Below are 240,934 nucleotides of genomic sequence, written 5' to 3' on the forward strand. Positions count from 1 at the left end.
TTCTTTAATTTTCTCCCCTATTAGCTGGTAGTAGAGTAAGGGAAAATAGGAATCTGATAGACTGTAGCCAATAGCCTTTGTGGCAGAGTGATTATGGCCCAGTCCAACAGTTAGCCATAGTTTAGGTCCAGTTTAGGTTATTCATTCTCCAGGTTCTGCTCCTCAGAGACTTTTGGTACCACCAGGTTCTCAAGGTTGTTTTATGCCCTAGGGCCCTATGCTTGCATCCTGAAAACAATGTGCACTACTTTTAATAAAGGGGAAGTTGCCACTTGGTGGCTCAGTTTCATTCTCACTAAGAAATTTTCTCCTACCCTTTGTCTTCTTTCAGGACACTGTCAGATGTCATCCCCTTAGCGCTTTGTTTTTCTCTATTTTAGAATTTCCACGTGGCTGATTCGGATAAATGTACCTGAAAGCCCAGGTGTTAAAAAAAGCTTGCTCACTCTGGAAGGTGGTGGAGCCTTTAAGACACATTCTCTGTCTCTGTCTCTGTCTCTCTGACTCTGTCCCTTTTGTCATGAGGTAAATGAGCTTCCTCCTCCACATATACTCACTGTGTCACTTTAGATCTAAAAACAATGGGCCAGTTGATCATGAACTCTGAAACCTTCAAAAGTATGATGTGAAATTAACCGGTCCTCCTTGTATGTTGACTTTTCTCAGGCATTTATTTTGTTTCAGTAACAGAAAATTTATACACATCATAGTCTCTTTGCTCCCTTAAGTGTGAATAGGAAAAACTTGAGAAGTGGCTAGTTGACTGAAACAAATCTTTACTTTTAATTCTAATGAGTTTCACATTAAAATAGCCACATATGGTTAGTGAATCAATACTCTACCGACTTGTCCCTTTCCCCTAGATTCCACTAGGTTCCTATGTGAATAGCCTGCACATGTAACTCTATAGATTTTTAAGGTCCGTGAGTATAGGACAGTGTCTGTACAGTTTTCTATGACATTTCTCAGGGCCAGCACTGCACCTGGTTGACTGGAGGCATGCAATATCAAGGAAGTTGCATGAGTAATATGCAGATTATGTATCTCTTAGTGGTTGATCTTTCCTGTGGTAGGAAGGCTGAATGTGAGGAAAGTCTGTTTGAGAAGGATTTGGATATCTGTGCTGATGAATTCAAGAGATTTAAATTTTTATTATTGGGTATGTGAACGATCTTAAATGTGAGCTAGGAATCACTGCTTGGCTTAACATAGCTGAATTTCTATTAAAAGTTGCTTATTCTTCCTTAAGTCTGAGTTATACCATAGAGATTTTTTAAAAACTGTATTTTCATAAATTGTCTGAAGATGTATAAATGAGAAAAAAGAAAGAGATCCCTCCAGGGAACAAAATACTACTTTAGAATGAAGTAGGGATTTCTTTATTTCTCCTTTGTGGCTTGAGTGCTCACAGTGGTTGTAATTCTTGAGTTAGAAAACCGGTATATATGCCAAGTTAGTGATGTGAGCTAACACTTGTAGTTTGTGCCATACCATAAACCAACACTAGTCAAAGCCATCTGACCATGCCCATGACCTAATGTGACCTTTTCCACAATTTTATGAAGTAACTATTATTAAAGCTATCCTACAGATGGCTATAATATAAAGGAAACCTTCCATGGCTACTTAGCTAAGTGAAGAGATAAAGATTTGAACTTTGACATTCTGGTACCAAAGTCCTTTTTCACTCCAATTGCTTCTTATACAATTATTAATAATCATCCCTCCTGTCTATTATACCTGGCTTTCCTGTCGTGACTGGGAAATTGTGAGTCTGTTATGTGGTGAGAAGTTTCTGAAGGTGATGTTTGAGATGCAGGGTTGGAAGGAAGGGGATTGAAATAAACATTGAATGGGATGAAATAGTTTTGCACCAGCAGAAAAACAACTTGTCTAGAATTAGAATCCCCTGTTTGCTGACTTAGGAAGTTTAAGGAGATACTGCTCACTGTCAAGATTACATATGTGAAAGTATTCCATAAACTATAAAGTGTTTCAGGGGCTGGAGGGAGGAGGGGGGAGAGGGGTACTTCCTAGTTAACATTAACTGAGGATCTTGGTTTCAGAGAATTCACAGTTATAGAACATGGTTGTTTTGCCTGCATTTGAAAAACCTGCCTCATCTCATGATTTATTACATGCAGTTTTGACTAAATACAATAAAAAAAAGTTAATTTTTTAGAAGTCAAGAGAAGATTTAATGAAAGTTTAACTTCATGTCTGTGTGTTATGCAGCTGAGTTGCTGCAGAGAAGCCCTCACTCAATCCTGCTATTTGCGTTTAAAGCTTTGTGTGATCTACTATGTCCTTTTGTGAAAAATCTGTCTCCACCCTTTGCCCCAAATCAAAGGATGCTCAAAACGGCGCTCAAAAAGTTCTGGAAGTCCTCCCAAGCCATTTGTTGAGGTGGTAAAAGTAGATCCTGTGGGCCTCCTGTCCTGAAAACTCAAAGCTTTCTCACATAGCACCTCAAAACAGAGCTCACCCAACCAATCCAGTTGGTGGAGGCTGAGATTCCAAATCTCTAGCTCCACTCCACTTTTTTTCCTGCTTTGAGAAAATGATTGAGATACTTTAACAAGTCCTTTAAGAGACAGAGAAAATGAGAAGAGGCACGATTTCAAAAATTTCCTCCTTGATTTAGATTAAATAAATTATCGTTGAGTTTTGTGTATCACAAAAATAACCACTTTTCCCATAGTTAGGTTAATTAACACAGCAGGGCAAATCACTTAAAAGGATTTTTCAGACCCTGAATGGTGGTATTCTGAGTGTTGTTTCTTATTTGACTACATTTTCTAATTTTTGAGTAATGATTTAAATTGCTTTTGTAACAACAACAAAGGCAAGAACAAATGAGCTTAATAAAACATACAGTGAAACAGTATAATTTTCTACTCTTCTTTTACCTTCTTTTTCTGGAATAAGCAACCTAAAACAATAATTAAATGAAAAGCAATTAGAGATAAAAAGCAAGAAGCTAGGTATCAGTGGCTCATGCCTATAATTCTAGCTACTTAGGAGGCTGAGATCTGAGAATCGAAGTTCAAACCGAGCCCGGGCACAAAAGTCCATGAGACTTTTTTTTTTTGCCAGTCCTGGGCTTGAGCTCAGGGCCTGAGCACTGTCCTTGGACTTTCTCAAGGCTAGAGCTCTACCACTTGAGCCTCAGTACCACTTCCGGCTTTTTTCTATGTATGTGGTACTGAGGAACTGAACCCAGGTCTTCGTGCATGCTAGGCAAGCACTCTACCACTAGGCCAAACTCCCAGCCCGTCCATGAGACTTTTATCTCCAATTAACCACCAGAAAATGGGAAGTGGCACTGTGTCTCAAGGGGTAGAGAAGTAGCCTTGAGCAAAATGATATTGATAAATACATGTATAAGATGAAACTGTATAATAAGAGAAGAAACTGCTATATACCTACCTCCAGCTTTAAGAAATAGAATAGTGGGCTGTGTGGTAGAGCACATGCACAAATCCTGAACTCAAACATCAGAATTTCTACCACACAACACACACACACGCACACACACACACCTGCCAGTACTTGTGAAGCCACCATGTCCTCTGCCAGGTATTATCTTCTTCCTACTTTCCTGAGGTACCTATTGAATTTTGTACATTCTTATCATTTGCTACCAGTTTGTGAATCACTAAATTGTTGTTTATTTTTACCCATTTTATACTTCTAAAATAGAATCAAATTATCTGTATTCTTCTGTAGCTACTTGAGACCCACTTACGCTGTCTATATCATACAGTTGTATAATGTACTTCTACACAAATAAACTATAATTAATTTGCCCATTTTAGTATCTCTCATTCCCTAGGTTTTAATAAATAGTACTATTAAAACTTTCCTTGGATTAGGAGTGCTATTTTATAAGATATATGTATCTTTCAACATTAATAGGTAACACCACAAAATATTCCAAACAAGTTATGTCTCTTTGTAGTACTAGCCATGAATAAGATATAGTTAATCTGAGAAAAAAAAAAAACACATTCAAGCCAGTTATTCACCTAGGACTTATTGAGTTCTGGCCACATTACTTTACTGGCTTTAAGAAAATTAAATGGTTTTTTTTTTTTAATATTATATAGCTAGGTGGGGAATTAAAGTAGTGTGTTTGACCATTTAGAATTATATATAACGTTCATTTTTCTTTTGTAAATGTACGAAAGCGTGTGTGTATGTGTGTGTGGGGGGCAAAACCTAGGGTTCATATCTGGGTCTTCCTGTTGAGCAGCAATATAACCACTGTTCCCATCCCTGAGCTGCCACTTGGGCCTAGAGATACACTGAAGACATGAGCATTCACCTTCTCCCTTTCCACTGGTGGATGCAAGGAGGTCTGTATTTCTCTCTTCTCCTCACCTTCCTCTCCTGTTTCCTCTTCCACCATAATAAGAACTGCAGCCTACTGCAGTTTAACACTGGCAGTCTGGCTGAGAATGCAAGACAGTCTTTGTTCTGTTCGGTGTAATTTTTAGTGTGTTTGGGGACATTTGGGTATTTATGGCTTCTATTGGTGTTTGCGGAACTAACTGCTGCTGCTGCTGCTGCTGTTGACACAGCCAGGAAGTTTGGGGCATCTTGTGCATGTTCTATAGCAACAAGTATTGTCAGCAGATGCAGCCATCTTTCTGCATCATTTTGATGGCCTCTTAATTTTTACATGCTCTGACAATATGCTCTCATTTTACTTTTTTTTTTAAATGTTCAGAAGCAGGAAATAAAACCACTTTTCCCCCTGAGAACCTCTATTTGACTATCAGAATCTGGATCGAAGGTTTTAGTTCTTTCCTTCCTTGATTTGAACCTAGAAATTGTGCTAACTTTACAATCCTCTTGGGTTTGGTTTTGGAAAAAGGTCTCAACATGTAACACAGACTGGCTTAGAAGTCCTGATCCTCTGGATTTAGCCTCCCGAATACTAGGATTGAGGTTGTGCCTACATTCCCAGTTCACTCTCCTCATTTCTAGCTGTATTATTTAAGTTAATTTGTTGTTTAAAGAACTTTAATTATTTTTTCCTTTCTTAGAATCACACAACTAAGTTCTAGACTCTTAACACTGAGATTAAGAAGTCTCATTTAATAGTCACTCCTTTTTCCAGTGTCCCGGCTGCATCTTTATCGCATTGTTACCATTGCAAGAAGAGATTAAATGGGAAAGAAGGTCAATGGGAAGTTATTTGGGAACAGGGATCAGAGGAGGAAATGTCGTGCTTAAACTCAAGGGAGCCATTGGAATTTGAGTCTTTGAACTTGATGTACTTCATGTTAATGCGATTAGTATTTTCCCTATAGAAAATTTAAGCATCAAATTAAAAAAGAACTTTACCCTAAAGGCAGATTAAAAATACTGCCCCACCCAATTTCCTTCAATTGAACCACACATCTGATAGTGACATGTGCAGAAAGATCTGGGTCTCTTGACTTAACTCTATGAACATCAGCTAAAGGTAAAGGAAAGACAACAGGCAATCTTCAAACACAACCTGTAGAGGGAATAGTACAGCTTCACTGTGAACATTTAAACTATAATTTTAGATTCTGTCTGAAGTGGCCATAGAAATATTTAATGAAACTTTTCCATTTAGTGATAAAAAATAAAGAACAAATAAAACTGCAGGGTAAGTAATTGAATTGTCACAATAACATAGTTATAAAATGTGAAGCAAATTATATACGTTTAACAATAACATAGTTATAAAATGTGAAGCAAATTATATACTTTTAAGAGCACACAGGAAGGGTTCAGTATTACATTTGTAACATATATTATTTTAACCTTTGGTATATTTCTGAACGTTATATCTGTATATTCTCTGGTTTATATCTTTTTTTATGTAGAGCTTGAACTCAGCCTGGACACTTCAACTCAAGGCTACTGCCCTTCTGGTATATATCTTTACATTGTATTCTTTGTGTGTGTGGGTCATGGGGTTTGAACTCAGGGCCAAAGTACTGTTCCTTTTTTGCCCGATACCAGCACTCTACCAGATGAGCCACAGCTCTATGTCTATATTTTTCCTGTGGGAGGGGAGGTTGTTTATTGGAGATAAGAATCTCATGGACTTTCCCTCTCTGGTCTGGCTTCAAACTATAATCCTCAGATCTGAGCCTCCTGAGTAGCTAGGATTACAGCTATTAGCCACAGGTACCTGGCTTCGTTCTTGCACATCACATAAAAGTAACAGTGCTTGTGAACCTAAATGAAGAGCTGAGTCTTAGGCTGTATTCTGCTTTGGTCAGTGAAGAATAGGAAAGAAGTGATAGAGTGAAACAGAAAGTTTCTAACAATGCAAAAAAAACCCCACAAAAAACCTAGGAGTCAAAGGACCACTTTTGAGTCCCTATAGAAATCTACTCAACTGTACTCTTTTTCACTGTTAAATTAAAAAAAAATTGATTTTCCAGAAAGAAGGAAAAACTTGAAGTGCCTTTTTGTAAGACACAAATGGCATGATAGATTATTATCATTAGAAGTTCTTTAACAAATGATGAATTCAAACATCTGGATATGATTTAAAAAGAACACTTGTTTCTGTCTTCAGCTATTTTTTGCAGTTCTGTAAAAGGATGACCCCTTCATGCAGGCTTCTCATTGATATTTAAAGGTTAACTGAGTCCCAGGTATGATGTTCATCCTTCATTTTACTATAACCTAAGCTACCTGCATCATCTCTCACCAGCCACTTGACACAGCCTGGCCCTAATGTCATCAGCATGAGTGACAGATGCAGGGATCAAGGGAAAAGTTAGAATTAGACGATAAATTTTGGGGCCCAGGTCTTTGGAAACGTTGTGGTTCTATTAACAGTAAAAGGGAAGTCAGGATGAGAAGTTATTTATATCTGAAGAGCCACTGATTTAGGATCCGCTGTGTCTGAGTTTTTCATTATACATCTGGGTAGAAAATGGCTAGACATTCTGAATGAACATGCTGAGTTTTAGGGCTGTGGGTGATGGGCTAGTCCTGGAGATTTGGGCTTAGTATTATTATACATGTATAGTACATGAGTATCACCTACTTAACAAATGTGCATTAATGTCTTTCTCTATTTGAATCCTTCTGGTGCTGTTTTTACAATTTTGTCATGGTGTATGCCACTGTGGATGGAAAAGGCAGAGGAGACACAAAAATGTCAAAAAAAACCCAAAACCATGATGGTATTGACATGAATGAGATTGGATAGTGTTTTCTGAGAGTTTCCTATTTTTTTGATTACTTTGCTTAGTGTTTTAAATGCAAAGAGAAATTGAATTTTTATGATATCCCATGGATTACATACAGCTGGGGCCTACTAGGTACTATCATGGATCAGATAATTCAGGAGATTAAGGTTACACAGGTGCGGTAAAAGGTGTTTATACTTGTGTGATATGATCTTCTGAATTTCTGAGTGGTGTGCTGTTTTGATGAGACGTCACAGGGATCCTGAGAGTAGGAACACTGAACTCACATAGACACAGCGTGGGAAAGTCGGAGAGTAATTTCAGAGAAAGTAAAGAGAGAATTGAAATGAGTAGTATCTGGATGAAGCAGGAAGGAGGAAGGTTAAATGAATGGTAAGGCATTATCAGGGAAGCCGGAGCTAAGTGTGTGTGAGAGAGGAACATGGAAGAGCCTGGCAGATCACCAGCAGATGAGACAAAACTTAATCATGCACACTGCTCATTTATAAGACACCCACACTCATGAGATGGAGAGAAGAGGAAACAGGCAATGTGGCAAAGATACATGATCTAGAAGCTGGCAAAGCTTTAGGGTTGGGCCGGGGGTATGGTCTAGTGGTGGAGTGCTTGTCTCTCATGCACAAAGCCCTGGATTCATTCCTTGGTAACACATAGACAAGAAAAAGCCAGAAGTGGTGCTGTGGCTCAAGTAGTAGAGTACTTGCCTTGAGAAAGCTCAAGGACAGTGTCCAAGCCCTGAGTTCAAGCCCCAGGACTGGCAAAAGAAAAACAAAAGCATTTAGGGTCTACTCTTGAGCTCTTATTTTTGCCTTACCCCTATTGCCTTTTTTGGTCAGGATAACCTACAGAAGGGTTACAGTTACATTAGTCAGGTAGTGGGTGCATTACTTCTTGAGCACTGGTTCCCTTTCTCAAGTTTTTGTCCCTCCTAATCATCTTTTCCCTCCTTCACTTCCCTATTTCAAATAAACAAATAAAGGTATATACAATGTACCAGGTAACAAAGTCAGATACAGTAACCACATGAGATCAAACCATAAGGGTTAATTGTTAAGGTTTAAGGGTTAAGGGTTAAGAGTTATGGGTTAAGGGGAAAAAAGAAAAAAAAAGAAATGACTGCAAATAGTACATTGAGAGCAACAATCACAAAGATAAATCTCTTATTTCTATATCCTAGAGTTCATTTTGTATAGTCTCATCCTGTATGACCATATTCAAGTATATTCTGTGCCCAGGTTCTCAGAGAACACCACTGTCAAGGTCATGAGTGAGGGGTAATAGCTGGAGGAAGGGCATAATTATCTGTGGCAAATCTCCGAGCTCTGAAATAGAATTGATGAGACCCAGATGCTATCTTTTTCTCCTCCAGTTTTTATTGAGATATAATGGACAAATAGAATGAAATTGTATGTAGGAAATAATGTGATGGCTTCACGAATGCTTGCCATGTGAAACGACTATATAGGCAAGTTATTTTACATGTGCAGATCCTATTGCTGTGAGTGTATAGTGAGAACACACACCATTCTTTTGCAATGAATGCAAAGTCCACATCACTGAGTCCCATTCTTGCCTTGCCTTCCAGGACCTCCCCAAATTCTTGCTTCTTTTCTCTAGTGCTCTGACCTTTCTTTGTAAGTCTTCCTTGTTCACTCTTCTCCTGCTCAGCTTTGTGATGCCTGAACTCGGTGTGGTTCCAAGACCTGTGGCCTTCTTACTCAATAAGCCCTTTTCTGATATTCTCAGCCCAGTCGCAGTATCTGTTGTCATAAGTGTTCTGATGACATTGTATTATCCAGAGTTCTGACCTATCATCTACACGCCAGGCTCATGGATTCAATTAAACACCTTTATTTACATACCTCATGAGTACTTCTAACTCAATACTTCCAGCATGCAACTCATATTTTTCTCACCTATTCTGATCTTCTCTTCCTTCAGTGTCCCTATCTCTTTCATGTCACCATCAGTCACTTGCTTTCCTGACTCAGAAATCAGAAAGTAGTTATCTAATCCTTACTACTCTGTGTTATGGTTTTTCCTTTAGTGCCAGTACTGGAGCTTGAACTCAGGGCTTGGGAACTATCCCTTACCTTTTTTGCTCAAAGCTGAGGCTCTACAACATGAGCCATACTGTCACTGCAGCTTATTGGTGGTCAATTGGAGATTAAAGTCTCTGATATTTTCCTGCCCAAAGTGGGCCTTGAAAAGGGTTCCTCAGGACTCAGTTTCTTGAGTAACTGGAATTATACATGGGTGCCACCAGTACCCAACTCTCCATAACTCCAGAGTGAGTTATTAATGGTTAGGTGTCATGCTTGTGGCTTTCTTCCAGTTTTGAGAAAAAGAGAATGAGCAGTATAACAAAAAATAAATATTATCTTAAGCAAATAATACCAGACAGAGCATCCAAATACAGGGGGGAAAATACTATCAACACAAAACTTTCATATTTCAAAAAATTATCTCAAAGCAGGCCACATACCTAGATATACAATATCAAAATTCTCAGGAGGCAACATAAGAGAAGATCCATATAATCTTGGATGAAATAATAGCTTTAATGGCAACTACAAAGGCACAACCCGTGAAAGAAGCAATTAAAATGCATTGCTCTGTCCAAGACACTTTCAAGAGAATGAATAGAAGAATGGCTACAGATTGCTAGAAAATATTTGCAAAAGACACATCTGTGAATGCAGTCATATTTAAAATATACAAAGACCTCTTAATATTCAACATTGGTCATGGAGGCCTCGTTGATGAGATCTTATCTGAGTTACCATCTGCAGAATGGGGGAGGAGCCTTGGAGCAGGAGCTGGAGGTCTGCAGGTCTTGTCTAATTCCCTGGGTGTGAGTAGATGCTCCCCTAGCATCTGGAGCATGTGTTAGTTTGAGCTGTTATTGCAATTATTTAGTTGCATGTCTATTTCTATGACTTGGCACAGTCACTCAACATCTGGAACCATGTCTTTATTTACTTGTCTATTCCCACAATCTAATGCATCATATTAAGTGTTCAGAAAGCCATTGTTGATCCAGTGAATGAAAGATGAGATATTCAAGTTGATGGCAGCACAGAATAGAGCTCTGAAGCTCCAGATTTGGGATCAGGAGTCTGTGTTTGGTCGGATGCATATGTTTGAATGGCCCTCTCACGTCAGGGCGATGATTAATACCAGAAAAAGTCACTCCATCCATGCCTTAGTACACAGTGTATCTTGGTTTTGTTTTGTTTTAACAATGTCTTGGCCACTCCTTTTTTTTCTTTCTTTTTTTTTTTTTGCCAGTCTTGGGCCTTGAGCTCAGAGCCTGAGCACTGTCCTTGGGCTTTCTCAAGACCAGAGCTCTACCACTTGAGCCACAGCACCACTTCCAGCTTTTTTCTATGTATATGCTACTGAACAATCGAACCCTAGTCTGTGTGTATGCTAGGCAAGCACTCTACCATGAGGCCAAACTCACGGCTCTGGCCACTTCTTTCTTTGAATCAGTACAGCTGTATGCTATGGATCAACTGTAAGTTTCCACAAGAACTTTTTCCATAGCAAAAAAAGGGACACAAAGCCATTTCCTCAAGTTGGGCACCTAAAAATATTATCCAAACTTATTGCAAATCTTTAAGATATGCCAGAGTCTGCACAGCTTTCCAAGTCGCGAGGGTTAAATGGCTGTATTCCCGTTAGTTTTCCCTTCCAGCTCTCTAAAGGGAAGGTGCAGATCCCAGAAGTCAGGATCAACGCAGCAGAGAGGACCACGGCTAGAGAAGAGTCACTTAATGACTTCTCTGCAGGAAAGGATGTCCCAGCTGTTCACCCCTGAGGACTTGAAGCTGAGCAAGTGATGTCGGGTCTGAAAGAAAACAGTCACTTTTCTTTTACGGTCACTTTATCCCTGTCCACTGATACCTCAGAGCTGGTACCATTTCTCTAAAGCTTCAGAGTTTTTTGAAGCTTCCCTACCAGCTTGTTCATAAAGTTGACCTTTATGCTACCTTTATCCCTCCTTATGCTCCCTCTCAGAGCAGTAATCCATGTATTCACCTACACATAGCACCCAAATGCTACGAAAGATTCCAAATCTCTTAACCTGGAACTAGTAGCTCTTGCCTGTCATCCTAGCTACTCAGGTGGCTGAGTTTATGAGGACTGTGGTTGGAAGCCAGCCTGGGCAGAAATGTCCATGAGACTCTTATCTCCAATTAACCACTGAAAAGCTGGAAGTGGTGCTGTGGTTTGAAGTGGTAGAGTGCTAGCTTTGAGCAAGAGAGATCAGAGACAGCATCTAGGCCATGAGTTCAAGCTCCATGACAAACAAAAACAAACACATCTCTCCTCACAATGTTTTATGAACTAACCCTCTCTCATATGCCCTAGTCTAACCAAAATGGGATGCTCTGGTGAGATTCAAGAGTGTACCATTTCTTTTATACCCTGACTCAGCCATGAAAGCATCTCCATTCTAACCTCATTCTTCTCACTTGTACTCATCCCTATCTGTTGATTTTAAACATAGTCTAAAAAGATATTAATCCACCTTATTTTCTCAGTCTCAAATACTGCTCACTGTTATTTTTTTGTCCTGGGTAAAACTGTTATTTGTTAAATAATTATTCTATAGCTATATCTATCACTTCTCTTAAACTTCACTTGTAATTTTTTATTGTTCTTATAAAGGTGATGTCTAGAGGGGTTACTCAAGTAAAGAAAACATTTTTTGACACTTTCTATTTTTCCCCCTCCTATTCCCATCCACAAATTGTATAGTTTCTTTTCAACACAGTGTCTAGTGAAAAGCATTACTGCATTTGTTCACCCTTTCTTTCTTTACTTTCCCAAAGACAGATAAGCAAATAAGACAGAAAAGAAAACAAAAGCAGCAATGAAGAAAACTAAACTCTTGCTTCCATTTCCTGGAGTTCATTTCAATAAATATCATTTTATATGATCAGATGCATGTACACATTGCACCTTTGTGTTCCTCTCTTAAAACCAAAGGAGCTTTGGTCTCATTGTGTGTGAATGCCTAGAGACCTGAATAATTTAATATGTCCCACTATATTTTAAATCTAGCTTTGACATATGAGAGAAAACATATGTCATTTGTGTCTCTGAGCTCAGCTTACTTCATTTAACATGTTTTGTTCTAGGTTTTTACATCTATCATATTTAATGCTAATACCTGACTTACCTGAATGCTCTTTGTAATCAGTTAATTCCTGGCTTGCATGGAATCTGTGACTGTTATCATAACAGGCCCTTAATGGAAATGATAACATTTTTCCAATTGCACATTTGAGGATATGGATGTTTTAGAAGGTTGCAATTTACCACATGTCACCTAGCTAGTTAATGTAAGACTCAGGATTTGTCTAGTCACGTAGCTGTCGGCCACAGGCAATTGGAAATGCTCCAGCATGAGGAAAGCTGGCGTCATTCCTCCAAAGTAGATGTCATATACAGGAAATGCTGGCTGGCTTTCCCTTGTTTCATAAAGGGAGTCTTCAGAGAACTCATTCGAGATTTCCCTGTCTAAGCCGGCTCCTTTCATTCTTCCATGCTACCACTTTTTCTTTTTTCTTCTTGGTCATTCTCATCAGGATGACAACAGCCTGTGATGTCTCCCATATTAGAAAAGCAAGCAGGAAAGCAAACAAACAAAAAGAATCTCTCTCTCTCTCTCTCTCTCTCTCTCTCTCTCTCTCTCTCTCTCTCTCTCTCTCTCTCTCTCTCTCTCTCTCTCTCTCTTTCTCTCTCTCTGCCAGGAGTTTGGCCTAGTGGTAGAGTGCTTGCCTAGCCTGCATGAAGATCCAGGTTCGATTCCTCGGTACCATATACATAGAAAAAAGCTGGAAGTGGTGCTGAGGCTTAAGTTATAGAGCTCTAGCCTTGAGAAAATCCAAGGACAGTGCTCAGTGCTCAGGCCCTGAGCTCAAGCCCAGGACTGGCAGATAAACAAACAAACAAACAAACAACAAAAAACCCCCTCTCAATCCCTTACCTCATTCCATCTTCCATCACCCTCCTCTGACCTTTTGTAGAGGAAATGGTTGGGTTTTCCTTCCATTGTCCTTTTTTTATTCATTGACTTGCATTAAATATTTTCACCCACCATTTTCCATCAATGTCATCAGTCATCAATGTCTCCAGTAACGCTACATTGTGAACTATATGCCATTTCTACGATAGCATTATCAAACTATGTCTTTATCTTCTAGATTCTAGAACACCATCTTTCCTTGTTTTCTACACATTCTCTCCTTGTTTTCTATTTCACTTACCAGTCACTCTCTGAAAGTTCAGGGCTGGTTTATGGCTGATCTAAGGCTGGTCAATCTTCATGCTTCATGTATAGCCATTGGAGTAGCCAGAGTATCAGTAGCTCGATCTCCTTGTTTCTCTCTGCATCTCCTCCAGTGGTAAAGTCACTCATCCTGGATACACACCAATCTGTATCACACTTGGCAGTCAAACATCGGCCTTTCCCACTGGACACAGGACTCTGCCTGGTACCAAGGCAAGTCTAGATGCTCCATCAAGCACAAGAGCCTAAAGATATCTGTGCTGCCTGAGGATGTGGAGTAGGTGGTTGAGACCCATAGGCTCACATTACAGTGGGACATATGCAGTCTTGCAGCTATAAAGAACTAGGTAGTCCTGGCAGAGGGAGGCAGGGTGTATCCCAGACCTACTTCCAAGTTGCCAATAATGTAAGCCAAATTGGAGTCTGCCCCACCAGCATTCAAATAGCAGTCTGATGCCAGAGGAGGTCAAGAGGCTTTGTCTATGAGCTCTGACTTGGGTAGAGGCCTTTGGTTCTGCCTGCTGCCAGATCTTACCACAGCAAGCCCCACAAAGTCTTGTCTTAGCTTTGGGCCCTGCTTCCTAGCAAATAGCATTCTGCTCCCCTCTTCCCAGGTTGGGGGCAGGGCAGTGAAAGTTGTCAGTGGCTTGGCTATTGCAGTTCCTGTTGCTCTGTCTTGGTCTAAGGCAGGGGTCATGGGTTTTGCCATTCACTGGGTTTCATTATGTTGAACCTGAGATTGAAATTCCTTCCCCTCTCTCCATACTGCTTTGAGTTGACGGAGAGTTCCATGGGCCATCTTGTCCTTCCTGACCTCTGTAATAGGACTTTTCATAGTATGATACCCCACCTAGGCACTATGTTCTTGAAGCTGGTTTACTTGGCTGCTAGGAAGGTCATTTGGTGCATGACTGTTCAAGCTGATCAAGTATGATCATTGGAGGGTTTTGCTCACTGTCATCTTGTTAGGCTTCCTTGAAACTCTAGGTTTTGGTTTGTTTTATCCAACTAGTTAGATTCAATAGAATCTAGGAAGTAGAGACACCCAAGAGCCACAAAGAGTGACTCTATGGATGTTTATTTATTGGATAAATATTTAATATCTGTTCTAGATCCTATTTTAGGAGGTAGGAATACAGAAATGAACAGTACCATCTTATCCCACCAGGCACTTCTACTCCACTACAGAACAACAATTAAAAAGTGAAGAGCAACAGTGTAAAATAGTATAGTGTTAAGTAGATAAGTTTGGTTTTCTTTGGAATGACTAGGAGATAAGCATGACTTTCTTGTTTCCTCCTTTAGTGAAGTTACTCATCTTGAGATCATCTCAACCCATACCACATCTGATAGTGACACAAGTCAACACTGGTTTCTTTACTAGATCCAGGTGTCTAGTTCTTTTGATGAAGGTCAAAGTAACAGTGAACCATAATGGAGAAAAATAGAGCCACAGGGGGTAATAGGGCCGGGGGTAATTGAACAGAAATCTAGAGAGTAAGAAGGTTATCTGTAAAAAAGACAACTGTCTTAGGCAAAAATAAATTACTGCTAATTATTATCTTTATATTTTATTTATGACAAATCACAGCCAATAACAATTTCTTTACTTAGCAAGGAACTGAGAGCCTCGATTTCAAAGACTTGAGGTCAGACTTCCTAATTACCGTTATTAGCCATGTGACCTCAAGTAGGTGGTTTCCTTCCTTGAGTACCCAAGGAGTACTCCTTTATTATAGAACTCTTGTGAAACTTAGAAATGTGCTTTTTCAGATCCTTCATGCTGGCTCCTTACTCGTGGGGTAGAAAATTCACTATTTCAGACAAAAATGTACACAGCCTGAAAAGTATTATTTTCATATTTCCAACCCCTTGTGAAAGCACTTTCTAAATGTGAAATACTATCCAGTGATCAGCTATTTTGCACAGTACATTATCATACATTTTTAAATTGTAGTACTATGTTTTCTGAGTCATGAAGCCACTGAATAGATCTGAGTGCATTTTCTTTGCATATAAAATTTTCCCTGTAACCAGACTTTAGTGTGTATGTGTGTGTGTGTGTGTGTGTGTGTGTGTGTGCATGTGTGGTAATGGAGGTTGAACTCAAGTCTCATACATGCTAAGTGTTTTACCATTGAGCTCTACCCTTAGCCCACTGATGCTTTAAAACTTTACAAAAGTTTTTAAACTTCTAAAGCAACCACTATGGAGTAAACTGGAAGTTTTGCACTAATAAGATTAAAACAAAACTTCAGAGAAATACAATCTTAATTTTATCACATATAAAACATGATTATGTTATCATATAAGAGGATTATAGGAAGATTAATTTCATATTTCAAAAAGGAAGGATGCCAACTGGATTCTTTATCAAATTACTGATACTCAAACAAAGTTAGCTTCCTTCTTTGTTTTCCTTCCTGCTGGTCTGCTGGGCATCTCTGTCACTCTAGGTATTTCAAGTATATTCTTTGTTCTGAGAATGGTGCTGATAATAGTTTCAATGATTGCTGAGGAGGTCTACATATGTAAATAGAGTTTCTCTAGTTGTTAGGAATCAACTTATAGGAAAAAATAGTAATAATTCGGAATTGTTAACATTGACTCCACTGATGGGGGTCCTCAAGCTTTTCTAAAATTCACAGTGAGTTGTTTTCCTCTCACGAGCATTCTGTTCAAATCTTTGCCTTATGTCTTCCAGAGCTGCTGTTCTAGAAGTCATCAGTTGATAACACTAAATATCTTTTCTGATGTATATGTATTGGACATCCAAGTAAATTGATCAGTTATATCATTTGTCCAGCTTTTACAAAATCATTTGTATTTTTCTTACTGCTACATCACACACTCTGCATATTATGAAAGAAAATCCTTGATTAGTTATACATAGTCGCTTTCCAGGTTTTGACTTGTATTTTCCTCTGTTTACTGTGTGTGTGTTTGTGGGGATGTGGATTTTCTACAAAGACATTTGGAATACGCACACACTCAAATTTCACGAAATTCTCCTCTCTGACATGTCTTTTGTGCATGATTTGAGAAGCTTTCAAAAAGTCTGTCGGGGCAAGATGGCAGAGGAGGAGTTTTCCCCATCTGACCTGGTGAAAGAGAAGTCCAAGTAACAAAGGAAAGTCTGTATTCTGAAGAGAGGAAGGAATAGGGTAGGACCATTGCAAACTACAAAAGATTAAAGAGCTGAAAAGTATGAAGAAGCAGAAAAGGGACAAAAGTAAGTTTAAAAAGGCTGTGCAGCTTCATCCTCACCTCCCTGAAAGGAAGGGAGTGAGGGAGGGGTGCAGAGCTGAAACTTGCACCACAGGGAAGCTAGGCAGCCTTATAACAGACCAGCAAATGACTATGGTACAAGCTATAACTCCACTGTGAGAATTTAATGAGGCAATGCATTCTCCTGCTAAGACAAAAGAAGGTATTTGTTGCTCCACATAGCTTAGAAGAGGTATAACAAGGAACTATATTAAGAAGGAGCCTTTTGTTTAAGACTGAACTACTTTAAGGACTGAAACACAAAGAACAATAATAACTAGGGTCTCCTAGGACGTCATCTTGCAGGGTAAGGATAAAGATGGTCACACATGATAAACTTGGTGAGGGAAAGAGCTGATGAAGGTCTGCTGAGAAGTTTAAGGGGCAGGGAGCCTGATGCAGGTACACAAGAAAGATGAAGACACAAAAAAGGCAAGGTGACTCCCCTTAAAAAGTAACAGTGTTTTAAAAAGACAGTCAAATGACAATAAAGTGGATGAAACCCCAAGCAGAGAGGTCAAAAGACTGATTATAAGAATGATCCGTGATATTAAAGAGAACACATAAAAATACCTGGATGAGAACCCGGAGTTTGGCCTAGTGGTAGAGTGCTTGCCTAGCATGCACGAAGACCCAGGTTCCATTCTCAGTACCACATACATAGAAAAAAGCTCAAGTGGTAGAGCTCTAGCCTTGAGAAAGTCCAAGGACAGTGCTTAAACCTTGAGCTCAAGCCCAGGACTGGAAAAAAATACCTGGATGAATTCATAGAGAATACAAATAAACAGCTCAGAAATAAGGAAGACAATGTAAAATATGAAGGAATACTTCAATAAAAGTGTAAAAAAAGAAATTTTGTAAATGAAAAGTTCAATAAGTCAAATAAAAACGGACTTAATAGACATCTACAGCTAAGGAATGCCCACACTCTCCTCAGAAAACCTTCCAACTTTCTTCAAAGTAAACTATATTTTAGGACATAAAGCAGGTCTTAACAAATGAAAGAATATCAAAACAGCTTCCTGTATTTTATAAGATAATAATGGAGTGAAAGTCAACATTACCAGGAAGAGCTACAGAAATTATTGAAATATATGGAGCCTTAATTAGAATGACACAAAAATGGAAATAAAACTTACTAACACCTTTGAGATACAACAGGGCAATTCCAAAAGAAAACTTTATAGCTATGAACACATATTAATATTAGTTAATGTTGACAATATTAATAATTGAATATTATATTAATATTCAATCCCTCTTCATGAGAAAATGTTCTAAAGAAATGGAAGACACGTACCTCAACATAATAATTACTGTATAAGCCAGGAGCTGGTAACTTATGCCTGTAATCCTTGCTACTTAGGAGGCTGAGATCTGAAGACCATAGTTCAAAGCTAGCCCAGGAAGCAAAGTCTATGAGACACTTATCCCCAATAAACTTCCAAAGAAGTCAGATTGGAGTTGTCGCTTAAGTAGTAGAGCTCTGATCTTCACGACAGCTTCTAGGCCCTGAATTCAAGTTCCAGGACCTGCATGCACACAAAATAATGACTATATATGACAAACCTATAGCTAAAATCTATTTAATTGAGGGCAAATCTCTAAACATTTGCTCTGAAGTCAAGAACTAGAGAAATATTCCATGTCCCTACTCTTATTTAGTGTAGTGCTCAATTTCTTTAGTAGAGTAATAAGGCAAGGAAAAAAATTAAAAGAAAAATCAACTTTTGCAGCTCATATGATCCTAAACTTAAAAGACCCCAAATTCTGCATCAGAACAGTCTTGGAGCTGATTTAAAAAAAAAACTTTCAGAAAAAGAGAAGAATTTCTGTTGTTGGTACAAAAATCAACATCATTAGCTGGGCGCAGTGCCTCAGGACTATAATCCTAGCTACTCAGGAGGCTGAGATCTGAGGATCGTAGTTCAAAGCCATCTTAGGCATAAATTCTGTGAGACTCTTGTCTCCAGTTAAACTGGAAGTGGCGCTGTAGCCCAAGGGGTATGATGGTAGCCTTGAGCTACAAAACAAATAGACCAAGAAAGAAATTATAGAAAAATGTCATTCATAATAATCCTAAAAAAAAAACACCTTGGAACAAACTTCACAAAGAGGTGAAAGACCTCTACAATGAAAACTATAAAGCACTGAAAAAGGAAATTGAGTAAGATATTAAAAGATGGAAGAACCTGCCGTCCCATAGATGAACAGAAATACTATTGTGAAAATGGCTATGCTATAGATTCCCCCATCAAGTCATAATGCCTTTTTCACAGAAATAGATAGGAAAATACTAAGATATATATGGAGGCATATATGGAGGCATGAAGGCAGAGAGGCAGAAGTAATCCTGAGTTAAAGAGAGCAACACTTTGAAGCATCACAATGCCTGGCTTCAATTTGTACTACAAAGCCATAGTAAGATAAACAGCACTACACAAAATCTTACACATTGGTCAAAGGAATAAAGATGCCAGAAATAAACCTACACAGTTTAATTATCAGACTCTCATCAGAGGTGCCCAAAACACCTGTGGAAGAATAGACAGTCTCTTCAACAAATGCTGTTGGGAAAACTGAATACCACATGTAGAAATCTGAAAGTAGATCCCTGTTCCTCACCCTGTACAAAAATCTATGCAAAAATGGATCAAGGACTTTTATGTTAGACCAGAACCCTTGAAATGACTACAGGAAAACTTAGGAGAAAAAAACCTGTAGGTACAGACACAGGCAATGACTTCATTGCATAGAACTCCAATAGCTCAGGAAAAGAACAAGCATTGACAAATGGCATTGCCACAGAGGAAATAATTACCTCCTGCACATTAAGGAAACAATTGCCAGAATGAGGAGAAGGCCTATTTGTCTGATAGTGAATTAATACCCAGAATTTATAGAGCTCAAAAATTAGCCAGGTGCTACTCAGGCGGCTGAAATCTGAGGATTACCTTTCAAAGACTGTGGGCAATACAAAGCCCCAGAGACTCTTATCCCCAATTAATCACTAGAAAACAGGAAGTGAGGCTATGGCTGAAGGGTAGGACTGTAACCTTGAGCTGAAGAGCTTAGGGACAACACCCAGGCCAAAGTTCAAGATCCATGAACCGCCCCCCCCCCATTAAACAAAATAAACATTGTCCAATGAATACATGGAACAGATAGTTTTCAAAAAAGTATGAGTGAACAGCAAATAATCTTATGAGGAAGCAATCAACCCTCTTAAGCAAATGAAGATTGCACTGAGATTTCGTCTTGCACCAATGAGAGTGACAAACATCAAGAAAACAAATAAACATTTGTGAGGATACAGGGGGGAAAAATGCTTTGCTCTGTTTATGAGAATGTAAATTACTGCAGCCACAATGGAAAGCAGTATGGAGGTTGCTCAAAAAAAGAAGTAAAAATAGAACTGCCATATACCCTTGCTATACCATTGGTAGGCATATAGATAAAGGAATAAAATCAGCACACAATACAGATAATCTGTGAAACCATGTTTATTGTAGCTCTAGTCATGAGGCAAGTTATGGAATCAGCCAAATTGCCTAACAACAGAGGGATGGATATAGAAAATATATTCTATTCAGAGTAGGAAGTGTTATTCAGCCATAGAGCAGAACAAAACATTTGCAGGAACATGGGTAAAACTGGAAAGCATCATGGAAAATGAAATAAGCTAGACTCGGAAAGACAAATTTCACAATTTTTATATTTATTGCCAGCCCTAGGGCTTGAAATCAGGGTCTGGGCACTGTCTTTGAATTTTCTCAAGGCTAGCACTCTACCACTTGAGCCACAGCACCACTTCTGGCTTTTTCTGTGTATGTAGTACTGAGGAATCGAGCCCAGGGCTTTGAGCATGCTAGGCAGCCACTCTATCACGAGGCCATGCTCCTGGCCCTCTCACATATTTATGTGTATATAAATGCTAGATCTTAAACAAGTGGACATGAACATAAATTCAGGACTACTTCATGTCTACCCACAAGAGGTGGGAGGCAGGAAAGACTGGAGGGGAAAACATGACTGAAGTATGTTGTATATGTGTATGGAGAGGTCATAAACTCATTTTTTTTACAATTATAGGAAAGGAATATGGGATAACAATTAGTAATAGAGGGGTAAATATGATCAGAATGTATTCTAATCATGTATGGAAATAAGACAATGAAACACCACATGGATATAATTAATATGTACTAATAAAAATACAGTGAAATAAAATTTCCTTTAACTCTATGTAATGAGTTCTCCAGTTTTTCTTCAGCTGCTTTACCCTGTGTGTGTGTGTGTGTGTGTGTGTGTGTGTGTGTACTGGGGTCCCTGGACTTGTACTCAGTTTCTAAGTGCTGTACTTGAGTGTTTTGGCTCAAGGCTGTTGCTCTACTACTTGAGCCATAGCACCACTTCCAGCTTTTTGTAGTTTATTAGTGATAAAACTCTCAAGGACTTTCCTGCCTATTCTGTCTTTGAACTGTGATCCTCAGATTTCAGCCCCTTGAGTAGCTAGGATTATAGATGTGATCCACCAGTATCCTGCTATACACCATTTTTTTGTTTGGTTTTTATTTTTTGGGTTGTGGAACTTGAACTCAGGCCTGGGCACTGTCCCTGAGCAGTTTTTTGCTCAAAGCTAGCACTCTACTACTTTGAGCCACACTTCCAGTTTTTTAGCGGTTAATTAGAGATACATGTCGTATAGGGACTTCCCTGCTTGAGCTGGCTTCAAACCACAATCTTCAGAGTTTAACCTCTGAAGCTGGGATTTCAGGTATAAGCATTGGCATCTTGCTTACACTGTGGTTTTAATATGTGCTATTTCCACATATGATGAGTTGACTTCATCCTGTTCCATTACTGAAATTATTCTAAATTTATAATGTCTATTGACATCTAGCAAGAATGTTATTTCCTAATAAGCATTTTGACCTACTCTGTGTTTTTTTGCTGTTGTTCTTTCAAACAAGGTTTTAGAGTCATCCATCCAGAGAAGTTCTGTGAAGAGCCCTTAGAAGTTCTGCGTGAATTAATTTAAAAGGTACTTCATTTTATTGAGTCTTCCTATTCGTGTCAGAACATCTATCCAAATGAGTTAGAACATAAACCAGTGGAGCAGAGGAAAAGAATCCAGAAGGAGACCCATTCATATCTAGACAGCTAATTGGTGAGACTAGTACAAAGGCTAGTAAGTGGAAGAAGGGGCCAGGAGTTTGGACTAGTGGTAAGAGTCCTTGCCGAGGATGCATGAAGACCTGGGTTTCATCCGGAAGTGATGCTATGGCTCAAGTGGTGCAGCTCTAGCCTTGAGAAAGCCTAAGGACAGTGCTAAGGCCCTGAGCTCAAGCCCACGACTGGCAAAAAATAAAAAATTTAAAAAGTAAGCAGAGGAAGGTCAGATCCACCATGAAGCACACAAAGCCAGAATCATACCTCATACCACATACACACAACTCAAAATAGATGGGCTAAGAGCCCAAACTATGAAATTTCTAGACAAATGTGATACTGATACTGTGAATGTGATCCATGAAAACTGTGTTAATGAATTGAATTTTTTTCTATTATGTATATGCAAATGTATATAATATATACGTATATATGTATACATATGTCAAATTTTCCAAATTGTGTACTTGAAAATACAGGCATGAGGCAGCTTGCGATATGCCTCTATGCAGGCATCTGCCTTGACAATGGCAGGAGAATGGGCCTGTTCTCTCAGCATCCAAGTGTCTCCAACCTTCAAGGACACCCTTGCTGAGCCCAGGACGTATGTACTTAAGTTTCATGAAAACCTGCTTTATGGACTGCAAATGTTTGGTGGATCTTTCCCTCTGGAAAGGTGTTTAACCATTCACCATGTTTGCTTTGCTTGTGAAGCTGTTTTCCTACCAATGCGATGCTCCGTGGTGTTGATTTCTTCCAGATTGATCCCAAAGCCTTAAGATGGAGAGAGAATACAAGGAAATTCTGCTATTCAAAGGCATGGACAATCTCATCGATGATGAACTAAATAGGTTTAAGTTCTTGCTTCCGGATGAGTTTAACATCCCTAGGTGCAGTCTAGATGCTGCAAACAGGACAAACTTGGTGAAACTGATGATCCAGAGTGATGGTGAGCTGTCTGCCCTGACCAAGACCATCAGTCTTCTCCAGACGTTGAATTACATGGACGTGGCAAAATGTCTTCAGGAGGAGAAGGAGAAAGGTATGTGGGAGAATCCTTCTGCCCATGATATCAGAGGGATAAGATTCTCGGGGCATGGGGTGGGAATTTCTTTGCTAAGGGAATTTCTTTGCTGTTCCTTTGCCAGCCTTAACTGAGAATGGCTGGGAAGTGTTTGATACATACCCATGTTAGTTCCCACCATCCATCTCATCACCTGTTCCCTTGGACTGCCTTTTTGCCTCCAGTCCACTTGTAGTGGATGTGGACACAAGATGGCAGTGTTGATGCTCAAGGTGCCATTTACACAGTAGGGAAGGCCCCCACGTTTCACCAGAGACTTAAAAGGTCACAAAGAAATGACAACACTGATGGGCTGTGTAGCACGGTGGCCTGTGCCTATAGTTGCAGCTACTCTGGAGGCAGAAATCAGGAGTCTCATTGCTTGAGACCAGAATGAGCAAAAACTTAATAAGTTTCCATCTTAACGGAAAAGCTGTGGGAAAAGCGGTGGAAAAAGCTGCTAATGTATACATGTATGGAAATACCACAGCAAATCACCCTACCATTATACATGGATATGAATGCAAACATAAACATTTCTTAAAAAGCACTTAATGAAAAAATATAAAAGTGAAATATAAGAGCTAGGCGTGGAGCCACATATACCTTTTATCATAGGTAGATGGGCCGCATAGGTGTCAGAATTATGGTTGAGGCCAGACAGGCAGAAAAGTGACACACACACACACACACACACACACACACACACACACACACACTGTCTTGTACTTGAAAACTAAGTAAAGTAAAATGGAATTGGGGCATGGCTTAAATGGTAAAGTACCTACTTACCAAGTATAGGACTCTGACTTTGAAACCCAGTAACACACACACACACACACACACACACACACACACAGAAATTATGGCACTGAAATGTCATAACCTGGGTAAGAAGCCCCTTTGTCCTCTTCACAGAGACCCACTGTCCTTGGGTGCTGGTCTGCCTCAGTCCCAGACAGCCTGCCTTTCTTCCCAGGAAAACCCTCACTATCAACTTCACAGATCCTCTCCATGTCTCTTTATCTCTCGTATCAATGACTGTATAGATTTCCTAAGACATGAAACTGCGTTTTACATTATTTCATCAACCACAGATCAATCACCACACGTTATCTACATTTTGTATAAGCTTCTGGATTTTTATCACTAAGAACACTTTACATATCCTGGCTTTGTATCATGGTTACTAAGAAGAGCCAACAACAACAACAACAAAATGTCTTTCCCAAGGAAATCCCAAAGTGAAAGACTCCAACTTAAATACTTCTAAGATTTTTTAAATAGAAGTGAAACAGTAAAGACAGAATGAGTGCATTGATCAGGATGAATTATACGTATAAATTGGCATGAATTAAAACCCCTTTATATAAGTACTTAAAAATATTTTTTAAAAGTCAAAAACAATCACAACTTTCACAGAATATGTGAAACATGTGAACGCACAGATTCCCATAAGCATTTTCTACGAAAGTTAAATGTAAACTAGAGGATTTAAGTGGCGACATGCACATAAATTCCACAGAGATATGAAGTAATACCTAGTACTCAAGGCACTTCTTTGGTTTAGGGGGAAGTTAGGAAATGTACTTCCTAGATCTGGCCACATAGTGGCAGTAATAACACATAATTATTCTAAGTAACTGCCTGATGTTTTATCCAGTGTTGGCAAACAGACTGAAGATATTTAGGAATTTCTCAAATAAGAATTCCTCCTTCTCCTCCCTCTCCCCTCCGGGTTCCCTCCCCTTCCCCTTCTCTCTCCTCCTCTTTCTCCTTTTCCATACCCTCCCACCCCCACCCTTCTGGATAACACCAAATTTCCTTTACTGAAATCTTTCTTCCATTTTGCTGTTCTAATAATTCTGGAATTTAATCATGCTGATTAATAGTGATCCAACTTTAGGACCAGGTTGAACACTTATCAGTCTGTGTAGGCTATATAAGAAGTGAAATCAAATTCCTTCATAATCCTAACACTCCAGCCGAGCCTGTCTTGAAGCCTTCTTGGAATGTACCAAGTTTATTTGTATATCATGGTTCCTCCTAGCTATTGTGGTAGGAAATCAGTTTGTGTTTTGTTTTCTGTAAGTGTCATCTTGCATTTTTGATGAGTGCTCCTTCTCTCATGTATGTTTACATGCTGCTCTTCTTATGAAATTTGGGAGAAATCGAAAGGAATCTTTCATGACAGCTAAGCCAGTGGTCAGTAGATAAGAGGCTGGTATAGGAAGGCATAAAAAATATTAAGGCCCTCAGTCAAGCAAAGAAGGAAACTCATATCTGATCAAAATCTGATGAATGTCCTGTAAAGTTAAAATAACTGGAATGATAAATCAAAAAAAAACTATATGCCTGATTATTAAGGAAATTAATGGATTTATGGCCAGATGACACTCTTCCAAACATTCCCTTGGCAACTCTCCATGAGACAACTAGTTGATGTGATAGGATGACATAGTAAATCTCTACCTCCTTTACCTTGTTTCAATATAGAAAGGGCATTTTAATCTCTGTACTGCTCTGAGACCAGCCTGATAGAACTAACTTACCATAGGAAGGTTAGTTTAGTTTAGTTTTATTCTATTTTATAATTGTTTTGATCTGGTATGGGGATTTCAACTCAGAACTTGGGTGCAGTCACTTAGCTTTTCCTTCAATTGAACCACGGTGCCATTTCCACCTTTTTGGTGGTTAATTTGATGTAAGAGTCTCATGGACTTTTCTGTGGAGACTTTTCTATAGCTTTAAGCTGTGATCCTTAGCTCATTACAGGTATGAGCCACCAGTATCTAATTCTGTTGAGCTCTTAATATAAGTACCTTAATGATAACTCTTTTAGGTTCTGGTCATAACGCAGGGAATTAAATCTAAAATTTGGTTGTGCTATTAGTTTTATAGGGACATATCATCTAATTACTATTTTCCAAGTTTTCTTGTTATTGATTTCTAGTTTCAGGATGCTACGATTGGAAAAGATGTTCAGAAAATTTTAAGATTTGTCTTGTGGTCTAAAATGTGCTCCCTTCTGAAAGCTGTTGTGTGTGCTTCAGAAGAACGTACATTATCTTGTTGGAAGAATGTTCTGTATATGTCTGTTAGGCTCATTTCCTCCAAAGTGTAGATCAATCTTAATGTTCCATTACCAGTTTTCTATGTAGATGATTTGCCCATTGTTGAAACTCTGGCACTGAAGTCTCCTATTATTATATTGCAATCTATCTCTCCCCTCAGATGATAATATGTATTAATATACCCACATATACATATATTCTAGTAGTGGATGAATATATATTCATACTTGTTATGTAGTTTGATTTATTGAATCATTTATAGGTTTATAGTTACAGAAGTTACTTCTTTTTTCAGCATTTTAAAGCCTATTTTCCTGATAGAAATATAGCTTTTGCTCTTTTCCAATTTATATTTGCATAAAATATCTTTCTATCCCTTCATTGTCTGTTATTCCTACCCCTGTAGGAGAATAAGTATTTTGTAGTCAGCATGTAGTTGCTTGTTGCTTATTTGTCTTTGTAATTCACTTGTTTTAGTTTTTGATTTGAGCTTGAATCTTACTGCTGAATTTTCCAGGTCAGCTGCTATAATTCTCTAGAATTTCTGTTTTATTGAAAATATCATTTTCATGTCCCTGTCATACTTCTCATTTTTTGAGAATCGCTTTTCCAAATCATTTTCTTTAAATGGTTCTTTTGTCACTTTAGGACATTTAATGTGAATTCTTTAAAAAAAATTAATAACATAGATGTCTGTTTCTTTAAGATCTATTTCCACACTAAAGATACCCAAAAGCACAGATGAGAAATTCTGTGGCAAGCCTCAGTGAAGGGGTTACAGGACATTTTCCTGAATGTGTCCAAACTTAGTCCAAACCTGGGCATCCGGTTTCCACGTGAACTTACACCTAGTTGTTAGTAGTGTGCGATTTCCCTGATGCTTTGTGATCTTTGTGCCCTTGCATTGATATCTATGCAACTGAGAAAGCAGTGACTTTTTCTGGCCTACCCAGGCCTTTGTAGGTACTTTATGATCAAACATTCACTATTTAGCCCAGGCTAGCATTTTGTAGGATCCATGTGAAATCAAGCATAGGTGAACACTTTTCTGTCAGGTTCTGAAGTTGGGCTGGGCTATCCCCGCTGCTCTGAGGTCGAATGGGGATACTCGATCCATGGCCCGTTGAAATCCCTGGCCAGACACTTCAGTCAGATGCAGATGTTGATTGGGCTCCTGGATCATCTGTCAATGGGACAGAGTTGTGGGCTAGTCTCTGGAATGGGCATTACTGCTGTACAGAATCTGTATTACGGGTGAGCCACATGCTGGATTCTGAAGTTGGTCAAGGTCTTTGAGATTGCTAGGCTAGTCATAAGGAGCAGGAGTGGAGCCATGCACGACACATAAGCATACCTTTGAGCGTGCCTCCTCCACAGAGCCCCAAACCTGGGTTACATCCCTCATTTCCACCCTTCAGAGATATTTGTGGAAGTGAGCTTGCTTCTTTATTTGCGGAAGCCTGAGACAGAGCTCTGAGGTTGGGTGGGGACCGCGGTCAGCCTTGAGCTTGGGCAGGTTCAGAGGATCCCTCCACGGATGTGCTTACATATCCTCCTACGTGGCAGACTGGACACGCCTTAAGCAGAGCACCGAGGCTCAGTGGCACGTTGGTCAGGAATCTGAAGCCAGCAAGCCTGGACCCAGTTGACCTTGCTTTCTGATGACACAATGCTATTGGGAATTCTTCTGGGCTGGGAGTCTCCATTAACCAGAATGCAAAGTCACCATATCTGTGTCCTAGTCACATTAGACTGACCTTTTTACTTTGCTTGACCCTTCCTTCCTTCCTTCCTTCCTTCCTTCCTTCCTTCCTTCCTTCCTTCCTTCTTTCCTCCCTCCCTTCCTTCTTTGCTTCTTCTTTCTCTCCCTCCTTCCCCCTCTCTCTTTCTCTTTCTTTCCTTCCCTCCCTCCTTCCTTCCTTTTTTCTTTCCTCCCTCCCTTCCTCCCTCCGTCCTTCCTTTCCTTCCCTTCCTTTCCTTTCCTTCCGTTCCCTCCCTCTCTCCCTCCCTCCCTCCCTTCTTTCCTTCTTCCCTTCCTCCTTCCCTCCCTCCCTCTCTTCCACTTTCTTTCTTTCTTTCTTTCTTTCTTTCTTTCTTTCTTTCTTTCTTTCTTTCTTTCTTTCATCCCCCAGCTCTTTTGCTCAGGCCTAATCGGACATAAGAGTCTCACCAGAACCTCTCTAATTCACTGGATTCAAATCTCAATCCTCAGATCTCAGCCTCCTGAGTAGCTAGGATTACAGGTGTGAGCCACCTGTGCCCAGCCAAGACCGGCCTTTTTCTTTATTGCGAACTGAGCCTGCGTGGTCTGGCCTGCTAGTCCATCTAATGTTCCTGGGGGTGAAGAGCATAAATAATCCTCCAAGATACCCCAGCATGGGAAGCTGAAATGTTCACCCCCAGCTCTCCCTGCTCACTGTGGGAACTATGCTCCAAGAGAATTCTCTCTGTGTGGCACTGGGCCGGCTTGGGGGAGATGTGACAGAACAAATGTGAAACATCCCTTTACCTTCAAGTACCTGTCTTCATTTTCTGGCCCCAAGTGTGTCTCAGATTCACTCTGAGGTATTTATCAGTGGATTCTTATCTGTGCATAGCTGCTAGCTCAATTTCGGTGAGAGGGCCTGAGACTCAGCTGTTCCTATTCTGCCTTTCAGTTGGTGTCACTGTTTTGTTCTTTGAGGGACAGTATTTTAAGTTGTTTGTCTCTTCTGGGTTAATATGTCATTTTTCTTTCTAAGCAGTTGATAAGAAATACATGAAGAATGGGAAGAAAAGTGAAACAAAACTAATAAGAAAGAAGAGTGACGCTAAGACAAGTTCTGTTGAACAAGTGCCCAGAGGAGATGACACCACTGTGCAACCTGCTTCCCCAGGGGTCTCTCCTCCAGTTAAGGTAGGAGGGGCCGAGTGGTTTTTACCAGAGCATCCTCTAGTCTCCATCCCTGTCATTTCCCCCATTAGGGTTTTCTGGTCTTTGTCTCACAGCATGCAAAGAAGATTCTAGATTGTCATCTGACAAACGTGTCTGGGTTTGAAAAAGAAAAAATGGACTCCAATTCATGGGTGAACTCGTATGGAATATCTAATCATTGCCATGTCCTTGACATAATATCACATCATGACAGTTGCATTCTATTAGATTAGAAAGTTCAGACATGGCCCATTGTTTTCTGGGAGCACAGTTTAGAGAGCTGTCAGGATTAGTACCTTGGAGGAAGTAAAAGAAGTAGAATGGAAGGACTTTCCAGTTCAATGGAGTTGCAGTGAAAGCGTCTGCCTGTTCCATGGTTAGAAGGTATGAATGTCCCCCAGAGTTGTCATAATTTGGGTGGAGGGGGAGGATCTCCATATGCCTGCACTGACCAACGTGACGTGAGAGAGCTTAAGCGTAGAGACAGTCATTCTCTTAGCCTCAATGAGAATTTTGCACAGGGCCTCAGTGAAGTTGATGTTTCCCTGCCTCGGTGCTAATTTCGTCTGGTTCTATCCCTTGATTGTCCTCCAGAGCCTCATTCTAGGTTCCTGGGAGAGATCCAATTCAGAAACACAGTTCATCTGTGGACATCCTTCCCCCTCATAGTTTCTTTTTATTCTGCACAGTAAAATGCCTTTAAAAGTACCATTTACTTCTAAAATAGACAAAGTGTATGTCTCATAGCCCTTAATTTAGGGAAAAAAAACTTTCCAAGATGAGAATAAAATGGTCTCTAATTATATAATCTAAAGAAAATGATATTTGACATTGGTTAACATCTCTCTAATGTGTTTGTGTGTCATATCCTTATGGTTTATCTATAAAGACATTATATACTATGTTTAGGATCTGTCCTTTATTGAATCAGTTATAACTGTGTGTAAAGCATGTTTAATAGTTACCTCATAATCTTTTCTAATATTTCTTTAATCAAATCGTGTTTGGGGGGTTTTTCTTTGGGGCATGGGATTTGAATTCTGGCCTGGGCACTGTCCCTGCTGAGCTTTTCATCAAGGCTATCACCTACCCCTTGAGCCACAGCCCCACTTCGCATTTTCTAGTGATTAATTGGAGATGAGAGTCTCTCGGCTTTGTATTGCCCAGGCTGGCTTGAACCTTGATCCTGAGATTTCAGCCACCTGAGTAGCTAGGATTACAGGCATGAGTCACCATGTTTGTTTTGTTTTTAATATTGGAATCATTTCCACGATTTAGGACTACTGGTACCAAGATATTCAAATGACAAGATACAATTTCACATATAAAACCTTAGTGAATAGCTAATTACTTCTAAAGAAAAATTCATAAAGGTACCACTATGCTCCCTGATAATCTCCCCACTCATCGTCCATTTTCAGGATCTCTTTCCCAGATCTCTCCTTTCACTCACACTTAATCTTAATATGTACTTTTGTTAGGCACAGAGTGATCTCTATGAAGCACAGAGGCATTTCTAGGGAGTTAAGGATTCCTGTGTAATTCACCGGATACCTCACCTGAATGCCCAGACTAAAATGCAAACAATGGATATTATTGCAGAGATAAACAGGTTAATGTGCATTGGAATGTTATTGATTTTTTTAAATGAGCATTTAATCCCCATATTTTAATATTGTTTCAGGGAATTCTGATGCATACTAATAATATATGTTATCATTTGTAATATATTACCTCACCTAGATCATATAATAGATTACGTGTTGCTGTACTACAACACAGCATGTAATGTTGCACAATTATTCTATATAATCAATCAACTTATTCTATTAGATGGCAATGCAAAGGTTCAGATTCAAGGAATCTGCCTAGGAAATGTGCTACCTTGCCCCATCTGAATTTTGGACTTGAGATATTCCTTCTAAATCCTCTCCTATCTAGATAATCCTAAATCTCGAATGTCTTCCTAACCTCCTCTATCTTCCCCTCTGGTTCAATCTGTCTGGCTGGCTTCCTGAGGTGTGACATTGAGTGACATGAGGCTACCAGGACAGTCCCTTGTGGAATCACAGCTCATGCTTTTCTTCTGTTGTCTCCAGCCTAAACAGAAGCAGGTGGTAGCACAGCAGGAAGCCGTGCAGCAGAAAGGCTTGCAGGAAGGCCCTATGACAGTCGTGGTGCTGAAAGCAATGAAGCCTTTCAAGTTTGAGGCCCAGCAAGAGATGTTTCATGCGACAGTGGCTACGGACACAAACTTCTACTTTGTGAAAGTTTTCGATACGCGATTTACAGATAAATTCCGTCCAAAGAAAACAATCATAATATCGAAATATTATCAGCTCAATTCTTTCCTTGAGGTGCATACTTCTTCGCTGGTGTTGGATGCTGAATCTGACCAAAAGTTCAGTGTTCCAAAGAACATAATTAGGAAAGCTGGTGAAACTCCCAAGATAAAGACACTTCAAACATGGCCTGTTGGAACAATCGTGAATGGAGTATTTTTGGTCCAGGAGGTAAATGCCTGTCTATAATTATATATCAGTTAATCAGAATAATATAATCCCTGTTCTGAGCATTGATTTCCTCCCATCCTTCTTTCTTTTCCCATAGTACTTAGTTTTGAGCTCAAGGCCTCTTGCTTGCTAGGCAGGTACCCTACCACTTGAGCTAAGCTCCTAGCCCCTTTCCTCTTTAGTTATTTTTCAGATCCATTCTTGTGTTTTACTTAGGACAGACTGAACTGTGATCCTCCTTCTACAGCCTCTTGTGCAGTCAGTATTACAGGTTACGTACCACCACTTTCTGGTTCATTTGTTAAGATGGGAATTCTCACTAGCTTTGTGACTAGACTAGTCTTAAATGGTGATTCCTCTAATGTCTACCTCTGAAGTGACTGGGATTACAGGAATGAGCCACTGAGACTGGCCCATGTTGTAATTTCTTTTTTTTTCCTGAAAAAGCATTTAAGTAATTTTTATTTACAGTGGTACTTGTGTGTTTTATACATACCATCCATATTTTAAGTCATTACCATTATAAATGCAAAACACTTTAGTTGTTTTAAACCAAGGTTGTCATAAACCAGGATTTATTACTCAAGGTTTTAAAATTTAAGATTAATAAGCAGGGCTAGGTTAAAGAAGTGACATCTAGATGGAAAAAGAATTAGTGTGAAGAGATTTACTAGAAATGAGAAAGTATTGAGAGTACCTAGATACTAACCATATGTCATCACATTTGCTTGTTGAGATCAAGACCTGAAGAGCCACCAAGAAGAGAGCCTGTTGAGCATAAGCTCAAGGGCTGTAGGACAACATATACTGATCTGGATTAGTTTCAGAGAAGCTGATAGGCAAGAGACATCCTAGAAAATTGAAGTATAAAATGACCTTAGATAGGAAATCCATGCTCTTTCTCTTTTCTGAGCTTTCTATTTAGCTAAAAAAACACCCACTAATATGGGCTCATCAAATCAAAACATATTTTTAAACCTCAAATATTGCCAAACTTCTCTAAGTAATTTCTCAAAGTAATGATGCACATCCTGTTTCCTTTTGACTCAGAATTAGTCAAGGATGATTTTTCTTTGATTACTTACTCTTAGACTCATTCCTAGGTCTTACTTCATGGTCTTGTGGGTCTCCTGGGCTTACTACTTTAAATGAGTATCCTCTCTTCTGGCCATTGGCTCTGGAGATTCTCCCGCTTCTCCATCCCTTCTTGTCTCCCACAAGAAGGGAGTTTGAGATGATGAAGATGGACATGAGGTAGCAAATCCTCAGTAAGATACATCTACCTCTTCCTTCACCTGAACTTCCAAATATCTGATAGACTGCTAGTTTTGAAGTTGGACTTTGTCCTTATATTTCTTTTTTAGAGGCTGTTTCTGATAGGTCTTAATATCTGCTTGATATGACTTTCCTTAAGCAGCTTATCAGACAGTAAATATTGTTTTTCTTCTACAGAAAACAGAAAAAGGAAATGATACGTTATTTGTCCTAAAGGATTCTACAGGCAGTATTAAGGTATTGGTGCTTAAAAATCACGAAATAAAATGTGAGAAAGGAGATAAGCTCAGACTTACATTCTTTGAGCTGTCAGCATATAGAGGAAGCCTACGGTTGATATCTGGAGCTCACAGCCACTTTAAGGTAGGAACTGCATGGAAGAAGCCAGTTCTTCTAGGGGATGACTTTTGTTATTTTCTCTCAAAAGAAATAGGTGCTTTCTGATCAGGGAATATCAGGATATTCCTGATATGTTCATATAAAATATATGTGACTAAATATTATTTTATATATTTAGTCATACATATTTACATATAACATATACTTTACAATATACATAATATATTCATATAAATATACTTAGCATAAATACATATATATATGAATAAATCTATACACTAAACATATTTTTATGCTTAGTGTAATCTCACAGAACTGGGAACCTCCCTTATAGAAAATATATATCCTGAATACACAATTAAGGTGACATAAGCTACACAAAGAACACACACACACACATGTTCTCACAGAGCTCTACAAAGAAATCTTTAAATGCAGTTGTGCATTGAGGTAGACAGACGGTTGTCACTGAGAAGACACATTCTTGAATCAACCCAACCGTGCATCTACCACAGTCCCTGCTGCTCTTCTTCCCTTGTGCTCTCATTCCCGCAGTCCTGCTTACTTGACGGGCACATCATCTCTGCCCCATGATGGAGCTTCTTTTGCACTGACTGCGCTCTCTGTGTCTTTGTAAGAGTTGGGTGAAGGCTTGAGGGATCTTCCTATGTGCCCTGGATAAGTAGGAGTGTATTTCTCAGAGCAGCCATGATTCACAGGAGTGATCCAAGAAGGAATCATGTATTAGGAGGGAGGGAAAGGAGGGAATGTCAGAAAGGTTCACATAGTCATTGTAAGCAGAGGAGGTAGGAATTAATCAGCTGTGTCTGTTTGTGCTTTTCTCCATCCAGGTTATAAAGGCTAACCAAAACCAAAGGAAGTGAAATGAAGAAGACCAATTGAAGCCTGCTCCTCCATGCAGTGTTGACAAATCCCTGATGTAGCCTGTTCAACCAGACTTATGACCTGAGAGGAGCAGTTACAGACTCTTCCTCGACAAAGCCACAATCTACAAATGAAATCACTTCATCTGTGTCCCAGTGAAACTATAAATGCTGAGATTTAAAATGCATTTGACTGTCATACGTCACATAAGGTTTTTCCTATGACGTCTCCAAATACTAAAAAATATAAACTCGAGTTTGTATTTACGTCATGTTTATGCTATACAAAAATAAGCAGTGGGTAAAACAAAGCCCATTTCTAAACTCAAGTAAAGTTATCAGCAATGAGTTGTCTGATTATAGACTTAAAAGATAAAATATAGCCCAGCACTTGTGTTTCACGCCTGTAATCCTAGCTACTCAGGAGGCTGAGATCTGAGGATCATGATTCAAAGCCAGCCTGGGCAGGAAAGGCCATGAGTCTCTTATCTTCAATTAACAACCAAAAAACTGGAAGTGGTGCCATGGCTCAAAGTGGTAGAACACTAGCCTTGAGCTGAAGAGCTTAGAGGCAGTGCCCAGGCCCGGAATTCAAGTTCCACCACCAACTAAAAATAAATAAATATGTATATATACATATACATCTATGTATAGGTATAGGTGTAGAGCAATGATTAAACATTTTAAAGGAAATATAAATAATAAGTTTGCAAAGTTGGACAAATAGATAGACATGTGTTTATTTTTTATACAAATCTATTAAGACAAAACCATGAGGCATAATTTTCTGCAAATAGTAGTACTGTAACAATTGATAGTGATGTGAAAAACAAATGAAATCCCAAAGGATAATATTTGGTTTTATATATATATATATGTGTAACTGAAACATTCACACAGTGAGACTAATGGAAAATATTAAGAATCACAAGAACTTAATAGCTATGTGTATATGATCATATAGAATTATGCTTCTAGAAATGAAGTCCAAGAAATGGAAACAAGAGAAATTTTTCTTTGTACTATTTGTGGTTCTCTTTAAGATTGTTTTGTATTTTGTTTATTCCATTTTATCACTGTTTTCCATTTCTGTGCCTTTTGTCTTGTATATAAGTTTATCTGATTTGGGGATGAGAAGGGGAAACACAAAAAATGGTGGGACAAAGGGTAAACTAATTCCACAGTGATGCTCACTGCACACTATGTTGGAAATGAATGATAAAACTTGTGGGGAGGGGAGTTAGGAGGGGCAAAACTGGAAGGAAATGAAGGAGTGACAGTATTCAAAACCAAATGTACTCATTGCCTGACTTACGTTACTGTAAACCCTCTGTACATCACCTTTACCACACAAAATTTTAAATAAAACTTTTTTTTAACTTGGCACTGGTGGCTCACACCTGTAATCCTAGCTACTCAGAAGGCTAAGACCTGAGGATCATGATTCTAAGCCAGCCTGAAGAGAAAAGTCTGTGACATTCTTATCTCCAATTGGCCAGCAAAAAGCTAGAAACTTGGTGGCTCAAATGATGAAGCATCAGCCTTGAGGGACAAAACCAAAAGAGAACATGATTCCCTGAATTCAATCTCTAGTGGACAGACAAACACACACACACACACACACACACACACACACACACATTCTCCACTGGGAAACAAGGCACTTAAGATAATCATCAAGAGGGAAATACAAATGTGAAGTGCAGTGAGATGCCTTTGTATCATTATTAGGATGGCAAGAATGTAAAGTATACCTCATAGCAAGTGCTATGTAGGACCTGAAATGGTCATAAATATGTTGGAAAAGTCACCTGGTACAACCACTTTGCAACTAGTTTTTGTTGTTGTTGTTGTTGTTAGCCCTATCAAAATAAATGCAGAAGTAAAGGTAAGGGGTTCTTTTTCTCTCACATCTTCGTCATCTTCTGGCCCTCTTGAAATCTCAGTGATGTTTACTGGCCTCTTACATACGTTGACGCTACTTGGGGAAACCCAATCTCTAAGATGTCTGTGATCACAGATTCCTATTCCTATAAACTGTTTCACCTTGCTCTTGCATGCACTTTAACTCTAACAGTGGTTTCAGCTGCTCACCTACCAGGGGAGGGCTCTGGTTATTACAGGGTGAAATCATCTATGGGAATGGAATGCAAGAGGTAAAGTCTTTTGGATGTGTTCTTTTTTTGCTTTTCTCCTATAAAGACTCACTGTCGTTTGTTATATGTCCATGGAGGGAGGCCTCAGATGATAAGAAATCAAAGACAGCAGGCCAATCATTTAACAACCATTCTCTACATGCTAAAGAAGACCCAATTTTAGAAAGTTTACCTAAAATAAACTTAATCTTTTGAAGGCTTGTTATAACTCGAAATACTATCATCATCTATATAAGACATGGTCTTTCTCCTTAGTGTTGTAAGTTAAGTTTCAGAGGAATGGTGTGGGTTCCTGTCTACTTAAGTAACATGCTGACTTTGACCTCTGAATCTCTGTTTTCTAACTACAGAGAAGAAAACGAGATTCCATTCGAATCTAATTCCCCACCTTGATCAACATCATTGTCAAAAAGAAATAAATGTATAAACATTAACCTATATATGTATGTATATATCCATATATATATATATATATATATCACGGGTATGTGTGCATGTATATACACATAGCAGAATAGTTACTAGAATTGTGTTAGACAAGAAAATAAAAAAATGTCTTATTTCTGTTTCAGAAGGGAAATTATCCAGGGTAAAATAATACATTGCTGTTCCTTAGAACTTTAATGTCTCTTTTATTTGATTAATTGAGCATAAATAGCCTTGGACTTTTAGGGTAGCCACTAACTATCCTCATTCTTTTCTTCAGAAATTTTCTCTCAAGTCCATACTCTCTGAAATACACACACCCAAAGATGGAAAAACAGCCTGAAGTCTAATCACAAGCATCTAAATGGCATTAGGAAAGTTTGTATGGGTTTTTTTTGGTGTAGTTTTGGTTTTGTTTTTTTGTTTGTTTTCACTTTCAGGGTTTTTTTTTTTGACATGTTGTAAAGAGAATGAAAACAAAGCAATTACCAATCTTTCAGAGAGAATATGCAGTTTTTCCCCTCAGTCCTGGGGCTTGAACTCTGGGCCTGGGCTGTAGCTTTTGTGCTCAAAAGCTACACCATTTCTGGCTTTTTTCATGGTTAATTGGTGATAAGAGTCTCATGGACTTTTTTGGGGGGGCCTGGGCTGGCTTCAAACCATAAATCTTAGATCTCAGCTTCTGAGTAGCTAAGATTATAAGTGTGAGCCACTAGTGCCTGGCAAGAATACAAAATTAAGGGAAACAAAATATTACAAAACATTGGGCACCATGTATGTGGTCAGCTAATACATTGTGAGTATCAGTTTTTAGATACCTGCTTTTTGTCATTCTACTGAACATTAAATTACCATCTGGGGTGTTAGACTGTGGATCCATCCAACAGAACAGAACTGAGTAAAAAACTATCATGGGAGAGATAGGGAGGATCTGTTAGCACATAAGCAAATGAATGGAATTAGATATTTTGCATCACACAGGGCCAGAAATTGTAACACACTAGAACCTTTGTGTAAGATCACCAGAAAAAGGTACAGCATTTGGTAAAATACCCACTTAGGTTCCCTCCAGGAGACCAGTTCTGAAGAGTTAGCATTTGTCTTGGACTAACGCAAACTCTTTCCAGGATAAGGGACTTGGTAAGTATATCCCAGGCTGTATTTCAGTCGCTGCCTTAGCCTGAGCTAATAACGCTTCCCTGAGCAGACTGTGTGTCTGTGCGCGGTACAGTCTGGGACTTGAACTCAGGGGCTGGGAACAATGCTTGAGCTGTTTTTGCTCAAGGCTAGCACCCTGCCACTTCAGTCACGAATCTACTTAGGGATTTTTGATAGTTTTATTGGAGATAAGAGTCTCACAGACTATCCTACCCTAGCTAGCTTCAAACTGCAATTCTCAGATCTCAGCCTTCTAAGTGGTGAGAAATACAGATGTGGGCCACCTCTGGAGCCTGGCTGAGTCTGTTACTTCTTGATACAGGCTTAGACATTAAAGACCCATTTAATAGTAGAAATCTAAATCATGCTTGGGCAACCTGAACTCATCTGCACACCAAAAATAGACGGAGTAGCACTTCTTCAGAAAAAAACAAAACCAACACTTTATTATTTGCTTCAGATGATAAAAGTTACAGGTGCAAAATATATAATTTGGAAAATACAAAAGTACATTCAAAACAGGAAAATGTGCCTCTAAAAATCCCATTCCCCAGAATTACAAGCTGGCTTTTATGTAGACTGTTTTAACTACACGTACACACACATTTATATTTTTCTAAACACTTGAACCTTCTCCACAAAACATATCATCAAGGAAATCAACCAGCTTGCTTTTTATTGGCTTATTTTTTTAAGATACAGAGGATCAAACCTCAGCAATCTGCTAGTGTTTCCTACTTAGTTGAAGGCGCTGCCAGGCATCCAGTGGTTCGGAATGGACGACTGATGGGAAGTGTCTTTATTTGAATCAGGGCTGGGAAACTGTATCTTGCCTTTCCGGCTCTTAATCACCTTGAAGAAGAAAGTGCTATAAGTTAGAACAATTGGGATAGAAGTGGTCACACATATCTTCCATTGTCTCCTCCCCACTCTTCTCACTCTCCACTATCTCCTTTAAAGAGTTTCTGCCCTTGGAGTTAATTACTCTTGCCAGTTGTAATCATGACATGAATTCCCTTGCAAATTCCGAGTATTTGTGTTTCTGGGTGCCTAGATAGGTTCCCCTTAAACTTCATCTGTTGCATTCCAATCTTGAATCTTATACACAAATGACAATTAGCATGACAGAGAACAACAACTCGGGGGCTCTGTGTGTTCTAATTTGCTCAGGGACTCCGTGTCCCTTACGTCTGCTATGACATCTGTTGATGATCTGCTGTGGGAGGAAATAGTTTCCTCTTTTATAGATGGTCACCCTGAGGTTCTGTCCCATGAAAACACAGATTTTTATTAGTCAGTTATCTCTTTGCGTCCATAAAAATCAACAATTCTTACTCCTTTTGCTTGGAGTAACAACACCTACTGAAGATTCTTAAATTTCCTTAAAAAATGGAAAGAACAGAACTATACAGTGGGAAAAGCCTGGGTTTCTTTCTACCTGTTGGTCCCTGTGTAATAGGAGCTAAATCCTTTCATGTACAGCATAAAAAGTAACTTGTTCTCTGAGAAGAGCGAGGCTCCCAACCGAGGACCCACCTCCATGTAACTGTGGATGGCAGATCTCAGCTGCCACTGGTCCACACTTAAGGCCAGTTCAAAGCAGATGAGTTTGACTTTATCACCTTCTTCACAGTCAACATGGGTCAGTCTTCCAAACACCACTACTTCCATCTTGCCTGTGTTGTCTTGTATTTCATAATAGACACATTCATTCCTCACTCTTTTCTGAAAAGAAAATTCAAATTCTCACCTCAATAAGAAATAAAGAGCATTGGTGGCAACTGCCATCTCCACAAGGTGAAATGAATCCATAAGGCTTCAAATGGCTGTAAAATGCCTTAAAGCTCTTTTGGTCAGCTGTTCTTATCTTTTGAAATCACTTAATCATTCCTTATTTAAGGTCTTTTGTGCTTGTGTTTTGGAGAAATGTGGATTACTTCCTGAATATTTAGTGCTCCTTCTTTCCTTCTCTTTTTCCTTCCTTCCTTCCTTTCCTCCTTCCTTCTTTTCCTTCCTTCCTTTCTTCTTTCCTTCTTTCCTCCCTTTCTTTATTCCTCCCTCTCCTTTCCCTTTCACTCCCTCTCTCACTTTCTTGCTTTCTCTTTCTCTTCTTCTTTTCCTATTGAAATCCTAGACTGAACTCAGGCCTTATAGTCTCTAGCATGTCCCTTGGGCCATACCTCCAGTCCTTTCTGCTCTCACTTATTTTTTAAAAATATGATCTCACTTTTTGTGGACTGGATTGGGGTCCTATTTATGTTTCTTGCATAGCAGAAATGGCAGGCATATACCACCATACTTAAGTTTTTATTGGTCTGGTGAACTTTTTTGTCCAGGTGGGCATCAAACCATGATTCTTTCCATGTCAGCTTCTGAGGAGCTAGGATTAAGAGCCAGTGTGCCTAGTTCAGAGGTGGGATTTCTTAAGGAGCTTGAACAGACAACCATTTGAATACTGTTTCAAGGTTCCGTTGTATCTGATCAATAGCAGAGGAGAAAGGCCAATTATGGTTCATTGTGAGTCTGAGAATGCCTACTACAACACTTTTATACGTGGATAATATTCTCATTATATGACCTCATCTGTCTTTGCTATTTTCACTCTGTTCCAAACTGCTCAAATGTTAAATCCACATTATCTAGTCCTGCCAAGTCAGATTGTATCTCATTGTATTCATGGATTCTACAGCAGCATATATTGCAGCCATTTGAACAGACCATGCAGGAAACACTTGGGGAGACCTACATATGAGAGAACAGAACAACACTTGGAGCAAGTGCTGAGAAAGAGCTTGTTCAGAGACCGCCTACATGCTGAAACGGGAAGACTCCACTCAAGTCAACCAAAATGTAGTTGGTGAGTTAAGACTTCTAAAATCTGGGGTTGCAGAAGTGATTCTGTAGCATAATGCTTAGACTTACCTTGCACACCAAAAATGTCCCATTCACAAATGTCCCTGGATGTAGCAAGGGAAGAGAGTTGATTTTGCGTGTTGCAGTGGCATTGTGCCTCAGTGTGGCTGGGATGTTCATTATCCTCTCAGGATGCCCAGGGCTCACCCAACTGCTGCTATATATCTCCAGGAAGGCATTGTGGCCAAAATATTCTGATAGGATAACAATCTTGTTCGGGGTGAATGTCGCCTGCAATTTGACATCAAACACCTTCAGGCGGAAGAATTCTCTCTCAGTGGCCACTGTGGCATGGAACATGGTTTTCTCCCCATGGTACACAAACAGCGGGGTGACTTTCAGCACCATCACTTCTTTGGGCTCCCTCTGGTAGCCTTGTACACTGGAAGGTTCCCTAGGTAAAATCGCCATCCTTGGTTTCTGCTCAGAATGAACACAGAGAAAATGCAGACATTAGTAAAATTAACAATGGAGGAGAAAGGGTCCAGCTGTCTAATGAAAACTCTAAGAGGCTCACTATTGACCTAAAGTAGAATTGGGAGGTGGGGGGAAATGTAAAGAACAGCTGGTTCATGCAGAAGCAGAGATTTAGGTAGTAATTTCAGTTAGCACTAATGGTGGATAGAGATATTTTAAAGATGCAAATGATAAAGCCCTTTCAACAAATCAAGGCGTTTGTGCGTGCGTGCGCGCACACACCCACACACCCACACACACACATTAGCAGGGTAACCACAGGAACATAGGAATAACCCTGAAGAACTCTATTATTTAATTATTAACTGTATTATCATTGTTATTGTTGTTATTCATTTGTTGCTGGGCGCTGATGGCTCAAGCCTATAATCTTACCTACTCAGGAGACTGAAATCTGAGGATCAAAATTCGAAGCCAGCCCAGGCAAAAAAGTCCCTGTGAGATTCTTATCTCCAATTACCCACTAAAAAACTGGAAGTGGAGCTGTGGCCCAAAGTGGAAGGGTGCTAGCTTTGAGCAAAAGAGATCAGGGACAGTGCTCAGGTCCTGAGTTCAAGCCCCAAGACCAACAACAGCAACAACAAAAAGTGTTCTTTGGTTTGCATAACAGCAAAGATGAAGTCAATCGTAAGAATCCATGAAATCAACTACAGAGCAGGAGGGTGCTCATGGGATCCAACCTGAAATATCATACAGATCAAGACCTGTGTGCCATGGGGCTTACTTCTGACTTACCACCATAGGGAAGTACTTCGCTGCATGATGAAGTACAGTACCAAAGGAATTCAACAAATACGCAGCATTTGACACCGGAGAGATTCCAGAGAGTTAAAATTTCATTATTGTTATCTATGTACCTGCTTTCCCAAAATTTTCTAAAATGATGTTCTTGATTTAGTTCAAAAAAGGTTGATAAAGAATTGGTGATGGATTCTGTTTGACTATATATTTCTATACTCTGTTTTTACCCTACAATATACCTCATAGTTCAGTGAAAGAAAAACAAAAAGGCAAAACAAAATTTAAGGCAGATGAATGAACGTCATGATAATATTCAAAGTACCTTTGTAAAGCTAGGAAACTAGAAATAGGGCTGAAAAAGATAAGGGCGAATGACCAAAGGGCTGGTACTTATTAAGATGCACTGCACTCTCAATGTGACAAGTTGAGTTGAAACCCTTTTGTATAACTGAAGGTAATTAAACATGAAATAAGCAGATGCTTATTAATACATCTTGATTAAATAAATGAAGCGGAATATAATATGAGTTAAATTTTAAATGTATAGCCAGGAACCAGTGGCTCATGCCTATCATTCTAGCTGCTCAGGAGGCTGAGATCTGAGGATCATGGTTCAAAGCTAGCCTGGGTAGGAAAGTCCATGAGACTCTTTTTTTTTTTTTTTAGAAGTAACGTCTTTTAATAAATATCAGTGAAAATAATTTTTTAACAAATTCCTGGAATACATTGATGACACTGAGACTGTTCAGTCAGATTAAATTGGTTTTCAATATTTTTAAACTTTTTTTATAAATAATTTTTAATGTGATTAATAGAAGGGATACATTATTTTTTTTTATTTTTTATTGTAATTAGTAAAAGGGTTACATGATATTTGCCAGATAGAAGGTGCGTTAATTCACATACATTGATACCCTTTCACATGTCTTGGTACCCATTTCCCTCCCCCCCACACCCCCCACCCGTCTTGGTTTTCCCCCCTTCCCTATCAAATTTCAAATATCCAAATACAAATAAATTCAATATATTAGATAACAAAGTGAGATACTATACCAATATGAGATAACAAGGGACAGCAAAGGAGATGAGAGACAACATAGTACATTAAGGACAACAATCATTCATTATATGGCTTTTGTTTCACTATCCTGGAGGTCCTTTTAATTAGCTTCACATTATATGTCCTTATGTATCAAGATTTTGCTCTAATGCAAATCTCTGCTAGTAGAGCCCAAGGTTTCTACTGATTATGACGAATGAGGGAAACCATTGAGCCTAAGTTCCTTTGAGTCTGGCTTACTTCACTTAATATGATTTTTTCTAAGTCTTTCCATTTCCTAACAAATGGGGCGATGTCATTCTTTCTGACAGCAGCATAGAATTCCATTGTGTACAAATACCACAACTTGTTGATCCACTCATCCACTGAGGGACATCTAGGTTGGTTCCATATCTTTGCTATGGTGAATAGTGCTGCAATGAACATTGTTGTGCTAGTGGGTTTAGTATGTCCTTGTTTCTGGATGGTTGGGTAGATGCCAAGTAGTGGAATTGCTGGGTCATAGGGGAGTTCTATGTTTAGCCTTTTGAGGCACTGCCACACTGCTTTCCATAGTGGTTGGACGAGTTTGCACTCCCACCAACAGTGTAGTAGGGATCCTAGAAGGGATACATTATATTCACCAGATAGAAGGTGCATAACTTCACAAACATTGATAATCTTTCTCATGACATGGTCCCCATGTCCCTCCCATCCTCCTCCCGCTTATCTTGATTTCTCCCCTTCCCTATCCAATTTCAAATAACCAATTAAGCACATTTAAATATATCAGATAACAAGGTGAAAATTGTAACAATATGAGATAACCAAGGGATGGCAAAAGAGATGAGCAATAACATAGTACATTAAGGACCACAGTCACTCATTATATGGCTTTTGTTTCCTTATCCTGGAGGTCCTTACATTTAGTGTCGTACGATTTGGCCTAATGTCCCTAGATTTTGTTCTATTGTAAATCTCTGGTAGGAGAGCCCAAGGTTTCTACTGATTATGACAAATGAGGGAGACTATCGGGCCTATGTTCCTTTGAGTCTGGCTTACTTCACTTAGTATGATTTTTTCTAAGTCTTTCCATTTCCTTACAAATGGGGCAATATCATTCTTTCTGACAGCACCATAGAATTCCACTGTGTATAAATACCACATCTTGCTGATCCACTCATCAACTGAGTGACATCTGGGTTGGTTCCATATCTTTGCTATGGTAAATAGTGCAGCAATGAACATCATTGTGCTAGTGGCTTTAGTATGCCCTTGTTTCTGGACATTTGGGTAAATGCCAAGTAGTGGAATTTCTGGGTCATAGGGGAGCTCTATGTTTAGGTTTTTGAGGAACTGCCATACTGCTTTCCATAGTGGTTGAAAGAGTTTGCACTCCCACCAACAGTGTAGTAGTGATCCCTCTTGGCCACATTCCCTCCAGCATCTATTGTTATTAGTTTTCTTGATCCTGGCCATTCTAACTGGAGTGAGGTGGAATCTTAGAGTTGTTTTGATTTGCATTTTTTTTATGACCAGAGATGTTGAGCATTTCTTCATGTGTCTATAGGCCATTTTTGTTTCTTCTTCAAAGTAGACTCTCTGTAAGTCTTTGGCCCATCTTTTAATGGGATGGTTGTTACTTTGAAGATTAGTTTTGGAGTGATTCAATTTTTGAGCTGTTGATATATTTTAGATATGAGGCCTTTGTCTGTTGTATGATTAGTGAAGATCTTCCCATGAGACTCTTAACTCCAATGAACCACCAGAAAACCAGAAGTGGAAATGTACCTCACAGTGATAGAGTACTAGCTTTGATGAAAAAGCTCAGGACAGTTTCCAGGCCCTGAGTTCAAGCCCCACAACCAACAAAAAAAATTAAATTTATATCAGATTGCTAAACATACAAGGAATAAAGGATGCGTGACTTTATTTAATCAATAAAGTACTATAGCTGGTGGATTGGCTCAAGCCTGTAAATCCTAACTACTCAGAAAACTGAAGATTAAGGTTTGGAGACAACCAGAGCAGTAAATTCTTCATGATTCAATCCCTAATTAACCATCAAAAGGCTAGCCTGGAGGAGTAACTACACTGGTAGAGTACCAGCCATGAATGAGCAAGTGAGCAAGAGCATGAGGTGCTGAGTTAAGTCCTGGAAAAGCAAAGATTATATAAAGTCGAAGGATTCATGAGAAGCACTTCCAAGCTTTTCACCAATCCCTGTTATTATTGTGGGAATAAGAGATGGTTACTATGGCTAAAAAACTTCTAGATGGTCTCATCGAAGGTGCTTGACAAGTGCTCTGATTACTGCTGTAACAGAGAAGGTCTTTCAAACCCACAACTTCTTAAACAGCCTTTTGTGGATTGGTTAACACAGGATCACTCTAGGTTCTTGAGTGAATTCACAATGGCTTGTATCCCACCTAAAGTATTATGTTTAATTTCCTGTACAGCATTGCCAAGTCATCTGAGGAATACTCTAAAATTATGTACCCTACATGGCTTCGTTACACTCACAAAATTCCATTAAATACTCTTCACATTTGGCTAGCTTGTTTACCACTTTAGGCAGTCAGTACGCTAACTTTGCCCAGTGGTGATGGAGAGCTAGGTAAGAGAATAGCCAGAAATCACAACACCTGGAGCAGAGTCTCGATAGAAAACCATCTGACCACCCCAACCACCTTGTCTATGAAAGCAAAGCCCACACACAGCATTGACTGCTCGAAATGGTTAAAATGAATCCCAAACATTTTAGCATCTGCACACTCTCCCAAACTATATCCAAACTATATGAACAAAAGGTTCATGTTTTAAAGCTCACTAAGGATGAACTTAAATCCTGGCCCTAATATCAATTACCTCCGTGTGCGTGCGTGCGTGCGTGTGTGCGTGCGTGTATGTGTGTCGTTCTATGAGCTTCAACTTTCTCATATGTGGAATGAGACAATAGCATTGCCATATGGCATTATAAAAAATGAGATCATGTATATAAATAGCATGTTTCTGAATTTTGAACTAAGTAAGTGATCAATTAGCAAGCATCTTCTTAAATTTTTTTAGGGTATGTCTGTTTTGATGAACAGATGAATCATGATTTGTAATGGTACCTTGATGGAAATCTCACATAGGAAGCACATAAAATAAACCCTCCTCTATTTAGGTCTTCCATGTATAATAATGTAATTTCACTGAGAATACAATTTGACCTGTTATCTTTTAGAAATAAACCTAAAATACTAAACTTATTGCTGTAGCAGGAGTTGGACCCTGAAATTGTAATCTTTGCATGGGTATTTTTAAATTGTCAGAAATTTGTTTCTGTTTCCAGTAAATCCTCTACCACCACACCCTGTTCATGATTCATGCTATTCTGTTTTGATACGGGCGCCCGCATGTGCACACACACACACACACACACACACACACACACACACACACAGAAACCAAAAGGAACAGTTTGTTTCAGGTTTTGAATCAACCCAAATCATACACACAAAAAGAAAGCACAGAAAGAACTTATAATATCAAGAAAAATGCTTGAGGGAAGCTTTTATAAATAATAGCAAAACTGTTCTGTTTACTCAGTGAGTTATAGAGAAGATTATCACACACCCTTTGTGAAGAGAGTGGAACTTAAACAGAGATGACTACATGATACATTTCAATGCATGAGGCTGAGAAGGCTTGTATGTCTTCATGGGGTCCTGTAATCCAATGAGATTTCAGGGCAGCAGAGTGATTTCTCTGGGAGTAGAAATCATCATGCTGCTTAGTTATGTAGGCCAGATCTTAGAAAGTCACATAAGCATGGACAAAGTATAAGTACATGGCTGTCACTTGTAGTAGCTATGATTCAGGAGCCTGAGGCAACAATGTCTAGACAAGTTCTCTATCCATTGCTAGTATTCTCTACAATAACTAGAAGGAGAGGCAACTAGCTTTACTCCCAAGTAACCAAATAAGAAATCTGAAAAGAAATATAAGAATCATTTTACAAGGTTAGCAAACCTATGTGTATAGACTCTGTCCTTAACAGACAGACAACTTGAAGTTTTAATCAGAATCACATTGTAGAACAGTGAATTTACTGTTCTATCCTCCTAACTGCTTTGGGATGGTCATTCCTGACAATTACTACATTGCCTTCAGAAAGCACAGAGGGCCCCTGCCAGGGTCACAGAGAAGGTAAGCTGATTCTAAGCTGATACAGCACAAGTGTGAACTCACTTCTCTATGCATTCTTCTCCTGTCTTCCCCTGGAACAGGGGATCGGTAATTTGAGTTTGTTGTCTAAAAAGGACATAAGTTAATTCCAGTTGAGATATAAAGTGTTAAAGGACTTGAAAAGACTAACAATGGGAAGATATGATACTCAAGAAGAACCTGCCCAGTCCCGATATGGAAGAATTTGATACCAAACAAAGGAAAAGCAATTAAAAAATGTATACAGCAAGAAGTATCAAAAAAATGACTACATACTACCCCACACATCTAGAAAAGCCTTAGGGAACATAGCAATGGAAACAAATCCAAACCACAACACTATTCACAAATATTACACACACATGTATATATATATCCACACATATATATGTATCCACACATACATATATATGTATATATATGTAGCACCTACACATATATAACATCCCTATATACTACATATAATTTATATATAATAATATATATAATTTATATATAATAACACTTAATTATATATATATCTATGTTACACACATCTCATTTTTGATTAGGAGACATCAAGTTGTATAATCAAACACTCCAATTTTAGAGTTTAGTAATGCTGACTTCATTCTCTGAATCTTAACATTCACTATTATGTATGATCTTGAACAGAATGTGAGTCAATGAAAGTCAGTTTCCTCATACATGAAACAGAATGAATGTGATACTTGTAAAGGATAAATGAGACTTTGTAGTTGAAGAACCAGGCTTCAGAGTTTACCACAGAATTGCTCAGTACAGAAATGCCCATTTGGGCATTGTTATTTTGGGTTTTCTCTGGAGATCTATGTACCTCTTCTGCTCCACAGATGGTCACTGCTTTACAGTGACTCTTCGGTCATCATAAAGGCACTGAGTGCATCTAGGAATCCTCAGATACAGGAAGGATGAGCAATATTTTTGCTAAAGAAGTCTTCTTTTCTGTAACATGTACTTCTTTAATCTCACTGGCAAAGACATCACGTGCATCTTTCAAAATCAGTGCTATCCTAGGAATTGATACTCATGGTGTGAACATATTTTTCCACCTCTACTTTTTCATTAAGTGGTATAGAATAACTATGTTAGTTCTCATTAAACTCAACATTTTCTTTTCTTTTTTCTTTTTTTATTTTTGCCAGTCCTGGGGCTTGAACTCAGGGACTGGGCACTATCCTTCAGCTTTCTCAAGGCTAGTGCTTTACTACAGTACCACTTCCGGCTTTTTCTGTGTATGTGGTTCCAAGGAATAGAACCCAGAGCTTTGTGCATGCGAGGCAGGAAATCTGCAAGTAGGCCACACTCAACATTTTCTACTCAGGAATAAAGATACACACACAATTTATTTGTGTGTAACATTGTGTAGTATAATGTAATGTAATATGTAATGCAATGATATACTGGAATGAAATGGAATGGATAGATGTGATATAGTTGTAAGTGCTAATGAGAACACATACAGGGACCCAAGGAAGAAAACAGTAGGAACGTCTGATGCATTTCACATCAGGATATAGATAAGAACTATACTTGGAGGCTGAGAATATTTAAATCTATGGGGAAATGATTACAAACAAAGAACACACGCCACCTGGGAAGACAGCATAGAATATAAGATGAGCCCTATAGGAAGGTTTGGAACAAAGTGGAAGGAGAAGGAATGAGAGGGCTGAATACATGCTATTCATCTTCTATGTCTGGTCACCTTCCTGTTCTTTTTCATACAGTGGCCCTCTTGGAGTCAGAGTTATTTCAGTAGCACATACCCTGCACATGGCAAAGGAATTAAAACCCAGTAGGGTCTCAAAACACATACCTGGCAAATGAATTATTCCAGTGAATATTTAAATGAGTGGGTATTACATGAGCGTTTCTTTCAAGGTTAGGAGCATTGTAATTATGTGAATAAGGAGAAGGAAAGGATGGGAATGGAGAGTTAATACCTTGGCTGTGGAACTGCTGGCAATGGAGGGAGGAGTGTTAGGAGGAGCCCGAGGCTGAGCCTGAGCCTGTGTCTGATCTGTGCTGGTGGCTGAAGTTTTTTGAAGCCAGATCTTCCTCATTGATAGCAAGTTTCTTTCCCAGTCATCCATTTTGGTGCTTATGTTTTCCTTTGCCTGAAGAAAAATAGATTCTTAAAATTATTCCATTAAAACTATTCTAGGATCTGTACTAAATATTATAATATTATGAGTACATATACTCCAACTCTTTCTCTCTCCACTCACTATTTTGGAGATAATGATTTTCAAAGTCACACAGAGCACCACAACGTTTTCTTTATTTCTCTTCATGCAGGAGCATGAATTTCCAGCTCTCTCCAGAATGACAGCACAGGTTCAGATGCTTTCCCCACCCCGACCTCTCTGTGATTCATGCCAGTGGATGCTGTTTGCTTTCCCTGAAAGTAGCAGCAATGCATCAAAGATAACAGCAATCTAACATCTTGGTTTGATCCCAGGTAGCAAAAGAAATCACAGAAAAAGGACTGCTGCTGAGAGATGGTAAATTGTAGAGGAGCAAGGATTTTTGTTTTTGTTTTTGTTTTTGTTCCCATGGTAAACAATACAATGTCTGGGGAACTTTCTGGGCAGAAATCTTATGAAAATGCCTGCATGGTACGTTTAAGTGTATGAGTCCAAAGAAGAAGAAGAGTCATCTTTGTATTCTGTGACTCATTGTGTTTCTGGAAAGCAGAGTAATTTACATGCTAGCATAAATGGCTTAATGTATTCAATCACATGGGTCCAGAGAAGGGACCACTTCCAAGCCTGGATCCCCTCCAAAAAACTATAGAAGGGGCTGTAAAATGTTCCTATGCATCACTGAAGTAACGAAGTGACAGTGGGCTTCAGTCTACATTCAATGACCCTGTTAAGGCTCCAGTGAGGGCAAGCAGAGCCAAGATGCAAAATGAAACATGTGGCTAGCTCAGTACCATCAATAAAGACTTCTTAAGGAATTAGGAGTTATTGGAGCTAGTAGCAACAACTATGTACCTAACTTAACAAACAGACATGTCTGAAGAAGAAAGTCTGTCTTCACAAGGGAAGGTGTTGGAGGCTGCAGGCTCCGTTAATTGAACTATATAAGAATATTAATAGAAATTCTGCCTTTGCTGAGTGCTCCAGTTGACAATCTAGTGAAGTCACAGCCAAAGTAAGCATTGCAGCTCAGAGTACTGAAAACTACAAGGGTCATTTCTGGACTGAGGAAAGGGCAAATTGGAACAGGATGATGTCTACAGGATGTACTCACTTTTCTTCTATTTTCATTCCCTTGCTCAGGATACCTATATCTGATCTCTCTGTCTACTCTGAAAGAAAGACCTACACATATAGGAATGTAAACATAAGGTGATGTAATGTCACATAATGTAATGGATCCAAATAATACATCTGTAAGTTGCAAACAGGGGAACATACAAGGACCCAAGGAAGAAAACAGTGAGAATATCTGATTTCGAAATGGGATATAGATAAGAATTGCACCTGGAGGTTGAAAGTTTTTGAATCCATGGGGAAATGATTCTAAATGAATTACACACACCATAGTCTCTGACCTGGGAAAACAGCATGGAATGTAAGAAGAGCCCTATAGGAAGGCTTGGAACAAAGTGGAAGGAGGAGAAGGAATGAGAGGGCTGAATACATGCTTTTCATCTTCTATGTCTGGTCACCTTCCTGTTCTTTTTCATACAGTGGCCCTCTTGGAGTCAGAGTTATTTCAGTAGCACGTACCCTGCACATGGCAAAGGAATTAAAACCCAGTAGGGTCTCAAAACACATACCTGGCAAATGAATTATTCCAGTGAATATTTAAATGAGTGGGTATTAAATGAGGAGAAGGAAAGGTTGGGAACTGGAGAGTTAATACCTTGGCTGTGGAACTGCTGGCAATGGCAGGAGGAGGGTCTCCTTCCTCATACTTCCTTTTGGCAGTTGTTTTTTCCTTTTTTTTAAAGAAAAAGAGAAACAGATATTTCCCTTTATTACTGGATAATAATTTTCAAAATCACTGTTCCTCCTTTATTGCTTTTCACGTAGTATCATTCCTTCCAATTTTTTCAGGATTGGCAGTGCCTGTTCAGATACTTTTACCCCTTTTCAGGATTGCAAATCTCACTTTGTAAATACTAAAAGCTAAATTGAAAATTTCATGGTTTGGAGTAAAATTGTGCTTCAACGTTTGCTGTTCATTGCATTAAGGCACCATGGACAAGCACAACTTTAGGGTTAATTATTTATTTACTTTTGGTAAACAAAACTCCCATCCTATAAGAAAAGCAAATCTCAGAAAAAACTCCACTTCTGTTGAAAATGTACAAATCAGTTCCTGAAAAATGTTCTCCAAAAACAAATCTCAAGCAAGCAAAGAACAACAAAAAAAGCTGATGGCTCATGCTTGTAATCCTAGTTAATCAGGAGGCTGAGATCTGAGGATATTAATTAAATGCCAGCCAGGGCAGGAAAATCCATGAGACTCTTAACTTCAATTAACCACCCTATTAAATCAGAAGTAGAATGGCTAAAAATGGTACTAGCCTTGAGAAAGAAAGCTCAAAGACAGCGTCTAGACCTTAAATTCTAGTCCTATAATCAACAAAAAGCAAAAACAAAACAAAAAGAAAGGGAGTGGGACTTGGCATGATGGTACTTGCTTATGGATTTGGCTACTCATTTTGGAATTGAAGATAGGAACGTCATGGTTTAAAGCTAACCTGGATAAAGTTAACAAGAAACTATCACAAAATTAAAAAAAATAATTAAACCACCACGTGGGTATTTTATTCATATCCATAATCCAAGCTACTTTGAGGACAGAAGTAGAAAGGTGCTGGTGGCTCATAACTTTAATCCTAGCTACTCAGGAGGCTGAGATCTAAGGACGGAGGGTGGAAGCCACCCTGGGCAGGGAAGTCTGGGAAACCCTTATCTCCAAAAGACCACTCAGAAAAATCTTGAAGTGGTTATAGTGCGAGGTTGAGCAACAGAAGCTCAGGAACAGTGTCCAGGCCCAGAGCTGAAGCCTCAGAACTGGCAAAAAAAAAAAAACAAAAAACCAACCAAAAAACCCTATAAGATTATGGTTTGAGGCCAGCCTGGGAACAAACAAACAAACAAACAAACCATAAAGCCTTATCACAAACAAAAACAAAAAGGCTAGAAGCATGGCTTGTAGAATAGGAGATCCTGAGTTCAATCCTCACTACCACAAAATAAAACATGTAGCTGACTATTAGGAGACAGTATGGGAGGAAGTAAGGATTATTAGAAATAACAATAGTAACAACAACAGAAAAGAAGAGCAAATATTGATATTCCCTTCCTGTAACAACTGTCTCCCACTGTTGTGCCAAGGTGGAGATGTGCTTGTAGCCTGGCGAATGTGCACCTTGGGTTTTGAGTTAGAAGTGACATTAGACAATAGCAAATTAGCTTCTTACCTTCAGCGATGGTGGTTGTGGACTAGCTTTCCCTTGCTCAACTACCCCAGACACAGATGGCACAGCTGCGGGTTGCTGGTAATCATATCAGGGCAGGAAGAAAAAAGTCAAAACAAAAATAGTATTAGGATCAAAACTGATGAGCAGAGTTGTGAATTCACTATTCTACCTTTGAATTATCTCCCCCTGAGAAAGCGCACATATTTTCTGAACTTATTGCCTGGGAGAGAAGAAAGACATCCATAAACGCTATGGCAGAATTGTAAAATGTCCTTATCTGCTTTTACTGGGGAGGGCACTCCAACGAGGAACTGTTTGAGGACAGACTTGAGATTGTCACCTGAATGTTTAGTGCATTTTGGCTAGAGAAGTGGTGGTTATAAAGAATAATGAAATAATGTTCAAAACACCCAACACTGATGGATCCTAAAATACAGAATATAAACTCACAGGTTTGGTGAGTATGCAAAAGCAAAAGGGATGAGAACTAATTGGCGTATGGGGAATGCATACACTCTTTGTTTTATGTCTGCTTACCTGGCCATGCCCTTATCCCTCCTCTGAAAGTAGCCCTAGAAATTAGATTATAAATTATTTCTTATGCGCACTCTGTAAAGAATAAAATAAGCAAGAAGACTGAGGTCTTACTAGATGCATTTGATGAGCAATTTAATTATGTATTGTAGAAGATTAGGGAGAGATGCTTTCAAGGGTCAGACAGTGCTTGAAATATTTTGTGAGAGGGGGTCAAGTACTTGGACCGGAAAAAAAGGCACCTTGGTTGAGAAGCTGCTGGATGATGGTGGTGGCGGAGGCACAAAAGTCTGGGAAGAGCCTTGGGTTTGATGTGTGCCAGTCCTTGAAGGTTCCGGATGCTTACTCTGCTCCTGACTTCTTTCAGAGTCTTCAGCTTTTATAACTTTGGCTTTGCCTTTCTAAAAGAAAAGTATTACTTCATTTCTTTTCTACTGCTGTGGATTGAATGCAGAGTCCTGTGTGTGTAAGAAGGTGTGAAAGTGTTTCACTACTCCACTCCACCCCAGCCCTTAGGAATAGCTTCTTTTTTTCATATATTTTTATTGTAATTCATAGAAGGGTTACATTATATTCACCAGATAGAAGGTGCATTACTTCACACACATTGATACCCTTTCTCATGTCTTGGTCCCCATTTCCCTCTCCCAGGCATAGCTTCTTTTTAAATCGTAGATGCAATATGGTATTTTCAATACTGAGGAGGAAAATCTGCATTTTTATTGAGAGATTTTAGTTACACTTATGTCCTTAGAAGCTCCAGGAGTTACTGTCCATTCTCTGAAAAATAAATGGCCTAAAGACAAGAAGTAGACACATAAGATTTGCCTTGTAAAAAGAGTAGACAGGTTATGCATGGCATTCTTTTACTCAGTTCTGCGGTGATGGAAAAGCAGAAAATGAGAATTTAGAAAATCCAAGTTTGGATTTTTTTTTTCCAAGTTTGGATTTTGACTTTTTTTTTTTGCCTGTCCTGGGCTTGAGCTCAGGGCCTGGGCACTGTCCTTGGACTTTCTCAAGGCTAGAGCTCTACCACTTGAGCCACAGCACCACTTTTGGCCTTTTTCTATGTATATGGTACTGAGGAATCGTACCAGGGTCTTTGCGCATGCGAGGCAAGCACTCTACCACTAGGCCAAACTCCCAGCCCCGGATTTTGACTTTTAATATTCTTTGAGAGGCCATTTTCCTAAGCTGATTTTTATTTAGTACATGTCTAAAGAATGGGCACTGGTAAGGAAGCATATTACGTACTATAAATTTCACAGGAGTCCTGAAACAAAATAGCTACAAATTTGCTCATTCTGAATCTCCATCTCACCACATCGCTGAACTGGACAAAAAACCAAGTAGTACATGAAAATAACAAGGATTAGTGAGCACAGTGGGAGCTTTCCCAATAGGAGAGTAGTCTCATTACCTTTGGTTTCAAATCTTTATTTTTGGCAGGTGTAGACTGGGCCCTGTTGGGTTCATCCTGCTTATTTCGCCCTGGAGCTACTTCTTTCCCTTTTGACTTTCTTTGAACTATTATAGGGAAGAAAATGCAAAAAGAAATCCAGATGTGTCAGTCCAAGAGAGCTGAAGCCGTTTCAGGATTATTTCTTCTCAGTTTGTGCATCTCTAGTTAGCAGTGACAAGCCAGGCCCAGGTAGAGCCAAGTGGTTCCCTTGCTCTGCCCATGTGCACTGGGTACAGACAGCCCATCCTGGGGACTTCATGTAGCTCAGTCAAACCTCATCGTAGCCGTCCTGGTTTATAGTAACCTTTTAAGAATCTAAAGAGCTGATGTGCCTGTAAGCCTAGCTCCTCAGGAAGCTGAAATCTGAGAATCATGGCTTGGAAGGCAACCTGGACACAGAAATCCAAGAGATTCTTATCTCCAATTAACCAGCAAAAAGCCAGAAGCAGTGCCTTGACTCGATGCCCAGGCACTTAGTTCAAGTTTTTCAGTATCAAACAACAACAAAGGTCACTAAAATTCACATGATACTCACAAAAAGTTATTTTCAGCAGAAGGTAAGGAAACTCCAAATCAGAGAGGTCAGAGAGAGAAATGATCACCCATCTTACGATATGATGAAGTGATAACATTGGACTTTAATTTCTTGCTTTTCTGGGTGGTGGGAAGATTGAGACAAAATCTAACTCAGGCTGAACTCAGAGTCCTCATGTCTCTGTCTCTCTAGTGCTGGAATTATTACAGGTATTTACTAACACATCTAGACTTTACATATACTTTTGCAATCCAGTGATCTTAAATTTTTTAAAGACGGTAATCCTTCACATCACTTACAGGTGTTTTTTAAAATTTAAATGCTGTCTCATTTATGGCTATAGAAGAAATTAATAATAGAATCTAAATCCTCAGGGAGCAGTAATAGTCATTGCTTTAAATATTTTAAAAATGTTCTTTTTTCTACGTTTACATTGCCATTTTCTAATCTTGCCAATGTATTACAACTTCTTGTTTTCACAACAACTTTTTTTTTCTTTACTACAACCCCTAAAAGACACTCCCCCAACCATACCCTGGAAGTCTGCAGGAAGGGTGCTAAGCTGTTAATTTAGTGGTGCCTTCATGGTTGTCATTACACTGGGAAAGGGACATAGCAGCTGTGACAAAGCAGGTGTTGGTCAAAAGTGAGAGACCTTAGTTTAGTTGGGAGATCCTTACCTTTTGACTTTTCTTTTTTAAGCATTTCAGCGAGATCTTCAAGTCCTGACATATCTTTGAACAATTCTATCAGTCTGCTCACTCCAGAATCACTTGGGAATTTTTCTTCCATCAAGTCTGCCATCCTAATTCTATCACAATCTTCCTGTGTTTTTTTATTTAGTTTTAAATCCTTGGCCAGTAAAGACTTAACCATCTTAAATTGATAATCACTGATACTCTCTAGTCCTTTCAGAAGAACAATTTTTTTGTATGTATTCACCATATCTCCAGTAATGGGCTGAACCTACAAAAGAAAACCAGCATGTGGAATTACATACGTATAGATTTCAAAAACAGCATATGCCTATGTGAGTGAGTTCCCCACGTTAAGACTGCTCTCAGGTGTAGTTATGAGAAAGAGGGACTTAACCAGGAAATGGGTGAGGACTGCTATGTTGAGCACATCTAAGATAGCCTTACCTATGAATGATGGTAGATCAGCTGGGTCGGTGGTGGGGGTGGTGGGAGAAGGTCTAGAGACAGGTAATTGTTGCTGTACAGGGCTGAAATCCTGGTACCTCTTTCCATCCCTATTGCTGCTGGAGCCTAGTTCTAGATATTTGCCCAAGGTTCTTGATGCAGCTCACATCTCTCAGGACTGAAGTGGCCTATGTGTAAATCAACTCATCATCTCAGACAAACTGATTCTCAACAACAGAATTGCCTGCAGCAAGACAATGGAATCATTTTTTTGTGTGTAATATGCGTCCAAAAATTCCATCACTATTGGAAAACTAAAGTTTTGGCAATAGAAAGTTTTGATTTGTTTTGTGACTATGTGACATAACTAATTTCTAAAATATAACCAGATGTAAGGGGTCAGGTGGCTATGTAAAATCTCTATTCATTCTGCTTTCATGTGAGCACGTTTTCATTGTGGAAGTAATATTGCTTTTGATTTTGGAGTAATACTCTAGATCATGGTGGAGTTTCTAGAAATAAAGTGTTTGCAATGTACACACTGAATAGCTTTTGGTGGCCACTAAATCCTGAGTTTCAAAGCATTTAAACTCAGGGGTTCAAAGATGTGCTCTCACCCTTCTTTGACTGAAAAGATGATTATGAACTTAGTATTTTACCTTAAGCAATGGCATTGAAACAGGAAATCTCAAAATAGTATTCTCTAATTTAAGAGGCCTCAGTAACTTAGAAAGACAAAGACCTATGTGCAAGCATTTATCAGAAATAATTTTCCATAAGAAAATGGTAAGTAAAGTTGAGAAATACCAAAAGGAAGTAGAGAAAGGAAACAAAGTTGATCCACTGGACCTATGTGCTGAAATAAGAGAAAATAAAGCCTTTGTTAAGAACAAGAAAAACAGGAAATCTATTAACATTGTAGAAACAGAGAGAAAACAAAAATAATAAGCTCACCAATTTGTTTAAAAGTGTAGAATAAGAGGGCCAGGAGTTTGGCCTAGTGGTAGAGTGCTTGCCTAGTATGCACAAAGATTTGGGTTCAATTCATTGGTACCACATACATAGAAAAAAGTAGGAAGTGATGCTGTGGCTCAAGTGGTAGAGCTCTAGCCTTGAGAAAGCCCAAGGACAGTGCTGAAAAGCTCCAAGACTGGCAAAAAAAAAGCATAGAATAAGGATAGAATTTAAAGAAGAAAGAAAAGAGTCGGCTGTGGCAACTCAAGTGTGTAATCCTAGCTACTCAGGAGGCTGAGATTTGAGGATCATGGTTAGAAGCCATCCCTGGCAAATCCGTGAGATTCTCATCTTCAATTGACCACCAGAAAACTAGAAGTGACACTGTGGCTCAAAGTGGTAGAGTGCTGGCCTAGAACAGAAGAGCTCAGGGACAGTGCCTAGGCCCAGAGTTCAAGCCCCACAAACGAACTCCCCTCACCTCCAAAAAAAATGAAGAAAGAAAAGGAGGAGACTGGTGTTGTGCCATAAATGGTAGATGGAAGAAATAAAACAAAATACGATAAATGTCAACAAATGCATAAAGGGCATCCCCTGTTGAGTGACAGCTTCTGTTAAATTTCATACATCTTAAATTTGGCTTAAGATATGTACCTACATGTCAATAAAACACCACTTGAAGATGGAAAAGTTAAAATACATGGTTTCAAAGAAAAGAGACTAAAGAAAAGCCACTTTATCTGTATTGGTGTAGCTTTAAATAGATCTAAAAATAATAGTTATCAGATGCTCTTGTGTGTGTGTGTGTATGTGTGTGAAAGTACATACTATTATGTAAATTTGAAGGAACTATTAGCCAAAAAAGTACTGCCTTATGTTAGATAAGTCAGCATCTTTCTCAGTTACTAAATGAGCAAGATTAAAAAAAAAAATCTGTAGGTAAAACCTGGGTGTGGTGACTTACACCTTTAATCTCGATGCAGAGGAGAAGGGCTTGAAACCGGTCCAATCAAGAAACTCTGTGAAACCCTTATTCCCAGTTACCAGCCAGACATGGAGCTGAGATTCCAGTAGTAGAGTGTTAACCTAAAGCAAAAATCTCAGGGCCAGCACCCAGGCTCTGAGTTCAAGCTCTAGGACTAGCAAACACACACATAAGTTTTATAGAAATGTAAAAATTTGAGCAACATGATGGATAAGCATAGCAAGGTTTATCTAATATAAATACAGCTAACATTACCATTTTAAATCCTACATTCTATTTATGGGCACATGGAATAATATACCAGATTATATGGAAAGCCTTTACGGTAGTCTCAGTGTAGGCTATAGAAATTCCATTCCAATTCTCTGTTGTGCCTTTCCTTTCCACCTTACCATCCAAAATCAACAACAGCAGCAGCAGCAGCAGGAACAGCAAAACCCCTTACTAGCTTTCAGGATAGTAAGCATGATCCCCAAGTGATATATTTATCTACCGTCTAACCTAGTGTGGAGCTAATGAAAAATTTAAATGTACTTAGGAACAACTGTATTTATGAATACAGTTTTTTGTGAATTCAATTTTACAAAACCTGAATAATACTACAATATACAGGCCCGTGTCTACATGCACTTTTAATTTAGTAATATATTTCATGATTTTTTTTCACATTATTGCCTTTTCTTTTCCTGAGGCCCTGCCCTCCAGTCATCTAATTTCCTGTGCTCTCTTCAGCTGAGACAACTGAAGTCTTTCTATAAATATCCACTTGGGCCAATCCACAGCCAGAACATTTATCTGCATTTCCCTTTGCTCAGGCCTCAGTGGTGGAGAAATACCAACATATGTTTGTTATCTTCCTCCATGAAGCACCGGAGTCAGGCTACTGCTGTTTTCCTATCTCTGAATGCAACCCATACCAGGCCTGCGCCTCTTGCCTCCCACTCAGAAGAACCAATGCTGGTTTTCCCCAGGAGGGTCTTGAAGATTTCCCCAAAAACCATCACTACTGAAAACACGGGCAACACTCACCTCCCTGGAGATTTCTTCAGCAATGCCAAGATGTGCAACTAAGACGGGTTGGTTAAGGGAAGAGTAGAAATTCAGCCAAGCTCTTAGAATTTGAACCACAGGAGTGTTACAATCTCCTGGAAGGTGAAGAAAATGTGGTATACCTGAAGATAGCTTGAAACCAAAAACGAAAGGGCAGTGATTTGAATCACTTAATAATCTGAGCAGGGCCGGTTATCTCTGTGTTCTGTGAGCCTGGAAAGGCGGGTGTTGAAACACTAGACTCCTCCCAGCAAGGCCCATAGCTTTCGATTTCTTCATAAGACACTGAACAGTTTCCTTCTTGTAACTTCCTGATGACAAAGAAAAGGAAAGAATCTGTGTTTCACTTAGTTTTTTGTTGTTGTTGTTGTTCTCTTATCAATCACCACAGATAAAAGAACATTAGAGCTTTCATGTCCAACAAAGAGCATGTGGGTAATTCAAAAAAACTACATCCCTTTGAATGAAGCTGTTTTATCTAGAGAGAGACAGGTCACTTTAGTCTCTTCTCCCTTTTCCTCATAGAGAGATGCAGCCTTGCTGGCGGGCTGGTGCCATCAGTCCTCTAGTGCATGTCCCAGAATGGGGATGTGAGCCACAAAACCACCATTGGTGATGTCTTGAAGTATCCACACAATTGCTAATAGCTCACAAACGTGGAACTTGCTGGAGCATAATGCCATACAAAGCTATGACTCCATCGTCAAAGAGACAGAAAAGAAATCTGCCACAGCTAGGCTATTCTACCTCAGTCATTAAAGCCATAATTTCTCAGGCTTCCTGCATTCTTTGTGCACAAACCCAGCAGGAAGCTGGCTCACATCCAGATAACACTGAAGCCAAGAGAATTGTGGAACACCACTGGACTTGTAGAAAGGTCAGGTACTTGAAATAATGGATGAATCAGTCCATCAACTACTATGCAACCAATACGATGACATTTTGGAAAAAGGACCCTCAAATGGCAGCAAAGACAGACAGGTAATCTGAAGTGATACACAAGGAGGAGGAAATGTGGTCATATTGTTGTGCTTTCAAGTTTTAACTTAGAATACCCTAACACCAGGTGGGGAAAGGGGAGGAGGGTTAGTGTAACAAGCCCATCCGAGCACAATTTGGTCCCTCCTTTATCTTTCTATTCCTTCTCCCTTCCTCTTTTCTGCACCTTCTGGGTAAACAAGAACCCGAGTTTCCTATCCTGATTATATTTGGCATCATAGTTTGGGCTGTGAAAAGCCTTTCTTCCATCTTCAATCCTGCAGCAACCTGCCATTCGTCTCAGACAGACAGCCTGTGTTCAGGGAAAAGATCCTTGCCTTCCCTAAACTTCCAACATTTTAAGTTGCCCAGAACACAAATCCTTTTCATATCATCAAATGTCTCCTTCATATCTGGATTTTGTTGAAGTGCCAAAATTCCCCCCCTAAGAATGGTAGTTTTGACTTTCTCTGTGAATGATTTACAATGGTTAACAAAGTAGCATTTTACTTAAGAACTCTCCCAAATGCAACACTTTCAAGATCTTAAGATCAACCCCACCCCACCCCCTTTCTTGGTAGCTGGCTAGAACATGTAGTTTCCAGAGATGGACACAAGGTGGCAGTAACTACATGTAGTGTATCAGAGATGCCATCAAGGCTATAAATTACCCCCGAGATTGCATTCTAGTTCTAAAATTCCATTATAGGTCTTCTACATCCCCCCATTGCATATAGTAAATGCATTTGTGTCTCATGATAGCCATAACTGCTGTAGTATGGCACCTGTGTGTGTGTGTGTGGGTGGGTGCGTGTGTGTTTCGTCTTGAACTCCCTAGTGAGAGTTCTTTCCTCAAAATGGGTGTACATATGCACACAGTGCAGTACTGTATTTTATATATGAGTTATCTCATGACCTTACCTCATGGAAGGTGGAAGAGTACAGTCTATAAGCAGGTCTATAATGCAAAGAGAACCCTTCAGTTTGGAAAAAGAAGCCAAGAGATCAAAGTCAAGACCAAGTCAACAAAAGTCATGCAAAGCTATAATACAGACTTAAAAAGGATAAATTAAATAGTAAAAAAAATAGCATATTATTTCTGAGGAAAATTGGAGATTTGTAGGTACACGTGTTGCTATCCTGTCTTCCTTCTGCCTGGATTTCCTTTTAATGCTCCTATTTTTTTTCTGTTGTATTTTTTATGTTTCTGTTGGTAGACAATCTTGATCGCAATTTAAAATATCCCTTTTTGAATTAAATAACCATGTTTGACTTCATCTGTAAATTCTTATTCTTACCTTTGTCTTGTTATTCATTCTTTTCTTGGTGTATTGAATGTATTGAGTGCTATTCAATCGGCCAATTCCACAAATAGTTTAGATGGAAGAAAGATTACTTCAATTTTTAAAGTGTACAGAGCAGGAAGGCAATAATTATTACTTAATGAAATATAGTTGTCAAAAGTGACAGAAACAAAAAAAGTAGTATATGTACAAACAAGACTGAGAAGACTACTACTGAGATTCAGAGAAAGGAATGGTTTGGCCCTGAAGAACTCTAGAAGATTGTAGCTATTTCTCCCCAGGCCAGAAAGAGTACACTTCAAGACCTAAGAATCTGTGGACCCACAGTCCTTCATTTGCATAAGGGACTGCCATACTAATCACATAGGAGGCTATGTCATAATTGGTTCAACCACAGTCCTGCATTTGCATTAAGGGAATTTCTGTGGTTGGCACTGATATCCTGCTACTTCCTGATGTTGGTAAACAAACAGGCTGTTCAGTACACTTTGTAAGCAGTCTTCTGTGCTACCCACTGGTATGGCCACATTAGGCCCAATAAAAGGCTTCTCTTAAGTCATCTTTTCTTGCTTATTTTTGATCTTCATCAGTAGAGAGAAGGCCCAGCTGGTAACAAAAAGAGAAGAAAAGAGGGAATGGCAATAGTGATAAACCACGATAGACAAAGAAGAGCTGGCACTGGGGTCTGGGTCAGCTCATGCCTAGACCTTTGCAGCTGGGAATTCAAACATTTTTAAATTTTTCCTTTGATATACAGAGTCAGATAATGAGTACATTTCTTTTTGTTCAGTGTCACTCCTTCCCACATTCTCTCTTCCCTCTCATTCCTACCCACAAGTTATATAGCTCACTTAACATAGTTTAATGAGTACCATTGTAATTCCAAATTGTAATATTTGTGGAGACTTTTTTTATATTTTTTATTGCAATTAATAAAAGGGTTACATGATATTTGCCAGATAGAAGGTGCATTAATTCACATACATTGATACCCTTTCACATGTCTTGGTACCCATTACCCTCCCCCCCCACCTCCCTATGGAGACTTTGAATGTTCTTTTTTTACAAAAAAAAAAAAAAACAGAGTAGTTGTCATGGCTGTTACTCTGGGAATTTTCTTTCAATGATGAGCCAACATAAATCTTAAAAACATCCTCTTGTTCAATTATTGCAGCATAATTTATAATTGAAGCTGGGTTTCAAAGCTTTAGTTAGGAAAGGCTCACATTAGCTTTTTTTCTACTGCATGGTCTTAATTCTTCAGGCTATCACTTTCCTGTTTAGTTAGACACCTGTGGTTCAAAAGGTAGATTATGATCCTATAACATAACTACTCTCTTACTTCTCAGCAGTGCTATTAATGGGCTTCCTGCTCTCTCACTCCCATAAGAATTCAGCTAATGAATGAAACTATCTTGGCACATCTTCATTCTCTCCAGAATCCAGCTGTTTTGTAGAAGAATCCTGAGGTGTGCTGCTTGCTTTCCAGGCTTAGTGCAATAGCCATAAAGTGAAAAGTTTACAGTATTCGGCAATCAGAAAATCAACTCAGGTTTCTGGGACAGTTGTAGAGCTTTCTTTGTGAATTTGTCTCCTTCCAAGACAAATTCACAAATTTTCAAAGTATAAAAACTATCATCTTTACTGAGGTTTTTCGCCCAGTTATAATACATATTCTGCTTTTTGGATCACCAGAAAAACCGTCATCAAATATCTACTATTTAAATTTATTATTGTCTCATTTTGAATATTTTAAGCAGTGACTTTAAGTATTGAGTTTCTATTGGTTAGTTATTATAATTGGGGAAGAATATTTGATTACAAAGCAGAAATTATTTTCTCTTGACCAACAGAACCCTTCAATAGGCCACACAACTTGACCAACCTGTATAAACTTGGGGAATACTTTTGATAGGATCCTGCTCTCTGGGAATCAATCAGAAGGTTGAACAAAATGTTGCTGAAGCCCTCTGCCTTGTGTGATTCATATTTCACAAATCAGCCATCTCCCAAGAGCTAACTACTGGATTTAACAAAACATATCTGACCTTTTGGGGGAATGGAGTCCTTTCAAAAAACAGAATTTAGGGGCCTGGAGTGTAGCCTAGTGGTAGAGTACTCACCTAGCATGCATGAAGCCCTGGGTTCAATTCCTCACTACCACATACATGAAAAAGCCATAAGTGGTGCTACGGCTCAAGTAAGCAAAATGTGACCACGGACAGTGCCCAGGCCCTGAGTTCAAGCCCCAGGGCTGGCAAAAAAAGAAAAAAGAAAAGAAAACAGAATTAAAAATATTTTTATTATCTTTAGGTAGCTATACAATGGAGTTGTCAATCAACAAAGCAGTTAGTGAATGCCATGTGTCTTGATCAATGCCTCTCCTTTTAACATTCCCACCCATTCTTTCCACCCCATCCCTTCCTTACCTTTCCTTAACATTGAAGTTTGACTGCATTATAGATAGCATAAATCCAAATATAGTAATCCTAGGCAAAGGAAGAAGGAGGAGGAGGAAGAGGAGGGAGAAGGAGGAGGGGGAGGAGGAGAGGAAGAGGAGGAGGGGAAGGAGGAGGAGGGAGGAGGGAGGAGGGAGGAGGAGGATTTGATACAAGAAAGAAGCATAAAGCCTAAAGCCCATATCATATATAAAACAATTAATAGATTTGGATAGTAGAATTGAAACTATGGTCTCTATGCAAGCCTCCTTCACAGAATCACTGTTGAAGAGTGATTTGATTTGGAGGGCAGTTTTTACACAAACTTCCAGATTTTTGAAATAACCTTGGTTGCTTTCTTCTTACTCTTGAAAGAGAGGTAAGAAAGACACTGTGAGATCTCAACAATTGAGAGAAAGCGCTGTTAACATTGGCCCCATCCGCCATGAGAATCTGTGGCTCTGGTAGACCAGATCCTGCTCCTCAAATCTATCCATTTTCTTTCCCACATTTGCCTTATTGTATTATTCTATTTTGAATCACCATTCCTCATCATCTGCAGCCTGTAAAGAAATATTTCCTAATGCCCAGATTTTCCCCAGTGCCTGAATTATGCTGATTCTCTTTCTCTTAGCCATGGGATTCAGATGGTGGAATCTCTTGAACTCTTAAGTGTGTTCCAGGCAGAGAAAACCCTGATGAAGAAAGGAATATGGTGTGTGGTGAAGAAAATTAAACAGCTAAAGAGAAGAGATGTGAAAGAGACTGGAGCAGGCAAAGTGAACTCACTGTTGTTTGTACCTGCTGGATGCTGGACGCTACACCTCTTCCTCCCTCTCTGGGATCAGAATGGGACAGAGAACTTCCTACTGTCAGAAATAATGTAATAAGCCAGACACCAGTGGCTCATACCTGTAATCCTAGCTATACAGGAGGCTGAGATCCAAGGACCATGGTTCCAAGCCAGCCCAGGCAGGAAAGTCCATGAGATTCTTATTTTCAATTATCTACAGAAAACTATGAGTGGAGCTGTGGCTCAAAGGGATAGAGCCCTAGCCTTGAGCAACAAAGCTCAAGGACAGCTCCCAGGCCCTGAGTTCAAGTCCCATGAATGACAAAAAGTGTAATAATTTCATACTCACTAAATATTCTATAGAAGCAAAATATTAAGGTGCAAGAGAATCTTCCCTCCGTATCTCTCTCTCTATATATATATGCATATGTATCTGTCTGTGTGATTATAATTATTGGTGTTACCTTCAAGTTAATGATGAGATCAGAATTTCAAAGTCTGATTCCTATATTTGGATTAAAGAGACACTCAATGTAAAGAGAAATAGGAAACTGGTACCTGAGCGGTGGGAGGGCTGGATGGAACAGAAGACAAAGCCTGGGGCTCTAAGGAATCGGCCTTGGTAGTGGTGGATCTGTCAGCTTCTACAGAACCTAGAGAGAATTCTAGCTCCTGAAGCACCTTCCTCTGCTTGGTTACAGTCTTCCCTTTATTTGTGTGTTTTTTTTTCTTTTCTGAAAGTAGTTTAATTTCCTGGTTAATGATTCTCAGTATGAAATGAAATAGAGCACATCTTAATTATTTGCTTGCAGGTTTATTTTACATACACATGTTGGAAACTTTAAGGGATACTGACTATCCTCTGGCCAGTTGCAAGATGTGGGCATAAACAGCTTCATTAAACATACAGGCAGGAAACTGTTACACGTATCATTCTGCTGTATTTGTCCTTGTGACAGAATGTGGGTGATTTTGAATTGGGAAAGCCAGGTTCTTGTAAGTATGGGAAAAGAAAGCTTTTTTCTATCTGATTTTCAAGTCAATAACCACTCTGTGATGAACAAAGATATAATTCTGCCATCTGGCCATTTTCGTTAAAATTTTATTATCAGGGTGATGTTTAGAGGGGTTACAGTTACATTCAGAAGGTAATGAGTGCATTGGTCAATTCTCATGCAATGTGCTAAGTCTAAAACTGAATGGAGCTATCCACTGGTGACTCACAACTGTAGTCCTGGCTAATCAAGAGGCTAAGATCTGGAGATCCCCATATGACGGCATTCTAGGCAGGAAAGTCTATGAGACTTACACCTCCAGAGAACTACTGAAGAAAAAAAAAAGCCAGAAGTACAGCTGTGGCTCAAGTAGTAGCCTTGAAAAAGAAAAACTCAGAGACTGAGCCCAGGCACTGAGTTCAAACCCCAGGACCAGAACACACACACACAGACACACAGACACACACACACAGACACACACACACACACACACTGGAAGGCACAGGAATGAAGGAATTAATGCCCGAGAGAGTAGAGATAGAGACTGGAAGAGCCATGGTAAATGAACAGGCTTACCTGAAGTCTGGGAGACTCTGCCATTCCTTCAGATGTTAGAATGTTGCTGGCAGTTGCTGTACTTGTAGCAGGACCTGCTTGTCCTTGTCTGGATTTTTTTTGCCAATATTTTTCCTTTTGCTGAGGTGGGTTTAACTTTCATTATTATAAATGAATGAAAAGGAACACGTCTATTGAAAGTACATATAGTCTAGAAGGGCTAAAGCAGTTTCAGTCCTATTTCCTTTCAGTTTTGGTTGTGAGTAAATAAGCTGATGTCTGCATTGTTTCACATTCCTCCATGCTTTTCCTCTGCACAGTGAGCAAATCCTCTCTGACCTCTGAATCTGTTGGTGACCGACTGTGGGGTCAATGACCTTGGACCTGACCTTGGACCTACACAACTGTATACACAAGGAAGTAACTCTTATCAGGATAACTTTAAGCAATGTCAATCAGTTCTTATCAGGATGACTTTAAGCAATGTTAATCCTTTCTCATTTATCCTATATGTGACTTGTTTACTATTTTGTATGAATGTAGCCTCTGGCAGTTCCCTAGTTTTAAGAAGAGTATTTAAGGTCGGAACTTAAAATAAACAGGACAGTCTTAGGCGGCAGTCTGGAGCTCACAGCCTTCTTGGACTGCTGACTTGGGCTGTAGTCCTCCCGAACTCCATCTGTTTGTCTCTCTTTTAATTTTTCCTAGTCCTTGCCCCTATTTCAGGAATCCCAATCTGCGAACCCTGGTTTGCTGCCGGCTGGCCCCAGCATGAATCCTATGCATCTCAGTTAAGTCTTCTCCAACTCCCATCTCCCATCATCTTTAACAACCTAAGATTTTCACGATGATCACTGGTTGGCTGTGTCTTCCATATGATGCATTATAATGAAAGTAGTCCATGAAAAGGAATACTGCATTAATTTTGGGGGATGATTGCTGATCTGGAATCTTTAAAATCTTTTTTCAAACTCAGTAATTTACCGGTGAGGAAGGCCGTCTTCCTTCTTTGAGAGTGATTTTCATTTAACTGTTCCCTATTTTAGTTACTAGAGGTACAGTCTTACTTGAATAGATGAAACAATTGGTTATGGGTTATATTTAATGTATAAATCATATATTTCATAATTTTTATTTAGTTTATAAAATCCCTATTGTACCTGAAGCCTCATCTTTTTACCAGGTAGATGTGCCGTACACCAAATATATAAACATACATACCTAAGGATATATAATCTATATAATATATAACATCATATATAAATATGCACATAAGTATATATTTTTATATATAGGCATATATTAATATAAACATCAAATAACTATATATTATATATATATATATAAATAATCTACAAGTTCACTATTATGTGAACACTCCAAGTCAACATCCTGATGATATCTATAGAGTCTTTGTCTCTAGAACAAACATGTTATGATATTATGGACACTGAAGAATACATTAAGATGAATCAGCTATTACAAGGAAAAGTGTAAAGGGGCAGTACAGTGTCAGGGAGAAACATCCTCTATTCCTTGTTACCTTTTAACTTCTCTTTCCTAAGAGCTTCAGCAAATTCTCTAAGTCTGAAATCTCTTTGAACAGTGCTATATCAGTTTACCCACTCCGGTATCACTTTAGAATTCATCCTCCATCAAGTCAGCAATTGCAATTCTGTCACATCTAGCTAGCATTTTTCTAGACAGCCTTAAATCATGGGCCAGTAAAGACTTGAATAAGTGAAAATGATCATTATTGATGGCCTTTAATCCTTTCAGCAGAACGATTTTCTTATATTTATTCACCATCTCTCCAGTTGTTAGTGAGTCTACAAGAGAAAATCAGCACACAGTGTTACACATGACTAAAGAAAGGGTTTTTTGTGTTGTTGTTTGTTTTTTTTAAAGGGGATGACCCCCAATGGACATGAAAGGCTTGTGTCAAAGTGTTGTTCGTGACCCACTAGGGAGTGTAATCACTCTTGAGAATTGCTCCATTAGGAATATATAAAAATTCTTCCACATTAAGGATGGTTGTTGAACAGGTCCAGTGGTGGGTGTGGTGAAAGAAGGCCTGGAGATAGTCGATTGTTGCTATATTTAGAGTAGGGGTTGTTTCGTGTTTTGCTCCTTTTCCCTTCCTCTAGGGACCTGGAGCTTTTGCATAAAGGTTTCCTTGTTGGTTCCCAACTTCCTATACCCTGTCTTAGGTGGCATAGCTGAAGAGTGGGCTGCAGCACAGTGCCATAGTACAAGGTTGGGACTCTGATCCTCTCCTCTGATCCCCATTCTTCACTGTTCTGCAATACCCTTCATGAATTTAATGCCCATATAGCTGTCCTTTTCCTAACTAGGATCCCGTTCAGAATCAAAGCATTTGCTGATGGAATCTTTTCAACAGTTGTTCAGTTTTCTTCCATTTAGGTTTATTTTCCCTAACAAATAATCTTCATAACGTCAATTATCATCTCTCTATATTTCATATTTCTAGTCTGTCTGAAATTATTGGTTTTTCATTTTTTCTCTGGAATAAAAACAATATCCAGGCATTGGTGGGTTCATGCCTGTAATCCCAGTTATTCAGATCTGAAGATTACAGTTCAAAGTCAGCCCAGGCAGAAAGGTCCATGAGACTTTTAAATTAAGTACCAAAAAGCTGGAAGTGGAGCTTGGCCCAAGTGGTAGAGCATTAGCCTAATGAGTGACTTAATGTACTTAATGTACTATGTTATCTCTCATCTCTTTTGCTGTCCCGTGGTTATCTCTTATTGTTACAGTATCTCACTTTGTTATCTGATATATTGGATATGTTTGTATTTGGTTATTTGAAATTGGATAGGGAAGGGGGGGAAACAAAATGATGCATTTTTCTATTCTGGGTAACCCACAGCTGGCAATGCAGCTGATGTGAGCCCTGCCCTCCTCACCCACCATCTAAGGAACCAATGCTGGTTTTCCTTGTTGATCTTGTGGCTTTTGAGATGTCAGAAGGACTCACCTCTCTGGGAATTTCTTCAGCTGTGTCCAGATCCTAAGATCTTCAACTATGTAAGAAGCAAAACTGGTTTTGTTTGAGTAGGAAGATAATTTAGCATAGCTCTCAGAACCTAAACAGAGTGCTGGAATCCCCTGACAGTGTTTTGAGTCAGTAAACTTGAGCAGTGCTTGTTGGTCATCTGCCAGGGGAAGAAGGGCATTGTAACACTGTGGGTTCCTTCTGGCATTGTTCATAGCTTTCAAGTTTCCCAGCTGCAGCAACTGAACAGTGTTCTTCCTGTAAAATCTTGATTGACAATTGACTCTCCCACTTATTGTCTTGTGTATGTCTTCTTTACCATCCACCTTGGATCCTTTTCATTTTTTTTACGTTTTGTTTACCAGAATGTCCTTTATTCTAATCACCCATGCTCAAACACTGGCTTCATTCTTTTCTGCCTGGGCTGAGTTTGAACTGCTATCCTCAGATCTTAGCCTCCTAAGTAGCTAGGATTACAGGTATGATCCACCAGTGTCAGGCTGTTTAAGTTTTGTGGGGTCTACATTTATTGTCTTTATTGATCCTTACATTTTAATGACTATATTATAATTAATGTTTTATGTGAAATGGGATATGGGGCTCAAAAAATAAGTTTAGTAAGGGTCTGTCTACCCATAACCTCAGTGTAAACTGTAATTCATCTTGTGGACTTCTGGATTTCATCTTGTCTCACTAGGTGACAGTGGCCTTTACGCAGTGCTTAAGCTATGAAAAATACCTTTAGTAATCTAACCCGGCCTTTTGCCTGCCAAAGAGAAATCCCTCCTTTTGCCTGCCTAATTAGTGCACCAATTTAAACCAAAGTGATAGACTGGTTTAAACAGACATTATGAGACAATCTGTAACCTCATTGGCTACCTGTGTGTGGTCTGGTATGACCGTATCATCCTTTGTGTATGTTACAATCCCATTGGTCATCTGCGCATGACCAGACTTGACCGCATGGATTTTGCCTTTAAAAACCTTAGCCTGGTGGGCTGTTCCAAGTCACAGCATTCAGCTCCCAAGCCTGCATGCTTCTACCCTGGCCGGTCAGTGCAGGGACTTCCTCAAAAAAGTTGCTTTTCAGTAATAACTTTGTTGTGGTGGACTCTGTCACTCCAGACAACTAAAAGGGCTCGCCTATCTGGATGGGGGGGTCCTCCCACTACATAGGTAATCCCAGATATTTGAGAATTCTCTTAAACTTTAGCACTGAAGTCAGACTTAGCATATAAGCCTGCCATCTATGCTAATATTTTAGGTCAGAACTTTACTGAAACTTACTGAGGGCTGCTGCATAGATTTCACTTTAATGAGCATTCTGTGTGCTCTTGTGGGAAGCATGCTGTCCCCAGATGTTCTAAAACAGAAAACTAGGTCACACTGTTTGAAGATGGTATGAAGATTATTTAGGATTAACTTCTTTTCTTGTTGTTCTATCTATAAATAGTGAATGAGAAGTTTTAAACTTCAAACTGTGATTATCAATGGGTTGTTCACAATTTAATGTTGGGATCTGACTTATAATTTGAACAATGCATGCATGCATTCTTGAAATTCCATTACATTGGCCAAGTTATTTGGGCCAATTTTGGCACCAGTCTAACTTGGAATTTTTTTCTGACTCATGTCAGGCCTGGGATTTAGACTGTATGCAGTCATATTTGAGTAAACACCAAGATGTTTTTTTTTTTGCCAGTCCTGGGCTTGAGCACTGTCCTTGGACTTTCTCAAAGCTAGCACTCTACCCTTTGAGCCTCAGCACCACTTCCGGCTTTTTGCTATGTATGTGGGGTACCAAGGAATCAAACCCGGGTCTTCGTGCATGCTAGGCAAGCACTCTACCACTAGGCCAAACTCCCGGCCCCCCAAGATGTGTTCTTGATCCTACTTACAAAGTCAGGGGAGAGTATATGCACTACTGTGTACCAGAGCTAGTCAGTGGTAGGTAGAGTCAAGGCTAAATCCAGGCTTGATTCTGAGACCAAAGAAGTTTTCTGCAAGGCCTTCTATAGGTACATGAAATGAATGAACAGCCCAGCAGTCTTCTGACCAGGCCCAGGAAGAAACACCCACAAGCACTCTATTTAGAACAGCTTCTTTGACATCTTGGTCTGCATTCCCACGTTCCCAATTAGCTTTAATGGAAGGAGGCAAGAGAAGAAAATTAAAGCTCCCTAAAGCTCCCCACTCATAACTCATGTAGGAGGTGGTTTCCAGAGAGAAAATGTTGGTAATTGCTGAAGTTGAGGCTGTGTGTGTCATTAAGCACGGCCTGAACCCTCTCCAGGGAACTGTTCCCTTGCCTTTCGGTTTGGCTTCCCCAGCTCAATTAAGTAACTTGTTTGCCTTCTCATTAACAAACTTCTTAGCACTTTCCTCTGGGTCCCCAGAGTTGCAAGGAAGAAAAGTTTTGTGGCAGGATTTCATTAGATGTGTAGGTCTGGCTCTCCTGCATCCCTGTGAGATGTGGGAGCTGTGTGCCATAGGGATCGTTTAGTCATTCCTCTGAAGCACCTCTTCTTGGCCAAAAGGAAATAGCTGAAGTTGGCTGAAGTTGCAGGATGGGGGGTTCCGTGCAACTGCCGGAGATCTAAGAAGGAAGAAATTTTTTAAGACTGCACAAAGATTTCGAGGCTGTTGAGCCTTGAGGCAGGAGGCCCATGCCTCAGGTGGCTCTTCCCCATGTACAGAATTTTTACAGGACCTATATACATTCAGTACTTAACAAGAACACTATGTGTTAGTGACACCCCTTCAAATACAGGCCTAGCTTACTTAAAACAGAATAAAGGGAACTTAAGCCCTTCTCAGTGAAGATTAGGTAAAATAGCATCCTTCTCCCACCCCATTCAGATCAATCATCAAGAATTTAACTCCACATCTATGTAGTTACCAACAATAATTATAGAATAATAGTAATCTTATTTATTGTGTCCACTAAAGTGGTTAAAACTACTAAGAAAACAGACTCAGAAAGGCTATATGACCAGTCTATGATCACTGAGAAAAGAATGAAGCCAGAATTAGGACATGGGTGATTAAAGGACATTCAGGACTGCAAAATGTAAAAAGTGAAAAGAAAATGACCCAGATGGATGGTAAAGAAGGCATACACAAGGCAATAAGTGGGAGAGTCAATTAAAAATACTAGATCCAGAAATTGCCAGAGACAAAACAATTTCTAAATTTATTGACTTCTGCATCTAAAAGGGATTTTTAAATTATGTCATCACCCAGCTTTGGTGTTCTGAGTCTTAGCCTGCATACCTGAGCCTTGAGTCTTGTTAATTCTTTTCAAGGGGAAAACCACATAGTGTTTCCTTTGAATAGTGCATACATGCCCGTGCTAGCACAAATAGCATATCTCCTGAAACTATGAACGTTTTTTCTTTCTTCACATTGTTTCAGCTATTATGACATAGCAGGCTGCGATCTCTTGCAGGAAGGTAGACAAAAAGACATATTGGTAAGTATCTGACTCTATGCTTTCCCAACAGACAAATAAGTGAACATTAGAAGAACAATAGATATAACATAGGCAAGTACAAAAAAAAGGAAACAAATAGTAAGTATAAAATGGGAACTTAAAGCTCTAGGCCTTGTCTGTGTTTTCCTTTTTTTTTCCAGTCCTGCAACTTGAACTAAGGTCCTGAGCACTGTCCTTGAACTTTTCTCAAGGCTAGAGCTCTACAACTTGTGCCACAGCATCACTTCCAGTTTTTTTTCCTATGTATGTGATATGGAGGAATCAAACATGGGTCTTCATCCATGCTTGGCAAGCTCTCTTACCACTAGGCCAAACTCCCGACCCCGACCCTGTTTTCCTTTCTTTCCTGGCTCACACTCATTTCTCTACTGAAACACTTGTTCAGCTCTCCTGCTTTTCTGATGGGTGAGATGAGGGAGGATTAGGATGCCTTGCCAAGGGATGCATGCTTTCTTAGCGGCTAACACCTCCTGGAGCCTGACAGAGACAGATCACTTTTGCCAATCTTGACTCCTTTTTGTAAAATTGTTGTATAGTTGTTCAATATACAATTGTTGCTTTTCCCATTTCAGGTTTATACTGGTAACTAACATTTAGAAATATATTTATAGTCTGTATGCTTTCTTTCAAGAGAAGGCTGTCTCAGCTTGGCTATTGATCATATAAAATGTTTCTGGGTTTGCTATAAAGAGATGTAGAATAGTCTTCTGATCCAGTCCAACTAGCTGTGCAACGTTAGCAGGACTTCCTTAGCCTTATCTGTCTGAGAAGTAAGGTGCTGGTAAATGCCCACATTTAAGCAAAGTGGAGTCTTTATTTATGGCATGACAGAACTGTAAGGAAAGCAGACCTACACTAGCCCAGATGGGTGAAATCTGAATATCCTAAAGAGAAGAGGAAAATACACTTTCCCAAATGTCATCTTTAGTTATACCATTCTGTGCAAAACGTTCTCTCTTTTTGAGCATCTGTTTTCCTACCTTAAAATAAATTACAATGAACTTCATAGTCCTAAAGTGATTAAAGAAAACAGTTTGCCATGATCTGGTTGCCGGGGGCCCACACCAATGATCCTAGCTACTCAAGAGGCTGAGATATGAGAATCAGTTCAAAGTCAGTACAAGTAGGAAAGCCCATGAGACTCTTATCTCCAATTAACCACCCCTCCATCTATCAGCTCCAGGTGATACACACACTGTGGGTAACAGCTAAAGTGAAGTAGTACCAAATGCCCTTCAGACATAAAGAACTATCAGCAACTGTCTATGAACTGAAGGTCAGCATTATCTGTCCCACACAAAGCTTACACAACTCCCCACTATGACTGATAAAAAGCCATATAGAAACAAACATTCCACTTGGAGAATGACCTTTGTCAAACGCTATGGTGTTCCTGGTGCATGGCTTGATGGAGAAAGTTACCTAAAGCTTGGAAACTTACCACTATGCTTGGGACTTGGCTAGTAATTTACTCTCCAAACCCCTGGCTCCTGAAAATAAGAAACAATTTATTTTTGAATAAGAGCCACCTACCTCATCGTGGAATGGATATGAAATAGGGCCAAGGCAGCTCACACAGTGGCAACCTAGACCCCTACTCCAACTAAATGGAATAGAAATGAAATACAGTACATTTTTCTTGACAAGTCCATTGTCACGGTTGATAAGATCAGCCTTTGGCCCTGTGCAATATGTAGAAGGGGATGCTGCCCTTTTGTTCCACATGAACACTGGTAGGGAACTGGAAGCCTCTCTGTTTAGGGAAGGGATGCCTCCAGGATCTGCTGATGCCTGATAAAGATGGGGCTAGCTCAGGCACTACAGTGCCCTGGATAGCTGTTACAGTCCAGCCTTCCACAGACAGTATCTAGTATGATACTGGACAAGGACAAAGCAGCTAGTAAACTGAATTGTATACTTGCTTTAAATGAGAAAGGCCTTTTGATAATTCATACAGATCTTACTGTGTGGATAGCCTCATAGAGACTGGACAATTGGACAGTATGGCGTTGTTCCTTACAGGAACAAGTCATGTGACAAGAACTATGGGTGTTGGGACACCAGAAGATCATCACAGTGATACATACATGACAGGATATGTGCCTTTAGCTAGTCCAGGTAAAGAATGAGGTGGGTATGGCTGTGAGGGTTCCATGGTAGGAGAGGGCTTCCTCCATGGATATAGCCATATGGTTGCACTGCCCATTAGTCCCAGCTGGAGTAAAGATCATATGGTCTGCTGTGAAAACCTGGAGAATGCCCATGACTTGGGAAGCTGGGCAGGAGTTTTGCAAGAAGTATACTGTTTGCTCCTATGAGCATCCTTGGGGGATGGGAGCACAGGAGGGTCAGATCACCAGGGAATGAATCTCACCAACCTGCTGGAAGCTAGATTTTATTGGAACCCTATCCCAAGAAGATGGCATTGTATAGGCACTTACGGCCTCTTATACAGCCATTGTCTCTATTCCACAAGTTGTGAATCAAAAGGCTGCGGTTCAGACTCAGCATGCTGACTCTGTATTGGCAGCCTCTGGTGACAAAAATGAATCAAGGGCCACACTTCACTGGGTGAGAAGACTTGGCTAAGCAGCTGCAGACTGAACAGAAACTGCAAATGTGCTCTATCACTCCCAAGTAGCAGGGATGATAGAATGATATGATGGATTGTTGAAACAGGGACGATGGGGCACCTTATGTCCCCATCAGTGAAAGGATGGACAAGGCATGTGTGGCCAGTGATCCGCACTCTAACTGAAAAGAGCCAAAATGGAGGCTAAATCTGGTGGAAGCCATGATGCCTTGAACTGAAGTTTCTATCCAGTTGCAAGTGATTACTAAACATGTCCTTTCGAAACCTGATTTGCGTAAGCCGGTAATGTCTATTGCTAAGCCTAGATGGAATGTCTTGAGGCCATAGATCCACGTGGAAACAGCCCTGGAAAGTTAAAGCACTAAGTTAAAGTGGTATTAATAGCCCCTTAAAGAAAAGACTTGGAATTGGACTTATAGGTTGCCTCTTGGGTAACAGGAACTTGACACCCATCCCCACCAGGCAATATGTTACATGTTTAATTTTCCCCTAAGCCCTGAGGATGGGGTATACCAGACAGTGTCCTTGTTGCATGAAGAAGTGTATCAAATGCAGAACGTAGCATTGCAAGACCGCATTGCCTTAGATTTGCTTATTCTGGCCCAGGAAGGAAATTTAGGGCCCTCCTGGTATTGATTCCTGGCTGTCTAAGAGAGAAGGGTCTGTTTCTTGGTAGTATGCTGTTGTAGCTTGTACTGATGTGTAGTGGGTGAGTTCAGAGGACAACCCTCCTGGCCAAGGGATCATGACAAAAACTGGTGATATATAGATTATATGGATTATATGTATAGATTATATAGATTATATGGATTATATAGATTATATAGATTATACTCAGTCTCCCTGGGTAGAACTTCTGGAGGCCCTGGCACTGTGCTTTCAAAGGCCTGTGATATAGCATATTCATGCAACCCTGAGGCCAGCTGCCATTTTTTGTCTAGTGACGGTATAAACATGCATCACTGCAGCATAGAATTCTGTGAGGAGCACATGAATAAAAGCATGACTCTTTTCTACCATGATTAGTAGCTTCTTTTGCCTCCCCCAATTATACTTATACCTAGAATATAGATACTGCACTATACTCCAACCACCACCACCACACACCTTTTGCATGTCCTGATGATACCACCCGTATATACCTACCTACACACAAATATTTTAGGAACTGCACAGGCAATCAACACACTCCACTCCATTCCACTCCCCAAGTTTCCCTTACTCTGTATTTCTTCCCTTACATTTGCTTGTCTTGATTGCTAAGTTCAACCTCTACAGTATGGACTCAACGAACTTCTCAGCTCCAATAATAGATCAAAGATTATCTTCTCACCACAATGAATCTGTAAAGCTTACGGTTCCCAACAGCTAAGTTGGGCATAGGCATTCTTCTTGTGTAAGGAAGAACAAGTGCTCTGGGTCACGCCTGCAGAGTCAACAATTCACTGTTGGAAAGAAGCTGTCTTCACCATGCTTTGAGATTGCAGATATTTAAGTAAATGTTCTCTTCTCTTTCATCTTTTCCCTATCCATCTCATCCAGCTTGAGCCCTGTGAATAAGCATCAGCACAGGAGCTGCTTCTAAGTGTGGGGCTCACCAGTGCCTCCCAGGCTCCACTATGTGGGATGTCTGAGCTAGTTATGTGGCTGTAGTCGACCAGGCATATTAATAATTATTCTGGTAACTAGGCATTGACTAGAGGACTCTTCAGAAAACCAGGAAACGCAGTCAACAAATGTTGATTAAACATTCAAAAATAAAACCTAGCCAGCACTGATGGCTCACGCCTATAATCCTAGCTACTCAGGAAGCTGAGATTTGAGGATCTCAGTCTGGGCACAAAAGTCCCTGAGACTCTTATCTCAGGTTAACCACGAGAAAACTGGAAGTGGCACTGTGGCTCAAGGGATAGAGTGTTAGCCTTGAGCTGAAGAGCTCAGGGACAACAGCCAGGCCCAGAGTTTAAGCCCCATGACAAAAATAAAATAAAATAAAAAAACAACACAAAAATTAAAATAAAAAAATAAAACTTAATCCATAGAAAGGCAGATTAAGGAGACTGTGAAATATTCCAATGCTTCTTTAGTCCTTTCTGATGCTTGCTTCCACTGTCTTCCTAGTAGAGGAAGCATCTTCAGTTTTTCTTTATGCAGAAACAAGGAAATATAAATATCTATGTGTCTTCTCCATATTTTTCCATATCATAGCCAGAGGGGCCTCATCACTTGGTAAAGAGTTATGTGATATTCCGTTGTTTATTTAAGCAGCCTCCTACAGATGTGCTCTTGATTTGCTCTATGTATTTTGCTATTATAAGCAAAGCTACAAAGAATGAGCCTTGGGGTACACTTCATGCATGAATGAAAATGAATTCATATATTATATTTATGTATTATGTATACTCTGTTCATACGTTGTACTATACTTGTATATAAGCAAGATAAATAACCCAAAATCAGATTACTGGATCACAGTGAAATGCGTGTGTAGCTTACACCAAGTACTGCTAACTTTTCATTCCAAGTATGTAACTTCAAATTCTCATAACCAATGAACGAAAATGTCTATTTCCTGACAATCCTTGCAAGTGATGAAAATCTTCTGTTCTTTTTGTTAATCTAAAAACTGGGAAAATATGATAAACTAGTATCAATTATTATGAGTAGTGTATATTTTCATAGGCTTACAGATCCTCTTTGTTTCATTCATGCCTCTTCCACTAAATTTGAGCATCTCGAATCTGAAAGATGGGAAATGGACAGCAATCCATAAATGTAACAAATGACAAATGACAGAACATCTGTAATGGTCCTTCCTGTCATTAAATTTTAGCTATACTTTATCTCATCTTTTTAAAACCATCAGTTATTTTTTCTTTCAATGTTAAAGTTATTGATAAAATAGGACATGTTTACTAAAATTTTTTGAAATTTTTTAGAGCAAGTATTCATATTTTCCTTTGTAATCATTTTCAACAGTCACCCCTATGACTGCTCTTGTTAAACTGTGAAATGAAGACATCAACGCCTAGTTACACGGAGGAGATGACTTCATTTGAGAAACTGAGCTGATTAGTTTCACTTCCTTTTTTTCAACTTCCTGTCTCACAGGGACCCTTAGTGGAGCTACAGACACCACAGAGCAACTCCAGGGAACATTCAGCAAGGAGCCCTGGGAAAGCCGGCATTTCCAGAAACATTAAGTATAAGTAAGCAGGGGCAGAAAGGAAGCCAAAACAATGCATCTGATTCTTCTTTTGGTAAGTGGTCAGGTCATAGACACAGATGAACAGAAGAGATGAGAGTAGAAGAAAAGAAGGACAGAGGTTTCAACTTCCTGGTGAGCCAGCATTGTTCCTGGAGGAAAATGCAACCAATGTGATGGTTGATACCTTCAAAGGCTATAATAATTTCCCAACGACCCACAAATAATCTGTGTTGCATGAGTTTTAGATTAGAGAAACAAGGTTTAATTCCCCCACCCCATTTTTTGTTTATTCAAGAGAAGAGGAAGCTGAGCTGCAATGCGAAGTTCCTCAACCATGTACATTGCCAGTTAGTGTCAGAGCAAGCTCATACAACCAGTTCCTAACTTCAGACAAGAGGCTTTCTTACTTGGGGATTTCTAAAACATGGTTTTTCTCTTTGAGAATTCTTAGCACATGTCTTCTTTGGGTTTTAAACATTAGGAGGTACTATATGGGTGCTAGGTGAAAAAGTATCTGGCCTATTGGATTTGAGATTGCAGAGATTATTCTCAGAGCTTCTGCATGACTTTCCCTTCCTTCTATTTCTCACCGGGTCAGTCCAGAAAGAGGTCAAACAATTCTTTTCATCCTGTTTCACTTTTTACCACAGCCGAGTACTTCCTCTTATTTTACCTTGCTTAGAAACTACTAATAAAGATAACTGGAATGCTTTCCCTCTCCTTTTGACAGTTATGTAGAGGAGGAATGTAGTTTCTTAGACCTCTGGAGCTCAATATCCCAACATAGACAAGAATAAAGTGAGGTCACCTCTAGATGCAATGATGATATAATACATTTCGGCTTTTAAGTTTACAGTTCCTCTATTTGAGCACAGTTCAATTTGTGAGCACAGTTCAAGCTCTTTAAGGTGATCACATTTGTTTGTCTTGTCATCAGAAACATTTCTTGAAGAGATGAAAGGATTTGTATTATTTCATCTTGTGCCTTAACATCTAATTCCTGGGAATGATGGATCACACCAACTGTACCTGGACCCACACTTTCCTCCTGGCTGGTTTCACCACCACCAGAACCTTCAGACCTCTTGCCTTCTTGGGGACCCTGTGCATCTACCTCCTCACCCTGGCAGGGAACTTGTTCATCATCATCCTGGTGAAGACAGATTCCGGACTGTCCACACCCATGTACTTCTTCATCAGTGTCCTGTCCTTCCTGGAACTCTGGTACGTCAGCACCACGGTGCCCACTCTGCTGCACACCCTGCTCCACGGGCATTCTCCCATCCCCTCGGCCGCCTGCTTCCTCCAGCTCTATGTCTTCCACTCGCTGGGCATGACTGAGTGCTACCTGTTGGGCATCATGGCACTGGACCGCTACCTGGCCATCTGCCGCCCACTCCATTACCATGCACTCATGAGCAGACAGGTCCAGCTCTGGTTAGCAGGGGCCACTTGGGTGGCTGGCTTTTCGGCTGCACTTGTGCCAGCCGGCCTCACTGCCTCTCTGCCATTCTGTTTGAAAGATGTAGCCCATTACTTTTGCGACCTGGCACCATTAATGAGATTGGCATGTGTAGACACCAGCTGGCATGCTCAGATCCATGGGGCAGTGATTGGTATAGCCACCGGATGCAACTTTTTGCTTATTTTGGGACTCTATGGAGGCATCTTGACAGCTGTGCTGAAGCTGCCCTCAGCTGCCAGCCGTGCCAAGGCCTTCTCCACGTGCTCCTCCCACATGACGGTAGTAGCCCTGTTCTATGCCTCTGCCTTCACTGTCTATGTGAGCTCTCCTGGGAGTCGACCTGCAGGGACAGACAAGCTTATTGCCTTAGTTTATGCCCTTCTTACCCCTTTTCTCAATCCCATCATTTATACCCTTCGCAACAAGGAGGTGAAGGAGGCTGGGAAAAGGGTGCGGATCAGGATTAGGGCTATCTGGATGTGGCACCGTCCACATCCTGGGTTGTTATGGCTATCATAACAACCCAGTAATCAGCTCATTCATTAGTCCATATGCTGGAAACACCTAAGCCCGGACTGGTCAGAGGTAACATGGAGAAGATAGTTTTTGTCTCTAATACGTTCCCAAAATAATGGACAAAAAGATAAAATCACTGTCATAGAGTCGATATCTGAGTAGAAACTATGACTTAATGGGGCTGTGCAATTCTGAAAGAGACTGACCAGAGCTAGGAGATGTCACATTAACTAAGTACTTCTGGAGAAAGCCTTAAGAGGGTTAGAATACCAGGCTGATGGAAGAAATAAAATTATAGCTTGTGTGACATGGCAGGGCAGTAAACCACAGCAAAACATTTTCCAGTCGATGGAGTCCAGAAATCCTGAGTTATCATGTGATGGTGTGACCAAAGACAACTCTGGGGAGGCAGAACTTTCTATCCAGTGGCTGGAAGCTAGTGAAAACAATTTACTTTCTTATGGGGCAAGCATAGTATTGAGATTAAGTTTGTTTTCTGAGATTTCTTTCAGTACCATGAAATATTCTTTTACTAAAAAAGGATTTGGAATCATAGCCAGGCAATGTTGATTCACGCCTGTAATTCTAGCAATTCAGGAGGCTGCGACCTGGAAGACCACAGTACAAAGTCAGCCAACACAGAAAACCCTGAACATCTCCATCTCCAATTAAATAACAAAACATAAGATTAAAGGCCTGGTTTAAGTGGTAGAGTGATAGTTGTGAACAAGAAAGCAGACCAAGGGTAAAAGACCCTGGATTCAAGCTCTGGTAACAATATAAAGAAAACAAGGTAAGATTTGGATCCATATTTTAGAAGAACAGCAGAAAGCCAGCATAAAAAACTTCTAAGACTTATACATGAAGTGTTCACATATAAAAAGAGTGAGATACAAATTAGAGATAAGGACCTCATCTCATGACCAAAACCTGGAGTAATTTTCTCCATTTTACCCACCATTTTTCTGCTCAGCAGAGTTTAAAGATGACTCTTTCATTTTTTTTTTGTATTTGTGAATTCCTCACCACCAAATATCTGCTGAGAAATAATAAGGTAATTTGTGAGAAAAACAGGACTAAGACATTGGCAAACTAGGACTATAAGTTTTTTGTTGTTGTTGATATATAACTACTTGTTCAGTACTACTCTATCATAATCAATTGCATTTTGGGTAAAAATAAACTTAATACATTTTTCAATAATTAGAGATTATATACAAAACTTCATACTCATAAGTTGTTTTAACTGTAAGCAAAGACTGGCAACTGAGAAGCAGTTCACTGTAACTGGTCAGCTAATGGCAGTTCAGCTCTGGACAATTTTATGTTATATCATTGTTCAATAACAAATTTCTCATTGATTCTTGAAAACTATTTTTTCTCATTCATAGGTTTCCCTACTTAAAAATAACCGAAAATCATTACTTTTTTAAATGTCATCCCTATGCATGAAACAGTGGTTTTTGCTTTACAATATATTTTAAATGAAGTCATCATAATATCTCTCTGAACAGAAAAGAATTATCCCACTCATCCCTCTATTACACAATGAAATTAGACAGATAACTGGAATTGTCGCCAAGAGCCATAGATTCAACCCTAAATCTACTCCAGATGGCTAAATGACTTTAGCAAGTCTTTGCTGCCCTCACTCTCTCTTTTCAAATTGAATGGCTGGCTTCTATGATGGTAATACATCTTAGGAAAGCAGGGACCCAGGCCAAAAGGATAAATTTGGAATATTCCAATGCCTGGGAAATACATAGATCCAAAGCCAAGTCTGGCCACTTTCGGTTATAAAATTCTTGAGAAGAGAAACTAACTTTCTTCTGAACTCAGTTTCCTTTTCCTTTTTTTTTGTTTTTTTTTTGGTCGAGGTAATGTATAAAGGGATTACAGTTATATTTGCCAGGTAATAGGTGCATTACTTCTTACATATTGATATCCCTTCTCATGTTTTTGTCCCCATTTCCCTCCCCCTACATCCCCCAAAAGAACTATAACAAAAGGTTTTTAAAAATTTAATGAGATACTAAGTGCGCAGCAAACCAATTCATTTTGTTATATAGACAGGCAGCACAGTGGCCATGAAGAGACTTCAAAGCCTTCTTGAATGGGTTTAAATATTAATTCTGTCATTTACTTTGTTTATCACATTAGGTAATGCATTTAACTTCCCTGTGCTTCAGTTTCCCTAGCTGTAAAACAGGCACAATAACAGAATCTTAACAACTACACAAATATTGGCTGTTATTACAAAAATCTTGTTCTGCCTATAATTCAGCAGTGGAGATTTATTTGCTTAAGAATGGTTACTCCTTAGCTATTCAGGAGGCTGAGATCTGAGGATCCCAGGTCAAATCCAGCCTAGGCAGGGAAAATCAGTGAGACTTTAATCTCCCAAAATTACAAACAAAAACAAAAATCCACCTGAAACCCAGAAGCAGAGTTGTGGCTCAAAGTTGTCGAGTGCTATCCTTGAGCAAAAAAAGCTTAGGAACAACTCCTACGCCCTGAGTTCAAGCTCCACAACCAACAAAAGAAAAGGGGCAGGGAGAAAGGTTAGTCTTGTATGAAGTGTTGTAACTTTGCATCAGGCGTGAGGTTAGTTGACCTGATAACATTCCCTTCCAAATGAATCATCTGTTAAGCTAAATGTCCAAAATCATGGTTGTGAATCCGGAGTGCTACTTGCTTGAATTAAGTCTATTTAAAAAAAAATACTAGGTGAAATGCTCCATTCTTCTGGCCTGCCACGTCAATTGCTTTGGGGCTCCTATCCTTTCTCTCCTTTTGCATTTCACTTTATTCAGACTTCTTATTGGTTTTATTTTTGCAGGTATGATTCTGAACACATGGAAAGATAGTATTCTGAGGTGGGATCAGTAAGAATGGCTGGAGACTGCTTGTCCCTGGCCATGATGATAGGTGTGGAGTCCACACTTGGCAATGAAGCTGGGGCATATGGGTGCCTATTGTGGAGACATAAATAGTTACCATCATAATTCAAGGCAGTAAGTAGCACACCACTGATTTCTAGCACAAGTCTTGGTATTCATTCATATTTGAACAAAAGAGTGAATTAATAGTGAAGGTTTTAACAACCAAAAAGTTGGGAAACACAGTTCTTTAACTCCATCAGGAAAAATTGTCTTTCATAAATTTATTGTTCAAACTGCACTTGCCTTTCATTTGACAGTCTTTTTTTTCTGTATTGGAACCCCTTTGGATCATTTTGAAGTGCCCAGAGAAGGGGCCCCCCAAGGAAGACCACCGAGACTGAGGCGTCTGAAATGCAACAGCAAGGTTTATTGCAAGATACAAACCAGGCAGGGAACTCATCCACACGCACTCGTCACAGTGGGGCCTAGAGGAGCTATTCTTTGGGGTTCTTTCAGTCTTTTTAAAGGCAAAAACCACAAGCCTGGGGATATAGGCTGAGATGCATTGCTAGTTGCTAGACGAATCAAGGAAGTTGGCTCACTTTAGGGGAGCATTCTGCGGTTAGCTAGGGTCCAGATGTTCATCTAGATAATATGATTTGTGGGTTGCTCTTTATCCTGTTTGTGCAATCTTTAAGTTCTCAGAAAAATTTTAAAATTTCTATCTCTTTAGAGGTCAAGCAGGGAGGGGAATGTTATAATGAGTCGGGGGGATTCATCTTCATCTTCTCACTTTAAAATATATAGTCTAGGATATCCTAAGCAGAGAGAGTGAGGGAGAAAGAGAGAGGGGGGGTGAGGGAGAGAGAGAGAGGAGAGAGAGAGAGAATTACTGAGTCCTGACCATCACTCATCTCCTTTGAGTGGTCACATGGGACCTAGGTTAATTGTGATCTGAGAACGGAAGTTTTTACTACGCCGTGCCCTACAGATAGAATCATTTTGGTAAATGTCCTGTGAAAGGAGAAGGATAGGAGCTGACTTGTAGCTCCGAGGGTGATGTATTGAGGTAAGTGTCCACTGTAACTTCTCTGTGATACTGATGTGTAGGTAATGACACTAGGAGAACAGACAATAAGAAGACACCAATCATAAAAGGCATCACGCTCACTGTGTAGTTCACTGGGCAGAAAAGGAGGAGCTCGAATCAGTGTCTTGGAGCTCAGGTGTAAAGCTGTTATCTTGCACCATGCCACATGGCCACAAGCTATCACTTTAGTTACATAATTTTTTCTTTTTAATTCCTTTGCTTCAGCAAGTAATATGACTGTAAGTCTCAGCAACTAAAAGGGTTTTTCATGAAAACGCTATTGCCACTCCTCTGCTCCTTTGTGATCACCTTTTCTGGCAAAGGCCTCCTTTGATAGTGTGAATTGCTTTTAGAACTGTGTTTCTTTCAGAAAACCTGGAAGGTACAAGTAGAAGATATAACCCCCATTGTCACATACAAGGCCCCAAATTCATGCTTGTTTCTGCTCTCATGCTTCTCACTAAGAAACTCTGGAGATAGAACCATTTTTTGTGAACTTTTATATTTCTTCTATTTTCTGGTTATTAAAAATATCACTGTAATAAATACTTGGATGCATCAGTGTATATGTATGTAGACATACATGTGTATGTCAATATTTTTAGAACTGGGATTCCTAGATCTTAGTGCAAATGCTTATATAATTTGATTCAATGTTCTTAACTGTTCCTTAAAAACAACTATGTTATTTCATCCTCCATCAAACAGAAGGAAGTATGTTCCCCCATAAAATTTCATCTCAGTGTTTTTGCCAGAAACAATTGGACATCTGGAAATATCACATCTTGCTCTAAGTTGAAATTTCAAATCTCTTATGTATGCAGGAGAAGGTTGGGGAGAAAACCTATCTATGTTTTACAATGGATAATTTGAGGATCTCTTTTCAATCTACAGTAAATATCTTAAGGGAAAGGACAGTATTTCATATATTTTTCAGTTGTTAAGGTAAGATCTGAAGCAAAGAATATACTGTAATATTGTATTAAATATACAAATGAATGATTTTTTGCATACTTCAGTAATTCTTTTATATTGTAATTAACAGAGGGGTTACAGTTATATTTTCCAGATAGAAGGTGCATTACTTCTCACACATTGATACCCCTTCTCCTGTTTTTGTCCCCATTTCCCTCCCCCACCCCTCCCTTCATCATGTTTTCCCCCCTTCCCTTTCTTATTTCAAATAAACAAATAAACATATATACAATATTCCAGGAACAAAATCAGATACTGTAATAATATGAGATTAACCATAGAGCAACAACAGAGAAGAGAAATAACAAAGTACATTAAGAACAACAATCACACAATATAAAGCTTGTGTTTCCATATCTTGGAGATCCTTTCATTTAGCTCATAAGCAAGAGAACTAGAGTTCAAAACACAGTGCTGTAAAAAAAAATCTGCTCATTTCTAATAAACAGATGCTACATTTTTTCTTGGCAAAAATTCCTAAATGATACTGTGGATTTTTGAACATGCTTTGATGAAAAGTATCAAAGGTATAAATATAAACAAAAGTGATCAGGCAAAGCTAGAGTCATCTCATAATGATGAGGTAAAAAATGGGAGGTAGTAATCTAAGTAAAAGAAGCAATCTGTTCACAGAACTTGAAACACTGCACTCAGAGCAGTGTTTAGATATCTAGTACACAGGGACTGGAATGATGCACAGCGCACATGCTAGAAGTGGCATGGTGCGGGGTGATGGAAACACAGACAGTAGGCACAGAGGAAATCTGTAAGAGCGTCTGTAAGATATTGAAGTCCCCTTCCTGGTTGCCTCATTGTAATTCTCCATGCATGCCCAAGAATATGCAAATTTTGATTCTGCTTAATGTCACGCTCTGTGGTACTTGCAAAACTTCCAGTTGCCCAGAGGAGGGCTTTACCTTGGGATTCCAGAACCCACATGAGGATTCCAGAGTTGAGACAAGTCACCTGAGAAATAACAACCACCTGCTTCACTTTTCCACACCTAACTTCCCATCCCAAAGGGATCCACACAGAGAGCTCATTTCAGCCCCTCCAGGGAGCCTGTCAAGGAACCTGTGGGAGACCCAGATTCTCAGGACCATGCACTATAACCCTGCAAGGTGTCTTGGAGTAGAAAGGACGCTAAGGATATGCCAGGTTATACTATCATCACCACAGTAAGCTACTGAGCAGAGATGGTGCAGAAGAGGTGAGAGAGGCTGGAGAAGAGAACTGGAGGATGACCTTGACATTTCCTGAAGGATGCCTATCAGGTGATGATTGTGGCCGGAAACAACCAAGGACAGGCACGGGGACCTCCAGTCTCCACCCTCGCCTGACAGCCATCTCCCATGACTAGAGGAAATGGGTTTATAAGGGGCTTCCTCAGCATCTTATTTAAACCTCTTCATTTTAGAGACTGGATTCACAAAATCTATTGATATGTTTGTTGATTTTAACATACTGGGATTGAACCCAAGACTTCACACTTGGCAAACCAGTACTCTATTTAATCCATACCCCAATTTCTAAACCTTTTTCATTTCAGAAAAGAAGAAGCTGATATTTAAAGAAAAAAGTGAGTGAGGCAGGAGGTGGGGGCGGGGACTGATGAAATAATCAGCCACAGTGCACATCTTGAGTTAGTGACTAAACAAATTTTCAAAAGCAATTCTCCAAGAAGAATGCTTCCTTTGTGGTACAAAGCTTCTCAGCCTCCATTGCTGGGGCCTGGTGTTAGACATTCTCTCCTTCCCCTTTAGAAGGTCTCATCCAAGTCTTCCTTCGGTACCACGTATCTAACCTGTTCACAGATTCCTCTTCATCTCCTTCAGTTCAGAGCTTTGAGAAATGTTCTCAGAGTATCCCCATTTCTTTCTTGCCCAACACATCCCTTTTTAGACTTTGATGAGTCCAGAAAGCTGAGCCTTCGTAGGCACATTTTCTCCTTTTCACTTTAACATGACTGAATGCGGTGGCTAGAGCTTATGGTCACTGTTGGTCTCAAAACGTACTAAGGTACATTTGGGGAGAGACTCCAGGAGAAAGCAAAATTTTCTTTGCATTTGTTTCTTGGTATGGAATGTGCAGAAAATCCTGCAGTCTGACCCTGGTGTCCCAGTCAAACCAGTAGAGCAAGCACTGCTCTATGAATCAAAGACCACCATTCCAACTCTGGGGGCAATACATATTGAACAAATCCCTTCTGATTTCTAATATTCTATTCCTGGTTAATAAAGCTAGGCAAGTTGCTTCAAAAACCTGCAAGTCCTTTTCTGGCTTCTGTGTTCTATTCTTTGTATTTTGGAGAAATTGTCAAAGAGAAACTGAAACTGCTTTATCCTGGGCCTTAAACCCTCATTACTGGGAATGATGGATCACACCAACTGTACCTGGACCCACACTTTCCTCCTGGCTGGTTTCACCACCACCAGAACCTTCAGACCTCTTGCCTTCTTGGGGACCCTGTGCATCTACCTCCTCACCCTGGCAGAGAACTTGTTCATCATCATCCTGGTGAAGACAGATTCCGGACTGTCCACACCCATGTACTTCTTCATCAGTGTCCTGTCCTTCCTGGAACTCTGGTACGTCAGCACCACGGTGCCCACTCTGCTGCACACCCTGCTCCACGGGCATTCTCCCATCCCCTCGGCCGCCTGCTTCCTCCAGCTCTATGTCTTCCACTCGCTGGGCATGACTGAGTGCTACCTGTTGGGCATCATGGCACTGGACCGCTACCTGGCCATCTGCCGCCCACTCCACTACCATGCACTCATGAGCAGACAGGTCCAGCTCTGGTTAGCAGGGGCCACTTGGGTGGCTGGCTTTTCGGCTGCACTTGTGCCAGCCGGCCTCACTGCCTCTCTGCCATTCTGTTTGAAAGATGTAGCCCATTACTTTTGCGACCTGGCACCATTAATGAGGTTGGCATGTGTAGACACCAGCTGGCATGCTCGGGTTTATATTTCAGTGATTGGCATGATCAACACATGCAATCTGGCTCTCATCTTGGGTCTCTATGGAGGCATTGTGAAAGCTGTGCTGAAGCTGCCCTCAGCTGCCAGCCGTGCCAAGGCCTTCTCTACCTGTTCCTCCCATATCATTGTAGTGACATTATTTTTTGGCTCTGCCTTCATTGTGTATGTGGGACCAGCTGAGATCCAAGCTGAAGGCAGAGACAAGCTTATTGCTTTGGTATACACTTTTCTTACGCCTTTTCTTAATCCTATTATTTATACTCTTCGCAACAAGGAGGTGAAAGAAGCTGTTAAAAGGGTTACTCAGAGGATTAGGGCTGTGTTGAATAGACTCTGAAGTCTGATAAGTTCAGAATTTATCCACATGGCAATCATGGGATTTCATTGTTCAAACAAGGAAATGAATTAATTAGTGAAATAATTTGTGAAATGTACAATCGGAAGTATCAGGATCACATCTCAATGAAGAAATTGAGACATGTAGAAAAAAAGGGTAATATGACTGATAGGAGAAAAAAAGACACACAACTGAGGAAATAAAAATGTAGGACAAAGTATCCATGTTTAGGTAGACTAAAACTAAGAGAAGGTTAAAAAACAAATACATTTTCAAAGAGCTTACAGTTTTATTTATCATTCTGAGGTGTCAATTCTTTCTTCCTTTCTCCCTCATTCTCTGTCTCTCTTATTCTTTGAGCGCACGCGCGCGCGCACACACACACACACACACACACACACACATCATCATCATCATCATCATCATCATCATCATCATCTAGCAGTAGCAACAACGATCAGACTGTTGAGGTTTGCTCTGTGAGTGTGTACAGTAACAAGACTTGATAAAAAGCAGTAAGAAATGTATTGATTGACAGAAAGGTAATGGGAAAAACCCCAGTCACTCTTTTGGAAGTTTACTCTGATACTTTCCCCAAGCCTCAAACTTTGGTATCACAATACTCTTATCTAGTGTTCTCTTCCTCTATTAAGCATGCAGATTTCATAGCACAGGATATTAGGGCCCTTGCTCTATTGAAAATACAAATGAAATTTCTTTTTCTTCAGATTTTTATCAGTGAAAGTAGTTTATTGTTTATTGATTTATTCCATTTTGTTGGTGGTGATGGTTTTGGAGGTTTTGAACTTAGGGTCTTGGAACTGTCCCAGAGCTCTTCTTGCTTAAGACTACTACTTCAGACACAGCTTCATTTCTGGATTTTTGGTGGTTAATTAGTCTCAAGGATTTTCCTGCCTAGATTGGCTTCTAACTGCAGCCTTCAAATTTCAGCCTCCTAAGCCACTGACATTATGCTGTGTCCATTTTTAATCTTTTGTAAATTACATTAAACTACAGTATTATTAATAATACAAATCATTCGGGTGGTCTTTCTTTCTCCCTCCTCCTTCACCAAATCCCTCATTCTGAAACTTTTGATTTAGAAATTCTTCCTGGGGTGGATAATCTATATTTCTAGAAAGTTCCCAGGGAAAGCTTCTTTTGCTATTGTTGGACCATATTTTGAGAACTACTAATGCAGCCACTGTGCTATGAGAAAAAGGAGAGAGCCTTAATGAAATCAGTTCTAGAATCATCTGATTTCTTCCCAGGATACCTGGGAAACTTTAAGCTCATTCTTTTTAGGGAGGGTTATGAGATAGAAATATGAATGCTTGTCTTACCAATGGCCACATTCTGGATAAACAGAGGGAAGTTATTCATTTTGACATAGGGTAGGAATTGCTGTATGGCTTCTCAAGTTATTATTTACAAAGAGGCGCTCTGAATTAATTGAGAAGATCTACATTATAGGAGAAAAATTCAATCTTCCCACAAATGGAATTTCTTAAAAACAAAATGTCTAGAAAGTAATATATTTAGTGGTAGCCCAAATACATTTTGTCTTTCCTGTCTCTTAATAATGAACGGTTTGCTGTTTGTTTGATTTTAAGAGCAAAGATACACAGAGAAGAGAATGCGTATGAGAGGCCATACCGTAGTACTGGCCTCTCACTTCAGTAACCCTAAAATCATGACTATTTTACAATTCTAAACTACTCATCATTAACAGGTTATTCAACTTGAGGTTTGACAGTGTGGCTATGGGGAAATTTCCTCGTGATCACCACATCCAGATCTGGATTATATTCTCTGCTCTGTGATTTGTTGGGGCTGAAGGAAAGGGAAATGTATTTTAATATTATTATACCAGGAAGATTAATCCTTTGGGAATGAAAAACAATACTAGTAGAAATCACATGTGCAATTATTTTCCAAGTCAATAATGGAAAAGGACAATAGTTCCATGCCACTGCCTTTTTCTGGGGGTCTGTATTTTTCATAAATACACCTCTTATTGTATCAAATGTGTTCTGCCAAGAATTTTCCAAGGCTTGTCTGGTGAGACATTTTACTGTCAACCTCATGAACTAACACAAAATATGACTGAATATACCTGAAGTTCAGAACAAAGGAAAGCTCTTATCCTAAGGCAAATTTAAGCCAAAATGACCAAGTTTTTGTTTGTTGGTTTGTTTTGATTTTCACCTCAAATACTCTTGGTATTAGGATATCCATTGTAATTTTTATCAGGTGTGCCTGTACCCACCCACATCTGATATGCAGTCATTCATTTTGTTGTACCAATAAAGTTTCTTGGTATGTGTGTCTTAATTGTTGTATGCAACAATGTCTTAGATTTGATATCCAAGTAGTACCCAGGTATATTGAACATTTAGAAAGGAAACTAATGCCATTCAGCATACAAAAGACTTCAAACAGTTATCTCATGTAATGTAGAAATACAAAGACAGTCCACAATAATTCATGAAAATAAGAAATAACAATAAGACTATTAAGAGAAACTTTCATTGTGTGATAAATAACTTTTGGGTGGGGGCAGGTAGCAGAACTAAGGGAAAAGCATGAAAGATATTTTCTTTGGGATCAAAGACAAAATGAGACTAATGGCTAATACTACTTCCAATAACATTAGCTAGGAAGTACTAGTGAATAAAGTTAGTTGCACTGTTGTATGGCAGTGAAACATAGCAGCAAATTTATATCATTTATTGCAGCAACAATATGTATAAAGTATCTACTAAGATATAGTTAAGACAAAAAACTATAAATTTTGAAAGTTATTATTTTAACTGCTACAATGAGATAGAATATATTCATGCCAAAAAATCTTGCTAAATTGACCTGTTGATGAAATTGCATCTGTTGAACTCAAATTGGTGCTCATGGAAACTTGAAGATCAATTGTTCATGGAAAGCAATGGTGTCCTAAGGCCAAGCATATCCAAGACAGAAAACTAGTGAAAAGTCGGTGTTTCTGCCAGACACCAAGGGATTGATGAAATAATTGTATTTTCTGGAGTGGCATAGGAGAATGACAGCACTTTAGAAGAAATTACAAATTGAACTTTGATTTATTGAGGAAACACAAATTGGAATCCAAAACCTTTCTCTAGTACCCTTTCAAAAGTAGAAGTAAAATGGGGCAAGACAGGGAGTGGTAAATCTGTATAAGCTCTTCACAAATATTCAGATTGAATTCCTAAACCAAAGGTGATAATGTCACAATTGCCTAGTCTATACAGTGTTTTAAAATGATACCATATGCCTTTTCATTAAAATAATAAAACAAGTTATAAAACATTCTGAATAAACTGATTTCCAAATTATATACTTTATGGTTTCCCCTAAAATATAGTTTATTTCCTTCTTAGTAAATGGGCTAGTCTTAGTTTGTATTTTTCCTTCCTTAAAAGGAGACTCCTATGATAGTATGACTGTGTTCTCTGCCCTGGGAAGGTTCATGGTAGTGACTCCTGCCCACCACAGTCCCTCACACGACTACCACTTCTCACCTGTTCAAAGAACCCCATGCATAGACACAGGGCTCTGAAAGTGTCCATTTAAAAGTACATGAAAGCCAAATCAAGGAAAACATCCATGACACTATGTATTTTTCTTTATGCATTCAGGATTTTGCTGTTGTTGGGATGAAGACCTTGAGAAAGGCACAGATATCTGTTCAGATGAAGCAGGGACTGTTCTTCAAACACTAGAATTAGATAAGTGTTATTCAGAAGTGTGTGTGTGTGTGTGTGTGTGTGTGTGTGTGTGTGTGTGTGTATACAGCATGGACTCAACTGTTGTTGCCTCTGGTACAAATAAAACTTGCAATTTATATTCTATCAATAAAGTTCTAGCAGAAAGCATCCAGATGCCTTCCTTTACACACTGCAAATGGCTACATTTAATCTATAGGGACAGAATTGAGTGGTAGTATATGCTGAGTTTAACAAGCCTAAAATATTTACTGCTTTGCCCTTTAAGGAAAATTTTACTCAGCCCTGACCTAAAGTATTCATATGGCATTCGTAAGAATAGACTGACAAATTTCATGTTGGCTAAATTGTCAATTTAGCCCAAAGTATAGGTTTAGGACAAACCAATAAACGGTCACAAAGCAATTTCATGTTGGTTTGCAATTATTTTTTTCTGATTTACAGGCTGATATCTATTCTTAGACATTGTATATCATATTATTCCTACTTCTGCCTAATTATTCTCAGAGATTCTTACCTTTATTTGGTTCTGCCTTTGTGATCCCAGTTCTATGACATGTCTAGGGAACATTCTAGAAAGGAAAAGAAAAATGTAAACAGCATGAGAGTATAAGAGTTTTTACTTATTTAAATAACTTTCTATGAAATGTTTATGTCGTGAAGAAAGCCATCTGGAGGTCTGCACTCTGCTGTCAACTTGATCCAGAGTGACATCTAGATGTCTGAGGAATGTCATACACAAGAAACTGAAGAGCACACTGGCAAAATTAATATTTAACATGAAGTGATTTGGGATGACACAATCAAAATCTAAAATTACCTTAAAGTCAGGCAGGGTAGCATACATCTTGTTGCTTGACAGGAGAGCCCCAAATCAGATGAGGTTATTTTGTAACTGTCATAGTGTGTGTGTGTGTGTGTGTGTGTGTGTGTGTGTGTGTGTGTGTCAGACATAAACAAGATTATTATAGAAATCAGAAATAAACTTCCTCTCTTAAAGTGAGTGACTGCCCTATCTCTCCTGATTATAGATCTAGTCTGATGTTGAGATAAGATATACCCCAAACAGTGTAAGCTCTGCTTCCCTCGAGCTCTTCCCTGAATCACTCAAAAGGCCTATGATGACTCTCCTTTTCTAATATTCTTCTACTGAAGTGCCACACAATTCCATGGATTGGGATTCTCCTATGCTGAAAATGTCCACTTTGCTAAACAATAAACGTGTTCCTTTTCTCAGACCGAAGGATATCCACTTACCAGTTGATTCTCAAGAGAGCCCAGGTATGTTTCATTTAATTAAATAAGGCTGCCTGATGGTTAAGTTCCTCAGACCCAATTCATTATCTGGAGAAGTTGCATAAACATCCATTATATATACCTGCTATGCAAAGCAACAAATACAAACAAAATGTCAAATTAGTATAGTTAGTATAGCTTTCATATTGTATCTCAGCTCTCACAGCACACACATAGGCATGATAAAATATAGATTAGAGAGAGAAAGAGAGAGAGAGAGAGAGAGAGAGAGAGAGAGAGAGAGAGAGAGAGAGAGAGAGAGAGAGAGAGGGAGCTGGGTATGTGCTGTAGTGGAAGAGTGCTTGCCTAGAATGTATGAAGCCCTGGGTTCGATTCCTCAGTACCATATGAACAGATCAGGGACAGTGCCAAGACTCTGAGTTCAAGCCTCAGGAGTAGAAAAAAAAAACACTAAAGTCAAAGAATCCTGGCTGAGAATACAAAAGTAATGAGTAGCAGTCAGGTATACAAGCCTTTAGATAAGTGGGGGCTTTGTGACCTTTCTTACACAAAGGACTTTGCAGCACTTATAAATGATGATTACAGAGCCTGAGTCAGCCTGGTTCAAAATGTAGACGCAAGGATGGGTGTGACTTTGGGCTCCTTATTAAGTGTTTGTGTACTTGTGTTTCCTCCTGTGCGAAATGAATATCAGTCAATTCGTGTGTTGTTGTTCACAGTTCAGTTGCTTAGTGAAAGCTCAGTGAATGGTGTTGCATTGGAACCATGAGTCAAATGAAGATTTCTGTGGTCTGCAACTCGTGCTTTGGTTCAGCGTAAGAAGTTCTTATCACAAACACTTCCTATTGCTGATAAATCCCTTCTCAGAAGGAGAAAGTTAGACACATCTGCCTATGTGAAGAAGCCACAAGAGATGAGAAGAAAATGTACCAAGAAACAGTGATGAGGACAGGGGTATGGCTGAAAGCACCTGCCTAGCCAGGCATGAAACCTTGAGTTTAAACCCCAGTACTGAAATAAAAAATGTGAGAAAATAGACTACATCCTCTGAGCCCACATGAACAAATCCAACCTATCTCTAAGTGCCCTCCCAGGAGCCTAGACTGAAGTACTAAATTCCTGTCTGTCCTTGGGGCGTAAGGGTCTCTTCCTTCTCTGGGGCTCTTGTAACCACACATCATTAGTGTTAGCTCTAGGGACTTGGCCTATGGGAACAGAACTCACTGAGGAGGAGAAAAGGCTCCTCGATTTAATCTTCCTTCCTGACCACACAGTGAGCCTGGCATGAAGGAGACATAAGCTATTCAGGACTTGATTGGGGATCTGAGAGGTAAGATATGAAATGGGTTTGAAATTAGACACCTATATTCATAGAAGGATAAATATGTTGTAAAATTTCTAGTGTTAAGAATCTAAGATCATCAAGTCTAAAAAGATTTTAGATCTAGCATTCTGCCTGTTTGATATTCAAATCCCACTCTCCTTTCTCTTACCTAAACTTTGGTTTGTCTGTTTTACATTACATAATATAAAATATAATATAAAGTATATCTACATTATTATATTATATATTTTTAAATGGTAGAATAAGCCTAGCAGTAATACATACCCGAAACCTAACTACAAACCTAGCTTAAACCTAACTCACAATTTAACTCTAACTATAGCTCTAATCCTGATATTCAAACTAACTCCAACTCTAATCCTAATACCAATGGTAACCCTAATTCCAATCCTAACCCTAATCCTACCCCTTACAGCTGATCAATCTTAACCCCAGTGTTAATACTAACCCTAACCCCAAATTAACTCTAAAACTAACCCTAACACATACTCTAAAATTTTCAGTAATTAAAAAAAGAGCTAGGTTACCTATAATTAAAATTCAGATTATTACCAATGTCTTAAGTATTTTTATTTGAAAATGCTAAAAAAATCCCCGAGGGATTACAATTACATAAGTCAGATAAAGAGTACATATTGACCATGAACTATATAACTTGTAAGATGGGAGGGGAAAAATGGGAGAGAGGGAGGGAAGGAGTGATATGTATTCTTTCCCTGACTTAAGAATCTTTTACAGTGCACTTGAAACATTGAAAATACACCACACATTGTGGCACAAAATCTCACCAAGTCATTAGTATATTCATTGCAGGCATGTATCTAGTTGATTAACTTTTCCAGAGGAACTTTGCTTATTGCCATGTTATCATCGTCAATGTGAAGACTGTGTTCTCTCACGGATTCTTCTCGTCTTCACATCAGCAGCCCCCACAAGGCACATTTACATTCATACTTCTTTTGAGTTTGATGCTAGAAGAGTTAAAATTTCAGCTGTGTTAATCATTTACACCTGATCTGGTCGTTCATTTATAAACACATCCTACATTTTTCAGGATATATTTCCAAACTATTGGCTGAGCTTTCCCAGTTCACTTTCTATGCAGGGGAGCATGTCTGACCATGTCTGTTGTGTAAGGCATGTGTTTGCGGTGTTCTTTATCTGCCTTGAACAACTCAGCTCAAGAGTTTCTTCAGAGGAAGTCTTTCCAGTTACTCTAGTTTGAGAAAAGAGACCTTTGCTTAGCACCTTGCGTTCACTTTATACCAAGAGGCCCAAAAAGATATGAATGGGAAGGGACATTTAAATCACACTTAAATAGAATAGTCCACTTCTCTCATGTTCCAAATGTGATATTCCTGATTGCAAAGTGACCAATCCCATTTATTATCAAGAATTAAAACTGTAAAATAATATAGTTTAACTTCCTCAAACAGGAAAATGAAATAGATTTTCAATGAACTAATGAATGATCTCATTCTGAGAAAGAAAAGAGGGCGAGTCCAGTCATGCTTTGCTTGTGTAATAAAGATACCAATGAATAAAGAAGTATGAATATACAGAAAGAATAAATAAGAAAACCTACCAGTCACTTGGGGTTATGCTTCTAATTCTAACTAATCTTGAGACTGAGATCTGTTGATCTCTGTTCGAAGGCAGCCTTTGCAGAAAAGTTGAAGGGACTTTATCTCTGAATAATTAGCAAAAACAAAGCTGGATTCTAGCTGTGAGCAAAACATCAGAACAAGTATATGTGGTCCTGAGTTGAAGCTTGGAACTGGTATGCCAAAAATTAGTTAAAAAATTAATTGAAATTTTAAAAAGATGCCCAATACAGGTGTCTGTCTCCTCTAAAGAGCCTGTTAGGTTTCTAATGGTAGAGATTGTTACTAAGTATGTCATTTTAAATGATGCCTGACACATGTTATTTAAGAACATCTATGCAAGTGAGCTTAGCAAAAAAAAAAAAAAACAAACCCAAAACAAAAACAGACTTCCTATACAACATTACCCATAGGCACAGACATTAAAATTGTGCTTCCATAATATAGCATTGATATGAATTGTTTTGTCATCTTTAAATAGTACTCATCTTATTGGAGGTAGTTGGAGCAGGGGAAGTAACTATAGTTTTTAGGGTAACATAAGTAGTAGTTGCAACTGAAATAATAATGAACTGGTAGTTTTCTGTTTTATGTGAGAGGAGAGAGGGAGAGAGAGAGAGTTCTGACTTAGATTCAGTAGCATCCTCACTCCAGCTTTCCCCACCTTTCCTTTCCTGGTCCACGTCAGCCTTCCATGGAGCCCCACAACCACTCCAGCCTGTCTGGCTTTGTACTCCTTGGCTTCCCCAGCGTGGGGCATGTCAGGGGCTGGCTTTTTGTCCTGCTGCTGCTGGCATATCTGTTCACCATCGGTGGCAACACGCTCATCTTCTTAGTCGTTCGCCTGGACCCAGCCCTTCACAAGCCCATGTACCACTTCATCAGCCTTCTCTCCTTCTTGGAGGTGTGGTACACTGCCACCACCATCCCCAAGATGTTAGCTAACCTTCTCAGCGAGGAGAAAACCATTTCTTTCGCAGGGTGCCTCCTTCAGACCTACTTCTTCCATTCCCTAGGGGCCTCTGAGTGTTACCTTCTTACCGCCATGGCCTATGACCGATACCTAGCCATCTGTCGGCCTCTCCACTACCCTGCCATCATGACCTCAACGCTCTGTGCCAAGATGATTGCTGGCTGTTGGACTTGTGGCTTCCTTTGCCCGATTTCTGAGGTGATCCTGGTCTCCCAGCTGCCCTTCTGCAACTACAATGAAATCCAGCACATCTTCTGTGACTTCCCTCCTCTTCTGAGCCTGGCGTGCCAGGACACGTCCACGAACGTCCTGGTGGACTTCGGTGTGAATGCCTTCATCATCCTGCTCACTTTCCTCTTCATCATGGGCTCCTACGGGAGAATCCTCGGGGCCGTGTTGAAGATCAGAACCGCAGCAGGAAGGAAGAAGGCCTTCTCCACGTGCGCCTCGCATCTCCTCGTGGTCCTCATCTTCTTCGGGAGCATCATCTTCATGTACGTTCGGCTGAGGAAGAGCTACTCACTGACCCTGGACAGGACGCTTGCTGTGGTCTACTCGGTGATAACACCACTGGCCAATCCCATTATCTACAGCCTTCGAAACAGGGAACTCCTCAAGGCCATCGAGAGGACCATCTTCAGGAAGGGGGGGAAAGCTTGCCCCACGCACCACTGACTTAACACAGCCAGGGACCTTCCTTCTCTTCAACACCCGAAAGCTCTGCATGCCTTTGTCCAGGCTTTGAATCCTCCTGCCAGGGTGACATGCACTCAGCCATGCCATCTTCTCTCATCTCTACAGACTTGCCTTTACTTCTCTTTGATATCCCTGCTGGCAACATGTAAGAAGATCTTGATATGTCCATTCTGCTTGTTGTGGCCATTTGTTTTCAAAGGGTGTACATTTCTCTTCGGTTACTGATAAATTTCTCTTCTACTTTTTCTACTTAGACTTCCCTACACAGCCAGCTGGTCTCTCCCTCTCTGCTTTTCAGCCCACTGCAATATGGTTTGGTCTCAGAACATTCAATATTTCAGTGTTTGTCTAAGACTTGTAATGTCCTCCATGACACCAAACACATTGTATCTTTCTTTTTTACAAATCATTCTATTTGGGTCATAAAAGGGAGATTTCATTGTGGCATTTCCATTCCTGTCTGCGAAGTATGCCAATCAAACTTGTCCCTCTCCTTTCCTTTTTCTAAAACAATTTTCAAACGGTTTCATTTGTCTATTTTCATACATGATAATAAAATGCTTTAACCATGTCCATTTCATTTACCTTCTGTCTGTCCCTCTCCCTCCCATCAGTACCACTTCCCTAAAAGAGCTGTTTCCCTTTTTCTAACATGTAATGTCTTTCTTTCAGTGTATATTAGTTGCACCAATGTTTTCACTATGGTATCTCATGCACCTTTCTCTCTCTCTCTTTTTCTTTCTTTCTTTCTTTTCTTTCTTTCTTTTCTTTCTTTCTTTCTTTCTTTCTTTCTTTCTTTCTTTCTTTCTTTCTTTCTTTCCTGCTTGCTTGCTTGCTTGCTTGCTTTTGCTAGTCCTGGGACTTGAATTCAATGCCTGAGCACTGTCCTTGGGCTTTCTCAAGACTAGAACTCTACCACTTGAGCCATAGCATCACTTCTGGCTTTTTCTATGTATGTGGTACTAAGAAATCAAACCCTGGTCCTTGTGCATGCTAAGCAAGCACTCCACCACTAGGCCAAAGTACCAGGCACATATCTATCTTTTTATCTCTGTCTCTAATGGATAGAGACAGAGAAAGAGCTATCTGTCATAAATATTTTTATCAACATATAGAGATAAGCCAGGTGGGGTGGCTCAGGCCTGTAATCCTAGCTTCTCTGAAGGCTGAAATCTGAGAATCATGGTTCAAAGCCAGCCTGGGCACTAAAGAATGTGAGATGCTTATCTTCAATTAATCACCAGAAAATGGGAAACGGGACTGTGGCTTCAAAGTCCGTCCCTATCAATGCCATATTTTTCTCTTGGAATACTATTTAAGCCACAGAGTTGCATATTCAAATTAATAGCAGCTATAACTAGATTCTTCCTGGGAAATTAAGACTGAGTGTCACAAATGAAATCTTCACATTTCCGATCTCGAATAAGATGCTTTTACTTCTGTTAATGGCCCATGAGTTTAGTTACTTGATTTTGCTTTCCTTTTTTTCCCATTATTTTAATCCACCAATAATGTATCATTCCTCTTACATAGTGTGGATATGTTTTGCTTCCTACTCTCTTTAGTGCTGTCAGTCTGAGAAAAAGAAAATATTTTTCTATTGTTGGTAATGTATAGAGGGGTTACAGTTACATTCACCAGATAGTAGATGCATTACTTCTCATACATTGATACCCCTTCTCATGTTTGTGCTCCCATTTCCTGCCTCCCACCCCCTCCCAATCATCTTGTTTCTTACCCTTCCCTTTCATATTTCAAATAAACAAATAAATGTATCACCATACTTTATAAGGGAAATAAAGTGCATTCCTTCCTTGGTTTCTAACATCCACTCCACCAGTCAACTCCCCAGCCACATCAAGGATCTGAGCTCTTCAAACACTCTAAGATCATCTTGGATTTAGGATACACACAGCCTACTCTATAGTCTTTATTTTTACGGGCATCTAGCTTGCCTTTAAAATTTGTATAACTATTAATATACATAAGCAAGTTTGTGTATATGTAGCTATAAATCAAGTTAATTAGTCCTTCCTACAAACCCATAAATTAGATTTGGTCTGAAACCATTTCAGTTGTTAGTTGCAGGGTGTTCAGAAGCTAGTATTGTCTAAACAGTATTTAAATGATCAGGCAAAAAGGAAAAAGTAATGAATCTTATCCTCTACCATCAATAACATCCTCGGCCTCATCCTGTTTTTAATCATTTTCATTTCATCCTGATTATAATGGTAACTAGAAAGTGCCAGCCTGGATGAACTCATTTCTGTCATCTATACCATCAGTTCCATTCTGACTCACATATGCCTTTCATGTCTCTTTGGCTATAATATGGCATATACATTTCTAGATCGGTAACTATTTTTTTCATATATTTTTATTGTAATTAATAGAAGGGTTACATTATATTCACCAGATAGAAGGTGCATTACTTCATAAACATTGATGCCCTCTCTCATGTCTTGGTCCCCATTTCCCTCCCCTTACCCCACCCCTCATTTTGTTTTCCTCTCTTCCCTATCTGATTTCAAATAACCAAATACACATATATCCAATATATCAGATAACAAGGTGAAATACTGTAACACTACGAGATAACCAAGGGCCAGCAAAAAAGATGAGAGATAACATACTATATCAAGGACAACAATCACTCATTATATGGCTTTTGTTTCTATATCCTGGAGGTCCTTTCATTTAGTGTCACACTATATGGCCTATGTATCTAGATCTGTAACTCTTTATTTGAACTTGTAGTGAGCTTCTCAGCTGTTTCTAAGTGATGTTCATTTCTCACATTGTGAGGGTCTCAGCTTTTATTTCATCCCTCATTTTCATGTATTTCCTTTGTAGCTTTTGAACTTAAAGGCAAGCAATTTGTCATGAAAGTGGGATTGGCGGAGGCAGGGGGAGGGGAGGGTCCTGATTTTTTTTCCTAGAATCTTTGAAAATTCTAGAAATAACTGTTCATGTTTTTTTTAGATGTTCAAACTTTTTTTTAAGTACAAGATGTTTCTTAGTCAAATTAATAGAATGTTTGAATCTGTTTTTCTTGTGCATTGATTGGAATTATAAAGTTACAAAGTTACACACACACACACACACACACACACACACACACTTTTACATCTCCATGGAATACAAGGTCACAAGTCACAATGCTTATTTGTGGGTGAGCATATACCGGCATTGCTTATCTGCATGTCAGTTTTTCTCTATTTTTCCTCCATATTTTTGTGCTTCATTACTCCTCCTTATGGTATCTAGAGACATGTAGAAAGCAGAAGCTTCCACAAACTCAGTCACATCTTAGAGTAGAAGTTTCAGGATAGATTAAAAAGCACATAATTCAAATTAAAATATCAAACAAAGACAAGAAAATATAACAAGTGAGGAAGCACAAAAAGCTGTGACATTAACTTTTTCTCTTATTTTTCTCCTTTTACCAATGAAGATGTATTCGTAGATGTAAACATGCATAATAAGTTATAAATTATTTTATAAATATTTACATGTATTTGTAGACATTATTTATGTAGATGAAATTGCTCGATTTTATTATTTCTTTTTCCTATGATATTGTATCACCACAGTACTGGTCAGTTCTCAGTCTTACATGCTTGCAAAGCAAGTGCTGAGCCAGTGAACCACATTCCCAACTTCATTTTGTTTTCAGCTCACTTTTGGAAATGATCTTGATGTTCTTTTTCTCACTGGACTATTAGTTATTGCTGCAGGACATGGCTAGATGATAAAGGATTGCCAACTAAGGAACTTTCTGGATGCATTACCCTTCCTGAGGGATTACTTCAGTAATCTCAGGAGCTATTCTGGTGGCTCAGGGACTTCTGTCCCATCAGCAGTACAGGTCATGGGAGAGAATTGTTCTATGGCTTGACGTACTCCCATCAGATTTCATCAAAGTGTTTCATACCATCTCTTCTAGGCCCCAGGAGTGCTTAGATGCACCACTGAAAGGGAGAATAGGAAGTGATCAGGGGTTCTCCTCCACCTCCTACCTCTAATCCCTGCTGTGCTCCCAGGTTCAAGTGCTAACAGTCTCTTTCCTCTATCAAGCTCTGCATGTGGGCTCTGTTAGGCATTTTTACAAGCCATTTTTCTCTTTTTAATTACCTTTAAGTATTTGTACAAAAGATTTGCCATTTAACAAAGCTGTTTATGAGTACAATACATCTTGATTGCTGTCACCCTTTTCAGCACCTTTTTCTTTATAGAATGAGTTTTAACAAAGTAACTAGAACTTTCAGAAATAGGGGGAAATTACTGAATAATTAGGGTCTTCAGGGCATCTTATTCAGAACACAGGAACAACATTTTATTGAAAAGTAAAGTTTTTGCTTTTTAAATGCAATAGTGAAGAATCTGACTTCACAATTGACAAACTGGTTATGCTTTTAAGCATCCTGGCAATATCTCTTTCTTGATGCCTGTTTCCTGTTTTACAGCATGAAAAATCAAATAATCCCTTCAGATCAATCCTTAGTTCCACACTTAAATAAATATAGGCTGTGGCTAATGCCACTGTGAAAACTAGACAATAGAATTTGGGGGGGTAATTCTAAAAGGTTCTAGGAGTATGGGGAGTGAAGCATGATTGCAAAAGACCCAAGAAAGATAAACATCAATGTGTGCACATGGTAGGTTTTCTAAGAGCACCAGGATGAATAATAGGTAAGAGAAGGAGCTCCACTTTGCCCTCTACCATCGACCACTCAAGCTGAGGTACATCAGACATTTCACCAATCATACTGCAAGGTAGCTCAAGTTTGAGGTTTATTTATCAATTAGCTCTCATGACTAATCTTTGACAATGCGATGTGTGAATACACAGAATTACAGATCATGACAGGATATCACTGGAGTCACACTGAGTAAGTACATCTGGTAATTTAGAGGTGTGAATGTTGAGTGCTCACTTTGAAAGGCCCAGGTAGACTGGCGCTAAGTTGATTTAGGTGGCACAAAATTGATTTAAGAGAAAGGATATAGCTCATGAGATCCTTGCAAGCAAAGAACTCAAGATTTAAAACTGGGGGCCCAGTTGTCAAACTGAAATTTTAGGGATAGTGGTAAAAATGTTTGAAGCATGACTCTAAATCAGGAGAAGAGGGGTGATCCACACAGAAAAGCTAACAGCAGTGGGTGAAAGTCAAGGAAAGAAGAGTTTATCAAATCAGAGCCCTTCAATCACAGAGAAGGCCATCTGAACAGGAGCCTTCGGGCACTGTTCATCCTGGAGGGGGTTTGGTGATCATTTGCAGTGGTAGCATGGATTCTTTCACGGATTTGAAGAGATTTTGCTGATCTGAATCAACATGAGAAATGTAAGGGCAATATGAAGTTTGGTACAGATGATTTATGACATTATCCCGAACGTCCTACTTTGCTATTAACAATTCTTTGTTGTTATGAATTGATGAGTGTACAGGGTATATTTAAAGTTCAGAATTGTGGGGGCACTGGGAGTTACTCTGCACACTCATGTTCAGCGGTGCTGAAAGTTATAGTAATTAGAAGTAATGAAAGAGAAGAAAAGAAAAAAAATGTAAGGGGGAAACTACAATGTTTGGGGTTTTTTCTGAAACTATACTGAATGAGATATGAAGGAGAGAAGGAGTGGTCTGGATCTCTAAGAATTCTGGAGATTGACAGTGAGCATGTGAGGGTGCTAGTTTTCAATAGGAAGTAACCCTGTGGCACCGCAGGGCACAGCCTGTGAGGAGCTTGTGGAATCCTGAGGGAAACTTTGATTCTGACAAAGGAAGAGACAAGGTACTGGGCTTCCAATATTCATCCTTATAAGAAGCCTCCTCTAGAGATTGAAAATTGAGGTTAAGATGCAAGACAACTCATATGCGAACTAACTCAGACACCAGAGATAGAACAAAGAAGCTCCACACATGTACTTTAAATGTATATTGAGACATGAAGGAATGTAAAACTAAAAAAAGAATCGAGAGAAGAACAGGTGTCAGGTGAATTGCAAAAGTTAAGTATGAACTTGAGGTTTGAATGAGGCAGGAGGAAAAACTGGAGCAGGGGAAAGACATGGATTTAAGGTGAGGAAAAGGTTGAGTACAGAACTGGAAGGAAGAACAAATACAGTTATCACATTCAATGTACATGTGTAAAATTTGACCCATGTCATTCGAAGGTAGGGATGAGAAGGGGAAGCTAAGGGAGACTAATGGGAGGGTGACATTGATCAAGATTCTTTGTACTCATGCGCTGGTTTATGGAGTTGTAACCTCTTTGTGTAAGTACATAATAAATTTTTAAAGGAAGTGGTTCTGCTGAGGCAAACTGCCCAACTGAGGTGAGGGATTGGAAGTTCAATACCAACCTGAGCTAAATAGTGAGACTTTGTTTAAGAAAACATTTTTGTAAAAAGTTTTTTTTTGTCTCTAGCTTCTTGGGAGAACTACCTCATGTAAAACTTGTGGTTGAGGAAAGGTTTATTGTAAGGACTATTTATATATATATATATATATATGTATATTTCCTGGACTTAGAAGAAAGTGTATGCTCAGACAAAAGTAGAGTAAATAAAGCTAGCTTTGATGAGATTAAAGAATCTTCATTTCTCTGTGTATGACAAATCTGATGTATCATTTCATATAACAATTTATATCTTCTGTGCAGTTTTCCTGATCTCCATAAGTAACCTGTGGTTCATTTACTGATCTTCCAATTTTGTGGACTATGAAAACTAGCATTTATCTTGCTGAATTTAAGCATAAGCAAGGAATTTCATAAGCCAGCTAGTTCATGCTAGCAATCACAGCTACACAGGAGGAACATGTAAGAGGATGGTGGTCCGAGGCCACCCCAGGCAAAATGACAATAACAAAAACTAAGCCAAACGTGAGGAAATAGTGACTCGAGTGGTAGAATGCTTGCCTGGAAAGCCCAAACTCTGAGCTCAAACCACTATACACAGAAGGAAAGAAAGAAAGAAAGAAAGAAAGAAAGAAAGAAAGAAAGAAAGAAAGAAAGAAAGGAAGGAAGGAAGGAAGGAAGGAAGGAAGGAAGGAAGGAAGGAAGGAAGGAAGGAAGAGAAAGAAAAAAGAAAGAGAAACAAAAACAGAAAGAAGGAAACACAAAGAAAATGAAAGGAAGGAGGAAAGAAAGGAAGGGAGGAAAGAGAGAGAGAGAGAGAGAGAGAGAGAGAGAGAGAGAGAGAGAGAGAGAGAGAGAGAGAGAGAGAGAGAGAGCAAACAAGAAAGGAAAATTGTATGCCAGTAAACAAAACAGAGATTATTCCCTGTCCTCATGGATGTTTATAAAAGGTTACTTACAGGTCAAACTGCAAATATTTCAAGTAGTTCTGAAATTGAAAAATATTTATTTCATTCTTTTTTATTTTTATTTTCGGTTTCAGTAGTGGGGATTGGACTCAGGGCCTGAGAGCTGTCCCTTAGCTTTATCCCTCAAAGCTAGAGCTTTGCCACATGAACCATAGCTCCACTTCTGGCTTTTTGCTGGATAATTGGAGATAAAAGTCTCTGGGATTTGTCTACTCAGGCTGTCTTTGAACTTGAATCCTGTGGTCTCAGGCTGCTGAGTAAGTCCTAAAATTCACATAAATTCCATTAAGCAAAATAATTGGATTATGGGGTGGAATGTGACTCCTCAAATGGGTTGTGGTATCCAGAAAAGGCATTTTAAGTGGAATGAGAAGGGTGGATATCCTGAAGGAAGCTGCTATCTGGAGGAATCTGGAGGGATGGAATTGAAGTGTTTGATCCTCAAAGCATTTACTGAGAGGACTTTACTCAGGAGAAACCCAGAGGGCCTTCTGAATATTCTTGTTAGGATTTCTATGACTCCATTTTTCTTCCTGATTTCCCCGTATTTCACCATACAGGGACATGAATGATAAGCCATGGACACTGGAAACTGGAGCCAGGTGACAGAATTCATCATTTTGGGCTTCCCTCACCTGCAAGGCATACAGACTTTCCTCTTCTTCTTGCTGCTTCTGGTGTACCTCACTACTGTATTTGGAAACCTGTTGATTTTCCTGGTGGTTCGCCTGGACTCCAGACTCCACACACCCATGTATCAGTTTGTCAGCATTCTCTCCTTCTTGGAGCTGGGCTACACAGCTACCACCATCCCCAAGATGCTGGCAAACTTGCTCAGTGAGAAGAAAACCATTTCATTCTCTGGCTGCCTCCTACAGATCTATTTCTTCCACTCACTGGGAGCTACTGAGTGCTATCTCCTGACAGCTATGGCTTATGATAGGTACTTAGCCATCTGCAAGCCTCTCCACTATTCCACTCTCATGACCCCAACACTCTGTACCAAGATTGCTGTTGGATGTTGGTTGGGAGGCTTAGCTGGGCCAGTGACTGAAATTTCTTTAGTGTCCCGCCTACCTTTCTGTGGCCCCAATCGCATCCAACACATCTTCTGTGATTTCCCTCCTGTGCTGAGCTTGGCTTGTACTGACACATCTATCAATGTCCTGGTGGATTTCATTATAAACTCCTGCAAGATCCTGGCTACTTTCCTGCTGATTCTCAGCTCCTATGTGCAGATAATCTGCACAGTGCTCAGGATTCCCTCGGCGGCAGGCAAGAGGAAGGCCTTTTCCACCTGTGCCTCTCATCTCACTGTGGTTCTCATTTTCTATGGGAGCATTCTCTTCATGTATGTGCGGCTGAAGAAGAGCTACTCACTGGACTATGACAGGGCCCTCGCAGTGGTCTACTCAGTAATTACTCCCTTCCTCAACCCCTTCATCTACAGCCTTCGCAACAAGGAGATCCAGATGGCCATGAAGAGGCAGCTAAAGCGAACGTGGATCCTGGGATGAGTGAAAGGAGGGACATCTCCAAAGTGGAGTGAGGACACGGTGGCTTTGACTATCATCAGTGGTCACAGGTGGAAAGCCACATATTCCTTGCTCTTCTGTGTGAAATAGTGGAAAGAGGGAGATTACTGCCCAGACCTTCTGTGTTGCAGCATTGGGTGTACTGTCTGTGGGCTCACTTTTAGCTTGACACAGGAGACTGGAAAAGACACACCTTGTGTCCATATGATGGACTGCAGTGAATTCCTAACCTCAGCTGTTTATATACAGTACTAAGATTCTTGTTAACTTTTTCTCTTGCTTACACTGTATGTGTGTGTCTACATGTGGGTGTGTGTGCAAATGTATTTGTTTTAATATAAATCATTTGGCTATGTACTATACAACAATTGTCAAATAAAATCAGAGCCAAAATAAATGATTTTTCATTTATCATTTAATCATCCCACGTAGAAAATTCTGGTATATTAAAGTGTGCTTTTTTTGACATTAAATAGATCTGCATGAAAATGCTAGCTCAATTAGTCGACTGTCAAGTACTTGATATTTAAAATATAAGTCAGTCTCCCTGAGTCTTGATTTCACCATGAAACAGCAATACCATCCTTAAGATTCTTTTGACAGAATCTGTAAACCACAATATACAGTGTCAGACATGTAGATTTTATTACAAAAGTTACATTTATTTTATTTATCTCATTTTATTCAGCTCCCTTATCATGACTCAATATCTTAGAATAACACCTAGTAACATATAAATGAACAAAAGTAGTTGTTAGGACTTTCCCCTGAAGAACAGGAAGAAACTAGTCAGAGGCAGTTATGGAAGGATGTGTTTGTCTTACATCTGTCCTGATGAGCTGTCTGAATTATTACCCTCACTGGTCTTGATGTCCAATGCTTGTGTAAAGTACAAGCATTCAGTAGCTAAGACACTGGCAAGAAACAAGATTGTGTTTGAGATTGAACTGCTTCTTCATTTCAAGTCAATTTATTTTCTGTAACATAAGAATATGTGAAAAATAATCCCCTAAAACTCCTAAAATTAAGTAAATAAGAAATCAGAGGTTTTAATTATTAGCTCTTATCTAGGATTGCTGTGCATCTGAATATTTTCTGAGTAGAATACCATGACTTGACTTATAAGAAAACTTTCATTTCTAGAGGATTTTATAAGATCCCCAAATGATTTTATTTTGACCAACTAAAATATAACCAGTGATCCACCTTTCTTGACTTTTAACTCAGCACATGCTTATATAGAATTAATATTGTTTAAATGTAATCTATATGAAAATATCAATGTCTCTTGCAAGCATAAAAAAGCAAACCTATTATCCATATGTAATTATGAAAGACCGTGAGTTTTTGTTTGTGTTTTTGTCTGTCATGGGGCTTGAACTTAGAGCCTGGGCACTGTCCCTGAAGATCTTTATGCTGAAGGCTCTTTTTGCCACTTTAGCCACAGTGTCACTTCCAGTCTTTGCACCACTGTAGCCACAGTGCCGCTTCCAGTTTTTGAGTGGATACTTGGAGATAAAAGTCTCACAGGGACATTTTCTGCCTGGGATGGCTTTAAACCATGATCCTGATGTCAGCCTCCTGAGTAGCTATAATTATAGGCATGAGTCACTAGTGCCCAGTGAGTTTTCCTTTTTAAATCCAGAGCAAAAAGAACAAAACTAAAGGCATTGAAATATCTGACTTCAAAACAAACTACATTATCAGTAGTAAATTAGTATAGTCCTTGTAGAAATAGTATGGAGAGTTTACAATTTACAAAAAAAATAATAGAACTACCACATAATGTAGCAGTCCCATTAGTGGGAGCACATTACAAAGGGAAGAAGTAAGTGAAAAAGACAGTTGCAATTTCATGTTTATGGCAGAACTATTCACAACAGAAAAAAAGTATAAAACCACCCTTGGTATCTACCCATGCATGAATGGGTAAAAACAATGTGAAATATGGAACATTATTCAGTCATAACCAAGACTGAAATTCTGTCACTGGCAGTAACTGTGGGTGAACTGCAATGACACCATGTTAAGTGAAATAAGCCAGACACACAAATGTAGACACCACATGTCCTCACTCAAATGTGGAAGCTCCAGAGAACTTGACTTCATAAAAGCAAGGGTTAGAAAAGAGTTTTATCATAGTCAGGGAGGGTAGTGGATGAGTATAGAGAGGATAGACAATGCATACCTAAATATGGCTAGATAATTCCAGGTGTTTCTGCCTGAGCTTACTTTAAGCTGTAATTAGATTTCAGCCTCCTGAGTCACTAGGATTACAGGCATGATCTGCTGTCACTCAGCATTTGAAAAAATAATGTTTAGCCTCAAGCAATATTCCAGCCAGAAATGACCTATAAAAATCAGACCATCTCATGACAAGTAAAAGAGTGAATTTGTAGGGAAGGGAACGGGGAAAACAAGATGACTGGGAGGGGGTGGGGGAAATGAAAGCGGGACAAAAACATAAGAAGGGGAATCAATGTTTGCGAAGTAATACACCCACTACCTGGCAAATGTAACTGTAACCTCTTTATACATTACCCTGACAATAAAATACACTTTAAATAAAAGAGTGAATTTGATGGCTCTTTCCATACTTTATGTATGATGGTAATCACTTCTACTCAGTATCATATTTGTTTAGGTCCAGTGTTTTCAATGAAAGTTTTGTGAAGTAGACTCAGTATCATGATCAAAGAGGCCCTTTGTCTGGGACACAGGTAGATAGAATTCTGTTTCAGATTTGGATTTTCATAAACTAGTTTACAGTACCTGGCATAATTATTGAAACTGAGCATTTCATGTCTCTAGTTTTTAAAAAGCTCTATTTCCTAAGGTTGTTGTGATAATAAATGAGAAAACACAAAATCCTTAGCATAGCCTTCAAGGTTATGAGAAACGTGGATCTGATGAATATCAAAAAGTCCCGATGCTAGAAATTTGCTTGTGATTGCCTAATCCATCTGTTCCTAAATCTTGCCCTCAGTTAGAATTTTCTTGGAAGATTTCCAGAAATATGACTGCCTTGGCTTCACATTTAGATTGTATAAATCCTGAAGGTGTGTCAGTTTGGAGAAGCACTGATCTAATCTAACCACCTACAGAGTGGGAGAGTGAAGGTTACAAAATTACATAGACTCTACTGAAAATGGCACAATATAACATTAGAAAAAGGTATAAATTCTGTCCCTTGACTCTCCTGATTCAGTAGTATTTCCACATTCCACAACAACCTGAGGACTGGGGAAAACCAAAGAGAAAGAGCCTGTCACTCCAGGATTCATTAGAAACTGCTAAGGTTTCACAATGGAACCTTAACTGCTGGGAAAAATTATTTTAAGGAAAGAAGTGTATGTTCAGTTTATTTTCCAGGAGAATAAATGAAATTATGTGTTTATTAGAGGCTGAGAATGTGATAGAGGATCTGAGGTTACATCCTGGTTCCATTAGATGACTTTAGGCAAATCACTAAACTTCTTTGAGCTTAGTTTCAAATTCCACTAGATTTCAACACTTAAAATAACAGTGCTCTCTGACAGAACAACTTCAGGGTGCTTTATATTCCATGATAAGTCATATAAATAAAAATAGGTAGTAACTGTACAACACAGAGGAAAGCAAACTCTTAGTGCAGTTAATTCTGTGAAACACATTTGGGTCTAAAATGCTGTAATGCACTATGTATAAGGGTCAATCTCCAATTAACCATGATTGTTGAACTGAGTTTGTGGACTAAGTAAACTCAAAGCAGGAAAAACTTCTCCTTTGCATCTGAAATCCCTTTATTTTATTTACATGGGCTGTTTAATGGAAAGGGAAATTCATTGCAACAGAGGCAAAGCAGACAACAGTATGTTATCTATTGTCTCTTTTAGCCTTCTTTGGTCTTACCAGTATGTGGGGATTTTAGGACAGAAGCCCAGCTAGTAAAATGTGAGCAGGGATGGGGAGTGGGGTGGGAGGCTGTGGGGGTAACCTATGAGGAACATACCTTGCCTCAGCTCTCACCAGCCTGGTAGAGGAAAAAAAAAAAAACAGACTTTCCAGTTCTTACTGATGACCTGGAGCCAGCAGTTGATTAATCAGATTAATAGCAGTAGAACAGTCCAGGCACCAGTGGATCATGCTTATAATCCTAGCTACTTAGGAGGCTGAGATCTGAGGATCGCAGTTTCAAAGCCTGAGCAGTCAATCTCAAGACTCTATTTCCGTTTAACAAGCAAAATGCTGGAAATAGAGGTGTGGCTCAAGTGGTAGCACCAGCTTTGAGCAAAAACGTCAAGTGAGAGCATGAAGCCCTGAGTTCAAGCACAGTACCAGCACTATTAAATATAAATAAACAAGAACAAGTTGGGATGGCAGACTAAAAAGAACATGGACAAGTAACAGCAAAGCTCTGATGTTTCAAGAGGCTATTCTGTCTGCAGGATGGGGATCTATCTCCCAGCATCCCCAGTCCTCTTTTGCTGGTGGAGAAGTCTCCCAATGGCATCTTTCATGTCCTTGTTTCTCAGGCTGTAGATGATGGGGTTGAGAAAAGGAGCCAGGACAACAAAAGTGACAGCAATTGTTGTGTCCCAGAACACTGAGTATGTTGCTGAGAATCGCAAATACATGACAGCCACACTGCCAAAAACCAGCAAGAACACAGCAAGGTGCGCTGCACAGGTGGAAAAGGCCTTGTGCCGACCCTCAGCGGAGGGCATCCCCAGAATCACGGTAATGATCCGGAGGTAGGACAGGGCGATGATCAGGAAGGAGGCCAGGATCTCCACGGCATGGATCGCGTCCACAATGACCACCAGGGATGTGTCTGTGCAGGCCAAGCTCAGCACAGGGGTGAAGTCACAGAAGATCTGGTGGATCTGGTTGGAGCCACAGAAAGGCAGAGTAGCAATCCATGCAATCTCAGGGAGCACAAGGAGGAAGCCACAGAGGCAGGATCCAGTCGTGAGCTGCATACAAAGTCTGGGAGTCATGATGGTGGGGTAGTGGAGAGGATAGCAGATAGCGATATATCTGTCAATAGCCATTGCTGTCAGGACACAGCCTTCTGTGATACCCAGAGAATGGAAGAAATACATCTGCAGGAGGCAGCCAGCCAGGGAGATGGTCTTCTTCTCACTGACGAGGTTGGAGAGCATCTTGGGGATGGTGGTTGTGGTGTACCAGATCTCCAGGAAGGAGAGGACACTAATGAAGAAGTACATGGGGGTGTTTAGGGCTACATCCAACCAGACAACAATGAATATCATTAGGTTCCCAGCTAGGATGAATGCATAGATGAGGAGCAAGGGAATGAAGAATAGGAGACCACCTTCATGCAACTGTGGGAACATAGAGAAGAAGAACTCGGTGACCATCGTTTGATTCTCATTGCCCATCATCTGGACCTGCTGTGGAGAAAAGAAAAGGTATAAGGAATCTCCAGGAACTGGAATGTTCGTTATGCATTAGAAATACTTCTCAATGGCAGAAATATCTATAAAAGATAACCTTTGATTAAACATCTCCATTGGATGTGGAGAAAATATGGAGCCACAAAGTTTAATTCTCTGGAAATGTTTGCTCGAAATTCATTGATGTGGTTGATTTCAGAGTTCCTCTGTTCATTTCTCCCTTACACTTTCATGTTTTAGCTTTTAAGTTTGTACCTTTAGCTTTAAATATTCTCTATCACTGCCTTCCAAAAATGTAAGGAGACCATGTGGTATTTTTCTACCAGTGATTCTCCACGCTGCTGTCCTCATCTTTCCAGCCCCGATCTCCACTGCTGTCCTCATCTTTCCAGCCCCGATCTCCACCGGAGGCTAGCTGGAGCATCCAGTTTTATGGTTTTAGGCCTATTTCTTATCTGATGGTGAGTATTCAGAAACAAAGAAGCATTTCTCCCCAGATGCATTTTCTCTAACTTTCCCTTTTTATCTATCCTGTTCTCTCACTGGTTGATATGGATGCTGCTCAAACCCAGCCTCTCTAGTATCATCTCATACCTGATTATTGGCCATTTCTAGACAAGCTCCCAACATCACCCCAAACTCTCATATACGGAAGAGCCATAGAAGGTAAATCATTCTGAATAAATAGTAATTTCCATCATTACAATGTGTATTTGAGCTAAAGGTTTCCAAAAGCCAGATTTAATGGCAATCAGGCTGGTATATATTTGTATGGGAAAGATGCCAACTAAATGGTTGTATGTGATAGCAATGCACTGTACATCTCTTCTTGAGTGTTTCAGCATTATTTTCACTGGTATTCTTGCTGCGAAGATAAGGATATTATACAGATGAACAGTCTAAGAATGGCCTTGCTCCCCTTTCATTTTTTAAAGCATTCAAAGAATAAACTCAATTTTTCAAAATGTACTTTTCTAATGTAGTTCCAATCAAATTTTGGAGCCAAATATTCTGCATACCCAACAGCTCAGCAAAATGAATACCATTTCTGTGTTTGCTTCTATTTATAACTTCTGTTTGTAACTTCTATTTTCTTGGTTTCCTTCTACTAACATCCTAGTTACCAAGGTCCTTTAAATGTCGCTACTGTAACACTAATCTTACTGTCAAAATAATTGTAACCATTGATCCCTAAGATACCTTATTTTTATTTTTATAGCTTCTAGTATGTCCTTCCCTGCATTTCAAATATCCACCCATTAGTATTATTTCCCCCTAGTAGATGGACAACTCCTTAGAAGTATCACAGTTGAGGGGATATAAGCTTATTCAATCACTCTGGGAAGCAGGATGGAGATTCCTTAAAAAACTAAACATAGAACTGCCCAATGTCCTACAAATTTCATTCCGGGGCCTTTAACCCAAAAGATCACAAACAAGGTTACCGTCAAGCCACCAGCACAACCATGGCCATTGCAGTACTGCAAATAGCATAATTTCTGAAAAAGACAAAGTCAAAACCCAACAAAATCATCGCTCGGGAATGAGTACTTTTAGGAGGCTGGGTGAGTCCAAAGGTAGAGGGGTAGAAGAAGAGAAGGGGGTGAGAGGCAAGGGGACAACCTAGGGAAAAGGGTAAGAATATTGACAGAAGTGACCCTGATCAAGATATACTATACTCAGTTGCTTCTTTGTAAACTGGCAAATTCTGTACAACTACTTAAAGATAATATTTTTAAAAAACATTTAAAGAAAAGCATTACAGTTGTAATCGAATGGTGCTACTGAATAGTTCTCATGCAAACTCAATAATGTTTGATAGGCATATTTTACTTTATTTCTATCTGTTATGAGATTGTTACATGGATATTATAGATAAAGAAACTAAGACTTAAGAGGAGAAATAACTTGTTCAACTTAACTATTACCATGATCCAGAGCAATGAGCATGGAAGCCAAGTTGGTTTTACCTTAGAAATTCCCTGCCATTTTGTACTTCTAGTGGTAATTTATCCATCAACCTGTTTCCTACTCTGAGTAACTTAGGCCTATTCCTGGTGTAAGGTGATATGGTTTTGTCAAGAGCTCAAAAGAAGATTCAAAACATTTTTTTTTGCAGATTAGGATGAGGGATGGTAGAAGATGCCTCTTACCCTGTGTATCAAGACAGAAAGACAGAGAGATATGCTTTGAAATGAAATAAGGACACACTACCTCACTCCAGTTAGAATGGACATAATCAAGAAATCTAATAACAACAGATTCTGGAAGGGATGTGGCCAGGAGGGATGGCTATTATACTGTTGGTGTAAGTGTAAACTCATTCAGCCACTATGGAAAGCAGTATGGCGATTCCTCAAAAGACTAAACATAGAGCTCCCCTATGACCCAGCAATCCCACTACTTGGCATTTACCCAATCGTCCACAAACAAGGGCATACTAAATCCACTAGCATAATGATGTTCACTGCAGCACTATTTACCATAGCAAAGATATGGAACCAATCCAGATGACCATCAATAGATGAATGGATCAAGAAGATGTGGTACCTATACAAAATGGAATTCTATGCTGCCATCAAAAAGAACGACAGCACCCCATTTGTAAGGAAATGGAAAGACTTGGAAAAAATCGTATTAAGTGAAGTAAGCCAGATCCAAAGGAACATAGGCTCAATGGTTTCCCTCATTTGTAATAATTAGTACACGTCTAGGAGTCTCCTAGCAGAGGATTACAATATCGAAAACCTAGATTCATAAGGTCATATAGGATGAGACTAAATGAAAGGGTCTCTAGGATATGGAAACAAGAGCTTTATCTTGAGTAATTGCTGTTCTTAATGTACTATGTTATTTCCCTTCTCCTTTGTTGCCCTTTGGTTACTCTCATTATTGATAGTGTATCTGACTTTGTTACCTGGTATAATATATATATATATATATATGTTTATTTGATTATTTGAAATAAGAAAGTGAAGGGGAAAAAACAAGATGATTGAGAGGGATGGGGGAGAGAAATGGGGACAAAAATATAAAAAGGGGTGTCAATGTTTGAGAAGCAATGCACCTACTATCTGGCAAATGTAACTGTAACATTACCTTGATAATAATCTTTTTTCATATCTTTTTTATTGTAATTAATAGAAGGATTACATTATAGTCACCAGATAGAAGGTGCATTACTTCACAAACATTGATACCCAATAATAGTAATTTTTTAAAAAGAAATGACAGAGCCTGCAATGGGATCAGCATATGAGAGTAGAAGTCTCTGAATAGAGCATTCATTTCTCTGTTTCTGTTGGTATTTCTTTCCTCATCCTAAAATACCAGAAAATGGTCACACTGGGCATTCATTATAGAAAGCATGTTTGTACAGATAGAGATAGAAGTCTGTGAGAAAACACTAAGCTCTGTGCCAAATAGTTAATAAAAGCCAAGCAGAGCAATAGCTTTGTGTTTCTGAGCCAGGAGCTATTCTCCTAAGCGAGGCTTTCTCATGATACTTCATTACAGATTTATTCATCTAACACTCACATGTTTATTAATCCTCTGCTCTGCACCCATCAGTGCCAAAGTTTCAAGGGAAATGCAAAGGTCAACAGACACATAAAGGACATAAACTTTCAGAATCATGATAACTAGCAGTGTCTAAGGAGATCTCAGGCCTACCAATACTCCTTGTCTCCTGAAAAGAGGATTCACTTAGTTCTAGTCATATATCAAAAGCAGCTTGTTTGTTGATGCCCCCAGAACCTGGGATTGTTTAAGCTTCAATAGAATTTTAGTGCTTCCAAAAAAAACCCCAAAACAACAACAAAAAACCCCAAAATTTGGATACAAATATCTTCATTTATGAGCTGAATTCTATTATTGCTAACATAGTTTCCAGATTTCATGTCTCATTATTTTAATTCTTAACACATGTCCCAAGGTTCCAAAAATGAAAGTTTACCTTGCAAGGAATGAACTAGGTTCTAAAGGATGATGAATGTAAGGAAATAGTAGGCAGGCATCGGAGGAGCAGAGGCCGGTCAGAAGTCTCCACTGGAGACTTCCTTCAGTACAAACTAAAGCACTCACCTTTTCCTCGACCAGGAGAAACACTCCTCAGAACTTCTGAAGGCATTGGTCCCTTGTGAATGATTATATAAACACTTCTGGACCTTCTTCAGGGAACATCTAAGATGGAAAGATTATCTTCCTTGGGAGTTTAGAAAACACGGGATCTAAAGGTTCAACTCTTCCCCTCTCAGGAGCAAATTAGGAGGAAAGTATCATACAGTAATTAAGACATTCCCCAGGGCCAAGTATAAAAAGTTTTCCTGTGGCTACAGAGCCTTGTCTCTCATTCAGGAGCATAAATCTAAGTCAAAGTTGAGACTAGATATTGGACATGAGCCTCTGCAAACTACATCTCTGAAACCCACTTCCTTCTTCCCTTTGCACCCATGTCTCCTTAAGATTCCCCAAACCTCTTCTGAGTATACTATGTGATACAAAATAATTATATGCTTAAAATGTTTAAATATGCATCTCACTTGATCTTTTAAAAAGCAGTTATAATGCTTAAAAGTTAACATGGCAAGTTTAGTTATTTGCTTTTTATTTACCACAACAAAGAAAGATTTTGTTTGAGGTAGGCAATAGAAGTTATTCCCATTGTAGTCATGAGGGTTTCTGCATAAATTGTGGAGGATAAAAGAAATTCCAAATACATTCAGTAATACATGAAACTGATACATTAATTACTGATAGAGCAAACCTTTTTTCTTTTCTTTTCTTTCTTTCTTTTTTTTTTAGATCTGAGACCAAGATTCAAATTCTAGCTTGTACCTGCTGTTTTTGCACATTGGCTAGTGGTCTCCAACTGAGCTACACCTACAAACCCCCAAATCATTTAGATTACAAATAAAAGGTAAATTGATTCCAAAATTTGGTACGATCAATTCACGTTTTCCACACATGCCCGTCAAGTTACGATTGAGCCCTGTTTGCTTATTTGTCTTTGGATAGTCTCATACTTTTTGCCCAGTTCCAGCCTATGATTGTGATCCTCCTCACCTCCTTTCTGTCGGAGATTACAGTGTGCATCATCATGCATACTTTTTTAATGTTTGAAGTATTCTTCATTCATTAATCATTTTTTATTTTTATTGTAGAAGTGATATACAGAGAGGTTATAGTTATATAGAGTCAGCTACAAAGAGTGGGGGAGAGGAGGGGAGGGGGCAGAGAGTACATTGGAATTACCAATCTGGGCAAAAATGATCTCAAAAATAACCCAGTGAATATCTGGAACATATAAAGAATGCCTGCAAATTGGTAAGAAAAAAGATAACCAAAAGCATGTGTATGAGTATATATATTTTATATAATGTATACACACACATATAGAAAGTGTTTAGTCTCAGTTATAAGAGGGAAATGTGGGGCCAGGAGTTTGGCCTAGTGGTAGAGTGCTTGCCTAGCATGCACGAAGGCCCAGGTTTAATTCCTCGGTACCACATAGATAGAGCAATGGTATTATATTTTGTAGCAACCAAACAGCAACTGCTGTTACTATGCAGAATATTAAAGATGAGGTGTAACAGCCAAAATGCATTCACTGTTAATAGTAGATGGAAATTGAAAGTGATTTTAGTATCTGATAAAGAAACCCTATAGCACAACAAGTTTATGACTTATGAGTATTTAAATCATCATATTTATACAAGGCAGAAGTGATTTTCTTTTGAAAGCAGCAGTTAAATACATGGGCGTGAACGATTCTCAAAAACATAGTTTTGAATGAATCTGCTCCTATAGAAAGATAAATAGAGCTAAGCAATATATAGTTTTTGATCATGCATGCATGTGCTTATGGAATAGTAAGTAGCAAATTTAGGTTAATGGCCATACACTGAAGAAGGACATAGAGTCAGCTTTAAAATTACAGGGTTTGAAACTCAGGGCTGGAGCATTGTCCTTTAACATTTTTGCTCAATGCTGGTGTCTTACCACTTGAGCCATACCTCTACTTCTGGCTTTTGGGTAGTTCAATGGAGATAAGAGGCTCACAGTCTTTTCTGCCCAGTTTGACTTTAAACCTCAATCCTCACATCTCAGCTTCCAGAGTAGCTAGGATTATAGGAATGAGCCATACATGCTCAGGGCTTAAGAGTTATTGACTGTGTTTCTCTCTCTCTCTCTCTCTCTCTCTCTCTCTCTCTCTCTCTCTCTCTCTCTCTCTCTCTCTCTCTCTCTCTCTCTCTCTCCCCCTCTCTCTCTCTCTCTCTCTCTCCCCCTCTCTCTCCCTCCCCCCCCCCCCCTCTCTCTCTCTCTCTCTCTCTCTCTCTCTCTCTCTCTCTCTCTCTCTCTCTCCCCCTCTCTCTCCCTCCCCCTCTCTCTCCCCTCCTTCCCTCCCTCTCTCCCTCCTTCCCTTCCTCTCTCCCTCTCTCCCTCTCTCCTTCTCTCCCTCTCTCCCCCTCTCTCTCTTTCTCAAGCTGTGTCTAGATTCATATGAACAATGGGTAAAAAATAGCCTGGAAACACGGCTTACATGGTGGACCACCAGCTGTGACCAAGAAAGCCAAGTGAGTTTAAATCCTGGTACTAGCAGGAAAAATAAAGACAAACAGGTAGAAACAGAAATTTCAGATAAAAGAATAAATTACTCTTTAGAAAATAAGGAAGAGGGCCTGGAGTTTGGCCTAGTGGTTAAAGTGCTTGCCTAGCATGCACGAAGACCCAGGTTCGATTCCACAGTACCACATACATAGAAAAAAACTGGAAGTGGTGCTGAGGCTCAAGTGGTAGAGCTCTAGCCTTGAGAAAGTCCAAGGACAGTGCTCAGGCCCTGAGCTCAAGCCCAGGACTGGCAAAAAAAAAAAAAAAAAAAAAGAAAATAAGGAAGAAGAGGGAAAAGGAGGTGCCTTAGGCCTAAAACTAGGGGAAGAGTATTCTTTCTGGCATAGTTTCAAGCCAAATGGCCAAAAAAAAAGATGGCAGACAAAAGGATACCAGGATTGCTGAAGAAGTGAGATCTCTGCATGAGTTGAGATATGGCAATTCCAAACACAAGGGAGGCATTTATGTCACACAGATGGTAAACCTCTGACTGAAACTAGAATGAAGAATGTAAAATGTTCATGGCAACAATTCCACCTTTTAATACATACCAAAGTCTTAAACTTAGTTCATCTACCCCTTAATTGATTATTGAAGGTTTTTTTTTTTTAAAGATAGCCTTAGTAAAGTCTAGTCATTTAGAGTCAAATGACTCCTACTTTTGCCATGGTTATTAACCTGATCCTACAACTTTTCTTATCTCGGTTTTGTTTTCAACTTCAACTTCTTTCCATATCTCCTGCCAAAAGTCATTTGCTAGTTAACATTCCATACTTTTTAGTATATTTTCATTTTGTAAGACAAGCACAGAGCATCTTATCTGTTACATGTTCTCTTTTCCTGTGGCCTTTCCAACTTAAAGGTAAATATTAGGCAAAATTTCAACTTTAAAACAGAGAAAAGAAAAGTAATACTCAATTTATTCTTAACACTCGTTTCATACAATTTCCTACCAAAGCTGGTAATCTATTCTCATCAACAGATCAATAGTGTTTTCCTGTAGCAGGAAATGTCTTCCAGTCCTTTCCTGAGCCCAGCCCTTTGCTAATGTCTACCTTTGGTCACTGAAGTCTGGGAAATAGCATGGGAGTCCCTTATGGAAAGAAATCTCTTCTTCCATTGTCCGTGTGGTTCCCTAGATGCTTCCGAAGAACTTCTGTTGAGCTTTGTAGGCAACTTTTCTATGAAACACTTTTGAGTTGTGCTGTACCTCTGAAGTACAATGGGAAAGTCCTTGGACCATTTAAAAAAAATTTTAAAAGCCAGATTCCTTCCTCTGGGTTAGTGGATATGACACTTTGCAATGGAAACAACCATATTTTCACCATTAGGAAAGAAAAGGAATGTAAGGGTCTCTATTTAATTTCTAGCTTGACTTAAAAACCTAGTTTCCTACCTATGGCCGCCTAATCCTTGATAAGGGAGAAAAAAAATAGAATGGAAGAAAAACAGCTTCTTCAACAAGTGGTGCTGGAAGAACTGGTTAATCACCTGCAGAAAACTAAAGTTGGATCCTTTTTTGTCAGCCTGCACCAGAATTAACTCCAAATGGATCAAAGACATCAAGGTAAAAGAAGATACACTGAAAACTTTACAAGAAGGAATAAGAGATACACTAGGTCTCCTTGGCACAGGTCGAAACTCTCTTAATAAGGACCAAGAAACACAACAAATCAGAGAAAGGCTGGATAAGTGGGACTGCATTAAACTGCAGAGCTTCTGTATGGCAAAGGACATAGCTAGCAAATTAAATAGAAAGCCTACAGAGTGGGAGAAGATCTTCACTAACCATACAATGGACAAAGGCCTCATATCCAAAATACATCAACAACTCAAAAAATTGAATCACTCCAAAACTAATTTCCAAACAAACAACCATCCCATTAAAAGATGGGCCAAAGACTTAAAGAGAGTCTTCTCTGAAGAAGAAATAAAAATGGCCTATAGACACATGAAAAAATGTTTGACATCTCTGGCCATAAAAGAAATGCAGATCAAAACAACTCTAAGATTCCACCTCACTCCAGTTAGAATGGCCAGGATCAGGTAAACGAATAACAACAGATGCTGGAGGGGATGTGGCCAGGAGGGATCACTACTACACTGTTGGTGGGAGTGCAAACTCATTCAACCACTTATGGAAAGCAGTATGGCAGTTCCTCAAAAGACTAAACACAGAACTTCCCTATGACCCAGCAATTCACTACTTGGCATTTACCCAACCATCCAGAAACAAAGACATACTAAATCCAACTGCACAACAATGTTCATTGCAGCACTATTTACCATAGCAAAGATATGGAAGCAACCCAGATGTCCCTCAGTAGATGACTGGATCAAGAAGATGTGGTACCTATACAAAATGGAACTCTATGCTGCCATCAGAAAGAACGACATTGCCCCATTTGTAAGGAAATGGAAAGACTTGGAAAAAATCATATTACATGAACATAAGCTCAATGGTTTCCCTCATTTGTCATAATCAGCAGAAACCTTTGGCTCTCCTAGCAGAGATTTACAATAGAACAAAACCTAGATACATAAGGCAATGTAGAATGAGGCTAAATGAAAGGACCTCCAGGATATAGAAACAAAAGCCATATAACGAGTGATTGTTGTCCTTAATATTGTTATCTCTCATCTCTTTTGCTGTCCCTTAGTTATCTCATATTGTTACAGTATTTCACCTGGTTATCTTCTATATTGTATATTTGGTTATTTGAAGTCGGATAGGGAAGGGGGGAAAACAAGATGAGAGGCAGGGGTGGGGGGAGGGAAATGGGGACCAAGACATGAGAAAGGGTATCAATATATGTGAAGTAATGCACCTTCTATCTGGTGAATATAATGTAACCCTTCTATTAATTACAATAAAAATATATGAAAAAAAACTAGTTTCCTTTACATGTAGAGATGTGGAGAAAGGAGAGGGAGGAGAGGAGCATGAAGACAAACGCCCCTTAATTAGCCACTTGGGGCATGGGTTGCTTTCCCCTAGGCACTGGAGGAGAATGCATCAGAAAGAAAATTCTTTCTCCATTTGGGTATTCCCATAGAAACCTAGGACTGTGGCTGTGATTACAACCCTTTCCACTTGGGCTACAAAGCAGCCAAGATGAAGTCATTTAGGAACCAAGTCTCTGAAAGAGGTGGGTATGAGATGAAAAGACCTACTGAGACTGCAGAGGTTGTGAAAACACAGGAGGCAATGAAAAGACCAGAGCTCAGGGAATGAGAACTTTGGTGAGTTTGTGTCTTGAGACTACAGAATCATAATGTTAGAAATATGAGGAGAAATGATTACTTACCATCTTAACCACTAGTTCTATGACCTTTCTCACGGCTGCTAATATCTGGATTAAGTCCTAATCTAGGATACCTGTGCTTTGCATAGTGGAGTCAGAAAAGGCTACTGCGAACAAAAGAATCCCTAAACCAGTGGTGATTACTGACTGAGACACAGGGCTATTCAGTTCCTCAGAAAACATGGAGTTTCATTAGGGGCTAGGTATTTGTGTTGCTAAGTATCTCACGTGTTCTTTCTCTCTGCAATAGATAAATCCATGAAAACATGTCCAAGATTTCCATTTTCCAAGTTGCACTATTTAATTCTTATATATATAAATCATGGAGCATAATACTAATGTTGGTTTTCCTATTTCCTTAAAGCCATTGGAAAAGGAAAACAAAACAGCAATGAGTGTCATTTTCTGTCATACATTAAAACAAATTCATTGTGAAAGATGGGAGAGAATCGTGAAAGAGATGACAGTGATCCAGTTGCATTGTTCTCATAATCTGACTTGTGGAATTGAAACCTTTGCATATACCAAAAAATATTTTAATGTATATTAGAAATAATGACCTCAAAAGTACAGAGATGTCAAGATTATTTTAAATTATCACATGAATTCATACTATAGAAGTTCAGATTTGAATTGAAAGCCTTTAAACCTAATCCCACTTATAAACTTTTTAGATAGAAAATTGACAACCTTTCATTAAAGAAATATTACTTAGTACTTGTATGAAAGTAAACTGGAGTGAAACAAGTTTGAAGACAGAGAATTCGATAAGAAATGATCACACCATAAATTATTGTGTCTTGTGAATGAATCTCTCTTTTTTTTTTTTTGCCAGTCCTGAGGCTTGAACTCAGGGCCTGGGCACTGTCCTTGGACACTTTTTGCTCAAAGCTAGTGCTCTGCCACTTGAGCCACATCGCCACTTCCAGCTTTTTCTGAGTATGTGGTAGAGGAATTGAACTCAGGATTCATGCATGCTAAGAAAGCACTTGGCTATGCTCCCAGCCCATGAACCTCTATTTTTAAACTAAAAGTTTTCTTTTTTTTTAAAAAAAAAGACTTCGTCTCTCATTCTTTTCCTGTTTTTAAAAACAGATTAGCATTTTTCCATATGCATAAAAAACTAGAGAGGTCTTTGATTCCTTTGCTCCATATTGAATTCTCTTTTTATATAGCAGTTTGAATTTATAGTAGTTTCAAATAATGGCATCTGTTTATTATATTTTCTATTAAATTACTCTTTAGTAAATATCAATAGATTTATCTACTTAGAGTACCCATCTCTAGTGACTTCACTTGTAACAGTTTAATGTAAGTTTCAGAATTCTGTCATATAAACATTCATTAGCAAACAAACACAAAAATACTATTAATCCTCTTTTTGGGAGCCCATCTGCTGACTTGTTAGACTTTTTAATTACTAGAATGAATAAAAGTTTCTGGCAAACACAAAATCCAAAGGCATCATTATACATACAAAAGCCAAGTTTTTAGTGAGATCAGGTGATGAATTCCTCATTACAGGAGGAATACAGTAATGAACCAGTCACCTGTCGGTGGTTCTCATCCATACTCTCTAAGCTTGTTGGGTTCATCGTATCTTAATAGTCTTGGGGTTAGCTGTATTTCTAATTGTATCTAACGTATATAGTTTTTTCACCAAAAATCACTTTGTATATGCTGGTGGTTCTCAACTGCTATGATTTTTCTACTCATTTTTCTCTATGGGGGCATTTGGTGATTTCCAAAACCATTTTGGTTGAGCTGGCCTAGCGGGTATTGAGCTGTTGACATCTAGCAATCTGAGATGAAGGATACCGGTCATCACTCTACTCTGCACAGAACAGTCTCCTTAACAGCAAAGAATTATCTATTCACGGCCAGGAGTTTGGCCTAGTGGTAGAGTGCTTGTCTTGCATGCACAAAGACCAGGGTTCGATTCCCCAGCACCACATACATAGAAAAAGCTGGAAGTGGTGCTGTGGCTCAAGTGGTAGTACTCTAGCCTTGAGAAAGCCTAAGGACAGTTCTTAGGCCCTGAGTTCAAGCCCCAGGACTGGAAAAAAAATTATCTGTTCAGAAATGTCAATGCTGTAGACTTGAGAGAACATGTTTTTTGCTAACTAATGAACTTTCAAATATAGAGACAGAGTATTTGAAATTCTTGCCATACCTACTCCTGGCTGTGGACTGCTGATTAAGTCTTTCAGTTATCACCAAAATACTCCCAGAATTCAATTTTGAAATTGGTTTACTTCAACTAGTAAGTAACCTCATTTTACAGTTCAGATTAGATTAACTTGTGCTCATGCATGTGTCACAGGGATCCAAGTGGTTGTGTTTTAAATTAAATTAATTAAATTAATATCTAACTCATTCTTTTTATTGAATTGTCAATCATAAGGGGACATAGGGTAAATTGGTCCTTGTGCTAAATTTTATAAATTGCTTACTTGAAAATGGCCTTATGCTTAATCATAGAGGAGGTTCATTTTGTCATCATTTTGTGTCTCTAATATCATAGTTCAAAAATAAGTATGTCTACTTATGTTGTTTCTAATTTACTATTACAGTAAATATCCCAAATGAATATCTTTGTTCTTTAATTTATGTATAATTTTTTTCTTAGGCTACACAATGAAAGGCAGATTCTAAACAGTTTTAAAACTCTCAACAAAAATCACCAAACTGCTATTCAGAAGAGTGTGTAACAAGTTGTCACAATCTGTTTCCTCATCTAACAGAATAGTATATAACTATGTAAAGTATACTTTCCTGAAAACCTTTTACAAAATTGAAAAAAATAACATATAATTTGCCAAGCAATTCATTTCATTTTTAAAAAATCAATCTAATGTTTGTACTGTTCGGTTGCTGAAAAAAATGTTTCTATATATTTGTTGAATACACTTAGAATTTTGATTGTATTTTATGCCCTCCACTAGCAAGCAAGATTACTAAAAATATGGATCAAGAGAACCAGACAACGGTGACTGACTTTTATTTCTCTGATTTCCCTCAGTTTGAGAACAGGAGCCTCTTGCTCTTCATTCCTCTTCTCTTTGTTTACATATTCATCGTTGTGGGAAATTCCCTGATCTTCTTTGCTGTCCAGCTGGACTCCCGTCTTCACAACCCCATGTACAATTTCATCAGCATGTTCTCCTTTCTGGAGATCTGGTATACCACAGTGACGATTCCCAAAATGCTCTCCAACCTGATCAGTGAACAGAAGACCATCTCTTTTACTGGCTGCCTACTGCAGATGTATTTTTTCCATTCACTTGGGGTCACTGAAGGCTTAATCCTCACTGCAATGGCTATTGACCGATATGTCGCCATCTGTAACCCCCTTCGCTATGCAGTTATTATGACCCCCCAGTTGTGCATTCAGTTGTCCACCAGCTCTTGCATCTTTGGCTTCCTTGTGTTATTGCCAGAGATTGTGTGGATTTCTACTCTTCCCTTCTGTGGCCCCAATCAAATCCACCAACTCTTCTGTGACTTCAAACCTGTACTGCAGTTGGCCTGTACAGATACATCCATGATTCTGATTGAAGATGTGATCCACGCCATCTCGATTCTGACCTCTGTCTCTATTATCACCCTTTCCTATCTAAAAATCATCACTGTGATCCTGAGCATTCCCTCCGGTGAAAGCCGCCAGAAGGCCTTCTCCACTTGTGCAGCCCACATCACTATTTTCTTGCTATTTTTTGGCAGTGTGTCACTCATGTACCTACGCTTCTCTGTCACTTTCCAACCACTTCTGGAAAAAGCCATTGCCTTGATGTTTGCTGTCCTTGCTCCCTTTTTCAACCCAATAATCTACAGTCTGAGGAACAAAGACATGAAAGATGCCATTAGGAAGATGTTCTTTCCTCCAAAGACATTCATTATCTCTGGCAGCCAATGAGAGTTCCCTTGAATCTGTTCCAATACCCGCACAAGCTTCAAGTCCTGACAAACCAGTTTCTAACACTATTGTGAATGCTTGTATTCAGGTTGTGGGTGGGATGTTCTTTCTAACTTTTTAATCTAAGAACTAATGTTTATTCTAATAGAGGAAGTCTGTATTACATTATTCATGGGATCACAAAGAAATATTTTCTCTACATTGCAATCCTAACTAATGTGGGACCACTTTTTCCTTACCAATCAAGAATCCTGGTCTAACCAATAATCACAATATCATCTGTACTTTTAAACATTTTCTTTATGTAATATTTAACATTATAGTTACAATACCCCTTTGTTGGTTATTTTTCTCTGACACACATATAGCAATTAGGTGATTTTTGGCTACAGACTGAAGCCTGATTTCCTAATATTCAATACAGAGGTGTTTACAATCCCTTTCCTAAAGTTTGTCTTCTGTTATGTAACAGTGATCATGTAGCACATACAGACACTGACTTGATGCTTGTTTTCAATTCTGTTTTGAATTTATTTTCATATTGTCATGAAATTTTAAGTACAAAAATTTTTAGGATCTTGAAGATCTAATAGATATAACACACAGACTTGGATCCCAAAGCATAAATATATAGCTATACAAAGATTCTTGTACTTTACTTATTTTAAAGTAATGTCAGAGCTATTAAAATGTTCTGTTTCATTATGTCCTATCACTTCATATAATGTGAAAATTCCATGGTAATTTCACACCTCACTGTCTTTATTCTCATTATTTTTTCTTCTTTAGAGTGTGCCACTTCCCCTCTTCTCCAATGGGGAATTTACCTTTACTCATTAAAATGTTCACATGCATTTATCGTCTGGAATGAATATGTCTACCTTCCACCTACAAAATTACACTAGTAAGTTTTTTTCCAGGATCTGAGTAAATCCCTCCCCTGCCAAAGGATTCCACCTAGCTTTTAGGGATAGAAAACACAGAACACAGGCTAATCTAGGCTTCATCAGGCAGAGGCATCTAAATCGTGGGATCCACTTGGAATTGAAACCAGAGATTTTAGACCCCGGTTCAAACTCCAAGTGTTCCACATGTCGGGTCCAATATACCAAATAAAGAGGCAAAGAAAGGAAATGTCTTACATTTTCTGTACTGTATCACAGGGAGACAGTGCTACAGTGCATCTGTAGTTGTATTAGGGACTATAGATAAGAACTATACACTTAAATAGATAGGGAACTAAGAGCAGGGGCTGAAGTGAATGTATAATTTCAGTCAAAAATTAGGCCTATCAAGTTGATCATTATTTCAATCCTTTTGGGGGGAGGGGTCTCAGAAAAGTTATCATTGTCATCACTAATTGGGATAGGGAAATCATCATTGCCTGGTAGATATTCTATTCTGGGCATGAAAAATAGCTGAGCATGAAAAATGTAGCTGATGTTTTAGAGAAGGGGATTTTAAACACATAATAAAAGTAAGCAAAAAAAAGATTACATGAAACTATGTGTTCTGTGGAAAGCAGAAAGGGAAATATAGTAGAACATTAGGAAAGCATAATTTAAAATAGATTTGTCAAATTGAATTGTTTTGCCAGTCTTGGGGTATGAAGTCAGGGCCTGAGCACTTTTCCTCAAGGCTAGGGTTCTACCACTTGAGCCACAGCACCACTCCTGCCTTTTTTTTCTGTGTATGGTTCGAAGCAATTGTATCCAGGTCTTCGTGCTTGCTGGGCAAGCACTCTATGACTAGGCCAAACTCCCAGCCCTTGAATCTCATTTTTTAAAAGTCACATTTGAGCCTGGCACTGATGGCTCGTGCCTGCAATCCCAGCTACTCAGGAGGCTGAGACCTGAGGATTGAGGTTTGAAGCCAACCTGGGCAGGAGAGTAAGTGGAGTTCTTATCTCCAATTAATCATCAAAAATGCCAGAAGTGTAGCTGTGGCTAAAGTAGTAAAGTTCTTTCATTGAGCAAAAGAGCTCAAAAACAGGCCCAGGCCTGAGTTCAAACCCCAGGATGAACACCAAAAACAGAGAGAGAGAGAGTGAAAGAAAGAGAGGGAGGGAGGGAGGGAGAGAGGGAGGGAGGGAAAGAAAAAGAGAGAGAAAGAAGTCTGATTTGTGCAAAAAATGGATAGCCATATGAAACATCTGGATGAAAAATTATTTAAGCAGCTGTAAAAGCTAGCAAAAACCACTGTGGTGGCCTTTTGAAGGAATCAAGGTTCTTGTGCCGGAAATAGAGGAGGAATATAGAAAAATGAGAACATGAGCTCAAGGGAATAAAGGAAAGATGTATCATAGAGCCACCTTGGTAAGATTTACACTTTTCTAATCTATTCTGGGAATGGAGCCTTTGGAGAGTTTGGACCCCAAGAGAGACATAATTTGGTTTAAAGTTTGTCAGAATCATACTTGCTCCTGTGTTGAGAAGTCAACAAAGAAAGTTTAGTGGAGCTAGAGTTCTAGTGGAGCAAGCTATTGCAAAAATATGGTAAGGGATGAAGGCAATTTAGATCTAGATGGTGGCAACAGAAATGGAGACAGTTCTAGCCATAATTGACAACAAAGCCCAACAGAATCTCCTGATAGAGTATAAAAGAAAAAGAAGAAGTAAGAATGACCAAGTGAAATGATAGACCTGCCATTCAGAGAGAGAGAACATTGTTAGGAAGAAGGATTAGTTAAGTAAACTATTAACATCGTCTAAAATCCTGAGTTAAATAATGAGGAGTCAAGGCTAGAATAAAGATATATGTACAAATCATGAACCTATATTGTATATTGAAGCTGTGAGACTACCAAGGGTCTGAGTTTAAGGGCGGTGCCCTATGGTGGATTTGGGGAAAATAGGAGGAATCAGAAAACATGGCTCAGAGGAGCAAACAATAAGATACAAAGAAGCCAAGTGTCCTGAACAAACATGTAATATATAGATATAGATACAGACATAAATCAATGAAAATCAACTTTGTCAGATTTTTCTATTGGTCCAAAAAGTGATGGTGGCAAATGCCTCACTGGAGAAGTTAAATAGGAGATAAAGAAAAATTGGAAATTTCAAGACTACACATCTCTTTTAATGGAATTTAAAATGCCAATTAGAGAAGATAAATAAAGTAATATAGATTAAGTAGAATTTCTAAAGTACTTTGTTGATTTTGACTCAAAGATTAAATTCCAAATCATGATGAAAATACAGATGCATATGCTTATACATTCACATTTCTACTTATAACAGGAAAACATTTTATAAGACAATTCTTTATTCTTTCCTTTATCTCTTCTTTAGGGAAACTCAATAGGCCTTGAAACATTTATACAATCAAAGTTAAGTCTCCCATTCTGTTGAATACAATAGGAATGTTTATTCAGATAACCTCTGGATTCTGAGCTAAAATATCAAAGCCTTCACTAAAACTCTGGGAGTTACAAACACTAAGGTAAACAAAGGAGAAATGTCCAAAAAAGGTTTCCATTAATTAAGCCGTGGGGAAATAGAGTTGCTATTTCCCCCAGCTATCAGGGGAGAAAGACATTAGTAGAAACAGCTTCCACAAGAAGCCTGTAGCAACTGATGTCAAGTGTTTGCAACTGAACCTAATGACTTTCACTGAAAAACCCAGGAAAGTGAAGTGATCTCACCTTCTCTGCTAAAGGTAAGTGACTTCATGCAGAGCCAAGTGCAGCCTTACCATATGTCAAGTAGAAGGTGTATTACAAACTAACAAAGGAGAATTCACTGGTATTACCTTCACTTGAACTTCTATTTAGGGGCACAGTGAAGATTGCACAAATGGCCAAATGGAATTTGGCCTTGGGGGAGGGAGGGGAGCCACTTGTAGGTTTAGAATTTAATGATAACATTACATTTGTAATGGTATAGCAGATAGGATGGTCAATTATTGTTTATTGATATAATATTACTTCTCTGCTCTTACATCTTCTGAGTTGCTCAAATTAAATTATGATCCAAGAGGACACCATCTCACAGAATGGCTTTTAAATCCCAGCCAAATCAGTAAGGTCATTCATATAATAACCAGGAGATGAGGGCTGGGAATGTGGCTTAGAGGTAGACTGCATGCCTGGCATGCATGAAGCCTTGGGTTCGATTACTCAGTATCACATCTACAGAAAAAGCTGGAAGTAGCATGGTGGCTCATGGGGTAGAGTGCTAGCCTTGAGCCAAAGAAGCTTGGGGACAGTGTCCAGGCCCTGAGTTCAAGCCCCAGGACCAGCAAAAACAAAAACAAAACAGGGGATACATCCATTGGTTAAAATCACATCCTAATCTATGGACCCAAACAAAAAGAACCTTCAGGCCTGGTGCAGTGGCTCACACCTGTAATCCTAGCTACTCAGAAGGCTGAGATCTAAGGATTGCAGTTCAAAGACAGGCTGGGCACTAATGTCCATGAGACTCTCAGCTCCAATGAACCATTAGAAAACCAGAAGTGGCACTGTGGCTCAAGGGGTAGGGCAGCAGCCTTGAGCTGAAGAGCTCAGGGACAGTGCCCAGACCCAGAGTCCAACCCCCACGAATAACCAAAAAAATAAAAAGATAATAATAATAACCTCCACACTTAAAACTGATTTTACACATGCCATTCTTTTTTCCCAGTGGGACTGGATCAGTTCACATCTCTTTTTCCAAGGTCCAACAGTTAAATTTTTAATTAGGATATTAATCTCTCATAGTAGAACACTGGCGTTATTAAAACACAGGTTCTTAAATTTTTTTAAATGTTAACTTTACCTAACCACTTTGGAAAATGACAAAATAAAAACAACACAATGTGACAACTGACTCCTTTAGAGTCCAAAATGCCTTCATTCTTAGGAATGACTAACAGTTGTCTCTATACTGATGTGTTAGTGGGATGATGGAAGTCTTTTTGGCTTCTTAATCACATCTTATATGCAGTTCAGGAACTGAATAGAGTTGAAAGGAAGAGAGGGCAGTTTAGGCAGTAAGGAACAGGACAGCCTACTCATGACAAAGAACCAAATAGAAAGGGTAGATCCTGGCAGAACTCAGTAGGTCAGAATCTCAGATGTTAGGACAAAATTGGTTAAAAGGCTTAGAACAGCAGTTTACCAAGGCCATTATAAACAAATGATTACATATTCCTGAGGACTGAGTTCAGCTATGAATCCTAAAGAAAAAGGTGTCATATAGCATATTCAGGTCAACTTTTTTAAAAATGAGAAACTCCTTCCCTTAGGTGACATGTGAACCTTTTATGCCTGCCTGGATTCTTAGGACTTCCTGTGTCTCTGCCCTCTGTTGGGGAATACTTCAATCTGAAAGGCCTTTAGAGCTCACTGGTCAGAGTTGTGAGAGAAGTTAACAATGTTAAAGCACTCAAACAGGCATGTATTGATTAAATAGTCAGGTTTAAAAAGTCCTAAAGTAGCCTCTCTTCAAGGCGGCTAGGGGTTTCCAGTGCAGCCTTAATAATTTAGTAGAGTCCTTTATTACTATATAAACTTCATGAAAGTAGAGTGTTTCCTTCACTACTGAAATTAGCAAATTCACATGAGAGCTAAATACTAAATAGGCACCAAACATGGGTTCATTAATCCATGAATAAGGAAAAATACGTATTTGTTCTAAAGTTTTTCATTTAAAATTTATGCATACATATATAGTATTATTGTTGTAAACATAATGTTCAGAGGAATTACAGTTATATAAGGCAGGTAATGAGTGCATTTGTTTTTGAACAATGTCATCCCTTCTGTCACTCTCTCCCAGCTTTTTCCCTTCTGTCCCCACCCACAAATTGTGTAGCTCATTTTCAATATGGTGTCTAGTGAGTATCTGTGCTGTGATTCATTCTTTGTCCCATCCTTTTGTGTCCCTCCTTTCCCTCCCAAAGACAAATAAATTAACAAATAATAAAAAAAGAAACAAAAACTAAAACAGCAACAAACCAAAAAACTTCATGTTCCATTTCTTGAAGTTCATTTTGATCTAGTATTTTATATAATCAAATACAGATAGTTATTGAGTCTTAATGATTATCTCCTAAGAATATCCTTCTTTGTCTTACTGTGTGAATGACTAGAGACTGTATAATTAATCACATCCCAGTATATTCCCTTATAAATGGTACAATAACAACAATAACATTCCTCCACAGATGAATAACTGTGTATATACTGCACTTTCTTGATCCGTTTGTTTGCTGAGAGGCATCTGGGTTGATTCCATAATTTGGCTTTGGTAAACAATGCTGCAAAAAGCATGGTTGCTCATGGTGGCTTTAGTGCGGCCTGAATTGTGGTCATTTGCGAAATACCCGGAGTGGGATTGCTGGGTCATAGAGAAGCTTTATGCTCAGTCTTTTGCGGAACTGCCATACTGCTTTCCACAGTGATTGAAAAAGTTTGCATTCTCACCAGAATTTGTTATTGCTAGTAGCATTCCCTTTTGGCCACATCCCTACCAGCATTTATTATGCTAATTTTCTTGGCAATGTCCATTCTAACTAGGATGAGGTGGAATCTCAATATTGTTTTGATTTGCATTTCTTCTATGGCCAGAGATGTTGAACATTTCTTCGTGTGTTTATGGGCCATTCTTATTTCTTCTTCAGAGAAGTCTTTATAAGGCTTTAGCCAATCTAATTGGGATAACTGTTTCTTTGATGTTTATTTTTGGGGAGCTCAAGTTTTTGAGCTATAAATGTAGATAGGAGGCCCTTGTCTGATGCACAGCTAGGAAAGATCTCTCATTCTATGGGCTTTCTATTTATCTTGCTAGCTCTGTCCTTTGTCATGCAGAAACTCTTCAGTTTAATGCAATTGCATTTGTCCAGTCTTTCCTTGATTTATTGTGGTTCTGCATCTTAGGAAGTTTTGACTTGTGCTTAGGAGCACTAGAGTTTCCCCTGCCCTTTTCTTGCAATATTTTTATGGTATCTGGCCTTACATTCAGATCTTTGATCCATTTAGAATTGATTCTGGTGCAAGGTGACATATAGAGATCTAGCTTCAATTTTCTGCATGTGCATAGCTAATTCCTCCAGCACCATTTGTTGAAGAGGCTGTCTTTCTTCTATTCTGTGCTTTTGGCTCCCTTAACAAGGTCTGTAGGTTCATTTCTGGGTCTTCTATTCCATTTCACTGGACCTCAGGCACATTCTTGTGCCAATAACAAGTTATTTTTATTGCTGTAGCTTTGTAATAGAGTTTGAAGTCTGATATTGATAATTTTCCAGCACTGTTCTTTTTGGTAAGGATTGTTTTTGGTATTCAGATTTTGTATGCCAAATGAATTTTCACATTGCTTTATCTCTTTGAAGAATGTCATTGGGATTTTGATGGGCATTGCATTGAATTTGTAGATAGCTTTGGGCAATATTACATTTTCACAATGTTATTTCTCCCAATGCAGGAGAATGGAAAGTTTATCCATTTCCTTAAATCTGCTTCAACTTCTTTTCTTTTCTTCAGATTTTTAGATTTTACAATAGAGGTCCTTCACATCTTTGGTTAAGTTAATTTCTAGATATATGTTTGAGGCTCTTACAAATGCTCTCCTAAGTTCAGTCTTGATCTTCTCATCCTTAGCATACAAAAAAAGCTTCTGGGGCCGGGAGTTTAGCCTAGTGGTAGAGAAATTGCATAGCATGCACAAGGACCTGGGTTCGATTCCTCGGCACCACATACATAGAAAAAAGCCAGAGATGGTGCTGTGGCTCAAATGGTAAAGCTCTAGCCTTGAGAAAGCCCAAGGACAGTGCCCAGGCCCTGAGTTCAAGGTCCAGGACTGGCAAAAAAAAAAGCTTCTGATTTTTGTTGGTAGATTTTATACTCTGCTACATGGTCAAAGTTTAGGGTCAGCTCAAATAACCTGGGGGAGGAATCTATAGGTTTCTTTAAACACAAGACCACATCATCCTCAAAGAGGGATAGTTTTACTTCTTTTTTCCCTATTTGGATCCCCTTTCTGTTTTCCTCTTGTCTTACTGCTCTTGCTAAGAATTCCAATACTATATGAAAGAGGAAAGAGTGAACATTCTTGTCTTGTTCCTGATTTTAGAGGAATGTTTTAACCTTTCACCATTAAGTATAATGCTGGCTGTCTATTTGTCATATAATACAGCCTTCATTATATTGAGGGATGTTATTGAGAAAAGTTACTGATGTCAAAATTATCGATGTTCATCAAAGAGATGATAAGTATATAGTTCTCTTTCTTTGATGGGTCTCTATCTAGTTTGGGATGAATGCTATGTCAAGACTGTTTCTCATCTGATTCTCATACAAGCCAATACATCTAACTTCTTTATCTTCCAGCTAAGAAGTGCACTGTCTTTCCATCCATAATGATCAATACTGCTGAGACAATGGTGAAAAATAACCACACTAGAGCAGTGACAGAGTTTCTCTTCTCCGGATTCCCTCGACTTGAAGATAGTAGCCTCTTCTTCATTCCTTTGTTCTTCATTTACATGTTCATTGTTGTTGGGAATCTTATTGTGTTTTCTGCCGTCAGGATGGATACTCGTCTCCACAATCCTATGTATAATTTCATCAGCATTTTCTCATTTCTGGAGATCTGGTACACCACTGCCACAATTCCCAAGATGCTCTCCAACCTCATCAGTCAGCACAGGACCATCTCCGTGACTGGCTGCCTCTTACAGATGTATTTCTTCCACTCTCTAGGAAATTCAGAGGGGATTCTGCTGACAACCATGGCTATTGACAGGTATGTAGCTATCTGTAACCCTCTCCGGTACCCAACCATCATGACACCACGTTTGTGTGCTCAGCTCTCTGCGGGTTCCTGCATTTTTGGCTTTCTTGTGTTGCTCCCAGAGATTGCATGGATTTCTACATTGCCCTTCTGTGGCCCCAACCAAATCCAGCAGATCTTCTGTGACTTTGAACCTGTGCTGCGCTTGGCCTGCACAGACACATCTATGATTCTGGTGGAAGATGTGATCCATGCTGTGGCCATCATCTTCTCTGTCTTGATAATTTCCATCTCTTACGTCAGAATCATTGCTGTGATCTTGAGGATTCCCTCTGTGGAGGGCCGTCAGAAGGCTTTTTCCACCTGTGCAGCCCATCTTGGCGTCTTTCTGATGTTCTATGGCAGTGTGAGTCTCATGTACCTGCGTTTCTCAGCCACTTTCCCACCAATTTTGGACACAGCAATTGCACTAATGTTTGCTGTTCTTGCTCCCTTCTTCAACCCCATCATCTACAGTTTGAGAAATAAGGACATGAAAATTGCAATTAAGAAACTTTTCTTCTCTCAAAAAATACTTACTACATCATCAAGCTAATGCCAGCTCAGGAATACCTCTCACTATGGATGCTCCTCTGGCATTCAAAATCATATTTTCAAATAGCTCATTCATTCTTGCATTGATATTTTGACACTTTATTCAAGTTCTTATTTTCATGCATGTGTTTATTTTGTTTATATGTGTTACGATAACATGGACTACCTGTCTAATCTCATATATATGTACAAAATGTAGAAAGGAAATAGGATGGTTACATCCATAAAACGCATTTCTGTGAAATTTTATTTTGTTAGCTTTACAGAAAAGTATGTCTTAGGTGTTACATAAGCATTAGTAGCAAGTACAGATTATGAAATCTAGTAGTTCCAAATATTACAATGTATATATGTAGAAAAGATTCAATATATATTACAGTGATCCCATATAATAACTCTGTGACCTTGTATGTGTTATTAATCAAATTTTCTGTATTTCTCTATAGTCTAAAAAGTCATACAATTTAAAATAAGGTTAACATGCTACTCGTATGTTAATATAAATATTATACAGGTTATTCTGGGCCTAGCAAATAAAGAAGTTATTCAAATAACTTCTGTGAAAACGTTGTTTAAATCATAAGTTCTGTGAATAATACAAAACAAGTTTAATAGCCAGTATTGTTTAACAATGATCTTCACAATTGCTGTTGATTATTTAAATAACGTTCTAACAGTAATTTATTAAAAACAAACTTACACAATTAAGAATATGTACATGTGATTATGTTGTATAATGGGATTTCTACTATTCTCTGAGACCAAATAGAATGCATTCTTCATTTCATTTTGACTTATTTTATCTAAATTCATCAAACCTAATTGAATTAGACTATTTGGGAGAAAGTAGTTTCAAATACATTCAGAAGAGATGGATAGATAGATAGATAGATAGATAGATAGATAGATGCCTTGCCACACCACTCTTGCTTTCAGTGTTATGAATTTTAAGAAGTATTCTGTACATTGGCACAAAAATTTACACCTAAACTTCAAATGTAGACACCTGTATGTATAACAAAGGAGTGGAAACCTATCTAAATTTTCTTCCATAAATTCAAGACCATATAAACTGAAAGAGGCCTTAAATAGTGAAAATTGCTAAGAATATAACTATAAAAGAATAAAATATGCATAAGATCGCCTAAAGACTTCCAGGGTGGTGTTTTTAAAATCTCAGGATCATGTATCACTTCTTTTTGAGAACAGGAAATAATGTAATAAAATTTCTGTTTGACTATAATATCTAAGCACCATTTACATCTACCTTCTCTCAAATGCACCAGACACCACAGATACACATTTAAAAATTAGCAGCAATAGAAGAGCAAACAAACAAAACAGAAATCAAGTAAGACAGAAGGCAAAATATTATTCATCTTGGGGAAGAAAAAAGAGTTGCCTCAGTTGATCCCCAAAGCTGATACATTTCTTAAGTATGAATGCTGATGAGATTCAATGAGGGAAGTAGTTATCTACAGATATTGCAAGAGGAAATAGAAGAGGAGAACCTAAAAATTAACTGGGCTGTAGGGGAAATGGCCAAAGTTTGGAAAAGTCATGATCTCAGGATATAGAGAATGTATCCAAAGTGCATAATGAATTTCCCAGCTAATGCTGGTACCGGTACAACTGGCCTTACAAGAACACAGCACATAAATAGAATTCATCTCAAGGTATACAGAAAAAGCTTGAAAAAACTCCCTCATATCATGATAGAAATCCAGAATATACTTGAGATAGATGGATCCTTTTTCAAGATAACAATAGGTATGTTTGATAGAGCTATAGCACAGGATAGAAAAAAATGAAAACATAAATTTCCTAATCAGGAATGAGGTAGACATATGCACACTCTCCATTCTTTAATCTTATTATAATTTTAATATCTGTAAGTAGTTGTACAATGGAGTCTCAATTCAAATGTTAGCTTGTGAATCCAATGTGTCTTGATCAGTGCCATCCATTTCCTCATTCTCCCCTATCTCTCACAACCCCATCCATTCCCTCAGTTTTCCTAGTTCCATTTCCATATTTGTTGATTATTATGACTCCATTCTCTCATTATTCCTCTTTTTATTCTCCATGCTTATTCAATATAGTGTTAAAATTCTTAACCAGAGCAATAAGATAAGAGAAAGAAATAAAAGATATACAGAAAGGAAAGAAGTCAAATTACCAATATTTGAAGGTGATATAATCCTGTATCTTAAAGAACCTAACATCTCCACCAGAAAATGCTGAGATTTGATAGACATTTTTAGCAATGTAATGGGATGCAAAAATCAATGTAGAAAGGTCAGTAGCTTATCTATATACCAATAATGACGCTGCTAAGAACTAAACATTTCCATTCACAATAGTCCAAGGAAATCCACAAAGGAATAAACTTAACCATAAAGATGAAAGATTTCTACAATGTAATCTATAAAACACTGAAGAAATAGATTGAATAAAAACTAGGAGAAAGACCTTATATGTTCATAGATTGCAAAATTAACATGATGAAAATAATGGAATAGATTACAGAATGTGATTTTACAATCTAGTTTAATCCCCAGCAAAATCTAAATGATATTCAAAAAAAGAACAAAGTCTTTCCTGGAATTTACATGGGAATACGGCAAGGCTATATTAACAGAGCAAAAAGAACAACGCTTGGGGTAAAACAGTACCCAACTTCAAATTACACTACTGAGCCATAGAAAGAAAAATGTATCATAGCCCTGGCACAAAAATAGACAGATTGAAGTATAAATGTGGATTCATGGATCAAAAGGAACATAAGTGACCCCATTCAGCTACAATCATCTGATTCTCAATAAACATGACAAGAATATATAAGGAAGAAAAGATAAGATCTTCAACAACTAGTATTATGAAAACTGAATAAGTAGAAAACTGAAACTAGATCACTATCTCTCACTCTTACAAAAACTAATGAAAGAGATTAGTGGAAGAACTGAATCTTTAAAATTACTAGAGGAAAGCCTAGGTAAATCACTTGTAGATACAGGCATAAGCAATGAGTTTCTGAATAGGACCCAAGAGTTCAGGAAACAAATGAGATTACACCAAGTTAAAGGGTTTTTGCACAGAAAAGAGCACAGAAATGATTAACAGCACTACAATAGGATCTATAGAATGGGATAATGTCTTTGTCAAATATTCACTAGATATCAACATATTAAGTGAAATAAGCCAGACTCAGAAAGATGAAAGAAAGACTGAAGGAAAGAAAGAAAGAAACACAAATAGTAATTTTCTGTCATATATGGAGTCTTCACTATATATATGCACATATTATATATATTATATATTATATATACTATATATTCTATATTATATATATAAGGAATGGCCAGCAGAAGGTGAAGGAAAAAAGTGAGATGTAGGGGAAGTTGAAAAGGAACATATACATCATATGCACAGATGAAAATGTTATAATAAAAGCAATTATAATTGTCAAAAAGAGAGTAAGAAGAACAGAGATAGGAAGTAATACTTGAGGAAGTGAATATGGTCAAAGTCCATCACATCTATATTTATGGTAAAGCCACAGTGAAACTCCTTTGCATAATCAATATGCATTAATAAAATCTTTCTGTCAACTCAGGAACCACAGGAACAATACTGAAAATGCCAAAGATGAACTCAATGAGGAAAATTAGAAAGGTGGAAGTTTAACCAGAAAATCATTTTGGTGATGTTATTTTATGTGGGTTTTGTTTTGTTGAGATGGGACTTTGCTATGTCCTTTCTGCTTTTGCCTCTTGGGTGCCAGATTACTAGACATTGATCTGGAATTCCAATGAGAAAGAATAATTAGCCTCAGGAGAGATGCACATCCCTACCAGAGTATAGAAGAATTCCCTATAAAACTTACTTCTTCTTCTTGCTGTTCCCCTGGTGGCCTGTGGGGTGACTATAAATTCCTCTTTGGAGGGGCTGAAGGGAAATCAACAATACAGAGTCCCACACACTGAAGAGTCTCTGTCAGAGGTAAGTGTAGATGACAAATGCTTCTATTATTATTCTTGTCCTGTGCAAAGATCATTTGTAAACATACACAAAACAAGATATCACATTTAGGAGCTCATCTGACAAGTCATTTAGTCTATACTTAGGTCGGACTCTTGTTCAAAATGAAGTGCCCTGCAATCCATTTCTAACATTGTTTATGGATATGTGAGAGTCTCTTATGTTTAGCTATACTTGTACCCAATTCTAAGTTATTTGATCCTGACCATTTCTTCCATGAGACAGTGAGAGATAAAAGACGTGAATTTCCTTGAAAGAAGAGGTCTGAATCTACAGAAGGTAAAAGAAGCAACCTGAGAATAGAGTATGATAAACAGTAGTCATATTGCAAGTCAAGAATGATATTACTAAATGTTTGAATGTTATTATGTTCCTAACATTATTTTAAGCAATGTGTATACTTTGATACATATGGTTGGAGCCAGTTGAGTGTCTGAAGGTGCTCCTCTAGAGGGGTAGTGTGCAGATTTCAATTCTTGGTACTTTTTTGGCTAAGGATTACCGACCAAGTTACTTACCTGTCTGTCTAAATGTTCTCATCTGTAAAATGATGATAGGATGGCTATTTCATTGGAGCAATATGTGCATTAGGTAAGAAATATATGCTAGTGTTAGTATAGTGTCCATAGCTATTATATTATTACCATGTAATGCATTATATCTCTGCCCTACTGTTATTATGAAGTGTTTACTCATTCTCCATCACTACATGAGCTCATAATAATTTTTTCTCCACTTACAAATGGATGATTTAAGGCTGAGTAATTTGAAAAGCCCTACAGCATGGCAGCAGCAGAGAGGATGCAAATGCTGGCAGTTTTTCTTAACATCCAGACTTTTATCCAGTTCTATATCTTGCTTTTGTGTAAAAGAGGGCAGAGGAAAGCAATTGCCATACTGAAGTCATTGGAAGTAGCACACAGAAAGCTCTGTAAGCAGGGGGATTACAGGAGAATGTACAGACAGGAACGCTAGGAGGCAAAGCGAGAGACAGGTAAGAATAAAGGTACATTGTTTTTGAACCTCTGGGTGGGGGTTGGAAATGTTGTAGAAAACAATTTGTAGGAAGTGGAGCTGTGGATCAAAGTGGAAAAGCACTAGCCTTGAGCAAAAGTCGCTCAGAGAGAGCACCTAGGTCCTGAGTTCAAGCCCCATGACTGACAGCAACAACCAAAGTTGTTGAAATCGTGCAAATGAATGACCTTACCAATAGAGAATATAGAAATATGAGAGGTAACGATGCATGGTAGAATCCCAGGGAAAATATACTTTTGAAGTAGTGTTTAAGAGAAGGACATAACTTAACATGGGAGAGAATAGGCATTGGGGTATAAATAAAAATAAGTAAAACAAGCGTCAAAGCCGAAGGAAGGTCTACTTTAAAAAAACCATCGGGATACGATACCATTTGAGAATGGAGATGTGGCAACACAGGGAGAGACGTCAAGAGAAGCAGTGGACTGCAGCCAGCGTCAGGACTGAGAGGAACAGCATCAAAATACCTTCAGCGGAATGTCAGGGGAGAGCGTGCAGAACGGAGTAGGAAGGGAGAATGAGAATCAGGGTCCGATGAGTTCACAATTCCTCTGAGAAGTTTCCTCTCAAGTCATATTCATACTTCAGGGCATGGTGGTGCACACCTGTGATCTCATCACTAGAGAGGCCGGAGCTGGAGGATCTGAAATCCAAGAACAGCTTGACCTACCTAGTCAGCCATAACTAGACTCAGAGAACTCACAGAACCCAAAGCGGAAACAGAGTTCAACTTCCTTGGTGCTGTTTTAAATCCCTTTTACTTTTTCAAGCAATTAACTGACTCTGAGGAATTAAGTAATTCTCCAAAAGATATATAGATAGTTGATAGATCGGGCCAGGATTTAATGTCAATTCTAGGTTTATATTCTAATGCATCCAAAGAGGATATGAAAGACAGTTCAACTGGGCAGTGAACATTTAGTATGCCATTTCTGTATTTATGCTTTTAGTTTTAAACTTCAGCAGTATTATTATCATACTATAATTCTTACATAGTACCATTGTTTATAATTATTGTTTATTATTATACTCTCATTGTGGTACAGGTATTATAACATTAGCATGTATAACAACTACAGATAGCTAGAGATTAAGCTGAAATAGGATAATTTTTGTACTGCTAAAACATCTGGAAACCTCTAATTCTGAGGAGTAAGGAAAAAACTACCAAATGATAATAACTATGTACAATTCAATAATGAGGGGGAGGGGAAATCTCCAGGCATCCCCCTGCTATTTCTAATTACTGAAGTGTACATATGATTTATTTTCTCCTCCACTTGCCATGAAACTGGGAGGAGTGAATCCTCTTCTTCATCCACAGGTAGCTGTCCTAGTGACATGGAAAATGGAAGCCTGTCATTAGTGACTGGGTTCATCTTCACAGGATTCCCACAGCGCCGAGAAGTGAGTCTGCTCGACTTCTTCCCTCTACTTTTCATCTATATTTTCATTGTCATTGGGAATCTCTTGATCTGGCTGGATACACATCTCCACAACCCCATGTACAATTTTATCAGTCTCTTTTCCTTTCTGGAGATCTGGTACACTACAGCCACCATTCCCAAGAGGCTATCCAACCTCCTCAATGAGAAGAAGTCCATCTCTCTGACCGTCTGCCTCTTGCAAATGTATTTCTTCCACTGAGTGGGAAACACAGAAGGGCTTTTGCTGACCATCATGGCTATTGATAGATACCTTGCCATCTGCAACCCTCTTTGCTCTGTGCTCAGCTCTCTACCAGCTCTTGCGTGGTCAGCTTCCTCGTCCTGCTTCCTGAAATCATGATCATTTCCACGCTGCCCTTCTGTGGGTCCAACCAAATCCATCAGATATTCTGTGACTTGGTCCCTATGCTAAGCTAAGCCTGTACAGACACTTCCATGATTCTAATTGCGGATGTGACCCACACTGTGGTTATTATCATCACGTTTCTCATCATTGCTCTGTCCTACTTGAAAATTGTCTCTGTGATCCTGAGAATTCCCTCTGCCTAGGGGAAGCAGAGGCTTTTTCGACATGTGTTGGTCATCTCACATCTTCCTAACATTTTTATGCAGTGTGTGCCGTATGTATCTGCGCTTCAATGCCACCTACCCCCAAGTTGTAGATACAGCCATTGCAGTCATGTTTAGCATATGTGCCCCATTTTTCAACCCCATCATTTATAGTCTGAGAAACAAGGACATGAAAAATGCAATTAAAAGACTCTTCAGTGTTCAGACAGTATGGAGCACAGCCAGACATTAATTCTGAGCCACAGGCTCCCTCTCATTGCTCACATATTTCTCTTACAGGTTATAGCAGGGCATTTCTCTGTAATTAGCCCATTATCACATTGAAATTTCTGTCATCATGTTTTTTTTTAACATGGAGAAAAATCTGAGAATAAACATGATTGACAAAAGAGAAGAAAAAAATCTATTAATATCCTCTGTGTTGTCATTAGGAAACCTGCTGTGTGTGTGTCATTAGAAACCTTATTTTGTGCTTAAATGACTATAATTTTCTTCCTGTGAAAGATTGTAGTTAAAGAAGCATCACTCACTGTTTGGGGGGTTATAACATCAGAGCTTGTTCTTTAGAAGTAACCTTGATGCACTGGGGTCTTATATCTCATTCCAGCCACAGGTCACAGAAAATATTTGGTCTTTTATTATGGATCAAAAATTACCTGACTGGGCCAAGAGTTTGACCTAGTGGTAGAGTGCTTGTCTAGCATTCACGAAGACCCAGATTCAGTTCCTTGGTACCACATACATAGAAAAAGCCCGAAGTAGTGCTATGGCACAAGTGGTAGAGCTCTAGCCTTGACAAAGCCTAAGGACAGTGCTCAGACTCTGAGTTCAAGCCCCAGGACTAGCAAAAAAATTACCTGACTAAGTAGGCACAGAGGTAGACATGAAAGAAAAATGAGAAAATTAATTTTATTATACTTTCATTTGCATTTATAAAGGTAGCTTTTCCTTAGGACAATAATAAGCAAACATACTTATTAAATATTAATATTGCCAGATACAGTCAAAACTAATTCTTTTATTTTAAATAGTCTTTACAATATAGAATAAGCAATACCATTTAGTATGCAGCAAAAGTAATTTTAATTATTGTTTGCCTTCCAGGGCTATACAGCTTTGCTTTCCTATTTATAGTTACAAGTCTTCTGAATGTTAATTTTGAAACATGGCTTTCAAAATTTATGATTCCTTTAATTTTCTCACTATGTAATTCTAAACACTTTCCTGACCTTTCCATATGTACTACCATGTGTATTACCTTAATTTTCTAGCACAATTTATGCAAAACCATTACTATTGTCTCTATATAACACAAATAAATCAGGCGTGGTGTCTCATGGCTATAATTCTAGCCACTTAGGAGATAGAGATCAGGAGGATTAAGAAGTAAGGCCAAACCAGGCAAAAAGTCATCAAGATCCCACCTTAATGAAGAAAAGACTGGGTACACATGTCACGCATATGTCACATATGTGACACATACAAGTGTCACACATCTATTATCCCAGCAATGTGGGAGGTAGGATCACAGTCCTATCGCGCCTGGAGAGATTTGGGCAGTTCCACTCTTAACAACCTTTCCAATTGTAACCCTCCTGGTCTTCTCTCTCTTGGGCTAGCTCTGTTCATTACTTATGACTTTCCTCAGCAAGCATGGAACGTTGATGCCATGTTCCTGGCATCTTCTCCTTCCTAGGATTTGCACTGTAGCTTTGGATTTACATTCACAGTTTCATACCTTACCCTCTCAGGGACTGTTCCCAGAAATTCCAGTCCTCATACACATTACTTAGCCTTCTAGGCTTTGCTTTGAAATCTGGGCAGAAACTTCCATGCATTCTGCTTGCCTTCAAACCCACCATTAATTACATGTCTCCTGCCAACTCAAGCAGTGGCTACTCCTCCTTAGATAGTAACTCCTATGACCTTTGAATGTTTAGAGATGTAACCATGGGTAAATACTCCTCAGTGAAGCCCTATCATAGTGGGCTACTTCAGTGGCACACCCTTCTTAAGAGAACATCTTTTAAATAAGTTTACATTTTTTCAGCCTTGGTCCTGCAAGGGAAGGGCTCACACTGGTGCCTGAGGTGTGTGCAAAGCAATTTCCCTGCAGTCTCAATGTCAATTACTTGGTTTCTTTTTTAGTGGTGCTCCTCATTAAATATAACACTTCCCTTGTTTATAATTTCCAATGTGCTATTTTCTGGCCAAACTTAAGATTTTGCGGATCTTTCCATTAATCTATCGTTTTTAAACTCACCCTCCCAACAAGTCTTAGGGTACAGGAAACCTGTACACAAGTTCTTTACCAAAATGGCCTCCAATCCAATTCTCATGAGAGTCCTCAAGAGCAGTCCTTCTTGTCAACATTGGGTAAGAACAAATAATGGTATACAAAATCAAATCTTTTCATACAAAATTACTCAAATTTGTTGAAAAATTAATATGGTGATAAAGATCATGGAGTTATGGCAGAGGAGCATGAACGATTACAGGAGCTTGTAAAGGAGATTGGTGAAGGTAATATAAAAACTTGGATTGAAACAAATCAATCTTTCATAATTTATGCTGAAAAATAAGAGTTTTTGCAGAATCATTAGTCATGATTTAGACAAAGTCTTTGTGAATGTTTTCAGAGACAAGATTTACATTTTCCATTTTTCTCTATTAAGCTACCAATATTTTCAAGCTAACAAACTTTAATGGAAATAATTCCATGTTCTATTCATTTTTTTAATTTACAATATTGATATTATCAGAAAATTACCTTCCGCATCTTCCACTTTTTCTTTTTACTAAAAAAGAAAATGGCAGAGTACTGTATCAGCTATTTTTCTATATGGTGATCTTCTAACACCAAAAGTAGGCAAAAAATGGCTAGAAACTTTGGAGTAAGTTTCCATATCATTCCATGTTACACAACCAAGGAAATTCAATTTGTTTTCAACTTTCAGCTTGAAATAAATTATTTTCAAAATTTCTGGACTAAACTATGAAAGAATTTTGAAAATTTGAAAAAAAACTTATAAATACATGCTCATGAAAGAGGCTGAAATAATTTGGTTTAACCATTTTTTTCTTTCCAGGTAATTATAGTGTACACAATTTGGCTTATTTAAAATGATACAATGTGCATAGGTCTACTAAATAAAGGTTGAGAGTGGTATAGAAATAATCCTGATGGGAGTGACATACAATTATTAATTCACTTTATGTTTTGTAGGAAAATTCCTATCAATTACCTTTCTAGAAATTTTCTGACCTTTTTGTTCAAAGAAGTAAAACAGTGGCAAATCAGGAGAAAAGGTTAAGAATGGGTAAAAATCAACATCATTAACTAAAGTATTAATCCTAAACTTCAAATGAAACAAGTAGGGAGATCATATTCTGCAGATTAAGCTGAATGACTCAGAACAGGCAGAATGTAAGCCTAACTCCCCCTTGTCATTGTTCTATGGATTTCCGCTCCTCTACTGTACCAACTTCCCTTGGGTTGTCTGTGCTTCCTTCCATTCATTTAAAAAAAATCAATTCAACTATAAGTTCCAGAGAAAGAGAAATAAACACATACAAGGAAAACTAATGTTATTCTGTTGCCTGGAGGTCCCGAGATATTTTGTTTGAGCTGGATTGGAGTTTCTGGGGATTGGGGTTCCCTTAATTACTTCTCTGAGATGTTTTTCCTAATTGGATACTTGACTCATTTGTGTCATTCCCAAGAGGGTCTTAATTCTAGCAATCTACTCATGTTCAGGAAAAGACATGAATAAATATTTAAAAGACCAAGGGAAGGAGGAGGGTGAAAGACTACAGGGAGACTAACAACCTATCTATTGATGAAGAAAATTCAGTTTAGATGGAGGAATCAGGGTAGAAACATCACTGAACAGCAGCTCTATATGTCCTACATTAGGGAAGGGAAAGATTCTTCACTCATGTTCATTCCAGCTCTGGATCCCAACAGCTGCCAGGTCAGTGAGCTGCAGAAAGTATCTGGAAAAAGAGCAATATCCCTGCATTATAAGCCAACAGATAGTCACAACAGATCTGTAGATAGTCTAAGTATTATTTGGGAAGATTTTGAGACTCTGGGAAAGATTGTTTCTAAGGCTTTGATTACTGTTTCCCCAAAATGAGTAAGACATGAATAAGGCCAAGCTCCAAGGAATGCTTGAAAACCACAAATGATCACTGAGACTGATTTCTGAAATGATTAGAAACTCATGTTCCAATTGCACTGAGCTCATCATTACTTAATTTTGGATGAAGACAGGAAACACTTTCAGTGGGCAAAGCTACTTTTCCTTTGAGTTCAGGTTTTCCTTCTTCTTTGTTTGGCTTGAAAGCATCTGTGGAGATTAAAGAAAGCACCAGTCTGTACAGAAAGTGACTTCGGCAACTAGTGTTTTGTTTACTTCTTAAAAACCTGTTCTCAGGTGCATAGTCTTCCTATTGGGAGTTATTGGGGATGTGAAAAATTATATGTCAGGTATGTATGCGAAAAATTAAAGGAAACTTAAAGTATCTTTAAAAGAATGAACCTGTAACGCACAGGTATAGATAAGCAGCCTACAGCCTCACACACCCACACTAACACCCACCTATGTACATGTATATCATAAGGAATAAAAACGGGTAAGCAGAAACACAGTATCGTCTTTTGAAAACTAAGACATACATCTGTACAGTTCTCATTTAGGAAATGGGAAGCAGAGTTTGGAAGGAAAATACGAAGAGGATAATTGGGGACGGAGAGATTCCTCCTGGGAGTGTTTAGAGGCCAGAAAATGTAAGTTACATGTATGGAATTATAACATTTATGCTTAACTAGATGGGTAAGTAGCACGTTGCCATAGCAACGGGAGATAGGTTTTTCTACAAAATGTAGCCAAAAAAAAATCAGCATAGTATTAAAAAATGATGCTTGCTATGGCTTGTAAATAAAGAGCTTAATGGGGAGTTGATAATAAAATCAATTAACAAATGCACAAATCATAGAAATAAAAATTGATATAGCAAGAAATTATAAAGAAAAATGATTCATTTCTATTGGAAACTGAGAAGACAATAGACATAAAAATTAGTAAAAGTGTCATTAGTTTCACATAGCTAACATAAAGCAACCATCGAAATCCTTTTATAGCACATACAAAGGAAGATGATGATTGCAAACAAATAAAAGGATTCTCTAATTAGAAAAGAGTGATCCTAGTGAATCTGGGTGTGTATGTGTGTGTGCATATGTGTTCTAAAGGGACAGTCTGGAGTAAGATAATGGTAAGAAAGCAGATTTTAAAAAACAAGTATGGGAGGGGCTCACAGGAGAAAACTGACGCATTTGTAAGACTGACCTTAAGGCAGGCAATAGAGGCGTGTGTAGAGACAAATGAATTTCCTGCAGAGACCAGTATTATGACTACAGATCTAACTAGGATAAAAAGTGTAGATAAAAGTTATTGTTGATGTGGGGGGGAGGGTAATGGGTACCAAGACATGTAAAAGGGTATCAATGTATGTGAATTAATGCACCTTCTATCTGCAAATATCATGTAACCCTTTTACTAATTACAATGAAAAATAAATAAACAAACAAACAAACAAAAAGTTATTGTTGATATACCAAAAAAATTAAGTGACTTTGTTACCTGGTATATTATATATACACTTGTTTATTTGAAATAGGGAAGGGAAGGGGAAAAACAAGATGATTAGGAGGGGGTGGGGGAGAGAAAGGGAACAAAAACATGAGAAGGGGTATCAAGTTTTGATAAGTAATGTCCCCATTACCTGATGAATGTAACTATAACCCCTCTATATATTATCTTGACAATAAAATAAAATTTACAGAAAAGAAAATTAAGTTCAAAAAACCCAGATAATGCATTTGGTTTGGGAACTGAGAAGGCAGTAGATACAACAAGGAACAAATTGATATATAGGTGAATAAAAATCAGAAAGTCAGTAAGCTCAATGAATGCAGAAGGTACCATTATATGGTACCTCAGGTTAGGTACCTTAAACAACAAAAATTTATGCCCTCATTATCCTGTTGAATAGAAGCCTGAAATACAAGTTTTCACAGGGTACTTTCTCCTAAGGCCTTTCTCCCTGGCTTCCAGAGCACCATCTTCTCCCTGTGTTTTCCTATGGCCTTACTTCTGAAGCTGATTGTATCTAAATCTCTTCTCCCCAAAACACCATTCATACTGAATAAGTAGGACTTTCCTTGATGCCCTATTTCAACTCATTTATCTCTTTAAAGATCCGTATATTATATCCATTTGGAACATAATAAATAGAAGTGGGAAGCTTAGGTCAAAATGAAGCTTATAAGTAAAACATTCCTGAAGAAAATGTGGAACTCAAGGAAGAGATCCAAAATAAGGAAGTACAGAGTTACATTAATTCATACGAACAAAAAGTCAATAGACATTGATAGATTCGAATAAATAGAATCTTGAAATAAAAGGTCTTCTGTGTAGAGGGAAATATGGAATGAGAAGCAAAAAATGTAAACAGAATTTGAGTTGTCTTCATACTTGGTAGGTAGAAAATACAACCAACAATGATAGAATGTTGAGGTTTGAGGAAGAATGACCTTTGGAGGTAAGTGGTAATGACAGTTGATGGTAAGTAATTTATTTAAGGAAAATGAGTTAGAAATTAAGAAAATCCATATGTGTTATGCATTAAAAAAGATGCTGAATAAAGGAGAGTCTAAAAAGGTGTATTTCCTCCAAAATAAGAAGCTATAACTATAATTAGCAGCAGAAGAGATCAATAAAATGAAACAAATAATTGTAAAATGGGTATAAATGAATATAGCAATGTATCAATATATGTGGTATTTCTATTATATGCTACTGCCATCTCTATCTCCATGCTCCCACTAACCCATGTAATACAATTCTACCGTGTACCCATTTATACCTTAACATATTGCTTCCGTGAATTATTTCATTTGATCAAATGTTCCTGGTACAAAGCACTTTAGAAATTCTTCTACCTTGAAGGTGGGAAAGGTCTAAAAGAAGGTAGAATGGTCCCTTTAAAATAGCATTAAAATATTCAATACCTTCTCCCTTTTGAATCATTGTTAAGAATCCCATGAAGACAGGGTAAGCTATTTACAGGGAAGAAAGAGAGACGGTAATTTACCAGTGATGACTCTTCCTTTATTGTGAAAATAGTCCATCAAATGCCAAGAATCAGATGAACTGGCAGCCGGAAGGGAGACTTTTGTGACACTTGTGAGATATTGTTTTGTAAAGTATAATACTGTAATATGAAAAGGAGCATACTCCTGTTTTGTTTTTCTTTTCATTGGTTGGTCATACTGTATTGACTAGACACAATAATTTCAAAATGTGACCCCCTGACTCGCAGGATCAATATTGTTTGAAAATATTGGTCTATCTTAGGGTCTATGTCAGCTAAGTTGAGTGAGAAGCTCTCAGGAATTTTTACATGCCCTCCTACTGATTCTCACTCATCATCCTGTTTGAGAATCACTGGTTCAAAACATTTGTTTTCCAACTGTATTATTCCCCCGGTACCAGACTTCAGTTCTACACCAGGTAGAACTTCAGGTCTGTGGGCTATAGATTTCATTTCTCATTTTTCCTCCTTTGTGTCCCCCAGTTCAGGGATCTAACAAGAGGCTGCATTTGGGTAAGTGTCTTCGCTCATAGACCTAGAATACATGCTCTCTAGAAAACCTCACATTCCTTTTGGAGATGGAGAACCGCAATCGGACAACTGCCCAAGAGTTCATCTTCTCAGCTTTCCCTAATTCCTGGGGAAATTCCGTCCTCTGCTTCATTCCACTGCTCTTCATCTATTCTTTCATTGTTGTTGGAAACCTGATCATCATCACCATGGTTCAGCTGAATGCTCACCTCCACACACCCATGTACTTGTTTATCAGTGCCCTTTCGTTCTTGGAGATTTGGTACACCACGGCCACCATCCCAGCCATGCTTGCCAGCCTGCTCAGTGAAAGACGGAGCATTTCTCTAAATGGTTGTCTCCTTCAGATGTATTTCTTCCATTCCACAGGCATCAGTGAGGTGTGTCTCTTGACCGCTATGGCCTTTGACCGCTACTTAGCCATCTGCAGCCCTCTTCATTACTCCACCATCATGACCCCTAAGCTGTGTGCCCAACTGACTTTAGGTTGCTGCGTTTGTGGCTTTCTCACACCCCTCCCTGAGATTGCCTGGATTGCCACACTGCCATTCTGTGGCTCCAATCACTTAGAGCATATCTTCTGTGACTTCCTTCCCGTGCTGCGCCTGGCCTGCACAGACACACATACCATCATCATGATCCAGGTGGTGGATGTCGTCCATGCTGTGGAGATTGTCACAGCAGTGATGCTTATTTTCATGTCCTATATTGGCATTGTGGCTGTCATTCTCCGCATCCGCTCGGCTGAAGGCCGCCGCAAAGCGTTTTCCACCTGCGTCTCCCACCTCACTGTCTTTCTGTTGTTCTTTGGCAGTGTAGCCCTCATGTACCTTCGTTTCTCTGCCACCTATTCTTTGTTCTGGGATACAGCTATTGCCCTGGCCTTTGCGGTTCTGTCTCCCTTCTTCAATCCCATTATCTACAGTCTGAGAAATAAAGAGATAAAAGAAGCTATCAAGAAACACATAGGTCAAGCAAAGATGTTTTTTTCATAAGACCAGGGACATCAAGTGGGTTCTCAGCTCTCAAAAATCTGTCTTTTCCCTCCTGTCCTTTTACTGAAATTTCACTCGTACCTGAATTTGGTAGCTTGTTTTACATCTTTATCCAAATCAGATGGGATCCAACTGTGTTAATTAAAGTTTGTGTCACTCAAATGATTTGACATCAGTTCATTTTGTTGAAATGATCCTGAGTAAACACATAAATTTTGACACAAAACATTTGTTTGACATGTGAGTATGTATCTCTGTTGGTAGAGAGCTCACTTAGCATGCGCATGGCATTAAGATCAAGCCCCAACACTTCAAAAATAAAAACCAAGGAAGTGACGCTGTGGTTCAATGTGGTAGAGTGCTAGCCTTGAGCTTGAGAGCTTGGGGACAGCACCCAGGCCCAGAGCTCAAGCCCCATGAACAACCTAAACATAAATAAATGAAATAAAAAATAAAAACCAACCCAACTACACAAGAAGAACAAACAACAAGAAAAAGAGCAACAACAAAGAAAAATTATTTGAGAGATGGCAAATGAAAACCAACTTCAGAACACTAAGCTGACCTCACACTGTCATCAGGGTAGATAATTGAAGAATATTTCTCATGGCTATGTTGGATATTCAAGGATTGATCAGTATGCAATCTATCTAACTTATGTGTCTGATGACTGAACTTTGTTCATAAGCGAAAAATGTCTGCATTGTGGTCACATGCGTTGTATGTATTATGTAATAATAATTTATATAATAAGTATGGCAAGAATTTTGGAATTAATAAACATCACCATTCTAAATTTTGATTGTTAAGTCCATCTGTTTTTCAAATTCCCTCCTCCCTTTCTTTCAGGATTCTGGGCTCTTCTCTATCTTACCAGATTGAGGACTCTTTCTTTGGCTGACTTTTTTATATTTACTTCATAAAGAGATTTTATTTTCCTCAGTTGAGATAGGATAAAGCTTATTACTATGCAAATGTTGATGGATTCTCCTTTTTTATCCCTTCCTCATTCTCCAACACAAATCTTCTAGCTTTCAGCCTAATTTCACCACTTCTTTGTGTGACATGGAAAATGATTCGAAAATGAAGTATTGTGTTTATCCAAATCATAGCACAGTTTGTAGTTTTATCAAGCACAAGTCCTACATGGCACCTTCCATTAGCTTTTTACTGAAGTACTTTCCATTCCTGTCTTTAGTAATAATATCTCTGGATCACCTAAATATAAAATAATTATCCATGGTCAAGAAATAGAGGGTTAAAAGGTAAGTAGAGTATGCACTTGACATTGTTTAAAATGAACTATATAATTGTGAGTGAGGATAGGAGGGAAAAACTTGGAGAAAGTGAAGGGGTGACATTATCCAAAAGAAATTTACTTATGAATCAGTCACTGATTCATAAGTAACTGACTTTGTTACCTGGTATATTGTACATATATATATATATATATATATATATATATTTGTTTATTTGAAATCGGAACAAGATGATAGGGAGGGGGTTGGGGGAAGGAAATGGGGACAAATCATGAGAAGGGGTATCAATGTGTGAGAAATAATGCACCTACTACCAGGTGAATGTAACTATAACCCCTCTATACATTACCCTGACAATAAAAAAGAAAATAAATTTACTTATGAATCAGTCATACCCCTGTATAATTATAATAACAATAAAATGTATTTAAAAATGATCTTCCTTAGAAGGTAATATGTGTGCAATGACTAACCCAAGTGTGGGAAAAGAAGTACTTGGTATTCGGATATTTCTAGGAAGTATGGTTTAGGGTGAAAGAATCCAAAGGCTCTGAATTAGGATCATTCCATGTGACATACAGAAAAATGATTGGTGATTACCGTGGAATGGAATAGGCAGTAAGAAAAATCAGTGTGGGCCAGATCACATAAGAAGAAAAAGAATGTTGTAACAACTTCTGGCTTTCACTTGGAGTGAAATGTGAAGCAATTGGAGGCCTTGCAGTATACGTGTGATATCATCTAATTTGCTGTGTAATAGGAACTTTCTCTCTGTTATACTGATAATAGCTCCAAAAGGTCTAAAGAGAGAAAAAGAAGACAAGATTTAAAGCCACTTCAAAAATCCAATTAAGGATTGATGACCTGAACTAGGGTGGCAGCAGGAATGTGATAAGAAGTAATTGGATTCTGGGAAACTTTTAAAGATACAGCCAAGAGAATTTGTTTACGTGTTGGATATGGGGTGTGTGAGAGACGAAGGAACCAGGCTTACATAACCAGAATGATGATTTTATTTTTGTGGGTCATGGGGCTTGAACTGGGCCTGGGCACTGTCCCTGAGCTCTTCGGCTCAAGGCTACTGCCCTACCCTTGAGCCACAGCCCCACTTCCCATTTTCTAGAGGTTAGGAGATAAGAGTCTCAGGTCCTTTTGTTCGGGGAGGGGAAGGAGTGGGGGGGCTGGCTTTGAACCTTGATCCTCAGATCTCAGCCTCCTGAGTAGCCAGGATTATAGGGGTGAGCCACTGCCCAGCTAATGATGTTTTTTTTTAACTGTGATAAAGTATTTGTCTCATTTATGTACTGATTTATGTTCTACCTTGTCCCCCAAACTATTGGAGATCAAGTAGTCTAGTATTCTTTTTTTTTTTTGCCAGTCTGGGGCTTGAACTCAGGGCCTGGGCACTGCTCTTGGACACCTTTTGCTCAAGGCTAGAGCTCTATCACTTGAGCCACAATGCCACTTGTGGCTTTTTCTGTGTATGTAGTACTTAGGAATCAAACCCAGGGCTTCGTGCATGCTAGGTGACCACTCTACCACTAGGCCACATTCCCAGTACTTTTCAAATTCCAATTATATATTTCTTCTTGTGTGCATTCTTTGCTCACTACACATAGTTTATGCCCACCTAAAAAACCTCAATTGGTCAAACTCTTCTCCCAGCAAAAGAAGGTCCAGTTCTTTCTCTGTCGTCAGAAATCAGGTGAAGTATGCTACAGTTACAAAGGCAGCCTGCTCACCTTCCTATCTGTCTCTAGCAATCAGCTTGCCTGAGTCTTTTTGCTCTACCTGGCTATGACATGATAAGAAAGAAAGAAAGAAAGAAAGAAAGAAAGAAAGAAAGAAAGAAAGAAAGAAAGAAAGGAAGGAAGGAAGGAAGAAAGAAAGAAAGAAAGAAAGAAAGAAAGAAAGAAAGAAAGAGAAATGTTAATAGCCAAGAGAATACCAAGAAAGGAAAAATAATTCAAGTAGAATCATTTGTAGGAATGTGTTTTTTTCAGAATGCTACAACAAAATATTACAGACTAGGTGGCTTAAACAACAAAACTTCATTCTCATGGGTCTACATCTTGAACAACCTAAGAAGAAACTGGCAAGCTGACATAGTCCCTTCATTTATTATTTTAACTCCAAAGGACTCACTCAAAATACAGTTCTTCCCTGACATTGCTGAACTATCAAAAGCACTAATACATATCATTTTATTCTCTTCTATCACAATTTTACATGAGTTCTGTGCCTCTTTAATTTGGTCAGGCTACTCTCAGGTAAAGATATTATTTTGATCAATGTTTTTGAAGTAATGCACCTTCTATCTGGTGAATATAATGTATAATTGTATTAATTACAATAAAACATATTGAAAAAATATTTTATTTTGTTCATCACTGTATCTCCAAGGTCTGATGGATTGTGTTATCCACCCATGTATTTAACAATAGTTTACTGAAGAAGCTAATGAATGGTTAGGAGTAAACTTTATCTCCCATAGTTCTGTGAGGGGAAATAAATCCTCATCTATTTTATCATTCAACAATGAAAGTCAGGGGAAACATCAAGATTTGTGGATTTTCTTAAAGCACTAAAATGAAATGAGCAAGCAGAAAAAATAAAATTAAAAAGGAGAGAATAAATGTATGGAAAGGAAAGAATTCGACTTTTTATTAGAGAATTACAAACTGGAATATTATAAAATTCAAGCCTAGCCAGGTGTTAGGGGCTCACACATCTTTAATTCTAACTAACTACTCAAGAGACTGAGATCTAAAGATACTGGTTCAAAGCTATCCCAGGCAGAAAAGTCCATGAGACTCTTATCTTCAATTAATTTACAAAAAGTTAGAAGTAAAGCTGTGGTTCAAGTGCCAGAGCATTAGTCTTGAGCACGAAAAGCTCAAGGGAGCCCTAGGTTCAAGCCCAGAAACAGTGCACACACACACACACACACTCACTCACACACACACAAAAAACATATAAAAAATAAATTTTAAACATAAACTGTCAGCTAGGTTTAAGGTAGAAATAACCTTAAAGGACTTGAAATTCTAAGAATTAAAATAGATAATTAACTACGTTTCATTTTTTTATATAATGTATCTACTATAATGGCCCTTTTACTAGCTGACAATCAGAGAAATAAACAAAATGTAAAATTTTAAACTCCTAGCTAGTACTGTATGATTATACAACACTCTAGAGGCAGAGGCAGGAGAATCGTTTTTTGAGGCCAACTGGGGCTACACAAAAACATCAGGCTGGTTTGGCCTAAACTCTGATGAATAAATAAATGCAAAATAAGTAAAACCAACAAATTATTGATGACATATAGTCCATTTGAAAAAAGATAGTATTCTATTAAAATTACATTCATCTTTGTTAGTAAAGGAGCAGAGAAAATCAGACTCCAATTAAGACACAATAAATGAGCTTTACATTTTTGACAACATAGCTCCTGGAGCCTCTGGATTCAGGAGGAAGAGAGCAAGCTGGTCTGAGGCCTGAGCAGGACTGATGCAAGCTGCTCAATGTTGATTACATTGCTGTGTGAAGGACAGCCCTGCCCCAAACTGATAACCATGGCCAAGCAAGACAACCCTTCCTATCACCCTACCTTTGTCAAAGTGTAGCAGTTTTCTCTTAAAAAAAAATAAGACTTCTTATGTTAAAGTTGTCCAGTTGTTGATTGCAGCACCAGTTACAACAGCAAATAACACTAGTTTTAAATTCAGCAGCATTTTTGTAAAACCAGTGCTTCATCTCAGATCCTCTAAAGTCTTTTGCCTCTCAACTTTATTTAAAAATGTACACACTTAGCCAATTGCCAGTGGCTCACATCTGCAATCCTAGCAACTCAGGAAGCTGAGATCTGAGGACCTCAGCTGCAAACCAGTTCTGGCAGAAAAGTCCCTGGGAGACTCTTATCTCCAATTAACCACTCCAGAAAAACATAACTGGAGCTGTGGCTCAAAGTGATAGAGTGCTAGACATGAGTAAAAGGAGCTCAGGGACAGCACTCAGGCCCTGAATTGAAGCCTCACAACTGACCAAAAACAACAACAATAACAGCGATGTACACACTTCTCAAATGCAATTCTTCAGTCAAAAAGTAGAATGTCTTGCATTTTATCTGAGTCATTTCTAATCAGGCACTTCATATGATCAGGGCCAATAAGATTTTTTGAGAAACAACAGAAGTACAGAAAGAGTCAGAGGTTAAGGCTGTTAAGCCACCGAGGAAAAGATAGCTCACATCCTGTCTTTCAAGCTATCTCAAGAACATGTTTTGACATTTGTATCATGAATGATAAAGAATATTCAGATTTTAAGACTTGAATGTCTATTTCAAAAGAATAGAAATATCAAGTAATATATTTAAAGTTAGCAACTGGGGGGGGGATTTTTAATTCAGCTTTCTATTTTATCAAGCTTCTTCTCTGACTGTCTCCTTGCGTTAGCATTGCTTTCTTACTCCAAAGAGAATTCTTATCTACTTCTTCAAATGTAGTAAGCATACAACCTGAAATCTACATTTAAAAACTTTAAGCATACATGCTGTATAATCATCAATGCAGCATTCTATAAAGGCATAAAGATGTATAATATATCTCAAGAATTTTATCATTTGCATAATTGAAACTTTGTACCCTCTCTATTAGTTCCCTTCTGCTCTCCACCTCTATGACTTATCTATTTTATACATTTTATATTAGTGGTATACATATCCTTCAGTGATTAGTTTATTTTACTTAGTACAAGTTCCCCAAGGCTTATAATACTGTCTCAGATATCATGACTTCCTTCTCTTTGAACATTGAATAATACTTTATTGCATTTATATATCACATTTTCTTATCTATTCATCTACTAATGGTTATTTTGGCCATTTCCATATCTTAAAAAGGTAGTCTCTGTCCCTTTTTTTCTCTCTCTCTCTCTCCTCTCTGTCTGTCTGTCTGTCTGTCTGTCTATCTGTCGCTCTTTCTCTCTCCCCTGGTGATTAATGATGTTGATCATTTATTTTCATAGCTGTTGGGTACTCCTATGTCTTTTCTAGAGAAACATCAATTTAAGCCCCATGTTCATTTCTATTTACAGTGCAGGGATTACATCAGGGCTGTGTGCATGCTAGACCAGTGCTCTATCACTAGGCCAGTATACATTTTAGTAGGATTTTTATTGTTATTAGTTTTCTTGTTATTTAGTAAGGGAAATTCATTATATGCTTTGGATATTAACCCTTTCTCAAATATATGTAAATTCATCTTATTCCATTTTGTATATAGGTTGCCCTTACATTTTGTTCATTGCTTCCTTTACTAGGCAGAAGCTTTATGGTTTGATCTAGTATCATTTATTTTTGCTTTTGTTTCCATATTGAAGAAATCATTGCTAAAATCAATTTCATGAGCTTCTCCATGTTTTTCTCCAAAAGTTTTATGTACATTTATTACACCTAATAAAAATTGGCACAAACCAAAAATATAAATTTGGCAAATATGCCAAATGTAGCACATGTTCAATTTCTGGAACTGAAGTGAGGAGGTGAAATTATCTTTATCCAAGAGACAAGAACCAATGTCCATTGAATACCTCCCACACATCCTGACAAGATCAATTTGTATCCATTCCTAATTTTTACAAGATTCTGTAAGATATAATCTCCATGTTATAGGAGAACATGGCCTAAAAGAGTCTTCTCCTATGTTTAATAGCTTTTAGGTATTTAAGTAAAGAGTCAACCCCATGTCAATATAATCACTGTGTCATTCTGTTTCTCTTTAATTTTAATAACTCTTTTCTTAGCAGACCAACATTTCCACTTCAGTTCCCTGTAGTTCAGGATCATGTCATAATGAAATAAGGATATTGGAGGTAAGCAATGCCATCTTGGCATCTTAATAAAAGATGATAAAGGATGGAGACTTTCTGAGAATTCCAGAGGTTATAAAGGACATTCTTTGGATTACAAATACGTTGTGAATTGTTGAGCTCCAGGACACTGGTGCTTACTCTAGATAATTGGGATTCTGATTGCCCTTTACTGTTCCCCTGGATAGTCTCCTCTGCCTATTATTAGAAATAGGTAACTTCATCTAGCTTGCTTTTTTTATGCATTCACTTTTGTTAAGGCTGTTAAGGCTTGGTCATTAGGATGCAGTTTTTGTCTTTGAAAGCTATCTTCTTGCTGGGCTTATGCCTGTAATCCAGGCTACGCAGGAGGCTGAAATCTGAGGATCATGGTTCAAAGCCACCCTGAGCACAAAAGTCTGTGAGACTGTTATTTCCAATTAACCACCAAAAAACCAGAAGTGGCACTGTGGCCCAAGTGGTAGAGTGCTAGCCTTGAGCTGAAGAACTCAGGGACTATACCTAGGCCCAGAGTTCAACTCCCAACCAAAAATAAAGTAAAATAAAATAAATAAAATAAAAAGCTCTGTTCTAGTTCTGTTCTGGCCTGAAGATCTTTGAGACAGGAGTCAACCTGCAAACTGTTGATGTTCTAATAAAAACTTCTGATGATTCAACCTCTCAAAATGTGGCTTTTCTGTCTTTTCACCATACAACAATCAAAAGTGTGATCACACACACATTTGTGTATATATATCGTATATATATGTGTATGTGTGTATGAGTGTGTGTGTGTGTGTGTGTGTGTGTGTGTGTGTGTGTTTGGCCAGCCAGAATGACTAATTATCATGAAATGAAATGGTCTTTTCAACATAGTTGTTATATATCAAAATTATATACCAATCCAAAACATTGAACTTGGACACATCTTAATTCATACTCAAACATCAACTCAAATGTAAGAGATGCATATGTAAGGCTTAAATGTAAGAGATGTATAGAACTGACAAATGCAAGTTTCATGACATTGGTCTTAGAAATGGCATCTGGGATACACGAATAAAAAAGTATAAGCAAGAAAAGCAAATCGAATGAGGCTGAGTGTGGATATTTCTACTGCTTTGAAGAAGGGTATAAAACCTTCTAACTATTTTCTTATTGCTTTTTTTGTTTCACATTAGTAAGGCAGCATAAAAGAATTATGAAAAGAATTTGTGCCTCTTTTCCTTCATTAAAATATAAATTATCACGCCTTCTTTTTCCTACACATTATATGTTAGTCCTATTTTTAAATGTTCTGAGATGATATTAAATAGTTGGTCAGATTAAATACCTTGATTATTATTTCAATAAATGCAAAATAAACAAGTTTATACCTTACTATTTTTGTTCCTTCTATTTATATGTCCAAGGGTACATCTATACTGTCATTTGAAAACTCATATATTAGGCTATAAATAAAATATTCTCCCTATTTTAGGAAACACTCTACAGCAAGTATTAGGATAATTCATTAAAGGCTCTTAAATACTCCTATTTGGGCACTGAGGAAGAAGAACTAAAACACAATCTTAACAAGGTCATTTGTCTTATATCTATAGCTGTTTTTTATTCCTACTCTTTCACCTTTAAATTTTGCTTTCAGTTGTTTTTGGAAGTCCTGCTGAAAAACTGAAAGCCTTAATTTTCCCTCAAGCTGCTGAGTCACCTTGTCTGAGAAACTCAGCCCCTGCCTCAGCTGAATCGCTGGGTATGTCTTCCAAAGATAATGTGGATTGTCTGTGGTTGGCGGGATACTGAGACTTTTTTTTTTTTTTTGGTCTTTGCTGCATTCACATTTCTAGCATCTCTATTGAATTAGACAAGACATCTCTGTCTTTTCCCTAGATACATTTTTTGTCTTCCCAAATTGTAGGCGATTAGAAAAGATGGAGAACCTTGCCAAGGAAACTGTGAGTACAGAATTTAATTGTCTTCAATGTAGTTTATCCTTAAGACTATTAGAAAGCAGTCTCTTTGAATATCAGTATTATCTTGAACAGGATCATTAGAATTGTTCATATTTGATATTTAAACAGTAGAAAGTTTTAATGTTAACTATTTTTTCTGAATGTTTCACTTTAAACAATTACTTAGGATGTAGATATCTCTACAACCTCCAAGAATCACTCAGTTTACATAGAGATACTTAATAACTTGAGGCAAAATAATACTTCAATAAGATTTCTGTCTCCCTGGAATGATTTAACTTTATTGCCATTATAGCAATTGCCATCCACAGGGAAGCAATTATGTCTAGAAAAAACAGAGAAACTAAAATTTACACTCTTTATCGAATGTTCTGACTAAAATAAGCCTAGAAAACAGTACTTTGTTCTCATGAAAGAAGCAGACCCAATGAATATTCTGTTGTTGTCACATATACCCTGGATGCTGCTAAAGAGAATTCTTTCACAGAAATACTAGGTGTTATATTCTTTTTTTTTTCTTTTGCCAGTCCTAGGCTTAAACTCAGGGTCTGGGCACTGTTCTTTAGCTTTCTCAAGGCTTGCGCTCTACCACTTGAGTCACAGTGCCACTTCCAGCTTTTTCTGTGTATGTCATACCCAGGAATCAAACTAAGGGCTGCATACATGCTAGGCAAGCATTCTACCACTAGACCACAGTCCCAGCTTCACGTGTTAAAACCAATTTTTAAAACCAATTATTAAAAATTAAACAACTGGAAATTTGTAGTATGAATTCAGATTTGTAAGTTTTTTTAAAGAAGTAAAATAAAAAGAGTAATTAAACCAGTAACCAGTGAACTACACTTTACATGAGCTACATAATATATGGAGGACATTTTTAAATATGAAGAAAACAAAGTTTGTTTTTATATAATGTAATTCATTAAATTATAGTTACTAAATTAAGTTCAGAATAATCAGCACTTGTCAGTCCCTTTTTAAGCACTAAAAAGAGAAAAGAATGGTTTTGGAGTCAATAAAATTAGTTTTTTTTTTATACTGGCACTGGAGCTTAAACTCAGGTCCTTGAGCTCTCACTTAGCTTTATAGCTCAAGGTTGGAGCTCTATCATTTGAGCCACACCTCTGCTTCTGGATATTTTTTTACTAGTAATTTTCTTTACTAGTTAATAGCCTCTGATATGTTGTTTTAATCTATTTGAAATTTTGTAATTAGCTTTGTCATCAGTCCAACTTCACTCTGTCACTAGAATGAACACTAAATATTGTCACACATCTATATGAGCAGCTGGAGAATCTTATGGGGTGATAGGAGTTGTTACTCTAATCAGTAGTTCTAAACAGTTACAGTTACACAAATGCACTTCAGTCCTTCAAACAATAAGCCTTTATAGGATTAAACAAATCTAAGCATACATTTATCATGATGCTCCGTGACACATAAGAGTGCAGTGAACTAAAGATTTGAGAACTAGGCATAAATAAAATCTTGCTTTCCTTTTTCCTTTACAAAAATTCACTGGACAAATTACTGTGCTACATATATATGGATCACGGTGTGATACGATACACATTTTAACTTGCAGGCTACAGAAAGCAGTGGGCCAAAAGTTTTGGAAACAGCAGAAGAAATCCAGCAGAGGCGCGAGGAGGTGTTGAATCGGTACCAGAGGTTCAAGCAACGTGTTGCTGAGAGGGGTCAGAAACTTGAAGAGTCCTATCACTATCAAGTTTTCATGCGAGATGCAGATGACCTGGAAAAGTGGATCATGGAGAAACTGGAGACTGCAAAGGATAAGAGCTATGAGCCAACAAACATACAGGTCTCTAGAGTGGATCCTAAGAACTCTGGGATGGGAAAATAGGCTTTGTTTGCTTCATGTTAAAGTTGAAAGATGGATGTGAGTAAAATCTGATACCATTTAGAATCAAATTAAACAAAGTTGAGCCAGTAAAGTGGGAGGTTTAGAATTAAATTGAAAGAAATAGATTGGAACTTGGGTCTGTGTGCACTAAGTTCTGCCAGTTCTAAGCATCAACTCTTAAAATGTCGAAGGGATGAGATTAAGGAAAGAAAAATGGGAGTCTGTCAGTTGTTGAAAACTCAGAACTGTTTCTTAGAATGAGCTCACATTCTGAATTCATGTTCTTATAATGTAAAAGTACAGTGGGTTAGGACTGGCAGTTTGGTCTAGTGGTAGAGGGCTTGCCAAGCATGTAGGAAGACCTAGGTTCAATTCCTCGGTACCACATACATAGAAAAAGCCAGAAGTGGTGCTGTGGCTCAAGTAGTAGAGCTCTAGCCTTAAGAAAGCCCAAGGACAGTGCTCAGGCTCTGATTACAAAGCCCAAAGACTGGCAAAGGTAAGGCAATGTTATAATACAATGAGTAACCTATCAATTAGGAATGATAATGCTACCTCTAAATTGCCCCGGTCTTTAACTTCTTATTCTCTAAGATCCTACTTGGAAAGAAAACTCATTCCAAATAGAATCCCATGGAATCTTAACAGACAAAACAGTTACCGAATAATTCAAGAAATCTTTGACACACCAAGTGCTTTCAATGTTTTGTGATAGTAAGTTTGGAATTCTAGAAGAATCTTCAGTTTTTCTGAGGGATACTTTCTGCTGTCTTCACAACCAAAAGGTTTTTCTAGGTTTCCTCAAATTTCGAATCATAGCTCTTGTCCTAGAAGCTCGAATCTTTAGGGTTTATTTTTGCTGCTGTTATTGGTTTGGAGTTTTTGTTTGCTTGTTTTGCTTGTTGCTATTTTTTTTCTTTCCTTTTTCTCAGCAAGGCAAAATTTTCTTCTGCAGACGGGTTCTCTATCCTAAAATCTGGCAGTCAAGCACAGAGGCCAAGAGGTCTGATAGAAACTTTTAGAGCTATCACTTGACTGAGTATTATAGCTTCTTACACGTAGACATGGCCACCAGAAAGAGAAAGAGGTTGCCAATGTTGATTGGGGAGCTCCTGGAACAAGATCAAAGTGACATACAAAATGGAACTATTCACACATTATGAAAGATGTTTTGAGAACTATCGTTTTGAGTAGAACCCAGCTCGCTCTCAGTCTTTTCTGAACACTAAGTCTTAGGGGAGTCTGCAGAGCCTTTAACATAGTAGGGTGTTTACTGATAGTTTCCCAAAGAACATGGAGACAAGCCTCTTCCTGTCTTCTCTGTGACCTCCTCTTGGGACTCCTTGATATCTGTTTAGTAATTCTACCATTAGTGGCCATTTCTCTGAAGAAACAACTGTTCCATCTATGGTCATAGGCTATCATTTAATCTTTTTTTTTAGGTTTTTTTTTAAATTGTAATTAGTAAAAGGGTTACATGATATTTGTCAGATAGAAGGTGCATTAATTCACATATATTGATGATACCCTTTCACATGTCTTGGTCCCCATTACCCTCCCCCCACCCCCCATCTTGGTTTTCCCCCCTTCCCTATCCAATTTCAAATAACCAAATACAAATAAATCCAATATATCAGATAACAAAGTGAGATACTATAACAATATGAGATAACCAAGGGACAGCAAAAGAGATGAGAGACAACATAGTACATTAAGGACAACAATCATTCATTATATGGCTTTTGTTTCAATATCCTGGAGGTCCTTTCAATTAGCTTCATACTATATGGCCTTATGTATCTAGGTTTTACTCTATTGCAAATCTCTGCTAGTAGAGCCCAAGGTTTCTACTGATTATGACAAATGAGGGAAACCATTGAGCCTAAGTTCCTTTGAATCTGGCTTACTTCACTTAGTATGATTTTTTCTAAGTCTTTCCATTTCCTAACAAATGGGGCGATGTCGTTTTTTCTGACAGCAGCATAGAATTCCATTGTGTACAAATACCACAACTTGTTGATCCACTCATCAACTGAGGGACATCTAGGTTGGTTCCATATTCTTGCTCTGGTGAATAATGCTGCACTATCATTTAATCTTAATCCAAGTTGGGAAGCAAGTCATTTTGCCTAGTATTAAGAGAAGGAATAAGAAGACCACATCATAATCTACGGAATCTGCTTCATTTTTACATTTCAGGCGAAATATCAGAAACATGAATCCTTTGTAGCAGAGGTGCAAGCGAAATCAAAAGTCCTTCCTGAACTGGAAGAAATTAGAGAAGCCCGATTTACTGAAGATCATTTTGCCCATGAGGACAGTAAGGTAAATCAACGGCAGGGTCTCGATGAGAAGTCTCTAATTGCTGATTATGTTAATAAGATTTTAATTGAATATGCCTAACATAAACATTGATAGCTTTAGAACAAGAGCTCTTGCCTTTTACGTTCTGCTGGTGTTGAGGCAGAAGAAATAAAATGGGGAATCCTTGCGTTCCACAACTTGGGGGTTTGCACTATGATATGGGAGATAGCATTTGATGAGATTACATTTCTCTCTTTTGCACTGTGAAATAATTTACCCCAAGATCACATCACTTCGACCTCTTCCACATTTCTCAGAGGAAATGGATTTTCCTTATTCTTTCTTCTGACTTCAGAATCTCATGTTTTCTTCAAACTTTCCAAAAATTAATATTCAGCCATTTCAGCCTTCTCTGAAATCTTCTCTCCTTTACCTCTAAAAGCTTTCTTTCACACATCTCACCTTCTTCAACCTTCCAAACTAGCCTTTATTCTCACTTCAAAATAACCCTAAACTATCTTATCTTCATAAAATCAACTGTGAGCACAAAGAACATAAAAATCCCAATCATTTCAATGAAAATTTACAACTCTTACTTGTTCTTAATATGTGGGCTACACTCTAACTAAACCCATGCATTCTTACTCTTTCAGACATTTCTACTGATAGTCAACTCAAATTCCTTTTGGTATAGTGAAGAACGTGTCTGTTGCCAAAAAATGTTTGCACTATATAGTCAAAATTTGGGACTGGTCCTTTATTCAGTGCAGCATTTCATCATTACCAAACTATGATCAGGGAAACTAAAAATCAACCAGAAAAGAATCTTAATATAAAGAGAGAAACTTGGCCAGGAGTTTGGCCTAGTGGTAGAGTGCTTGCCTAGCATACATGAAGTCCTGGGTTCGATTACTCCATACCGCATATGCTGAAAAAGCAGGAAGTGGTGCTGTGGCTCAAGTGGTAGAGCTCTAGCCTTAAGAAAGTTCAAGGACAATGCACAGACCCTGAGTTCAAGCCCCAAGACTGGCAAAAAAAAAAAGAGAGAGAGAAAGTCAGAACAAGAAATTTTTGTATTCATTTACATTTGATAGAAGTCATTTTGTATTACTCTCTTGTGTATGTAATCAGTCCTCTAATTAAAAAATAAATTGAGGGCTGGAAGTTTGGCCTAGTGGTAGAGTTCTTGCCTAGCATGCACGAAGACCCAGGTTCGATTCCTCAGTACCACATATGTAGCAAAAAGCCAGAAGTGGTGCTGTGGCTCAAGTGGTAGAGCTCTAGCCTTGAGAAAATCCAGGGACAGTGCTCAGGCCCTGAGCTCAAGCCCAGGACTGGAAAAAAAAATGAGAAGTTGTTAAAACATCTTTCACATTAGAAACATTAGAGCATTAGACCTCTATTGGACAGAATTATGACAAGGCAGAAGGAAATATGGTTCATAGGCTACTGTGAGAAATGAAAGGTTAAAAACACAAGATTCTTGAAGATGGCATAGAGATGGTAACACAGGTGTTTCAAAAATCACTCTAAAGTCTCAAACTATACAATTCCCAAATATTATTATAGTGCCACTTAGCAGCAAAACTACAGCTTTCATGGTCTCATGGTCTTTCATCTACGCCAGTGCTTGGACTATTTGTTATGTAAAAAACAGTCTCCACCTATCATGCACCTATCAAAAGTCTTTCTTTTGGCTCAGTTCAAATACATGCTCTTACATCCTTTCCCCTTGCCTGTCTTAGAGCATGCCATTGTTCAGTTCTCTAAAATCCCAAAGCTTCTTCTCACAGACGATATTTGCTTTAGTAGCTATTTTTATATGTATATGTGTGTGTATATATATATATTCTATTGTTTTATTTGTGTCTTTTTTGAGTGATTAATGCATTCATGAATGGGAGGAAAGATTTTAGTCTGGGCGTTTCTTCTGCACACAACTCTGAGTCTGTGTCTACTTCACGGCCTCTGCCTGAACAGTTCTGCCTCTTCTCTCCCCAAGATCCATCTGGAAGAACTGCGCCGCCTGTGGGACCTTCTGCTTGAGCTGACCCAGGAGAAGAGCGACGTGCTACTGCGAGCCCTGAAGTTCCATCAGTACTCACAGGACTGTGACGACATCTTAGAGTGGATCAGAGATAAGGTATAAGCAAATGCAGTTGTTAGATTCAATCTACGATGTGCAAAAATTGCACTACAGAACTTGAGGGTAGGGATAAGAGATGATGATGAAAGGGACAACACTGACCAAGAGTTCTCATAACTTATGATGTAGTAACCTCTCTGTACAACTACATAATAATAATAATAATAATAATAATAATTAATAATATATCTTAAATATCTCACGCCTTTGAACCTTCTGAGCCTTCTGGGCCAGGTATTCTAGAGTCACTTCCTACAGATTACTCTGCAAAAAAGAAAGCCCAGCCCTGGGCTTTATCCTTTTTAAAGAACTAGGACATTGGCAAAAATTTAGGGATGTTCAAGAGATTAACATGGTAGGGAGAAAACATAAACTGATGGGTATAAATATAATGAAGAAACAGAATTACACAAAAATAACATTCCTTTAAATTTGATCTAGGCTCGTCTCTCCCTCTTTGATTCTGTCTCTTAATTTTTGACCACACTCTGGGTCTTGACTGAAACTATAACTTTTTTTAATCCTTTGTCTCTCAGTGCCTATTACTACTGTGTTGTTTTATATTTTCTTAACTGTCTAAACACATTTTTCTAAAGACTGAAAATTTGTTCAAGCTATTGCACCATGTAATGCCTTTAAAGGCAGGCAGTACACAGGGTCATAGAATCAGGATACGTTTACTCATCACCTTTCAGAACATTAAAAGGATGCTTCTAGAGGGTCTTGCCAACGGTTCCTCTAATCTCACTGAGTGCCATAGGGCATTGTCCTATACCCCTGCTTCTGGCTTTTCCCAGAAGGGCTCTCCCAGGCTCCATTAGTATTTCCATCTGAGCTGTCCCAATGCAAATATTTACTGGTGACTTGCAAAGCTTTTCTGTATCTGCAGGAGGCTATAGTGACACAAGTAGAGCTGGGTGAAGACTGGGAGCGCACAGAAGTTCTGCATAAGAAGTTTGAAGAGTTCCAGGAGGAATTGGCAGCTCGAAGAGGGAAAGTGGACAAAGTGAACCAGTACGCCAATGAGTGTGCTGAGGTAAGGTAGGAAAATGGTGCCATGACAGGGGAAAGGTCCTGAGCTTCATGAAGAACTCCTGGCAATGAGTAGGTGGTTATGAGGGGAGAAAATACAACCTTGAGAGAAAACGTTCCTGAAGTAACAGGCGTAAGTAGCTCCCTCTGCCTTCTGGATCTACCCACTCCTGGAATTCTATGGAAATGGACAGGGAAGGGGGAGATGAAAGGAGAAACAGAAAGACAGAGAAGAGGAAAAATAGGAAAGAAGATAAATGAAGTAACTCCTACACCATGCAATATATTTTGTGTTCATGTTTGTGATGAGTACTCTTCATGTAAAGAGATAACAAGTTAGCTTAAAGTAATGCTGCGATATCAATATACAGAGAGATATACATAGAAATATATACACAGATATATTACCTATTGTATATGGTTTCCATGGGCTTTTTTACAAGTTGCAAAAAATAAAAAGTGGCAAGGAAGTACACAAATGGGCAGTCAAAGGCACGATATCAGAATAAATAACCCAAAAATATGTGAGAAAGAAAAAAGTCTAGAATGTCCGTGTGTGTGTGTGTGTGTGTGTGTGTGTGTGTGTGTATGCAAAATCAGGCTTATATATAATGTATTACATAATACATAGATCTATATGCACACATATAGTACATATGTACATAAAATAATAAACTCCAACAGTTGCCTACATCCATTATGACTGAAGCTCTGTATTGAAAAACATTAGTTGGAAAGTGGTGCTGTGGGTCAAGTGATATCGGGATAGGATAACTTTGAGAAAGTTCAAGAACAGTGCCCAAGCCCTGAGTTCAATCTCCAGGACTGTCAAAAAAGAAAAAAAAAAGAAAAGAAAAGGCATTCCATTTTGGGGCTGGGATGTAGCTAAGTGGCAAAGTGCTTGCCTAGCAAGTGCAACGTCCTGGGTTTGATCCCTAGTACCACAAAAGAAAAGACTAAACCAAAACAAAATAGTTAAAGAGAAAGAAAAATGATAATAGCCCCCTGGTGGAAGAACAACGAATTCTAGGGTGAACAGGTACTAGAAAAGGAAAAAATATTTCCTAATTTATTTTACAGGCAATATTTCCAAAGGTTCTTATCTTTTCTCCTTTCACAACTTTTTGTTCCTTGTTGTGAAGACTTCTCATTTATCTGTAACCTTCTAACCATCATAAAACATAAAACAACAAATATTTTTTGTTTATAATTGAGTTAGTCAGATATTTGAGCACCAGCTGGGCCATTGTCCTGTACCCCTGGTATTTTTGTGTGCCTGCGGTTAGTAGATGATTTAATTAAGATTGTCTCAACTCCACGTTTGGATCCCTGCCAGAGATAATGGAATTTCTCCATGTGGTCTCTAGTACTTCAGTAGGTCTGCTTCTTTGTGTTTCAGGCAGGGGATAAGAACACAAGCTAAGATGCTGGAACTCAGAAAATGAATCCTGTTACCGACTGCTACCTCAGTTAAAGGCTGACATGGAGTCAAAGCATAAGGAAACAGACCCTACCACTAGGAGGGAGAAGTAGAAAGAAGCACGATTCTCCTTTCCAATCCACCACAATGAGATACATCTCTTTTGGAGTGGGCCCTCCACAACTGTAATAGAAAGGACCAGACATTCAGGGTGGAAAATGGAGATGAATAAGAAGGAAAAGAACTGGGGAGACAAGTGAGGAGTGAAGGAAGTTGGATGTATGAGAACTCTTCAAAATTCTGAAGCATCAGGATAGGCTGAGGCTGCTACCCAACTAAGTATTTATAAACATTGTTGTTTCAGGGAGCTTAAAAACACCAAAATCCCTATTGTATGGTCTATTTATCATTATGGAAAGAAGAAAATGCTTTTCCTTGAATTATGAAAGTATCAGAATCACAAAACATGAAGAACCATAGCACTAGCATTTAAGAACATTAAATTCAGAAAGGGACATTTCTTTTCCTTGCCTTTATGTTTCAAGGAGATTTGTAGGCACTGACATGGCAAAGCTCTGCCACACACAATGCTGTGTAAGGTGTGGGGTGTCTGGTGTGTGTGTGTGTGTGAGTGCGTGCACGGATGCATGCATGTGGGCATCAAGTCTATTGCTGGCACAGGATATAATCTTGGAAGATTGGTTTGTCTAAATTTTGGTAATATGCATGAAATGGCAACCAGGGATTCAGCTTGTGCAGTCATCTCCACTTCTAACAAAGTATTGCAGGGTGAAATCACATGTTTAAATGATTTTTTATGTAACATCTTTTTTGCATACCTCAAGTGCTGGCTTTCTTCACAGGAGAGCCATCCTAAGCTGCCCTTGATAAAGTCAAAGCAGGAGGAGGTAAATGCTGCCTGGGAACGGCTCTGTAACCTGGCTCTCCAGAGACAGCAAACGCTCTCCAGTGCTACAAACCTCCAGAGGTTCAAAAGGTACGGATCTTCTGCAGAAAACAGAAACAGCATCATCTTTCTTTCCCTTTTCCCTATTTTAAAGCTCTTTTTCTAAAGCCTGGGCTTTGAACTAGAGTCCTTAATTAGGCACTCTACCATTTGAGTCATTCCTCAGCCCTTTTGCTTTAGCATGTTGTTTCTTTTCAGATTGGATCTAGTGCTTTTGTGGAAGTTAATCTCAGACCTTGATCCTTTTGCCTCCGCCTTCCAAGTAGCTGGGACTATAGCCATGCATCACCAGGCTTGGTTCTTTCTATCAGCTCAGTCTGTTCTGAGAAAACAGTGATTAATACTTTAAACTATTGAGCATCAGCTTCTTGCCTTTAAGACAGGAAGGGAGTTCAGAAAATTGAAGCCTATTCTATAGTGCCCAAATTAATAAAAATCAACCAATCAATCAATCACACTGGTGTATTAGAATCTCTTCAGAGACAAGAACAATGAATAAGAATTTGATGAGGTTCTCCGACAGGAGAGGTAACTCTATAAGTTTAACTGTCAGCAGTCCTTAACAGCTCAGTGGACACAACCCACAAGCAAGAAGTTTTAAATTTTTGCTAGCATGCAAGCAAAGTAGGGTAATTGCTAGATGCGCGAACTGGGCTAGTTCTTCCTGTGTGTTTCACTGCTCTGCTTGTCCTGTAGTGTGCGCCATAGTATTTGGTTAGTACTTATATGAATGCCTATCTGACAGGGACGTGACTGAAGCCATTCAGTGGATCAAGGAGAAGGAACCTGTACTCACTTCTGAGGATTATGGCAAGGATCTTGTAAGCTCAGAGTCACTGTTTCACAGTCACAAGAGACTTGAGAGAAACCTTGCAGTCATGCAGGACAAGGTAAGCCACTGTCGGAGGAACCGTTTTGCTCTTGGTATTGAAAAAGTCATGCGTTAGTCACCAGTGAAAGAGAAATTTCCTGGCATTTGACAATACTTCCTTAGTCTACTTGGTACTTGTCCTTGGTACTTGGCTAGTCCTTATTTTATTTTATTGATGTATTTATGCCATATACTTCCCATTCTCATTGTGTATTATATTATTTTATTGATGTATCTATTCCATATACTTCCCATTCTCATTGTGTATTATATTACGCAATTTTAAAATAACAAGATTGCGTTGAGTTCTCTAAAATGCCCCATGGCCATTTCATTTCAGTACTTTTTGTTGTTGTTTTGTTTCTGTTATAGTTTAATCCTGTTTCTGTTCCTCACTCAGCAGAAGCATTTTCTTCTTTTCTAATAAGCTGTGAGTGCCATAAGAATATATCTGCCCATAGGTTTCTTTCCCAAGTCTGGAAAACTCTGTGTCCTATATCCTATAGGAGCAGAGCAGACACAGGCATGCTACAACTTAGAACAAACCTATATCCTTGAACTTGTCCCACCTTCGACTTCTCCCTGTCTCCAACTCTTGTCCCAATTTAATCCCTTTATTACTGTCTGTCCCCAATAGCTTGCTTCTCATAGAATATTTTTTGTCATCTTAATGATAACCCTGTAACCCTCTGACAAATTTCTCTTTTTAATTTAATTTCTCTAACCAATTTCTACAAGCTGTCACTATTTTATTTCTTTAATTCTTCCTCATTATTTTTACTTTGGAATAATAAAACCTCAGGCCTTGATGAATATTGGTAACAAAATACCAAATCCTCTTCCTGATTATAGTTGACCATATTTCAGGAGCAATGGTAACATGGTTTGTTTGTTTGTTTGTTTGCAAAAGTGATTCTATGGGGGCAGGGAATGGTGCTTAAAATGGTTTGGTGTTACTGGAACTTTTCTTGATCTTTTGGGCACAAATGTCTTCTTGACTCCCAATGTAATACTTAGGGGAAAACCACTTCAAGGCAATGACGGGAGGTATATACTAAGTCTGGGAGTAGTTTTTAAGCTGGGTGCCAGTGGATCACACCTACAATCCTAGCACCTCAGTGGGCTGAGATCTGAGGATATTGGTTTGAAATCAGCTCAAGCCCATGAATCGGAGACACTCTTGTTTCCAATTAACCAGCAAAAATAAAAAGCCAGAAATGGAGCTGTGGATCCCGTGGTATTGTACTAACCTTGAGTGAAAAAAAACTAAGGGCAAGTGCTAGGGCCTGAGTTCAAGACCTAGTACTGCCATTAAAAAAAAGCATTTCTCTGGGCTGGGAGTTTGGCCTAGTGGTAGAGTGCTTGCCTAGCATGTACAAAGACCCGGGTTTGATTTCTCGGCACCACATACAAAGAAAAAAGCTGGAAGTGGTGCTGTGGCTCAAGGGTAGAGTTACAGCCTTGAGAAAAAAGTCCAAGGACAGTGCTCAGGCCCTGAGTTCAAGCCCCACAACTGGAAAAAAAAAAGCATTTCTACCTCATGATCATTAAGTGATAGATACCAAATGAGCAAATGCTTGTAAGGAGCTAAGCACACTGAGATATACAAAATGCTCAATAAATTATAACTATAGTATATTACTATATTAGTGAACATTTGTCAATATTAATTATTATATTAATATATTAGTAAAATTCTGCTGTTGCTGGTACTGATGATGATGATTCTTGTTTGATTATATCTGTCCCATAAAATTTATCCAGGAGTCAGTGTGCATGGGTTTTCTAACAGGTTTCTTTCTTGTTCCAAAGGTAAAGGAGTTATGTGCCAAAGCCGACAAGCTGATGACTTCCCACCCTGCGGATGCTCCTCAGATCCAGCAGATGAAGGACGAGCTGATCTCTAGCTGGGATCACATTCGAGCCTTGGCTACGGCCAGATTTGCAAAACTGCAAGCTTCTTATGGGTGGGCAATCCCTCTTCCTTGTTGTTCTACCTGCCTCTCCCAAAGCAAAAAGGGGTGAAGGGTCTAGCATAGTGACGGAGTCAACTCTCCTGCCAACTCAATAGAAGCAAATGTAGTTTCTCTTATGGCCCGGTATACTCACACCTACCTCAATTCACCCATATGCTTCCAGCCTTCCATCATGATAGGCTATTATAAAGTAGACACCTCACGTTAGAATAGCTCTAGCAAAGGAGTTACATTTTCTATCTGAAGAGCCTCGAAATGACTCTAGGACTGTTTTCTAAGACTGTAATTTACAAGTTTACTACAAGAAGTCCCAGGGCCAGCGGCTCAGGCCTACCTACTCAGGAGGCTGAGATCTAAGGATTGTGGTTCAAAGCCAGCCTGGGCAGAAATGAACCTGTGAAACTCTTATCTCCAATTAATTACTCAAAAGAAAAAAATCAAAAGTGGCTCAAGTGGTAGAGCACTAGTCTGGAACCCAAAGAAGCTCAGAGCAGGCAGCCAGGCTCTGAGTTCAAGCCCCCCCTCCCACCACCAACAACAAAAAGCGTACAAGAAATTGTCATGATCAGGCATTATTTTAGTAGTTGATTCTTATAAGTAGTATTGTAATCACCAGAAGACCATGTCCATCTTGCAGTATATAGTCAAATGATGAACATTTTATTTTTTTTAGCATGGGAAGCTGGTTTTGCCATTCTCATGTTTTTATTAACAGAGCTAACTGTAAGCTAAGATACATAGTTTCTAACCTGAGTACTTCTTGCCATGAAGTGATTTCTGTTATTTACATAACATATTCTTATTTATCCATTGCATTGTGGGATTTCTCTTCTATTCTTCTATTTCAAGTACCTCTGAAATAGGTGTGACTTTACAGTGTTATACTTGGGACTCATATATGGGGAATCACACAATGACACACTGACCACAGGGCACACAAGGTGGTGTGGAGGTTTTTTACAACCTACATCACACACACACAGCCTCCCATTTAATGCCAGAGAAAGAAGAGGAATGATATTAGCAGGAGGAGCATCTTCTTTTTCAAAGTCCTTTCAAATCTATTTTCTCTTTCCTGCCCTTTGCCTCACGTGTCCTCCAGATACCATCGATTCTTGTCTGACTATGATGAGCTCTCAGGCTGGATGAATGAAAAGACTGCTCTCATCAATGCTGATGAGTTGCCAGCAGATGTGGCTAGCGGAGAAGCCCTGCTGGCCCGGCATCAGCAGCATAAGGTAGAGAGCAAAGGCCTCCCTGACAGGAAGGGAGGTTTGGTCTAGTGCCTTATAGACTGGGGGTTGGCTGAGGGCCAAGAAAGTCAGAAGGCTGTCTGCTCTGTTTGAGACAATGTGTCTTGCAACCACAGCATGAAATAGACTCTTTTGATGACCGATTTCACTCTGCCGATATAACTGGTCAAGAACTGCTGGACGGCAATCACGAAGCTTCTGAAGAAATTCAAGAAAAGGTAATTTGTGACATTTTAATTATATAGGGAAGCCTCTTTTCACCTCATTACTATGGTAATCTTTGATTTGAACCAAGATAGATGACACCTAAGCCCGATAGTTATATGGACATGACTTTCATGTTGCTTTAGCTCCTTTAGCTAAACTGAGTCACTTGATATTCTCAAAACATGAGTGACTGTCTTTTGAGCTTTATTTCATCAATCGTTGGACATCTACTTGATCTTAACCTCTCTATATTTTTCCTTCTTCACATACTCAGTTTCATCTCTAGATTGCTTTGTGCCTTGAGCCATAGGACCTCATTGTATCCACCCCAATGCAGTTACCTATGATGCTTTTTTTTAAAAAAACTTTTTTGTTTTGTTTTCTTGTCTTTTCTTTCTTTGGTACTGGGGATTGAACCCAGGATGTTGCACTTGCTAGACAAGCGCTTTGCCACTGAGCTACATCCCAGCCCCCCTATGATACTTTTTCACATTTTTGTGCAACCTTAAATTAAGCAGAAATTGAAACGCTCAGGGCTGCAGTGATGAGGTAATCGTGTGTTCCATCTTTACAACCTCCTGGGTCACAAGAGCTAGCCTTAGTCCCCTGACCCAGCAAGATTTTGCTCACTCACAGCATCTGGACACCAGAGGATCTGTGTGTCTCTCCCTAGTACTCTAAATTCTGGGCACAGTCTGTGTGGGTGTGATGGCTGAAGTTGAAACAATCACATTTTCAAGTTGCCCCAACTCTGTGGAATATTACAATACCGTTTACGTTCTTTGGCAGAATCCTAAGTCCTTGACAACTGAATTTGTTTTATTCCCAGAATTCTGAGAATTTAGGCTGCTTTTCTGATGCAATTTATAGCAACAGCTAAAATGAGCTGGAATTCATTGCAAAGATTCGGGCTTAGAAATGAAGTTTTTTCTGAATTTAAGAAGGTATTAAGTTTTCGTTTTCCTCTCTTACGTTGGTGTTTTATTTCTCTCATATTCTAGTTGTTCTTTTTTTTTTAATACAACCCAGTTCTTAGTCTGACATTTTAAAATGTGTTGTGCAAACTTGAACTTCATCAGATGGTTACCCAGTTTTAGATCCCACATTGTCCTCTGGAGTACATTGTTACATTTTGTCACAATCATATCACTTGCTCATTGTTTTATACCCTTCCCCAATCTTGATACTCCTTCTCTACGCTTTTAATCTGTTTACCCCAATACGTTTACTCTCTGGCTTTTCCAATTCAAATGGATCTTTGCCTTCCTTTTTATACATCTAGAGAATGCCTCTTTTTTAGGGGATCTCATCCCACTTTTCCAATACTTCAGGTATTCATTTAGATGTTGGAACCATAAGACGAATGCTCCTTTCCTACTCATTTTTGTACTTCTCAATCATCCCCAACGTTGTATTTATTAGCTACTCAAAAAAATCTAGGATAAACTTGATGGGTTAAATATCATTGAACATATTCTGCCTTCCTTTCCCAAGATGACAGCCCTTGCCAATGACTGGGCAGCTCTGCTGGAGCTGTGGGACAGGCGTCAGCAGCAGTACCAGCAGTGCCTGGATTTCCACCTCTTCTCTCGGGACAGTGAACAAGTGGACAGTTGGATGAGTAGACAAGAGGTAACATGAGGTGTCATGGGTTGAATGTGAAATGTCTCCTCGAGAGACCCGTGTTTGGAGGATTGGTTATAAGATGGTGGTGCTAATTTAGGAGGCTCTAGAACCTTGTTCAGGTGCTGGAAGCAGTGGGTCTGGGGACATGTCCTTGGGAACGGCTTGTCCCTTCCTGTCTCCCTCCATTCTGGCATGGGTAGACACTCTTGTCTTTCACATGCTTTGCCACTGTAATGATGTTCTTTCCAAGCACCTGTGCCAAGTAATTGTGGAACCAGTGAACACAATGAAACTGTAAGCCAGAATCAATCCTTTCTGCTTTTTGTTCTCCTCCTGGATATTTTGGTTACAGCAACAAGAAATAATCCAGGACGGGGCCAAACAATCTTCAGAAATTACTGCCTTTCATGTATCATTGTGGCTTTTATCAACAACCTCACAACCAAACTTTGTCTGGAAAATGGAGAATGATCCATGACAAAAACAAATGACAGAGCATGCCTTACAAGCCTCCCACAGGCTCTTCGTGGGCAAAGACATAGAAAAATGTTTAAGTACAAGTCAATTGTGATGACATACCTGTGATCCTGGCAATCGGGAAGCTAAGGCAGGAGGACTCAAGTTAAAGGCCAGCCTCAACTCCATAGCAAATTTGTCTCCCCAAAAAATGTATATTTAAATACTAGTACAGAAACTTTGACCTCAACTAAACAGATGAAAGAATATCAGATAGGTAAGGGATCAGGAAAATAAAATGTAGTGAATCAGACAGGGAAAAGATGAGACATCAGAGATTTCCTGGAGGGAGGGAGTGATTCTTCTGAGGCAGTTTTAAAACCTTAAATAATGCTTAGACTAGTTAATTGTATGTGGACAGACCCAGAGACAGAGGTAAGAAATTTCTGTGAGAACAGTGGGAGAAACGTCTGAAGCTCAAACTGTTTACAAAGATTTTCTGCTTATTGTAATAGTTTATGCTAATTCCTACATTGCTCTCCAACCTGTCTACCTTTTTTAGGCCTTATTTCAAGAGGAATCTTTCTCTTCAGTAAGGACATAAGGATGTATTTGCTTGTCCTATAGGCCTTCCTGGACAATGAAGATCTAGGAAACTCACTTGGCAGTGTGGAAGCCCTTCTTCAGAAGCACGATGACTTTGAAGAAGCCTTTACTGCCCAGGAAGAGAAGATCATAGTAAGAAATGGAGCCTGGTCAGGCATTTTCTTCCTGTTAGTTTATATCATTTCATCCAGAATGCTTTCCTGGATAGAGTCACTTGTGTGACAGTATATAGTTCTCCTTTTTATGCCTTCATCTTCATGTTTCTCATCTAATACTATTACAATTTTTCTGTGACTCTAAGTTCAGAGAACCACTCAATATATAAAACCTACTTTAAAAGGCATGGAAAATATTCCATAGTCCCAATGTCTCCAGTGTCTTTGCCTATCTCCTGAAATAGTGCTTACTTTATAAACATACATACATGCAAACACTTGCACATACCATACACTATCTCTACCATCAGCATTAAAAATCCAGTAGTCAAAATTCCAAATATATACTGTTATGATACTTAATAATATGGTTACTTATAAATTCATATTTTATTTTGTTGATTCTAGTAGCTACCAGTGTAAAATAATCAATTTTTATATTTTTTGCTTATTTTATATCATTTCCCAGCTCTTATTAATTAACTAATTCTATACTCTAGCCATTTGGGAGATATATGAATAAGTGTGGCTAAACACTCACCTCTACACTTTCTTACTCCTCCCTCAACTAACTAGAGACAGAGCTGTAGCTATAGATGTATATGGTAGACAAATGACAGAAAGATTGAAGAGCTGGCAAGAGAGTGACAGTGGCATGGTTTTCTCATTAATCGTGCTTGCTTTGTCTAGGTAATTTCAGAATTGATTAAATGTTCATCTGTATTTATTGATTGTAACCTCGATTGAAGGAGCACTGTACCACAAACAAGGCAACTGGCATGCCTGTGTGTATTCTGAGTAGTTTTTGTTTTGCTTTGGTTTGGGGTTTTTTGTTTTGTTTTTAACAGAAATCAGGAAGAGGACCTAGGCCTGCTGACTATCAGACTTTTCATCTTCCCATTTGGCTATGCTGCATCTCTAAAGATCTACTAAACCGTGGCCACTTCCTCTGTGATCACCAAGGCAAAACATTTTTCTTCTATTTTCTTTTAGACTTTGGATGAGACTGCAACAAAACTTATTGACAATGACCATTATGATGCTGCGAACATTGCTGCTATCCGCGATGGGGTATGTCCATGTTGCTTGTGCACTGGCATCAGGAGAAGCATTGTATGCCTGGTGTCCAGGATAAGTAGTGACTCTAATCTGCCCAACTGGATCTTGTTGAAAATGAGTTTATACATTTTTTCCAGTTGTTGGCCCGGAGGAATACCTTACGGGACAGAGCTGCCACTCGACGCAAACTATTGGTGGATTCCTTGCTTCTGCAACAACTCTATCAAGACTCTGATGACCTAAAAACCTGGATCAACAAGAAGAAAAAGTTGGCAGATGATGAAGAATACAAGGTAGGCAAGGTTCTCAGACCCTCAATCTATTTAGCATTCATTGTTTTCACAGAATTACAGCCTTGGAGCTAAATGGAGAGCTTGTAATCTCTACTTACAAATTGAAGATATGGAGCTTGGAAAAAGGAAATCATTCCCCAAGGATGTATACCTTATAAGAAACCAAGAACCCAGATTATACTATTTTTAGACACAGTTATTGCTGTCCTCTTTCCTCTGGTTCATATAGTGACAATGGTCCTTAACAGATAGGGTAAGGAAAAGAATGTTCCCTTTGTGTCTGCTTCTTTATCACTGTTTCCACCCCTTATGTATCTGTTTCATTTTTGAGGTGAGGATCTTATTCTCTTGCCCAAATTGGCCTAAATTCATAGTCCTTATTTTTCAGGTTTCCAAGTCTCCTTAACTATAGACATGTGTCACGAGCTTTCCTATACAGTTTTATAGTAGGAAAGTATGTCTCACTTCACCACACACACACACACACACACACACACACACACACACGCACACACATATATATATATACATATATATACATATATATATGTATATATATGTTCCCTAAAGTAATCTAAGAGTTTGGCACAAGATAGGCTTGCTTTAGTTTTGCTGGAAAGGAGAAATCCTAATGTTATATCTCAGGAGAGTAGGTTCTGAATTGGAGGTTATTCAAATGTGTGGTATTCAGTTAATTAGAATGGGGCTTACCATGTAGATTAGGAGCACAAATTCTGGAGAAGGCAAACCTGGGTTTAAATTCTTACCCTCTGCTTCTTTGGTGTAACTCCACAACTACCTCTAAGCCTTCAACTTCTATTCCTTAAGGTTGTATCAAAATACTACATAATATAAACTACAATACATATTTGCTATTCTATAAACCTTCACATTTACACTCAAGGCTGGAATTGATCTCTTGCTTTTTAAGTTTGTATCTACTGAAAGTATTTACTTCACTGGTGAGAAAAACATTCTCTTGTCCCTTTATTACAACTTATAAGCATTTTACTTGTTCTTTTAACTCAGCATGGTTTTGAACTCTGTAGAAGACTTATGGTTTCAGTACACACCATAACAAATAACAAACCTCTATCTGGGGCAAGTGAAATATGCTTTATATACTATGAGAAGAATGGAAACTAATTTGGATCTATTGTGACAGCTCTGACTGATTGTTTGTGCTTGCATGAGAATCACATTCAGTGTATCCAGGCTCAGTAAAAATATGTGCTGGATGAACCATTGTGCCTTCTTTGTCAATGTGAGTGAACGAATGGTCACTCGAGTTTCCCAAGCATTAGATAAGGATTCTTTTTTTCTTGTAATCTCTTCTCAATATAGTTGGTTTATATGAAGGTAGACTCTAATTCTCCAATTTTCCTACCCCTCATTCTTATCTCAGGATATCCAGAACTTGAAGAGTCGCGTTCAAAAGCAGCAAGACTTTGAAAAGGAACTGGAAGCTAATAAGATCATGCTCAACAACCTTGAGAAAACTGGCCAGGAGATGGTGGAGAGCAATCATTATGCCTCTGATGCCGTGGCTGCTCGTGTGAATGAGGTTGCCAGCCTCTGGAAGGAGCTACTGGAAACCACAGCTCAGAAAGGTCAGGAGCAATGGTTTTGGTAAAAGGCAAATGGTTCCTACACTCTGAAACCTACCATTTCCACTGCTGTTATCATAAACTTACCTGGTGACCTGTAAGAAAAGGGAAGCTGCCCACTTGCTTTCCCATCTCTTGCTGGTCAGTAATTGGGATTCCAAAGTACAGAATCATTTATATTAACAAAATCTGATCTTTTCTTAATGTATGTGGATTTGTAAGGTAAGATTTCCTTGGTTTTGTTCAATTTTCCCTGATGTTTTTCTTTTCTTAAATAAATATTAATAAGCCATGTATTGACTTGTACAAAAACCTAATGCAATTCAATTAGGTTTTGCAGACAGAACATGATGATCTAGTCGTTTATAATTTAGGCATGTAAAAGTGACATCAATAAAAGTATATTGTTTGAAAAATTTTAATTTCAGGCATCTAAAACGGAAAGAAAGGTAAAGAGTAGAGGGAGGAGGACAAGAAAATGTAATAGTGGATGAATACAATCAAAGTGTATTAATTACATTCATATATGAAAATTTATAATAGAATGTCTCACACTGTACAGTTAGTATGTGGTGATAAAATGTACATAAATTGGCATCACTGGATTTGACAGACTATTATCAGCAACAAATGTGATGTTTATGCTGTGTCTTATTTTTATAGTACTGTTCCTTTTTTAATTGATTTAGGATATTCACTTTCTGTCATTGCTTTTAAAAAATCTCCCCATGTATACATGAACAGTATAGCCCATATTTTACCTCACTTTTTACTTTGGGAAATTAATCGGTTGTCAATACCTTTATCACAAATAATAAATACCATCATCATCATCATCATCATCATCATCATCATTATTGCCATTCCTGGGGCTTGAACTCAGGGCCTGGGTACTGTCCTTGGACAGTTTTTGCTAAGGGCTAGCCCTCTACCCCTTGAGCCACAGCACCTCTTCCAGCTTTTTCTGTGTATGTGGTGCTTCCCGCATGCTAGGCAAATACTCTACCACTAGGCTACACTCCTGGCTCACCTTCATTATTTCTTATGAATGTTGTCTATAGACATGACTCCTCCCTACTTACAGAGGAGGTAAGTCATATTTGCATGGCAACCACAAGATGTCATAGCTACTTTCTGCAATCAGGAGACATGGTAATCGCCTTACAGAAATAATTTCAGAATATTGTAGACTCGAGAATTTTCCCAAACACAATGTGAATAACCAGCTTTCTAAAAGAAAAAAAAAATGTGGTAAATGGACTTTGATAGAAGGAAAGGCACTAAAAGAGGTGATATCAAGTTCAAAGAAACCAAAACTTCACATTAAACCAACCCCAGATTTGATGTTTCTGTTTGAAAAATGTGTCATTTTAATTTGGATCTCTTTGAACGGTCTCAGTAGAGAGTAACAAGTGACCATAAAAGTACCTAAGGTAGTTAAAAATCTGACAGAGCAGACATATATTTCACTAAGATTGTAGTTATTTATTTATCCTTATTTTCAGACCTCTACAGTATTTAGAACTGCTATCAAAATTCTACAATTTGAAGATGACGTTTGTGTAATTATAGTCGAGACAGTTATCTTGCTTCCTATATCTCTCCTTAAATTGAAGGAGAGTTATTAGCATGTCAACAGGAATAGTGATCATTATTGCTGCCTTATATCTATTGTTTTTTTTTCCCCAGGGTCCCAGTTGTATGAAGCTAACCAGTTGGTGCAATTTCAAAACAATGCTGAAGACCTGGAGCGTTGGCTGGGGGAGGCAAAAGAGCAAGTTGCCTCTGAGGATTATGGGAAAGGCCTGGCTGATGTTCAGAATTTACTCAGGAAACATGGCCTCCTGGAGTCAGCTGTGGACGCTCGTCAGGTTTGTTGTTAAGTGTCTGGCAAATGTAGATTGTATTTATTCTCTGAGCATAGCTGTATGAAATAATTGCTATTAAAGAAAGTGAAAGTGCAATGAATCAAAGGAAATTTTTCAGAAATTTTAGTCGACTGTCTCTTCGAAGGATCACCTCCAATTCAGCCATTCTCCTGAGTGCCTTTCCTCTGAACATAAAACTTTATTTTGTTTTTAAATTAGAATTCATGAACAATATGAAGGGTACAAAGGCTTGAGTAATTCAAAGCCTACTACTGACAAATATTAAAGTTTAAACACAGCCTTTTAAACTCTTCTAAATATAACTCTGTTTTCTCAATCTAGAAACCATAGGTTTTGTAGACAGCCTTGACACTTTATAGTTATGTGGTTTACAGTTGGTCTTTTCATCTCTTTTTTCCTGGATATGATCACCTGTAAAGTCTATGGTTCAAAGCTCAATTAAAAAATAGAATATTGGAGGTAACTCTGCCTGTGTTTTTTTAAGAAAATTAAAATTCATTCCTATAAAATGACTTTCAAAAAATCACAGACAAAATTAACAACAGGGTTAGTCTACACTATACAACTCTGCTATCTAAAATTAATTTATCTTGTTTAGTGTTTTGTGCATGGATACTATGACTTTGGAGAGTGTTAAGTAGAAATGCAATGCCAGCTTACTTAATTTCTTATTCCAGGGATAGTCTTTCTCTTTTAATGATTCTGCTGCTTCTTGAAAGGTCCTACTCTTAAAAACACATCTTTAATGTCTACTATTTTGTTACTCTGACTTATATAGGAAAGCCAAAATAATATACCTAAAGCATTAAAAGCATTCAGTTGTTTTCATAGTTTTAAGGATGCTCAATAGCACTTCTTAAACAAAGTGAAAGGCTAGAGGGAGGGAAAGATGGCCTTGATTCTATATGAAGGAGGTGAACATGGGATCAACTTTTAAGAAGACAAAGGAGATTCTTGTTGAAATGTTTGCTATGTGTTCAAAAATAAATTTAAATTCCAAGAGGATAAACCACATATGCAGACTCTTAAGAAATAGGTAGGCGGAACCCTCCTTGAAAAGGCAGGGCAGCTGGTAAACAGGAATTGGGTTTTCTGGAAAATAAATTTTAGATATAGAACATAGAAGTTAACACTATCTTAAGTCTCTTCAATCACAAAGCCTTCCATATATACATGAAGAAACAAACAGAGCAACAGATTTTCCCAAGATCAAATTGCAATCAACCATTAGTGAAGAATAGAAGCCAGGTCTCCGACACCTCAGCCTAGAGCATCTTGCTCTACATTCAAGGTTGTGCAAGTGAAAAGTGGCTCCATAACAAGGATAGTTGAGGAACACTCTTGTTTTATTATATTTTATTGTCCAAAACATTATAAGAAATGAGAAAAGCTCGCAAGAGATTTCAATTTTTTGTAGATCCTTTAATTTTTATGGAGAATGAAGGACTTATTTTAATACATTATTGACATTTTTGTTTGAAACTGAGAAGAAATAAATCAAACCATCTATCAGTTGAACACTGAATAACAGCATAGAATTGGTAAAAACCAATGCTTTATTGTCCTGTTTCTTGAAAAACTTCTTTTTACAACATCTCCACCTAATAAGCAAACCAAACAAACAGCAATCCTATGTACCACAATACTACCAGACCTCACTAATAAAGTTGGAATTTATTTCATATCTACTTTGATATATACATAGAGAGTGATGTGCAACTGGAATTTTATTTCTGGAAGATCTTTCACCACCCTGTGTTCACATCTCTTTCCAAATGGAGACCGCTAGGTGTGGCCAAGAATAGCCATTGTGTCTTTTGTTCCAGGGTTCTAGCATTTGTTTTCATAATGCCACATTTTATCCTCTAGGCATGATTGCTCTAATTCTATAAACTTAACTTCCAGAAGAATTTCTTTTCATTTGTAAACATAGTTCATTTCCAAGGGAAAAAAGAGAATTGAAGAGGTACACAAATAGAAAAGGCCTCCCTTCTTTTTTCCTCTTGGGTCCCCAGTTTATCAACATCCACTATGAAAGGACTATCACTCTGACATGTTTGATTTTCTTGGAGTGATTTTGTCCTTTCTGAATGCATTTTAAAAATTACTTTTCAGGAAAATTGCTTGTATGGAGCATGGTGACACCTCCTCGTCTCTGTCCCTGATTTAGTTAGAGGGGTTAACACTGTACACCCATGAGCTAATTCTCCCATCACTCTCAACTCCCCGTTAAATGAGAGGATTTTCTGACACACATTCTAATTCTTCCCCAGGATCAGGTGGACACCCTTACAGACATGGCAGCACATTTTGAAGAAATAGAACATCCTGATTCTGGGGACATTCGTGCAAGGCAGCAGTTGTTGGTGTCTCAATTTGAAGCTCTGAAAGAGCCACTTGCCACCCGGAAGAAGAAGCTTATCGACCTTCTCCGTCTGCAGCAGATTTGCAGAGATACTGAAGATGAGGAGGCCTGGATCCAAGAGACTGAGCCCTCTGCAGCTTCCACCTACCTTGGTTAGTATGGCCTGAGAAGAACCAGCAATGAGGAGAGGACTAATGTCCCAGATTGTTTGGGAGACCTGGGGTAGTGATGGAAGGATAGGAAGTTTGCTCTCAGCATTTCCTTCTCAGTGCCACATGAAAACTTGACAAGATCTAGTCCTCGTCTTTTTACTGCCTGTTCTGATCCTTAAACTACTATGAGGGTTCTTGACTGAGCAGTCACAGTTCATGCTTGAGGTACCAACTATTTTTGTTGAACTATGGATGGCTGCTTTTTATTACTCTAAGAGTTGTCACAGAGATGGAAGAGTGAAGTAGCAATTATACAACTGTCATACTCTTTGGAGGCTGTTCTTCATGGAGATGAATTCCAGGATAATTACATTAAAATTCAAATAAAGACAGATACAAACATAGTACAACAGCGTGCTCATGGATTGAGAACATCTACAAAGGGATAGATGATAGTTACAAACAGAGGGGTTACGCTGGGAAAACTTCCTAGAGGAGAAAAGCCTGAGGTTTGTTGGAAAGCATAGCATTTCTGGGGAAGATTTTTAAAAGGGAAATACAGAGAAAGAAAGTTTGGAGAGAAGGAGGGAGGCAAAGAGGATAAAGTAGATATTAGAAGATGGACAAAATTCATAGTAGTCATACTTTATTGTATGAAGTTAATTAGGTCCTTTTGTCTCTGAGATGGAGTCTTGTGACGTCCAAGCTGCTTGCCTAAAACCTGCTGTATTACCCGTGTTGGCCTCCTGCTCAGGATTCTTTGGCCTGGATCTAAGTGGAGGCAGATGTAGAGTGGTAGGATTACAAGCTTGGGTCACCATGTCTAGTTCCTGAGGCAGATTTTACAAGCTACTCCTAGTACATTAGGATTATTCACATCCTTGGCCTTCTTTTCCTCTGTAGGTAAAGACTTGGTTGCAGCCAAAAATCTCCTGAACAGGCATGAAGTCATCCTGGCAGATATCGCTAGTCATAAGCCACGCATCCAAGTGATAACAGAGAGGGGAGACAAAATGGTGGAGGAAGGTATGTGTGATTCCAACTTAGCTGGCCAGAATTACTGCACTAGACCTCTGAGAAGAAAGTTGTATGATCTTGGGGCTTCTGGAGACTTGAATGTAACTGGCCCATTTTTCTACATAATTCAGAAATTCCTTTTGGATAGATGGGATATAGGACTTGGGTTAGTTCAATACTTATGTGACATGTTTTTGCTAACTCTGAGTATAAACCACACAAGGATATTCTGCTTTCAGGTTCAGAGTTCTTAGACTGTAGACCTATTTACCTACCCATAAACACTTTGATTCTTCATTACTACCTGTTTCTACTTAATCTCAGCATTCTAAAATGTTCCCAGGGAACAAAAGAAAAGTGTGACATTGGCCAAATACATCACCTTTCTTGTGCCTCTGTTTCTATGGTCCAGGTTCTCACAGGACTAGAGTATGTAAAGCACTAATGCTCACTGAGACTGTAACTATCCACAGAACACTTCGCTGCAGAAGATGTAGCCTCTAGGGTTGAAAATTTGAACAAGAATATGGAGTCTCTCTGTGCTCGAGCTACTAGGCGGCAGAACAATCTCCAAGCCAATGTCCAGTTCCAGCAGTACCTGGCTGACCTGCATGAAGCAGAAGCATGGATTAAAGAGAAGGAGCCTATTGTAGACAACACTAACTATGGGGCTGATGAAGAAGCTGCTGGGGTAAAGTGAAGAGTATCTAGGGAATATTTACAACTGCTACTTGATTATTCATTTAGTCAGAAGATAGCTTCAGTTTGGCTAGATTATTCGGCATTTCCACAGCCAATTAATTATGGGCTTCGTCTGCTGGAATTCTATCACCGTTAACAACAGGAATCCCCAAATATGTGCCAAATTTTTCAGATTCTTTAGAAAATACCTTCAATCTTGGGCTTTCATAAGCCAATTATGTTTTTAAGATCTCTCACTTGGCTTTTTTTCCCCTCATGGCTGGTGCTCTACTACTTGAACCATGCCTCCTCTACATCGGGATTTTTGGTAGTTATTTGGAGATAGGAGTTCATATATTCATCTACCCTGGCTAGTTCCCCCACCATGAGTCTCAGATCTCAGCCTCCTGAATAACTGATTACCAATGCTAAGTTCTTGATTTCTTTTTTGAAATAAAATCAAATACATTGTGGTCAGAAAATCCTCAGTAATGATAATGAGCCTGCAAGCCTGTTTGGCCTATTGTTCTGTAGGAAGCACATCTGCTTCATAAATCTTAAGTACTAAGACACTAGGCATAATAGACATGTACATTTTAAATAGTGTCAAGTGACATTATATAATGTGCTACAAGCAGAACTGTACTGTCTTTTAGCTATGATATGTCAATTAACCTATGGGTGCCAATTTTAGTTCATTTTTTTTTGCCAGTCCTGTGCTTGAGCTCAGGGTCTGAGCACTGTCCTTGGGATTTCTCAAGGCTAGAGCTCTACCACTTGTGCATGCTACTCAAGTATTCTACCACTAGGCCAAACTCTCGGCCCTTCATTTTTATTTTGGAAAATATATTGAAGTTGTTCTTCACTTGTTCACTGCAGTGTGCTTCACTCTTGCAAATTTAGAATTCAATGAACTTTGTAATAGAGGTAAAACAAATCGTCACAGCATTTAAGACAACCACCAGAAGCCAAAGTAATGAGTAGTCAAAGCCTTTCCTGGTACAGTTAGTGTGCTTCTTAGATTTTTTTTCTCTGATGATTTTCTCATCAATAAATCCAGGCTCTTCTTAAGAAACACGAGGCCTTCTTGGTGGATCTCAATGCATTTGGAAACAGTATGCAAGCCCTACGGGACCAGGCAGAAGCCTGCCAGGTAAGGACTTTGGGATGACTAAAATCTCATTCCTCATTCAGAGGCAAAAGAATTCTCTTTGGCACAGATTTTTTTCTCTCTCATGTTTTACAACCCATGAAACAATTACAAAGGAAATGCTAAATTCTATCTTCTGTGGAACTAACACAACCATAAATATTTAGCTCAAATAAGTTTTCAATGAATGTCATTATATGTATATCGATATCTATTTCGGCTTTCCCCTTTCCTCCTTTCTTCCCTCTTATCTTTCCTTTGTTTGTAAATGTCATTCTTACCTTCCTTCTGAATTCCATTCCTTTATACTTAACTCCTGCTTAAGTACAACATTTATTAAATTCTTACAATATGCACACATGCATAAGAATTCTTATTAATGGACAATAGGGGGCTAGAAATAAACATTACAAAATGGAGTCCCCAAAAGACTGAATAGTCTGTCCTCTTCAAATAAGATTATTGGAATACAGAGACATTTTTCTCAACTGAGGTGAACCATTTCAAGTGAGTTATTGTTTTAAATGAATATTTCCCTGTGCAGGGGTAAGAAGAAAGGGACTGTTCTAGTTGATAAGCCATGAGAGTGGATGAACTGTGTGTTTGGGAATGAGAAAAGCAGTCGACTGAGAAGATGAGGACAGCTAGGGCACCAGGTGAAATGGAATTGTGGGAAATAATGAATTTGTAATCAAGTAAATGATGTCACTGAGCTTCCTGTGTGTAAGGCAAGAATAGGGGGATGGGAAACCCATTCATCTTACATTCAACAAATTGTTTTTTAGTGAAAGTGGAATTTTTGCACCCAGACTTGGCATGGAAAGTCAACATACATTCATTCAGCCTGGCTGTGGCTTTCTCAGACTGTCCATAGTGGATGTGTATGTAGTCACTCACAGATAACACTTACATAATGCGTGTCAAGAGGAAAGGTGATATGTTAGGGATTTTACATCTAGAGACCTGCAAGGCAAGGCTGTCAAATCTAATCTGAAGGATTGGGTAGAACATTGCTTAGGAAGAAGAGTTCTAGTTTGCTTATTATGGCAATATTTATTATTCTGATATTTACTGGAAGAAATGCAGAAAGCTTTACCTTGAACAAGTTCCTTCCTGAAGAACAATGTTTAATAATACATGTATGCTGCCATTTTTTTATTGTAATTAGTAAAAGGGTTACATGATATTTGCCAGATAGAAGGTGCATTAATTCACATACATTGATACCCTTTCACATGTCTTGGTACCCGTTTCCCTCCCCCCCCACACCCCCACCCGTCTTGGTTTTCCCCCTTCCCTATCAAATTTCAAATATCCACATACAAATAAATTCAATATATCAGATAACAAAGTGAGATACTGTACCAATATGAGATAACCAAGGGACAGCAAAGGAGATGAGAGACAACATAGTATATTAAGGACAACAATCATTCATTATATGGCTTTTGTTTCACTATCCTGGAGGTCCTTTCAATTAGCTTCACATTATATGTCCTTATGTATCAAGATTTTGCTCTATTGCAAATCTCTGCTAGTAGAGCCCAAGGTTTCTACTGATTATGACGAATGAGGGAAACCATTGAGCCTAAGTTCCTTTGAGTCTGGCTTACTTCACTTAATATGATTTTTTCTAAGTCTTTCCATTTCCTAACAAATGGGGCGATGCCATTCTTTCTGACAGTATGCTGCCATTTTTTTAATTGTGTGTTCTTCCCTGTGCTGTGAGTCACCTGTCTCTGAAATAGTAGATCCACAAGTCTTTGTCATAAAGACTTAAAGAACAACTTGGGATAGATGGCAGGGGTGAGGGGGAAAAGGGGTAACACAGATCAAAATGGACTGTATTCAAAAACTGCCATGCTGAACTGAAATCCCTTTGTACAATTTCTTAAAGATGTAAAGGGGAAAATCCAAATAAGGGGGAGAAAATGTCACCCTCGCTGTTGATGATGACAGAATCTTACTGTCATATTGATTTGCATTTCTTTTATGGCCAGAGATGTTGAACATGTCTTCATTGTATTTTCTAGCCATTTTTATGTCTTCTTTCAAGAATTATCTATTCAGCTCATTTGCCCACTTCTTAACCAAGTTGTTAATCTTTTTGGAGTTTTAGCTTTCTTTGAACTCCTTGTGTACTCCATTTATTAATTAGACGCATGTGTGAAATATCACAGTGAAACATCATATATATAATTATATTATATTATAATTATATAATTATAGTGTAATTATAATAAAGTATAATTATTCATAATATAATTTATAATATATTTATAATTATATTATATAATTATAATATATATGTACTAACAAAGATTCAAGTAGGAGGTAAGAATGAACAGTATAGGCCCAGAAGAAGGAGATAATAATGACAAATGATGGGTCATTCAGGGTTTCAGTGTGTTGATTAGTTTTCTGGAATATTATGAATGTATATAATCTTTTTTTGTTGTTTTTTCGTCAGTCCTGGAGCTTGATCTCAGGGTGAGGGCACTGTACCTGAGCTTCTTCTGCTCAAGGCAAGCACTCTACCACTTGAGCCACAGTGCCACTTCTGGCTTTTTCTGTTCATGTGGTACTGAGAAATTGAACCCTGGGCTTCATGCACATGTGAGCAAGCACTCTACCACTAAGCCACATCCCCAGCCACTGATGAGTAAACTCTTTTTAGACCTTCTCAAAGAAGCCTATCACTCCACCACTTTAAGAATGGTGGCTTAGGTAGAGTATTTACTGTTTCAAGCTGTGTCCTTACTTGTAGAGCAGCAACTCTGAAGGTTATCTGTTTCCATCTCTGGCAGCCGTGATGATATTCCAGCCAGTCTGCTCTCTGCCATGAGGCCTCAGGGAACATACACCACCACTGGTGGGTACTGGTGGTTTGTTGTGTAATCAACATTTTTTACCCCTGACCCACAGCAACAGCAGGCTGCGCCAGTGGAAGATGCTGCAGAAGAAGTGAGGGTCGTGGCTTTGTATGACTTCCAGGCCCGTAGCCGCCGGGAAGTCACCATGAAGAAGAATGACGTCTTAACTCTGCTCAGCTCCATCAGCAAGGTGACTTTTCCTTCATCCTTTTTTCCACCGACAAAATGACTTTTCCATAGCCATCTCTCCTGGTTCTCGCAGGTATCTATGCTTTCATTGCCCCAACCCTTTATCTGCTACACTTCATTAAGCCGTATTTCTTCCCTAAATGAATTTTACCATTAAGGAAATACAGAATCAAGGAGGCTAAGTGATACAAGGTGTAATAGGAAGAATGCGCTCCAGTACTGTGATAGGTCCACAGGACTGAGATGTCCCTGGCTCTCCTCTGTTTGTTTTGCTTCAGTGTAAGTATTCCAAAGGACAGAGTAGCCATGTTTCAGGTTAGGAAGAGTCTGAGACAAGATAAGTTTTGTTTTGTTTTTGTAAGAGGTACAGTGGCTCATATCTATAGTTCCAGCTGCTTAGAAGTTTGAGACATTTGGAACCAGATTGGCAATATTGATAGATCCCACCTCCCCCCAAAAAGAAGAATGTCTTATCAGCTTGGGTTTTTTTAATGCCTTATGTCCGCAAAAAAAGTGATAAAATATACTTATCATTTAGAAGTTGAGAAATTTTATATTCTAATGCTTAATTAATTTCCAAAAGCTCGTGATGAGAAAAAACAAGAGTTGGGCTATTGTTATTCTGAGTAATATGCTTCCAAGGAGCAAGAAATTTCATCATCAAACATACTCAGTGTCAGTTTTTCTTACCTAGACCTCTGTATTTTGTGACAATGACTTTATGACATTAACTCCAGAATGGTTAGTAAAGCAGCACTTTAAAAAATCCACATTTTTTTAAAAAGCACTAACATGACATGAGTGAGTTCAGGGCAACTGTCAGGTTTTAATACCTCTGGAAGTAGACCAAGCAGGATTGTCCCATAACAGAAGGATGTATTCCAGTTGGGTTTTACCCTGCCTCATAACCAGGAGTCTGACATCAGCCAGGCACCAGTGGCTCATACCTATACTCCTTTCTTGATTCTTGAGAAAGGAGTGGACATTTGCTCTTTTTCTTTTTTTCAGGACTGGTGGAAAGTTGAAGCCGGGGATCATCAGGGTTTTGTTCCAGCTGTCTATGTCAGGAAACTGGCCCATGATGAGCTACCTGGTCTCCCACAGCGGCGACTAGAAGAGCCAGACAATATTGCTCAGCGCCAGGAGCAGATCGAGGACCTGTAAGTTCTGGAGGCTGGGGATCTGGTCAGTGTTTGGCCAAGCATTTCCTACTGACTGAAAATGTTTCTCATGGCTCTGTGCCTCTTCATTTATGAACATTTACAGACTTTTAAAGCTGAGTAAAGTCAGGATGGTTCAAACACTTACATTTTTGTATTAAAATTAAAAAAAAACGAATTCCCAGAACTATATTAGGTCATTTGCTTGCAGTCACACCCTCACAGAACCATCTTCTGGCTCCTGTCAGCATTCCTTCAAGATTACTAAAGCATCTCCTGACATTCATAATAAAGTGTTTATTTCAAATCTGGTTTTCAGTTAATATGCAAAAACTATTGAATTAATAAAAGATGCTTCCAGCCAACATCTTTATTATTTTAAAAAAATATTTTATTATATTTAAGTAGTTGTACAAAGGAGTTGCTATTCAACAGAGCAGCTTCAGAATAGAATACAGTGCATCTTGGTCATTCGAACCCACCCAACCCACCTCTCCCCTCACTTTCTTAATTTGAAAGTAATATTGGGTCTCTCCTCTTAATGTGCTTTTGTCCTCCAACTTCATCCCTCCCTTTTGTTACTGATCTTATTTTGATTTTTTTCTCTTTTCTTTTCTGTCCTTTTCAACCTCTGCTCATTTTACCCCACTCTATTTCATCCATGTTTTTCTCCTTTACCTTTTATTCTCTCCTTCCCATTTTCTTAACTTGTTCACCTAGCTACCATTCCCTCCTGGATCGGGCAGAAGATCGCAGACGTCGTCTATTACAACGTTACAATGAATTTTTGTTGGCCTATGAGGCAGGAGACATGCTGGACTGGATCCAAGAGAAAAAGGCCGAAAACACCGGGGTGGAACTAGATGATGTCTGGGAGCTGCAGAAGAAGTTTGATGAGTTCCAGAGGGTAATAAAAAAGAACCTTCTCCAGACTCTTTATGGCAGGTTGTCAGAGTTTCCATTTCTCTTCACATGTAAGACCCTAATTGACATTGACTCAGTAATGAATATCCATTCTGCTGGGTATTGTAGTTGTTTGTAACAGAAAAGCAAGCAGAGAAGAGAGGTTATCCTAACTTTTCACCCTTTGACACTCCAAAATCCCCTTGGGAGTTCTGGTCTCCAGGAATTCTTCAGTGTTTGACCTACAACACACTGTGTTTCTAAAGCCTGGGATCAAGATGGGCTAGAGTGGAAATCTGCATGGGTTGAATTGAATTGTGAGGTATAAACTGGAATGGGAAGAGTATTGACAATGTACCTAACCGCTGAAAGCCCCTTCATCACCTCTTCACTTGTATTTATCCATCATCTTAACTAGTACTGAGTGCAAACTTCCTTCTTTTTCTTTGCTTATGGTATTCTCCATGTGGAAAATACACCATATAATTATGTACACATATACGTATATTATATACTATTGTATATGTATATGTATACACGCACATAAACACAGAGACAGAGAAAGCATTCTAGAGCTTCTCCTCAAATGTCCTTTAATATAGGGAAATAAATTAGCTAATGAAATCCCATAAAAGTAAAGGAATTTGGAGCAATAGAAAATAATACTATGTAGCTCAGGTATGGTTTGCTATCATAGTATGAAAGTATGAATTAATCCAGTGAAGATTTTAATAGAATGGATAGGCCTCACACTCTATATAACTAGTAGTTCTCTTGAACAGTTTTGACTTTGGCCTACCAGGTACCAGGGCTTTGGGAACTCTTTCAATGGCAGATGGGTGCTTGCAAGAAAGCTTGGCGATGGGTGTCAATGATGCTTAGGAAATGGCAAGCGGGATGGATTACTGAATGTGGAAGACTTCCAGGGAGGATTCACATTGCAACTGGACAAATTTTATCCTTCAGGATTTGAAGACCAATGAGCCTCGATTAAGGGATATCAACAAAGTAGCTGATGACCTGCTCTATGAAAAACTTTTAACACCAGAAGGAGCTCACATCCGGCAGGTAACAAAGGCTCTCTTTCCCTTGTCCTTATCACGAAGCTGGGCTTCAGAATCCCCACCTTACTTCAGTGTACTTGGATTCATATGCCACAGGTCAGTTGTGACCTGCACAAAATTACAATTATGAAAACTGTGGAACAGGCTGTTGGGAACACAAAGCACAGCAGTCCAAACAGTCCAGTCCCCTTTGTTTTCTAAGGAACACCATCAACGCAGGTTCAGCTTGTTTGTGTGCTTACAGAGCGTATCAGAGACCGGACCATCAAAGGATCGGGACTACAAATTCAAGCTTGGATTAAAGAGAAATTATTAGGAAGCTAGAGAATTATCAGACTGATCTGGAGGCAAGTCAGGTTTAAATCCTGCCTCTGCTCTGGGCTCTCTGTGAGTCTTTGCATTCCCAAAGTAGAACAGCATCATTCCTCCAGTTCCTCTTCATTTTCTCCTATGTGTTTCATCATGTTGAACATAAAGTTCTTATCGTCTAGTCCTAACACAAAATGTATCTCGAATACATCTCGGACTGAAAATGTGGAATGCATGCATTTAAACTGACCTGGAATCATTAAATTACAACACATACTGACCTGTCTCTCCCTTCCACATACTTAAAATCCAGTCTTCAAATATATGAATGCAAAGATAGTATGGATAAAGGAATTAGGGGAGTGGAAAGAAAATAATCAGGAAAGTTCACTGGAAGAGATGAGCTTAGAAAAACCTAAGGAGAAAAAATTCAGCATTCCCTCCTTATCTGTAGACTGAAGAGAGGGAATAACCCATCTGATTTGTGTCTAAAGTCAGCTTGGAAGGACCAACAATACATTCACTTATTTTTTTAGAGGTTCCCCTGTACCTTTTGTAAGAATAAGCACTGATTATGTCTACAAGGGTGAAAAATTCCACATTGAAAGTCAAAAATCTCTTTTTCACTGCACTGCCATAAAAGTGAAGCACTCTTGAGCTGTGCAAAGGGAAAGGAGAACTATGCAATTTGGGAAGAAGATGACATGAAAGTAATCATTTAAATCCCAACTGATCTTAAATTCCATTGGCCTACCTCATCTAGCTCTCTGGCTAAAGTCCGGTATGTCTGCTTCTTTTAGGAATTGAACACCCGCTGGGGTTCCTTGCAGAGGCTGGCGGATGAACAGCAGCAGTTGCTAAGCAGTGCTCATGCTGTCCAGGTGTTTCATAGGTAAGAATTTCAACTCTAAGAAGAATTGCTAGTCAGAACCCGCACATTAATCCACAGACCTAGGTGCTATGGTAGGATAATAGCCACGGGTTGCACCTTTCTTAATGAGATGGCAGCAGTTTTCTAGTAGGAGATTGAGCTCTTCTACAATAACTCCCTCACTTGATGACTGGAGAAGCCAAGGCAACCAACTTCACTTTCTTCATGTCCAAGTTGGCTCCCAGCACAACATTTAGTTGTTTATATACGTTTCCATGGCAGTGAATCAAACTTTCAGTAGGAACAATAAGTTTAAGTCCCTGTATTCCTAAACCCGGAGTAAGCAGTGAAAGACAAGAGGCATCTTACTGACTTGGACTATTCCTTCAGAACTTTTTCATGTGTGATTCTCAACCCCTTACGTACCTAGGAAACACATATAAAAAACATTGAAACAAAACATCTTTCTATGTATAAATGTGTTTTTTTTAAATTTTATTGTCAGGGTGATGTACAGAGTGAATGTAATTTTAAGGATGAAGGGAAGATAAAATTTGGATGGGATTTGTGGTTCAGACTAATTTGTGATAAATATATCTATCATAAATCTATCATAAGATATATGTAAGATAGATAGATAGATAGATATATTGCAACAATTGAGCTCTTCAGCTAGACCACTAATTCAATTTAGACCTATCATTTGACAATGATATCACCTTGAATTGATTTTTGTTAAGTGCTAGTTTTCTAATTATATGTATTGGAACTGGCCATGGTACCTGTGCCACTAGGACTTGTGAGGGTTTAAGGAGCCTAAAGCCCAGCCCATTGAAAGATAAGGGAAGTGGGGATGGTGCCGGTGGTGGTGGTGACTTTCTGGTGAACACATCTAGTCTGCCTCTTCACACATCATCACATCATCACTCCTGAATTCTTGACCCTCTTGTGCGCCAGAGAAGCGGATGACACAAAGGAGCAGATGGAGAAGAAGTGCCAAGCCCTCAATGCTGCTGACCCTGGCTCAGACCTGCTCAGTGTCCAGGCCCTTCAGCGACAGCATGATGGCTTTGAGAGAGACCTCATCCCTCTGGGGGAAAAGGTGGGAAGATGCTTCCAAGATTTCTCATCACTTTCCTCTTCACCTTACATCTATACCAGTGTCTCCTTCCCTGCTTCTCCTTACCAGGCTCTTACTCTTATTTACCTCTTAGGAGTTTTTAACTATTACCTTTGTCTGATTTTTTGACATTGGGAATTGAACCCAGAATGTTGTCCTAGCTCAACAAGCACTTTGCCCACTGTGCTACCCCACACTTAAATTTATTCAGTTGTATTCATTTATTTTGGGCCAGTCCTAGGTGCTTGAACTCAGTTCCCAGGAACTGTCCCTGAGATTCATTTTGTCCACAAGAAGTACTTTACCACTTGAGCCACAGCTCTGGTTCTTACTTGCCTCTTGATCTCGAATCACACTTGTTCTTGCACATTGCTCTAAGGCAAGTCCACAAACGTGGAGAAAAATACATTGAATTTCCTTTTTCCAAGTGAGTGCTCTATATTTCTTTTCCACTTTAATGAATGTCATGTGATCAGAACTTGTGGTAAATAGAGACTAAGGGCTCAGGAGAAATAGCAAATACAGGACGGTCATACCTATATCCGGTAATTATGGAACTTTCCTAGTTAGGAAGTGGATATGTTTTTTCCTATCTCAAAACTCAAAAGCAAAGCCTGGAGCTTGCTTGACATATTGGAGGTAGCCTACAAATGGGTGTTTTCACTCAGAGACAAAGGCAGACCATTGCATGAAGAATCAGGTTGCTTGAGTTTCCAGCTGACATTGTCACTAAGCACCAAAGTCACTTAACCCCATCACCCCCGCCATTATTTCTTATGTAGTTACTTATTTACCTACTTATTTATTTTGTGCCAGTTCTGGGACATGAGCTTTCTTTTTCCATTCAAGCCTGGCACTCTACCACTTGAGTCACACTTCCACTTTGGGCTTTTTGCTGATTAATCAGAGATAGGGGTCTCTTTGCTTTGTCTGCCTAGGCTGGCCTTGGACTCTGATCCTCAGATCTTAGGCTTCTTAAGAGCTAAGATGATCGCTATCAGCAACTGGCTTGACTGCTCCTTTTTATTTTCTTTTAATTTAATGTCAAGGTGATGTACAAAGGGGCTACAGTTACATACAAAAAGCAGTGAGTACATTTCTTGTTGAACATTGTTACCCCCTCCCACATTCTCTCCCACTTTCTCTACCCTCAGTCCCCCCCCCCGCCCCGCACCAAAGTTGTAAAGTTCATTTCTAAGATATTGTCTTGTGGGTATTGCTGTTCCATTTGGTTCACTCTTTGTCTTTTGTCTCACTATTTTGTTGTTCCCTTTCCTTTCTCTAATCCAAGTAAATGTATTTACAATACACCAGGTACCAAAATCAAATACAGTGGCAACAGGGGACAAACCATAGCAGGGTGGGAGGGGGAACGAAAGAAAAAAGAACTAACTTCACTTAGTGCATTAAAAACAACAACCACAAAACAAAACCTCTTGCTTCCATATCTTGGAGTTCATTTTGTTTCGAATTATCTTACATGGTCATATGTACATGACTGTTGAACTATTGTGATCCTTTGCTAGGAAAATCTAATTCTTACAACTAATTATTACAACTGAGGGAAACCATGGGGCCTATGTTTCTTTGGTTCTGGCTTACTTCACTTAAAATAATTTTATCCAAGTCTTTGCATTTTCTTACGAATGAATTCTCCTTTTAAAATCAAGAGTAAGGTCCATTTTGACCTCAATAACACTGACCTAAGAAGGAAAAGGTTGCTGCTACTTTATGTGTATATAAACAGAAACTTAGTTCAGGAGATGAATATTAGGACTCAGGCCTCTTCCACTAACTTCAGGTGATTACCAGACCTTCTTTATCTCCTCTAGGTCATTATATTGGGGGAGACAGCAGAGCGACTCTGTGAATCCCACCCCGACGCCACAGAGGATCTGCAGAGACAGCGAACACAGCTAAACCAGGCCTGGGCTACTTTGCAAGACCTTACAAAGGATCGTAAGGAGAACCTGAACGAGGCCCAGAAATTCTACCTGTTCCTCAGCAAAGCAAGGTAAAGTTCAGAAGGTAGACTTCCACCAGGCAGAATAGGCAGTTTCGAGATCTGGCACTGAGCACAGCCTTGGGAGCAGTGGGGATATTGGGGCAGTTCTCTGCTGAGTTTGTAAACCACCATTACGTTCCATGCCCAAATGTCACACTCAGTGCCTGAAGCCCTAAAATATTAAACATTTCAGGAATATAAAAGCCACATTTGCAAATAAAGTAAATTTCTGGAAAGGGCTTATTCTATCTACAGTGCTACGCCTGAGTGGTAGGTTCAGAGATTTTCTTTCCACTGAAGAGGCCAAGACTACAGATAATCATGATGAAACAACACACATACACACACATACACACACACACACACACGCGCGCGCGCGCGCGCACACACACACACACACACACACACACCAGTGCTAGCTCAGAGGTAGTCAGAATAAATAATGCATTGTAGAGTCAAAAGAACACGTGTGAAACCCCACTGTTTAAAAATGACAATATAAACAAAGAGTACTCACATCCATTCCTGAAAAATCATATGTATACATATATATATATATATATCATTACTGTTACATGTCAGATGACAACCTCCTCAACATGCATTCTTACTCTTTAATACTGCAGAGGAATCATAATGCCCCCAAACTCTGTGGAGCATAAGACTACTTTACGAAACTAGGAATCCATGGAACGTTCCTCAATGTAATAAAGGTTGTGTATGAGAAACCTACTGCTAGTATTACACTTAATGGTGAAAATCTAAAGCCATTCCCTCTAAAATCAGGAACGAGACAAGGATGCCCACTCTCTCCACTACTCTTTAACATAGTACTAGAATTCCTAGCGAGTGCAATAAGGCAAGAAGCAAGCATAAAGGGGATCTAAGTAGGGAAAGAGGAAATAAAACTATCCCTCTTTGCAGATGACATGATTCTGTATTTAAAGAATCCTATAGACTCTACTCCCAAGCTCCTTGAGCTGATTCAAAGCTTTGGAAGAGTAGCAGGCTATAAAACCAACCCTCAAAAATCAACTGCCTTCCTTTATGCCAACAGTGAGAGGAACGAGGCAATAATCAGGAAAGAAACTCCTTTCACAATAGCCTCAAAGAAAATAAAGTACCTAGGAATTAGCTTAACTAAGAATGTAAAGGACCTTTTTGATGAAAACTTTAAAACCCTAAAAAAGGAAATTAAAGCAGAACTAAGGAAATGGAAAAACCTCCCATGCTCCTGGATTGGAAGAATCAACATTGTGAAAATGACAATCTTGCCAAGAGCTATCTACAAATTCAATGCAATACCCATCAACATCCCAATGTCATTCTTTAAAGAAATAGAAGAGGCAATCCAAAATTTCATATGGAATAATAAAAGACCCCGTATAGCAAAAACACTTCTTAGCAGAAAGAACAGCGCTGGAGGAATTTCAATTCCAAACTTTAGACTCTATTACAGAGCTATAATTCTCAAAACAGCTTGGTACTGGCACAGGAACAGGCCTGAAGACCAATGGAATAGAACTGAGGACCCAGATATTAAACCACAGACCTATGGCCACCTAATCTTTGACAAGGGAGCCAAAAAAATAGAATGGAAGAAAGACAGCCTCTTCAACAAGTTGTGCTGGCAGAACTGGTTAAGCACCTGCAGAAAACTAAAGCTGGATCCTTCTTTGTCACCTTGCACTAGAATTAACTCCAAATGGATCAAAGACCTGGAGGTAAAAGCTGACACACTGAAAACTCTACAGGAAGGAATAGGAGATACACTAGTCCTCCTTGGCACAGGTCGAAACTTTCTTAATAAGGACCAAGAATCACAACAAATCAGAGAAAGGCTGGATAAGTGGGACTGCATTAAACTGCAGAGCTTTTGTATGGCAAAGGACATAGCTAGTAAACTAATCAGGAAGCCTACAGAGTGGGAGAAGATCTTCACCAACCAAACAACGGACAAAGGCCTCATATCTAAAATATATCAACAACTCAAAAAATTGAATCACTCCAAAACTAACCTCCAAAGTAACAACCATCCCATTAAAAAATGGGCCAAAGACTTAAAGAGAGTCTTCTCTGAAGAAGAAACAAAAATGGCCTATAGACACATGAAGAAATGCTCAACATCTCTGGTCATAAAAGAAATGCAAATCAAAACAACTCTAAGATTCCACCTCACTCCAGCTAGAATGGCCAGGATCAGGAAAACGAATGACAACAGATGCTGGAGGGGATGTGGCCAGGAGGGATCACTATTACACTGTTGGTGGGAGTGCAAACTCGTCCAACCACTATGGAAAGCAGTGTGGCAGTGCCTCAAAAGGCTAAACATAGAACTCCCCTATGACCCAGCAATTCCACTACTTGGCATTTACCCAACCACCCAGAAACAAGGCCATACTAAACCCACTAGCACAACCATGTTCATTGCAGCACTATTCACCATAGCAAAGATATGGAACCAACCTAGATGACCCTCAGTTGATGAGTGGATCAACAAGTTGTGGTATTTGTACACAATGGAATTCTATGCTGCTGTCAGAAAGAATGACATCGCCCCATTTGTTAGGAAATGGAAAGACTTAGAAAAAATCATATTAAGTGAAGTAAGCCAGACTCAAAGGAACTTAGGCTCAATGGTTTCCCTCATTCGTCATAATCAGTAGAAACCTTGGGCTCTACTAGCAGAGATTTGCAATAGAGCAAAATCTTGATACATAAGGACATATAATGTGAAGCTAATTGAAAGGACCTCCAGGATAGTGAAACAAAAGCCATATAATGAATGATTGTTGTCCTTAATATACTATGTTGTCTCTCATCTCCTTTGCTGTCTCTTGGTTATCTCATATTGGTATAGTATCTCACTTTGTTATCTGATTTATTGAATTTATTTGTATTTGGATATTTGAAATTTGATAGGGAAGGGGGGAAAACCAAGACGGGTGGGGGTGTGGGGGGGGAGGGATACGGGTACCAAGACATGTGAAAGGGTATCAATGTATGTGAATTAATGCACCTTCTATCTGGCAAATATCATGTAACCCTTTTACTAATTACAATAAAAAAATAAGATTACTTTACATCTTTTTGATACTTCTGCTTTCAGAGTTTAAAGGAGCTATTACTGTTTAACTTTCATTTCCTTTTCCCAAGAGTTGCTTGAATAAATTTTGTTTATAAGAAAAGATCTCTCTGTATTCAGAGCTAAGATTTTCTATGTATTAAGCAAGATTAAGAACATTCCTTATAAGAAATTTAACCATCATACACAGGGTTTACGTTAAGGCAGGGTTGATGTTTGCCCTTGGGAGACTATATCTCAGTTTATCTTGTCTGACTTCTGGACTACCAAGAGTAGAAAATAGACCTTGACAGACTACCCTGTAGTCAGCTGCAAAGTTTTCTTGATGATCCCACTGTCTCTGCCTAGTGACCTAGAGAACTGGATCAAAGGCATTGGTGCCATAGTATCATCCCCTGAATTGGCTGAGGACTTAACTGGCACAGAGATCTTGCTGGAGCGACATCAGGTATGGCTGCCAAGCCCACAACCACTTATCACATGACCTGATCACTGACCCTCATTTATAATGGTTTCCCAGGATTGGTCTCACCAGGCTCTTCCCCCGCCCCCCCCCGCAACTTTTCCCCACAGGAGAATCATGCAGAGATGGAGGCAGAGGCTCCTACCTTCCAGTCCTTAGAAGACTTTGGCACAGAACTTATAAAGAGTGGACATGGCAGTAGTCCTGAGATTGCAAGTAAGCTTCAAACTGTCCAGCTCCAAAGGAATAATTTGGAGAAGGAATGGGAACAACGCAAGAAGATGCTAGAACAATGTCTGGAATTGCAGGTACAGCAAATCCCAGTTATGTGGGTTTCACCTCAGTCTTTTCCTTGTAGCCATTTTATGTGTTTATAACAGGCATTCAACACACTGAATTTTCTGTTATAAACCTAAGAGCATCTCTTATGTGCTACTGTACTCTGCATTGTAGACTGCACATTGCTTTTTTTTCCTACTCTTGTCCATGTGAGAACAATAAACAAGATAGTACCCCTGGACACAAAGGGGTGTTATTAAAGTTTATTGATTGTTTAAGACATGGACTGATTTTCACTGTTATTATGTGCATGTCCTGGTGCCACAAATATTGGTAAAATAATGTTTCCTTTTTTAATACTGAAATTAGAAATGTAGCATGCAACATACTAATACAAGAGATAGTTATTGATAAAACAAGATATATCAGTACATCAAAGTTGAGAAGGAAAGGATACTTCCAGCTTTTCATTTCTTTAAGTTTTTTTTTACTTTATTTTTTATTGTAATTAATAGAAGGGTTTCATTATATTCACCAGATAGAAGGTGTATTACTTCACAAACATTGATACCCTTTCTCATAACATGGTCCCCATTTCCCTCCCCTCTCCCCCTGCTCTTTTTGATTTCCCCCCTTCCTTATCCAATTTCAAATACCCAATTAAGCACATATAAATATATCAGAATTGTATTTTATTGTCAGGGTGATGTATAGAGGACTTATAGTTACATTCATCAGGTAGTGGGTACAATACTTCTTGAACATTGATACTCCTTCCCATGTTTTTCTCCCACTTTCCCTCCCTCCACCCCTACTTCCAGCTTTTGAGGGAAAAATGTAGGACTATCCCAGGCTACCTCTAGGGGTAATGTTTAAAAGTCTTGAAATGACCAGTCCATATCCACCAGGTATAGGATATAGGAAATATCACCCTTAAACTTGGTGTAGCTCAGATTCACTTAGTGTTTTCTGGAAGAATGTAAGCAGCCCTCACAGGATCCTCAGTGCTGATACTGAGGGAGAGGGAGAACACAATTCCCTTGATCCAACTGAATTGAACATGCCTTACCTCTGTCATTTTAACCCTGCAGTTGTTCCGAGGAAACTGTGAGCAGATTGAGAGCTGGATGATGGCACGTGAGAGTTCCCTGAGGTCAGATGATGAGGATTCCTTAAGCAGCCTGGCAGCCTTGATGAAGAAACGTGATGATTTGGACAAAGCAATCACCGCCCAGGTGATAAACTAATACAAACATTCTAATCAGAACTGTTAGTAATCATGACATAAATCCTGGTGTTCTGATTCTCATTCACATTTTTACAGATATGGGGATCAGGCAGGGAAGCTTGACACTGTAGTACCCAAATCACCTGTGATAATAGGATATTCTATCTTTAACTTCACCATTCAAAACCCAAAATTTGGGGCTGGGGATGTGGCTTAGTGTTAGAGTGCTTGCCTGGCAAGCATAAAACCCTGGGTTGGATTCCTCAGGACCACATAAGCAGAAAAAGCCAGAAGTAGTGCTGTGACTCAAATGGTAGAGGGATAACCTTGAGGAAAGAAACTCAAGGACTGTGCCCAGGCCCTGAGTTCAAGCTTCAGGACTGGCCAAAAAAATTTAAAACCATAAATGTCCCTATTTCAACACTCCATGCAGGATTTATCCATGACAATAGGCATCAGAACCACCTGTTCTCTGTGGGAACTCAGTACTATATATCAGCGGTTCATCTCAGTATGGTCACTATTTCTCCACCTGTTGAGTTAAAATGCACCTGCCCATTGGCATGTACTCTTTGGTCCTGTGGCCCCTGAAGCCATAAAAGGTATCTAATAAGGATCCAACCAGGGTTGAAACCATTGGCCTGCTTTTCAAGCACCTGAGGTCTTTTCTTTTATCCAGGAAGGGAAGATCACTGATCTAGGGCATTTTGCTGACCAACTCATAGATGATGACCACTATGCCAAAGAAGAAATTGCTACTCGGTTCCAACACGTACTCAACAGGTCAGACCTGCTGCTACAGGAAAATATAGCTGAGTGTTTCTTTGCTAGCATCACGATGGGGTTGATACTCGGAGTCCCTGTCCTTTCTCCAGACCTTTAACTAACCCGACATCTTGGGGAATTTGCTGATCTAAACTTTGTATACAGAGTGAAAGAGGGGAAAGTGACTTTACACATTACCTCAGTTAACCGCTGCCTTTTATATCTGAAAACCATGGGACTGTGTGAAAGGAAAAGGGACAGTTTGGAGAGTGGAAAGAATTTGTATCTATTGCATCAGAGTAAAGGGCAAGGTTTGGCGGGCAGGGAGTGATGCGGTGGTTTCCATCCAGATGGAATGCTCTCAAACAACAACTGATTGCTGAGCGGACGAAGCTTGGAGACCAAGCGGATCTGAAACAATTCCACCATGACCTTGAGGAGCTAGAAGAATGGATCAGTGAGATGTTACCCACAGCCTGTGACGAATCATACAAAGACGCCACCAACATTCAGGCAAGTTCAAAACACTCATCACAGAAAATTTTCTTATGCCTAGATTCTTGATTGGATGTTCATTCTCTTATACTGAACTTCTATCTTACTAACCTTTTCTTACTTTTTCCTCTCTGAGGAGGTAATTTACAGTAGACCTCAATATCTGCATTGTGTTGTTTTAAGGAGATTGTCCTTTGTGTGGCAGAGTGGGGAACACCAGGGCTCAGGATGCATAGAGTCCCATTTGTACTGCAGATGCTTGGTTGTTTTTCCTCAAACACTGCCCAACTTCTGCTAAAGACAGGTCCATCTTTTAGCAAATCAAAAATTTTCATCTTATCACTTAAATATGTCATATTGCCCTTTGGGGCTTCGGGGGGAGTCATTATTCTAACTTTTACCTTTACCACTTGCTTTGGGAGAAATGCATTTTCATAAAATTAATGGTGGCCAAATACAGCAGATCTTATGATTTAAACACAACTGACAATAATATTGGACTGACAGAGCACCTCTCTGCATTAATTGGCTAAATGATGAGTATATGGAATGAATTTTTTTTTTGCCAGTCCTGGGCTTGAGTTCAGGGCCTGAGCACTGTCCTTGGACTTTTTCAAGGCTAGAGCTCTACCACTTGAGCCTCAGCACCACTTCTGGCTTTTTTCTATGTATGTGGTACCGAGGAATTGAACCTGGGTCTTCATGCATGCTAGGCAAGCACTTTAACCACAAGGCCAAACTCCCGGCCCCAGAATGAATTTTTTTTTTGTCTTCAGAGTAGTTGCTTATTGTTTGTGTGTTTCTTTCTTTTGGCCGTATCTGGTAAGAACTACCTTTACTAAATCCACAGATCAATCACACTGTTTTAACTTTTGCTTTGTCTGCAGAGAAAGTACCTGAAACACCAGACATTTGAAAACGAAGTCACAGGTCGAGCTGATCAAGTGACAGGAGTCATTAACCTCGGACATTCCCTAATTGAACGGCAGGCATGCGATGGCGATGAAGAGACAGTGAAGGTAAAGGTTCTGCTTAGGATGCGTGCATTTGGTAGTTACAGAGGCCCTTGGAGAGAAAACCCTTTGACTAATTCAATCTTGCCTGTGTGACATATGTTCTGTGGTCTGTGATCTTCCTTCTGTTGCACAAAGAACAAGGAAGATGGTGCTGCTAAGACCTTCCCACCTCATTCATTCCCACCACTCCAAGAAAGCCTCCAACTTAACTTCCAAGTCTTATCACCCTTATTTTTACATTTCCTGGTATTTCTTACCTCCCCCCCCCCAAATCTTTTGGTGTGTTGAGTCAGTCTGTATAAGCATTTCAGGATACTATTTTCACCAAACGTTTCCTTCCATCCAATAGCTTCTGTCATTCTCCCAGATGTAACAGGTATCAGCAAAATTTGAATAAACCCCATATCCAAATCCTCCGTAACTTGTCCTTTCTTATACCACCGGACTAAGGGTCCTAACCATCGTAATGCACTCTCACTTCCTTTGAGGTAGAAGCAATTGGATGAGCTACAGGAACATTGGGACTACCTCCTTGAGAGGACGACTGACAAAGGGCAGAAGCTCAATGAGGCCAGTCGTCAACAGAGATTCAACACCAGCATCCGGGACTTTGAGTTCTGGCTCTCGGAGGTAATTATACCTGAAAAGAGCTGGGGCCTGTGAATGCAGTGAACACTTGTTAAGTGAGGAATTTACAGATGAATGATTTACTTGAGCCTCTTGGGAAAATTAGTTGACATGGGTATCAACTCATGTTCTCCTTAAACACAGTCTGAATCTGTTGGCTTTGTTGTCTACTTACCTGTTCTAGGCAGAGGGACTGCTAGCCATGAAGGATCAGGCCAGAGACTTAGCATCCGCAGGGAACCTCCTTAAGAAGCATCAGCTACTGGAAGCAGAGATGGTGGCTCGAGAGGTAAGTAGTGCTGGCGTCCAGCTCTTCTGGAAAGAATGGAAATGGTTTTCATATCCCTCCTATCTGTCTTAGAAGAACATTTAAGAACTCAGCCTTGCAAAACTATCCTTAATATTCTCAACCAGTATTAATTTAATCAAGCCAAGTCCAAGGGATTCAGAGCCATTGTGACAATCACTACCAATTACCAATAAGATATATAGTCTAATCAGGTGCCAGTGGCTCATACCTTTAATCCTATTTATTTAGGTGACAGAGATATGGGGATTTCAGTTCAAAGCCAGTCCAAGCAGAAGAGTCCATGTGACTCATCTCTCCAGTTAACCACCAAAACTCTGGAAATGGAGGTGAAGCTCAAGTAGCAAAGCGTCTGTCTTGAGCCAAGAGCACTTTGGCCCTGAGTTAAAGTCCCAGTACTGCCCACTCCACCCCAAAGAAAACTCTAAGTCTCCAGAAAACAGATCTGAACATTATCTTGTGTTTTTATGGATACATATAAATAAACTTGATGTTTTCCCAAACTATATAATTTATATATCCTTTGAAAGAAAATGGAAGTTTGTATCACAAAATCAGAAACAAAACTAAAATCAAATTGGAGCACAGAATTTGTCTGAAGTATATATACATTCTATACATACCTTGGATTCTAGTAGCCACTTAATAGCAAAAGTTTGTTTTGGAGCAGTGACAGTAGGTACTGGTTGATGTTCATTTCATTTTGGAGAATTATATGTCAGCTCTGTTATTTGGTAATCTAGACCCACAATGAAAAGGCAAGAAATCAAATGTTTTCTAACTTTAAGTCTATAGGATTTTGTGACATTTCCTAGCTGATAGCTAGGGAATTGTGTTAAAGCAGGTATAATACATAGATGTGTATATTTGTGTTCGGTGGCCAGCCTAGGAATGTTACAAAGTAGATATTGTTGACTATTTTGACCAATCAAGCACTGTCATCAAATTCAGTACTGTAAGGGGAAATTATTCTATATGGAGATATGTAATTATCTACCAAGATCTTCTTTTCTAGGTGGGGAGAGAGGGCAAACATAGGCAAACCTGATGGAAGGAAGAACAGGATAAGAGAACAAACACACAGTTGGAGTGATAAGACTCATGTTATCCATACTGCTCACTCATCTGACCTATACCCAACCTGACTCACACTCACACGTGTGTGTGTGAAACACATCATTCAGTATAATGTCAAAAATCGCCATCTCTACAGACAATCCATTGGACCCAGTCTTGAACCAGAACTAGTAGTGACTGGAGTCTGGTTTCTATATAATACCTGTGCTTTGCTGTTCATGACCACACTTGAATTTTCTAGGACCCACTCAAAGACCTGAATAATCTGGCTGAGGAGTTGGTCTCCAGTGGGACGTTCAATGTTGACCAGATAGAAGAGAAAATGGATAGTGTCAATGAGCGCTTCAATAATGTCCAGAGCCTGGCCGCTGCACACCATGAAAAACTGAAGGAGGTCTATGCCTTGTTTCAGTTCTTCCAGGAACTGGATGATGAAGAATCCTGGATAGAGTATGTACCCTTAGCACACCTTATAAAAAAAATCCAAATGAGTAGCTATATCATTCACCAGCCATGTTCATATTTATGTTGATATACAATTGATCATTGTTTCTGGAATTTGGTATTGTTTTAATTATATTCCCCCACTGTGTGTAGGCAGAGAAAGAGAGGTGTGGCGGGAGTGGGGAACAGTTCAGTTCGCATATGCACCATATGTGTTTGTCTAAATAGTTCATAGAACAATGACACAGAGACAGCAGAGTATTTGCAGCCTATCCAGTGGATAACATCATTGCCAATATTCTTTCGTATCTAGTTCACACAGTACACTAAATGAACACTGACAAAGTGGCTCAGTAATGATCATGGCCTAGTGGTAGAGTGTGTGCCTAGCATGCATGGAGCCCTGGATTTGATTCCTTGGTAGCACATACACAGAAAAAGCTGGAAGTGGTGCTGTATGTAGCTCAAGGGGTAGAGCACTAGCCTTGAGACTTTACCCAAGGACAGTGCTCAGGCCCAGAGGTCAAGCCCTAGGACTGACAAATCAAAAAGTGGCTCAGTATCTGCTGTGGTTTAATTGTTAATCCCATTTTTGCTATGTTGGGTCTAGCCCTGCCTCATCAGATTTCTTCAGATCTACAGATCTTATGAGTGATGCAAATGTAGGGAAAACCTACTGTAGTGAACAATAAGTAGGACATTGTAAAACATTTTAGAAGCCATAAAATAAATAGTATAATCCTGTCTCTGTAGTCTCTCTTCAGCTCCAGGCTATGGCTCTATCACTTGAGCCATGGCTCCACTTCCCTGTGTAGTCTCTCTACTTCATGGTAATGCTCAAACATTTTGCACTAAGAGCCATCCCAACTGTTGTGGCATCTGTAATATCAGTTCTTTATATACATTCTAGCTGAATTATATAATAGATATCAATGAACAAATCAATTTTTAAAAACGGTGAGATACATGTAATCTCTCACTTTTTGAAAAGAGAGAAATAGTGTGTGTCCCAAGGCAGAAAGTGCAAAATGTTCAGGTAACCAGGAATAAGTGGGGAAATCGTTATAGCCAGGTGCATAGAAGATACCCACATGATATTATCATCTATACTAGCATGAGCAGAAGTTTTGCCAGAAGTTTCTGACATCACTTGTATTTTTGGTATTGACACCAATGTATTTCAGAACTTACCCACTCCCCATGCATATGCACTTAGAAAATCATTACTCTAGGCCTCAGGTATCTAAACTCTGAATTTTCCACGTGCTTCCTCTGTCTCAGGGAGAAGTTGTTACGAGTGAGCTCCCAGGACTATGGAAGGGATTTGCAGAGTGTTCAGAACTTATTGAGAAGGCACAGACGCTTAGAGGGGGAGCTGGTGGCACATGAACCTGCTGTCCAGGTAAGATTGAAGAGGTATAGCCATCTCTTAAGTTGTAGCAGATAAATTGAGGCTACAAAATGTGAGAGTAATGTGCCTCAGTCACCAGGATCTAGTTATACAGTCCATAAGAATTCATTTTCTTGGAAGTGGCACTGTGGCTATAAGTGGGAGAGTGCTAGCCTTGAACAAGAGAGCTCAGGGACCGCACCCATGCTCTGAACACAAGCCCCATAACCGACCCAAAAGAAAAAGAATTCATTTTCTTTTCCACATTCTTTCTCCTCTAAATAGGAGATTCTGGATAGGAGGCCATGCTTCTTTCGGAAGGAGCTTCTCCAGCAGTTCTGGGCAGTCATTTGTAGCTGGGATGTAGACAGAAGCATCGGGGAAAACTGTACTTGAGTCTTAGCAGAAAAAGACAGCTCTGAGTCTAACCTGGAAGCAGAAACCCCATGTGACCATGAGTAATCCATAGGCCAATCAGTGAGACTGTGATCATTGAGATATTCGCAAACAACTTGGAAAAGATTAGCACCGTAACTCTTGCTGCATCTTCCTTCATTTTCCTGGGATTTCTAGAACTGCATCAATTCCCAGGGGGCTTATAGTGATCTGGACATTGGAAAGGACCAGAGAATTAGTCAGGGCTTCTGGCTGAATGGGGAGATCACTTAAGGGTAATATAACATGCGGGGTGGCATGTTCTTCAGAATGTACTAGACATGGCAGAAAAACTGGGAGACAAGGCTGCTGTGGAGCAAGAGGAGATCCAGAAGCGACTGACTCAGTTTGTTCAACACTGGGAGAAGCTCAAAGAGTTGACCAAGGAGCGGTGAGTTGAGGATAGAAGGCTCACTTACCTTCCTGGGCCTTAGGGATTAGCCTGGCACTGGGATGCCAGGAAGCTGAATTCACCTCTCAGCCTGACTGTTTTCCATAATGACCTATCTGTTCCAGAAGTCCTGGCTCAAAAAACCCCTCATCTTCAGGGCAGGAGAGTGACCTCGTGGTAGAATACTTGCCTAACATGCATGAAGCCCTGGGTTCGATTCCTTAGTACCACATACACAGAAAAGGCCAGAAGTGGTGGTATGGCTCAAGTGGTTGAATGCTAGCCTTGAGAAAGCCCAAGGACAGTGTTCAGGCCCAGAGTTTAAGGACTGGCAAAAAAAAAAAAATCTTCCATGAAGCTTTCTACTTTTTGTCCTAAACTGTTGATGATCATTGCTTCTGCTCTGAAAATGTCTTTCCTCCACAGCTATTTTTTGTCATTATTATTTTCTATAAGTGTCATCTTCATACTCTGTTGCAATTTACCTCACCAGTTTTAATATTGCACACTGACCCTAGCAGTGAAAGTATGGAGTATGTTGCTCCCTTTGCATCCACACAGCCAAATGAGCCATGTAGCTCATAACACATATAACCGGGCCTGTTGGCAATAAGAAGACATTTTTTTCCTGAGAAAATAAGGGGAAATGTCTAGCTCTGTGGTTTAGATCTTATGCAACAAAAGAAGACAGTGCTTGGCCTGGACAGAGGGACAGTCCTTAACTGTGAAGGCAGTGCCTTTTGTTCGCTCAGGGTTTCCTAGAGAGTACATGATATCCCAAAAGGACTTTGTAGGGAAGTTGTTTCTTCTACTTCACGGGAAGATCCACACTACTGATGAGCAGACCTGTGTTAGATTGGGTTCTGGTCTTATTCTGTTTGGGCTGCCTCATGGGAGTCAGCTGGTCTGCTTTGGTTGGGATTGTGCCACACTATGGAGATCTCAGTGCTTACCTGTTCTTTCTTAACCCTGCCTGGCTAACCACTTGCTACAGAGGGCTGAGGCTGGAGGAGTCTCTGCAGTTCCTGCAATTCATGGAGAATGCCGAGGAAGAGGAGGCATGGCTGACTGAAAAGGAAGCCATGGTTTCCCGAGGGGATTCTGGAGACACACTGGCAGCTACTCAGGTGAGGGGCTGTCAAAAATGGATCATTTTTTTCCCCACTCTCTTTTACTGAGACTTATACTTCAATAGTCAGGGTTTTCATATGTAAAATTAGAACTTTTCTTCCAGTGGAAAAAGGTGGTAGAAATATAGCTAATTCTTTCTGTAGTAAATATGAAAAATCAAATGTCAGAAGATAATGTAACTTGTACAAGGCCATGGAAATAGTCAGTCATGAAGGCAGAATTCAAATCAATTTTTAATAGGTATTTTTTTAAAAGACACTTCTATAACTCCTTCCCTTAGGATCTGTCTTTGATTTAAAATGGTCTTTTTCTTTTCTTTATTTTTTATTATCTTTAAGTAGTTATACAAAGGAGTTGCCATTTAACAAATTAGCTTATGAAATGCAAGATATCTTGATCGATGTTACCTCTTTCATCACCCTCATCCGTCCCTCTCCTCCCCATCTCTTTCTTTACTAGTCTTCATTTTGGAGGATAGCCACTGGATTCTTGACTGCATTTTCCCCATCATTTCCTCCTCATTTGTCTACCTTTCTCCCTTTGGCCCTTTCCTGGTGTTTTACTTTGCCAAACTTGGCATTTCCAAGGAATGACACTATTTGAGGTCTCCCTTGAATCTACCATATTTCAGTCAATAGAGTTGTATACACATATATACAATCCAATATATTTACTTATAAATTTATAAGCCAAATGTAGCTTCCACATATAAGGGAAAACATGCATCTTTCATCAGTCTGGGCCTGACTGACTTCACTTAAAATAAAATCTTTCTATTTCTTTATGAATGGCAAAATATCATTCTTTCTAATAGAAGAGTAGAAATTCATTGTGTATATACGCTACATTTTTTGAACCAGTCACCCGTTGAGGGGCATCTGGGCTTATCCCACGCATACTTTGGCTATAGTGAATAGTGCTGCAAAAAATATGGCTGTGCTGGTGGCTTTACTGTATCCTGTTTTATAGAGTTTTATTATTGCTTAACATTTTTCTAATAGACACAATAGTTCATAGAATTATACAAACCCTAAATATGAGGATATTCTTTTTTTGCCAGTCCTGGGCTTGAGTTCAGGGCCTGGGCATTGTCCTTGGACTTTCTCAAGGCTAAAGCTCTACCACTTGAGCCTCAGCACCACTTCTGGCTTTTTTCTATGTATGTGGTACCGAGGAATCGAACCCAGGTCTTTGTGCATGCTAGGCAAGCATTCTACCACTAGGCCAAACTCCTGGCCCGAGGATATTCTTTTTTTCTTTTCTTTTTTTAAATTTTATTTTTTATTGTCAGGGTAATATATAAAAGGGTTACAGTCACATGTGCCAGATAGTAGGTGCATTACTTCTCACAACTTGATAGCCCTTCTCATGTTTTTGTCCCCATTTTCCTTCCCTCACCCCTCCCAATCATCTTGTTTTTTTCCCCTTTTCTTTCCTAATTCAAATAATCAAATAAACATATATACAATATACCAGGTAACAACGTCAGATACAGTAACAGTATGAGATTAACCAAAGGGCAAAAAAGAGAAGAGAAATAACATAGTACATTAAGAACAACAATTGCTAAAGATAAAGCTCTTGTTTCCATATTCTAGAGTTCCTTTCATTTAGTCTCATCCTATATGACCCTCTGAGCCTAGGTTTTTTGCTATTGTAATTCTCTGCTAGGAGAGCCCTAAATGTGTACTAATTATTGTGAATGAAGGAAACCATTGAGCCTATGTTTCTTTGGGTCTGGCTTACTTCACTTAATATGATTTTTTTCCAAGTCTTTCCATTTCCTTACGAAAGTGGTGCTATCATTCTTTCTGATGGCAGCATAGAATTCCATTGTGTATAAGCACCACATCTTCTTGATCCAATCATCTACTGAGGGGGCAACTGGATTGGTTCCATATCTTTGCTATGGTAAATAGTGCTGCAATGAACATCATTGTGCTAGTGGCTTTAGTATGTCCTTGTTTCTGGACATTTGGGTAAATGCCAAGGAGTGGGATTGCTGGGTCATAGGGGAGCTCTACGTTTAGTCTTTTGAGGAATTGCCATACTGCTTTCCATAGTGGTTGAATGAGTTTATACTCCCACCAACAGTGTAGTAGCAATCCCTCCTGGTCATATCCCTGCCAGCATCTGTTGTTATTAGATTTCTTGATCCTGGCCATTCTAACTGGAGTGAGGTGGAATCTTACAGTTGTTTTGATTTGCATTTCTTTTATGGCCAGAGATGTTGAGCATTTCTTCATGTGTCTATAGGCCATTCTTATTTCCTTTCAGAGAAGTCTCTCTTTAAGTCTTTAGCCCATCTTTTAATGGGCTGGTTATGTCTTTGAAGATTTGTTTTGGAGAGATTCAATTTTTTGAGCTGTACATGTATTTTTGATATGAGGAATGTGGGGATATTCTTATTTGTCACCTTGTTCAACACACTCATTGAAAAACTTTTTAAAAAATACTTGAAATATCATCACCTTTTAGAAGCAATGTCATTTGTATTCCTGTGATGTTTTCCAATATGACTGCCCTCTTTGATAAGGAACATGTTTTGAGAAGACAATTTAGCAGCATTATTTCAGTGGATACAGAACATAAACTCAGTCTATAAATTTTGCTCACCTGACCTTGGTGAACAGCATTACAGCGTGCCCCACTGTGAGCAGATACAGATTTTTCCAGACCAGTTATTTTAGTTTCACTGATTTGTCTATGCAGAACTTGCTGAAGAAACATGAAGCTTTGGATACTGATTTTGCTGTCCATGAGACCCGAGTGCAAAATGTGTATGCACAAGCAGAAGACATCTTGAGTAAGGTGAGCTCATCCAGGGATTCTACGTCACACTTATACAAGACTTATACATGACAAGAACTAGCAAATTCTCATTTCAAGCTCAGAATACTCCTCAGTATACAAGCTTTTTTTTTTTTTACAACCTCACCGTCACAGGAGGAAACTCAGAACAAGGACAAGATTTCTGCCAAGATTGAGGCTCTCCATGAAAAGACTCCGTCTCTGGCCAAGGCAATGGCTGATTGGAAGCTGCAGTTGGAAGATGACTATGCCTTCCAGCAGTTTAACTGGAAGGCTGATGTGGTAGAATCCTGGATAGGTATGACCCAGATTCCCCGGGTCTAAGAAATCCTAATGAATTCCATGCACAGATTGGTCTCTGGGGCTATTTCTTCTTACCCTGATAAACAGAGATGCTACCTTTACAAGCTGCTCTTATTCTTTCTGGACAGAATTGCAAACACACAGGTGTACACTTGCACATAGGAAACTGTCACAATTCCACCAACCGCAGGGTTTGGGAAGAGAGATTGGTAATTTGGTGTATGTTATTCAGGAAAGTGACTCTACCACAAAACATTCTAGCACCTAAACTATGACCTGTGTTGACTTACTTACAACTTTTGTCCAAGCTGCCATTTTCCATTTTTTGATGAAAAGCTTTTGAGCTTTTGAGGAATGTTGATTCTTCCAGGTTTATTTTGCTAGAGGATAGAAAAGCAATCCGTTTCTCAGCACTGCTTCCCATATTCCCAAATGTGGCTTACCTAAGGAATCAACATATTTTCCTTGCTCTTTATTTTAAATACTCATTTCTTCCTCACAAAGGCACATAGAAAAACCACTGTCCTTCTCTTCTCACTGGTTTTCTTTACTCTTTAGGTGAAAAGGAAGAAAGCTTGAAGGCCAAGGACAATGGTGCAGATCTCACAGCTTTCCTCACACTCATGGCAAAGCAGGTGAGAGCATGTCGATGGACGCAGGATGATGACCTCAACCTGCTTCACATAGAAACTCAGTCCTTCCTGACTATTTTGCTCAGATAGAGAAACTTTGGATTATCATAAATGTCAGGTTCAAATACTGTATTGTATTCCAATATTACTCTAACACTAACTTTCATCCTAATTTAAAATCTAATTCTAAAATATGTGTTCATTGTGCCAGGCATCCATGGCTCATACCTTAATCTTAACTACTCAAGGGGCTGAGATTTGAGGATTATAATTCAAAGCCCATCTGGGCAGGAAAGCCTATGAGACTCTTATCTCTAATCAACCACAAGAAAACTGAAAGTAGAGCTGTGGCTCAAAATAATAGAGCACTATCCTTGAGCTCAGGGACAAGAAAAGTATCCAGACCCTGAGTTTAAGCTCCTCAACCAGATAGATAGATAGATAGATAGATAGATAGATAGATAGATAGATAGATAGAGATAGAGAGATAGATAGAGAGATAGATGTATGTATACGTATCTATATACATATATATGCATAAATATATATTGGAACATAACTACAATCCCAACCCCAAATAGTTACTTATGTCACTTCACTTATATTTTCTTTGTTCTAAGTATTTGTTTGTTCTTATTTTGTCTATAATTAAACCTGGCTGTCCCTACATGTGCCTGGCCCTTAACCAGTTATCATTCTCCCATTTATAACCTATGGGTCTTCTCAGGACACACTGGACGCCAGTCTTCAGAGTTTCCAGCAAGAGCAACTTTCAGAGATCACTGAGCTGAAGGAGCATCTCGTGGCTGCTCGGCATCAGCAGAGCCAAGCCATTGAGGAACGCCATGCCGCCCTGCTGCGGCGCTGGGAGCGGCTGCTAGAAGCCTCTGCAGACCATAGACAGAAATTGCTAGAGAAGCAGCTGCCTCTACAGAAGGTAAAACTAAAAACAAAAGTGAGGAGGCATGATACATGTCTATCATCTGGATATTGCTTGCAGAATTTAGAAATAGTAGAAACCTGTTTATAGAATCTTTAGATGCTTTAAGTTATTAAAAGTGATCAAGAGGACATGTATTTCTTGGCAGTACTGGGCTTTGAACTTGGGATCTCATGCTTGCTAGGCAGATTTTCTATCACTTGAGCCAAATATTCATGTTTTTGTTGTTGTTGTTTCAGGGGAGTTTTGCTTTAGGGTTTCTTTTTTTTAATAATATCTCATTCTTTTACCTAGCGCCAATCATAATCATACTTTGTATGCTTCTCACACAGCTGAGCTGTCATGTGTGTATCACTATGCCCAAATTACTTGTTGCAACAGGGTCTTGCTAACTTTTTGCTCAGGCCAGGCTCAAACTATGATCCTCTCAGTCTCTGCCTCTCAAGTACCTGGGATTACCAACATGAAGCACCATACACGGGCAAGAAGATTATCTGATTGAACAATAAAGAGTTCGTTGTTTGGCTGGGAGTTTGGCCTAGTGGTAGAGTACTTGCCTAGCATGCACGAAGAACTGGGTTCGATTCCTTGGTACCACATACTTAGAAAAAGCCAGAAGTGGTGCTGAGGCTCAAGTTGTAGAGTTCTAGCCTTGAGAAAAATCCAAGGACAGTGCTCAGGCCCTGAGCTTAAGCCCAGGACTGGCAAAAAAAAAAAAGAGCTCATTGTTTTAGGTTGGTAGGAAATTCGTAAGCAATGTTTAACCTATAGTAATTGTACAAAGTAATGAGTTTCATTATAAAGCCCAGTCATGGAGACAGCCTAGACACCCATCTGTGAATAAAGAGATAAAGAAAATGTGGCATACATATACAACAGAGTATGACTCGATCATTAAGATGGAAGTTATCCTTTTTTTTAATGAGCAGTTACACAAGTAATTTGAGGTAGATATCAGGTACATATGGTGGAAAGGGCAGGTGGGACAAGATGGTAGAAGGCTTTTCTTCCTAGTAAAACTGAACAAAACTGGTAGGTAGAGATTGAGGCTGGCCTTGTGCTTTGCTCTATCCTCCCAAATGGAGCAGAGGACAAGTAGCTATAAAAGTATTCTCAACTGTCCTAACCATTCTTAAGTGAGAAGACTTTCAGGAGTCACTTAGCATCTCTGAACTAGTGACACCCCCCTTTTGAAATTAGACAATATTGCCTGAATCTTTTCCTGCCTTTCTGAGCTATTACTATTTAAAGGATAAAATGGACATGAGTGTAGACTATATAGAGAAGAGTGATTCAAATGTTCCTTCCAGCACTGGTTGCTAAAGCATTTGCAATGTTGATCATAAAAACGGTAATAGAAACAAATCTCAGAGGTTAGTAAAATTACTGAATACCCCTACACCAAAGGAAACATTAAACTTGGCAAGAAGTTAAGACAGAGAGTCAAAGACATAGAGGGACAACCATGCAAATCAGAGACTCTAGGTTGTTACTTAATTTGTATTCTACATAAGGGCCTATAGAAATAAATTTCAAATGAAAATCTAAAGTTAATGAGAGTGGTGATTTTACATATACATATATATGTGTATATAGATATGTTTGTGGTTATATATATGTATATATATGACCACCTGGTGCCTGTTGGTTTTAGTTCTGCATTGGTACAGTCTGTCATTAATCTTCATCCTCAACCTTCTCTTGCTGTGGTGTTCTATCGGGAAAGATGGGGATATCATTTACTTTTCCTGCAGGCTGAGGACCTCTTCATGGAATTTGCACACAAGGCATCGGCTTTCAACAACTGGTGTGAGAATGCAGAAGAAGACCTGTCGGAGCCTGTGCACTGTATCTCCCTCAACCAGATTCGCCAGCTGCAGAAGGATCACGAGGCCTTCTTGGCCTCCTTGACTGGGGCTCAAGAAGACTTCAACTATTTGCTAGAGCTAGACCAGAAGATTAAGGCCTTAGGTGTGCCCTCTAGCCCTTACACCTGGTTAACAGTGGAGGTGCTAGACAGGATCTGGAAGCACCTGTCTTATGCCATTGAGGTAATGGGGGGGAGAAATACTAACACGTCCTCGGTCTGTAGTGAGCATGACCACATAATATATTATCATACTCGAGGGACTCTTAAGAAAAGAAAGACTGTCAGCATCAAGTCACGGACCAATATTGGGAAAAATTGGAAAGCCTGCCTATTTATAGTACCCAAAACATACTTTTATGTGGTATCGTTTGGATAATCTCATATCTTGGGGTTTGAGAAATGATGCAGGGAGGTGAATAGAAGCCCCAGTAGGTGACTGAAGTATAGTAATGTGTTTTGAAAAGTTCATGAGTTTTACATAAGCACGTACTTGTGGGAGATTGGTAAGGTTTTGAGACAGGGCTGGGTGGTTGAGTCTACAAACTAGTTCCTTTATGACAAGGGAAGGTTTGCCTTGTGAACTCTACTGTCTGTGGTTTGGGCTTTTAGGAAAGGGAGCAGGAGCTACAAAAGGAAGAGGCAAGACAGGTGAAGAACTTTGAGATGTGCCAGGAGTTTGAACAGAATGCCAGTGCCTTCCTTCAGTGGATTCAGGAGACCAGGTGGGCTATGCTCTCTCCAGACCCACATGCCTATGTGCACACATTATTTGGCACCAGAATGGCATGTGTCTGCAGAGAATTAAGAGATTCCTATTTTACATAATCTACGTCCACCTCACAGCATTTTGACTATTCTTTAGATTCTGTGTGAATTTATTTCTGGATCAGTTCTGGCAAAAATCAAGAGTGGGAAATTTCTCTCCATCAAGGACCCTTTCTTTTTCCTTGATCTCCTTCAGTTTCCTGTCACTGCAATTCAAAACAATAACAGAACATGTATACTAGCCATTGTATTTTTAACTGCTTCCACAGCCATTATTTTATTTAACCTTCAGAGCAACCTTGAACACTGCCCAGAGCAGATCCCATCACCCCTGCACCTCTGTTCCCAAGAATATCCAAATACACGAATTGTTTAAAGTTCATATATATTTATCCATACAACCTATACAATCCAAAGCCCAAATACAAAGCTGACATGTTGCCTAACCACCCAAGCTGTCATGAGAATCAAGTAGGATAATCTAGGATAATTATATTAATAAGTGTAAAACATCCTGTATGTGAAGACAAACTTTGTCACACCTTCTGGATAATGAACTAGAACAGAAAAGGGTAGAATGCATTGGGATAAATGCTCCAAGTTAGTAAACTATGTCTGTCACATGGGTCAGAATTGGGTTTTGAGGGCTAAAGTGTTCCTACATACTCACTGGTAAGGATAAATGAAACAATGAACAAAATTAAGACAGGTCTAGAAACCAGCTGACAGAAATCAGAGGAAGCATGGAGAACTCCTTTTATACCCTGGCAGTGTGTGCTCACTACTGAGCACATTCCCTGATGTGTGTATTCCCTGAACTGAAGTAAAGAGCTCTGTGGGATGCTGAGTTTCTCAGAGTGGGAGGCACCTTAGAAGCAGAGTCTGAGCCAGGTGTGGTGGCTCACACCTGTAATCCTAACTATTCAGGAAGCTGAGATCTGAGGATAAAGGTTCAAAGCCAGCCCAGGCACTAAAGGACTTGAGATTCTTATCTCCAATTAACCTCTCGAAAATGGGAAGTGGGGGTTGGCTCAAGAGTAAGGAGGTAGCCTTGAGCTGAAGAGCTCAGGGGCAGTGCCCAGGCCCAGGGGTAATGAGTTACCCTTGAGCTGAAGAGCTCAGGGACAGTACCCAGGCCGAGTTCAAGCCTCATGACCCACAAAAAGAGAAAAGAAACAGAGTGTGGACAGGTTTTTATTTTGTGACTGCTAAGATCTCAGACTGTTCAAATGTTAATGTATTGTTTCTCTTTTCTTTCTTATGATTCCTGCTCCACGCTCTCTATATCCAGGGCCTACTTTCTGGATGGGTCAGTATTTTACCTTATCATGTTTCCTTTCTCATGTTTTTATGCAACAATTAGGTAAAGAGACCTCAGTAATGATGCATCATTTTCCCACTGTAATCTGGTAGGACCTAAACTAAAATGTAGGCTGAGAAATTGTTCATTACACTGATGCTCCAGCAGGTGGTGCCCTGCCTGCATTGTTTCCGTGCAGAACATCAACCATCCATGCATGGAGGTCGCCTGCCATCTGTGATTAGTATAGATTGAAATCACTCCGTGCAGCTGATTTTCTGATCTCTGTGCTCATCATTCACACCCCCAGTAAAGATCCCAAAAGGGGAAAAGAAAATGATCAGAAAGAAAAATGAGTCTGTGCTGAACAAGTGTGTTCGTTTTTCTTGTTTTTATTCCCTAAGCATTATTGGCTAACAATTACTTTGCATGATGTTTACATTGTATTCAGCACTATCAATGACCTAGAGATAATTTAAAGTATATGGGAAAAGATGTGGGTTATATGCAAATCCTGTGCCACTTTATGACACTTAAGCATCCACCATTTTGGTAGCTGTGTGGATCCTCGAACCAGTTTCCCAGTGATACCAAGAAATAACTATGTATGAGAACAGTTAAGAGAGAAACAGAGTGTAAGCCTTCTCTTAGGCAGAGAAAAACTAGGAGAGGCATTACTTCTTTTCTCATTAATCTGGAAAGACTGCCAGAGTCAAAAAGCTTTGATTACAAAGCTCTAGCTTTAAGAATCTTTTTAATAGAAACGCAGTAACTGTAAGAAGTAGAATCAAAGAGTAGGTGCGTTGAGTTGGTATGTTTGCATCAAATATTGACCTCTGATGTTATGAATAATGTTTCCTCTTGATTTTCAACTAGATCTTTGCTCAAAGAAACAGGAACTCTAGAATCCCAACTGGAAGCAAATAAAGTAAGTAACATTTGTTCACTAACTGAAAATATCGCTAGAATTATCTAGGCAAATATCATCTAATATCATTCAACTAAGGCCGTAGTCCCACTGTACTTTCAATTTGTGTCCTAAACATAGGCTATCATTTTATGGGTATAGACCTCAGCTTACTTAATTCTCTGAATATTGATATATCCAACTACACACCAGAGGTAATATCTACATTCCAGTAGCTATAATGATTAAGTAACAGCAGTTATAAAATAACCTAGCCTAGATGCCAACATACGTTTGCAGCAATTAATGTGGTCAAGTGATACAATCTAATCTAGATCATCTCCTAACCATTGAATGAACAAGGACTAGAACAGTGTTTTTCAATCTGGTTTTCATTCTCTTCTCTCAGAAAATAAACAAAACACAAACAAGTTAGTTAAGCTTAATTTTCTCCTTACAAGAAGAGTAAGATGGTGGATAGAATTGGAGAGCCCAAGTCTTAATGTTTTGTCTCACACACTTCTTCACCATCGGAATCACTTTGTTCCTACTCTTCTTCAGGAACAATATTACTTCATTAGAAAGCAGAGGAAAGATGTAGAAATTTTGCACCTAATGTGCCTACACACATCTGATGAAGGAAGTTCAGCACTAAACACTGCTGAACTGATATGAACCTAAGAGCTCAGTCTCAGCCAATAACATAGACAATTTACAGTGTGATCACTGGGAGCTGACGATGCCTGAATCCTGGAAATTCCACCCATCTTTATCTGCAGGAGGTAATTCTTCCCACTTAGCTGTACATTTGAAGAGTACCAGAATGACAGAGTTTAGCGCACCTAAACTTCTCTCTATCTTACAAAGGATTATAGAAGTGAACCAGCTTTCTCAAGTTGTTAATTCTTCATAGAGGCCAAAAAAGCACCCTAAAAATAACTGAAAAGGAGCAATTTGAGAGAAACCCCAAATCATCAGCCTCTTCTCCCTCATCTCGATGTCTGTAGTTGATGACATTGATTTACTGTCTCTCTTCTCTCAGAGGAAGCAGAAGGAGATCCAAGCAATGAAACGCCATCTGACCAAGATTGAGGACCTAGGGGACAGCATGGAGGAGGCTCTGATTCTTGACATCAAATACAGCACCATTGGACTGGCTCAGCAGTGGGACCAACTGCACCAGCTGGGGATGCGAATGCAGCATAATCTGGAACAACAAATCCAGGCCAAGTACTGAGGCGCTCCACTCAGGGCAGGGACGGGTGAAGATGGTACTGGGTATTAAGAACTTAACAATGGGGCCGGGAGTTTGGCCTAGTGGTTAAAGTGCTTGCCTAGCATGCACGAGGACCCGGGTTCGATTCCTCGGTACCACATACATAGAAAAAAAAAGCCAGAAGTGGTGCTGAGGCTCAAGTGGTAGAGCTCTAGCCTTGAGAAAGTCCACGGACAATGCTCAGGCCCTGAGTTCAAGCCCAGGACTGGCAAAAAAAAAAGAACTTAACAATGGGTAGAGTTTAGGGTGATCCAGTTTTTAAAAAAGAAAGCTGCTTCAGAGATAGCATACTCACCCGCAACACCAGTGTTCGTTCTCTTCTTGGCTTCCCAGATGAATTGTTAGGTGTTTTATTATTTTTATTTCTGTAGTGAGGTCTACCAGAGAATAAGAGACATACTTCTCTCCAAGAAAACATTCATTATCTGCCCAGATAACATCCAGTTCTCGAGTCCCTCCATCTGCTGAGATATTCATAAACGATTCCATTTTATAAAACTCTAGTCAAGAATATAGTACCAGGGGCTGGGAGTGTGGACTAGTGGTAGAATGTTTGTCTACAAAGCCCTGGGCTCAATTCCTGGGTACCACATACACAGAAAAAGCCAGAAGTAGACAGAAGTTTGGCCTAATGATAGAGTGCTTGCCTACCATGCACAAAGACCACGGTTTGATTCCTCAGTACCATATACATAGAAGGGCTGAAAGTGGTGCTGTAGCTCAAGTGGCAGAGCAATAGCCTTGAAGAAGCTCAAAGACAGTGACCAGGCCCTGAATTTAAGCCCCTGGATTAGCAAAAAAGAAGAAAAAGAAAAAGAAGCTGGTACTGTGGCTCATGCCTGTAATCTTAGCTACTCAGGAGGCTGAGATCTGAGGATCAGGGTCCAAAACCAGCCTGGACGCAAAAGGACCTGAGACTCTTATCTTCAACTAACCTCTAGAAAATTGGGACTGTGGCTCAAGGGTAGAGAAGTAGCCTTGAGCTGAAGAGCTAAGGGAAAAACGGGTAGGGTGGTATCCTGGAGCTGAAGAGCTCAGGGACAGGGCCCAGGCTGAGTTCAAGCCCCATGACAGAAGAAGAGGAAGAGGAAGAGGAAGAGGAGGAAGGGGAGGAGGAGGAGGAGGAGGAGGAGGAGGAGGAGGAGGAGGAGGAGAAGGAGAAGGAGAAGGAGGAGGAAGAAGATCACAAATTGAAGGAATATTCGAAGTGTAGTCTAAAGAGCAGAAAAACAGAAATTAATTTTCTTTTTTTTTTTCCAGTCATGGGGACTGAACTCAGGGCCTGAGCACTGTCCTTGGGTTTTCTCAAGGATAGAGATTTAACACTTCAGCCACAGCACCAATTCCAGCTTTTTTCTATGAATATGGTACTGAGGAATTGAACCCTGGTACATGCTAGACAAGCACTCTTACCAGTAGGCCAAACTCCCAGCCCAAGAAATTAATTTTCCTACATTAATTAATTATATCAAGGCACCATTGGGTCTCAATAGCTCCCTGACAGTATGGGGTTTTTGTTGTTGTTGTTGTTGTTGTTGTTGTTGTTTATCCAGATGAGGAATCAGCAAAGTTTTTTTCCCTAAATGGCCTTGTTATTAATAATTCAGTCTTTATGAGTCATATAATTAATTTTTTTATGATATTGGGATTTGAACTCTAGGCCTCACCCTTGTCAAGCAAGTACTCAATTGCTGAGCCATTTCTCCACCCCAGGAGTCATGTATCTTCTGCTAGAACATTTTATCTCTGCTAACATAGCTGAAAAGCAGCCATAGATAATTTCACACATGAATGAGCATAGCTATGTTCCAATAAAACTTTATTTGTGGAAATTAAATTTAATACAACATTCATGATTCATAAAATATTCTTTTCATGACACTCAATCATGTAAAAACCCACCATTCTTGGCTCACAGACTATATGAAAACAGATGGCAGGCTGACTTTGGTTCACGGAACACATTTTGCCAGCCTGTGAAATTGATGAATCTGACCATATATTTTCCATTACAATTCTCTTTCATATGGCATGTCTCTTGCTATTTTCTGTTTTATTTGATAGGTTAGTTTCAATGTTTTTTTTTCTTTCTTTCAGAGATACCATTGGTGTGAGTGAGGAGACACTAAAGGAGTTTAGTACCACTTATAAGTGAGTATAACTTCAGAGTTGACTCTTTGTTTACTAGTCCATCATAAATTTACAAATGACTAATCATTTTCTTTGTGTGGCTGCCATGGGATCTGAAAATGAAGATGTAGTTATATAAGCGCTTTCGGTCAATGATTTGAATAAAATGTCTGTGAGATTTCAGGACTTGGAAAACACATCTCATGTATTCTCCGTGTTTCCTGCTTTTCTTTCTATTCATCATGATATAAAATGAATAGAGATACAAATAGACAGGGTTAGTTCTCTGAAAACTATGACATGTTAATAACTCTCAAGTTGATTCAATAAGATCTATTCTTCTCTTCTGTACTTTGATGCTCTTTTGAGCTTCATAAAATGTGTTCACCCTTTAGACACTTCGATGAGAACTTGACGGGGCGCTTGACTCACAAAGATTTCCGATCCTGCCTAAGAGGACTCAACTACTATTTGCCCATGGTGGAGGAGGATGAACCTGAGCCCAGGTTTCAAAAGTTCCTGGATGCTGTGGATCCAAGCAGGTCGGTGGAAAACCACAGAGTCACCAGGGCCTGCAAGGAACCTATCACACAATATATTGGTTGATCTTGTATGCAATTCGTTCATTTGAAAAAGAATTGGGCAGGGTGTCATGTCTTTTCAAAGTTAGCTCAGAAGTAAATAACACTGTAACTTTAGCTCTGCAACTTTCCCAATTCAGGATGAATGGCTATAAGCATAGGACTTGATTCCTTTCATATATGAGATTTTTGAGAGAAAGTGCATGACTCAAAGGCAAACACCTGAGGGTAGAATTGTGTGGATTTGTCAGGGAGAGACAGAGTTATGCACAAATCAAGTCACTGATCATTAAAGACCAAAGAAAACCAGAAATGATTTAAGTAACTGGGGACTGGTGATGCTGGAACATTCTGAAACTTTCTAAAGAGAATCAAGCTGAATGGCACATGTAGCAATAGGCTAGAATTTAAGAAATGGTATTTAGGGCAGAGAATGTGGCTTAGTAGTAGAGAAGCCCTCAGTTCAATTACTCAATACCACATACACAGAAAAGGCCAGAAGTGGTGCTGTGGCTCAAAGTGATAGAACACTAGCCTTGAGCATAAACAGGCCCCAGGACTAGAGAAAAGAAGAAGCAGAAGCAGAAGCAGAAGAAGCAGAAGCAGGAGCAGGAGAAGGAGAAGGAGAAGAAGAGGAAGAAGAAGAGGAGGAGGGGCGGGCGAGGGGAAGGAAAAGAGTGTTTATTTGTCTAAGGGAATGTGGAGGGGGGCGTTCTGAATGGTACCAGACATCTTTTTTGAAGGAGGACCTTGGATGGTCAGGCTTCCCTCTGTCTCCACAATCCTGTTTAGGACAGGGTTCTGCTTCTGTCTTTGGAATCCCCACCACCACCACTCCCTACCATTTCTCCTCTCCTTCCTCTCTCTCCTCTTTCTCTTATTTCTTCTCCCCACCCAACCTTTTCTCCTCTCTATCTCCTCCCACATACAGGAAGGGCTACATCTCCCTGGAGGACTATACATCATTCCTGATTGACAAGGAATCGGAGAATATCAAGACCAGTGATGACATAGAGAGTGCTTTCCAAGCCCTGGCAGAGGGCAAAGCCTATATCACCAAAGAAGACTTGAAGCAGGTCAGATTCCTATTGCTTCTGCTACTCCTATGCACTCATCATAATGTAGATGTGGGCCATCGTGGTGGCGTTTGTCTGCTTTGAAGGCCTCTGGTAACATGGCTGCTTGTTCCCCTCAGACTCCCTCTTTCACAGAATGCCACTTGTTTGGGCCACTTCATTTTGTTTTGATCCAGTTCCGAAACAGAGTGGTTCTCTGTCTGTCACAATTCATTCAAAATCTGCAACTCAGTTTTAAGGCTGCTTCCTCCCACTTTCATTTAAAGAGATACATCTTAGGAGTGAGAAATATAGCATAGCTGGAGTAGGTGAGCTCTAAACTGGGAAATCATACATTTCAAAGGGCGTGATAGAATCAGGGCATTTTTCTCAAAGGCTCTCCACCTCTCCCATTTCCAACATATCAGAAACCACAGAGAGGCAGCTATTTGAATCTCAATGATTAATGATTCTATTTGTCTCTTTTTCCTTTCCTTTTCAGGCCCTCACCCCAGAACAGGTGTCATTCTGTACTGTCCATATGCAGCAATACATGGACCCTCGGGGTCGAGGTCATCCAGCTGGCTATGACTACGTGGGTTTCACCAATTCCTTCTTTGGCACTGAATAAGCAGATCCTTATAGGTCACAGAAAAGCTTGGTGTGGTGGGCAGTATTGGATTTAAAGAAGACAGGCAAGCGTGGAGGATAAAAAGATTCTGTGTGTGTGTGTGTGTGTGTGTGTGTGTGTGTGTGTGTGTGTGTGTGTGTGACTAATTACAGGGTCTAAAACTTTAACAAGCCTGGAGGGAGATGGAGCTAACAGAACTGCAGAACAAAATCTCCTCTCCTAACCACTATTAGGAAATTCTAAGAAGTTTATTTTTTTATTCATTGTGTTCTGCATACCTTCTATCATTTTGATGTGTTCGCATTATAGGGCAAAACATTTCTTTTTAAAAGGGAGAGATTAAACTGTTTCCGACCAAATTGGGCTTCTGCATTTCTGAGAATTATACTATTATCTAAATCTGTGCAGATAATGAGACTGTGATGAAGAGCCATAATAAACTACAAATAAAACCTTAAGATGAGTTGCAGTTTATTTTTAGCTTCAGAATGTGCTTAAATTTTTACGGTTTAAAGTTAATTAGTATGCTTGATAGTGGGAATCTAGGCTATTTTTGTTTGTGACATAAAGTTAAATACCTGCTTTGTTTTTAACTTGCTCCCTTCTCATTCTGTGCGTCTGTGTCACTAGTCTCAGAAAGACAAAACTGAGGCATAGCAGGGTACTTCCATCTTGTCCTTCAATTTCCTGAGTTCCTCTTAACTTCAGTGTGATAAAAATAACATCTATGTATATTTGTTTCCATATCCTGTTACAGTAAGGCTCAGTAAAATAAAATGATGAATTAGCAGGGCAGAGCCGGGGGGTAGGGAGTGGGTGGGGGAGTAGACAAGAAGAGATGGTATCCAGGAATCTTCAGGACAAATTTTTGGTATGAGTAGATTCAAATGCCAGCATTTAGATCTGATTTATAAAAGTTATGGATGTATTTTACTGGTGAGAATTCTTGAGTATTTTTTTTATTGTTGGGTTTTTTGTTTTGTCTTGTCTGTTAGCCTTGCGTAAAACTGCTCGTACCTATCATGCGCTGATGGCTCATGACTGTAATCCTAGCTACTCAGGAGGCTGAGATCTGAGAATCACTGTTCAAAGCCAGCCCAAGCAAAAAAATTTAAAAGCCCATGAGATTCCATTAACCACCAGAAAACCGGAAGTGGCGCTGTTATTCAAGTGGTAGAGCACTAGCCTTGACCTGAAAAGCTCACGGACAGGCCCAGAGTTCACGCCCTATGACTGACCAAAAAACAAAACAAAACAAAACGCGAAACAAAATAAAACAAAAAAACTGTTAGTATCGTGCACACATAGCCTTTATCTTAAACCATCTTAAACCTCAATTCTTTCCTCTTGTGGAAATTAATCCTTTCTTAGGGAGGATTTTTTTTCTGAGGAAAAACCTTGTCACAGGAGTCACTTGAAAAAATTTTCCAACTGAAAAAAATTACCTTTGCCCCTCATAGCATATAATTATTTTACTGGTTTTTATAAAAGCAACCAAATACAATGGCATATAATAATCAAGAAAGAATGTTGAAAAACAATGAAAAGTTTTTAAATATGCATGATTACAAGTAACTAGAAATTTTACAGTTTCAAACAATATCGTCAAATAGGCCATCAGAATCAATATCATCTAATATCACAATTCCTAAGTATGGAGGTTCTCAAGAGCTTTGCCTGCTGAGAACAATCAAAGAAAAGGAGACTGGCTGAAGTCCCTGATCCAAGCGTGCAAGGATATTTTTAGGCTTAAATCAGATTATGAGGAATTTCATCAGTAAAATGTGTTCTTCAAGGTGAAGCACGATTATGAAAGAAACTGAATACCTGTAGAAACTGCAATTATAATTATCTGAAAAGAAGAACGCCACAAGAAACTCTATCAGAGTTTCGTACAGCTCAGATTCAGACCCTGATCTATGAACTATACTCAAGCAAAAAGAAAATATATATAATTTAGTATTATAACTAGATTTTGAATCAAATATCCTTTATTAAATTGTATTGTAAAGGTGATGTATAGAGGGGTTACAGTCACATTAGGCAATGAGTACATTTTTTTAAAGTGTTACTCCCCTCCATTTTCTTCCACTTCTCCCCAGGCCCCCTCCCCCAACTTTTTTTAATTGTATAGAGGGGTTACAGTTACATTCATCAGGTAATCGTTAAGTTACTTCTCAAAACTTGATACCTCTTCTCATGTTTTTACCCCCCAAATTTTAAAGTTTATTTCCAATATAATATCTAGTGATTATCACTATTGCTCAAATAACCTTCTTAGTCTCAGAGCTAATTTCCTTCCAAGTAATACTCATCCTTTCTTCAGGCTACTGATTTCATGTGGTTCTCCTTGCCTTGCCTTTACTAATTGTCTTCTTTATATCTTACTCATTGGGGACTGTTTCTGAGCCACTGACTATGGCTGCATCCTTTTTTTTTTTTTCTTGATTCCTACTGCTTGGTTGGCTTTCAAAGTTATTGCACTCCTAAAAGAACAATCCTCTTTAACTCTTGTGAATCCTTCTGTTATCTTCCATCTCATTTTGTTTCCATGTTCTGCTATGGACTAGACCTAGGATGCCAATTCAGTCAGACACAATGCCAGAGTGAAGGCATGTCATACTTATTGATCCCGCTGCCTTATGCAATACAAGATGCTGGGTGTTGCTAGAATCAACTAGCCAAACAATTAGGCATCCTAAGATCATATTTTCTAGAAGCTCCAAAGAAAAAATAGCATTGTACGCTTAATGTATAACCCACTTTTTTTCTAAAGGCATTGTAATCATCTTTATCAAAAATCTCTATCAAAGAGAGATTATTACCATTCCATTTTGCAATGGCGGTCATAAAACATATTTTAAAAAACAAAACTCTCCTATATCACATATATTTTCTCTTTTTTAGCTAATCCTGGGGCTTGAGCTCAGGACCTGGGTTCTGGGAGGGTTCAGGGGCTGAGGGCTTCTATTGCTCAAGGCTAGCACTCTACCACTTGAGCCACAGCACCACTTCAGGCTTTTTCTGTTTAGCAGGGCTTCATGCATGCTAGGCAACCACTCTACCAAGAAGCCACATTGCCAGTCCTATATTTTCTTTTGAAGTGAAAAGACTACACTTAAAACCCTGCTTGTCCCCACTGGACTGCCACTCTGCAGTGACTGCTTTGAAGAGAAGCTGCAACAGGTCATTTTCCACCTTTGCCTCATGAGTATATCATGTGGCTCCAGATCCCACCTTTTATAAATGTCTCATATTTGCAATTTCCTTCAGTTTCTCATATTATTGCCCATGCTTGTGTCTCTGCCTCCCTTTAAGATGATGACAATGGACGTCTTACTTATCCCCTTACCTCTGGCTTCTCCCTGCTGAACTCCATCAGCCTCCATTCATTTAGGTTAATCTTCTTCAGTCCCTTCACAGGTGCTGTTCTGCTCTCTGCTCAAAGCTTTGCTGTCTTCTGTCTCCCCAATATGATCTGATCTATCTGAAGCAAGGTATTCAAGTGCCACCCATACACAGCAAAGCAATCTCATCCCAAGTAAATTTCTCAGAAGCATTTTTGAACCATTTCCAGCCATTCTATAAAACTTGTCACACTTTGAAACTGTGCTACATTCTATTACCATCCAGAATCTGATTATTCTGTTTTTGTTTTTGTGACTATTCTCTGTCAAGGTCCCACTTACCTTTAGAAGCAAGTTCCTGTACAAGTTCTGGCATGGAGCTGCCTTTGATTCTCACCCTAGAATAAACCTTTCTGAACTAAAAGCCAGCATCACTTTCCATAACAGATTATTAGTAAAAGATCAGTGTGACCCAAGAATTGTTTATATGAGTGGTGCTTTTTCTCCAAGAACACAAAACTTTGAGGATAAAAGTTTTCACAGATGACAACAGTTAAGCAATTTATCCAGGGTTGCTTAGCTTGTTTGCAAGATCTTGCATTTGAACTCCTACCTAAGCGCTATGGGAATTCACTATTCTTTTACCCATCCCAACAGTGCCTCATATCAAAAAGGATACATTGTAGGTAGAAAGTGGAATAGGCAGAATAGATTTAAAAAGATAGCATCCAGGGCCGGGAGTTTGGCCTAGTGGTTAAAGTGCTTGCCTAGCATGCATGAAGACCAGGGTTCGATTTCTTGGTACCACATACATACAAAAAAAAAAGCCGGAAGTGGTGCTGAGGCTCAAGTGGTAGAGCTCTAGCCTTGAGAAAGTCCAAGGACAGTGCTCAGGCCCTGAGCTCAAGCCCAGGACTGGCAAAAAAAAAAAAAAAAAAAATGGCATCCATAATGGGTAGTGACACCAGAGACCACCAGCAATTATGGAGAAATACAGGAAAATTAGATTTTCTGAAATAGAATCTATGCAGTTTAGATTAAAATAGGGAAAGTAAAATAATAATGAAATAGAAAGATTAAGATCTAAATTATGTAAATTATAAAAGACACTCTGTGAGAGAAATAGAACTTATATTTCCATTTCTCAAGGTATCAAGCTAGTCTGTCCAGCTTCTACTCATTGCATTTCAGATCTGCTCAGAACATTACAGCACAAAGTGTCTAAACATCCCAGAATTTTCTAAATGTTCCTGATAAGACCCCCCACCTATTCTTCCTTGAACACTCCAACTTCCTCAGCCCGGTCAGCTAATTTGGAAACAATGATCTTCACACCCTAAGAAAAATCTTATTCCTTAATGGGCTGCCGTGACTAGGGGTGATATCTGGGAAGGTGAATGGGGGGGAAAAAATCAGATTTTTGAGCTCACACTTAGCAAAGCAGGAAGTCCTGCCTCTGCACGGGCCCCTCCCCAGCCCCACAGGAGGCGGAGCAGGGCAGGGTGCAGCCCACAGGGAGGAGTGGCCAGGGCAGTCTGGACCTGACACCTGCAATACCAGGAGCCACTGGACTGGGTCTGGCCCGTGACACAGAGAAGAACGGCTCTCTGGAGTGGTCTTCACCCTTTCCCCAGGACGTTCCCCCGGAGAGCGTTTCTCAGAGCTGTCTGAACAGCGCGGTTCCTCAGACTGTAAACGAGGGGATTGAGCAGCGGGGTTGCTATGGTGTAGGTGACCGCGATGAGCTGATCCCGCTCCAGGGAGTAGCTGGCTCTGGGCCTCAGGTACATGAAGGATGCGCAGCCGTAGTGGATGATGACCACGGTGAGATGTGAGGCACAGGTGGAGAAAGCTTTCTTCCTGCCCTCGGCCGAGGGCATCCTGAGCACGGCCCCCACGATGTAGGCGTAGGACGCGGTGATGAAGAAGAAGGAGCTGGAAAGCACCAGCAGGCTGAGCGCCAGGATCCCCAGCTCGCTCAGCCCCGTGTCGCCGCAGGCCAGGCTCAGCACGGGCGGCGTGTCGCAGAAGAAGTGCTGGATCTCATGGGCACCGCAGAAGGAGAGGCGGAAAATGACCAGCGTCATCCCCAGGCCGAAAAGATACCCACTCAGGAAGGAGACGCCAACCAGCTGGGCGCAGAGGATGGGGTTCATGCGGCTGGCGTAGTGCAGGGGGGCACAGATGGCCACGTACCTGTCGAAGCCCATGACGGACAAGAGGAAGCAATTGGTGCAAGCCCAGGAGGCGGAGAAGAACATCTGGGTAGCACAGCCCCCATAGGAAATAGCCTGATCCCCCAGGGCCAGGCCGGACAGCATCCGGGGAACGATGCCCAAAGTGTAGCAAGTCTCAGAGAAGGAGAGGAAGGAGAGGAAGAGGTACATGGGGGTGTGTAAATGGCTGTCTAGCCTGATCACGATGATGATGAAGACATTGCTGGTCAGGGTGACGAGATACAGAGAAAGGAACAAGACAAACAGCAGGACTTGCAGTTGCCCGAAGCTGGAGAAGCCCAGGAAGACAAAGCCCCGCCACCATGTTCCATTGGGCTGCACCATTCTAAGCGGTTCTCCTGATTCCTTCCTTCCACCATGCCAGGAGATGCCTGACTTCTTTAAGAGGCTGTTGGGATGGATTCTCTTTCCCCGTGTGCCTGTTTTAACTTGAAAAGGAAATTAACTTGAAAAGGAATCGTTTAAACTATAGAAAATCCTGGCTAGCAAAAAAAAAAAAATGTGCAGAATCTACGCTTAGGCCTGTATGTGCTTAAGTAGAAAATCACCCCCCACATCTGTGTGCCAACACACACCAACATGTGACTGCACCTATGCAGGCAAGCACAGTCAAAGCAGTCACATATCATCATGCATATTGCACGTCCAAAACTATGCGGACCACATTTATCCTAATTACCATTTCTACAAATGTATTCTCCATGCCACAGCGCAGAAAGGACACATGTATTCATACACAGACAAATTTGAAGTTGCTGTCCTGAGGTCACACAGAGGCAGGACTGAAAAACAAATATGGCAAATTCTGATTGAACATTACCACCTCTCCCCTACGAGGATTACTCTCCTTCCACACTCTGGTACACTGACTAGCACAAATGCAGATTACGAAACATCTGTTCTATATTAATTGATTGTAAATCTTTCTCATGTCATTTTTATCTTTTCCAAATTACTTGAGTTGAGGAGGGCAAGCCCTTTTCTTGTGTCAAGACGATGCTGAAACAGCAACAACACCAAAATCTCCTGTTTCCAGTTCTTGAAGTTCATTTTGAAAAATATCATGTTAAAAATTTTATTCTAAAGTTGATGTTCAGAGAGGTTACAGTTACGTAAGCAAAGTAATGAGTACAAGGTTACCCCTCCTTCATTTTCTCCCACGACCCCCACCAACTCCCCTCCTCTCCCACCCTATGTAAAGTTCCTTTCCCACGTTGTGTCTCGTGGGTTTCACTGTTGCATTGGCTCACTCTTAATCCCACCATTTCTATGATTCCTCTTCCTTTCCCCAAATCAGATAAATATATATAAGACAAGGATACAGAAATCAAAAACAGTGACAATAGGGAATACACCAAAAAGGGAAAGAAAAAGAAATAGCTGCACTACACTTAAAAAACCCCTCTTGTTTCCATTTCTTGGAGTTCATTTTAATATGCATCATTTTATATGGCCATGTACACATAGCTATTGAGCTATTGTGATCCTCTGCTAAGATATCATAGACATAGCTAGTAACTACAAATGAGAGAAACCATGCAGCCTATATTTCTTTGGGACTGGGCTTGCTTCAATTAATACATTTTTTTCCAAGACTTTCCATTTCCTTACAAATGGGGCAATGTCTTTCTTTGTGATATGAGCATAAAATTCCATTGTGTATATATATACCACATTTTCTTGATTCGTTCATCTACTTAGGAGCATCTGGGTTGATTCTATAGCTTAGCTATGAAAAATAACGCCTCAATGAACATCATAAGAACATAGCTGTTGAACCTTTATGATCCATGATCCTGTGAGTATCCTTATTTGATCTCACTCTGTGAATGTCTAGAGACCTGTAGATGCATATGATACATCTATGTCAATATATATGATTAATTATGTATATAACATATACATCTATATTGCCATCCATGAAACATGTTCCTTTGGGTCTAATTTTGCTTCACTTAATACAATTTGTTCCCAAGTGTTGTTGCCATTTTTGTTTTCTTTTCCTTTTGTCTTGTTTGCTAGTTTATTTGTCTTTGGAAGAGTTAAGGGGGCACAGAAAAGATGGGGCAAAGGTTGAACAAAAACAGCAGTGGTACACACTAGATGCTATGTGGGAAATGAGCTATATAATTTGTAGGTAGGGACAGGAGGGGGGAAACTGGGGGAGAGTGAAGGAAAGGATAATACCATCATTGCCTGAATGTAACTCTTTTTTTTTTGCCAGTCCTGGCTTGAATTCAGGGCCTGAGCACTGTCGTTGAGCTTTCTCAAGGCTAGAGCTCTACCACTTGAGCCTCAGCACCACTTCCAGCTTTTTCTATATATGTGGTACCCAAGAATTGAATCCAGGTCTTTGTGCCTGCTAGGCAAGCACTCTACCACTAGGCCAAACTCCTAGCCCCCTAATGTAACTCTTATCCCTCTGTACATCACCTCTTTAATAACAAAAAAACATATTGTCAAAAAGAAAAAAAGATAGTTCTGAATGCAAAAGAGAGAATGAAGCTCAGGGCAGGCTGTGTCCCAGGCTGTGTCCCAAGCTATTGATAGCTTCAATATCAGCCATCAGGTTCTGCTTCATAGTGGAAATTGGACAAAGGGAGGATTCTCCACTCACCTGAAGGAGATCACTATGAGAACAAGTCTTGCTTTGGGGAAGTCGCACATGAGACTGCCTCTCAACAGGCTGGGCTACAGGACAAACATCTGAGGTCTAGCTCAGACACTCCCACTCAGTAGTGAAGTCTCCACACAATACTACTAAGAAGTCTACATCTCTAGTCCTGGGTGGTGAGGCACATTCATTCTCATCCAAACAGCTTCTCTCTGAGGAGTCTTTCATTCCCCCCTGGGGGGTGAGGGGAAGGGGTGTCTCAGGATACTCATCTAATTGTTTCTTGCCATTAGTTCAAAATACCCTTTAGGGGAAACCAGGAAATGGAATGTAAACAAAGAGGTGCTACGACTGGTTTGATAGTTTATGAACTAAATGTTTTATTAACCATTTTCACAAAATAAGTACCTTTAAAACTTACAATATGGTGAGGAAAGGATAAGAGTTGCATTTTACAGAAGAGTAGTCTAAGCCTAGTACAGTAGAAATGATCAATCCAAGACCCCAGAGCTCAGGAGCATTGCTTTTAAATTTATGCTATTATTGAAAGTATCACAGCAGGGAAAAAAAAAAAAAAAGGAAGTCATCTTTTTCCGGCTGTGAAACTACTTTATGGAGGTGTCTGGTTTCAAAGCCAGTCTGAAGATTGGCTGATGTCTCTCAACACCACACTTCCTTCTTATTCCTGCACTTTATCATCTTTAAAGATTCCACTTTTTTTTTTTTTTTTTGTCAGTCATGGGACTTGAATTCTGGTTAGGGCGTTATCCCTGTGCTCTTCAGCTCATGGCTACCACCCTACCCCTTGAGCCACAGCACCACTTCTGGTTTTCTGGTGGCTAGTTGGAGATAAGATTCCCAAGGACTTTCATGCCTGGCTTGGCTTTGAACTGTGATCCTCAGATCTCAGCCTCCTGAGTAGCTAGGATTACAGGCATGAGCCGCTGGCACCCAGCCCAACTTTTGATATAGTTACACTGGCAACCAGATTTCAACATGAGTTTAGGAGATGACCTTCAAACCAGAGAAATGGGGTCCATGTGGTATATGTCCCTCCATTTCTTCCTTCCCTCCTTTCCTCACTACCTTGCTCTGTCTTTCCTCCCTTTCTTTTCCTTGTTCCTTCTCTTTGCTCTTTGTTTTCTTTTTGCCCTTCCTCCCTTTTTTCTGCCTTCTTTTGTATTTCTTCTTTTCCTTCCTTCCTTTCTTTCTTCCTTACTGTCTTTTTCCATTCTTCCTCTCTTCCAGTTTCTGTTCCCCTGGCATTTTTAATCTTTCAATGGTTATCCAAGGAAGTGAGAATTTAACCTATCTGCGTACAGTGCGTCTTGACCGGTGACCCCTTTCATCACCATGCCTCTCAACTATCCCTCCCTCAACTTCCTTTTTCACTATTTTTTTCCATTAGCCCAATCCCTCCTACAAGTCTCCTCCTTCCAATCAAAATGTGTTTCAGCTTCCTGAAATTCATTTTGTCACACTGACGGCTAAGTGTTCAAAGAGTTGATATCATGGTGCTTCACTCTTCTATATATTATGCTTGAGTCAATTTGATCATGTATGTATACATATACACCTGTGTATGTTTACATGAAAGGTTGTATGTGGGGTTTGACAGCTTTATATGAAAGAAAATATGCACCCTTTGTCTTCCTGGGACTGGCTTAATGCTCTGAATATGACTTTTCCAGGATCTATCCATTTCCCTGAAAATGACATAATTTCACTTTTTCTGATGGCTGAATAAAACTTAGATAGATAAATAATAGATAGATGGATGGATGGATAGATAGATAGATAGATAGATAGATAGATAGATAGATAGACCGATATATAGGTCTATGTCATATTTTTTGCCTTATTCATCTGTGCTGATGACATAACTTGGCTTTTGTAAAGAATGCTGCCATGGCCGGGAGTTTGGCCTAGTGGTTAAAGTGCTTGCCTAGCATGCACGAAGACCCAGGTTCAATTCCTCGGTACCACATACATAGAAAAAAGCCGGAAGTGGTGCTGAGGCTCAAGTGGTAGAGCTCTAGCCTTGAGAAAGTCCAAGGACAGTGCTCAGGCCCTGAGCTCAAGCCCAGGACTGGTTAAAAAAAAAAAAAAGAATGCTGCCATGGACATAGATGAATGGGTGCCTTTGTTCTATACTGTCAAGAAGACTTTCAATAAATGCTCAGGAGTGGTATCACTAAATTAGAGGGTAGTTCTATATTCAATATTTTGATCAATCTCCATACTGATTTCTATAGTGGTTGCACTAGTTTACATTCCCACCAGGAGTTTATTAGGGTCTCTTCTACTTTGAAACCTCACCAGGATTTGGTGTCATTCACCAATCAAACATTTCCTTTGTACAATGACTGCATGCTAACCAAGAAAATTGAGATGAATTCCCTATATTTCCCCTGTTTCACAGAATTTCTTTTCCTTTCCGATGTTTTACTGCGCCTTCTGTTACTTTCTTTCCATGTGCACAGTACCTGTTACCCATTTTTATAGGTTAGTTTGCTAGTAGAAAAGAAATCTGTTCATTTTTTAAGACGTATTTATTCTTTCCACCTCTGTTATTTCTGAATATAGTTTGGCTGACATGTGGCTAACAGTTCAGTAAGGGGAGGGGCACAGAAATGGAGAGGCCAAGTGTGAACAAACGTAGCAGTGGTACTCACTAGACACTAGGTTGAAATGACCTACACAACTGTGAGTGAAGATGGGAGAGAAGAACTGGGTGAGAGTAAAGGAAGGGATGACATTGTCCCCAAAAATGTACACTTGACCTCATTTATGGACCTGTGACCTGTGTAATACTAATTAAAACTTATTTTTTTAAAAGATACTGTTTAAAGAGTGGCTATGGCAAGCCAGATAACAAAGCAAAGCAATTGATTAACATGATACTTAGAACAGAGATAACTTTTCAGAGAGTGGCCAGTACTGGGGGAAGGGTTGGGAGAGACATAGAAGGGATGTCTGGATGGGAAAGTTCTTTTTACTTAAAAGTCAACAGTAATTACAGAAGTTTGGCCTAGTGAAAGATTCAGGAAACCATGCATCTGTTTGAATTTTTTCTGTATTTTTTCTTTATTTTACAATCTAAAGATTTAATGAAGCAGTTCACAGGAGGAAAGAAGGTATGTGAAACCTAGCAAGAAATATCCAACCAATAAAGTGTAATTAATTCCTCCAGAACATGATAGAATTATAAAAAAAATAAACTAACAAAAATGTTCTGAGACACAGAGTCTTCTTGAAAAGAATAACCAAAGATTTGAGCTCAGTCTCATTAGTGAGCATAAAAATGAAGGTCAACACCATCCATCTTCTTGAATGGTTAAAATAAATTAAAAGGGCTATATTAGCAAGTGTAGATGACACTGGAGAACAATAATTAAATACTTAATGGTTCTCACAACAGCGTATGTTGCTTCAGTTACTTTAGAAACAATTTGGTGTTAGAGACATATTTTAGAAATATTCAAATCAGTCACCAGTGGCTCACACCTGCAGACCTAGCTATTCAGAAGCCTGAGATCTAAGAATCAGGGTTGGAAGTCAGCCTGGGCAGACCAATCCTAGAGAGTCTTATCTCTAACTAATCAGCAAAACATTGGAACTACAAGCATTGGAAAATAGAAGCACTAGCTATGAGCAAACAAAAAGTCAAAAAAAGCTCAATGCCCTATATCCAAGCCCCAGTACTGGGTAGACACACACACACACACACACACACACACACAAACTGAGATACTTTCTATGCAGAGGTTTATGCTCTAGAAAGGTAAAACTATTCATCAAGGCAGTATTCTCACAATAAACTGAGAAATTGTGCAAATGCTCAATTATGATAAAATATGGTATAGTTGTATGCATATTAGCATGCAGCGGATAAATCATATCTGTATACTTCAACAGACAATGACACTTCTTTTAGCTCCTTTGTATAAGTTCTTTCTTCAGTAATATGATCAGTAACAAATCAAAAGACTTTGTCTTTGATCCAATTTCCCATTAGAATTTTCTAAGACTTTATACTAAGAAATTCTCTCAGTAAGAAGGAGTGAAAATATTTCTTCTCATCCAGAAGCAATTCAGTGAGCTATTAATGAAGGAATAAAATAGTAAGCAACTTAGTTCTATTTTCCACCTACATGTGAAAAATATCTGCTTTTCTCATATATATGTATATATGCATGGGTAATGTATTCTTTTCAAGGCATTTTATTAGTTACTGAGAAAAACTGCATATAGTATGTGGCTTTTGCTTTTAAGAAACACTCTAATCAATGTACAAGAGAGATATCTTCACATTCTTGTTTATCACAACTCAGTTCATAATAGTCATATGAGGTACAGAAAACTGATAAATAGATAAAAAATGTGTGTATGTGCATAAGATGAAATATTTCATAGCCATAAAGAAAAATGATACTACTATGCCATTTGCAAGAAACTGAAACTAGAAATCATCATGTTCAGTGAGAGAAATGTCATCATGAAACATCCCTAGCATTAGTACTGTATGCTAATTCAAAAATAATTTTTAAAAAGGAATTGACATTCTACTTGCAATATGGCCAGGAGATTATGCATAATATGTATTAAAGTTTCTGCTGAGATTTATAGGAACATTTGGGAATCACAAAACCCACATAATACCATTAGCAAGTTCAGTTTAGTTCTGTTTCCCAGTATCCTCAGATTAGGCTAGCCAATTCTGCCCGAATATCTCAGTATAATTTATGGAGCTCTCTAAAAGCACAGCCAAGAGAATCCTTCCTTTTAGTGTGTGTGTGTGTGTGTGTGTGTGTGTGTGTGTGTGTGTGTAAGAAACCACTAAAGAGCTGGGAACTATGGTACACACCTGTAACCCTAGCTACAAAGGACGCACAGATAGGAGGGTCACAATAAACCTCCCTGGGGAATGACTCACAATAACTAAAGCAGCAGAGTACTGGTGGCTCATACCTCTAATCCTTATTATTCAGGAGGCTGGGATCAAAGCCAGCCTGGGCAACAAAGTCTGTGAAATTCTTATCTCCAATAAACTATTCTGGAAAAAAGAAAAAAGCCAAAAGTTACACCGCTCCTCAAGTGGTAAAGAGGGTACTAGCTTTGAGCAAAAGAAGCTCAAGGACAGTGCTCCGTCTCTAAGTTCAAGCTCCAGGAATCATACACACACACACACACACACACACACACACACACACACACACACACACACACACACACACACACAAAGCACAAAGGACTGGGGGTATGATCCAAGTAGTAGAACACCTGCCCGACACATGCAAGATGCTGACTTCAACCCCCCCAGTGAAATTAGTAGAGAAATTTCACGTAGATTGGGCAATATCTTGCAGAGCTACTGGGAGGATCAGGGCCATGAGGCTGAGCTTTCTGTGTGGCTGACTGCGCAGGGTTTCTGAGGGGCTCTATTCCCACATGGATTTTCCTCAACCCCACATCACCTGTATGCCAGGAGGAGCCTTCCAAAGGTCAGGAAAGAAATCTTCAGATATTAACCACATAACAGTCCCTTCAGAGAAGCCTGAATTTAATGGTACTCAATATTTTCTATAGAAACATATGTGGTAGGGCATTGTCAAACAAGTAGAGCCGTGAGCAGGCAAGTTTTGCTGTTTAGGATATATCAGGAAAAGGTCAGGCAAAGTGTCATAATGGGAAAGTCGTTGTGGTCTGCCCAAGGCTTCTTTTGCCTAAGAGGCAAAATGAGAAGCATTAGCATTGCAAGAATGTTGGAGAAGATAGTTAACTGAAATAATCCAGCCAAAAAAAAAATAATGCAATCAAGAACTGAATGTCATGTACTGGGCACAGGCAGACTTTTAAACAGAGTTTCTTTAATATTATTATATAAAATAGCCGATTATGTACAAAAAAAAGTATAAGCCAAGCAAAGAAAGAGGAAAGTAGGAAAAGAAATTCAGGCAAAGAAAGGGAAAGAGGAAGGACTTTTGTGGCTTTCAAGAGAAAAGCATGTGAGAATGACTGGGAACCATGTTTAAAAGATAAAGACTCCAA

The 240,934-nt window shown here is 39.1% G+C and overlaps 11 protein-coding genes and 2 pseudogenes across 13 annotated transcripts; 10 read left to right on the forward strand and 3 right to left on the reverse strand.

The window, feature by feature from the left end:
- Positions 1-21,751: 21,751 nt before the first annotated feature.
- Positions 21,752-34,530, forward strand: Aim2 (absent in melanoma 2). 3 transcript variants are annotated; one of them, XM_090339829.1, is made up of 6 exons: positions 21,752-21,826; positions 22,715-22,996; positions 28,833-28,987; positions 31,105-31,518; positions 32,971-33,156; positions 33,984-34,530. In XM_090339829.1, exons 2-6 carry the CDS (start codon positions 22,735-22,737, stop codon positions 34,014-34,016), a joined length of 1,050 nt encoding a protein of 349 aa, XP_090195955.1. In that variant the 5' UTR covers positions 21,752-21,826; positions 22,715-22,734; the 3' UTR covers positions 34,017-34,530. The 3 variants fall into 3 exon arrangements, with proteins under 3 accessions (XP_090195955.1, XP_090195957.1, XP_090195956.1); XM_090339831.1 differs by having other exon boundaries at positions 32,971-33,030; XM_090339830.1 differs by having other exon boundaries at positions 28,836-28,987.
- A 3,642-nt stretch (positions 34,531-38,172) lies between these two features.
- Positions 38,173-56,099, reverse strand: Ifi16 (interferon gamma inducible protein 16). Its single transcript, XM_090340685.1, has 9 exons — positions 55,817-56,099; positions 54,560-54,666; positions 53,382-53,540; positions 52,606-52,680; positions 51,036-51,110; positions 49,103-49,276; positions 40,679-41,089; positions 39,293-39,481; positions 38,173-38,608 (listed from the first exon to the last, which is right to left on the reverse strand). The coding sequence occupies exons 1-9, from the start codon at positions 56,079-56,081 to the stop codon at positions 38,495-38,497; spliced, it is 1,569 nt and encodes a 522-aa protein (XP_090196811.1). The 5' UTR covers positions 56,082-56,099; the 3' UTR covers positions 38,173-38,494.
- Positions 56,100-79,612: 23,513 nt separating this feature from the next.
- On the forward strand, positions 79,613-80,624 carry LOC150058057 (olfactory receptor 6N1-like). Its single transcript, XM_090341616.1, has one exon. It carries the CDS (start codon positions 79,647-79,649, stop codon positions 80,622-80,624), a length of 978 nt encoding a protein of 325 aa, XP_090197742.1. The 5' UTR covers positions 79,613-79,646.
- A 7,317-nt stretch (positions 80,625-87,941) lies between these two features.
- LOC150058058 (olfactory receptor 10C1-like) lies at positions 87,942-88,886 on the forward strand. The gene has a single exon (XM_090341617.1). It carries the CDS (start codon positions 87,942-87,944, stop codon positions 88,884-88,886), a length of 945 nt encoding a protein of 314 aa, XP_090197743.1.
- Positions 88,887-97,523: 8,637 nt separating this feature from the next.
- On the forward strand, positions 97,524-98,480 carry LOC150058059 (olfactory receptor 6N2). The gene has a single exon (XM_090339832.1). The coding sequence runs from the start codon at positions 97,527-97,529 to the stop codon at positions 98,478-98,480; it is 954 nt and encodes a 317-aa protein (XP_090195958.1). The 5' UTR covers positions 97,524-97,526.
- Positions 98,481-106,407: 7,927 nt separating this feature from the next.
- Positions 106,408-107,346, forward strand: LOC150058060 (olfactory receptor 6N1). The gene has a single exon (XM_090339833.1). The coding sequence runs from the start codon at positions 106,408-106,410 to the stop codon at positions 107,344-107,346; it is 939 nt and encodes a 312-aa protein (XP_090195959.1).
- Positions 107,347-111,800: 4,454 nt separating this feature from the next.
- Positions 111,801-112,748, reverse strand: Or6k6 (olfactory receptor family 6 subfamily K member 6). The gene has a single exon (XM_090339834.1). The coding sequence runs from the start codon at positions 112,746-112,748 to the stop codon at positions 111,801-111,803; it is 948 nt and encodes a 315-aa protein (XP_090195960.1).
- A 12,888-nt stretch (positions 112,749-125,636) lies between these two features.
- Positions 125,637-126,667, forward strand: LOC150058062 (olfactory receptor 6K3-like; annotated as a pseudogene).
- An 8,287-nt stretch (positions 126,668-134,954) lies between these two features.
- LOC150058063 (olfactory receptor 6K3-like) lies at positions 134,955-135,902 on the forward strand. Its single transcript, XM_090339835.1, has one exon. The coding sequence runs from the start codon at positions 134,955-134,957 to the stop codon at positions 135,900-135,902; it is 948 nt and encodes a 315-aa protein (XP_090195961.1).
- Positions 135,903-142,318: 6,416 nt separating this feature from the next.
- LOC150058064 (olfactory receptor 6K3-like) lies at positions 142,319-143,227 on the forward strand (annotated as a pseudogene).
- Positions 143,228-150,734: 7,507 nt separating this feature from the next.
- Or6k2 (olfactory receptor family 6 subfamily K member 2) lies at positions 150,735-151,682 on the forward strand. Its single transcript, XM_090339837.1, has one exon. It carries the CDS (start codon positions 150,735-150,737, stop codon positions 151,680-151,682), a length of 948 nt encoding a protein of 315 aa, XP_090195963.1.
- Positions 151,683-160,719: 9,037 nt separating this feature from the next.
- Positions 160,720-226,756, forward strand: Spta1 (spectrin alpha, erythrocytic 1). Its single transcript, XM_090339838.1, has 52 exons — positions 160,720-160,743; positions 162,347-162,583; positions 164,825-164,950; positions 166,932-167,072; positions 167,965-168,111; positions 170,391-170,524; positions 171,240-171,384; positions 173,178-173,332; positions 174,444-174,579; positions 174,711-174,812; positions 176,296-176,433; positions 177,511-177,621; positions 178,638-178,715; positions 178,841-178,996; positions 180,402-180,606; positions 182,293-182,474; positions 184,766-185,009; positions 185,913-186,035; positions 186,500-186,717; positions 187,768-187,860; positions 190,783-190,920; positions 191,928-192,079; positions 192,800-192,986; positions 193,949-194,050; positions 195,156-195,247; positions 196,184-196,328; positions 198,179-198,360; positions 201,785-201,884; positions 202,010-202,207; positions 203,270-203,413; positions 204,086-204,189; positions 204,522-204,684; positions 205,554-205,685; positions 206,175-206,312; positions 206,494-206,598; positions 207,935-208,143; positions 209,419-209,539; positions 210,232-210,353; positions 211,348-211,480; positions 214,197-214,295; positions 214,431-214,593; positions 215,157-215,233; positions 215,958-216,167; positions 217,925-218,221; positions 218,650-218,762; positions 220,097-220,114; positions 220,982-221,033; positions 222,055-222,242; positions 224,386-224,439; positions 224,814-224,960; positions 225,931-226,075; positions 226,557-226,756. The coding sequence occupies exons 1-52, from the start codon at positions 160,720-160,722 to the stop codon at positions 226,683-226,685; spliced, it is 7,254 nt and encodes a 2,417-aa protein (XP_090195964.1). The 3' UTR covers positions 226,686-226,756.
- Positions 226,757-231,651: 4,895 nt separating this feature from the next.
- Or10z1 (olfactory receptor family 10 subfamily Z member 1) lies at positions 231,652-232,593 on the reverse strand. Its single transcript, XM_090339839.1, has one exon. It carries the CDS (start codon positions 232,591-232,593, stop codon positions 231,652-231,654), a length of 942 nt encoding a protein of 313 aa, XP_090195965.1.
- Positions 232,594-240,934: the final 8,341 nt, after the last annotated feature.

This window comes from Megascapheus bottae, chromosome 10, assembly GCF_031878675.1.
Source record: "Megascapheus bottae isolate mThoBot1 chromosome 10, mThoBot2.hap1, whole genome shotgun sequence".
NCBI lineage: Eukaryota > Metazoa > Chordata > Mammalia > Rodentia > Geomyidae > Megascapheus > Megascapheus bottae.

What these genes read in the sequence shown, in the direction of transcription:
- Aim2 (XM_090339829.1), top strand. Translation starts at nt 22,735, where the DNA reads ATGGAGAGAGAATACAAGGAAATTCTGCTATTCAAAGGCATGGACAAT. An exon ending in GGGTCTCTCCTCCAGTTAAG is followed by an intron (nt 28,988 to 31,104) that starts GTAGGAGGGGCC and finishes TGTTGTCTCCAG; the next exon opens with CCTAAACAGAAGCAGGTGGT. An exon ending in GAGTATTTTTGGTCCAGGAG is followed by an intron (nt 31,519 to 32,970) that starts GTAAATGCCTGT and finishes TTTCTTCTACAG; the next exon opens with AAAACAGAAAAAGGAAATGA.
- Ifi16 (XM_090340685.1), bottom strand. Translation starts at nt 56,081, where the DNA reads ATGGTGAATACATACAAAAAAATTGTTCTTCTGAAAGGACTAGAGAGT. An exon ending in ATAAAGATTTGAAACCAAAG is followed by an intron (nt 53,541 to 54,559) that starts GTAATGAGACTA and finishes CTTTTCTTTTAG; the next exon opens with AAAGGCAAAGCCAAAGTTAT. An exon ending in CACAACCACCATCGCTGAAG is followed by an intron (nt 51,111 to 52,605) that starts GTAAGAAGCTAA and finishes TTTAAAAAAAAG; the next exon opens with GAAAAAACAACTGCCAAAAG.
- LOC150058057 (XM_090341616.1), top strand. Translation starts at nt 79,647, where the DNA reads ATGATGGATCACACCAACTGTACCTGGACCCACACTTTCCTCCTGGCT.
- LOC150058058 (XM_090341617.1), top strand. Translation starts at nt 87,942, where the DNA reads ATGGATCACACCAACTGTACCTGGACCCACACTTTCCTCCTGGCTGGT.
- LOC150058059 (XM_090339832.1), top strand. Translation starts at nt 97,527, where the DNA reads ATGGAGCCCCACAACCACTCCAGCCTGTCTGGCTTTGTACTCCTTGGC.
- LOC150058060 (XM_090339833.1), top strand. Translation starts at nt 106,408, where the DNA reads ATGGACACTGGAAACTGGAGCCAGGTGACAGAATTCATCATTTTGGGC.
- Or6k6 (XM_090339834.1), bottom strand. Translation starts at nt 112,748, where the DNA reads ATGGGCAATGAGAATCAAACGATGGTCACCGAGTTCTTCTTCTCTATG.
- LOC150058063 (XM_090339835.1), top strand. Translation starts at nt 134,955, where the DNA reads ATGGTGAAAAATAACCACACTAGAGCAGTGACAGAGTTTCTCTTCTCC.
- Or6k2 (XM_090339837.1), top strand. Translation starts at nt 150,735, where the DNA reads ATGGAGAACCGCAATCGGACAACTGCCCAAGAGTTCATCTTCTCAGCT.
- Spta1 (XM_090339838.1), top strand. Translation starts at nt 160,720, where the DNA reads ATGGAGAACCTTGCCAAGGAAACT. An exon ending in TGCTCAGCTCCATCAGCAAG is followed by an intron (nt 190,921 to 191,927) that starts GTGACTTTTCCT and finishes TCTTTTTTTCAG; the next exon opens with GACTGGTGGAAAGTTGAAGC. An exon ending in GCTGTCCAGGTGTTTCATAG is followed by an intron (nt 195,248 to 196,183) that starts GTAAGAATTTCA and finishes CTTGTGCGCCAG; the next exon opens with AGAAGCGGATGACACAAAGG.
- Or10z1 (XM_090339839.1), bottom strand. Translation starts at nt 232,593, where the DNA reads ATGGTGCAGCCCAATGGAACATGGTGGCGGGGCTTTGTCTTCCTGGGC.